Here is a 288,358-nt window from a genome sequence, read left to right as displayed (position 1 = left end):
AAGGGTAGAGAACTAGGTAAGGTAATGGAGCATAGTGGGTTCGGAACGCTAGAGGGACAGCCAGAAAAGGGTACATAAGAAAGTAATTGAATAAGCCCAACACTAACTTTATGGTATTAAACCTTAAAATAAGTAATACACAGTAAAACAGATAGTTAATAAACTGAAATACTTTACAAGGATATAAGATGGCAATCAATGGAAATCATATTTTTCTTTTAAAGAGATTATGATATCCTATTAATCTAAACATTATACAGAGATGCCTACATGCCAAAAATGAAATGCGTATACACAGACCTGGAAATGCGTATTTTGAGGGACTAATGCGTATTTTCCAAAATATCAAGAAATATATTCAGGAAAGACTAAAATTAAATCATTCAAGCACACAACTAAGATAACATACACAAAAGGAAGCAATTCAAAAGTTAACACTGCATTAAGTTATATGAGACATTTAGTACAAATTTGTCAAAATATTTACACTTGTAGTCTTTGTCATAGACCTTTCTAGACTATGTCAGAATAAGAACGTTCTTGTCACTTGGCAATGATCTTATGATCCTAATGCCTCTTGTGTACTTCACATTCCATAATAGCGGCAACAGAAAATTTATTCAAAATAATGGGAATTTTTGTTACAGGTGAAAATAGACTAAAACCAGATGTATGGTTTGCTTAACTCGATCAGTGACATCTAAAATTATGATGACATAAAATTAGTTGTTTTTTTTTTATAGGAAATTTCTTTACAAGGTATCCAGACGCTGAACATATTTTATATCACTCAGATTTTTCTTCTTCCAGAGCCTTTTTAATTTTGCAGAGTTAGCAATGATAGCTTTGGCATCCTCTAAAGTGCCCATGATTTCATTCTTTGAATTTAGTCCTTCATTAGTAAAGGAACCTAGCTAGTCGCTAATGATTATAACAGTATCTACCACAGAAGATACATTCTGCAAGTTAAGGAACATAAGTTTGATTCCCTTTATCACGCTAAGAGAGAGATTAAGCTCAAACAATATTTCTCTATGAAAACCTCTGCCCTTCTCTAGAATAAATCTAGATCTGTAAGCAGCTTCATTAACAGTTGATGTTTTTTAATGTCATAGGGATATTTAAAGGTATTTTAACAATTCCACAGAATTGTAGGCTCTATCGTGAATGTGGTACATCTAATAGAAATAGTCCATTTCCAGGCATTGACGCACTGATCTATGTATATGATAGACAAAAACTACTTTTTTAAAAATAAATTAATTTTTTTTTTTGCTTTAGAGGGGGAAATGCGTATTTTCAGATGATAAACCGAACTCGTGTATTTTGGTGTCCATTTGCGTAAAAAAATATGCAAGATGCGTACTTGTAGGCAACTCTGCATTATATCAAGCAAAGGGATTTGAATACTCAAATAACAAGTCACAAGTTAATCATATCACTATAGCAAAATAATTAAAAAACAAAACAAAACAAAAACAATAGGTTATCTTAAAGAGTGTCATTTTGACTGGGGCAAAGTTTAATAATTATTCCATATAAATTAAACATTTAAAAGTAGTACTTTGATATAGAACATAATTTGGAAAAAACACAATTGTGATCATTTAGGTTCAGTAAATCACATTTATCACTTTGGGGTCTTAATAACTGGCATTCAGATGAAAAGTGCATGTCCTTTGTGATGTATATATCATAAGTAGTGAAATGTTATGGCTTGAGTTGTGTGTTTAGTCACAACTTAAGCAACAACTACAGCATTGTAATCCTCATTTTCATTGGTGATGGCTATAAATACTTCATAAGTTTTTATCAGAATGTAAGGCTTTAATTTAAACTGAATTTTGGTCAAAATGCTCAAATAATATTCTGATGTAATAGGACTTGTTTAGGTTTTATGTAAGATTGCGTATTTATGAAGTTTTAGTCTGATTAATGGGTGGCCCAATTAAACAAAGGGACTATGCTAAAATATAAGCAAAAAAAAAATAAAAAAAAAAAAATAAAAATTACAAAATGGAGATAAACTGAACCTACCAACTTGCATTGCTACCCCAGTGACTCTGTGGGTAAGTGATGTCATCATGGCGAGATGGGGCCTGAAGAAATACAGTTTTATAATGTTGTTCAATTTATGATAAATATTCAGACAAAACTGGAAGATGGCAGAAGACTTTTCTTAAGTTTTCTAAAGTTAGACATTTATAATTTTCATTTGTTTTACATGTGTTGGATGTTCCCTCAGAATTGAATATTATTAAATCCTAGCCCAAGCTTCCAACAAGATGGAAGCTGACAATGGGCTGGGTTTAAACCAGGAACCAATGACATGATAGTCCACATGACAAGTAAGCCCTCAATAACAGGTAGCTGACAACAGAAACAGACAATTAGGTTGTTAGAGGGGAAAGAGGTGATGCTCAGACAATCTAGTTGAGGGTAAGGAGAAGTAATTGAAGCCTGTAACGAAGAAACCTATGTCAAGGTGGCTGTTTAACATAATTTATGAACTTACTTGTACGAAGAAAGAAATGGGGACAGTGGGCGGCCAAGTTGTCTATTTTTAGCCCAGTACTGAGCCATTTCTTCATATGCACTGGTTGTCTTCTTTGAGCTATTAAACAAAAACATTAATGATAACATTACCTCACAATACTTTGATAACATATAATATGCTAAGAAATAGGGAACATAAAAAAAACAGACATAATCTATACATTTTCCTATTAGATTAAAGTTATTTAACAAAGAAAAAAATCAAAACAATTATAAAACATTACTATCTATAGTGAACCAGCAAGGATCATCACTTTCAAATATATTTATAAGTATAAACACATATATATATATATTAATTTCTTTCTTCAAATAAAGACTTTGACTTTAACTTCTCGCAGATTATAACAGAAGACCTCCCTGTCCTACATCATTTTGAACATAAAATTATTATAATTTGCCATTCAATGTTAAGTTTTTGCTTTCTAAAATATAAGGTAAGGATGTCAGTAGATAGACATCTTAATGCAAGATCTACTTATAGCTTACAACTTGTCTAGCCCCAACTCCCTGAGTCTAAACCTAAACATGTGAATTTTGCTTTCTCTGATCATCTGATGTGTATAAGTAGCTTACCTGTGTTTCAACAGCAGTGAAGTTTGTCTTAGCAAGCATGGTGAACGGGACAGAGTTCTTTATAATGGAAAAAAAAAAGTAGCATTAAAAAAAAAAGAGATCTACTAATAGATCTACAATCCTAAATATACTTAGTTTATTAAATCTATTTGTGTTTGTTAGTTACACTGTAAAGCCAAGGTCAAGGTTAGTTTGCTTTTTTTGATGTCTTATTGCCAAACAAGGTCAGAACTAAAAGCTATTCATTTTAATAAAAATACGTGTTATGAAGATCCAGCATAGATCTATCACACGCATTAAACGGTAATCGGTGTCTTGACTACATCTAGATCTCTTCACTTTATAGATTCTAGATCTAAGTTACATTTGTTACCTAGACATCTATTTTTAATTTTATTATTCTTTTTTTTAAATCCGAAGTTGATTTGACAGAGAGGTTTATCCTAATAAGTGAAAGAAATCGTTTAAAAATGGTGTAACAATAACTAGATCTTTGTTGTAAGAATAAAAAATGCATAATCCACTTATGAATAATTACGTAATTTATTAACAAGATGTTTAATGTAGATAGATCTAGATACCTCACAAGCAACGCCATCTTGAACTTGATCTACAAACCTAAAAGCGAAACTGAATTATAAATGCAAATAATAAGCGAGCTTACATGGTTTTATAAAGAGAAGAGCGCTCTAAGAAAACATTATACTGCAACCTATATAAATTCCAATAATGTTTTTTTTCTTTTCTATGTGAAGGCATGAGATGTACAACCGCATTAACATATGTTTTCTGTATAGTTTATACACTTACAGTAAATATCGAGCATTTAAATTGATATATAAAATCACTAATAGTCCGACATGAAATAATTTCAATGAGACAATTATGACAATGTCAATAGCTTAGGTAAAACAAACATTTGTAAGCTTTTACTAGATCTAGATATGTTTCTGCCCACCCCTTTTTTTTCCAGGGCTAAAATTTCACTTTTTTCTTCATTTTAATTAATATTTTTAATATTATCCAAAATCATTCATTTAAAAAAAAATCTTCTAACTTTTGTTCTTTTCGTTAAAAAAAACCAAAACCCTTACAATTGTGTCTAAAAGCATTCATTTAAAAGAAAATTCCCAAATTGTGTGTAGCAAAGCATTCATTAAAAAAATCTTCCTACTTGTGCATATTATCATATTTAAAAAAATCTTAACAAATTTTAATGAGCAAAGATGAGGGGAAAAAAACAACAAAGCAACAATAACATTAACAAATGTTAAAATCAGGTCTTTTTATTTTAAATCATTTTTTTTTCTCTTTACTAATAATTAATTATTAATGATTTATTGTTATAGCTTAGTCTATTATTTATTTTATTATTTTCTAGGTATATCAATTATTAAATTACACTGTTAATCTTCTTATCATTCAGAAAACAATGTGAAAAAAAAAAAAACAATGGCTCTTTATTTGATAATTATGGTATTTATATTTTGTTTTAACTAGAGGTTTTTTATTTTAAATAATTTCTCAGCTTTTATATATTTTGAATTATATTTGTTTTTCTAAAAGTAACTATATGTTCCAATCTGATATACATTTTGTGAAATGTTTTATTTTAGTTTATATACCATTGTTTTTAACAGTAGTAAAATTGTTTGTAAAGAAAATGGAGGGCTCATATTTATTTTTAAAAAAGTGAACTCAGATAAAAAGAAAAAAAAGAAAAATTACATTAAAAAAAACAACTTAATATATATATATATATATATTAAGTGTAATATATAAATTAGTTTGGAGAATGGGGTATGTGTGTAAAGGTTACCATTATAGCTTTTTAAATATATATTATATAAAAAAAACAGAGTTGCGCGACTTGATTTTAAACTCGAGGGCTCAAACCTCCCCAAACCAATACATTAACCCCTGTGCCAGTAAGTGCTTAGGAAAATAGAAAGTTTTATAGCTATCTATTGTTAGCTTCAAAATTTAAAGCAACAAAGTATAAAGGGGACTAATTCAACTTATACCGCCACATCTGTCAAGTACAATTTCTTTCCCTTGTTCAATACCAAACACAATAATTAATTACTAATAATTAACTAACTAATTGGTTAATTTTTTAAAATTGATTCTTGTTTTGTCATGTAGAAGAAATAATTGTGCAAAAAATTCAACTTGATCCTTTATTGTGTGTGGGAGAAATGACGTGTACAAAAATTGTACCAGACAGAGTGAGTTGATATAAGCTTTGTAAAGATGTATTTTATTGTGAGTCTTACAACGGTAGATTTAAAAGATGATATTCAACTGATAGTTTTCTCTTAATAAACTAATTACGTATTTCCTGAAATTTCACATGGGAGTTGCTAGTTGCTGACAGGAACTGATCAATAAACATGCTCTCACATCTTTGATGATTCTTTAGTGAATTAAAACTAACATCTTACAACTGACTTCTGTATTGACTCTAGATATACTGAATAGGGCAATGATAAAAATAAATATTTGGATTTATTTTCTCATTATCTGTTAGGTGATGGCAGCCTGGTTGTGGTATGGGTGCTGGACAGTCTTTCAGTCATCTCGATATCCTGCCCTGCCATCCTGCGGGAGGTATGGACTAGGGTGTACATATCTTCAAGTCTGAAGGAACATCCAAAACCAGTAAAACATTTAAGTAATGGAGCACTTGACTAACTAACTGATGATACCTAGTTAAGTCCTAATGGACATTAAGAAGTGTCCCTCCCTACTCAGAGCTCTTATGGTGGTATTTTACATTTTGTAGTTGTAAAGGGGAGAACAATCATGGTAATAATGGTTGCTGCGTTTGCCGAATTAACATATAGCTCCTCCGAAGATGAGCACATTTCTTATTTCCTATGGGCTCGAAGATGATTGTAAAGTCCGGTCCTCGCTTTAAAAAGCTGGCCTCATACATGGCATTGGTGGGTTAGGTCAGTTGCAGATAGGCCTGCTTCTTCTCTCAAATTTTTGTTGGTTTGGCGCTCTTTCACCCTGGCCACTCCTCTTGCTTCAAATCTTGAGACTCAGAGCTTCATGCCATGAGGAGTGATCGAGAGCTAGTGCTTTCCAGCCGTGAATGTCGATATCGCATTCCTTGAAGGAGCTCTTGAGAGTGTCTTTGTAGTGCTTGTATTGGCCTCCCTGGAAGCGCTTTCCTGCACACAACTCCCTGTACAGAAGTTGAAGGCGATTGTCTGGCATGCGGACTACATGTCCCGCCTATCAAAAAGTGAACTATACTTTAAGTGCCTATTGAAAGCTACACACTGTGTCCTTTTCTTTTTAAGCTGGAAAAAGTATTGCCAATTAAACCTTCTGGAAAAAAAAAAGGTCAAGATTAATGATGTCATCCACATTAATAAAATTTGAATTCAGTACAATTACCTGAATCATTGACAGAAGCAACTTTTATCAAAGACCAATGTGTAAGTCCCCAAACTGTGGGAGATGAGCGGGCAGAAAAATATAGAGGTGCAGATCTTAGAGAGGAAGTGGAGATGGATTGAAAAGATACCAACAGAGCTAGGCAGGCCTTAGAGTGGAACCCCCAGGGAACAAGACATAGAGGAAGACCAAAAAGAACATGGCGATGCAGTATACTAGAGGAAGCCGAGAAGACCGGAAAGCGCTGGGAAGTCATAAAAAAACTAGCAAGAGCCCGTGGAGAGTGGTTTGTTTTTGCTGAGGCCCTATGTTCCATGAGGAACTCAAAGGAAAGATGATGAATGTCTAAGTCCAGTGCCTAAAAACCATAAAGCACCTCACATCCTTTAAGAATAATTTATCATATCAGCAAAGCCCATAAATGTTTGTTACCAGAGCCCCTTAGTTAAACAAACCTTTGTACAAAACAAGATTTTGCATGTAATAAAGATTTATGAAATGAAAATAATGTTTCATATTACATCTATATTATTGTGACTATGTAATGTCATTGTCACGTCCCTAGTGACACCTCATTGTTTACAAAATGAGGACATTGTACCTATCTCAAATCGGGTCAGTGTACCCACGCTTAAATGCCAAAAAGATGCCGATTAAAACTAAGTTCAAGGCTACAGCAGGGAAACAAAATTAACGTAGGTTAAATTACAAAAACAGTTCCTAGTGACACCTCATTGTTCACAAAATGAGGACATTGTACCTATTTCAAATCAGGTCAGCGCACTCACGCTTTAATGCCAGAAAGACGCCGATTAAAGCTTAGTTCAAGGCTACAGCAGGGAAACAAAATTAACATAGGTTAAATTACAAAAACAATTAAAAGGAAAATTAAATGTAAACGGGTCAAGGAGTCAAGGATGGGTATTGAATTGTCACGGTTCTTTATCCTAAAGAAAGGTATAAAAGGCAGAGTGTTAGCTTGAGACGAGAGAGAGAGAGCTAGAAAGTTAGACTTAGAAGTCGCTAGTTTTTAAAGTAAATATTTACTCATTGATCATTTTCACCGAATCCTGTATCTGTTTTATATATCTTTGTACATACATTGATTGATTCAAGTTCAAGTTTTGAATAATTAAAACTCAAGAAAACATAGCACTTTGTTACTTCATTGATTATTAAAGTGTTTGAACTATATCAAGGCACCTCCGAACCCACATATGTCACAAGTTTATAGCATCAAGATCTTCAAGTCAAATAAACAAAATAAACACGTGACAGTCATCACTGGGCCTCAGACTTTTATCAACTAGACTACATACAAATATAATCAACAACAAAAGAGGATCTCAAAACTAATAATAATAATAATGGCAATTTCTTCAATACCAATGATAATGGATAAGTGCAGTGTTTCAAATGGCCATGCAAACTCAGTTATGGCCTGCACATTTTTCCTATCTCAAAACTAATGAGGTCAAACAATAGGCTGTAAAAAAAAAAAGACAATTATCAAGGAATAAACCATTTTTATTTGCATAACATTAATAGGATAAAACAAAATGGCCACAGCCCTGAATACATACTCCAGTTATCCTATTCGGTGGACTTGAAGTAAACATCTATATACAAAGTGTGTGATGGCCGTGCAGACTGTTCAACTTTGCATTAAAATTTAAAAAAAAACTAAAAACACAGCCAACGAAAATGAAAAGGTATTTCCATACTCTCCATTAACATAAGGTTTCATACACACTTGAAGCCACCAACACAAGAATTCTTACACACCAAATACATAAATACACACACAACATTGGGTTCTCGTCCAACTCTAGCTCTCTCTATGCAGAGACAGGCAAAGCCTATACTTTTTTCACTCAACAATAGAATCTACATCAAACCTTCACTTTAAAAACAAATTCATTTAAGCTTAAATTTTAGGTCTTTAAAAAATTAACTCCTGTAAAATGTTCAATGATTTAAATTTATGGTGTAAACTAAAAAAAAAAAAAAAAAAAAGTTCAAAATAGTTGCCTCCTAATCATTTTAGATTTCAAAGAATTTTCATACATTGCCAAGAACTATTTGTAATTCTAGTTCTACCAAAATAAAGCCTCCAGCTTAAGAGATTCTAAAAACTTTCCTTAATATCTTTATTTTCACCAAAACCACCTAATGTTTTCTAACATTTCATTTGACTCGAGTGAAATGTTTAAGGGGCTTGTTAATGAGCTTATGTTATTTAAAAAAAATAATTCTGTTAGTGAAAGAAAAAATAAAATCTCAGAATTAAACATGATGTTTATTTATATAATCAATGGGATTAAATAATGAGGCCAAAAGAATGTTTATGTCACATATGAATTGCACTTGCACTTTGCTTTATTCATTCATAACTTAATTATTACTTTTAAAAGGCTCCATGTTCTGAACACAACAGACTCTCTAGATGAAGAGCTCAGTGAATGGAACAAATATTAAAAGCAAATATAGATTATGGCTAAGATTAAAAAAAAACAAGAAAAAAAAAAGTTCTGTTACGTGATTTATACTAGACACCAAGTTGGAGAGAGTATAATTTTAACAAATTTTTTTTTTTACTTCTATGTAGTTTATTAAAAACTATATTATATATTAAAAATAAACTGACCCAGTAATCCAGGTTAGTAGGGTTTATTAATCAGAGGAACTCCATATGTTTAATATTCATGGAAATCAACTCCAATAAAAAAAAAAATTGAAATTAAATCTATAAAAATGCAGAATCATCAACAGTTTTAAACATTTTTTTGTTTCCAAAATTTAACTACTGCTGGCAAAATAAGACCTGCAAAGTTACTCAAGAATGTTGTTAAGATTTTTTATTTTTTGAAGAGCACACTACTTTGACATTCTGACTCTCTTCATCATTACACAATGGGTTAGTGTACTCTTCTATACAGACTATGCATTACAAAAAAAAAAAAAAGGAGCTAAGAAAAGCCTAGTGAAATATTTTTGCTTTCTACAATGCAAGAAATTTGCTGCCCATTTCAAAGTTATAAAAAAAAATGGGCTAAAAAATTAATTTAAGTACAAAATTATGCATTTTGATATGAGGACAGGGTCACTCAAAGTCATGATTGGAATGAAGACAATACTTGTTAGGGTTACTGATTTTATGAATTTACTAAAACATAGTCTAAACAAACTAGTTGGAATATATAGAACATAATTGTTCAGAAATTCTACAAGAAAAGTTTAAAACTCTCTATTTTCACATAAATTTGCTAACAGTAGGAACACATCTTTGCTGCTTTCCATAAATCAAAGCGGACAATTATCTCAAAAATTCAAATGGCAGTGACTTATGTTAAAGAGTTTGTTTTCAAATAGATAAATATTACCTTTTTAAATATCAGAGTGAAATACTCTTTTTTTTTTTTTTTTTTGATTTTGCTATAATTGTCATTTTTTTTAGTAGTTAGTTTTCCAAACAAATAGTTAAAGTAATAGTGTTTCTCTCTTGTGAAACACTTGTAATATATAAAAGCCTTTTGTATTTTTGTGCTTTACATTAAATCAAAATAGCTAAAAAAAAAATAAAAAAAATAGAAATTTAATTAAACACAAAAGTAACTTTTGAATTAATTTTTTGCTCCCTATACAAGTGATGGTATTAAATTTAAAAAAGCTTTTTGTCAGCTTTGAAATTTTCTGATACTTGACCTGCATTATGTTAACAGTTTTTAGTGTGAGTAGCATGATCATTGAAAACAACAACATTGGCTAATTCAACCAAAAGGCATCAATACAAATATAAAGTTCTCTTTTGGTTACAAAGCAAGGCTTGGACTTAATGAAATTAGTTTTGAAATATTAGAAATACATGTATAGATCATAAAGGAAGCATTTTACAAGACAATTAAATATATAGTGTGAATTTTGTTTTATATAGCTGCAATGAAATGTTTCACTAACCTATATGTAAGTATACATAACATGGCACACAAGGCATATGCATTCTTTTTTTTTGTTTGGTTTAGTCTAAAAGTTTACATTTATTATTGAACTGGTCCCGATGAATGACATCAAAGTATTCTTTTTTGTTTGTTTGACAGCCATTGTGGCAAGCATTTTGTCATTTGAAGTTAAAAATTTTTTTGTTCCCCTTAAAATAATGGATCAGTGGGTGAATAATTTTAAAAAAAAAAAAAAAAGAAAAATGTCCATTCACACATACTGATTCATTAATTCAATGACTCTTTAAGCCAAGCACCTTTATTAGAGTGATACAATGAAAGTGCAAAGGGCTGGAAGGACATCATTAGTACCACAATAATGTACACAAGGAATATCTAGGTCAATCTCAATTAAGGTGATCACTAACATCTAATAGATCAACCACAGTTGATTAAGTTCAGGGACATAGTTGTTTTACTTCAACATTATTTATGACTTCTGCAAAAGGCATTCAGGCAATAGTTTACAAGTGATATCAGGCAAAATGTTTTATTGTTTTCTTTTACATGTTTCAGATGCTCCTTCAGATTTGAAGATAAATAATATCCAAGTCCAAATAATGCACAATAAAGCCACTGGACAATAAAGCCACTGGTGTTCAGTTCCAATGCACTCAACATTTCTTTTATTGTAGTCAGTGACATGCCAGTTGGAAATTTATATTGTCCCTAGCTGAAAAAAAATAATACTGCATTATCTGAAAGGGGAACTTAAAGAGTAAAAAAATATCTCGATTCTAGCATTCCATTAATTAAAGTTGATTTGTATCATACATATGAGAAAAAAATAAGCTTTTGTTCCAATTGTACTACTTCCTACTACTCAAGTTCAACTAAAATAAGGATGTTAATTGATTTTTTTAATGCGTGAACACTCAAAATTAATGTTCACTGTATTAGCGCACTTTACTAAATCTTTGTTAAAGTCTATCAAATCGATGCTAGAATGGATTGAATGGCTTATAAAAAGATGCCTTAGTGATCACCCTAATTCTTCTTTATTTTAAATAGAACAGATTTATGGAGGAGGGCATTAGTATCACAATATTTGATTTACAATAAGCTAAAACTATAATGAAAAGAAAATACATTAAGAAGGCCATTAGGAAGGAGTCATACACAAGGAGAGACATCAAATGAGACAGGGGACTGAGGGAATTCGATAGCGATGAAGAGTTATCGCTTAGACATCTCAAAAGATTATAGACACAAAATAAACTCTTGATCATCACAAGTCAGAAGTTAAGAAAATCATTGAACATCTTTTAGAGTGTTAAGACGTTGACTTTCTTCACTTGCTCTAAGGTGCAAACATTTTGTTGATCAATTAATGGACACTGAAAGCTGGTTTATTACTGTTCAGAGTCTACATGATGATACTAGCTTTACTTTCTCATATTTGAAAAAAAAAAGGAATAAAAAGATAATTCAATATTTTTTTCACTCTAGGTCTACATACTGGGCTACTTGAATAAACAAGTCTCTTAAGTAGTTGGAACTACTGTTCAAACAATGACAAATAATTTACCCATCTTATCTAGTTCATTTGCACTCTACATCCCCTTAAAACCTAAGTACAAATAACATTTGTACAGTTTATCATCAGTTTAAGACAAATGTATCCTGACGTTTCATAAATAAGACTCAAAGGAGTTGTGCCTGTGCTCAAGAAAAAAAATAATTTTGAATTTGACCTGGAGTATAGATACTGCCAACTTTGATGCTAACCATATTTTTAGACATTTACCACATTAAAAACAATTTTGATACATGGCCATCTATGAAAAACCTGATAAAACTTTGTTGGCCAGGAAGAGCTAGTACAACTGTTAAGAAATTATCATGGATAGATCTACTTTTAACCCTTGCAGACTGTAAAACAAACATGTACTAAATCTGGTTAACAGCTTACAAAACAAAACCAGTAAAAGACAAATGATGTGGAAAAGAAGTAGATGGGGTGAATGATATTTGTTCTAACAAGATACATTATGTGGAGATAAAAATGTCAGGTAATCTTCACCACACAGTGTCACCATCACACAACACATCCAAACAAGATAGTACTCCAGAGTTAGTGCAATGCTATAACATACATTGAAGAATTAATTGACATATGACAGGAAAGACTATGGATATTTTTTTTAGAAGTAAAATAATATACAGATCAACATTTGTTTTAAACTTGATATAGATTTTTGCTTCAACAACAAAAAATATTTTTTTTTGTTTATAATATAAAAGTTCAAATGTACAATGGCACAAATTAATGATGTGTTTATAGATATATATAGATATATACAGGGTGCTGATGGAACAACAAGTGCTGAGGGAACAACAAGTACTTTAGGGGGGGAAGGGAAAGAGTTGCTAGAGGAGTTTGGGCCAGTACAGAATAGCATTGTCTACAACATAGCAAGTCCATTGGGCGTGATAACCAACTCAATTCTTACAAATGAAAGTGATAGGCATGGAGAGTGACATTCAAAGGATGAGGACATTAGCAGTGACAGAACTGACCAAATATTTTATCATTACGAATCCATCTGCCTATGAAAAATAAAAGCAACTACCTAAAGTATTTGATAATAATTGAAAGTACACTTTATCCCCAGTACAACAATAATAAGATCTTCCTTTCAATATTAGTCACTGTAACTTTTGTGCTTGCCTGCAATGTTTACCACTATTTTCCTCAATTTGATAACATTATTGAAATAAAAAAATGGGCAAAACAAAATACATTACAGGGAAAAAAAACTATTCACTAAACAAGAGTTTAGAGCTGAATTGATTCATACATTTCCAGTCCAAATATTTCTTTGACACATATAAAGCATATAAACTACTAAGAGACATTGAGCTTGTGTGTTGTTTGGCTAGGATGTATATCATCTTGTACATTGAATACATTGTTTTATTTAAAAATTTGTTTAAACCGATAACCAAACATACAAGTTTTACAAGTGTAAAATGTAGAGAGCATGTTAAAATTAATTACTTTATACAATTTGTCCAGAAACACTAAGAAAATGTTTTAATTAAAACCCAAGAAATAACATTATTAGATTTCAAAATTAGGCTCTGATGTAAATGACATTATGGAACTTAACAATAATTTGTAATAAACAAGGTCATTTCACAAATGACTATAAAGATTACACACACACAAAATGCTCAAACAAATAATGTACAATAAGACAAGCAGGATGAAGTCAAGCACAAACAACTAAAACACTAGTTAACAGCATAGTAGGCATAGCTCTTTTACTTGAGGAAATACCTATTATAAAGAGCAGTCCTTGTAATCTGGCTATGTTGTGCAATTTTAAAGATTAGCAGAGTCTTGGCCAACACTGAATAGGCCTGAGATTAGCAAATTCTTGGATGATATTAATAGAAACTTCATCCAGTTCTAATGCTATGTCAAAAAAATGAAAATGTTCTCAAAAAGTTTAAAATTTTAGAGGCAGTAACAAGGACACAAAGGAGAGCAAGAAATAGTCTAAGATCATCTTGGACTACAGAGCTAGGGAATTGATTCAAAAAAAAAAGTTCCATTCGACTTGAACCACTGTAGAAAATGTGCACATTCAGCAACAACGTGCGGCTATAAAGAAACATTTTGCTGGTATGTGATAATCAAGGTCTTAGGACATCACTTAAAATTCAACATTGAAAGTTTGAAATAATATCTCTAGAAAGTTTAATATTTAATCATAAGCTAAGAATTACTACCAAGTGTAAAAACAATGCAACACAAATAATGTAAGCTCCCAATTCTCAACTATAACAACTCAAACCAATGGCTGCCTCTGTATTGATTCTACAGCAACCATTAATGCCCAAAGTGGAATAAAAATGTTTTTTTTTTTATGGTTTTAAGGATTAATAAAAATAATATCACATATTCAAACTCTTCTAAATGTCACTTTTAATCTTATAGTCTTGCTAGGACTAAACTACTGAGTCTTGTTAAAGGGAAGTGGTGACTTAGCCAAAGGGGAGGCCCTTCGGCTAGTTGTTGTCAGATTCGGTGTGCTTAGTGATGATCCAACTGAGAGTGAGCCTGAAGACGATGAAGGTGTCAATGGAGGATTGGATGGCATGGATAATGGTCTTGATGTCCGACTGTTATCATCTTGTGATGATAAGCCAGCAGCTGATGGAGTGGTGGGTGTCTTTGGTGTGTTCTACAAAGTTAAAACAAAGTCACAAGTAGTTAATGGAATGAAAGTAAACTAGTAAATTATATGTTGATAATTTCAAAAAGAATTTTTTTAAATTTCTAGGAAAGAACAGAGAAACCAAAAATTAAAATTACTACATCTCAGTCCAGCATCTCCCCTTTAGGAGTGTGCAGAGTGTCAGAGAAAGAGATTGTTTAAAAGCCCTTACAACGCTTGATTAAAGGAAAGATTTCTCTTAATAGCAAAAAATTATCGATCGGCTCTTCATTGGCTCCACTGTCTGAAGGTAACCTAGTCAACTAGATGATCCTTAATCACATTTTTTACATTGTGTGGTACAGAATGCTGGGAGGCACAGTAGCTGAAAGGTACAGGGCTTGGCTTCTGAATTGAGGGTCCCAGGTTCAAATTCTGGTGAGGAATGGGATTTTTTTACTTTCTAGATCTTTAGGGCACCTCTGAGTTCACCCTGTTCTAATGGGTACCTGACAATAGTGGGGCAAAAGTAAAGGCAGTTGGTCGTTGTGTTGATCACATGACACCTTCATTAACTGTGGGCCACACAAACAGATAACCTTTACGTCTGCCCCATAGATCACAAGGTCTGAAAGGGTAACTTTACTTTTTTTTTTTTATAACTTTTACAGAATGCTTGGCAAGGCCAGTGATATTTCCCCAGGAGTGATTCCATCATATTTCTACACTGTATCAGTAAGAACCTTGAGAGGACTGCCGCCACATGGTGCAACTACATATGGGATGGGGCATGGCTTTCTTTCTTCCTCTCCACATGGCTAAGTATTCTATACTGTGGAGACCCAATGTAAGTCATGGTTCTTTTTAGCCTGTTCATTTCCTCTTATGAATATTTCCCTGTGGATGCTATGAAGAGGCTGTGTAAAAAAAGTACACTTGTACACACCACAGGACAGTATTACTCCCCTTGGAAAATCTCTTTCATAACTGTCTCTTGATAAGCAATAATAATAATAATAAGGCTTGAGTCCGAAGATTAATGAGGAATGCAGCATTTCCTGTGGTTCACAGCCCCAGCTGTGACCTACATATTTTACCACATCCAGGGCAAGCATAACCACGGCCAGATTTTCTGTTCACCATCTGCCCGTCTGTCCTTGCAGCAGATTTTCATTTGGTTATAGGCAATAATTCAGTACTACATTAGGTGAAAAATAAAAGGAAATTTTCTGCTAGATAAAACTGAGTGAGAAACACAAGACAAGAACAAGCCATGGAGCTAAAAACTTAAGAGATACCCCTCCAATAGAATTTGTGTTTTTATTTGCACATCAGTAGTAGTGACATAAAGCACAGGATAGACCAGAATGGAGAGATGTGCTGAAGCAGGCCAGGGCCTTCCTTGTAAGTAGAATCCAATATACTATCAATATGTTGGACTACATCAGTCTGTATGTTAGTACTTTACCTTTCATGATAGTAGCGAGAAGAAAACTATGACTATAAAATGATGACCAACTATTATAAGTAGTTAACACTAAGTGATGTTCACACACAAAGTCTCACCTGTACTGACAGCATCATTTTTTGTCTGACCTCTCTTATTTTGAGTTGCAAGCAGCTTTTGTTTGGGAATATGTCAGCATGTTTGGTTTGAAAGGCTACTGTAGCTTGACCTACAAAAACACAATGTCAATGTACTCTGGTACACAGTCACAATTGCAGCAACAATGTTACACTATTTATTTGTCACAGTAATGATGTCTGCACTGAGTTGTGACAAGTTCTGACTATGTGTGAGTCAATTGTCAACAAACGATTGTCTCTATATAAATAGTAAAATATGCCACATCTTATTTGTCCTTGTCCTATATTCACATCAAAACTTTTCAATAATGCAAGTAGAATCCAATTATTATCAAAATGTTGGACTATGTCAGTCTGCATGTTAGTACATGGTAGTACCCAAACTCTTACTTGGCTGACATTTTCTTGTTAAGATAGCAAAATCAAAATCATGTAAATACAAGTCATAGCTATACGGTAGTGTCTCTTAATCCATTCAACATTGCAGTCTCATGTTATTATAATAATACAAATGTTCACCATCAACTAGTATAATGAAAAATATTTCTAGGTCAAGCTAAGCGTTCCATTTGTTTTAGATTAAGCTCTAATGTGTTCTAGATCAAACCTTTCACTCCAAACTTACTTGTTGGGTACAGTCCATATTCTTCAAACAGTTGCATGACCAGATGACGTCTCTGGTCCAAAATTCTTCTGTTGGAAAAAGCACCAGGTGAACTTGGAGTCTTTGGTGTACGTGGAGAATTAGGATCATTATCAAACTCTGCAATATATACAGGTAGAACATTCTACAAAGCAATCTAAATAAAAATATCAATGATTTAATTTATATAGCTCTATTAACAAACATAATGTAGGCTCAAGGCGCTAAAAGAATATAACAGACCAAAGTGCTACAAGAATGTAACACAACAAGGCACTACAAGAACAGACAAAAACTAGAGCTTCAAAGGTAAACTAATCAAAGTTTAGACAAAGAAAATATTGATGATGTTCATCACCCAGCAATGAGATTGTAAGCTATATCACATCTTTGCTTAAGAACTGAATAAAGAGATAAAATCTTACCAAACAGTTTGGTGCTTGACATTCCTGTAACATGCTCAATGCTGAAGTTTTCTGGGAAAAATTTCCGGTCATCTGGCCGAGTACTTTTGGGTGTCTTTGGTGTAGGGGTAGCTGTCTCTGACTCACTAGAGTGTTTGTTGGGGTCATTGTCTTGTCCTTCACCTTTAGCTGCCAATGAGAGGGGGAAACTAGTTATTTAGTAAGCAAGTTATTACTTATTATTAAAACTAAGTTAATTTAAATTTCTTAATGAGAGAGACATTGAATCAAGTAGGGCAAGTACATTCCTTTGAATTGTATGGCTAATGAAAGTTTACAGATGTTGATGCTGTATAGCCTTAAATAACATGTCAAATGCTTAGGAAAATTACAAAGTAGCCTTAACCTAAGGGTCCTAAGTAACCAGATCTATTCTCTGTCTTCATTACTTTACCCAGTAGAAAACCATAATCTATGTGAGACATCCTTGATATTCAGCTGGTTTTCATCAAGCCAAAAAAACTTAGAATGAGTAAAACCATTTTGTCCTAAAATTCAACTAAGGCCTAAACTCAAGTTATTTTTAATGACCTCCACTACCACTACATAACACCTGTCAATTAATCCCTTTAATTTGGAATAAAGGATTTACTGGAATATTTTCTGTTCTACTAGATCTACTACTAGTATGGTAAAACAAGATTCTTAGGAAACAATTGTCTTATTTTACACTTTAATGTCATCTACTGCTGTTTACTTTGACATAATCTTTGTATTTCCTAACTTCAAGATTGGACACTTTATCTATAGAAGCTGTTTGAATGAGTATGTGAGCTACTAACCCAGATTTGAGATTTTGCTCTTCTGTTTGTAAACATTGATAAATCCTCTAGGAGACTGTGGTAAAGGTGTTGTGGAGACAGACTCCTCAGGAACATATTTAGGCAGGGACTGGAAGTGCTTTTCAAACTCAACTTGCTCAAGTACCCTACACAGGAAGACACAAGAATAACTAGTGGTCATATCACCTCAAGATAAAACAAAATAAGAAAATAAAGGACTGGGGGACACCAGTTTCAACTAAGAAATTTGTGACATTCATCAGCAAATGGAAATTATAATCAACAATGGAACCTAAAAGATTAAAAACTTGTATTAATTGTTTTTTTCAAAAGAATATAAGTAAGATTTCTTAACAAAACATTAAAACTTGATCTATTAAGTACTTGTTAAAACAACTAGGTCATATATTTTACTTGGATAAAACTAGCAAATTTCACAACAGATTAAGACAAAGAGGCCTTACAAATGCTGATGTTATGTTTAATTTATTTCAACTTAGTACAGTTTAAAAAAAACAAAAAACATTTACATTATTGTAAACAAATTCCCATCAAACTAGACTTCACAAAGCCATTTCAGTCATGTAAGTTGTACTTAATAGATTTTTTCAATAAGTCATTGAAGATCCTGCACAAATGTTTGTCTGACTAATGCGAAGTACAAACTGAACTGACCTGTCCATACCATCATCCTTGTTCTTCTTTGGAAAGTTATTCCGAGGACTACTAGCCACAGTAGGTGAATTGGTGGAACTAAGTGACTGCTGGACATGGGAGGGGACATTCAGAGGTGGGGGTTTGTGCTTGGGCTTTACCTGCGACAAATTATCCAATTTCAATAAGTTCTAATTTATCTTAAGCATTAATTAGCAGTAAATAAAGAAAGTTCTATACAGTAGAGAGTGTCATTTAAATATCTACCAAACTGTCTAGTATTAATCACTTCACAAATGAAATGACAATAATGCCAACTCCAAGGTAAGTTAAACCTCAGCTTGGGAATATCTAACAATATAAGCTTATTCAAATACGGAGATACAGATAAGAGGCCAATATGATACTTTTACAAGTTGTTTCTTTATCCATTTCCATCCCTGAAATGAGGTTTACAGAAAGCTAAACATTGAACTTCTCGTGTGGAGTTTTTGATCTCCCATCGAGCGCCTCCCCAGGTGGCGGATAGGGGAATGCCCTCCAGATATGGTGGGTACCGGGGAAATAAAATACCCGGGGTGGACCAAAATCAAACCTGCTGCCTTGCAGGAAGTGGAGGGATCCACAAAGGCTAGGGCACCTTACCCGAAAATAAAGGCAGCTATCCAGAGAGCTGAAAGGGGCAGCCCCCCAGATGGTTATGCACAGGGCTAACAACTCTGTCATATAAAAAATACTGTTACGAAAGCTAATACACACAAGAAAACCCGGACAGATCTCAACGGAAAACGACCTAGGCCTGGAAAAGGACATGATTTTTGTTTTGCGACATGGAACGTGCTAAGCCTTTATAGAGCAGGTGCGCTAGCCCAACTTACTGAAGTGTTAGAGAAATATAGGATACCCCTTGTAGCCCTACAGGAAATCAGGTGGAAAGACTCTGACATTCTCAGAACCAAGGAGTATACTATATTTTATAGTGGTGGAAGCACTAACAACCTAGGTACAGGTTTTGCTGTTAAAAAGGAAATGGTAGGTAATGTCATTGGATTTAAACCTGTAAGTGATAGACTCTGCTCACTACGTTTGAAAGGAAAATTCTTCAACATATCATTTATCAATGTTCATGCCCCTACTGAAGATGCAGATGATAACACAAAAGAAGCCTTCTATGATGGACTGGAAAGAATTTATGATGAAGCGCCAAAGCATGACATCAAAATAGTCCTAGGAGATTTCAATGCAAAAATTGGAAAGGAACCAGCATTCAGACCAATAATTGGCAAAGAAAGTTTACATGAAGAGACCAACAATAATGGCATAAGATTAGTGGATTTTGCATCAGGAAAAGGAATGTCTATCAGCAGCACAAAATTCCAACATAAGAATATTCACAAGGTAACCTGGATCTCACCTGATGGCAACACCCAGAATCAAATAGATCATATACTCATAGATAAGAGACATGGATCAGACATACTAGATGTAAGAAGTTTCAGAGGAGCTAATGCTGACTCAGACCACCTACTAGTAAAAGCTAAATTTAGACAAAGAATAAGTACCATACACAATTACCAAAGAAAGAGAGCACAGCAATATGATAGTCAAAAACTCACAAAGGATCCACTTGTTGCAGAAACTTATAGAATGGCACTCCAAACACAACTGACAACATTAGAAAAGGACTGCGAAAATAACATAAATGAGCATTGGGAAATAATAAAGCATGCTATCAAAAGAACAGCAGAAGAGGTAGTTGGATTTAAACAAAAGAACGAGAAAATAGGGTGGTATGATGATGAATGCAGACAAACTATAGAAGAGAAGAACAATGCCCGAATGATAATGCTACAGAGAGAAACCAGGAACACTAGACAGCAATACAATGAAGCAAGAAGAAGGGCCACAAAAGTTGTAAGAAAGAAAAAACGGGAATGGGAAAAGTCCAAGATTACTCAAATTGAGGAACTAGCAAAGGAGGGAGACATGAGAGGAATGTATATGAAAATTAAAGATGAAAAGAACGGATTTCAAGCTAGATCACACATGTGTGAGAACAAAGATGGTCAGCTTATTACAGAAAACAGCAGGGTCATTGAGAGATGGGCTGAATACTTTGAGGAGATCCTAAATACCACTGAAGATGGAGACAATGGAGAATATGAACTGCCGCATGGGGGACCAGATCCCTTAGTGAACCCTCCAACACTCATTGAAACATCAGAAATAATTAGGACCATGAAGAATCACAAAGCACCAGGAGAGGACCAAATCACAGCAGAACTAATTAAATATGGAGGGAAAGACTTACATTCCCAAATACACAGACTAATATCAAGAATTTGGGAAGAAGAAGTAATACCAACAGAATGGGAAACGGCTCTTATAACCCCAATACACAAAAAAGGATCCAAGTTAAAGTGCTGTAATTACAGAGGAATCTCTCTACTAAATGTGACTTATAAGATACTGTCTAGGCTTATAACTAAGAGACTTGGAAAATATTCAGAAGAAATCTTAGGTGACTACCAATGTGGTTTCAGACCCAACAAATCCACAACCGACCACATCTTCACACTAAGATGTATACTAGAAAAATGCCATGAATACAACATACCAATCCACCAACTCTTTATAGACTATAAAATGGCTTATGACAGTATCAGAAGGAAATACCTATATGACACACTACAGGATTTTGGAATACCCAATAAGCTGACAAGACTTATACATATGACATTAAACAACTCAAAAAGCAAAGTCATAATACAAGGAGAACACTCACGGGAATTTAGGATTAAACGAGGATTAAGACAAGGAGACGCACTTTCCTGCATGCTTTTCAATTTAACACTGGAGAGAGTTATAAGAAATATAAACATAAACACAAGGGGAACTATTACTAACTACTTCAGGAGAGAAAACATGGGTCCACAACCAACAGGGACGATATACAGCCAACCTCTACAATACCTTGCTTATGCCGATGACATTGCCTTATTGGGTAAAGAAACCTCTGACATCGCTAGAGCCTTCATACAACTAGAAGAAGCATCTCGACCAGCAGGACTTGAGGTCAATGACAGTAAAACCAAGTACATCACAATGACAAGAGACAATCAAACAGAGGGTCAAAATATCCAAATCAAAGACCACGAATTTGAAAACGTCCAAACTTTCAAATATCTAGGAAGTACTATTAATTTCAAAAATGACCTACTAACAGAAATAAAAGAAAGAATAGCAGCAGGCAACAGGGCATTTTATAGCACCCACCATCTACTTAAGAGCAAAATGATTTCAAGTAAAACCAAGAAAATAATATACAAAACTATAATAAGACCAGCAGCAATGTATGGAAGTGAGACCTGGACACTGACAAAGACATCAGAAAATTTGCTTAACACTTGGGAAAGAAAAATCCTTAGGAAAATCTATGGTGCCATACAGGATGAAACAGGGTGGAGGACACGCACTAACCATGAGTTATATCAATTATATGAAGACCCACCAATAGTGAACGAAATAAAAAAGAACAGACTACGTTGGGCAGGTCACCTTGAAAGAATGTCAGACAACAGAGGGGCGAAAATCGTATACAGGCAAAAACCAAAAGGCAGGCGACCCAAAGGCAGACCCCGAATGCGATGGATAGATGACGTGGAAGCAGATCTGAAGCAGCTTGGGGTTAGGGCGTGGAGACGAAAGGCCCAGGAGAGATCTGAATGGAAGGATGTGCTAAAGCAGGCCAGAGCCCTCCATGGGCTGTAGCGCCACTGGGATGGATGGATGAAACATTGAACTTATATTGCAGTTAATTATCAAACTTAAGGGGAGTGATGGCTGGCTTGGCTTCTGAATAGAGGAGTTTCAGGTTTGAATCTCGGGTAAAGACTGGGAGTTTTTAATTTTGGGACTTTTAGACAACCCCTGAGTCCAACCAACTCTAATGGGTACCTGACATTAGTTGTGGAAAAGTAAAGGCAGTTAATCAGATCAGTGTTCTGGACACATGACACCATCGTTAACCATGGCCCCATAAATGACAAAAGGAAACTTTACTTTTTCTTTTATAGTCAACATAAATTTTTTTAAAAATTAAAAAAAAAAAGACATTGAATTTTGTAAAGCAATGAGCTAACAAGCATTTGCAAACTAACTTAGCAGACACTTTAGCAAGGTTTATTTTTCTTGTTTAAGAATTAAGACCATGTAGAAGTCTTGACTAGATCAATACCACTGTAACAACTTAGCTTGTGTTTCCTAACAAAAGTCAGGAAGCAATCATTGTTTGCTTAATTCATAATAAAACTCTATTGCTATCAGCAAAACATACCATGAATTAAACACTCAATGCTCCAATTTGACAAAGTAAAACTTAACATATAGATATATTTCTACATTAATACCAATATATAAATATATTCTGCATTAATACAAGACTTCTTGGCTAAGTTTACTACGAAGTATATGTGTTTAGAATTATATATTGAACTAAATCACATTAACTTCATTAAACTCTCACCTGTCCTGGTGGTGAAATCACTTCTTGGTCTGCTGTAATTGAGGATGAGTTGCTAATTGGATGTGCTTGTGCCAGTGGGGGAAGTGGGTTTGGTGGAGTGTTGCTGTGACCAAACTGTGATGGATAATCTGATGCAGCTGATGTTATAGGAGAATTTCCTGACTCAGGGGTCATCATTCGAACCTTGTACAGAGAAAAGTAAATAGATACACTAACTGACAGCAAGAAACACTGTGCTAGAAAAATACAAAGCAAATACATTTAAAAATATATTTGTTGAAAGCCATTAGGTTATCATATCAATAAACAAAGATAGCAAATAGAGGAACACATGAAGGAATCTTTGCTATAATGACTAAAAGAAAAAAATCTAGAAGTCTTACTTTTTTAGTTGACTTCTTCCCTTTGGCAGGTGAGCCTTTACTGTCCTCTGTCAAACCTTGTTGCTGACTCTCAGAAGTGACCAGTGTACTTCTAGGATGGCCAGGACTTGGTGTAAACTGCTGACCTGCTCATGACACATTTGCATTAGTATTTACCAATCAACAGCATAGTTAAGTTGATAAAGAGTTTTTGTAAATCTATTGGAGGTGAATCATTTCTCTTAACAAGGCAGAATGGTAAATATATGGCCAACTAAACTAGAATAAATAACAATCAATTTAATTTGACTTAAGGCTAACCCTTACTCAAACCCAAGTACTACTCACAAACTCACTACTTCCAAAGATGTGATCAAACTTACATAAAAGTGATAGTCAATGACTTACTGTAATGACCCAGTCCAGGACTCTGAGACTGGTGGGTAAGTCCAGGGGATGGAGATGGTGTGGAGGCTGGACTGGCCATTGGTGAGTTGACAGCCACTTGACCTCTGGGTGCTGTGAAAAATGCCATAGTCTATAATGAGCCATACCATACAATTGATTCTTACATTATAAAAATGGAATCAATTGAAAACCATTGCTAGTGGTCATAAATACATAGGTCATGACTGGCCTAATAAGATTTGAAATTGATGCTTGTTTATGTTTAATGCATTAAGAATTGCCTAAGTAGGTAGCCAAATAAGAAGTATCTTATAACGGGTATGCACAAGTCTTAAATAGATAAAAGACTAAATTTAAACTCAAAATGCTTATGAACTTTTTGTTTATGTCATTATTTACATTTTCAAAAATAAAAAAAATCTACAAGTACATGCTTGGGTTTGATTAAAAGAATGATCAATGTTAAGAATTACATTTATTGGATTGTTATTTCAAAATGAACCATGATCTTCTTTGCTAAGTTTAAAAAGAAAGAATAAGTGCTTACAATTATCAATTAGCAGACCTGCCTACCAAAAAAAGTCCAAATGCGTAACACTTACGGTCAAAATGCGTATTTTGGCACCAGAATGCGTAACACTTACGTGATCCTCTATTTTGTCATATAATGATATATATATATATATATAATATTAGATGTCATGATTAGATCTACAATCTAAATCTAGATCAATAGAGATGATATCTAGACTAGATCTGGATCTATGTCTATATAATGAATATAATCTACTCTAATTCTGGGCTCAAAAGTGTTACCGATGCCGTGGATCCGCTAGATCCAAACTTTTGTAGGCCTACCTTCATACTTGATCTGTTCTATACTAAGACTAAGAATCTAGTCTAGATCTAGACTAGATGGTAGTAGATGTTATCAATCTAGATCTAGTCAATCTAAATTCTAAATCATACTATAACTAGTTTGTAGGGTAATGTAGAAAATCATAACGTAATGACTAGCTTGACTCGAGCTAGATCTATTCCTGTATAACAAGTTATCTAGATTCTAGATCTAGATTAGATATCTACAATGTCACTCAATGTGTTTTTAATCGATAGCTCTTCGATTTTTTTTCTATACAAATGAATACGAGAATCAGGAATGCACCAACATAATTAATTTCTACTCATGAACTTACACAAAAACAAAAGTCACGTTGGTGAATCAGCTAACTGACGGTACCAACCTGGTACCAACCCTCCACTCCCTCACTCTCGCGTTCTTCATTTCTAGATCTGGGCACATTGTGTTCACCCCACCTTTTCTGTTTCGCCCCTCTCCCCACAGGTGGGCTTAGCGTGACCTCCGTGACCGCTTGTAAGCTAGTCTAGAGAGGAGAACAAAAAAGCATACGAAATGCGTAACGCGACGGGTTAAATGCGTATTTGCGTACTGGCGGTCATTTTTGGGAGATTTTGCGTAACGAATACGCATTTTGCGTAACGGTAGGCAGGTCTGCATTAGACTAAATGAATAAAAGACTTACAAAATATAAATTCACATACTGAAACCTGGCCCAATACCAGCCAATCTATCCAAGTCACAATGAAAGTATGTGAGAGGAAATCAGCACAGGGGCAGACTGTGCATGATGGTACAAAACTCACAGAGAGCAAAAGAAATGAAGTGCCTTAAGACAAAAAAATGAGAAAGAAAGCTGCCCTATCAGATAGTCCTAAAAAAGGTGCATTCACATGTACGAACTGTAGCAAACTTTGCAGCTCATGAATCAGCTTTAGTCTGCCCGGACTCAAGAAAAACCAAAACCAGTGATTCATCTGGGGGTATCCTTTTATTCAGAAGAAGTCATATATATGTATATATTCAAATCACAGGATCCAAATACATCAGGGATACACTATAAGGGTGCATACAGAGCACTCTTCTTTCACTTAAAACTTAATCAAATATCACTGCAGTAAATAGTCTGTGGTATCTTAACAGAAGCTAGAGCCATGTTACACTGCGCTCCAGCAAAGCTTGACTATAACAACTACGACAGAAAGGTTATAGTTACAATTATTACACTGAGCTGGGGGAGGCTTGAGAGACTCCGTGGCCACAGGGACATGAGCTGTGGTGGCCTTCACCCTGTTGGACTTTGTGTGAAAGTTGGGGCTGCTGATGAAGCCTATGTCTGCTGCCTTGCCTTCTGTTGGCATGCTCATCACATTGGCCTTGATGCTCATGTTACCTGCAAGATTTAAGTTTAAAGTTCACTGAATGTATTTCTATCATCAGTATAAGAATAAGAAGCAAAGCAAATGTATTGTACTACACCACACACCTATAGACAAAAATGCCTTTCAACACTTGGATCAACATGCCCAGTCAGAATTTCTGACAGATGTCACCAGTTACATGTGCAGATAAAGAACAGCCTGGCAAACCCATTGATGATATAAATTGTCTCCATTTCCCATTTAATTCAGTTCTGCTTAAATACTGTTACACTGATTTATACCATTACTTGATCATCCAAGATTGAATGAAAATAAATTCATTAAAATATTAAAGAGTTAGTCAGAGACTTCATTAACTTAACCATATTCCATTTAATAAAGATTGACAGGAACTTTCAATTCCATAGGTCTACTGTTACTTAATATTTTTTTTGACCATACTGTGAGCCTGCTTTTCCTGGAATTGCTTAAAATGCCTACATCCTTGATTCCGCTAAAAAAGGAAAATTTGTACTCTATGAAGAACAATCCACTCAGAATTTAAAATTAGCTAAGGAAATGTAGTGAAACTTTTATATTAACCAATGCATATGACTGCCTCCATTACTCCAGGTGTTTGAATTACTGTGGATTTATGTGAAAAATGTCTGAAAATTTGAAATAAACATGTTTGGATGTTTTAGTTGATTTAGACTAAAAAGTTTTAATTTTATTAAAAATGATGTTGTTACTTCCATTCAGAGACTGAGAGCTCTATTGATACAAAAAATGTTAAACTGGATTAGCTCTAGAGCTAGAAAGATAAAAATAAAAGGTGAGCATGGCCCTCAGGCTAAGGGAAAATTGAGGTGTTGGGACAAAGTAGAAACTAATAATGATAGTATTTGCAGAGTTAAAATAAAAACATTTTAATCCTCATCAAAAAATCTAGACATGAGGCATTTATTATTTTAGCCTTACCTTGGTATAACACAGCACTAGTGGTCTGAGGGGGCTGCTGGGCTGTCATCAGAGCCTGCACAGGCCTCAGTGTCAGTTGTGGCTGAGATGCTGTGGACGATGTGACATTGCCCAGCGATGTCACTGGCTGGGGTGGACCACCCCCAGAATTGTGCTGCATGTTTGCTGCTTGACTTAGGGCAGGGTTATGTGAGGGTTGTACAATCAAGTGCTGACCTACATTCAAAGGCAACTCATCTTAATATTACAAGATAAAACATTAATGTTGTTTAGAAATTCAAATTGTAAATTCTAGACACCAATAGAGCCTATCTATTTACAGTTTAATTTATTTCATAAGACAAGCCACATATCAGGAGTGAATCTAAATTAACTACGGAAACAATCTTGCCTGCTTGATAAAATGTGTGTAATATGACCATCAATTAGTAGGACTAGAATGATCATGGCTCTAGCATGACAGGATTAATCAGAATCAAATCTATTTTAACATTTTATTTTAATTTATGAAATTGTTATTATTGTTAAGTATTCAATTTTATGTACAGCATTTACAACTTGTGACTATTGAAATATAACAAGACTATACCTGAGCTAACATAGGCAGGAACGTAATGAACACCCTGAATAGTCTCCCCTTTACCAGGGGCCAAGGTCATGGCTTGTGGCAAGTAACTCAATCTGAAAGTATGAATTTATATTATTACATTAAGTAAAGTCTACTTTCAGACCTTGAAGTCACATTACAAGGAAAAAACATGGTCAATAAATACATTTTTTAAATCTCACAAATAGGAGTAGACATAAAAGCATCCCTTTTCTTTCAGCTAATACACAAGGACTTCTTATGAGCTCATTTCAAGCCTTCTACGTCATCCATTGCACCCCCACTTTTTATCCTCATACCTTCCTCAATCCCAGCTGTCTGCACATCATTCATTATATAATAATTAGTAAAATTCTCCATGAACATGATCTCCCAATGTTTAAGCATACATCAACTCACTTCTGTGGCAACAGGACCCTCTGTTGACCTTGGCGAACCAAGGTTGCTGCCTGGGTCACTACTGTGCTGCCCCCTGACTGAAGACCTGGAATGTTAGAGGACGGTGCAACAGACAAGCAAACAATGGGCTGGGCGAATGTTCCAGTTGAAATTTGCATCTTCTGAGTGCCGCCTGATGTAATAGTCCCTGGTGACTGGACTAACATTGCTACCTGAAAAATAAAAAAAAAATATTAGCTATTAAAGAAAATAACAACTAATAAAAAAAACAAAAAAAAACTAAAATTATACATATTTTAAAAGTTAATTAGACCTCTATTTGAAAATCAACCCAAAAGCCAGTGTTCCTTCATAATATTAACACAAAAACAACTCTTAGATATATAAAAAAAAACAACTATTTTTATTCAACAAACCAATGAAAAAAAATAAATTAAAAAATTCTATACATTTTGTAAGTTTATATAATAAAAAAAAAGTGACTTTGAAATAGAAGTAACTCTTTAAGGAATACATGTCTTACTTAAGGAAGATGGATGCAGGTTAGAGAGCCATAAAGTTTAATGATAACCTTGAAAAAAGAATGTGCTATGAAGGTCAGGGTATTGAGTGATGCTTTAGATAGTGAAAAACTGCTGAACATATTACTACTCTACCTGCTGCTGCTGAGAACTTGGTGGCTGTGATGTCACAACTTTGTGTATCTGAATCTTTCCTTGGGGTATAGGGCTGGCCTGACCAGGGGATGCAGGGCTGGCTACAGCTAGAATGTTGGCTGGCTGAATGGATGCACCAGAGAGGGCCATCTGCAAGGCCTTGCTCCCTTGTGCTGCACCCTGGACCTGAAGGGATGGCAGTATATACCTTTAAAAAAAAAAAAAAAAGAAACATTTGTAATATGGTGAACGAAAAGGACTAATCTGAAAAAAAAAAAAGCAATAAAAGGCTAACTATAAAAAAAGCTATATAACTAATTAATGCTTTTATGATATTTAGAATGTTGAGGACGATAATACAGAATAGATAATTCTACACAAATTTAAACAAAACTAAGGTAAGCATCAGTATTAAGGCACCTTTATTTAGAAGTGTTACTTTAGATGTATCTAACTAAGACTGCTTAGACCAGCTTTGTTGCTAATGTATAATTATTAGAATGTATCAAAGCTGAAGCTACTTATAGGCAAAGATTATACTATTTAACCATTGTATTGTTTTATATTTTTCGAGAAGCCTTTGAATGCATGCTAATTCTGAAGGGCTATACTTACCTAACATGTGTGGGCTGCTGGCTAGCTTGTCCAGGTGTAAAGCTTAGAGTCTGTATGCTGCCTGGCTGCTGACTCAAGGGGCTGGGGTTGGCTTTAAGAACAAGTCCTGTTGTAAACATGGCCTGAGGCTAGGACAAAGGGAGGAAAATAAAAATTATATATAAAGGAAGGAAAATAAAAATTATGCCCTCAACAAACAAATGACAAATGTTATAAAGAATTGCACAATTACAATTAGTACTAGTAGTCTAAGACCATTAATAATGAATATCATGACATTTCAATTTGCTTGGTGACTTTTTAATATTACCTAGATTGATGCAACTAACTTCTTTAACTTTCTATAGCTACAACTACTCCAGGGTTAGTCCAAATATAGATATTTTAATTAATTCATTCATTAATTAATTTTCACATTTAACACAAGATTTCAAGCAAAATATTTCTAACAAAACATTCATTATTTTTACCTGAACTTGTGCAGGCTGCTGAACTTGTGGAGCTGCCTGGTTAGGCCCAACGTTCCTTAGTGTTGCCGTCATAAAACCTGAAAAGAAATCATGTATTTAATATTAATACACTAAACACTAAAATGTAATGCAGTTAAAATTAGATGTTTTAAAGTACATGGCAGAAAACTAAATTGTATAATTCTGGTCGCTGATTGTCAATAAAATAAGACATTTCATTTAAAACTGGATTAGGTCCTTGAGCTGACCATCCTCTATATGAGTATTGAGCATCCGATAAGGACAGTGAAGGCAACTGGTCACTGTGATGGCCACATATGTCAGCCTGATTCATCATTAGCCTAAAGACAGTACATCACCTGCTTCAAGAATGGTAAGGTATTGAAGAGGACATACTTTAAAATTTCTGATAAGTCTTTATGAACAACATAATGAACAGATATATCCTTCAATGTTTCATTGAACCAGCAAAAGATACTGATTAGAAAACACTAAGAAAGGATGAGGGTCACACATAGGGAGTAACAAACTGTTGTTTTTTTAAACTCTTCCAAACTAAGTTAAGAACAGAATTAAAATAAATTACTTTCATTCATTGAACATTATATCCTCAAAACCTGAATTGACCAACAATTGTAAGCAAAATGATGTAAGGGCATTATGTTAGTAAAGAGTTGAAAGTACCTCTATCATATACACAGCTCTTGTAAATGGAATATGATTACTTCAGACACATTTATCTTTAATCAATAAAATAACAAGTATGTTCACCAGCCCAAGATCAACATCATAATGAATCATATGTTGCTTTAGACTTCTAATTTTGTTTACAACCTCTATGGGAAATAGGCATAATAAGATCTGTTATGTGGATATTAGACATAGCCCTAGACCACACTATATGGAGAGCAGTGAGCACAATGATTTCAAGTAACGAAGAAAAATGATGCTTACAAAAAAAAAAAAAGGCTCCAACAAGCAGGCAGGTGAATGCTTCTCCAGAATAGAGCTCTAGACAAAATGCTCTAAAAGATAGTAATTTTATGATGAAAACCAAAAAGAAACTGGATGGAGTATGCTTAGATAAGCCTGCTTCTTCAAATGTTTAGTGCCTTAGAAAATGAAAAGCCTTGCTTGAGACATCATTACAGCTCAATATTTAATGCCATTCAATGGGGTTCAGAGTAAGAGTGTTTGTATTTTATGATTAACCATTCAAATGAGACCATTATGGCCTAAACTAACCTTGAGATGCAAGACCAGCTGGAGCCTGTAGCCTGTTGACTGTGACAAAGGGATTGCTCTGCAGCACTATGGTCCCAATGTTGCCCTTCAAGCCCTGCTGTGGTAGTGGCTGGAGGCTGGGAGCTGGCTGGATGCTGGTGATGGTCGGTTTCATGTTGCTGGCTGCACCCGGCGATGGTGAGGCAGGGGGTGGCTTGGAAGCAATAGGTACTGGTGTAGAAATGGGTTTTACAGTAGTGGCAAATGTGGGGCTAACAGATGATTCAGAAGCACTGGAGTTGCTCAATATTATCTGATCATACAACAAAATCAAACATTAAACACACTGATGTTAGCATATATAACACACACACACACAAATGAATTAACAAAACATGATGTAAAAAAATGGAAGGTAAAATTTAAAAGTTACACTTTTAAGTTTTGCAAGCTCCAACAGTTGTATTAACTTGCTAAAATATGTCTCATTCTAAGTAGCTATTAGTGTTTTTCTTTAGGAGACTACTAGTAGTTCAAGATTTGTCTGTCATGATCCATGAAGCAAATGTCAAAGAATACAAAATGCAAATAGTATGAAATAGTTTTGCAACCAGATCACAATTAGTCTTTCTTATTCAGCGAGTCTCAAGGGAACCTCTATTTGCACATCAGGTATAAATGTATATCTTTAATGCTGGACTTTAATACAACAAAGGATAATTTAGGAAAAATCTTTTGTCCAGTTAGCCATATTACAAAATAACAACCATGTCAAGACATGAACTTACCTGGGATCCTGACATTAGATGCATTGTTCCTGTAGTAGCTGTGATCTGGATGTAGGAACCTTGGGGGACTTGATGCTGGGATGTTGGCAGGTTGTTGCTCTGACTATTAGCTGGAGTCTGCTGTGACTGTGAAAACAAGATTTAATTTTGAACTTGATTCTGTATCAGGTCATTTTTTTTTCAAACATGTTTTAATTACAATACAATACACAAAGCAACAACAAGAGCAATGGCCTCCTTCAATCATGAAGCGATTATGGATCATCTGATGAAAATGAGATGAATGCCTGGGCCTTTGCTGTGGTCAGAAAGATGTCCCCACACATCAGTTCCCCCCTCTCGACACAGCTGATGTATGAAAAGGAATGGTAAGTGCCAATACAGTTTGGGGTCAGAGGCATTGCAAGCAAAGAAATACCTACAAAAATGTAAAACTGTCTATATTTGAAACATTTTTTCCTGATCTAAAACAATCTATTAAAATTGTTAAGCATTAAACAAAAAGGACTGGCATCCTAATGAATGTTCACATCAAGAAAATAGTTAAAATAAATACCAAGCTGAAAAAAAAAAGGTTTGTCAGGAGCTCAAAGCACTTAATAAAACAAATACTAAATGCTCTGGATTCAGATTTTAAAAAAACCCAACTCCCCCCTTCCCCCCCCAAATCAAGTATCCATAGAATTAAGCAACACCAAGCTTAAAGTCACACCCTTAACTCTTCCTCCATATAAGACCTAGGAAATAGCAGTCCAAGGACAAAATCAAACACTATTCACTAAAAAAAAAAAAGAAAAACTAAAGCTATAAATGCATTAAAAGTGTTTACATTTCTCTCTAGTTTGTTTAAAATAACTTACATTAACCTGTCCTCTCAATCCCCTGGTTCTAGACATTTTGCCAAGCATAGGACCATCCTGGCGCCCTAGCGTGGTCTGCATGTTACTGGACATGACTATCTGCTGTCTTTCATCTTGGGTTACAGTGATATTGTGGATTTTCATACCACCTAAATTTTCGACCTGAAAATTATCACACAATTATTTTAAAACAGGCGCAGATGTTTTAGTAATTTATTTAGTACATTTAAAAAAAAAAAACAGCAGCAAATTAACTTATTTGTGTGCTGAAGAAGAAGTGTGCTGTTGTGGATTGGGACAGAAACTCTCCTAGTTCTATGAATCATAGTCATCAATTAAATTTTTTTTTCAGATAACAGATTAGAATATGTTAAATAAATGCTGAAATATTTTCTGATGTTAGTTGCTCAGAATAAAATATTCTACTTACAGTTTGATGACTTGTGTAACCTATGTTGCTAGTCTTGGGGGAATCAGGAATATCTTCACTACGAGAGGACTGGAGTTCAGGTCGGTGACTACCAGAGGCCGCACTCTGGACCAGATTCTCTGCACTGCCAACAGACATCATTCTCTGATTTTTAGACTTTTGGTTGGCCTGAAACGTGATTAATTACTCAAGTCTCAATTGGTTCATTTACAACACCATCAACATTCCAAACAAACAAATATATTTACCTTATAATCTATAAAGCTCACCTGGAAGTTCTCTCCCCGAGGCTGAAAACCTGAGCCAGTGCTGGATGGTCTAGGAAGGCTCAAAGATTCCTTGGTGGCCATCTGAAGTGAAGGCAGACTGGAGTGAAGATCCTTGGGGTGGTGCTTGCCCAAATCACTAGCAGCACCATTGTTGTAGCAGCCACTGGTGACACTGACAGACGAAGGCATGACACTGAAGCTGTTTCCCCCGCTACCAGATACAGGCTTGATAGGTTTGGGATGGTGAACTTCTGACTGGGTTACCTAATAAAAAGGATAAGACTTCAAATTAAAAAACTAAGTGAACAATAGCTCTTCCCTTAACCCCAAAGAAAATATACTCTGTGGGCTTTTTTTTTCTTGCAATCAAAGGGTCCACACAGCATGTCATGGGAACCCTTATCACATGAACAATTTAAACTAATGTAACGCAGTGTGACAAAATGAATACAATGGACTCTTATTAATTATGAATTAAGAGGGAAATGTCTTTTAAATAAAACTGCTATCAAATGCATCCTTTAGTTTCACATATCCCTTAATCTGTTGAGCTTTTGGGGCAACATTGTGATCTGTTGAATATCTTCATTCCTCAGTCTTTTGCCTTGGATAGAATCTCTTTCAATGAAACTCTCATCCATTCTTTGATGTTGTCTTCCCATTGATTTCTCTATCTGCCTCTTCTTTTTCCTAGTACTATTTCCTGAAGGAAGATCTTTGCAAGCACCAAGGACTTTGTAATATGGCCATAAAGTTTTAGTTTGCGATTTTTGAAAAGTAGTTAGGTCATCAGGGGGTTCAATAGCAATTTTACATTCATTAAAAATCTTTGTGCAATTTTTGAAACAATTTTAATGCAATAGCACTTCTTGCTACCTACTTTAATGAAATTCTCTCTGAAAATGCTTATCAAGTAATTTAGTAAATACTGTTCCACTGTTCCCAGATAAAAGTGGAGATGGCCAACCAACAACAATAATTTCTTTTTTTTTTTTTTTTTATAAATCCACTAAATATTTACTTGGGAAAACATTTTTTTTTTTACATTTGCCAGTTACAGATAATTAGCAAGCTTTAGTAATTAAAAAGTGAGGAGTGAACAGGTAGTGATACTATTCAGACTAACTGACCTGCTTCATGACAGGTGAGAACCTCTGCTGTGGGAAAGCTTTGTTTTCAATGAGCATCTCATCATCATTATCACTCTCTGTGGCCGAGTCAGACACTTGTTCCTGGCAGTTCAGATCAATACTGGGATGGTCGTCCCCTAGAATTTACATTCATGCAACTTTACATTTTTTTTATGTATTTAATATCCATTTAAAAATGAAGGGAAAAAAAAAGAAGCACTGTTAGAATAAACAAGAAAATAAGGGTGAGATCATCAAGCTTTGGCTTGTATCTGGCTGGAACTTAGCAATTAACTTGGTTTATCCTTTGGCGCATTGAGAAAGATCAAAACTTGGTTGAACAATGATAATAGGATCCAAATTATTATTTTTTTAAGAGACACTACAAATAGTTGATTATTGTGCACTTTGCCCATAAAAATTTTGATTTTATTTCAATTTAGAAAATGATTAAAGGTACCCATTGGAGCAGAATGACACAGGAGAAGAGTCTAATCTCAAGTAAACATGTTTGGTAAACCAGAGGAAAATAAGTCTTTAACTTAAAGCAGCAAGTCTCTTTTATTCAGTAAACTTAATTAAAAAAAAACAACTCTCTTGTCCTTTACCTTCTTCACAAATGACCATCTTGGAGTCCTCATCACTGTCATCATCCTCATTTTTGATGGAGGTCCTACGAGGCAATGGAGGTGTTCTATGCTTGGGTGTGCTCACTTGCTGCTGTAGGGGTGGTTGCTGTGGAGGTCTAGATACTACTGGCTGATCCTTCTTCTTAAAGTTGGGGCTGGGCTGAGGATTTAGTATGCAAAATATTACTTAGAAATGTGTTTTATTATCTTATCTTATATAATACAGACGTTACTTCAAAAAAGAAGATGATTACGTCCTACGCGTCATGCATATTAACCAACGACTTAAATTCAGCCAAGTCACTGGTTTTCCTGGCTAGCTCAGGCAACCCATTCCATGCTCTAATAGCACTAGGGAAGAAGGAGTGTTTGTACAAATTTGTCCTAGCATATGGGACGAGGAATGTGCCATTATCTTTGTGTCTTTCAGAGTATTTTATTAAATTTTGTTTTTGTATTTGAAGATTATGGTTCAGTGTTTTATGTATGATTGCTACTTTACTTTTGAGCCTTCTGTCCTGAAGGCTTTCTAAATTTAGTGATTTTACTAAAGGTGTTACTCTAGTCAAATGTGAATATTCGTTTGTTAAGAATCTCACTGCTCTATTTTGTGTCTGTTCCAGTTTTTTAATGTTTTCTTGAGTTGAGGGGTCCCAAACGGAGGATGCATATTCTATTATTGGCCTAACCAAGGTTAAATAACATTTTAGTTTTATGTTCTTATTTGATTTATAGAAATTTTCTTTTAATAAATCCTAATGCTTTGTTTGATTTTTTTGTAGTTTCATCAATATGTGGATTCCATGACAGTTTTTCAATTATTATATTTATATTATACCATAAAAAGATAACTATTGTTTTTAAATAGGTTACATATTATTAAAAAATCAGCTATGCCTGCTGTGCTCTGGATGTAGCAAAATATATAGATCAAGATAATGTAATTAGTCTGCATAGTCATGAAATACTGAACTTTTTAAACCTTGAATTTGAAGACATCATTATTATAATATTACTAAACATAAAACTACTATTTTTTGAAATGGTAAATTACAAGAACAAATTTTCAAAATTGTTATGTTACAAGATCAATGATGAAATTCAGTGACATTAAAACTTACTGCTGGCACAAATGGCACAAAGGCACTACTGGCATCCTCATCTCTCGGCACAGCTGAAAGACTGTGGGGTCGTTGTCGTGACAACAAAATGGGCTCATCGAAAATGTGATCTTCCAGGCTGGTCTGCTTCAAAAACTGTCTAGAAGACAGCAAGTCCTGTGACCCAGATTGGCGTTCCGTTGGGGTTGCTGGCTCACTTGGTACTCTGTTGAATAATGATGAACTCTTTCCATTAAATTTGTTACATAAGTGAATTTTTGCCAACTATTTTAATACTTAGCAAATAACATAATTTGAATCAAATGTTTTGTTGTTGGTTCTCCTCCACTGGGCATGAGATATTTTTTGTATTTATTCATCATCTTTCAGTGCCAACAAATTATTTAGTTGGTCATTAAAAAATAAAAAAAAAAAAAAACAACTACTTAACAATGACAAATATGTTAAGACTGTTTTCTCACCCCAAGAGGTCAGTGCTGTCATCAGTTGAACTTAGCCTTCCATCTTGATGTTTGCTTAGGGTGGCTGCTATGGTGCTGGAACGTTTTCGGTCTTTACTGCACCACTTCCAATCTGGATAGGCTTTAAAATGGGCTTCCTTTACCTAAGTACATTAACAAACAATTTAGAGCACTTTCTTATATTCTACAAACATAACTTCAAAATAGATTATTAAGCACTTTGCACATTAATGTGTTAATCAGATAAACTATGCAACAGGGGTCCTTATGCGTGATAGTTCTTGCATATGAAATAAGAAAAGAAAAGTCTTTATATCTGTGCCTTTATAAATATTAGATTATTAGTATTTGTAAGTAACATCGCCAATTCAGAAATTTTCCAGACCAACTCACGTCTATGTCTCAAACCTTACAACATATTTTTTTATTACATAATTTTTACAATGAAGGATATGATCAAAAAGTATATATTTAATATAAAACTTTAAAAGTAAATACTACTTTGACATTAAGTTACAACTTATGTTGATTTCCTGCAAATTTTGTTAGTGTTTAACTATAAAAAGGAAATTTGTTGCTTTATACCATATATTTATTAAAATTTCATCTACTGTGCTTGAAGTTATATCATGTCATGTATTATATGCATGAGCAACACACACGGGGCGCTAACCTTGGCTGCTAAATCATGATATAGCTGTTTCTCATCTGGACCCAAGGCATACCACCACTCTCCAAGAATCTTACTAACAGTTCGGTTGTCCTGATTTGGGTGACGCTCATGCACCATGGCACGGTGACGCTTACTGAAGATCATGAATGCATTCATAGGACGACGGATGTGATCTTTAGTCTGGAATAAAAAAAAAAGTATTGTACTATTCTTTTGTTATCCAGCTGTTCTAATGCTTAAAATATTTATATAGTGTACGGGAAATATTCAGGCCAAGTGATAAATATTAATATCCAAGAAACTATTATAGGGAATCGAAGAGAAGTAAAAGGGTAGCAAATCTAGTTATGATGAAAATTTTGTCCTGGTAATTGAGCACCATCTGAGTTAACATAAGCCTGTCAAACAAAAGTTAGAGAAAGCAAAGGAGGGAAATTGATGTGTTGGTCACCTAAAAACAAATTAATCAACAAAGTCTTTGTGGAAATAGCTGAATATTTCTTTTTTTTCCCCTTTATACTTTATGATGAGGTAGTTAAATTGACCAAGCTCTCTTGAGTATTTATAATCTGTGTATTTTATCTAGAAAACCTCCTTATTTAAATTAAATACCTTTTTTGTTTTCTCATCCTTGAGAGCACTAAGAGACTGTGACCTACGTTTGGCCTGAGATTTAGGTGAAATTTTCTTAGAGGACTCCACCTCTGGCTCAAATACATCATCATCATCATCAACATCATCATCCAGATCCTCATCTGGCTTGAACCCTTTGTAGAGGGAAAAAAAGAGAGACAATAACATTAATCAATAAATTATTTACCACATTCTGATGGAATCAATGTTTGTATGGTCGGTTAGGAGAGAAAGAGTAATGCTATTCACTTACTTTTGAATACATAATTTTATTAATAAAAAAATGCATTTGTGTTAAGATGTATAATTATGTGGGATTAAATCTCATGAAAATAGTATTAATTTTAATTTTAACAGACAGTTCAGTCCTAAAACATAGTAAATTTTTGGGTTAAAAATAAATAAATTTTTAAATAAAAATAAATAAATTTTTAAATAAAAATATTTTTTTTTTCTTAATAAAAAAGAAAATCCCCTTTTAGACCGTGCATCACATCATAATTTAAAAAGATGAAGAAAAAAAAAAAGTTAAGTTTGTAGATTTACATATATATATATATATACACTTACCACTCTCTGATGTGGCCTGTGCAGTCAATTTATCACTTTCACTAGTTGGAGGCACAGACTGGGCATTGGATGCTGGCTGGGCACTAGTGGTTGGCTGAGGAGGTGGCTGGCCATGGCTGCTGGGCGGTGGAGGCGTCTCAGCACGAGGTAGGGCAGTAATATTGGAAATGTTAAGGTAGGGGACAAGGCACTGCCATGGATACACCCTGACTTCTTTAGGAGCTGACAAAACAGAACAGTGGATAGTTCAGAACTTGATTTATTTACTTTGTGCAATACAAAAATGTGTATGTGACTCAAGGCACTGCCATGGATACACCCTGACTTCTTTAGGAGCTGACAAACAGAACAGTGGATAGTTCAGAACTTGATTTATTTACTTTGTGCTATACAAAAATGTGTATGTGACTCAAGGCACTGCCATGGATACACCCTGACTTCTTTAGGAGCTGACAAACAGAACAGTGGCTATTTCAGAACTTGATTTGGCTATTTCAGAACTTGATTTATTTACTTTGTGCTATAAAAAAAATGTGTATGTGACTCTTGAGCAAACATGAATGAGTCCTAAGTTTGAATTTGATTTCAAACAGAACAAAAAAACAAGAGATTAGGACACTTGGTTAGTACCTAATGCTAAGATTCAGACCACTAATATCAAATTGAGGATAGTGTTAAATAAATGTACATTTAAAAAGTAATAATTTTATATTGAAGTAAAGAAAGCCAGTGAAATTAACAGCTATAACACTTTATATTCACTAAGTTCTAACCATCTTTAATAGGATAAAAAAAAACAGCTCTTGTAACAGTATATATATCTCTTCCTAAAGGTTATGTAGTCTAAGTACTGGAGCAAGGACTCCATTTTCATTCACCCAGATAAGGAAGAAGGTAGAAGGTGAGGTCATGTTTGGTAAAAAGAGTCATACAACACAGCAGGTAACATCCTCTGTTTTTTTGGAGCACTGGTATTCAAGTAGTGAACCTTTTCATATTTCACCTAGTAGCATAAGCACAGCTCAGACCAAGACATCCAATCTGAAAGCTTAACTTGCCAGAACAGTGCAGTGAAGAACTTTGGCTGGTTCACAAGGAGTCAGATGAGATAATGGATTATATCTGTACGAGGGTCTGCAGCATAGAGAGCTGCAGGGGAATAAGTCTGCAGTGTCCATTGACCTACACTGAACTGCACAGCAGGACTAAAAAATCTTAAGATCTAGAGTCAATCACACTGAAGGTGTAAAGCATTTTACTGGCCAATAGACTCAAGGGGAACAAACTATGGTAGTCCAACATAAATTGACACAAGTGGGTTAGCAAACAGGGCTAAAACTTCTGTTAGTCTCTTCTCTATGTGCATGTGATAAGAAAAGCGCTTCCCAATACTTTTTATCTTTTTATGAAGTCATCAGTCCATTAGACTCTAGTGTCTTAAGCTGTGAATAGATATTCCATACTGATATGCCAATCACACAGACCATTACCTTCAACACAATAAGAGTCATAAATAGACAACATACTTAAAATAGATCTAAATCCTTTGATACTCTGAGCATACGAGGTTCCCGTGTCAACTATAGACCAGTTCACATTTAAATGTAGCCTAAATGTGTTCCAAAACTACTATTCGCTATTTTAATTTTGACATTAATTCTTGCATTCCACTTGGGTGTAGAATAGCTAGATCTAACCCAGTCACTCTAAGCCTGGGAAGTTTGTGTAGACCTATGTCACGTGAGAGAGCTTAAAAAAAAAAATCAGGAGATAATGCGTTGTTAGAGTTTAATAGTTCCCATACGACAATATGCACAAGACCTGCTAGGTTTCTTACGTTGAGTGATACAAAGCTTATTACGCAGATCTTTTTAAAATAATACCAATAATATAGACCTATGTCTAGCTTCAGATTTTTTTAAGTCTGCAGATTAAATTATTACTTTTGTTTATATATCTTTCTATTTCTCAAGGTTATTATTATATTTTGATAAACAAAAACTGAAAATACCCACAGATACAAGGGATAAACAAATGGTTGTTATAAAAACGTTCTAAAAGTTCAATCTTTTTTTTTTGTTCAACATACAAAACAATTTTTAAAAAAAGAATTTATAATAGGTATCTCATAAAATTTGAGTTGATTTGTCAGTTTCTGACTTCGTCTTCAGTAATCAGTGGTAAATTGGTGCGCATGCGCAATCTGTATGTATTTGTGTGTTGTAAGTGTGCATACCAATATGAATCAGACGACTCAAGTGGCCACTTTATAAAAAGTGTTGGTATTCCTCGGGCGATTTTCCAAATTTGAGAGAAGATTAGAATATGAGGATAATAAATTTCTAGATCTTAAAGGAATTAGAATTTAAGAATTAACATGCACGACTAGATATCTCATGGATTATCGTAAAACGATTGTTTAACTAAAGTTTAAATCACGAATCACCTTGCTAGGGAAGCATATCACTATGAGTGAGATATTCCATAAATTTAATGTGGATAAAATATCTAGATCTAGTCGGAAGTTTCTAAGATATTAGGTTTTAATTCTAGTCGTCGTTTGAGCTATCAAAAAAGAAGAGTGAATGAAATAACATTTATTTCAGTAGTCTGAAGTAGGCAAAGAAAATATTAATAGTGATCTAGATAGATCCACTAACAATCCAATCTAAAAGTTTAAAGAGGGTAAGAAAGGCTGTGTTGTTTTTTAAAGGTGTCCGTCTTTTGCAGCTGAACACAACATTTTTACTCGTTCCTTATCAGTGTGAGTCCATGTGACACACTTAAGGAAATCAAGATTTTAAGGCTGGCATCGCTTCAAAAATAAAAGGCCTAATGAGAATACGTTACTGTGCTACTGGATCTAGATCTATAGGTAAGCCAACTAAAAAAAAAAAAAGACATTTTTTAAAACTTTCGTCTTAAGACCCACAAAATAAAATTCTTTATTGATATATAACAAATATTTATTTCGATTCGTATCCCTAAAGTAGAACTGTATCTTAGCCCTTTAAACGAAAAACTACAGAGAACAAAAGAAAAATAGCACACGTTCATTATTGTCCAATGAAAACAATCTAAACAGAAGGCCCAGAAACGAGCATTTGGACTGTAACCAATGAAACTCCCCCTCACGAGGCCATGGAAAATTCGACGTGTTTTTGTTGTGTTGCTGAGTGGGCAGGGTCGGCGCAGAGAACCTGCTCGTAGATCTAGTTGTAGTTGGAAGAAATCTGACAAGTTTGGTGGCGAGCCAACAACGGATAGCGTGTTTCAGTTGTGAATGCAAAGCCAGATTAGTAGATCTATAAGAAGGCCTATACCAATAATATTGCTATTACCATTTTGTCATTTGTGCTATTGAAAGGACAAGAATTATGATAGAGAAAAAATACAGGTCTAGACTCTGGAGAGCCATTTTAACTTGATTACTAGTTCTGAATAGTATTTCATTTCTAGACTAGATGTACTAACTGACTGACTGACTCTAAGATGATTGAAAATGTCTTCAACTTACTAATATTACAACTACAACCAAGACAGTGTAAGTGCCATCGTTGACAAACTCGCAGAATATTCTACAATAAATAAATGATCTAATAGCATAACAATTGGGTGTCTGCCTAGTCGTGCGTGGACTGTGGTATGCGGTTTGAAGGTACGAACCATGCCAGCTGCAATCACTGGAGGTTTGGGCTAGGATGTAATAATCTTCAAATCTAAAGGAATAACACCTAAAACAATTGTTTTAACTAAAATTTTAGTCAGTCTGAGCTGCACCTTTGTGTAGGAGAACAGCAAATATTATGTCCTACTTTTGTCTAAGGTGAAAATGCTAGATATATTTTAGTACACATAGATCTTAATTCATTAATATATCGCAGTAAAATGTTAGTCATAAAAAATAAAAATAATTTGTTCTAATAGTGAGTCAGATTGGTTATATTTCAGTAGGTACAAATTAGAGCAGGGAGGCTTTTGTTCATTTCCACACACTTTTTAACTATTGGTAATTTTCCAGTGTAAATTATCATGTATTATTAATTTGGTATCAGCAATATTCAGTGGCCAATGAGTAATATATTATATTCTAATATTTTCAGTAAATTGCAAAATTAAGAGTTCAAAATTAATAATTAAATTAAAACAATAGAACTGTGTGTAGAATATTTGGTGACCGGTCACTTCATCCCCGGTCATTTCATCCCCTGATATTTTCATCACCTGATAATTTTATCTAACAAATTGTAATTTTAAAAAGCATTAAATGAGCAATATTTAATGAATTCCTTTTTTATTTAAATGACAGAGAGAGAGAAAGAGATAGAGAGTGACACCCTAAATATACATGCAAGATTATTTCCAATAAGCACTCAAACAATTAATTTTAAGGCTATAGGAACCTCATCATGACGGGTATGTTCACATAACTAGAGGCCCCCCCACCAGTTTCAATATCTAGAATGAATATCAATAAACAAAATACCTACTTACATATACGTGTAGAAATGAAATATCGATAGAAATAAAGTCCTATAACACAATTTGTAACTTTAATGTTTATAAGGAAGTCCGCCTTTATTAGAAAAAAAATAAAACCTTATTACAAGGCTAAAAATGACTCGCCCATTTTCAAGAAAGAGCGATTGAAAAATCAAATAAAGTGAAACATGGTCGTACTTTCACCACAGCTTGGCCTTTGATGATAAGTTATCAGCGGCACGGTCATAATTATTGTAATCGCACTTCTATCTCTCAAAAGATTTCCACTACTTGCACCACACATTGGCCTTTGATGATAAGTTATCAGCCGCATGGTCATAATTATTCTAATCGCACTTCTATCTCTCAAAAGATTTCCACTACTTGCACCACACATTGGCCTTTGATGATAAGTTATCAGCGGCATGATCATAATTATTCTAATCGCACTTCTATCTCTCAAAAGATTCCCCCTTCTTGCACCACACCTTGGCCTTTAATCATTACGCTATAGATAAGTACACATCCAGATTTATCATATAATATTAGATTTCTAATTAAGAATACAAAGTGGAAGAGGAAACACTATAAACGCATTAGTAATATGTCATAAAATGTAAAAAAGAAAGCATTCTACATAATCATATTTATATATAAAATATTTAATTGGGGATGAAATGACCGGGGGATGAAGTGACCGGGGGATGAAATGACCAGGGGATGAAGTGACCGGGAACTGAATATTTACACACACACACACAAAAACAAGAAAATGCTTTAACCATTGTTAATTTTCCAGTGCTTTTTTTGGCTAGTTTTAAAATATTGACTTCATTATAGAAAAAGAAAATTGTAACACAGAAATGTTGATTAAACATAATGCAAAAAAAAAAAAAAAAAAGAAACTTTCATTATGCAGTTTTTAAATATTCATAGTTTCCTTTTCACAAAAAATATTAATTTGAATAAACATCCCAAATGACACTATACTGAAATTGTGTATTTAGTCTCAATAAAATGAAATGATGGGCTAGAAAAAAATAACTCAAAACTGTGATGTTAACTGAATAGCCTGTAAATTTCAACATGTATATTACTAGATGAAATGAGATGAAAACCTGGGCAGTAGCTATGGTTGAAACAATGTCACTCACATAACAGCAGTTCCCCTCTCCACATTGGTGATATGTAGAAAGGAACAGCAAATACCCTATATACAGTTTGCGACCAGTAACATCAGAAGTTATGCCTAGTGTAGCACTGTTACCAGCTCCTGATTTGTTTCTCAGAGTTGACTCCCTAAGCCTTTCATATGTTAGGATATAGCTGCAAGGAAGGGGAGGATTGGATTCAGAGGACTGTGGTGAGCCCCTCCCCCATCCTACTGAATTAGGTGGAAGCTACTAATCTTTGCCTCTTCTCCTGTTAGGCAAGGAGTTGGACATGAGAGCATGTCATATCATCAGTAGCATACAGCAGGTAATGAGGCAAATGCAATAATATGTGCTAAAATAGTCAAATAATACTTATGAAACTCTCAGTGTTTATTTACCTAAACTTAAACCATATTTCGATCTTCCAATACTAATAAAAACAAATTTATGCATAATCTTAGAGGTGACCCCTATTAGTCAGTTATATTTTGTCACACTGTACATAATATCACAAATCTCAAACACAGTGATTAGCAGAAAGTGTCTGCAAATCTTGTATGAATAAAATGTTTATACATGTGCCTACATCAATACAAACAATCCATACTTTTGTAAGGAAATCACAACTTGTGTACTAAATGATAAGTTACTAATCTAAACAATATCGAATACCAGTACATAGTACTGTTTTTCATCTGAAATTTCACTATATATATTCTTAGAAAATAAAAAGAAACTGGAGGGAGGGGTACCCTTCAACCAGGGGTAATGTGAAGGATCAAAGAGAGGACATACATAAATAAATGATTAATAATTTGTTTATATTCAATCCTGCCATCCTCTTTGTCATAAAACCAGTTTATGGCAATAATAAGTTAATATAAATTGAAATTATCAGATCCCCCAAGCCTAGATTTTAAAACAGTATCATTAAGCTAAAAGAATAGTCAAGTTTTATATTACCTTCAACTTCTCTGGATAGTTCCTCTTCCTCTATGGAACTTCTGCGTTCAGAGTAGACTTTATTACCATGTGGGTATCTGTTGTTCTCTTCCATGGAGACGTTACTGTTGGGGGTCATCACTGGTAACAGTGCAGTAGGGGTGGACACAGGTTTGTGACTGCTGGGCAAGGACTTAACAGCCCCGATGGTCAGCTGAGTTCCCCCAGAACTGGAATGATTAGTATAATGTCTCTGAGATGACTGCTGCATTATCAACATTGACTGGTCACTACTCATTGGCTGCCCCCTGGATTGCCCAGGGGATAAATCTATGGTCTCTCTTCGCACTATAGTCTGATTATGGAGGTCAAGAGGAGTCCCCTTTGGCTGCTGGAACCTGTCTTGCTGGACACTGTTGTAAATATTGTCTGCAAATGGCTGTTCCAGTTGTCTTGTTCGGATTACAGTGGTGGCACCAGCACTAGGAGATGCAAGTCTTCCAGGCTCAGAGACAAATCTTTGCCTTTCTAATTGTCCTGGCATGGAGCTTAGCTGCCTAACTATTGGTGACTGCTGCAACACAAAAACATTCCAATTATTTTATCTTACCTTTAAACCAACTATAACAACAACAAAAAATTTTGTAAATGCACTTATAGACCATGTATTTAAAATCCATCGAACTAGAAAGGTTACAATGAGTCGAAATCAAAATAAACTTTCCAATTTATGGTATTTAATTACATACTGTTATATTTATATGAAGAAAAGCTTTTTGGGTTTTCATTTTCTAGCCTAAGAAGCTCTCATAAAAAGAGCCAGTTATGTTTTTAAAAAATGTTACCGGTATCATACCATTTCTTTTCTCTCTATATTAAATAGAAGTTGAAGAGTGAAAAGAGTGACCATATAAAGGTTTATGTATAAATAGTATTTCACTTTCAAGACATTAAGCATTTAGGGCATGTAGACAGTCCGTAGACAGCCATTATAAATGCAGAATCCCTGTACTTGGTTAAGATATATATATACTTGTTAGAAGTGGGTTCCTTAAATGTGATAATTCACAAGCAATCTAAGTGAACTTAAACAACTAAAAGTACTATTTGGAGTCCACCTTAACAGGTGCCGTTGTTTTTTTTATTATCATACCTGATGTTCCACTGCCAGTCTTGTACTACTTAAATTGACAGCTCCAAACAAGGCACCAGAGGAGGGGGGCTTCGACACAGGCCCAGCAGATTTGGGTGTATGCACATCTACCCCAGAGTCCTCGCTATGTCCAGAATCTTGCTTAACTAGGGCTATTGAGGTTCTGGATTTGGACAACAGGCGTGGATCAACAGCCTAGAAATATATCAATTGAAACACTTGGTTTATAACATTTTTGTTTAAATAACAATTTTAAAAATTCAAGTTACTTTTTGAATACATCTATGTAAAGCAAAATGCAGTCAAGCCAGAACAACAACTAACTGTTTTCATATCTAATACAAAGCACTTCCTACATCATAAAAATGACAGGTCTAGATAACTTCAGTCCAAGCTATGAACCACTGCCAGAGATTTAAAAGGTTAGGCAGAAATACCATGTTTGAAAATTGGACATAAAACACAGTACTGGTATAAAAAAAAAAAAAAAAAAGTAAACACTATATAAATGACAAAGAATTATACTATGGAATAAAGAATGAAATAACATCAACTAAGGTAAGTTTGCCTTTACTGAACTATGTTATCAAATCATTAAAGCTATTTGTTTTCACCAAAATTGTTTTAACTTGAAAAGAAAAATCTAACTTGTTGGTCTTGTAATAGAAAATGTATGAAATATACTGGTATATATATATACTTCGTACAAGTAAAGTAAGGCAAAATTTGAAGCGTACAATTAAAGAGATTTTATATTAAAATACAGGTGACTTATGAAGTAAAAATGACACTACGGTCGTAACGGTACATAAAATGTGTCAAACATGATCATTTAAATATGGAACATTTGAGTGAAAAGGCATTCATTACCCAAAAATTATTTTTTTTAAAAAAGAAGCTTTCAATATCCATATTTATAAAATGCGAACCCTTCCATTGAAAGAGGTTCTATCCAAGGCAAAAGACAGGAATTGAGAAAGACGGTTAATAAATCTTGTTTGTAGCCCCAATAGACCAAGGGATAGGTGAAGGCATCAGCATTCTTTCATTCCCTAAATATTGTTTTTATTTTCAAAAAAGAAAATAAAGCTACTGATATCTATTTAACAAATTATAACTAAACAGGAAATTTTCAAAATTTGAATGGATTAAATAAATGTAGTGATATTGACTTGATAGTATTTATTTTTAAAGCTTCAACAGAATTAGTGCTTAACTTTGTTAGCTTCTAATTAGTGTTAGGAGTACTTGATAATGAATGTAATAATTGCACATGTACCTGAGGCTGAAAAACATTCACAGTTGGTGGAAATCTTGGTGTTATGGGAGAGACATGGTCCGACGAAGAGCTGCCTGACTTGGAGCTCCAGCTCTTTGCAGGGGATGTTACAAAGCCAGGAGGCCCCTGAGGGTTGGTGTGTGGTGAAATGGGGGTAAATGAAGTGGATCTGTAAGGTCCAGTAGGAGACTGCATGGAAGTTAGGCCACTTTGGGCAGGGCTAGGGGAAAAAGAAGGACTTGTAGAGCGGGAATTCCCTAAAGATACAAGCATGTTGGCCGCTTCTGTTTCATCCATATCAAATCTAGGTAGAAAAGAAAACATTAAATTAGTTCAAGATAGGAAGAATTAGTAATGTTCTATTAGCTTGGCAATCCATTATATATAAATATATATATCATATATATTTCTAAATTAGGACTCACTGATTTATGTACATATGTATCAAGAGCTCTCAAGCTAGCAAATGGATTTACACAAGTTTTGTATGCAGGTTCCTTTTACCTCTTGGATGCTCACTAAGGCATGGGTTTGAAAGCTTTCTATAAATCCTTTGTATTTTTTTTTATTTCTAAAAAGGTTGCAGTCTATTTATAGAGCATAAATTAACTCAAAATAGACTTCGGTACGGTATGTTTTTTTAAAATTTATTTTTAAACTTATATTTTCTTTCCCTTTTTTTTTTTTTAACCAAAATAGGAAATAGGAAAGCATTATGATGTGCAGAGTGCAAAAAAAAAGAGGGGGATCCAGAGAAGAGAGGAAAACAGAGAGATATGGAGAGAATAACAAAGAGAGGAATAGCGGAACATTCCAATTCCAATTTAACCCAAAAGCTCCTATTTCTGGTTAATAAAAAACCTTCCCAGGCCCCAAGCAAAGAGGGGTAACTCGGAATTTTAAAAAAATCCTAAAAAAATTATTTTTTTTTTTTGAAAAAATCAAATTTAAGATCTAACAAAACAAACAACTTTAAAAAATAAAACGATATGTATAGTTTTAAAAAATCTATACTTTTAATACCATCAGAATATAAAAAAGCTTCTAAAATACCCATTTTCCCACCTGGGGGCTTATACACTGGGGCTATGGGTCTGTTTGTTTGAAAAATTATTTAAACAATAAAAATCTTTCGGATTTTATTAAAAATAGAATCGGTAATCTCCAAAATGATTTGTAATCACGTTTGCAACGAGACTAGAAGAAATCTTCTTTTTACAAAGTTTAAAGCAAGTCTATTGAATAGGGGATTTTAGAAAGGTTCTACAACAGTTAAGGACAAAAATGGGAAAACATTTCCAACTGCATAAGGAGATATTGGGTTCAAGCCTTATTGGAAGAGCATTACAATGTAAAAAGGGGAGGTAGTCCACCAGAGAGAGAGAAGGAGATAAAGAAAGGGTAATTCAATTCAATGAAGCAGATACTACAATACACAAGCTTAAAAATATGCTAGAGTAGATTAAAATGCAAAACATTTTATCAAAATGCACCAAAAAAAAAAAAAAAAACGCTGCTGATAGTGTTCAAACTTGTGCCCATTTTGACTAATTGCAACCATGAGTATATCTAGATAGTTTTCTTTTAAAAGCATCAGACAAAAGCTTTTGTGACATGTATTATGTCGCTGATCACGATAGTTGTCTGAACTTTGCAAGTAGCTAATATCAAAGATATGCGATGACCAGCTTTGGCAGCTCTATAACTGATAAAAGTTATCTACCTGTGTGACATGTGCCTTTCTCTGTCTTGCTCTTGCTGACCTTCACCTGACCACTCCATTTGTCCTTCTTTTAATGGAATCTGTCTGCACCCAGAGAAAGGAGGGGCTGGCCTCAGATTTTTGCCTTTAAGCGAGAGGTGCCGGGAACAATATCCCCGTCGCTGAGATTCTTTAGTACACCTATACAAAACAAAATGAAAACATTTTATTAGTTATGCAGCACAAACTGTTCATAAGGTAACAAAACATGATGGTGAAATGGACTTAAAAAATTATAGTTATAGTTGTTGCTTGCTTTTGAAAAGATTTGCATGTTATATTGCCAAAGATATCAGACCACAGCCTATACTGATATATTCTAATTAATATTCCCTATCAAAAGAGCCAGGTTTTTGTTTTTGAAAGAAATAATTGACAAATATCAAGAGCACACATCAGATTAAACACACACAAAAGATTATAAATCAGAACAAAAAAGTTGTATAGAACTGTCAAAAACATGTATGTTTTACTAGGTTAAATCAAATTTCTACTATATATTGTTTAGTATTTTAAAAACATCACAAAAGGTTTGTTTTGCATGCCTTGATGTAAAATAAGTATGTTTATAACAAGTTTTGCTGAAATTTACTTTCTATATATGAAAAAAAAATGTGCGTTTATATTTTTTTTACAATCCTTAGGGGTGAAAAAACATTTTACTTTTTGAATAATCGATAAAAAGTTTTTTGAGTTATAATAAAAACTCTTGCTTGATCATGTTATAAGGAAATATAAAATTTATGAAGAAAAAAAATTCTGAAATTTAATAACTATTAATTGCTTAAAATAAAGCTAATTACCCTTCTCGAGAGCATAACCTTCTCCACTGCTTTCCATTAAACTTTTTTCTAACTCCATTGGGGGCACTAACCACATCCCCTTTCTTGTATTTGCCATTCAAAGGTGACCTAGGAGTACTAGACCGAGAGCTCTCTGTCGACTGTGCACTTCTACTCCGATCGGGGTCACGCTTCTTGGGTGGGTTTCTTCGCCCATTTTGTGACCTGGAACCAGATCCAGGGGTAGCACTTCCAGATCTGGGTGTGCTCATGCCAGAGGAATCAAAGCTTATAGAGTCATTCATCATGTCATCATCGGAAGTGTCTGCATGCTCAATAGAGCCAGCACTGGAAGAGACAGGCCTCTCTTGGCGGTACATTACTCCAACCTGATTTGCTGAGTTATGAAGCTGTGCAACAGGGGAAAAACAAAGTTCACTGCTGTCACCTGCATTGCTCACACTTGCTGCAGTAACATCTTCCAGGTCATCATGCCATGGCGGCTGAAGAAGTCTAATATTAACCCGAGAGGAACTTATTTCTTCTGGCATGTTATCTCTGTAGTGATATGGTTCATTATTCTTTTTAAGCTTGATCCGAAATGTCACTGGGTTGAGACGTTTTTCAACGATGATCCCTTCGTGAAATATGTTTGTTTCTTGGTTGACCCTAACACAAACAACACGACCAACAGTAAGTGCATTTGGCTGTGGATAGTTGTCACCAACCAGTAAACAGTTATGTGGGTCAAACACATTTGAGAAGATCATGGCTTCATGGTCTGAATCAAATTCAACATTTATGTCCTGATTGTTTTGGTGGATCCACTTGATTACAGCCACTTCAAATACACCCTTTCTCTTGGCCAACACTCTAAGGTTCTTCCAGTCTCTCAAATCAAGCAAGGGTTTTTTGGCTGCTGGCCCCATCAATGAGCCTGTTGCTAATGCAGAGACATTCAAAGCAGGAGAAGTAGGAAACTCATCTATTTCTGCAGCTTTCCTTTTCTTGGGTGGAATGGCTATGTGCTTTTTCTCAATATCATGGTGGGTCTGTTTTTGATTAGAGACCATCTCATGCTGAAAAACAGCTTGATCCCCAATAGATAATCTACCTTGACTGTCTGGGTGCACAGACGAGTAAGATGAAAGAGGCGATGGTGTGGAGAGTGACATATTAGCTAGGGTCATTGCCGCTCCTGATGATGATGGGGTGCCAGATTTTAATCTCATACCCCCACTAAGCTGTTGACCAAGAATAGACACAGTTGCCACTGAATCACCTCCTGCCACATGAAGAATTGAGGATAGAGGTGTCTGGTTTTGTGTATTTATACCTGACACGGTCTGCAAGTTAATCCTAGTTGGAATAGAAGAATATGTAGAACTCACTGGCATGTCTACTTGATAATTAGAAAGTTTTACATATCCAGCCTGGGGAACATTACTCACAAGAGACAATTTTTGAGCATAATCTGTAAAAGGCACCAAGTTAGTGCCATCTGCAGACATTGCCATAGAAGTCATATATGGGCTGACATTCACTTCATTGCCCCCATAGCTGCTGTTAGTCACCAAGTTTGTGGGAGCTAAGCTAACAGATGTTTTCAAGTACATGCTGTTCATGACTGCCATTGAATCAGAAATGGGAGCTGAAGTCTGAGGTAAAAGAGGCTGAGTAAAAACAATTTTCCCCATCACTGAAGTTGGTGTAGAGGTCAAAACTCTGGAGCCAGAGCGGTTGAAGTCTGTTGATGATTCCTGTTTAATCAGCATCTGATTACCAGTCCTGCTGGGAGATGCTGATGAATTAACATTCATTATAGAGTCTGATTCTAGTTTTATCTCTGAAGGAGAGTGTGTGTTTGAGGTTTGGGGTGAGTCATTGTTTGATTTCCCTTTAGATTTAGTTTGAGATTTTAAAGTGGCATCCTTACGGGACAGACGAATATTTCTCCCACCTCTTGCGGTGGCAACAGTTGGAACTGCAAGTGGCTGAGTCCCAGACTTGTTTTGGCTTTTTTGGAGCCTTCTGACATTACTTGCATCCAAAGACTCTTGGGTATCAGAATTAGTCTTTTCATCTTCATCAAGTGAGCTTTTAGAATTAGACGATCTGTCGCTTTCAGGGGAAAGTTTTTGATCATGGGAATAATCCTGGTTTAGGTTGCTTTGAGTTTCTTCCCCTGAAAACTTAATAGCAGAGTTCCCTGTATTGCTAGGAGAATTCTCAGCAGAATCTTCAGAAACTGTGTTAGCATTTCTACGTCTTGCTTTGGAGTTTCTAGCTGACTGAGCAACAACATTAGATCCATTGGAACCATTTCCCTTTTTCTTATTTTCACGCCGCTTCATTTTCACCTGCAAACAGGAAAAAAATCATTAAAATTCAGTTTCATATTTTTTCAAATAGATCAAAAATGTTTCATGCTACATTGACATATATGCCATTTGTTTAAAATAAAGAGAGACAGGCAATGAAACTATGAAAGACACACAAAGAAAAGAACAATGTTAATGAATAAGATCCAAGTACAACAGAAAAAATACAGTAGATGGGTTTGTACACCATGCCCCAGAGATTCTAGTACAATATTCAGATACAGTATTTCAAATCTAGAATGTCCATTTAGTCACACAAGCATATTTCAATTTCAAAATATCTATCCTAGACATTTGGATGGTGCATTAAATATCTGCAGTAATGAAAAAAATCAATGTCAAAGGGAAAAATCTTTCTGAAAATGTCATTTGTGAGTTTATTGAACTAAGGCATAATGTCTACCAGATAGCATATGTGTTATATAAAATAAAAAAGTTAGGAAACATTTTTTTAAATGCTAATACAACTTTTTATGTACTGGTAATTAAAAATGCTTTAAAACTTCCTGAAATGTGTGGATATTTTGTATTTTATGTTTGCTCTCAGTTCAATATTATATAAATTATAAATATATATATATAGACAAAGTGTTCACAGGAAACAGTCTTTCTCTGGCAATTTTTAGGGTCAACGCCCTGCAGAAATTCCATATACCTTTCAACAAAGATATTGATAGTTCCAATTCTATCTTAGACAATACAGATAAAGCAAGTGATCTTCATGACACTGCATATTGTCTAGTGGATGCTTGACAGTGTTTAAGTGAGAGAAGGGGGTGGGAGATGTTCTGCTCTTTCTGCTCTTTGTCTCTCAGTAGGCACAGACAACATATATATATAATAGCAAACACCAAGCGGCAATGCTAGAAATAATTGATGGCAGGGTGTTGAAGGATTAGTTGCTGGGTTGTTATGGTTGATGAAAAGGAATATTGCACAAGAAATTTTTTTTTTTTTTTCAAATTGTACCAGGTATAAATGACTTCAAATTAAATCCCTTTTATAAGAGTAAAAATTGATTTCTGTGGAACATTGAGTATGTAATCTGAATTATCTGGATTCCACTGTTTTTAATTAGGTTATGTTTTAGTACCAGTATTTCTAAGTTACAGTTCAGTGTTATATTTATGCATTTTCTCTACTTTTCTCAAGTCTTCTGGACTAGGGGTTTTCGATGCTTGGTAATTATACTCAAGCCAAATTATATATTTATTTATTATAAACCTCATTTTAGATATTTAGGGTTTCTTAACATTTTTTCAAAAATATTTTTTATTGTATGAGGGATCACAAATAGATTTATAATGCAGAGATCAATATTCTAGATTTATTATTAAGCTAACCAAGGTTTAATAGTATAATTTTATTTTATGATATTGTTAGATTTAGAATTTAGATCTACATCTATTTTAACAAAAGCTAGATCCCCCCCCAAGTCTAGAGGTATACCAGCTTAATCTTAAAATTAAGATTAACTCATTGATGGTTTAATGCAATCAAAGATTAGTTAGTTAGTCTAGTCTAGTCTATATCTAGATCTATATAAATTTAGAATAGATCTAGATTATTCTAGATCTAGATATTCAAAATCTAAGTCTAAAGATAGATCTAGATTTTAGTAAAGCCTGAGACTAAAGTAAACCATTACTGTACAGTGTACATAGATCTAGCTAGAATCTAGTCATAATTACACACAAATGACTATACTATAGTATAGTCTATAGGTCTAGATCTATTTAGAATCTAGAGCTAGAATACCTACCTAGTCTAGAGTCTAGATCTAATAACTTTTTAATAACTTAATAACTAGATCTAATACTAGTAATGTTTGTTTGTTTTACATGTTTCGGATGTTCCTTCAGAGTTGAGGATAATTACTTCCTAGTCCAAACCTCCCGCAAGACAACGGGGGATGGGAGCGGGCAGGGTTAGAACCCTGGACCATCGATAAATCTGATCGACAGTCCAGCGCGCAAACCGCACGACCAGACATCCATCCATTCTAGAATATAGTCAATAGTCTAATCTAGACTAGATCTAGAACTAATCTAGATAATTAAATATCATTAATAATATAACATTATAAACATACTTTTTTTATCAAAGTACCTACAAAAAGAATATAGTCTAGTCTAGAACTCTAGAGTCTAGATCTAGAATCTATATAAAAATCTAAATCTAGATCTAACTATTAATACTATACTCTAGATCTATATACTATATATAACTAGTCTTTTAGTCTAGTATTTACTAATTTAGTCTATAACTAGACTAGATTTGACTAGACCTATCACTATCTAGATTCTATTCTAGATAATAAGATATCCCTAGGCCCTCTAATTAGTCTAATAGATCTAGGAATCTAGAGTCTAGTCTGACTCTAAGCCAAGTGACAAGTCTCTAGATCTAGAAGTCTAGTAGATGATCATGATAGATCTAATCTAGAGTCTAGACTATGACTCTAGAGTAGTTAGAATATCACTCAGAATATGAATATGTGAATGTGAGTATTATGAGTCAAAGTCAAGTCTAAAAAAATCCACCAACTTAAATTAGAGAATGAGTTTATTTTATTATTTTAGAATTAGATCTAGATTACATCTAGATTCTAGAAGCTTAGAAGAGTAATTAGTCTAGATCTCGATCTAATTCTAATCTGTCTACAAACATCGCCATTGAGTAACGTGAAAGTGAAGGATATAGATGTATTAGATCTATGCCGTGATACTAAAAATAGATTTTTACACTTAACCGTGTATACGTCACGACCTGCGAAACTACTTGGTCCTAGCAAAGCCATTGACGTAGATCTTTGATACAATTCAAGCCTTTTTAAAATCATATACAATACGCTGAATACTAGATCTATATTTGAATCCACATGTAAGAACGACTAGATCTAAGTAAAAAGCAAAAACAGTTTACCTGTGTAAATGTACATTCCTTTTAGTCGTTAGTCCATTTTCCTGGACCCTTCGTACGTTACACCATAGTCCTAGCTGGAATCCGATGCAGCTAAAAAAGGTGAATGGGAACAAGAACTAAGAAGAGTATTGAGCCGTTCTCATTGGTAAAGGACCTACCTTGCGGCCACTTGTATGCATTTTGATTGGCCATAAAATGATATTACGCGATAGAAAATATCTTCACATTACTTGGGTTTTTAATTCTTTTGTACACTACTTTGCAATAATTGGATACCATGCAATTGATATTTCTTAATATTTTCTTATAAAATAATAAACCAAACTTGCTAAATTAAACCTTATTTGTGCATTTGTAGAATAGCGATAAGTGATTGTAGATACACACGATATGCAAATAATATTATTACGCGTGTTTTCTAGCCAATGAGTTATCCACAAATATAGGTCACACACACCGCCACACGTTCTGTGATGGATTTTCACTGTGTGCGTATGCAGTTACTATGCAGCTTTACTATGGTTCGTAGTAGTGCTCGATCCAGGGCCATCCTGCAGACGTATCCACCCAGTTTGCATTCTTTGTACGGCTGAATTTTAAAGACCACATTGGTTTTGGAGGAAAAAAATTCTAATAGAAAGAAACCTACTATTTAGAAAATGTAATAAATCGTGGAAATATTTTTTAATGTCTATATATTTCTTAATTAACGTATCAGGGGGAAAAAATGGGTTTTTAAATCTTGTGTCATTGTCATAAATAGATACCGCGTGACCTAACATCACTGCTAATTTTACGCCTACCCAAAAAAATGAAGCTTATTGTAAATCGACGCCTGTCGTCTGGCTATCTGCTAGACTAGTTAATATGTGAAGGTAGTGGGCGACACGCAGTTTAAAAATCTACAAGAGGAAATAGGCTATAACGACTACATGAATAAAAAAAAAAAAAACACTCTGGGTTGCTTATAATAGATATAGATCTATAGGCCTACTTTATCGTTGAGATCTAGGCTATGATCTTTTTAAGCTTACGATACCACTTTTTTTTATTGGCTTACAGTGGCGTAAGAAAGAAATACACCCTCCAGTCAGATACAATTGTCCACAATGTACTATCTGAAAAAAAAAAGATGTCAAGCAAGGATTCCAGAAGTACGTTTGCAAATAATGATGTACTTCTTCTGTTAAAAGATGCGTCTACGAAATTCACTATAATATATAGGCCTACGAAATAAACCCGTTAAATTCTACAGCATTTGATGTGCTGAGATTATTCATCAAATATTGTATAAGTGCTCCTTCTTCACTAGCGCTATTAGAGCATGGAATGGGTTGCCTGAGTTAGCCAGGAAAACCAGTGACTTGGCAGAATTTAAGTCATTGGTTATTATGCATGACTAAATGCATGACGCGTAGGACGTAATCATCTTCTTTTTTGAAGTAACGTCTGTATTATATAAGATAAGATAAGATTGTGTAATCCTAGATCTAGAATTTAAACTTTACTTTTGTTGTCTTTTTTTTGTGTGTGTGTCCTTCTTTGTAAGGATATATATTTGTCCTCCTTTTTGTCCTCCTCTGGGTTAGCTGGTGTCTGGTAACCCTAGATAATGATCAAGTTTAAATTTGTTTATTTGCATTATTGTATGTATAAGCATTTATTTTGTTATTGCATACAAATTACAAAATTACTTTTTTTTTTTTTAAATTAGGCCTACTAGTAATAGAAGTTGTTCTAAAATGTTTAAGTTGCATGCACACGACTTCTACATAACATTAATGGCCGTGGGTGCCTATTTTTGAGTGACACAAGTTATTTATTAATGGAATGATTATTTTTTTTAATGATGAAATATACATTTATAACCTATACATGGTTTTAAAACTGAGAACGGAATAGCATGGTGATCAAATGTGCAAACATGAACACCGAATGACTTTATTGACTAGTCTTAATTAGTTTTTGCTATTTTGTTAATTATGATTAAAATTTTTATTTTTAATTAAACATTGGGACACTTCATTATGTGGTTAGTAAAAAGACTTCTTGATAGCAGTCTTAACTTTCTTGACTTTGCTAGATTAAAAATTAAAGCTAAAATATATATATATCTACGAACATGGGCGTAGCCAGGGGGGGGGGTTCTTGGGGTTCAACCCCCCCCCCCCCCGAAATGAAATCCCCCCCCCCTGAAGGGGGTGGGACGGAATTTAGAGACTGATTTTTGCTTTCATTTTGTTTATTTTAGGTGAGATTTTAATACTAAATCATCACTTACCACAGCACAGCCAAGGCAGTTTTGAGTTAAAAACCCTCTACCAGGGGGTTTTGAGTTTAAATCCACCTACCAGGGGGTTTTGAGATTTAAAAAACCACTATCAGGGGATACAAATCCCTTTACCAGGGGGCTTTGAGTTTAAACCCCCCTACAGGGGGTTTTGAATTTTAAACCCCCTACCAAAGGTTTTTGCAGTTAAATCCCCCTCTTCTATAAAACAAAACAAAAAAAATGCAAACAACAATCCCCAAATTCTAACAGCACAGTTGAGGAAGATTTTGATTTTAAAACCCCATCCAAAATTTACGATAACCCCATCTTCAATATAAAAAAAGCAAATTACACACTAAAAATTCTATGAGCGTAGCCAAAGGGGTTTTGAGTTTAACCCCCCTCCCCTTCCAGTTGGGGTTTGAAGCTAAAAAGTACTTCTTCAATATAAAAAAAAAGCAAATTACACACTATAAAATCTATGAGCGTAGCCAAAGGGGTTTTGAGTTGATGGCTTTTTCTTTAAAGTTTAAAACCCCTCCAGATGGTTTTGAGTTTAAAATTCCCCTACAGAGCGTTTAGAGTTGAAAACCTCTCTCTTCAATATTATTTTAAAGCAAACTACAGTCACCAAATTCTATGATCGTAGCTAAATGGGGTTTTGAATTAAAAACAAAACAAAACAAAAAAAACAGAGATTTTTTAGTTTAAAACCCCTCAACAGATGATTTGACGAAAAAACTTTCCTTTTCGATATAAAATCTAAAGCGAAATACAGGCATGTAATTCCAAGAGCGTAGTCAAGAAAGGTTACAAATTTCTACCAGTGGCTTGGGCTCCATTAATTAAGTGTGAATAGTCTTCTACCGAAATTGAAAATCATTAAATGTGTCTCAACAAAGATGGCTAAGACAGTTTTTTTATTAGTCAGTCATAGAGATCGGGTCTAAATCAAAGAAATCATATGCCGAACTGGGAGTCGAATCCTTAGTAAGGTTGTGACAGAGCGTCGCATGAGGTTTTGCGGGACATGTTTTCCGACAAAATGAATTACGCAAAATAAGAGTTGCGGAAACAGCTTGCCGGAAAATGCGCCGAACGGCGTAAGAGGGTCTAAGTCAGTAAGAATAGCACATTAGGTTTTTGAAATAAAACTTTTTAATAGCCGTTTTAATAGCCCTGCCACTGGTAAAAATGTGTAACCACTCTTGAATACGCTCTTGGAATTAAGTTACTGTAGTTTGCTTTAGATTTTATATCGAAAAGAGAAGTTTTATCGTCAAAATCATCTGTAGGGGGTTTTCCACCTCAAAATGCTCTGTAGGGGGATCTTAAACTCAAAACCATCTGGAGGGGTTTTAAACTTTAAACAAACGCCATCTGTAGAAGAGGGGTTTAAACTCAAAACCCCCGATTGGATTGGCTACGCTCAAATAATTTTAGTGTGTAATTTGCTTTTTTTTTTATATTGAAGAGGTATTTTTAGCATTAAACCCCTCTGAATTGGGGTTTAAACTCAAAACCCCTTTTGGCAACGCTCATAGCATTTTGATTGCGTAATTTGCTTTTTTTCTTACACTGAAGTTGTATTTTTTAGCCTCAAACCCCCCTGGCGGGGGGTTTAAACTCAAAACCCCTTTGGCTGCGTTCATAGATTTTAGTATGAGTAATTTGCTTTTATTTATATTGAAGAGGTACTTTTTAGCTTCAAACTCCACTGGAGGGGAGTTTAAACTCAAAACTCCTTTGACTACACTCAAAACATTTTGAGTGTATAATTTGCTTTGTTTTTATTATTAAAGCGGTATTTTTTACCTTCAAACCCCGCTGAAGTGGGGTTTAAACTAAAAACTAAGTCAAAACCCATTTAGCTACGCTCATAAAATTTGAGTGCGTAATTAACTTTTTTTTTATATTAAAGAGGGGGTTTGTCGTAAATTTTGGAGGGGGTTTTAAAAACAAAATCTTAACTGTGCTCTTGGAATTAGGGGATTTTCGTTTGCATTTTTGTTTTGTTTTGTTTTATAGAAGAGGGGGGGTTAACTGCAAAAACCCCAAGTAGGGGGTTTCAAACTCAAAACCCCTAGTAGGGGGTTTTAAACTCAAAACCCCTGGTAGGGGGTTTAAACTCGAACCCCCTGGTGGGGGGTTTTAAACTCAAAACCCCCTGGTAAGGGATTTTAAACTCAAAACCCCATTGGTTGTGCTGGGGCAATTGATGGTTTAGTATTAAAATCTCACCTAAAATAAACAAAATCAAAGCAAAAAATCATTCACTAAATTCCAATCCCCCCCCAGGGGGGGGGATTTCATTGGGGGGTGGGGGTTGAACCCCAAAACCCCCCCCCCTGGCTACGCCCATGAAGTGTATCAATTAGTTCGGATCAGTCAGGTAATTAAATTTCGTTATATATCTAGACTATACTGGACTTACAATAATACATTTCTGTGATTAGAAATATTTTTTTACTCATTGTTTTTGTTTAGCGAAATTTCATGCTTTTAGCTTTCTCAATACTCTATGATCCCATATCACTTGTCTGGACCAGTTGGAAAGGGGTAAAGGGGGATCGCTTTTTAAATGTATTTAAAAAAATGGAAACGACCTGAATTCGAACTTATGGGCTTAAAGCCTTCTCAGCTTTTTCAAGCCAACGCGATAACCACTCTACTTGCGAATAGTCCATGAACATGGAAGATTGTAACGATGTCTATTGTTTCTATTTCATTTCGTACGCGTGAGCTATTGGTCTAAACTGCCCACAGGTTGTGACGTTGCAGGTCAGTGTTAAGGCTCTCTATAACGAATGGTCTTTGTTCTATCAGCTGAGTTATCCTTATATTTCGTTTTGGCATTTTGGTTGACGAATTAAATTGTAACCTTTCCATAACACTAACACACACAAACACATGCATAAAATAATGGTAGGTCTATGTAAACTTATACAATCAAACACGTCATATGTTTACAAGTTTCGGATGTTCCTTCAGAATTAATAATCTATTTCGTAGTCCAAACCTCCAGCTGGACGACAGGGGATGGCAGCAGGCAGGGTATGAACCTGAGACCATCGAGAAAGCCGAACGGCAGTCCAGTCGAAACCAATCGCTACAGAAGGCCTTTACACTGACCTGCAACATCACAACCTGTAGGCAGTTTAGACTTTTGACCGATAGCTCGTTGCCACGTCACACATACGAGATGAAATAGAATGTTGTGGGACGGGTCAAAAGTCATGAGCCATTCACTAAAAAAAAAAAAGATATTCAAATATCACTTTCAATTTCTTTTGTTTTCAATCAAAATGTTAAAAAGTGTGTCTATCTGGGAAGCACCATATCAGCAAATGCCAACCTAGATGATAAGGTAGACTTTCGTGTTGCTCGTGCCAGTGCTGCTTTTGGCAGACTTCAAGAACAAGTGTGTCAACGGAGAGGACTCAGCATATCCACAAAACTGAAACACTACAGTGCTGTAGTGCTCCTTTATATGCACCAGAGTCCTGGACCTTATTTACCCGCCACATAAAAAAAAAGCCAAACTCCTTCCACCTACGCAGTTTAAAAGGTAAATTCATACGGTGCATTGGTCTGACCACATACCAGAAACTGAAAAATTACAGTTGTCTAACATGAACAGTATCAATGAGACAGTAAAAAGGTCCCAGTTTCTATGGGAGGGACATGTAGTCCGTATGCCTGACAAACGTCTTCTGTTCGGGGGAGTTGTGTGCAGGAAAGCGCTCCCAGGGAGGTCAATAGAATTAGCGCATAAAGACACCCGTAATGTTGACATTCACGGCTGGAAAGCACTAGCTCTCGATTACTCCTCATGGCGTGAAGCTGTGCGTGTCGGAGTCAAGACATATGAAGCAAGGAGAGTGGCCAGCGTGAAAGAGCGTCGAACCAACAAAAAGCTGAGAAAAGAAGCAGGCCTGTCTGTAAGTTTGTATACCTAACCATTCCACGTATGCGGCCGGCTTTTTAAAGTGTGGACTTTACAGTCATCTTCGAGTTCATAGGATATTAGAAATGTGCTCATTCTCGATCACGAAGGAGGAGCTATAGACTTTGCCGGTATTCATAATTTTAAATAGTCTTCTATGTCCTTCATTTTCTTTAAGTCATAGAAGAATGAAGCAATGGCTGTTATGCAAGGGAGAAAAATGCTCATTTGAGTTTGTGTGTCTATTTGTAGGAGTTGTACCCCTTGTATAACTGTGACAAACATGTTTTTTGATGCCGATTATTATAAAAATTGTGGATGTATTGTCGAATGTTTTACATTACACACTATTCATTCTAAGTTTTATTATGTTTGATATGCTCTACTACAGGGGTGGGCAACCTTTTTCTTTCGAGGGCCGCATTTAAAAAAAAATTGAAGAATGGGGGGGGGGGCGCATATATATATGTATTTGTATATGTACTTACAACTAGCGAACTGTGTATAATATCTTTGAATTAGCATTTATGCTGTATTATGCATTTACATTGTATTTTTTTTACACTCCCAATGGAGGAATTGAAAGAAGAAATAGCAAGATCTGAAGCTCATTTGTGACTTTTTTTTATTTTTGTCATGTAACTGTCCTTTTACATCACAACATTTCGCCACAGATTAATAACAGTTGTACTTAATGTGAAGTATTTAACTTTTTACACTCGTGCATAATGTTCCGGAACTGTGGAACTAGCTGTTATCTTTGTGACTGCTTTCAAATGACAGCCAGTCAACATCTACAAGTTCTATACTTGTTTATTTGTAATGAAAATGCTTTTTCACAGATCATGTGGACCCAAATAAAGTTTTGCAGCAAATTTTTTTAAGGTGTGGAAATACAGCTTCTGGCACCCATAAAGCTCCCGCGGAAGAATTGACTGACCCTAATTTCTCTTACAGGTCATAATTTGCTAGGCGTTATGTTTTCTGTAGCTGAATCAGCTTCTGCACTAATACCCTCAGGGGTACTGACAAATTTTCCAAGTTCTTAAATACGGTTTCAAATTCCAAAATCAATGAATTCAAATAAGTTATTTATTTTATTATATTTCACTATAAATAGTTTCACCTTTTAGCATTGGAAAATGACAAAAAATGTTTTCACTTGCGTATCTGGAGAAATGGGAAAGCTTTGAAAAAAAATTAACATGCACATAGCCTACATTTTATGTTCAAACAGACCATTGCAATATCTTGTTCTGTAAAACGAGAAATATGTCTTCCACTTTTAAATAGAAATAATAGTAACAAAGTCACAGTATATGTCCCCCAAGGAACATACACAATTTCTTCCTTGAGATCCCATATTCTTCTCATTACCTTGCACATGCTAAACCAGCGAACACTACTATGGTTGTTGGAATGTTTTGTTTTCAAATCTTTAAGTACTTACCTGAACTGTCTGTGGTTAAGACCTCTTGCTCTAATAAGTTTGATCACTGAGATAATTGGATCAATACTATGTTTAATATACAATGCAGTTTAGAGATAATGATTGGGATATTGTTCTTTAATTTAATTTATTTTTCTCAGTCAATGCACAGAATCCATCTGTTGTTACAATTGCCATCTTGTTTCAAGCCAATTCAACACTTTCAACAGTTATTTATAAATTATAGTACTGAATAAATACTGGCATGAGTTTGTGTCTTTGACTGAATGTTTTGAAATAAAAATAATCTTCGTTTACTTTAAACTTTTTAGAATGACAGTTAGAGACAATGTTTTTTTAGGCTCTTAATCATATGAGATAAGAGTCAGAAGGTTCAATAATTTATATAGAAATTTGTTTATAATATATTTGGATTATATAGTCAGTGAGCACACTTGATTTCTGTAGGTGTCCGCGATCTGCATAAAACACTCTGGTGGGCCTCATGTGGCCCGCATTACGTAATTTGCCACCCCTGCTCTAGTAAATTTTTTATGCTTTCTTTTTTTAGATTAAGTAACAGTAAGTCGAGTTTATGAGTCTGAGATTTTCCATATGATCTACAGAAATTCAGGAACTCTCTTGAAGCAAGCTGTGGCCCACTATCTGACCTAGGTATTTCATGGCATGTGAATATTGCTTCTTTGCTTCGATGATATCTGATGTAGTTTCCTGTGGCAGTTCTTTGACATCAATAAACTTTGAGAAGTAGTCAACTAGAAGCACATACTTTTTCCCCTCAAAGTTAAACAGATCACATTCAACCATTCTGTATGGGAGGTCTGCTGCCTTGGTAGGTATTAGCGGTTCTGACACATTTTGATTCTTTTGTTCAGAACATCTGCTACAACCCCTGGCACTGACGCACTAGTGTGCACATGTACATATAATACCAAATATGTTACATCGTCGTAAAATCATCTTCGTACTAATTAAACATTCTTGTTGCGAAGATTTTGGTTTTGGTTTTATTACTCACTATGTCTGTCTGATACAGATTTTGAACACGTTATTTCTCCCACTTCCCATTCTCGGATCAAGTTGAAACTTTGCACAACAAAACACGAAACAATGAAAAAAAAATTAAATTACATATTGATAATTATTTTTATATAGTGCAAAGGGAAATTAATTTTACAATATTGAAATATATTGCAGTGAGTGTGGAGTTCTTCTCCTTAGATAAGCCTTCATTAATTATGGAAAAGTCATCTACATATTAATGTACTACAGGCGAGAGAAATTTGACTATTGTAAAAGTCGAGAAGAATCGCCTCAGCGGAGACGTTTTGCAATTCTTCTTCAAAAGCTTTTTTTAGTTCATACTGCTGATGTTTTTCTAGAAAGCTGTAGATCTATGCCAAATATTGCCTTCTCTAAACTACCCTCAAGCTGTTACAGGTGGTAGGCTACTTGTAGATCTAGCACCAGACAGCTGGTAGACTAATAAACCATTGTGGGCGTAAAATATCGTAATTAATAAAACTTGAATAACTACCTTGTGAGTAATACTAAATATAACTTTATTTATAATATAGACAAAATGAACTTATGATAAAGAAATAAATACAGTAGACTTTAGTAATAATATATTTTAACAAATCTAACTCACAACAATAACACAACCTTTCAGTCTCACGTTCTGGAGTCATCTCCCCTAACCAAGTGACGCTAATACCACATAAGTTGCATCATTCACAACCAATCGCTTACCTCACCCCACCGTCACCATATAAACACACACACAAACAATTGGGGGCCCCGGGGGGGGGGATTTTCAAATTCTCCCCTCCCTTCCCCCACCCTAGCTACGCCACTGCTTAGACGCCAGCTTGCTTTGAATGTCACCTGGCAACATGCGGCTTCCGTAAGAGACAACTGGAGATTTATTACAAAGACTAAGGTTTACACATTTGAGACGAAATGGAAATTTACTGCTGAGGGTAGACACCAGGCCAGTTGTTCCTTTATCGAAGTCTACGTCTGTTCAAGCAGTTTCTCAGAAGCCACAGGAGTCACAAATGCTACGACTCTATCAGACTCTCTACAAACACAACTCAACTCAACACAACCGCATCAAGAACTTGACAACTCTGCTCCATCCAAATAACATTATACTTTAAGGAGTGTAATGTATAGTTCGTCCATCGTGGTTCGATGATGACCACTTTTGACATCCAGGGGACGCTGAGGGCTTTGCACTGAGGTTTGTCGCCTCATGTGGCTGGTGAGACCTATGTGAGCCTGGAATGTTTTGCTGCACACTTGGCAGGTTATTCCATCTGGAGCTAGTGTCATTGACCTTGCTTTTTTCTCTGACGCTTTTCTTCTGCCAGTGTTGTTCTCTTTTCCTCAGTAACCTGTGCGCCAGTTTTCACATCGCGACGCCATGATGTTGTATCATGTGCCTCTGTCTACCAGGTGGCTGAGTCAATGTTGAAGGCTCTCAGAGAAACTTTGAGGGTGTCCCTGAGGAGTTTTCTTTGACCACCTTGTGAGCGCTTTCCTTCCTTAAATTGGCCATACAGGAGTCGTTTAGGAATGCGGGGTCTTCCATTCTGCAGATGTTGTGGCCTGCCATCATATGACATACAGTGCGACATAACACCGATCTTCATTAATATCTGTAAATGCGACAACCTAAACTGCTTCTCACCTGCTGACCACACTGGCAATGATCCCCTTCTACAGCTCAGGCGGTTTCAACAAATCTCAAGTTCTGCTTCTCCATCAACTTAGATGGAATCACAGTCCACCATCTTGTCTCTACTTGTGTTCATCATGTCTCTTGAACAGTGCACTGGTGCGCACCAGCGTAGGAGCAGAGATAGAACAATACATTCATATATAACAAAGAAAATGTGTGTTTGACATAACCTTTTTCAATAATATGATATATACAATGGATGCAAGAATGTAATAGTGTAATCAATTTAAGTATGTAACAATGTAATAGTGTAATGAATTTAATAGTGTAAAGAATGTAATAGTGTGATGAATGTAATAATGTAATAGTGTAATGAATGTAAATAGTGTAATGAATTTATTAATATAACAATGTAATAGTGTAATGAATGTAAATAGTGTAATGAATATAATAGTGTAATGAATGTAATAGTGTAATGAATGTAATAGTGTGATGAATTTATTAATATAACAATGTAATAGTGTAATGAATTTAATAGTGTAATGAATGTAAATAGTGTGATGAATGTAATAGTGTAATGAATGTAAATAGTGTAATGAATGTAATAGTGTAATGAATGTAAATAGTGTAATGAATGTAAATAGTGTGATGAATGTAATAGTGTAATGAATGTAAATAGTGTAATGAATGTAATAGTGTAATGAATGTAAATAGTGTGATGAATGTAATAGTGTAATGAATGTAATAGTGTAATGAATGTAATAGTGTGATGAATTTATTAATATAACAATGTAATAGTGTAATGAATTTAATAGTGTAATGAATGTAATAGTGTGATGAATTTATTAATATAACAATGTAATAGTGTAATGAATTTAATAGTGTAATGAATTTATTAATATAACAATGTAATAGTGTAATGAATTTAATAGTGTAATGAATTTAATAGTGTGATGAATGTAATGAATTTAATAGTGTAATGAATTTAATAGTGTGATGAATTTAATAGTGTAATGAATGTAATAGTGTAATGAATATAATAGTGTGATGAAAGGTAATGGTGTAATCAATGTATCTTAAAACAGACGACGCTACACTAGTATCGTCTTTACAATAAAGTTTAATATTTTTTTAGTCCGGTATTGACAGTGGAGCATTCAATTTAGTACTGGACACAACAGCCGGAGTATATTCGATTCAGTAAGGGGGCATTCAAACTGAAAGGTGGGCATACATTTTTATTAAGGGAACATTCACACCGACAAGATAGACAATAACAACCATATTTAAATATGCCATTCCTTTTTCTTTTGATAATGAAAAAAAAGTATAAACTTAAAATAAATGAAAGAAACAAACAAACAAAAAAACTAACAAGAAAATACACACACATTAAAAGCGAACAAAAATGTTTCCTTTTTCAAGAAAGAATTCCTCCGATTATCTCAGTCTGGTTTCTCAACGGTGAGGTAAAAGGGGGGGGGAGAGGAGAGGAAAATATTGTTTCTATAGTCCATTTACACTCTATGGGGGGGGGGGGGAAGCACAACTATTTACAAAGAACCTCACATAACAGATGTGAGATTTATCTTTTAAATCTACTTAATTCAGTTGGATAGAAATTTGTATAATTCATCTTATCTTATAAAACACAGATGTTACTTCAAAAAAGAAGATGGTTACGTCCAACGGGTCATGCATGTTAACCAATGACTAAACTTCTGCCAGCGTAGTAGAAAAAGCTTCTTGTTGTGTTAGTATCATCTTCGTTCTCTTTTATTTAAGTGAGTTCCTTCATTTTCCACGCATATAGGCCTGTATAGGCTGCCTGGTGGCCCCACACAAAAATGGTTCCAGGGACATTTTCAATCGTTTTGGAGAAAGAGCAAACGTAACTAATTTACTTACAATAGCCCCCCCCCCCCCCCCCCGCCCAGGTATCTTTAATAACTTAGGGCTTTATCCAGTCTCAATTCGGCCCTGATTCCACGACCCACACGCACATTGCCCGATTTTCGAAAGGGGAGATCCTGGGCAGGACTTTTGTGGAGGCACCTACCCGCCTAAAGCTTCAATATAAAGGCCATGAACATTATTGATAGGAAGCCTAAATTGTGAGGAAAGAAATGGAGTCCTTGCAAATGAAATCTCATTCCCGTCTTTTTCTCTCATTTAATATGTATTCTTGCAAACCTTTTCAAAATTAAATATTTTAAAATGTGGCGGCCTCTTTTTATGGAGAGGCTCTATGCGGCTGCGCAGTTTCACTGGCGGACCCAGAGCTTCATTTTTTTTCCACAACCCTAACCCCATTCCCATTAACCCTCAAATTCTTGAGTATAAGCAAAATAACATACAGAAAACATCAAAAGGGGTTAAAGGTTAAATGACAATTTAGAACGACAATGCTCGACCTCCGACCGAAAACAAAAATTACGTTCGAGCCACTCAACTCAATTAGCAATCAACTCAGTTGCACGCGGATACGAGCGCACAAAAGAGATTGGACACGAGTGCATTGAGTAGCCTATGCTTAAAGCAACAAAGTTGCGCTATCCAAAAGTAATATTTTTTAAAAATCTGATCGTTTTAACGAGCGTATAGAATAGTTTGGCAGATACATATTAAAATGTGAGTGTATAACTACAATGATAATGCAGCTGATTTTTTATTCCTAAAAAAAAATTACTTTTAAATATCTCCCCCCCCCCCCAACCCACGATCCTGCCTTGACAACAAGTCACGCCCAACAGACTAAGAAAAGTGGATCTAATTTTAGGAGGATTTGGGCGTCGAATCGAAAAAAAAATGTCTCAGAAAAGTAATTGAAAATAATGTTCATATTAATTAATTAATTTCGTTCAATACGTGTTTCATGAGTTTGAAATCTCGTTTTGTTATTTAACTATATTTAGTTTGGAAAGTTCTAAAAAAAAAACAATTAGGGATTATAAAAAAAAACGGGGGATAGGGATTAAGTATTAATTAATTCCTACATACAATTAATAGGACTTATATGTCCAAACTTACTTATACAATAGACAAAATCTGTGATTGAATAAAGGTTTGGAAAAGGCGACTAAGAAAAAAATTATTTGGGTTCAAATCCTATCTCGTTTATTCCACTTATGCTTAAATGTATCTTCTGACTTCTAAATTTTCATAAACAAGTTCTTGTCAGAGTATAAAAATTTTAGAACCTTTGGAATTACATAACCATTGTCGCCATATTTGACAATCCTGTTCTAAAAGCCAGTTGAGGGGAGCTTACATAAGTTTGCAATAGGTAGCATGTGTAGCATATAATTGATATTTGCCAATGTTCTAGAACCCCCCCCCCCCCCAGTTGTGTCATTGCTCCACTAAAATACGTCCTTCGCTGTCTGTCGGGGGAGGGGTGGACAATCCATACCCCCCCCCCCTACCCCTGGGTACCGTCCACCCTCTTTCATTATATATTGTGGTTGAATTAGTTTGAGGGGTTACATAATACACGAATGAGTTAAATATCAATAAATAGTTTAAGTTGGTAATAACTAATATTTTCATAAAGTGTGTGATATCTTCACAAAAAAAAAATGGCCTGCTCACTCCCCCCCCCACTAACTATGGGAGGATAGAGTCGGTCGGGAGATGTAGTATTTCAAAAAAAAAATCGCCTCCCTCCCGGGCCTAACTAAATCGCCAATGGCTACCAAAGTGCACCAAGGGGTGACTTGACATAAAAAAAACCCTGATTAAATTATAAATAATAAACATATACTATTAAATGTAAGTGACTCATTTTAAACACCTATTGCGTGATAGCTCTGGCAGTGTACTCATACATTTCAGTTTTTAATAATTTCTTGACTTCTTTTCTTTATTCTATCGAAGGCTTAAAAAATTCACAGTAGACGCCCCTGATAATACTATTATAATGATATGTACATTATTCTTTCGCCTTTTTACTTATAGGCCTACAACGAAAGTATATTAGATTATATCAATATAGGCTATAGCTGAAATCTATTTTGCCAGAATAACAGATAATATACATGTTTAATGTATTCGCTACTATTCTAAATGCTGGGCAACTCTAACGATATTTCTGTGGCGCCTGTTTTTCGCCAACCATTTCTGGATACTCTTCTTCTGTTTTAATCTCTGCTGAGCCAACAATTCATCTTTCCAATTCTTAAATCGAATTTTCCTTTCTGAATCACCTGCCAGGACAAAGTAATTGATTATAACGTAATCATTATGTGGTTTAATCAGCATGAATTGTTTTAAGTAGTTATGTCACTTTATGTGGATTCACTCAAACTTAACGAATGAACAATTAGGTTATGGTCAATAACAGAAAGTTTTCTTAGCATGTGAGTGGTTTAATCACCAGGAAGTGTTCAAGGTCTGATTTATGATCAATGCGAAAGGAAGTGTTAAAGGTATGATTTATGATCAAAGTGAAAGGAAGTGTTCAGTGTATGATTTATGATCAAAGGGAAAGGAAGTGTTCAAGGTATGATTTAAGATCAAAACGAAAGGAAGTGTTGAAGCTATGATTAATGATCCATGCGAAAGGAAGTGTTCAAAGCATAATTTATGATCAAAGCGAAAGGAAGTGTTCAAAGTATGATTTATGATCAAAGAGAAAGGAAGTGTTCAAGTTCTGATTTTGATCGAAGTGAAAGGAAGTGTTTACTGTATGATTGGGACCAAAACGAAAAGTAGTGTTTGTCACTATCTCAATACTTATTTTTTAAATTCTATTTATTACTTGTGACCTTTTGTCTGGATGACTCCAAGTGACCTCTTTTGTGAATGACTCCTCAATGTTTTTGATTAGTGAGAATGACCAGTTTGTAGTTTATAAACAGAGGGCAAGAATGCCCGTAACTTGTAACAAGAGGCCACGTTGTTGTTAGCCTAATGTCAGATGTTAATTTTGTTGTTTATAACCATTGTCATCTATCCACTATTGGCGGGTAAGTTAAGTGAATTTGTTTTTTCTTGTTTGATCTTGGTTTATGCTACATTTTGTAGAGGATAATGTTTAATTGGTTAGAATAAGACTCAGAGGCGCAGTGAGAGGGAGGCAATGGGGGGGGGGGGGGAGGACACGATGCCTAGACTAATTGGTTAATATAAAATGGATTCATGTTTTGTTAGATACAGCAAGCTTTTGTTTAAAGTTTCAACTTGATCGGAGAATGACTGGCAGAAATAACGTGTTCAATTATCTAATGGGAAAAAAACATACATATTTAGCCGTATATGTGAAACTTAAGGATTAATTTCCCTCACTGGTATCAATTAAATTATTAATAACTAGTGATTAATTGACTAATTGGTTATTTTGTTTGTATTGATTTATGTCTTATCTATGTCAATGAATAATTGTGCAAAGTTTCAAATTAATCCGAGAATGGGAAGTGGGAGAAATAACGTGTATGAACTTTTTACTAGACAGACAGACAGACAGACAGTGAGTTGATATACGCTTTGTAAAAACAAATAGCGTCACTACTGTACAACTCACTCTCCGTGTGTGAGCTTAAGGCTACGAACTCGCTTATTATTAAGAAAAGATATAGATTTACTGGTGAATAGTGATTCAACTTCCAGCTATCTGCAGTTTGCACGATACAGGATTCCATGCATGATTTCAGAAAGAAAAATGTTAAAACTAACTCAGATGGTCACAGGGAAACCCCTTGGCTACCTAACAAGAGGATTTGAGTTCAAATCCCGAGTAGAATATACATTTTAAAATAAGATTTGACTCGAGATGAGCTGCCCTTGTCATAGACAGTTAGGAAACCCTCCCCCAGATACCTCACATCCAAAACATGCACACAAAAAAGATTGGACCAGAGAACTATAAGCAAGCTTTAGCACGAAAGACACTCAGTGCAAAAGAGATTGGACCTAAGTGCACTTCGAGCATGCTATATTGTTATAATGTTTTGTTGTGTGTAATGCACAATCGTAAGACCTAATACGCTTATAGATTATATGTATATAATAGATATAGTAATATTCCTATTATTATTATATTGCACATGTTTCCCTTTTAAATAAAACTTAAGAGTAAGGGGCACAACCCAATGTATTACATACACATCAGCTTCTAATACTTTTCCTCATCAACAAGAACATACATCAATACAGAAGGTTCTGACCTGAACCATAGATCACACGTTGTCATATATATATATATAGGCATACACCCTCCCCCCTTGTCCGCCTCTATGGTTACCAGACACAGGCACGCCCAAAGGAGAATACAAAGATGTACAAAGCCTTATGGAACAGGGCAAGATTAAAAAAAAAATTGGCAGTTTTATTGATGAAACATAACAGTAAATCGTAGGCTGTAAAACTAAAATTCGTTCAAGCGCTCCTTCTTCTCTAGTGCCATTAGAGAATGGAATGGGATGCTTGAATCAGCCCGGAAAACCAACAATTTGGCGGAATTTCCGTCACTGATTAACATGCATGACTAGATTGACACATGAATTGCAAAGGTGCGTAATGATCTTCTCTTTGGAAGTAGCGTCTGTAATCTAAAAGCAGAGGCCTTCTGAGCAAAACGTGCCCTCTTTCCCATTTACCAGGATCATATATAAGCGCCTCTCTGTGTGTGGCGCCCCTCTGAGGGTTGCCCCCCCCCACTACGCCTCTGTCTATAAGATAATTAAAGTAACATATTTCTAATTCAAATCATTTTCCTCATAGTGTAATTCTATTCTAATTAAAATGAAGAGTCTACTACTTTCTTTAGTCCACTGTCAAGACTGTGATCAATGTTAGCCCTTTTCCAAAAAAAAAATGAACACATCTTGAAGAGATCTGAGTATGGCTGGAAATGAACAGCCATGTATAGTGCCCCGGAGCACATCTTTTCATGGCCTAGGTAGCAAAAAAACAACTTATCGAGTTGTGTTTAAACCAAAAGATATAAAAGTCTTAATTCGACTGTTGGATAAAAGAGTAAAAGCCAGACATTAGGCCAGTGTGTGTTGAACAGAGTACGTGCCCCCTTAAAGAAGGACATGTCTTGCTTTCCCAGAACGTCTGGTAACATTACCAGCTACTTGCCTGTATTTTATTTCAATGTCAAATGGAAATTGTCCCTTTAAAGACTTACCAAACTTTAAGACCAACACTGAAATTGTAATAGTCCCAAACACAGCTGCACCAACCACCATGGAGACCAAGAAAGCATCGAACCAAAGCATTTTACCGCTTAGATCTAGTCTGGCGGAACTTACTGCAGACGATATAGGAAAAAACAAAAAAAAAACAAGATCAAGGACGAAAAGAAAAATGTAAATTTAATTTAAATTTCTGACAGTGGAAAACAATAAGTGACAGAAACAGCCATCTACATATGGAGAACAAACTTACATACATGTAAGGAAACAAAGATATACAGAACATAGGCCTATAAGTAAGGAAACAACCATCTACAGATCGAGAACAAACAAGTAAGGAAACATACATACAGATACAGAACATACAAGTCAGGAAACACTCACCTGCATGGGATTACCAACACACATTTCTTTCAATTTAAAGGGAGATAAACGCCCCTCCCCTTTTTTTTTTTTTTGCTCGCATCCATTTTTTTTTTCTTCGATAGCCAACACAAACAACTAAAAACTTTTTTTGAGTTATTTATTTGTCTTTTTTGTTTGTTTGTATCTGATGAAGGCCAGGTGACCAGAATGTCATTTGTTTTGATCAAGTCACCGTATAATGTGAAAGCTCCTTCAACTGCCTACCAAAAGGCTCGAGTCCCGAATCTAGCTGATCTGTATGCTGATCTGAGCTGTATGCTGAGCGCCTAAATGCAGCAGGGAAACTTCCCAGATACCCCCTGCCCACACTGGTCCAGAGCTCACTTATCATGCTATAGCCGAAATGATGCCTTATACAGAAAAAAAAACCCATTGTGTGTAAGAAATCTTAAGGGAGACTCTTGAAGCTCTACAATAGTCAATCTGTAGCATTTTACGGCTTCAGAGATGATCCTGTGCAACTTTTCATGTGACTAAAGAGGCCAAGGGTTGCAAATCATCAGTGATCACCATACACCGCAGTATTTTCACCCTTCGTTCTACGTCTAGTGTATACGGCATGTTGCCACATGCTTTCTGTCAATAAAAAAAAGTATTGTACCCTTTTCAGACCTTGTGATCTATAGTGGCGACGGTTAACGAGAACGTCATATGGCCGGCACAACAACCAACCGCAACTAATAACATGTACCCATTATAAATGGGTGGAATCTGGGGCGCCCTAAAAAATTCCGAAATTTAAAAATCCCAATTTTCACCGAGATTCGATCAGTCTATGGATAGTATTAAACCAACACTGCCACGACCGACCTTTTAATTCTTGAATCAGCTTGTGTTTACACTCGCTGTCGTGTAGATCCAGATTGGAGAAGTTGCTCATAGTGGTGTGAACGCAGCAAGTAATGTTGCACACTTTGGTCGTGTCCGGATACATATCAGAGAACGTCGAGCTGAAGTAGGTCCGCTTACAATTCAACGGGACATCTAAACAGAGTGGGAAAAACCTTTACAAATTAATTGGCTAACCTAATTAGAACGAGTTTTACATTTTAACAGTGGTTCTCAGATCTCTAGTTCCGACGCTTCCCGTGGACCGCAAAATTTTACGTTTTGGTACATTCAAGCCCTCCCCCCCCCCATCCCATTGTACAAAATGAACATAAACCCCCTTATGGGCCAGCTAGGGGATCTGGAATGGCGCAGTAAGGTATTTACAATCGTTGTATGGAATCGTTATTCTCAAAGCTCAAAAGCTTTTAATTGCAATGCCTTTGTCTCTGGAAACGTAGGCATATTTCGGCGCCCCCGAGTCCCAACAGTTCTAATGGGTTCTTGACATTAGTTGGGGAAAAGTAAAGGCGGTTGGTCATTGTGCTGGCCACATGACACCCTGCTCATTAACCATTGGCCAGAGAAACAGATGACCTTTACATCATCTGCCCTATAAACCTCAAGGTCTGAAAGGGGAACTTTTTTACTTTTACTATCACGTAAATTTGGTTTCCAAGCATAGTGGTGTGAACGCAGCAAGTTTGTTCCCCTGGCAATCAAATCATTAAATAAAAACAATCTGGTATAAACTTTGTCACATGTAAATTATGAGTGAGTCTGGTGTGAATGTACACTTTGGTTTCTTATAGTTATAATGTTTTTTGTTTGGTGTAATGCACAAATTGTAAGACAAATTTCCTTACGGATAATAAAGATTATTATTATTATTATTATTATTATTATACTGTAAATATATTTCCAAAGAAGAACTGGAAAATTATGTTATAATTATGTCTTGACATTTCTTTCTTTTTATCCTTTAAAACCTAACCGCACCCCACTGTAGGAACTTACAGCTCTCCCCAGACCGCAGCTGGCTAAAGAGGAGAGGGGCAAGACTGGTAAAAGCTAAAAAAAAAAAAAAGGAAAAAAAAAACAACCCACTGATATTCAGTTCATTAAGGAAAGGGTGTTAACGCAATATCTACGTACATAAAGACATGTGATATTTGTTTTCTTAGGAAAAACAGAAATAATAGCTCATCAATATTTCGCTGAACGAAACTGTTAACAATGAATCTGAAAGACAATGAGTGTCAGAACACAAATGGTAAACGTAATGGGCCAAAAGAATAGAGTATGGCAGTACTACAACAAGTCAGTATTGTGTTCCTTTTTTTTTTTTAGAGCTACAGACTCTAGTATTTTGTGAATATAGGAAGTGACTATATTGTACCTATTACAGTTAAGTAATACATTCTATTGTTATTTGTGTAAGAATCATTTTTTTTTAAGTGCGTTCTATTTATTATATTACAATGTGTTATTACTGGTCGAAGGCGGGACATCTGACGGAGACATTATACCCTCCACACCGTATTTGGTGTTGAGCCCATTACCCTTTTTCGTTCAAATGGTAACGTTTGAATGCTTACTTCTGGTAACGTTTGAATGCTTACTTCTGGTAATTTCAGTGGATGTTTTCACTGTCTTGACTTGACCCTGCACGATTTCTTTAGCACCGTGTGTGTAGCACATCGTAAACCAGGACAGACTGGACTCGGCTCCTCCCTGGAGGTCAGAGCACATTTTTAAAAATTAACAGATACACCTTTAAAACTGGGCCAAGAAAAAACTATATCAAAATAATGAAGTTAGAAAATATACACCATAAATTAAATAGGCTATAAGCAGTGATGAGCAAACGTTTTGAGGAGCGGGCCAAAAAATAAAAGGGAAATTTTTCGCGGGCCATGTATCTTGTACACGTTATTTCTCCCAATTCCCATTCTTGGATCAAGTTGAAACTTTGCGCAATTATTCATTGTCGATGACAGCACACGAATCAATAAAAAAAATAAGCCAATTAATCAATTAATCTTAATAAATAAATTTTGCTTTATACTGAAAATATACTAATTACTAAGCTAATCCTTGTGTAGAGAAATAGGTCGTTCGCTAACAATTGTAAACCAACAGTAGACAATAAGACCTTCTATTTTTATAAGTACTTGAAAAGCTCAGTGGCTAATACGTCTGCCTTCCATCAGGGAGGCTCGAGACCTCAAGTTCAAATTCAGACTAGAGCAACTTTTAACAGCCGCACTGAAACCTTCTCCCAGATATGCCTACCCTCTTCACCGCTACTGCACAGAAGTGATTGGACCATAGCATACTGAGAATGGAGGTGATTGGACCATAGCATACTGAGAATGGAGGTGATTGGACCATAGCATACTGAGAATGGAGTTGATTGGACCATAGCATACTGAGAATGGAGGTGATTGGACCATAGCATACTGAGAATGGAGGTGATTGGACCATAGCATACTGAGAACGGAGGTGATTGGACCATAGTATACTGAGAATGGAGGTGATTGGACCATAGCATACTGAGAATGGAGGTGATTGGACCATAGCATACTGAGAATGCAGTTTCAGGGAGACGAAGGAAGGAAGACAATATTAAACAAGCAAAATATTTAAAAAATACATTAAAAAAAGCTTAGGTAAAGGGGAAGAACTCCGTCCTTAAAACTATATCTACCAATAATATGCAAGTAATTTCCCTTATTCGATAAAAAAAAAACAACCAACAGACATCTACATCTGTGAATACTAAAGTATTAGTTTCCCTTGTTGCTATTAAACAAAATAGCAAATAACCAGTAATTAATTGTGTAATTTTTTACTTTTTACTTTTTTTTAAAACTGATTGTTGTCTATGTCAATAAATAATTGTGAGAAGTTTCAGCTTGATCCGAGATTGGGTGTGGGAGAAATAATGGGTACAAGCTTTTTCCCAGACAGAGTGAGTTGATATAAATTTTGTAAAATGGACAGGACTACCATTGAAAGCGACTCTATTCCTGGCTGAAGATATAGCAGTATGCAGAAAGATGGCCAGTAGATCATGTGTGGTGCCTCAACAGTCCAAAAGCCTAAGGGACATGTAAAGGGCAGCATTACGATACTTCGTCGTCTGTAGGTCACACGAATTGACAAAGCTCGTTGTAAGCGATACGGGGTACAAGTCCCTGGGCCACTACAAAGTGAGTCAATACAAAGTGAGTCAATACAAAGTGAGTCAATACAAAGTAAGTCAATACAAAGTGAGTCAATACAAAGTGAGTCAATACAAAGTGAGTCAATACAAAGTAAGTCAATACAAAGTAAGTCAATACAAAGTGAGTCAATACAAAGTGTGTCAATACAAAGTAAGTCAATACAAAGTGAGTCAATACAAAGTAAGTCAATACAAAGTGAGTCAATACAAAGTGTGTCAATACAAAGTGAGTCAATACAAAGTGAGTCAATACAAAGTAAGTCAATACAAAGTGAGTCAATACAAAGTGAGTCAATACAAAGTGTGTCAATACAAAGTGAGTCAATACAAATTGAGTCAATACAAAATGAGTCAATACAAAGTGAGTCAATACAAAGTGAGTCAATACAAAGTGTGTCAATACAAAGTGAGTCAATACAAAGTGAGTCAATACAAAGTGAGTCAATACAAAGTGAGTCAATACAATGTGAGTCACTACAAAGTGAGTCACTACAAAGTGAGTCAATACAAAGTAAGTCGATACAAAGTAAGTCGATACAAAGTGAGTCAATACAAAGTGAGTCAATACAAAGTGAGTCAATACAAAGTGAGTCAATACAAGTTTCTGTTAAAAAAAAGAGATCACAAACCTACAAACAATGACGATCTTATACTTCGACTGCGCTAGAGAACCAGGATGGTTGCATGGTCGTACGGTACGCGCGTTGGAATCCTTAGTGAATCCAGAACTTTCGAGTGTGTGTGTTGGGGGGGGGGACATCTTTTTTTTCAAAACCCTTACCTCCATGTAAACCCTTACCCTATGTAGAACACACACACACAAGGGGGGGGGAGTGATGTAGGCTTACCCAGCAACACCTAACGTTTTCTTTCATCCATTCTGACGTTTACAGCTCACTGTTGATTATAGACAGGTCAAATCAGAGGCGTAGTCAGCGAAACGTGCGCCCGGGGCAAGGTACATTGTTGGCCTCCCACCCCCGTTTTCCATAAATATCACATAGAAATATAGGGTGCGATTGGCGCACTCTCCCTGACGGTGGCCCCCCGGGCATCGTGCTCCACTTGCCCCCCCCCCCAACCCATCTGGATCAAATTAAGTGAAATAAAGAAAGGTGGGGGAAAAGACCGATACTGCTGTGTCAGTGACTGTCGAAGCACTTGTAGCTTAAGAACCACTAGCGGATCCAGAACTTTGGAGTGGGGGGGGGGGGCGATTTTTTCCAAACCCTAACCCTAACGCCCAATAAACCCTAACCCTATCCTTAAACGTGCGTACAGCATATATATATATTTATGCGAATAAAAAAGCAGTGTTTTTCAAACCAAAACAAAAAACAGTCCTGTTGAGGCCTTTCTCTTGCAAGCTTGGGGGTCTGGGGGAGCGCTGTAAGTTTCCCCAGTGGGGTTCGGGGCGAAACCCCGACGCAAAAAAGCATTTTCTTGCATTTTTTACTGCACAAACGCATTCTCCTGACATCTACAGCTAATAAATTCATTAGTGGGGTTCGGGGCGATGTCCCGACGCCAAAAGCGTTTTCTTGCATTCTTCACTGAAGAAACGCATTCTCCTGACCTAAAGCTCAATATTCATTCTATTAAAAAGGACCTTATGAATAATGTTTTACTTGAAAAATATTCTAATATAAATTTATAGGCCCTTAATACATTGCAAATAAAACCGATTTGTTCCTTGAAAAGATATGATAAGATATTTCACATATTTTGATTAAGGCTGTGAGGACTTACGCCGAAAAAATAATTATTCGATAAATAATATAAAAAAATAATTCTTATTTGTAAGTGATACATTTTGTTCAATAGGCATGCTTGAAACTTTGTTTTGTGACAGAACTATAATTCAAAGCTCTAAACAAACAAGATTACAAAGACAGTTTGTGTGGAAACACAAACTCAAAATCGGCCCCCGAAGTGGTCCACCCAGACAGGCTTCAATATTTTCAGAAAGAACATCCAAATGAAATTATATCAAAGACAAATGACAGATAAGAATGGAGAAACAAGGTTGACAGATCTTGTGTAGTGCCCCAACGGTACAGCAAATCAAAGGATAGGTGCAAGTAAATGCAAAGTTAGATGTGAACCTGGCCTAACTAGTTCCCCTTTCAGACCTTGTGGTCTATAGGGCAGATGATGTAAAGTTCATGTGTTTTTGTGGCCTACGGTTAACGAGGGTGTCATATAGCCAGCACAACGACCAACCGCCTTTACTTTTCCCCAACTAGTATCAGGTACCCATTGGAGCTGGGTGGACTCAGATGCGCCTAAGGATTGCGAAGTTGAAAATCCCAGTCTTCACCAGGATTCGAACCCGGGGCACCCGGTTCGGAAGCCAAGCGCTTTACCGCTCACCTACCACGCCTCTCCTGGCCTAACTGAAGTCTTATAATTGATGTCATTGTTTTGAAAAGGCTCAATCTCTTATTCGAATGCTCAAAAGAAATATAGGTCTCATTGTGCAATTAAAATAAGTTCACGAAAATGTAGTTTACAAGATTACTATTCGTTTTAATTTAGGTCAAACTTATAATGCATACTAATTAGCTTTTTCTCTTTAAAAAACTGCTTGCATAACTGATTTTAAAAATTAGATTTTTCGCTTTCAGAAAAAAAAAGTAGCCGTTGCATCAGAACTTTGAATGGTCTAAAATATTGTGATGTCGGATTTTCAATATCTTTTCTAGTTTACGAGATCTAAACGGGACAGACGGACAGACATTTCGCACAAAACTAATAGCGTCTTTTCCCCTTTCGGGGGCCGCTAAAAATTTCGGAAGTGGGAGAAGTTAAGTGGACCATTTCGATTAATGTATAAATTGTGAGTTATAGGCCCAAATTTATTTAGCTAGAAAAATATCAGTATGAGTAAAGGTTGGAAAAAAACGAATAGGAGAAAGTGACATTTGGGTTCAAAACTCATCTCAATCGTATCAATTCTAACTTTTCCAAAGCAAAGTATTTCTTAAAAGAATTATGATAAATTCATGTGAAATTACATAAACTCTGTCGCCATATTTGACTATTCTGTTTTAAAACGTCATGTTTTCGTCTGGAAAGGGGAGGGGTCGGTAGAGTAAAAACGATTATTTCTCGCTCCTGTTTATAACTTCTGCTAATGATTGTATTTGACATTAAAGAATAGGGCTGGGGCGACTCGATATAAGAATTTAATTTATAGCACATATAAATTATAGGCCTATTAGTGACAGCTTTTTTTTTGTATTTTGTAATTTCTTAACTATAATACAAAAAGAAACAAGTATTGGTTTGTCCGATGGGTGGAAGGCGAACTGAACTAACATATAAGTTCTTTTTTTTCCATCTTAATTAAACTTCTTCACATTACACTGATGTGTAGATTCTCAATTCAATAACAACTTGAATATATTCATAAAATGAAACTTTCTAATACTACTTGAACTTATTACTGAAATGATAAATGTACACAAATGCAATTAATGTAGGCATAATTCCAACTACTGGATCCGCAAACGTTTAAACTTAAAACAGTTACTATCGCCCCTCCCACCTGGTACAACCCTTTTTCATTTGATATTTACTTATCATAAAATTTGAGATTAGAGTGTGGTGCGACATAATATACAAATGGGTTCACATATCAATACGTAGTTTATATTATATAGATATTTAACTAATTTTGTTCACAAACAATGTTTTCTCCATAAAAATAGGACCAGACAAAGAAATCGATGGGAAAACAACATAATAGAATGATCGGCACTGCCATTGAAAGAGATTCTACCCTAGTCAAAAGAGAGCAATGGAGAACGACGGTCAACAGATCTTGTGGGATACCCCATCAGTCTAACACACTAAGGGATAGGTGAAGCTGAAGAACATATAATAGAGGTTGGGGTCCCCACGAAGAAAAAGCAAATGAACAAATTGCCTTCCGTAGATTTTCTAGGGGCCCCATATCTCATATAGCTCGGGGTCTTATCAATTCTAAATCCGGTCATGGTTGCAAGAATATTAAACTCTCCTTATCTTATCTTATATAATACGAGTGTGAGAAATACGTTAGGTAATGAAATGGTTGTATAGCCCTAGTTTTACAGACTTCGTTAAATAAATTGTAAGCCCAGGTAATGAAATGGTTTTATAGCCCTAGTTTTACAGACTTCGTTAAATAAATTGTAAGCCCAGGTAATGAAATGGTTGTATAGCCCTAGTTTTACAGACTTCGTTAAATAAATTGTAAGCCCAGGTAATGAAATGGTTTTATAGCCCTAGTTTTACAGACTTCGTTAAATAAATTGTAAGCCCAGGTAATGGAATGGTTTTATAGCCCTAGTTTTACAGACTTCGTTAAATAAATTGTAAGCCCAGGTAATGAAATGGTTTTATAGCCCTTGATTTACAGACTTCGTTAAATAAATTGTAAGCCCAGATGTTCACAGTCCCATTCCTCCTTTACAAGAAGTTGTCCATTTGCCCCTTTGATCTCTGATGGTCGTCTGGTAGCCCTAGTCCTACTAGTGCGTCAAATAACATGTTTGCTTTGCATCAGGACAGGACAGATTAGCGGAGGGAAACGAATAAAAGTGAGCGATAAAGTCTGAGTAGCGAAATTCCTTTCATTGGACACGCTTCAAACAGTTCATTGAAAAGAGAGAAAACTGTTTCGCTTTTTCTTACACTGGACACATTTTACTTTAGACAATTTACGAATGTGCGTCGTTTTTTTTAAATTCGACTGTTATATATCCGGAGAAGTTTAGCCTTCTAGGAGTGCCTCAAAGGGGGTACAGTTTTTTTTAATGCATATATGGCTACAAATTATATGGCTACACATTATCTGTTTATTAACTCCATGTCACTTGATGCTCGTTTAAAAAACTATCATTAAGAAGTACAAATAAGTTAAAGTATCAACAAACATAATGACCAATCACTTTTCCATCAATAAACAGTACAAGCCATCACCAATGTATACAAAAAAAACAACAACAGTATAATAAATCACTTCTGTATTAACAAAAAGTACAAGCAGTCACTCATGTATCAACCAGCAGTATAATCAATCACCTAAGTATCTACAAACAGTACAATCAATCACCTATGCAGGGCCGGTCTTAGGCCACTGCAGCATATGCGGTCGCAGTGGGCCCCGCGCTAGTTCTAAGTGTAATTATTAAATTAAACCATTATAAATTATATGTAATAACAGGGTTTTCAAGGGCCTCCAGGAAATCTCCTGAAAAGGCAAACTATACGAAAAAGTCCTGGAAATCTCCTGAAATGTTTAAAATCTCCTGAAAAATGGCGTAGATTGTTATTTTTGAAATGCCAATAAATAAAAATCAGCATTGTGAGCTTTCATTTAATAACAATTTATTGCAAAGACGAAAGAATTTTATAATAATAAATCTTAATTTTGACATTATGCTTATCCCTACCCAGACAAGGCCCCGCGCTATCCGTTTCGCATAGGGCCCCGCAATTGCTAGGGCCGGCCCTGCACCTATGTATCAACAAACAGTACAATCAATCACCTCTGCTGTGCATAATAACTTGTTATAGTATTTAAACGATCTTCCTTTTCTCAGAATGCCATTCATCAGAATCATGCTGGTGATTAAAGGCCTTGCTGAGGATCAGAAAATTGTTATATTAGTAGTAGTATTTGTATCAGTCGAGTCTAGTAATGCCTGTGTGTGTGTGTGCGTGTGCGTGCGTGCGTGCGTGCGTGTGTGTGTGTGTGTGTGTGAGAGAGAGAGAGATGTACGAGGGTAGAAAACACTTTAAGAGGGTGTGTGCTTTTGCGAACAACATCGCAAGCTGGCAAAACAATAGATAGCATGCAGAACATTTACTCAACGCAAAGCTACTGTTCAAATCGTGAGAAAGGTCTTATTCCTTTCTAGGACTGTTCAAATCGTGAGAAAGGTCTTATTCCTTTCTAGGACTGTTCAAATCATGATAAAGGTCTTATTCCTTTCTAGGACTGTTCAAATCGCGAGAAAGGTATTATTCCTTTCTAAGATTGTTCAAATCTTGAAAAAGGTCTTATTCCTTTCTAGGATTGTTCAAATCGCGATAAAGGTCTTATTCCTTTCTAGGACTGTTCAAATCGTGATAAAGGTCTTATTCCTTTCTAGGACTGTTCAAATCGTGATAAAGGTCTTATTCCTTTCTAGGTCTGTTCAAATCGCGAGAAAGGTATTATTCCTTTCTAAGATTGTTCAAATCTTGAAAAAGGTCTTATTCCTTTCTAAGATTGTTTAAATCGTGATAAAGGTCTTATTCCTTTCTAGGCTTGTTCAAATCGCGATAAAGGTCTTATTCCTTTCTAGGACTGTTCAAATCGTGATAAAGGTCTTATTCCTTTCTAGGACTGTTCAAATCATGATAAAGGTCTTATTCCTTTCTAGGACTGTTCAAATCGCGAGAAAGGTATTATTCCTTTCTAAGATTGTTCAAATCTTGAAAAAGGTCTTATTCCTTTCTAAGATTGTTTAAATCGTGATAAAGGTCTTATTCCTTTCTATGACTGTTCAAATCGCGATAAAGGTCTTATTCCTTTCTAGGACTGTTCAAATCGTGATAAAGGTCTTATTCCTTTCTAGGACTGTTCAAATCGCGAGAAAGGTATTATTCCTTTCTAGGATTGTTCAAATCGCGAGAAAGGTCTTATTCCTTTCTAGGACTGTTCAAATCGTGATAAAGGTCTTATTCCTTTCTAGGTCTGTTCAAATCGCGAGAAAGGTATTATTCCTTTCTAAGGTTGTTCAAATCTTGAAAAAGGTCTTATTCCTTTCTAAGATTGTTTAAATCGTGATAAAGGTCTTATTCCTTTCTAGGATTGTTCAAATCGCGATAAAGGTCTTATTCCTTTCTAGGACTGTTCAAATCGTGATAAAGGTCTTATTCCTTTCTAGGTCTGTTCAAATCGCGAGAAAGGTATTATTCCTTTCTAAGATTGTTCAAATCTTGAAAAAGGTCTTATTCCTTTCTAAGATTGTTTAAATCGTGATAAAGGTCTTATTCCTTTCTAGGATTGTTCAAATCGCGATAAAGGTCTTATTCCTTTCTAGGACTGTTCAAATCGTGATAAAGGTCTTATTCCTTTCTAGGACTGTTCAAATCGTGATAAAGGTCTTATTCCTTTCTAGGACTTCAACTCGCGAGAAAGGTATTATTCCTTTCTAGGATTGTTCAAATCGCGAGAAAGGTCTTATTCCTTTCTAGGATTGTTCAAATCACGAGAAAGGTCTTATTCCTTTCTAAGGTTGTTCAAATCGTGATAAAGGTATTATTCCTTTCTAGGATTGTTCAAATCGTGATAAAGGTATTATTCCTTTCTAGGATTATTCAAATCGTGATAAAGGTCTTATTCCTTTCTAGGATTGTTGAAATCGTGAGAAAGGTATTATTCCTTTTCGGAAATACAGATGATTGCTTATGTAAAGTGTAATCAAAAATCATAAATGCAGTATTTACATTTTTTTATAATTTGACATTTTTGCTTTGCTGAAAAATTACCTGTAACTTTTAGGTAGTAGGAAGAGTTTGGTTTTGAGGCCGTGAACACTGTGCGGTGGTAAACCATACACACGTACAGTCCCGAGTCAGCGCAGTCAACACTTTCTGTGCTGGCTATCATCAGATTCTCATAATTAAAGGTATAGTTCCACTTGTCACCTATGTAAATCTGATGGCCGTTCTAGGGAAGAATGACATGTAAAACAAATGAGTTGAGCTTATTTCAGGGGCGGAGGGGAGGTTGACATGTAAAACAAATGAGTTTAGCTTATTTCGGGGGGGGGGGGGGAGGTTGACATGTAAAACAAATGAGTTGAGCTTATTTCGGGGGGGGGGAGGGGAGGTTGACATGTAAAACAAATGAGTTGAGATTCGTTTATAGAGAGTATGATATAAAGAGAGAGAGAGAGAGAGACGAGAAAGAAAGAAAGAAGAGGAGAGAGAGAGATTGAGATACAAAGAGAAGATGAGAGAGAATGAGAGATGACACTGATAAATAGAAAAAGAGAGAACGAGAGAGAGACAGAGAGGTGAGAGTAGAAAGAGAGTCCAATAACAGAGAAAAACTAGAGTCAGTGATCAGAAAAGATTACAGTGGCGATATATATCGTAACCTAAAGTAAAGCGTAATAAAATGATCGGAAGAGATTTTTGAAAAGAAAAAAAAACAAATAAGCATTGTCAAGGACGCCATATTGAAAAAATCTATGTCGCTCATTAAACGATAACAATTACTTTCTGCTACAAGCAAAAAATGCTTAGAAAATGGATTCTACAGTTCTGAAAAGTAGTCTGTACACTTAGTTCGCTCATCAAGGAGTTCTCATTCTGTACACTTAGTTCGCTCATCAAGGAGTTCTCATTCTGTACACTTAGTTCGCTCATCAAGGAGTTCTCATTCTGTACACGTAGTTCGCTCATCAAGGAGTTCTCATTCTGTACACGTAGTTCGCTCATCAAGGAGTTCTCATTCTGTACACTTAGTTCGCTCATCAAGGAGTTCTCATTCTGTACACGTAGTTCGCTCATCAAGGAGTTCTCATTCTGTACACGTAGTTCGCTCATCAAGGAGTTCTCATTCTGTACACTTAGTTCGCTCATCAAGGAGTTCTCATTCTGTACACTTAGTTCGCTCATCAAGGAGTTCTCATTCTGTACACGTAGTTCGCTCATCAAGGAGTTCTCATTCTGTACATCGGTTACACCAAAAATCTTGCTATTTATAGATTTACGAACTCAGCCACCACGCAAAAAATAAAATGTATGACAGTCTATAGCAGATCGACTTAAAATAGACTAGGGGCCTATATCTTCTTCCCAAAACATATTAGGGAGAATTTAAAACCGAAGACCTTACCTCAGTATCGTTCCTGCTCATGTTCATCTCTGCCATCGATTCCTCAACAGCGGAGAGATCTAACTTGCGCAGAAGAACTAGAGTCGATTCCGCGTATTCGATTTTCTCATCAAGATCAAACAGATTTATGTCGCAAGTGACAGAATGTGACTCGCCATTCACTAGAATCACATCTGGAACAAGAGAATAGCCAGCAAAATAAGTTCCTCTGTCGTTAGCTCCTCTGTCATGTGGCCAGCACATTGGTCAGCAAATAAAAAAAAAAGATAATCTGCCCTTAGCTCCTCTGTCATGCGGCCAGCACATCGGTCAACCGCCTTGACTTCACCAGTGTATGTCAGGTACTTCATTCGCATTAGGGTCGTCCTAAAAATCCCAAAGCTCAAAATCTCAGTTTTTACCGAGATTCGAGACCTCTTGGTTGGGAGGTCAAGCGCCTTGTCGCTCAGCCACCACGCATAAAATAAAATGTTGCAGATAAGAGCTTAAACTACAGTTTAGTAATCTTGGGAAAGGAGGTCATTCACGTATGGTCCAAAAAGATATTTGGCTTGACCTCTTTGGGGGCCCCTGCATTCTGACATTCGACATCTTGACATGAAATATTGGCGTAATATTTAATGTAAAAAATAATTAAAACACTCATTTGGGGTCCGCCCCCCCCCCATTTAAGAGGGGACCCGGGGATTTTTTAATTCTCCCCCTCCTTCCCCCACCCTAGCTACGCCACACACTGGACATCAGCAATGGTCGGAGAATCGGAATGATATCGCTTACACAGCAGCCCCTTTCCACAAATCTGTTCAAGGCGCCGATACAGTTTGGAATCAGCGGGCATCGCAGGCTCAGCAAGGATGTAGCGCTGTGTGCTGTAAGCTTTCTAAATGTCGCCCTCTCCTAATTTTTAGTCCCTTATGGAACAGCAACAGACTAAGACGGGCGTGAACACTGAATAACAAGAAAACGAAGAATTGAGTTCAGTTGAAGTGTTGAAGTTCCTTTTCACATCTTAGAATTTAATGTGTATATTTACATTTAAAGTTAAAGCCTTTATTCAGCCTGTGTGAGTTAATACAAACGCCAAAAAAAAAAGTAGTTTGGATCAGTTGTTTGGAGTTACAGCCTAACACCCCTACATTACAATAAATGGACTGATCGAGGTGGGAAAGTAAAAATAAAAAGATAATAATAAGGAGCTGTGCTACGTTAGTTTGGTTCGGTTGAGTACTAAATACCTTATTTAGTTTTGGTCATAGCAATACTTTTATGCTATGCGAAACTAGCTTCAAAAGCACTTACAAGTCTTGAAAGAAACTTAGATCTAGCTCCATTGCAAAAGCATAAAAACTAGAAAAAAATATATATGCAAAAGACAATAGCTCCTTTATAGGGCCTACATCTTATTGAGCGATTATTTTGCTCTTAATAATTAATGATTGTTAGATATAAAAAAAATTGAAACACTTTATACCCACCCGACCACGAGAAAAAATCCTGGTTAAGGAATGTATAAATCTATCAAATTTTGTAATATTCTAAATATTCTAATGATATGTCTTTAGATGTAGTCGGTGCGCAAAAAGTTTCTGAACAATAATTTATTTAACTATTTATAGGGCTTACATGCGGAAATACCCGAAGAGCCAGTCTGTTCAATGGACCTTATTCATCAATCGTAAACAAACAAAATTGAGCCACGTGATTCTCTATCTCTTCTATACAAATTACAATCTAATTTGAATCAACAATGGTTATCACGTGTTATTTTTTACCCCGTTGTTTTATCAATAGTATCATAGTATTTCGAGGCCCATTCCGAATGTGCGATTTGATTAGAGGTATTGTAACAACAAAACATAAATACTGAAATGTACGTGCATTAAGAAAATAGAAAATGTAGGCCTACACATGATCTTACTAGGTGCAAACGTCCAGCCTTCAAACTGACTTCACTCATAACCAGGGTTTGGTTTAAATAACTGGAGGTGTCTCGATAGTCTCGTGTTCATACCCTGCCCGTTGCTCCCCCCCCCCCGGGTCGTCCTGCGGGAGTTTTGGACTAGAAAGTAGATTGTCAAGAACTCTGAAGAATCCGATGCATGTCAAACATTTGACAAATGTTCAATGCAAAAAGAATTTTTTGTTTACCTTTACTTTTATTCACGTATTCAATGCCCTGTGTCGGGCAGATCGTAAGCGTCGCCAGAATCAGTAGAACGCCATATTCACCACGATGTCCCATTTAGTCCAAATAGTTTCTTGTCGAAGCCTTAACCTATAAACAAGCAAAATATTTTTAAAAAACTTTAAAAAAAAAAAAGCTAAGTATCTGCAGGAAGAACTCCGCATTTACAACTATATATATCTATAAAGTACATTTTGATATCAAACAAAATAATTAATTACCAATAATTAATTGATTAATGTTTTTATTAGGTACAATAAATAATTATTACAATTTTCAGCTTGTTTCGAAAATTGGTGTGGGAGATATAACTTGTCCAATCATCCAAGGGGGACAAAAACCTAAATATTTAACAATATTTCTAAATTCCGAAGGATTAATTTCTCTTGTTGGTATCAAACAAAATAATTAATTGAATTTCGGATTTTTAGGACACCACTGAGTTCTCCCAACTGGATGCCCGACATTAGTTTTGTAAGCTTGGGGTAGGTCGCTGTGCTGGCCACATGACACCCTCGTTAACCGTCGACAGTAGAAACTGATTACCTTTACATCATCTGAAAGGGTCTCTGAAAGGGAACTTTTTTTTAAAACCCATTCGCTGAAGACCAGCAGCCTTTACTTAAGCACCATTGAATGAATCGATGATTTTTGTAGGTGTCGTTTTGAAGAAATTTTCCTTTATAATTTTTGTAGAATTGTTTAATAAAATCAACCTCAAGCTGTATAGATGTAAAAAAAAAAACGACTGCTTATGTGAAGTGTACGCTGTAGACGTATAAGCGATCAGGGGCGTAGCTAGGGATTAGGGGGCCCGGGGAGATTGACCTCTTTGAGGGCCCCTTGCATTTTTGACATTTGACATCGTGACATGAGATAATATACTTAATAAATATATAAGCCTACATTCAAATTGGTACAGTATATCAGTAAAATTAACAAAAGATAATTATTAAGAATCTTTTAATGAATAATACTGTTGTTGTTTTTTACAAAATAATGCACAAGTGACATCTCAATTCATATAGCTTCACGTCGTGCTCAGTGCAGCAAAGGCATCTATAACATCATCTACATTGATACTGTCTAGCATTTGTGACTCCACTGAAATTAAAGCCATGCTACTAAGACTTTCTTGCGTCATTGTGCTCCTGAGATAGTTTTTGATTAACTTGAGCTTTGAGAATGATCTCTCACAATGGAAGTGGCCTGAGTTAGCAGTATTTGGATGGAGGTTGCAAGATTTGAGCACACATCATTAACAGATTCCTTAATATATCAATTGGTGATTGAGGCACTGGATTGTTTATGAAAAGTGCTCGTGCATCAATGACATCATTGAACAAGCGATTTGCATGTATTTCATCAAACAGGAAAAAGTAAAACAGTTTTTCATCAGCGTGTCATCATCCAATGACTCCAAGAGGTTCAAGAAGAAACCCGAAAGTGTCCACATGGTTTTCCTGCCTTTGGATTTATGTCTAAGAGACGTTTCTGCAGGCCAGATAGAGGGCCACTCATTCTGGTTGCATTATCATAGGTTTGACTCCTGCACAGATCAAAGTCCAGTCCAATGTCTTAAGAATTTTCAGAACAAGTTCTTCATAATGTTTCAAAATTTCAAAGTCACCAATGAATGACTCTTTTATTTCGAAATTATCAACATCCAAGTAATGAACTATTAGGGATACCTGTTCTTGATGAGAAACATTTGTGATGGAATCAAGCATCAGAGAAAAGTAACAAACTTGCTTGACTTTCCCAACAATTGATTCCCTAACTTCATTGTCCATTAAGTTAATAAACTCATTTTGAATTTCTGGTGACAAATAAAGTGCCTTCCCATATTCAATTCTATGTAAGCGGTGTTTCGTAACTTCATCAAATTCTGCAAGAAATTTCAAAAATGCTGGGAAGTTCCCATGATTGGGTAAATTCAGTTTTTCGTTGTGAACTTGAGTTTGTTTTTGTAAAGTACTAAACTGCTGCCACACGCTTCAAAACATCTCTCAAATACTGCTGATTTTTTTAAAATTGCGCATGAAACATATGTGACAGTTCATCTGGTTCTGCCTTAAGCTTTTCTTCTTCTAGCTTCCTCTTCAAAAAAGCTTGTCTCTGTAATGGACACCTTCTTGTTCTTTTAGTCTCTCGGGTTTCTTCCATTTGGTGAAACCAACTCCAGGTAGAGTCAGAAAACAGTACACATACAAAACAAAATAGACAACCCAAATGTGGAGAGAAGAGGAGCCAAGATTGGTTGTACATTTTTCCTGTTGGAAGCTTTCTACTGAACCATGATGTCAAACTTCATGTTTTAGTTTAGGTAAACCCTTCTGGGAACAACTACCGTTGATTTTTGTTTTGGAAAAATAAGCTACCCTTTAACACAATCTTTGCTCACAGTTTCTCAGATAAAATTCCAGGCTGGGTCTATCCAAGTCTTTGTACTTAATTACAGCTTCTTCCACTTCTGGAGAAAGTGATTTTGGAAGACCATCACTTGACTCATCATCACTTACTTACTGTGGTAAAAGGTATTCCCCTGGAGTCTCTTCAGCATTACTTCTCTCATCAAGTAGAATTTTCACTTCTTCGACTGCTGTATCTTTGTATAAATCCTCTGAATAGTGATACTTTTTACTAGTCAGCGCTACTCCTTAAAATTGAGAGTAACCCCGCACTGAAAGAGTTAATAATCTGTTTGGAATACATGCAACAGGGTCACTGACCTATATAACAACGTGAAAAGCAAGATTTCATGGCAGGGACGTAATATTTAATTTACTTAAAAACAAATTTCGGACACTCATTTGGTGGACCCTCAAGTGGGGGCCCGGGGCGATCTTCAAATTCTCCCCCCCCCCCCCAACCTAGCTACGCCACTGTAAGCGATTGTATCCCATAAAGACCTAATTATTTTTAAACAATGCAAGCTTAGACTGTTTGGTCATATCACGAGAACCCCTGAACTTAAATAGAAGTTTCTACAGGGAACTGTACCAAAACAAAAGAAGGAGAGTTTTATGGAGTGTGTGTTTATTTGGTGACAGTGGGAAGAGGTTAGCGGTTGGTTGTGAATGATGCAACATAGGTGGCATTGTCGTCACTTAGTCTTGGATGACTCCAGAACGTGAGACTGAAATGTTGTGTTATTGTAGTGAGTTAGATGTTGTTAAAAATATCAATACCAAAGTCTACAGCTTTTATTGCATTTGATCACAAATTGATTTTGTTTATGTTATAAAAAAAGTGGTATTTAGTTTGTACACAAAAGGAAGTTATTCAAGTTATTTGAAGTTTTATTTAGTTAAACTATATGACGCCTACAGCGGTTTAGTTGTCTACCAGCAGTCTGGTGCTACAAGTCAACGACCGGTTACAACAGAGAGGCATACAAAAAAAAAAAGGCGATGGAAATGGACGAACCTTTATCTCTGTAGCTCATAATGTTGTAGTCTGATTCTTATAGTTTATAGACGTTACTTCAAAAAAGAAGATAATTACGTCCTACGCATTTCATGTGTCAATCTAATAATATATGTTATTCAGTGACTTAACCTCTGCTGATTTGGTCAACTCAGGGGTGTTCTAAAAAATCCAAAATTCAAGTCTTCACCTAGATTCGAACTCAAGGCGCCTCAGAGCTTGAGGGGACGGGACATTGTGGGGTGGGGGAGGTCACAAGCAAAAGATTGAGACTCCTTTACACATGTAAGCTACACATTTAAACTTGTACACTATTAGCTTAACAAAACTTTGTCATATCTTAATCTACTAGATATAACAAAAAAATCACTAAGTCTACAACGTAGATCCTGGTATCTTGTTGAAAGTAATATATGCATTATATCTAGGGCTTTTTTTTTCTGACGGTACGCACCGGTACGTCGTACCGGCACCTTTTTGAAAAAAAAAATACTTTTCTTGTATTTTAACGTATATTTAATATTATTAATTTTTAGTAGCTAAAAGTTAGGCAATCAACTACTGAGTACCGGCACCTAATCACTGAGTACCGGCACCAATTTTTATTTTTTTTACAAAAAAAAAAAAAAAAGCCCTGATTCTATCTACAAATCATTGTGACTTACTCCCAAGTGTAAACGATTCCAACATTTATGCTCGAGCTTAGAAGCCGTAGATCGAGATTCATTAGTTAAGAAACGAAATTAATTTACTTACATTTCAAAATATCTGGCTTTAGTTTTGAAACAAAAGGTGTCATCAAAATGTGTAATCAATATTTACTGAAACAATGTTATTGGCCTATAGAACCTAAGCGTGTGTAAATGAGAAATGATTTTCTTACACAAACGTATTCATAGAGTAGTTTGATCTTGTAATTTAAAACTATTGGGAGTAAAAAATTAGCGGGACATGGGATGATGAGACAAGGTATTTGAAACTACTGACGCTTTTTACCTCCAATATTTATGTCCCTTTAAAAGCCCTGTTTGCTATTGGTCATAATTTGATTTTTTTCTGCATTTATTTGCATATCATTTGCTGCGGAAGTGTTGTCTATGCGCATCATCAAGTCAGCTTGTCTTACTCCAACTGTGGTTTTAAACCAGTCCCCAATGTTATTGTTGAAGTGCCCGCCCATGTAGAGGTTCTGGATTACTTTTATGATGTTTTCATTTATATCGTACTTTTTCCTTGTCGCTCAGAGTGCCCCATGCCATACTCTGCCGAAAGCTTTCATGAAATCAATAAAGACAGGAGGCGCTACCAGTCGAACTCTATTAGACAAATATCCAAATGTTGGAGAAGTTATTTTCATCTCCTTCAGATGTTGGGTTCTGTGCGACAGAACACTATGATCGACATCTCTAGCATTGCACTTCACTGTGGCTGCTGATTTTTCGGGCCCTTTTTTATAAACGGAAATCTGCTGCCTGTAGTTCCCTGTGAACTTCCATGTTCATTTTGTCTACGACATTTCTTACTCTGTCATCGCCTTGAACAGAAAGGAAAGCCAAGCGAAGGACTATTGTCTGCTGGAACTGAATAACAGAACCAGCGAGGAACATGCAAAAGATCAACACGCCAAAAGTCAACGTGCTGACGTCAGTTCTCTGAGAAGAAGCCAGATTGCTACAAAGTAAAAGCACTCCCCATGCCTCTAACACAAGAGAGCCTGCTAAGCATCGAACATAAACTAAGGATCAAGAAAATGACGCTGCAAGGCGGTACTTGGAAGTTATTAGTCGAAAGATTTTAAAATAAAAGCGTGACATTGAACTTTTTATGGAAAGCGTGACAGACGGTCCTAAGCGGGTCTGTCACGACTTAATCGGAACGTCTGGTCACCTGACTTTTTATCCTAATTTTGTTATGATTAAAGCTTAAAAAGAAAAAGTCTAATTCTTCTCCCTTTCCATCGCCTGAAAGAATTTGAAAATCAATCAAATTGGTTAATATAAGTTTATTTCACAATAAAATAGAAGTTGATATGTTGAAAATGTGATTACATTTTAGTGATAATAAAATTCAATTACAATCAACACCTCATTGTTCTTCATCAAAATATCTTGAAAATGGAATGACTGCAGTTGGCAGGTTTACACTATGTAAGTAACAATGTTAACCTTATTATAGAGATGCATTGGACATGTTAATAACATAACAAAAATGTAACAGTATTATAACAAAATACATCAATTTAATGAGAGAAAAAGTTATCACTGTTAAAAAAAAATACTAGCTTAACATTTCAGAATACGTAACACATGGCTACATCTTCCAAGATTTAATTACTGGTACTAGATCTATATATAGGCCTTGATGTCCAGTTAGTTACAAGATAGAGAGTAGGACACAACGTATTAAACAAGTCCTTTAATTATGCTCTTTTGTCAAGTTCCCTTCCACACGTCATTTCTCTAAAGAGTCATCTTTCTCTAGTAAAACTGGCTAAACTAATTATGTAGTTTATTCAATAATTAAAACTATGTACTATGACATTTCAAAACCTTTCCTACATTTGCTTTCCTAAGCCTGATCTTAACTCATGAAATGTAGCACACAGGAACATCCTTTATATTGAGGTGACTATATAACATGGGGTGAAAGGTTTGAACTAGAAGTTCTTGCAATGTCCAGCCAATGAGAACACCCAGGTTCAAAGAGCATTTTCATTTGTGACTTTTATTTTTAAAGTTGAGTTTTTTTAACATAATGCTACTTTAGAGAAAAGTTCAGATCATTTATGAATACAATGTACTGACAATTATATTACAATATATTATCATCAGTGTATACTTGTAACAGGAGGCGAGGTGGCTGAGTGGTGAAGTGCTTGGCTTCCAAACCAAGGGGTCCCAGGTTCGAATCCTGGGATTTTTAATTTTGGAATCTTTAGGGCATCTCTGAGTCCACCCTGCTCTAATGACATTAGTTGGGGAATAGAAAGGCGGTTGGTCATTGTGCTGGCCACACACATTAACCGTGGGGCATGAAACAGATGACCTTTACATCATCTGCCCCATAGGTCACAAGGTCTGATAGGGGCACTATTATACTTGTAACATGATAAACTGTTATTGTTGTCCCAAACTGAACAATGGACAGTTTCAATATTTAGTGAAATATAGTTAGGTTACTTCTCTGAAACAGCCAAGTTTTCAAAACCTTACCCTCATCAATGTATTAATTTTTTATTGACAATTGACTTTGGTTTTCTAGCAAGCATTTTAAAAGTTCTATGAGATTGAGCTCTATGTGGGTAGGTTGAGAATACCTTATTTGATAGCAAGATTGGAGGCTAAAAATATTTCTCATTAATCCTAAGCCCAAAACCTTCAACCATTTTAACAAAAAATTGTACAAGTTTTAAATGTTCCAGAAAGTGAAGATTATTGATTATGTTGTAATCTAAACCTCTTGCTGGATGATGTCAGGGATTGACAATGGACAAGGTTGGAACTCTAGATCATTGTGATGACTTTCCAAAGCACATACCACACAACCAATAAAACTTTTGAACAAATGAAAACAGCACATAGTAATGCTGCACTATTCAGAACTTGGAAACTTGGTAAACCCAAAGGCAGTAGTAACATTATGAATGATTAAGGTAGATTAAAAAAAATAATGGGTTGAAGATCCTGAATAAACTTAGGGGAAGATGCATCCTTAGAGGGGAGCAGGAGCTAAAGAGATGCTGAAACTGAAGGATGATTCCATAATGTGTTGATACTCAACCCTTAAGTTTAACAAAAAAATTACAAGCTCATTAACAAATGGCCTATTAACATATACATGAACATTTAATGGTAAAAAAAATGAACAGTTAAACTTTAGGATTAAATGAAACAAAAATAATGTACTGCGCTGTCAACAAAGCAAAATGTAGCAATGAGAGAAATTGAAAAAAGTTAAGAAAAAAAAAAAACAAAACAAACAAGTAACAAGAAGTAGAAAAAAAAAATGGCTTTCATAGGTTTTAAAAATGTTAATTACCATACAAAGAAAGAGATATCTTTACAAAAACAAAATACATTTTATTTGGCTTTCTTGCAGGATTTAGTTTTTGCATAACTTAATGTCTCTCTGTTGGTAATATAACACAGCACAACCAAGAGAAACAGAAGTGGCTCAAAAGAAACAAGAAGGTTTCTCAAGATGAGTGCTGTCACAAATGTAACCAAATAAGATAAAGCATGGAAAGCAATCAAGAAAAACTTTTCATTTAAAATTGTTTTTTTTATTGAGCTACTTTAGGTCAATTTTAAATACAATCAAAAAATAAAAAAATGTGAATAATTAATGAGGTGTTTTGGATATTAATATATTAAAAAAAACAAAAAAAAACTATGTTGATATGATAAAAACACACATAAAAGTTTTTAAAAAACAAAATTTAATATTTCCTAAACCCTAATTTATATTTCTAAGACCAAATTATATTTAAAATCTAACAGGGTTAAGATATGTACTAAAAAAAGATACATTAATTTGTGTAATGGCATATCACTGTTTTCCCTTGACATATTATCTACACAAAATGTAAACTATAAACAGAAATTGTAATAACAACTTGAAAAAAAAAGTGGTATTGGACAAAGCTTATTCAACTGTGAGAGAAAAATACAACTGAAACATTTTGAAGAAAAAGACTCAACAGGTGCACAGATCTAATAAATGCTACAGCCTTTAGAAATATCTATAATGCAAAACATAAAATGACACAGTTTCTCTTTCATGCACCAATTTTCTACTATTAGTAACATAATAAAGGAGCAATGGTATATAGCCAAAAGTCTTGAAACATTAAAAATTAAACAGTTTTATTTAATATTTTCACAAGTAGAAAAAGACTTATCAGGCGCATCTAAATTTATGTGGGGACTATAAATGTATTCCCAGCAAACCTTTTTATCTTAACATAAGGGGGAAAGGCAAAGGTCATCTTTTAAAGGTTATGGCCTATTTGGACAAGCTGAACTATTGGTCTTTAGACAAAAAATCCACCTATTAAACACAGATGTTATCCCAACAGCAATGTATGCATGTGAAGCATGGAAGTCCTCTGCCAAAATTGAGAAAAGGCTAACCATAGCTACAGAGATTGGGTCATAAACAGAAATCTTAGTGTTAATTAAGTGGCACTTCGCCACTTAATGAGGTTGTGACCAAGTGTCGTGTAAGATTTCAGGACATGAACTCTGACAGAATAATCATGCATCACAAAATTTGCAATGACAAGGAGGCCTTGACGAGGAAAGCACAAACAGGGACGTCCTTATATAACTTGACATCATGACCTTAGAACAGTGGACATCTGCTGGGAAGAGTCTGCAGACATTGCCAGTGATGACTAATGACTATGGAAACAGCTTGCTGGACAATAACCTGAACAGCATGGAAGGATCTATGCCTAAGTCTAAGTAAGTAAGGGACAAAATTCTAGCTTGAACATACAGAGACTACAATTAATACAATTCATAAAACAAAAAAAAAGAGAATAAAACATGGCTATGTCATGGTTGTTCAACTATTTAGCTAAATGGTAAGAGTAGGCCAATAAAGAAACATCAGGGTTGAGGTTTACATCTACATTAAATGTACATCAAAACCTAAAGTATAAACTTTGATATTCAGAATCTATAACTATAACCACACCAACTTTAGGTAATTATAAAAACATGACTCTGGTGATGAATAATTTCAAACAAAAGGCCAAGCCTTACAAAAAAAAAATATAACTACTTCAACTAACCTCTCAAAATAATTGTTTTTTTTAAATAAATATTTTTTGATATGTAAATGATTCCAGCAGCTGGAACACAAGCAACACAAAAGGAATGTTGTATCTTCAAGATGAACATTTGGACATAGGCAATCGTTGAAAAACATTTGTCATATATTAACACTGTTCTTCAACAGGAAAATGTTTCTCACAAGCTGAAGAAAATGTAGGGAGGCAAGGATTTCTAAATAAAAACACAACTCAAATCTTTATTTTCCTGGGTAATGAAGTGGCACTGAGAAATTACATAATAAACTAGAATGTACTTGTATTTTTGTGTAATCACTCATGACATTATGTACAAAAGATTATGCTCACAAAAATATTTTCTGCTATATAATTGATAATTATAGTTGAACAAATATATATATATACAGAAAGAAAAAAAGAAAGTATAAAGGAAATCAGCTGAATATATGTTTTGATAATGAATGTGGGGTATTTTATACATGGTTATTTACAGGTAACTGCAATAGGTAACTTTGTATATTCAAAAAGTTACATTTTCCTCAAGTTACAAAATAAAAAAAATGGTGTAAGAAAATAAGGATGGAATGTTTATTAAGGTATGACATGAAAGAATTTTAAAAAAGTTAGGGTTACTATAAATCTCAGAGCAAAGCTTGTAAGAGATAGAATGGACCTCATTCAACAATCACAAACAAACAACATTTAGCCACGTGATAAAATTGATAAAACAATGAAAAAAAAATCTTTTTTCTGGCAATTTTTTATCATAAGTATTTTTTTTTTTTTCAAATGTGTTGTAACAAGCATATAAGTAGGCCTACCATAGTGGATATAGATTTGCATTGGTATGGATAGTAAGATGGAAATTACTCAAATTGCATTATTACCAAACAAATTATGAAACGATCATCAAGCTTCAATGAAAATAAAAAGTGGGGGTGACAAATTAAACACGGACATATTGCAAGAGGATCAGAGGGCACTTTTAGTGAATGTAACATCATTGTTTGAAAGTATACACATTTTTTTTTATTGATATTCTTTGTTTTTCTTTTTTTTTAAATATAATTGTCATTCAAAAATAGATGTTGCAGAACACATCTGCGTTGTTGCAGAATACATTTTTCAACAAATGAATTTACTGTCCAACAATGTGTCAAAACATTCTTGCTGGATCAAACATTTCTCTAGTGAAGATCTAATCATGTTGTGAAGAAAATTTAATTAATAATATGCCATCCTATTAAAGTCAAAGAAAAAAATTCATATGGAACAAGTCATGAACACTGAGTTGAAACTAAAGAAAATTAATAAAAGAAAATGATTTGTTTTTTCTGTATAGTTTTACTTCAATAGTCCAAGCAGGAATTCAGAAACCCCGATGCACCATTTGTAATGAAGTTCTATCTGCTGTATGTATTGAGGCCGAACAAACATCCGAGCTTTGCCGATAACGACATTTAGTAGTTTAGTTTAGAGTCAGGTGGCAAGTACCATAATTAAACATATCAGCCTATGAATCTTCTTCTTTGGTGGCTCTCAGAATTGCCAGAGTTATGCAATTTGCATACCTAATGACACTATTCACAGGAGATTAGTTGACATGCCTTCTGATATTAAGCAAATGATGTCTGCTACTTTTACATTATTTAGCATTCAGCTCTATGAATCCACAGGTGTTTGTCAATTGTTCATAATTAATAGGTGGTATACTTAAGATATATACATAATGTCAATTTTAAAGATTAGTTTCTATTCAAACCTCTATAAACAACCTCTAACACACCTGATATAATTGACAAAGTTGGTTAAATCTGAAAAGTAAAAGATTTCTTGGGAAAATATTTGTGGTGTCTGCACAGGTGGTGCTCTAAGTATGCTTGGATGTCGGTCTGGATGTCTTATATTTGGTACAGAATAATGAGTCGCCATAAGTATCCATCTTAACTTACTGAATGATTCATTCACATATATTAGCAATGTCAATAGCAATGCATCTAAATATTTCTCTTCAATGTCAGTTACACAATTCTGCATCAATTGTTTGCAGTCATTCTGCTCTATATGAGATTTTTTCGAGACTTCCAACACTGTATCTTTGTGAAACATGTTTTTTTAAATTTTATGCCTGTCAGTTATCGAGTATAAATACAGAAAAAATCTTGATGCAGAAAATGTAAATCCTTAATCTAGTGAAATAAAAACAAGCTCAACTTTTGCAATAACTTTGGCACATTTGAAACTACTGTGGCCACGTTTTCCATGATAAGTAATACTTTTTAAATTGTAAATTATGTATGTAACGTGAATATTAGAAACACGTAATAGAAAAATAAATAAATGAAAGTCATATATATGCTTTTTAAAAATTTAAGCACTAATTTATTTTACACTAAATAAATATGAATCGTTTCTAACAATTAAATTAACTTCATGGATATTAGTTATATGCAATTTGATAACCATTTTATAATATTAGCTAAATCACAATCACAATTACCTTGACCTATGACTAATTTTTTTTTATGGTTGAGGGTCGCCTTCAAGTGAAAAGTTGCATTAAGGGTTGTGGAGCTAAAAAGGTTGAGAACCGCAGAGATAGAGAATCACCTGGCTTAATGTTGTTTGTTTACGATTGGGGAATGAGGTCCATTGAGTAACTGGCATCTCTCAAATAATCTCAAAATATTTTTTTTTCCAAAATTTAAAAAAAATAAAAAATAGCCACAAGTTTTAATGTAAAAATATGTAATGTTCAAAACTTGATGGTCATATTTTTAAGTAAACATATTGAAAACAATTAAAATTTTTCACTAATAAACATTTTGTTGTTAAAAAATATATTCTACTTAAAAACATAGAGGCCTAGATCACTAGTAAAATAAAAAGGCATTGGGGACATGTTGCCTGGTTTATACAAAAAAAGTTGGAATATTAAGAATTCAGGCCTTATGGGATCTCATTAAATTTAAAACCAAATTAAACAGTTGATCATTACATCAGGGTGACATACTTTTTATTGATCATTTAATTATTGTACAAAGTCAAACAACTGAATTATAATCGTTTGTACTTTCAACAATACTCTATTAGATGACAATGTAAGGAGAAATAACCTTCAATTGCCAAGGTAATCCCCATTCTGGCCACTCCCTTAGATGGAGGTGCCCATGTTAGGGTCACCATAGCTGGGGTCAAAGTTATAGCGGTTGTCTGTACCATCATCAGTGCTGTAATGGCGACCTCTGGGTTCACCCTCACGATCACCACGATGTCTGCTTCTGCGATCTTCCCTGTCTTTGCTGCGGTCCTTTGGCTCATCATTTTCTTCACGGTCCCTGTGACGGTTTCTGGAGAACAAATTTTTAAAATGTTTAAAAAAAAAGGAGCTAATATATAAATAAAAAGGTAGCTTTATTAAAAAGATTTCTTTCTGGTAGGAACAAAAATGAATTAGAATTATAAATATATATTATAATTTTACAATTTATAGTAAATGACAAGAAACTTAAGAAAAGGAAGATGGAGTTATTTCACCATGAGAGAAATGAATTTGACAAATGAATTTGTTCCATGTAGTCACACTGTAGTGTCTAAATTGCATACATTACCTGTAAGCATATATTTTATGTTTTAACTTAAAAATGCTTAATGATTACAATATGCAATGAAAGTAGTTTATTCACAAGTAACCGACAGTATTCAGATTTTTATCAGAAAAACTTCATTCAATGAAAGGGATGTTACACTGCTAAGTGAACTCTGGTTTTAATCTCTAAAGCTATTTGAATTGTTCTATTTGACAGAGAATATGATATTGTAATAAATACAATACAATAAATATAATAATACTAATTATAATTAGGATGTACATTGAGCCACTTAAATACACAATTCACATAATTGGCAGTTTAATTTAAAGTCACATAAGCAGATAAACAAAATCATCACACGTCACCTGCGGCCACGACCTTCACTCTTCTCCTCCTTTTCCTCTTCATAAGCCTTGTTGGCGCGTCCCCTGTGTGTTTCCTTCTCATAGCGTGGGGGTTCATAGTCATCAACAGTGTTGGTGTACTGTGGTGGGCCCTTCAAGTCCTTTGAATCATACGATGTGTCCAGTCCTTCATTGGTCATACCAACTGGCCTCTGAAAGTACCAAAGAAATAATAATTCAATTTTTAAATTTAAGCTCTCTTAAAACTAACCTTGGTAAACAGGCAACAGAAAAAAGAATACTTTTTGAAAACAAAGCTTAAAAAAACTGAGGGAAACAGAAAATTGCTGCCATTTATGTGAAAATTACCAGGCTTAGCTCACTTTCTGCTATATAAAATAATTAATTAATTAATTAGTACTAAATGATTAAGTAATTAGTTGATTTTTGGATTGATTCGGTATAGTCATCGACTAAGAATGATTATGCAAAATTTCAAAATGATCAGAGAATGGGAAATGGAAAACAAAATATTTCAAAATGTAATAAGGGAATTAAATCCATATAAATCCATCCACATCTCACATTAAGAAGCATTTATTCCCCTTATTTCGATATCAAACAAAATGATTCATTAACAATAAGTAATAAACTAATTGGTTAATTTTTTGATTGATTCATATCTAGTCAGGCTCAATGGCAAAGTTTAAACTTGATCTGATAAGCTTTGTAAAAAGAAAAATATGCTTAGTCAAAATATATACATTTATTTGCTAAGCATTGAAGATCTCACTAATTAATTGGTGATATGTAGCAATAGTCTATTTCTAAAAGAAATAGTATTGCAGCTGAACTGACATGCTATTGGAAGACCTAGAGAACACATTATTATTACCAAGTGTCTGGTCACAATTATAAATTTCATGTGTCAAATATGCTTTTAGTTTTTAGTACACACTTTCAAAATTGCATAAAATATTAGTTGAGATTTATATATCAGAAAAGGTAATAGCACCATAATACACATAATAACATGCAATGTATTATTTAACCATTTTATATACTTTAGAAAAAATATTTTTGAGTTGTGTTTAATTTATTATATTTTAGCATAATTAAAATAAATATTATGCAGAATAAATTCCTTAGAGAATGGAGGACAAAAAATAAAATGATAGAGACTTGTAAGTATAACATACTAAATTCTTATATATTCTCTTAAATTTTGTAAAACTATATATTTAAAAAATTATTTTTACTTATAGGCTATGTAGAACAAACAAAAATCTAACACCAAAAATTATGATTAAATTAAATTTTGCATTTATTTTGTTATTAAGAAAAAAAACAACAGCTCATATGCATGAAACGCAGAATACATAAATAGATCAACATAAAATAGTCAAGTTGATATTTCAAGTTCTATTTACAGTTGTATAATACATTAGAAACTATGTAACATGATGATAATTTACTGAAGGATTTCTAGGCAGTGAAATAATATAAAGAAGGTTCTGAAATGTGCTGTATTATATATTTATTTATAATATTGAACATCTTTCCTACAATCTACTAACAAAACTCGAAAAAAAAAAATTCCTTTTAAATTATTCTTTTAAGCCATACATTTGTTTCACTGATTACTTCATTGAAAATTTGTTTTCATTGTAAAAAAGGAATTTACAAAAAAAATGTAATTTTTTCAATCTTTCAAGAAAAGTTTGGAAAACATACATATTATCATAAGTTAAATTCGTAAAGTACTATAAAACTAATGTTTTTTTGTTGTTTTTTTTAGGTTTTGATGACTTGCATTAAATACAAGAGATCAATAATTCTAATAAGTGCCATTTTGATGCTTGCCTGAATCAGGCAGAGAAAAACAATGACTTGTGTAACAAATTTTAAATAAAATGACAAAAATTGATTAACATGAAGATAAATGAAGGATGTTGTAATTTTCTCTAAAAAGAAACAACACATTTACAGTTAATAAGAAATCTGTTTAATGTACAGACAATTTTAGCATATTGTTATGAAAAAAGTTTCATGTTTTATGTAAAACACTTATATTCTAAGGATTTTAGCTTTTTCAAATTATTGTGTGCAGTTTTAGAAAATATTTTCTCTGCTTCTTTGTTATTTTCTTGGCCCTTTAAAATATATGCACATGCATCTCACTTAGACAAATAAATAAACTGTCTGAAGTTAAGATTTCAATAAAATAAGAATAAAAATGGTTAATATTTCTTGACCTTGTAGTGACCAATACCCCTAATTTTTTCTTATATCCCCTTTAAACAGTCCATGTCTATTGTCTGCTACATTGTTGACCTTTCAATGACTTCAGACCTCAAGTTTCCTTTCCAGATATTGATAATGCAAAATTTAATCTCTCTTTTTTTTCACTTGCATTGTCTCCTACTTTTACTAGTTTTCAGAGCTAGTTCTGATGAATACACATAGTAAAACATTACTACATGACTAGGACAATGGCATCATTATTAATCTAAAATATTCTACATTCTTAGAACGAGACAGCTGGAGGTCACTCACAAAGGCCGAAGGATACACACTTGAAACCAAAAGAAAATTCGCTGCTGAGGACAGATGCAGACAGCGAAAAGAAAATATTGATCGACCACAGGTGGACAATGGTTATGCTTGCCCTGGTTGTGGCGAAATATGTAGGTCCCAGCTGGGCCTGCGTAGCCACGGAAAATACTGCACTTCTCATGAATCTTCTGACTAGCCTTATTATTCTTCATTTCTAAATCTAATTAAAAAAACATCATAACATTTAAAATACATAATATCTGACAAAAAAAACAACACACTTTTAAACTTTTAACAAGTGCCAATGTTTTTTGAAGACACAATTAAAGATTGGTTTAATATTCATCTAAATTAACATGGGAGAAAAAGAAAGACACCAGAATTCTTAGCAAAATAATGTATGAAACAGGACTAAGTAATGTGAGATTTGTTAGATAAAAAAATCTCACTGAATATTTTCATTATTGATGGTTTACAAAAAATAAATAATTCTGAAAAGAATAGACATTAAGTTATCTTATGTGTTGTTATAAAATTACCAATAGTAATGATTTTTGAAAAAAATAATATCTGTGCTACAAGGATACATTTTTTTAAAAATTATTTGAAACTGATGCACATTTTTTTTTTTATAAATAGATAAGGTATTTTAGATTAGTATTTCTCAGGTCTTGTATCCAAACACAAACATAACTGCAAAAACACTTTTTAACACAAAATTAAGCATATGTTCTGAGAGCTTCTAGTTTTAATTATGGATTTGATGAAATATAAATAGTTTTATGCATTACTATAAAATATTTAAAATCCAGATTGGTTATAATAATTAAAGACAGTAATAAAACCCTTGTTCCTCTTATGTGGAGGGAAACTGAATAGCAAAAGAAAGCTGAATGTGATCCATATACAAAGAATATGTGATGCAGAAAACTGGTGACATACACATAACACATAAATGAAGAACAAACTTACATAAAGAAAAACATAATTATTTAAATGCTTGAAAGTAACATTGATAATAACAAATGTATAAACTATGTACATTTTTTTTTGTATATGAAATTTAATGGAATGTGTAACTGGTGTTCTATCAACAGCTTCTGAAAATGTTATAATACAAAAATCAGTATATACAGAAAATATTTAAGAAAACCAGCCCTGTCATAGCTCACTTATCTCAAAGACAAGGCACAGAACTTCTCCAAAATTTAATGAGACGAGAAAGTCACACTTTCATAACTAAAAAAAAAAAAAGCATCATAAGAATAAAACAAACATTTACATCTCTCATCATTATGTAAACGAAAAAAAAAAATACAATAACAACTTTTATGGTGGGAAGACAAAGGAGACTAAAGATGGCTTAGTTAATTAAAACTTGGACTAAGACAGACAATTAAACAAAACAATGCTTTACATTTAGCTTCTAAAGTTGAGAAAGGGTTGAAATAGTTGTTTTTTTCCCAGTACATCAACTTTCTAAGGATTTAAAGACAACTCAATTAACTTAGAAGTTAAATCAAACTTCTAGATGAAAAAGTTAATTAATTAAAAAAAAGATAATGTCACATAAACAGTTGGCATTTATTGATGAAGTAATATGTTTAGTTTAATTGGAAAAATAATAGATCAAGGTAAAAAATGTTAATGAATCCTCATTTAACAAGCAAAAAAAAAAAAAAAAAAAAAATAGAGATAATAATTAGTTATGATTCCATTGCTCAATATTTAAAAAAAAAAGGCTAGAGCCAAACAACAAATGAGGCACAAGGTAAAAGAAGCTATCAGCAGCTTGTTTATTTTACTTTTGTTTACAAATGTTTAGCTCCTTTTTTATATTTTTAAGAAAGTAATGATACCAAAATACAAAAGGTCAAAGAAATTGAGAGTTTTCGAAGCGTTTTTTTCTTTAAGCTTGTATATTATTTTACACTAGACATATTGAGTTATTTTATCTTTTGAGTTCTCTTTGCTAAGGAGTTTAGAGTCTACTAATTAAAACTACAACTAGGAGCATTTGGAATAAAAGTTGAAAATTACAAATGATCAGAACCAATATAAAGTTTATATGTCTTTACAAAAGTTACATGGTCAACAATAAAAAAAAAACAACTAACCCTAATTCTTACAAACATTTACAAAAAAAATTTGAACTCTTTTGTTTAAATATCATATAATTTGACTTGTGCCTGACATACATGAAAATATGGACTACAGTAAGAATTTAAACATTTACTTCTGAATAAATAACAGTTTCTTGCATCCTTTTCTTATGCCCATCCTGTTTCTTGGGAAGACTCAGATCTAGATAATGCAGCTGTAAGTTCTGATCATCAATTTTATAGTCTTTAATGGGTATTGGAGGCGGAGAAACATCTACTGATGCATAATGAATATCGTTACAGAAGGTAGGGTTGTTATTACCATGGCTCCTTGACAGATTTCTACCAGGGTCTGTACCACTGGGCTGAGACACCTCACCTCTCCAGCTCTGAAAGGCAGAGGCAAGAAGGTCCAATTTAATGCCATGAATTTAAGAGGTTTCATGCAACCCATTAGCCAATAGCTCAGCATGCATAATAACATAAATGTATATATAGTATTTTTCCCCTTAATAATTTTAATAATTAATTAATGCAATAAATATAAAGAAGACTTAAAAAGTGAACGGTTTCATTCAGAATTCATCATTGCTCTTTGCCTTTCAGATTGCATAATGAGGTTTTCACCACTATAAATAACTTAAACCAGCAATCTATAGGTCTGGTTTAAATAAAAATATAATCAGCAACTTTTAAACAGATTGTAAACAGCTTTATGTGAAAATCAATAACAATAATGATGTACTTGTACTTTAGTATATGCAGCAACATAATTAAATAATCAAATAAAGAATACTAAAATAATCATGGAAATCTGTAAAATAATTATACTTCTATGAAACAATATATAAAGTTATCTAAATTATAACAACCAAAAGCAATGATAATTGTTACATTTCAGCTACTGTTGATTACATGACAGCTCATTCTTTACCTGACACAAAACAATGTGTTAATTTTTAAATTCTAATGAAGACAGGCTTCTCTAATATATCTTTAAATTTGAATTGAGCTAAAAAAAACTACCCCAGAATGTGTTTTTATGCAGCTAATTAAAAGAATACAGTAATATTTTTCCATTTCATTTTGTTTTTCTTATTTGCTAGTTAAGTAACTAAGGTAAGCTTGCATGACATTTACAAGGACCATACAAATGCAACAATTTTATGTTTATGTATATATAAAGGCTATATAGCCATAACATTTTTTAAAACTCCCTTTTTAGTGGAGATTTATAGCTGACGCACATAAATCTATACATATTTAAAAAGATATACTGATCCACTTACAAGTGACCCTAACCATAAATGTTAAAACACAATTTTTTATCAGCCCTTGTAAAATGGTTATACTCACACATCACATTATGTGTGAATGCTGCAACATATTTATCAAAGTGCTATGATAGGATTCTCACATAACAATGAAATAGACAATTTTTTCTTTAAATTTAGTTTTTCTTTTTCTACATAGTTTCCTGATAGATCTATGAAGTTCCCCCAGTGATACTTATACCTAATCATTCAGAAAATTCAGAGTGTGCTGAAAATTCATTTTCTGCACTTTATTTCTATTTTCTTTCTTTTACTGATATAACAGTAATGAAATTAGCCTTAAAAGAACAAAGCTACAAATTCGCATTATTTTTTCACAGACCATCATCTATTGAGAATAACAGCATATAAAAAAGTAAAATTCCCCTTTTAGACCTTGTGATCTATGGGACAGAAGATGTAAAGGTCATCTGCTTCTGTGGCCCACAGTTAATGAGGGTGTCATGTGGCCAGCACAATGACCAACCGCCTTTACTTTTCCTGACAACACCTTTACTTTTCTTGACTTATTTCAGGTATTCATTAGAGATGAATGGACTCAAAGGCGCCCGAAGATTCCAAAATTAAAAATACCAGTCTTCACCAGGATTTGAACCCAGGACCCCCAGTTCAGAAGCGAAGTGCTTTACCACTTAGCCACAGTGCCTCCTTGATAGCATATATTTAGTATAAATTTTGCAATGACAAACAACTTTCTTACAACCTAAGCTAAGTCATCACAACAAATAAAGCACACTGTGAAGAGTTTAATAACAGTGAAAGTGTGCAATATAAAAGTTTATCATTGACATGTTACCAATATTTATTCATAAAATATAAGCAATTAACATTGCTAAAATTAAGGGAAAAAAAATTCTTAAGAATTAGTTTAAAATTTTTAAAGATAAATTCCTTAAAATGACAACAAAACAAAATACAAAAAAAAATAAAAAAAAATGTGCATGCATCTGAAATAAAACTAACCATTTTAAATGTTACTAAAAATAGAAAAATAATATTTTCAAATAAGCACAAATGCATATCAGAAAGCCATTGAATGTTATGTAAATAAAGGAAAAAAATTTTGATATCTTTCATACATTTACTATTGCAAGACAGTTTGTGTTTACAAGTTTATCTATGTATTTTTTTCTTTATAGATGGATGAGATTTTTTAAAATAAATTGATCTATAAGTTTTAGTTAGGAAGAAAAGTACATTTTGCTTTCATACTTAATGAAAAATAAATTTACTTTTCAGATACCAGCATGTAATACTAAATTAATAATTAAGTAGAAGTGCAGTATTTCAGGTGGCTATAAATGTCGGATACAATGCTTTAAATTCTAATATTAATTATCCTTAAGGAAATTTGTTTTTCAATTGTGCATAACTATCACAGCCTCATTTGACATTGAGCGTTATTTGTTCACCTTGGGTCAAAAAGGTGATAGCACAAGAAAAACCTTTGAGTAGAAAGAGGAAGTAAGAATTAATAAACTTGAGTTACTTACTTACATACTTGGGGCAGACCACATGTATTAGAGTTGCCATTCATTACCTGCTATGATGTGGACGTGATTTAGTATTGTAATTGTACTTGAAGTAAGTTACACATATTTTAGACTTATTATTTTCTACTCGCTGTGATGCGAATGTAACTGTACTTTGTTATATTGGATTGTACTCATTGTACTTTATTATAAACTTTATTTTGTCTGCTGAAATCGGACTCAATTCTGTGTATAATAGTTATGTTTATCACATACTAAATGTGTAGCACAACTTAATAAGCACAGCTCAAAAGCACACAAACTCAGTAGAAAAACTACAGCACACAAACCTCAGATTGTACAATTCATATCAATACATTATAAGCACACAAATATACATTCATACCAGTTTCATTTCAATATTACAATTCAAATTTATATCAGAAACTTGAATTTTATTCAACGATTTAATTGCTAAAGAAACAAAGTTCTTGCATCTGTTTTTATGCTTAGCGTCTTGTTTCTTCTCTGTGATGGTAGAATCCTGACACAAAGGTATTATTTTTTTATCCTTAATTAAGGACTTTTACATTTTCTTAAGAATGGTTTTCTCACCAATAACGCCCAAGTACATTTCTTCGCCTCGAAAAAAAAGTGAATTAAAAATAGATCTTTGGAATATTTATCAAGAAAACTGAAAGTGTGAAAACCAGATTAAGATAAATATGATATTATAAATAAAATCTCGTGTATAAAATGTATTGGAAGTGTATTTGCTAGAGTTTGCTTTTAGAACTAACATCAATACTAATAGGAGTACAAAAAAAACGTATACAAATGCAACATGTTTAAGTGTCAATATGCTTTTTAACTTAGCTGTAAAAAGTGTAACACTACATTTCAGTTAGAATGTACTAATAATACCAAGTATGGTGAAAAAGACTTAATTAGTGACATTTGTACAATCCCAACAATAGTGCACATGGTAGAAGCAAAAAAAAAAAAAGCAAGAAGATTTTGTTTATCCTACAAACCCTTTATAACACACACTTTCGCAGTCGAAAAGTGATTTGTAGACACTTTATTGAAGTCACAATATTGTATCTTCTTATCTTATATATTACAGACAATACTTCAAAAAAGAAGATAATTACATCTTATGCATTTTATGTGTCAATATAGTCATGCATGTTAATCAATGACTTACACTCTACTAAGTTATTGGTTTACCTGGCTGATTCAGGCAACCCATTCCCTTCTCTAATAGCACTAGCCATTGTTATAGCTCATGGAATAAGAAATGTGCATTTATCTTTGTGTCTTGAGTATTTCATTAGGTTTTGTAAATTATGGTTCAGTGTTTTATGTATTATAGATACTTTACTTTTTATTCGTCTGTCCTGAATCATCTCTATGTTTAGTGATTTTACTAATGGTGTTACTCTAATCAAATTGGAATATTTTTTTTTTTTTTAGAAATCTCACTGTTCTATTATGTATTTGTTCTAGTTTCTTTGTTTTCTTGAATCGAGGGATCCCAAACAGAGGATGCATAAAGTTAAATAGCATTTTAGTTTTATGTTCTTGTTTGATTAGTAAAAATGTCTTTTAATAAACCCTAATGTTTTGCTTGATTTTTTTAATAACTTCATCAATATGGGGCTGTAAACTATTGTGGGCTGTTCCTTGAGGTACACCAGAGTTTACTATTATTGGTGTTGATTTGGAGCCATTTATTATTGCAGTTTGTTCTCTTCCTGTTAGGAAATCCAGAATGCCAAAGTATTCTAGTTTTTTTTTTAGTGGTGAACTTTGTCAAATGCCTTAGAAAAGTCTAATAAAATTGCAAATATTTGCTCACTATTATCTAATCCCTTTGAATCAATTAATCCTATTAGTTGAGTTTCACATGACTTATTATATTTCCTAAAGCAGTGTTGTTATGAAGTGAAGACATTATGTTTAAGGGATTTATAATGCTGCTACATATTATGTCTTCTATTATTTTACAAGTGATGCTGCTAAGTGATAATGGTCTATAGTTCCCTAGATCAGATTTTTCTCCTTTTTGTTTTTTTTTGCTAGCTAATAGTTTTGGGTCCCTTTTCTTGTACATTTATATCTCCTAAGTTTTCGACTTGGTTTAAATTTGTCTCCTGGGGCCAAAGAGTACTAATGCAAAATATTTATAAAGAACATTAGCTTTAATTTTGTTATCGTTATGTCTTAAGTTATCTTCACTTTTTGATGGGGATACTCCTGTTGTTTCCAGTTTCTTAGATCTAATATTTGACCATATATTTTTATTGTTATCTTCAGAACACTATATGTTAATATTAGTAATACATAAAGCATAAAATTTTTTAAAAACTTACCGATCCATCACTGTCATCTTTAGGTGGCTTATGAGGCTTGGAGTAGAAAACGGGTGGTGGACTTAAGTTATCTTTGCCATTATCCGTAGCTTCACTGTTACATAGAAATAATTGATTATTAAATTGTCAATACTCTATAACCATATATCTTCAAAATATTATTAAAAACTTCAAAAAGATGTTTAAATCAATTTATATATTCCAATGTCATTTACTTTAAATAACACACTGCATTGCAATAGTTTTCTTGAATGTAATGACAAAATCAGTAGTATGCTTGAAGTATGCTTGTCTACACTATTTCTTGTATGTAAATTCATATTATGTTATAAGTGTTAAAAACATTCTGTAGAAAACATGTAATCATGCATCAATCTATTCATGAATCTTAAACAGTGACGAGAAAATCATTGGTTTTCCTGACTCATTTAGACAACACTTTTCATGCTTTAAAAGCACTAAGGAAGAAGAAGCACTTGTACAAATTTGTATATGGAATAAGTGATTCTGAACTAATGATTAAATCATTAAAGAACTAAGAAGAACAGTGTATAGGTTTAAATGTCAAATGATTGAAAATCATTAGTGCAATGTTTTCATGTTTGAGCACAAATACTTGACATCAGATTATTGCTCACAAGAAGAATTTGGTTCATATTTCATAAGTCATACAGCTGTATTTAGTGCAAAACTTTCTTTAGTTTCTTCATCATTAGGTCTTGGATCAGTGTTGAATATTCAAATACTGAAACAACCAGGTAACCAACCATATTGAGTTAAAAACACAAACAGTTTATGCTTCTTGTGGAAGAATTTTTTTTTGTTTAGATATGTCAAGTTGAACATTGTAATATATGTAATCATTTCAGCATAGAGTTTCCTCACTTGACTCTAGAATTTTATCACTGATTTTCTTTGAACATTTCTTGCTGATTTATGCCATATTAAACTGTGATGTTATCAAATACTTTTCAACCTCTCTTCTCGATGTCAAAAAAGAAAAATATGTTACAACTTCCATGTGAAGCTTCTTCAGATCAGTATAATAATAAAAATAACCAAGTTGCAAAATTAATATATCAACACTTGGCTTTGACACATAATTTTATCAATAAGGCAACCCCTCATTACAGATACTCGCCACAAGAGATTCTGGAGTCTACTGATCATCTGTTGTACTCATATAGGGCTATTTTGACTGACAAAATGGTAGATTATAATTGCCCTGATCTGCTGATCATTGATAAAAAAGAAAAAAACGCTACCATTATTGAAATCGCCATACCACTGTCTCATAATTTAAGAAAACTGAAATGGAAAAACAAACAAAATATGGGAACCATGGCCTTGGGAGATATAGCGTTTATGGAAGCTATCCAAAACAATAACAACTGAGGGGATAATGACAACTGATCTTAAAGATACCTTCAAAACCCTTAACATCCCTAAGAAGATTTTCGTTGCCTGTCATGCTGTGGAGAGCTTCTGGTTTTCCCAAACTCTTGGTCGGAGTCTAGCGAAGGTTGATACGACATTCCCTGTGCTTTTTTTTTTATCTCCTCTTCTTGAGACAGGCCATCTGGAATTGTAGATCTAAGGTAGCAGAATTCATTTATGGTATCTAGCTTGTTATCATCAATGAGGATGGATGGTGGTGCTGTAGCAGGTGGTCCCATAACATTAGTTTTATTTGTGCTAATGGTTAGGCCATACTCTTTGCAAGCCTTAGAGAAGCAGGAAATTAGTGACTGAAGCTCCTCTTATGAGTGTGCCACTACCGCTGCATTGTCCGCGAAAAACATATCTCTTATGAGGGTGGTTCTGATTTTAGTTTTGGACCTCAGTCTAGCAATATTTAGAACTTTGCCATCAAATCTGGAATGAAGATATATGCCTTCAGTGGATTTGTCAAATGTGTGGTAGATTAGCATTGAAAAGAGTATTCCAAAGAGGGTTGGGGCCAGGACACAGCCTTGTTTGACTTTGCTGTTTATACTGAAACTTTCAGAGCAAGAGTCATTGAACTGCACAGTACCCATCATATTTTGATGGAAAGAGACAATAATATTTATTCAGGTCAATGAATGCAATGTACAAAGGCATCCTTTACTCTCTGCAATTTTTCCTGAAGTTGACGGATGGAGAAAGGTTGTTAATGCCGGAAGTGATAATGGTTCTAAGCCCACCATTACCTATAAAATGCTTCCAATGGTATGCGTTTCAGTGATAATAATAACCAGTGATCAGATTTTGGACAACAGTCTCTAGACTTAAAAAATCATAGTAGTCATTAACATAAGGGAGAGAAGTGCCAGACCAAACTACTGAGTCTTATGTTTCATTTTTACTTATAGTTACTACAGAGACTAACATTTGTTGATCTATTGTACTTCAGATACTAGTGTTTATGTTTACTTGTAGTACTACTGGCTATTATCTCATGTTGCTTTTCTATTTTAATCTTAGATAGGGTGAATGTGGTGAAATTGTTGATACTTGTTTATGCTTGTGTAGCATCATGAAAATGTGTTCACAACATTGATTTAGTGTGTTACAAAGTATCTTTTCTTGGCTTCTGTGTTAATCTAGCTTACTAAACCCTTGTATTAGGTTTCTCTGTTGTGTTATTTTATTTCTTGTTACAGTTTGAAAAGTACTAGTTTATCAGAAAATTAGTAATAAGGGCCAGATATTACAAAGGACAATGTTGAAAAGCAGTAAAAAAAAGCTGGTTTGAAAATCAAATCAAATAATTAATAAAATATCAAAACTGTGCCTATTTGGTCTACATCACTTTAGGTAAAAATTACTCCACATATATCAACTACTAAGAAATTGAAATACTTACACATTTTTTCTGTGACTATCTGTAAAGTTGAAAAGGAAATTAATTATATAGCAATTTTTCAAATGATTAAAAAAAAATAAATATTTTACTACATTTCTTATTTAAAATCAAAATTGATAACTATATTGAATTTTAAAATATCACGTTAAGATATTATTACTAATTTATGTAAGAAAATCACATGAGTAAGATCTATTTTTTAAGAAGCTATTATAACAATTACCATCATCATTCTTATCCATTCTTTTGCGAATTACAAAAAAGTAGATGAGAACCACAACGATTACTAAGAAAACAACTCCACCAATAACTCCACCAACTATGGCACCAACATTGATTTCAGCACCAGCTGTATTGGACCCAGTATTTCCATTATCATCAGGAGCTAAAATAAAATGTATAAAATATAAATTAATCACTTACACCATATATATTAATAATATTTTAGTTCTAAGTTGTTTTTTAAAAGAAGAGATTCACTTTAGTTTATCATAACAAAAAAATGATTCTGATGATTGTCCACAAAGCAGCATGGCGTGGGCTGATTTGAATGACCTCTGAACAAAGATTTATTTTATTTATATACAGAATATCTTTTTTTTATTTATCAAAGCTTCTATAATTTAAAAAAAATGTTGATAGCAAATATTTACTTAAAAAGCTGCTTATTCTTTTCAATCTTCTGTTATTTTATAGAAAAAAATTAAATTAGATAAAAAATGTAATATATAAATTTTAATTTGTTTATTTTACACTCTTGAAATCATTTCTAAAAAGGCTCTAAATAATTTAATTTCTAGATTTCTCAATGTTTTTTTTTGCCCCAAACTAAATATTATCATTCATATACTGGTACACAAAAAAGGGAATTTCTGACATAAAACCTATGTTTAAATTAATATTTTGATAAAGCAATAGCTGGAATCATTAGAAGAGTGGCAATATATGGGATTTCCATGATAGGTTGTATTTTTTCAATTGCAGGTGCACAATGCTCACATTAAAATCAGTAATAAAAGAAACCTACTTGATTTAACTTCTATAGTAAACATTTTTCTGCTCCGTTCAATATTTCCTTCCGTAACAACACAAATGTATGTATAGCCACTGTCACTTTCTTCAAGTGTAAATTTCAACTCGGATGAATACGTATAAATGTTGCAGCCAGAAACAACAGATGATGATGGGTTAGAATTAGTGATATTATTTGGATATGGATAGTCTTCGTCATTGCGTTTCCAAACTGCTTGCAAATTTGCAGGACCCTAGAAAGGATGTGTATTAAGAATACATTATACATACTAAGAAAAAAAAGGAAGTCTTGTGATGTTATAACATGTTTAACAAATAGATGTAATATTTCTAAAAGTTAATTAATAATTAGAAAATAACACAGAAGTTGGTGAATTTATAATTGGGATTTTGCAGGCAATGTCATATCACATCTGTCTGTCTATTCCTCTTCACATACACAGGCAATTCATACATACACACACACACAAGATACAGAAGAATGATAAAATACTATCAAAAGGTGCAAGCAAAATGCCATTTCATTATGTTCATTTTGTTAATAATACTAGAATAGTTCTAAAATTCTTCATTTAATTAATTACACAAGTTAGGCTTAATAAATTAGATTTCGTGTGGATAAATATTGTCATTTAAGCATGTAATTATTATATTTTTATTTTTGTAAATAAAAGTGTTAATATTGTGTTCATGTAACGAAAAAGAATGTTATAGGACAAGCATAAATTGAAAAAATACTTTGTGAGACCTGAAAGTGATATACAAAAAAGTAATTAAATGCTCAGGACAACTCATCTACCTAGCAGCCTTGCTTCTAATTTAAAGATAAAAAAAAATAATAATATACAAGGATTTCTGGAGCATACACTTTGAAAGAGAAAATTAGTACTTAGCAAAGTCTTGCCATTTTTTTTTAACTTACAGTGAACGTGCAAGTCATAGAAATCTCTTCTCCAACACTATTTACTGAAGAATTTTCATCTGTTCCATCTGCTTGATTGTGTGGAGCCATAGAAATATTATTCTGAGTTATACCAACTGAAATTAGAGAATAACCAACCTATGTATGTAATATGAGTATTATAATTATGAAAACAATGAAATGTTATGCTTTATTAACATATGAATTTTTTCCAGTTTAATTTTAGGTACCACAGCTTCCATCAATTTTAAGCAGAAAGCCATTCATGTGAATTCAGTCTAATTTAAATCTTAAAATTTTTTTTTAAATGTGATACTGAAAACCAATTTTAAATATATATTTTTATTTATTGGAGACATTTGTGTCAAAGCAACTATAACTATTTCGAAGGGATAACCTACAGTTTTTAAAATATTATTTGCATATTGCAGGTATTTATGTATATATATAGTTTATAAATTAAGACGAAAAAAAAAAAAACAAGAAAAAAATAACAACATTGTATACATATTCACACAGCTATTTCCTATAAATGAAAAAAAAAAGGAAGATAGAGGCTTTAAGAAAGATTAAAGTCTATTTTTGTGTTATTGAATACTTATATTTTAGCTTTATATATAGACAAGTATTTTGGGAAAAAATTAATACAAAATAAGACTGGATTAGCTAAACAAATCCATTTCATGTTATTTCAAAATAAAGAATAAATCATTTATTCCTTACATTCTTTTTATAATTATTTAACTAAAGTGTTTGTAATTCCAATTCCAGGATTATTGTCTGTGCATATATATAAATATATATATATATATATATGTGTGTGTGAAAGAACCTTGTATATTTGAGTGCTAGATGTGACAATCTTTTGTTTTGATGTAAAGATTTCTTGATGATTCTATAAAATTGTGTTGATCAGACAATGCATTTTTGAAGTAACAATTTAAGCAGCCTTCTATTTCAAACAATTACTGATCACACAAGGTCTTCATGCCAAAGATTAAAATACAACTATTAATTTAAACAGATAACAATGAAGAAAGAAGGTTGACAGATCTTGTGTAGTGCCCCAACGGTCCAGCAGATCAAAGGATAGGTGAAAGTGAATGTAAAGTTAGATGTGAACCTGGCCTAATTAGTTCCCCTTTCAGACCTTGTGGTCTATAGGGCAGATGATGTAAAGTTCATCTATTTTTGTGGCCTGCGGTTAATGAGGGTATCATGTAGCCAGCACAATGACCAACCGCCCTTACTTTTACCCAACTAATATCAGGTACCCATTAGAGCTGGGTGGACTCAGAGGTGCCCAAAGATTCTGAAGTTGAAAACCCCAGTCTTCACCAGGATTCAAACTCGGGACCCCCCGGTTCGGAAGCCAAGCGCTTTACCACTCAGCTGCTGCACCTCCCCTGGCCTAACTGAAGTCTTATAATTGATGTAATTTTTTTGAAAAGGCTCAATTTCTTATTCGAATCCTCAAGAAAAATAAACAACATTTAGATGCAACTAGAAAAAAAAAAAAAAAAAAAGAAAATGCAACTTACAAGATTACTATTCTTTTTAAATGATGTCTAACTTATAATGCATACTAAATAGATTTTTTTCTCTTTAAAAAAATAGTCATCATTTGTTTGTGTGTAAATATAGTACTTAGTATAACAGAATGTACATAACTTAACAATACACATATAAAAATTTAAATTTTTTTACAAGAAATCTACAACTGTTTGCATAAATGTGTTAAAAATATGGAAAACGGCTGTCTCCCCTAATAAAGAGCCTCAAGTGTTTGAGTGTTTAATAGTTAATAGTTGTAATAGTGGTGTATTTTTATGAAAAAACTGCTTGCATAAGTGATTTAAAAAATTAGATTTTTCGCTTTCAGAAAAGAAAAAGTAACCGTTGCATCAGAATTTTGAATGGTCTAAAATATTGTGATGTCAGATTTTCACTATCTTTTCTTGTTTTGAGATCTAAACGGGACGGACTGACAGACATTTCACACAAAACTAATAGTGTCTTGTCCCCTTTCGGGTGCCGCTAAAAATTAATAGGATACTACATGTAATTAAAATAAGTGTATGGATTGTTTTAAAATGTGCTTCACTGACCTTTCATTTAAGGTATGCAAAAGTTTGTGGCTTGGAATGTGAGCTTTTTATTGGGGAATGCCAAAATATTATGCATTGTTATTGTAATGTTGCTTTTCTGAAAATACAAGGGCCAAAACGTGTGTTGTTGAGGGATAGGCATATCTTTAAAAGTAGTGAGTGTGATGTGTTGAGGGGGTAGGGTTATAATGCAGACAGATGTGAAAACTGTTGGGCCTAAGAAGTGTTTGGCATACTATATATAAGGGGCATAGCATGGGTATCTCATGTGTTGTTGTTTTTTTTGTTCAGTATATATATATACTGAACAAAAAAAACAACAACACACTTAACTCTCCATAAAACTATTTTCCTCGTTTTGATAGTATTATTGATTTTTTCATTTGTATTTCACTATCCTGTTATGATTTAACTTCAATAACTTTTGTTTTTCATATTACAAAATTTATATATATATGATATCAAATCAAAGGGAAAATAATGATCTTTTTACACAACACAAATTTAAGTTTATAAATCCAAAAATCAATTTAGTTTAATGGGGTTAAATCAACATTGGCTTCGTCATTTAGGAGATAAATAGGCAAAGTTGTGATTAAACCAAAGTAAACATATTTCATAAACAATTTAAGCAATTTTCAAAACAATGTAAATCAACCAATTTAAAAGATCAATTTAAATTACCTTTGGCAGTTAAATTGACAGGCGTTGTTTCATAAGTAGTAATGGGAGATGGCATGACAGCTTGGCATTTATAAAGTCCTGCGTCTGTACATTGATAGTTGACCACAGTTACAACAATCTTCATTATGTTTCTATTTGAGTAACCTTCACCACCAGAGAAATTAACTTGCCATTGAGATGAAACATTCTAGTAAAGACAACATTTATCATACTAATTAATTTGTTACTTTTAATCATGGAGTTGTGATTGAGTATCTGTTTTTGTATTGAATTGTATTGTGTGTCACAGGTGGTGAATAAGGAAATCTCCACCAGATATGGATGGTACATGAAAAATTTAATACCCAGGCCAGATCAAAACCAGCATCAAATGTTAATGAGCAGATGGATCTCATTAAAGATATCAATGTGAACATCTCGACCTCTCAGAAGTCAGATAAACAGGTTGTGGAGAAACAAAAGAAGGTCGCAAGATCTGGTACAGTGGCAACAAAAGGAACATCAGACATCGAGTTGGCTTTATAGTCCATAAAGAGAAAGCGAAAAGTGTAAGTTTTAATCATGTTGACTATAAGAAAATCACCATTCGAATAGGGGCTGGACCTCTCAATATATCAATGATTCAAGTTGTTGTTTAAAGTTAAATGTTTAAAGTGCCAGATGACAAAATACTTTTGAGGCTGATTGTCACAATGTGTCGGCTGATGTTATGATAAGATGGTGTTGATTAGACAATGCATTTCTGATGTTTTCATTTTGTATAGTTCTATTAGACACTTTCAGAATTCTCAAAAAATATCGGGATTGCAGAGATTTTACTTCAAAGTATAAATTCAAAACAGCCTATCTAACACGAAAAAGATAAGAGTTCCAATGTATCAATTCAAGCCATAGAAGGACAAATCCATAAAGTATGTAAGCAGTCAGTTGCCTAGGGCAGATCCACAACATATCACTAAAATTGATATCATGTACATAAAGCTGAATAGTACATGCAGAGAAACCAAACCTGCAATTTTACTATCATAAAGAACATCTAATAGCTCCTTTGACCAAAGCTGCTTTGGTCAAAGGAGCTATTAAACCAAAATATGACTCTGATATAATAGCAGTCAAGGTTTCAATTAAGAAAGCAATGCTTTTAGCATAATGGCTAACATTTCATGAAGCATGAAATAAGCCATGTCATAAGTACCTGGAATAATAAGTTATAGGAAGTATTTATAATACTTTAGCTTGTTCAATAAATTGCAGTTTCTCAATCATACTCTAAGGCATACATTTGATTATCAAGCCAACTATTCAGCAATGATATCTGGCCAATGAAGAAATACTGGATAGTAGAAAATGGACAGCTTTTCTAATAACAAAGTCAGAGTTCAACTCTGGAGCAACCCTACTTCCTACATAGTAGTTCATACTGCATGTTTGCAATACAAATCTTCTTTTCCACACTGGGATTTAAAGTACTACATTTATGTAAATATGCTTGGTATACTTAGTACAGCATCAGTTGACCCTTGACTACCAGAATGAATTTACACTCTTTAACCCCTCACCTGAAAAAAATTCTGACTACGCCCATGTACTCTTAGTAAAATACACTTTCCAATTTTTTTTTTAAAGTTTAAAATAAAAAATTAAATATTTAATAATATCATCTTATTTTGTAACATGTTCTAGTTGTGCATGTTAATTAGTGTTTTAAAGCATTGCATGTTTTCCTCTCTAGGTCCATGCGAATTTCCACAGCACATGTCCTGAAGCTTTAAGTAATGTTAATGAAATAAAAATATATTGCTTACTTTTGTAGTGTTTAACTTAGCCAGTGGCTCATATGATGCAATATTTATAAAAGCAGCTTGGGGTGACACTTGTCTCCACATAGACATTGACAAGAAATAATCCTCAGTTTTTAACCCACTAAATCTTGAGGCATCACAAGTTATGTTAAAGGTATCACCAGATGAATATTGTAGTTGACTCACAATGGATTGCTGGGCTGAAACTAAGATAAAATGAAAAATAAATGCATTAAGTAGTAATGTAACAAAAGTAATTATGTTTTTGTTATATATATATATATTATTATGTGTGATTCACTGTTATTTTATCCCCAGTCACTTCATCCTCTAATCCATCAAATAATAATTGTAAAAGGTATAAGATTACTAAAGTCCCTTAATGTGGTAGACCACTTCACATATATATCTGGGTAGTATAGTATCAAATGGCACCTCATTTCAAGGAAAGTTGATAACCGTCTGGCCAGGGCCAGTAGCGCTTTTGGACACCTTCAGGTGAGAGTTTGGCAGAATAAATCGCTCCGTCTGCCTACAAAAATCAATGTCTGCCAGGCGGTGCTTCTCTCAACCTTCTATGTGGATCTGAGACATGGAAACTATACAGAATTTGATTTGATTTGTTGATTTGAGGCACATCGGCACAATTTAGGCCATGTCGTGCCTGCAGTCCCTCAAGGACCACTCTCTCTCTAAACAACAAGGGCCAGATTCTATACAGTCATATAATTAAAATCAAGGTCTATTCACAGTTAAAATAGTAAAGGTAGTAAAAATTTAAATATTTGGTAAAAATCTAATGTAAATAGTGCATGTTCACAAATTCAGAAATCAGATCTTCGTAGATAGCCCCACTTCCCGAATAAAGCCCAGTACCTTCCCAGGGTCGACATTATTAAATAGTGTTTTTAGATTAGTGGCTCTAAAATATTTCGCCCTGACATCCTGGTATCTGGGGCAATCAACGAGGATATGTTCCACGGTGAGGCGAGAGTCACAGTACTCGCAAAGTGGGGGCTCCTCTCTCTTCAGTACAAAAGAGTGCGTGATGTAGGTGTGGCCAATCCTAAGTCTGGACATGGTTGTGCTACCACGCCTTGTCAGACCCTTAGATGTGGGCCGCCACCTGACATCCGCCACAATCTGCCTGAGTTTACTGTGAGTCTCAGCCTCCCATCGGTTCTGCCACTCTCGATAGGTAGCAGAGGCAATACTTTGTCTCAGGTCCGAGTAGGGAATTTGGGTTCCTGACACCGCATGATTTAGGGCTCTCTTTGCTTCTCTGTCTGCGGCTTCGTTTCCCTCAATGCCAACATGGGAGGGGACCCAGATGAAGGTGACATCCCTACGGTCGGCTGTTATTTGGTCCAACAGCTTCAGGCTCTTATGTACCAATGGGATGTCAGTCTTCATCCGCCCCAAAGCTTGCAATGCAGATTTGGAGTCGGAGCAGATTATAAATTTACTCCTTTCTGATGCTTTTACGGCCATAAGTGCAAGCAATATTGCGTGCAATTCGGCCGTAAAGATGGAGCAGCCATCAGGGAGTCTACGGGAGATTGTTTTGTTCCGAAAGGAGCAGGCACACGCGACCTTTCCCTCCATTTTGGATCCGTCTGTGTAGATGGTGCCACAATCTCCGTAGCTCTCCTGCAGTTCCCTAAAGTGGACTTGTAGTATGCTTGGGTCTGTATTTTCTTTTTTGAAATTAAGGAGGGATAAATTTAATTTGGGTTTATTCATTAGCCAAGGAGGATTCTGAGGGGTTTCTATTTTAGAGATTTGGTCAATGGGTGGGGTTAAATTTTGGATGGGTTCTCTCATTCGAAGGCCCAACGGCTGTATGACGTTAGGCCTTCGATTGTATAGTTCTACCTCTGTGGGGTTAAATATGGAGTCAAAAGCAGGGTTCGTGGGGTTGGATTTTAGCTTGACTATATACTGCATTGCTAGCTTTTTCATTCTTATATCCATGGGGAGTTCTCCAGCCTCCACATGGAGACTTGGGATAGGTGATGTACGAAACCCGCCGAGACAGAGACGCAGGGCAGCATTTTGTATTGGTTCCAGTATTTTTAGGTACGACTTCCTTGCTGCTCCATATATTATGGATCCGTAGTCTAGCTTAGATCGAATTAGACTCCGATAGAGCAGCAGCAAGGTATCTCTGTCAGCTCCCCAGTCCGTATGGCTGAGTACTCTTAGTATGTTTAATGACTTTTGGCATTTCTTCTTAAGTTCCTTAATGTGGGGGAGAAAATTAAATTTGGAATCTAAGGTGAGGCCTAAAAATTTTGTAGTTTTCACGACAGGGATCTTCTTTTTGTGTATAAATAGTTCAGGGTCTGGGTGGAGTCCCCTTAGATTACAAAAATGCATACTAACTGTTTTGGAGTCTGAGAATTTGAAGCCATTATAGTTTGCCCAACCCTGAATTTTGTTTAAACATAACTGTAATTTTCTTTCTAAGGTGTTCATGTTTTTCCCATAAGTAAGAATGACAAAGTCATCAACATACAAAGAGCACTCTATGCCAGGGGACAGCGCATTTATGATGCTATTTATTTTAATGTTGAACAGGGTGACTGACAGAATGCTGCCCTGGGGTACACCCATTTCCTGGTCATGAGTGTCAGAAGCGGAGTTGCCCACTCGAACCTGAAATTTTCGATCTTTCAGAAATTCCTCCACAAAACGGGGGAGGTGTCCCTTAAGCCCCATAAGCGCCAGGTCACGTAGAATGCCATGTTTCCAGGTTGTGTCGTAGGCCTTTTCTATATCGAAGAATACAGCTACTAGATGTTCTCTTCTGAGTAATGCATTTCTAATATAAGCTTCCAGCCTTACCAGGTGGTCAGTTGTTGTCCGCCCCTGCCGGAATCCGCACTGGTAGTTTGAGATCACTTTATTCCTTTCCAGGTACCAGACCAGCCTACTGTTAATCATTCTTTCCATGGTTTTGCAGATGCAGCTTGTTAGTGCTATTGGTCGATAGTTAGCTGGGTCAGAGCCGTCTCTTCCCGGTTTAGGTATCGGTATAACTGTGGCTTTCCTCCAGCTGTTTGGGAAAGCGCCTGTTTGCCACACACAGTTATAGACCCCTAGCAGGACTGCCAATGAGGGTTCGGGAAGGTGCTTGAGGAACTGGTAATGGATTTCGTCTTCTCCAGGCGCTGTGTCATGTGACTTGTCCAGCGATTCCCTCAGTTCCTCAAGCGAGAACGGTTTGTTGTAGTCTTCATTGTTCTCTGACCTGAAATCAATGGGGTGTCTTTCCTCCCTGGTTTTGACTTTTTGGAACTCTGGCGTGTAGTGTGCAGTGGATGATTTTTCTGCTATTGAGGATGCCAGGCAGTCAGCTATTTCTCTGGGGGACGTGACAGTTCGTCCTTGGTTTTTCAAATGCCCTATTGCATTTGATTCTTTCCCTTTGATTCGCCTTACTGCCTTCCAAACCGCTCTAGCAGAAGTTTTGGCATCCAGACTGCCGACAAAACTTCTCCAGGAATTCCTTTTGGCTGACCGTATGGTTTGTCTAGCCTTTGCTCTAGCTATCCTGAATAGCTTTAGGTTTTCCTGGGAAGGATTCTTTATAAATGCAGCCAGTTGTTTTTTCCTATCACCAATAGCACTTTTGCAAGCTGTATCAAACCATGGTTTGCTAGGCCGTTTTGGATTTGCAGAGGTTAGGGGTACAACTTTCCTGGCTATACTTAGTAGCTTGCTAGCAAAGGTATCAGCTGGGTTCTGTTCATGGAGGATATTTTCTGTGATATCCTCAGAGCATCTTTTTTGGAATTGTTCCCAATCGGCCTTATTCAGTTTCCACCGCTGAGGTCGTCCCAATGAAGGGAGATTGTTAGTAATGATGATTGGGAAGTGATCACTTCCCCGTAGATCATTGCTAACTGACCATTTAAAATCGTCCAGAAGTCCGGGGACGCATACGGTGAGGTCAATGCATGTGAATGATCCAGTTCCTGGGTGCAAGTAGGTCGGTGATGCATCATTAAGTATGCATAAATCATGTTGGAGGAAGATATCCTCCAGCATACGACCTCTTGTGTCGGTATTGTTGGATCCCCACATGGTGTTATGGGCATTGAAATCCCCAAGGATTAAATAAGGCCGGGGGAGTTGTTTCAATAGGTCCTCCATGTCTGTTCGGTTTAATGGAGCGCCTGGTGGTAGATACAGGCTGCAGCAAGTGATAACCTTGTGAAGCGTTATCCTAGCTGCTACGGCCTGTAGTGTGGTCTGTAGTTCTACCCTCTCATGGGGGATGCTATCCTTCACAAGGATACAGACTCCACCTGATGCTCTCTCTGCATCCTCAACATTCTTGGTGTAAGCACGGTAGCTTCGGAAGCTGATGCAATCTTTCAGAAATGTTTCCTGTAAGCAGACAGCTACAGGAGTCTCAGAGTCCATCAGTAGCTGCATTTCCTCGTAATTGGCCTTGAGGCCTCTACAATTCCACTGTACAATTCTGGAATCCATGGCTTATTCTAGATGACCTACTAGGAGCTATTTGGCCTTGGGAGGCCCCCGGAGGGGTTTCCCTTTATTCCAGTGACCTTGGTATTTTTATTCTTGGGTTTGGATGGAGAGGAGGACAACCCCCTTTTGGGGGAAGTCTTTCTCTCTGGAGAGGGGAGATCCCTCTGGTTAGAGCGGAGGTTATTTCCTCCTCTCTCACCTCGGGCATCCTCTCCGCTTTGATTTCTCCCCTTAGGGAGTTGGTCAACCTCTAACTCGGTAGAGGTTGGGGTGTCTGGCTGGGTTCTCTGAGGAGAACCTGTGTCAGACATGATGTCTCCGGGTTCTCCCGGAGTATTGGTTTTGACATGCTGCTCAGTCTCCATGCTCTCATCAGCGAGCACAGAGAACCTGTTCTTTAGCATGACAACAGGGCTTTCTTGTTTCTTCAGAGGTGTGTTCTTTGGCGGTGTTTTCTTCTGAGTTGGGGGAGGAGGAGGGGGTGGTGGGGTCAATGTGTCCGTCTGTGTGGCTATGGATCTTCCTTTCTTAGCAACAGCCTGGGCGTAGGTCTTTGTCAAGCCGAATTGGCCCTTGGGTAGGGCCAGTACAGCCGATTTCGCCTGGCTAAAGGTACATCCGTTTCTTGCCTTGTACTCCTGCACGGCAACCTCCTGTTTCCACACAGGGCAGTCCTTGGAGTAGGCTGAGTGGCCAGCTTGACAGTTTGGGCATTTGAACTGGGCTGTGCAGCCCTTGTCCTCATGACCCTCTCCAGCACATCTGGCACACACAGTGTTCCTCTTGCAGACTGCCGCGCCGTGTCCATAACCCTGGCACTTGAAGCACCTCATGGGGTTAGGTATGTAGGGCCTCACTGGAACTCGTAGGTATCCTGCCTTCACATACTCTGGCGGTGTCCTAGTTCCGAATGTGAGGATAATAGTGGCGGTTTTGACCTCCTCACCCTCCCTGCGCCTGGTAATGCGCCGGGCATGGGTGACTCCTTCAATGCCCTCCACTATTTCCTTCTCGGAACATTCCAGTAGGTCCCTAGAGCTGATTACACCTCTGCTGGTGTTCAGACTCTTGTGTGGCATGACTTCCACTTGGAGATCACAGAGTCTTCTGCATCTTAAAAGCCCATCAGAGTGTGTCTTGCTGTCTACTTCTACAAGGAGTTCCATTGTTTTGTGTAGCTTAGACACACTCTTGGGCTCTCCCACTACTGACTTGAGTCCCTTATAGATAATAAAAGGGCTCAACTTGGTCAGGCTTTTTCCCTCCTCTGTGCATCTAACCACCAGAAATGATGGCCAGGTGGCACAGCCTTTTGGGACGACCTCCTTTTTATCGTCAATTCGTCGTTTCTTGCCCAGACACAGGTCTGGGGCAAGTAGTTTTGTGTGTGTTTTTTTGTCCATATATATTTTGGTTAATTCGGCACCTGTGCTCCCCACCCGCCATCGAGTCCAACAAGGGGACGGGCCATTCGGATGTCCAGAATGAGCCCGCCAGGGCTACACAGGTGCTATACTCAGTCAGCTGCTACATCGGACATGTGTCCGATACAGCAGCTCCCTGATTGACCCTCCAGCCACCGCCCTCCAGCATAGGTCGACGACCTATGCTGGTAGCTCGGCATGACCAGCCGGTTGACCCAGAGCGGGCCATCTGGGTCTCAGGTCTAGGGGAACTTGGAGCCAAAGTATTGTGTTGTTGTGGCTTATCCTCAGATAGCCACCACTCAAACACCAGGATCTCTTTATCCCCCCTTACCCGTCGCAGTCCACGGCAAACGGACTGGTCTAGGACGTAGTGAGAATTTAAAGTTAAGGAGACAGTGTGATGATCAATGAAGGCAGACTTAGGAAAAGAGGAGGCAGACACAATGGTAGAAAAGAAGTAGGGCACTTTTGAGCTCCAAAAGTGCTAAGGAAAGAGGAGCGCAGTTTAACGTCATGTCTCGGGATGTTGAAACTATACAGAAAGCAACAAAGACTACTTGAGCGCATTCACCAAACATGCCTGTGCTCCATCATGGACATACGTGGCAAGACTCACTACAAACAGCGATTTCATTGTGAACGCCGGTATGGACAGTATAGAGGGACTTGTTATGGTCTCCATAAAAAATTTAACATTTAAAGATATAGAACTAATGTTAACATTGCTTTTACGTGTTAATTGAAATAAATAAGCTAAGCTATTGATAGTAGGCATGGTACAGAAGACAATCCATTCCATTGATTTGTATGCTGTACATCATTCTTAACTTCTTGGCCAGTGTTGTGTATTTCTTTAAGTCAGTTTGATTTGATTTGTTGATTTGAGGCACATCGGCACAATTTAGGCCATGTCGTGCCTGCTTTAAGTCAGTGTTTATTAGAATAAATAAAACATTATAATCAGGGTTTGAAATGACATCTCATATATTCAAGAAAGAACTATTGAAAAATAAAGATAAAGAGAAAGATGGCTGTCAGGAGATAAGTTATCAGCGGCTTGATCATAAGTTTTCCAATTGTTCTTTCGCAAAAAATTTCCACTACACCTTGGCCTTTGATGATAAATTATGAGCTCAGAGCGGCATGATCATAATTTTTCTAATCATACTTCCATCTCTCAAAAGATTATCCCTACTCTCATCACTTATTGGCCTCTGATCATCACACAATATGCGCAAAATAATATTGACATCCCTACAATAAACAGAAACAATATAATACAAAATACAAACTCAGCATTAAAATATATCCACTTATTTACATATTTTTATTTCCATTTCTCAACAAGTATGAAGAGAGTAGGGGGAACACTATAAACTTTATAATAACATGTTCAAAATATCAAAAGGTGGATTTGTGGTTGGCTTGGCTACTTATGAAGGGCACTCAAGGTTCGACACCTGACTCGAGCACAGTTCGAGGTAGCAAGAAAAAACCTTCTCCCCACTGGTCCATAGCGCTCTGAGCATGATATAATATAAGTATGAAAGTAATGCTTTTCCATATAGATATATAATATTTTAAAAATTTTTTTCAAAACAAGCATATTTGTATATTTGATGACATGAGTACTTCAAGGCTAAGTATTAACATATATAGTTCGTCCATCGTGGTTCGATGATGACCACTATGTCATCCAGGGGGCTGAGGGCTTTGCACTGGGGTTTTATGCCTCCTCTTGTGGCTGGTGAGACCTATGTGAGCCCAGAATGTTTGGCTGCACACTGGGCAGGTTATTCCAGCTGGAGCTAGTGTTGTGGGCTTTGCTTTTCTTCTGCCCGAGTGGTTCTCTTTTCCTCTGCAATCTGTGCGCCAGTTTTCACAGCGTGATGCTATGATGCTCAGTCATGTGCCTCTGTCTCCCAGGTGGCTGCATCTATGCTGAACGCCTTCAGAGAAGCTTTGAGGGTGTCCCTGAAGCGCTTTCTTTGACCACCTTGCAAGTGCTTTCCTTCGCTTAGTTGCCATACAAGAGTCGTTTAGGGATGCAGTGGTCTTCCATTCTGCAGATGTGTCCTGCCCATAGCAGCTGGGACTGCATCAGGATTGTATGGATGCTTTGCAGACCTGCTCTTCGAAGGACTTCAGTATCTGGTATTTTGTCTTGCCATTTGACATTCAGTATTTTTCTTAGACATGTCATGTGGAAGTGATTCCTTCGCTTAGTTGGCCATACAAGAGGAGTCGTTTAGGGATGCAGTGGTCTTCCATTCTGCAGACGTGTCCTGCCCATCACAGCTGGGACTGCATCAGGATTGTATGAATGCTTTGCAGACCTGCTCTTTGAAGGACTTTAGTATACTGGTATTTTGTCTTGCCATTTGACATTCAGTATTTTTCTTAGACATGTCATGTGGAAGTGATTCAGTTTCTTTGCATATTTTCTGTACACTGTCCATGTTTCTGAGGCATAGAAGAGCAATGTAGGGAGGATGACGGCTCGATAGATCTCTAGCTTTGTATTAGTGGTGATACCACATCTGTTCCAGACATTTTTAGACAGTCTGCCATAGGATGCACTGGCCTTGGCGATACGCAGGTCAATTATGTCAAAGTATGGCTGTCCACGAAAATTCATAACCATGGTGAGTGTCACGTAGTTTAGACAAGTGTCTTTTGCTTTGTCCTAACTCTGTTTGTTTTTTTCTCTACTCGTATTACTTGTACGGGGCGAGAGTGCCTTGTATTTTTGTTTTGAATTGTTTTTGCTTCGTCACAAAGTCCGGTGACATTTATTGGTCATTCGTTGTCCTGAGACAGTTCACCCTCATAATTTGGTTGGAGCGGATGGTGTGCTAGTCCGTAAAAGATTATTAGTCTGTACTAGTTTCTTGGACTTATATTATTCAGAAGGATTTTTGGACCCCTGTTTAGGGTGAGTTAGTTTGTTATGATCTCTCTTATTGTCTATATGAGGTTGTCACTGTTTCTAGTTTTGGAATAAAGGTTGAATTTTGTGTTATTTCGTTAAAGGGTGCCAGTGTTGGAGTTGTATGCACTGAGCTTGAGTCTATGCCAGTGTGGGCATTGTCAGATTGGCGATCATCGACGGCGTTGAGTGTCAGAGCAGTTACACATCAGTTGGTATCAGCTGAGGTCTAACTTTATTATTGCCGAGGTTGGCAGTTTTTGTGACGCCAGTCGGTCAGCGTCTGGTGGACTATCAAACCAGTGTGACAAGTTGATAGCAGTAGCAAGGTGCTTATATATGAATTATTGAATAATATCTATCTATATATATATTATATTTTATATATATATATATATATATATATATATATATATATATATATATATATATATATATATATATATATATATATATATATATATATATTATCTATTCATCATTCTATCATTTTCATTGTACATATACATCTATCAGTATCATACAATTACATTTTTTTTGTTATTTAAACCATCCACATAGTTGGTTACTCTATGTGTACGACTGTGTGTGAATGATGTTCTTGTCAGGTTGAACCTAGGGACCTTAACTGTGTACAGCTATTTAACAACACAAATAATTCCTGAACCTGACAGTGAGACTATTCCACGATGGCACGAAGGCTCATGTCCAAGAAAGCGGAGAACCATTGGAGTCCTTCGAAGTATCAAATGGGGTAAAACAAGGCTGTGTCCTAGCACCTACACTGTTCAGTATCATGTTCTCTGCTATGCTGACAGATGCATTCACAGATAGAGAAAACATTGGGATAAATACAACATACAGATTTGATGGTGGCCTATTCAACCAGAGGCGGCTCAAAGCAAAATCAAAAACTAATTCAGCAGTTATCAGGGACTTGCTATTTGCTGACGACTGTGCCCTAAATGCCTGCTCTGAAAATGATCTGCAGAGCATTGTCAGTGACTTTTCAATAGCATGCTCAGATTTTGGCCTTACCATCAATACGAACAAGACTGAAGTCTTATATTTACCTGCTCCTGGGAAAGCCTACTAGAATCCAAGTATCAGAATAAATGGCAATGATATAAACGCAGTGGACAGATTCACATATCTTGGCAGCACACTCTCCAGAAAGTATTAACATTTACACAATTAGTAAAAAAAATATTTCATTGGGGATTAACTTTTTTCTCTCCTAAGTGACAATAATATTGTCAATTTTTTCTAAAAGTCGATTAAGCTACGTTATTACTGTTGGTGCATTTAAACATCTTTTTTTCATTCTTATTCTTGGTTAATAATTTTAATGTGTCAGCTCGGCTTAGCTAGCAACAAGCTCATACCTCACTTGTTCCATTGCGCTAAAAAGCTCAGAGCAATGTTGGGTCAAAACGTCGAAAAAAAAACAACAACATACCTTTCTAACTTTGAAACATATAGTCAATGAGTCATAATTTACACACATTGGAAAGTTCTGTTAAGTATTTTAATGAAGTACTATTGAAATATTATTTTTTCAAAGATAACATTTTTTATTTCACCTCCCTACAGTTTGTTCTATCACAATCAGAAAATCCATTGATGTAATGAACTAGCAAGCTGCAATGCCAAAATATTTTTTAAGCCAACTACTATGGTTTAAAATAAGGACCTAATTAAGCTGACCATTTACTGCAATAAAATAAGTCTTCTAGATCTAGTATTTCCGGGTTCCGAATGATGATTATGAAAGTAAAGTTGAAAGCCTTATTTCCACATTAAAAGTTTGAAAACAAAATAGAAAGCGATGCTATAATTGCTAAAATTATCAAACATTTAACAATAATCTACTCTAGGGTTTATATCTAGATATACAGATCTAGAATCTAGCCTAATTTACATCTAGATCTATATTCTTTGTATATCTATGACAATATGATGAAAATGTGTCGCTGAACTTTCACTTTGACTAGGTCACTAGAAATCTTCTATCTAGATTTATATAGACTAGAATAATTTACCTGCAACAAGTAACAGTTCAAAAACCAATGTGAACAATATATCCATTTCCTAAAGTATAGTAATTAGATCTAGACAGATTATATGAGTAGAAAAATAATTCTAAGTTACAAGCTTCCGTGTGATAAGATTAGAATATAAAAACATGGCGCCTTAACGTCTTCCTCAAATGTGTTTATTAAACTTGGGGGAAATACTTAGGTCTACACCTTTTCTCACACCTGAATTGGCCTACTTTAGTAAATTTACATGTATTCGTGGGCGCATTTGTTACTACGTTTTCAAAAATTTGAAACTCCGCGATGAAAAAAAAAGTATCACGAACTTAACTTTAAAAACAATAAAAAAAAAAGATAATAATAACTACAATAAATAACAAAGCTTCTAAAAGTTATAAATATTAAAGTGTCCAGATATTTTGGGAGTGAAAGCGGGATATATGTAGCATGGGCGTAGCCAGGATTTTTTTCCCGGGGGAGGGGAGGGGGGTTGGGGGGATTTTTTTTTCTGGAGCGCTAGAAGCTCCCCCAGCGCGGGCGGAGCCCCGCAGCCATGCACTATTGCTGATATTGAAAGCCAACAAAATGCATATTCTGAGGTATCTACAGTGCATTTTAATGCTATTAAAAAGTTTTATTTCAAAAACCTAAGGTGCTATTCTTACTGACTTAGACCCTCCCGCGCCGTTTGGAGCATTTGCCATAAAGATGTTTCCACAAAAATCTGTCACTGGTAATGTCTGAAGCCTCTTCCCATCTGCTCTGAGGACCTCCATGAATGTGTGACGCCAAGTTGTACTTGGATGTCATAGCAACTCTTATCTCTTCTTATGTGTAATTCATTTTGTCGGAGAACATGTCCCGCAAACCTCATGCGACGCTCTGTCACAATCTTACTAACGAGTCGACTCCAAGTTCGGTATAGGATTTCCTTGATTTAGACCCAATCTCTATAACTGACTCCTAAAATCTGTCTTAGCCATCTATGTTGAGCCAGATTTAGTGTTTTTCAATTTTGGCAGATGTCTATTCACAGCACTTAATTAATTGAGCCCCGCAACTGGTAGAAATATGTAACCTCTCTTGAATACGCTCTTGGAATTAAGTGATTATAGTTTGCTTCAGATTTTAAATCGAAAGGGAAGTTTTATCGTCAAAATCATCTGTTGGGCGTTTTAAACTAAAAAATCTCTGGAGTTATGTTTTTTTTTTTAAATTCAAAACCCCATTTAGCTACGGTCATAGAATTGAGTAACTGTAGTTTGCTTTAGAATAATATTGAAGAGAGAGGTATTCCACCTCAAAACGCTCTGTATGGGGATTTTAAACTCAAAACCATCTGGAGGGGGTTTAAACTTTTAAAAAGCCATCTGTAGGAGAGGGATTTAAACTCAAAACCCCCAGTTGGCTTGGCTACGCTCAAATAATTTTAGTGTGTAATTTGCTTTTTTTTTTTATATTGAAAAGGTATTTTTTTTACCATCAAACCACACTGAAGGGGAATTTAAACTCAAAACACCTTTGAATATACTCATAACATGTTGAGTGTATAATTTGCTTTGATTTTAATATTTAAGAGGTATTTTTTACCTTCAAACCTCGCTGAAGGGGGGTTTAAATTCAAAACTGAGTCGAAACCCATTTAGCTACGCTCATAACATTTTGAGTGCGTAATTTGCGTTTTTTTTATATACCATGTATTGAAGAGGTATTTTTTAGCTTCAAACCCTACTGTAGAGTGGGTGGGGGTTAACTCAAAACCCCTAAGCTCAAAGAATTTTGAATGAGTAATTTTCTTTTTTCATATTGAAGAGGGGGTTTATCATAAATTTTGGAGGGAGTTTAAAAATCAAAATCTTCCTTAACTGTGCTCGTGAAATTTGGGGGATTGTCGTTTGCATCTAACTATCTATCTTCAATACATGGTATATAAACCCCCCCCCCAGGCTACGCCCATGATATCTATATCTATCTATCTATCTATCTATCTATCTATCTATCTATCTATCTATCTATCTATCTATCTATCTATCTATCTATCTATCTATCTATCTATCTATCTATCTATCTATCTATCTATCTATCTATCTATCTATCAGATAGATAGATAGATAGATAGATAGATAGATAGATAGATAGATATAGATATCATGGGCGTAGCCAGAAGAGGTTTGGGGGGTTCAACCCCCCCCCCCCCCGAAATGAAATTCCCCCCCCCCCCGCAGGGGGGTGTCGGAGTTTAGTGACTGATCTTTTGCTTTAATATTGTTTATTTTATGTGAAATTTTAATACTAAACCATCACTTGCCCTAGCACAGCCAAGGGGATTTTGAGTTTAAAAACCCCTACCAGGGGGTTTTGAGTTGGAAACTCCCTACCAGGGGGTTTAGAGGGGTTTTGAGTTTGAAACCCTTTTCAAGGGGTTTTGAGTTTGAAAACCCATACCAGGGGGTTTTGAGTTTGAAATCCCCTACAAGGGGTTTTGAGTTTAAAACCCTTTACCAGGGGGTTTTGAGTTTAAAACCCCTTCCCAGGGGTTTTGAGTTTAAAACCCCCTACCAGGGGTTTTGAGTTTAAAACCCCCTACCAGGGGTTTTGAGTTTTAAACCCCCTACAAGGGGGTTTTGCATTTAAATCACCTCTTCTATAAAAAAAAATGCAAACGACAAATACCAAAATTCCAAGAGCACACCTAAGAAAGATTTTGATTTTAAACCCCTCTTCAAAATACAAAAGCAAATTACACGCTCAAAATTGTATGAACGTAGCCAAAGGGGTTTTGGGTTTAAACCCCTCTTCAGCTGGGTTTGAAGCTAAAAATACCTCATCAATATAAAAAAAAAAGCAAATTACGCACTCAAAATGCTATGAGCATAGCCAAATGGGGTTTTAGTTTAAACCCCCGGCCAGCGGGGTTTGAAGCTAAAAAATAAATCTTCAAAATAAAAAAAAATCAAATTTCGCAAATAAAATGCTATGAGCGTAGCCAAGCTTATTGGCTGTTTTGAGTTTAAATATCCCTTCAGAGGGTTTGATGCTAAAAATAAAAAAAAAAGCAAATTACACACTAAAATTCTTTGAGCGTAGCCAAGCCAATGGGGGGTTTTGAGTTTCAACCCCTCTCCTCCAGATGGCTTTTGTAAAAATTTAAAACCCCTCAAGATAGTTTTGAGTTTAAAATCCCCCTACAGAGCGTTGAAAGCCTGTCTCTTCAATATTATTTCTAAAGCAAACTACAGTCCCCAAATTCTATGACCGTAGCTAAATGTGGTTTTGAATTAAAAAAAAAACTCCAGATATATTTTTGTTTAAAATCCCCCAACAGATGTTTTTGACGATAAAACTTCCCTTTTCGATATAACAGCTAAAGGAAAATAGTCACCTAATTTTAAAATCGTAATCAAGAGAAGTTACACGTCTACCAGGCTCCATTAATAAAGTGCAATGAAATTGAAAAGCACTGAATGTGGCTCTACAAAGATGGCTAAGACGGATTTTAGGAGTCAGTTATAGGAAATCCTATGCCGAAATGGGAGTCGACCCCTTAGTAAGACAGAGCGTCACATGAGGTTTGCGGGACATGTTCTCCGACAAAATGAATTACACAGAGTTGCGATGACATCCTAGTACAACTTGGCGCCACACTTTCACGAAGGTCCTCAGATCAGGTGGGAAGAGGCTTCAGACATTGCCAGTTACAGATTTTTGTGGAAACAGCTTGCCAGTGAATGCGCCGAACGGCGCGGGAGGGTGTAAGTCAGTAAGAATAGCACATTAGGTTTTTGAAATAAAAGTTTTAAATAGCAAATAATGCATTGTAGGTACCTCAGAATATGCATATAGTTGGCTTTCAATACCAGAAATAGTGCTTGGCGGCGTGGCTTCGCCCCGCGCTGGGGGAGCTCTCAGCGCTCCCCCAGACCCCTTGCTGGCAAGGGCTAGGAGTCTACACATTTTTCACTAACTCCAGGAAGAACCTATTCTTGGGCACAATTAACGTCTTTCAAAATAATAAAGGGTCAGAATGTAATAGAGATTAATTTTGTACATACACACACACACACATCCATACAAATATATATATATATATATATATATATATATATATATATATATATATATATATATATATATATATATTGTTACAAATGAACAGTGATAGGTAGAGGTCAACGTATGACCCCGGCGAGATGACACAGCAGCTAGTGTTCCCTGGAATCTACATGTACAAACAAAGACAGGATGTGACGTGTCCACACGTGTTGTTCCAGGGGACGAACAGATCTAAGTAGGGGGACAGTTACTAATGAACAGTGACAGATAAAGGTCACTACGTGTGACCCCGACTTGATGACACTGCAGCGAGTGTTTTCTGGAATCTACGTGTATAAATAAAGACAGGATGTGACGTTTCCTCACGTGTTATTCCAGAGGATACTAGCCGTGTTTGTGCAACTTTGGACAAGCGATTAGGGACTCTATATAAGTCAGAGAGTTAATGTGAAAGTCAGTCGTATGGAGTCGTGAGTGAGCCGTTACAGTCGATACAGACGATGTAAGACGTGTGCGGCCCTAGTGGAAGAGAAATGTGTACGACTCGATGCAAGTTAACTAGGGTAGAGTTAACTGGAGTGGACTACTGTCGTTAAAGTCTATACAGCGAACTACAGTGGACTTGAGCCGTTACAGTCGATACAGTCGATGTAAGACGTGTGCGGCTCTGATTCGATAGACTTGAGGACGACTTGGTTCAGCTTTGGGAGACCTGGAGCGACACTGGGAAGTGTGTCGTTGGTCTGTTCTGTGGAATACGACTCGGTGCAAGTTGAGAAGAGATGAAATTGCAACGAAGTGAAGAGATGAGATGCAACGAAGTATAGCTAACTGTAAACTGACAGATATTGTACAGTCTTCTACGCTACATGTAACAGTAACGAATTGTTAGAGTTAATAGTCATTAAAGTTATATGAAACTGAAAGTTTAGTCGTCAAGTTCTTTACAGTGTTTTTATTTGTGTGCCAACTAATACATCTAGCCAGAAGATTGAGAAATACGTAACAATATATACATAATTTTTTTTTGGGGGGGGGGGAAGAAAAAAATCCTCCCCCAAACCCCCCCCCCCCCCCAAAAAAAAAATCCTGGCTACGCCCATGATAGATATGTATTCAATAATTACACATAAGCACCTTGCTACTGTGAGCTGGCGCTCCTAGATCTAATTTTTTTAAATCTATTTTTATCTTTATTTTAATTTGTAATTTATATAGGCCAGGGCTATGATGTTTGTAATTTAGTGTCTTTTTAGTTTGTTTCCCTTTAGTTTAGTTTAGTTTGATTGTGCTGTCTGGTTGCTTAGGCTACTCTAGCCCCTTGGTAGCTGACAGGTGCACAGATTGGGCCCACCCAATAGAGCTTCCATCTGCCTACTGTTATAAATGAATAAATGTTGAGCAGCAGATAATAACACAAAAAGGCCTCACTCAGTAGCGCCACCCTGACCTGCTCACACTACTGTTACCAACTTGTCATCATTTTTTCATAGTAAACCAGACGCTGACCGACTGACGTCACAATACTGTCAACATCGGCAGTGTTAGATGTTATGAACAGATGGGACTCTTAATCATACACTAACAGACTCATATGTGAGCTGGCGCTCTTAGATCTAATTTTTTTTATCTATTTTTATCTTTATTTTAATTTATAATTTATATAGGCCAGGGCTATGATGTTTGTAATTTAGTGTCTTTTTAGTTTATATAGCTCAGTGCTGAGTATTTTGTAGTTTCCGCTATTTATAACTTTCTGCTAGTTTTAGTCTTTTTCTGTTATTTGTGTTTTACTCGTAGAGGAAAAGTAGTTTTTAAAATAGTTAACTAGTCTTAGAGCTGTGGATGTTCTTTCCTATTTTTTTTGTCCCTGGTTAGTTCTGCTTATTTTTGTCTTTGGCATTAGCGTTGGATTGGTTGTTATTTTTTAATTTCAGTTTATGTGCAGGTCTGTAAAAGGTATAGAGCCCCGATATGAGTTTAGAATAGAAATAACTTTTTATCTTCCTTTTTGTATTTTTGTAAAATTAAATTTTAAGATTTTCTTTTTAATGCTGTTTAATTTGGTATATAATGTTGTGTAGTCCGTGTCAGTAGTAATTTGCTAGATTTTATTATAGCGTACGGCTAGGTACAAATTAGGGAGATCAGTAGTCCAGTTTAGTTTTAGGTAATTAGCGTAACGTCATGCTCTCCGATATGTTCGCGCTAACCAGTTATAGCTAGCTCCGGAACCACGTTGAGCTCTCTTTTGTCTTGACCAGTGGTCTAAAAAGTATCTGAAAAGTATTTGCAGATATTGTATCACATTTATCCTTATCCTTGTGAACATTTTGAAATGCTGTAGCTTAGCCACCGATAGGTCAATATTTAATCCATAGACTGGAAACCGGAAACCAATTTTTATCCGCCATTGATCGATTCACAGATATATATTATTGATTTTTATGTACGTAAACTCTTTTTCAAGCTCTAAGGGAAGTCACCCCAATCAATCTTTTCTGTTTTAGAAAAATAATGATCTTTAGTTTTCAAAGTCTAGAAATAATGCAAAACCATTTATCGGATTTTCTTTAGAATGGGCTATTAATCACATAACTACATTCACGCTAATATATGAAACAAAGCCATTTCCTGTTAGTTTTCATTAAGATAATGTTTCCGAAATCTTAGATCGAAATAATTAATGTCTGTCGATTTTAATCATCTTGTGTACATTTATATAGATTGATTACCGAGATCATTCTAGATTTTGTATCTAAAAATTGCAAAGTAATAATAATGAGACGAGAGTACCCTTATTTTTAATGTTCAATTACTAGATCTAGATCTAAAAATTAAAATATATGTTACATAGGTTAGGGCTGAAAAAAACAACAACATGCACAACTACCTCTTATAACTACTTTACAAAAAAACGCCTTCTACACATTTTTTGTAGTGTTAAAAAAATTTTGATATTCATTCTATATACAGTAAATATAAGTCTATGGTTTAATCCTACATTTTGAATTTACTCTTCTGTAGTGTTGACTTTTTTCAAAGTACATCTGCCCCAAAAGTAAAGTAGTGAAAGGTATAGGCCTACATGTATTCACATCTAGTGTCTGTATTTTAGAGCGGTGCTAAAGATCTTCAATCGCCTTAACAAATTCATCAAATCTTTCTTTAACGGTTCTAACAGTAGTATGATGAGCGCTCTAGCAAGTTGTTTATAGATATTGGAATGATACCCCATCATATGGTTGAAGCAAGAAGCGGCGAAGAAATAAAGCATTTTTAAGAGTATATAAAATGTCATGCAGGAAATATTTTCTGAATTTTGACCATATAGCTTCTATAAACAATGTACACATCCATTTAAATAAATTGCGTTTCCGCATTTTTTAAAAAAAATATTGCCTGCACTCCTTCATGAATTGCAGATATTGTAGCTGCATTATCATACCCACGAGCTCAACACATTAATAAGTCGGGCCCATTCATTTCTAGGCATTTTAAGATATCAGAACTGGTATAACCTTTGGTTATCTTTAAAGAGAAAAATCCTAAAACACTTCTCTTATTTGATCGATACCTTTGCTAATGTCAAAATCTCTTATAACTTTAGAGATCTATGTTAGGTACGCAATGATACAAGGTACCAATGTACTTTGTTGCAGTTGTCTCTTTACGGGTTGTGGTGATTGTATTTGTATACACTATTGTAAACAACACTTGATAGAATCTTGGGTGTAAGAATTAAGGAATTCTATGTTTATTTATTATTATTTCAATGGTCCATTCGTTGGGACAGAGTGACAGCGCTTGGCTTTTTGTTATTGTTGTTGGAGGCCTGAGTTTTGGGAGCCTAGTCGTATAGATAAGTAATATAGAAGTCAGTTTTCATAATTATGCATATGTAATAGTTAACATTTGATGCGTTGTCTACAACTTCAGTTATCCTGATGACATTTATTAAAGTACTATTCTGTTGTTAATTACTCTCTGGCGTCTCTTTAAATGATTGAAAGAAGAAAACGTTTATGTGTCATGTCCAAGCCAAGTTAGGAGTTCACATCACCGGGTCTGCTAAAACATTTATAAGCGCTCTAAATTTTGGTACAAGTCTGGAAAGTAACTTAGTGCGCATCGCTGCCTTGCAATCTTATAAATTCTTATTTCAGTCCTCGGTCATATTTGGATTTCCACAATTTCAAGACAAGTTCCTTTATTTAATGAAGACTCATCTTCAATTTTCCACGAAATACAAAATTTTCTTTACGAGAAACATTGTGATATCTAGCATGATGTTATTCATATTGTTTATTATTCTCCCCCAATTGGGTGTCCCCCGGTGCGGCCCGCACCCCCTCACCCGCCTAGTGACTCCTCTGAATATCGTCTTGCTTAAGTCTAAAGGGTCAAGTTTCTTTCGATTGAAATATCATCACTCTGTTGATATATTTTACGTAAACAAAATAATGTCCACTTGAAGATTCTGAACACGAGGATGATACTACGACGTTCAGTCCCGTTGCAAACGTGCATAATCTACTGCCTTACATGTCTCTCAAACTTCAGTACACCATCCCATTCTAATTGAAATTAATTTGATCTGCGCTATTCTTACTTTTAGAAATATTGTTTTGTCAGGAGAAGGAATTTTTGAGGCTTAGGTTGCAGAAAAACACTTAGCAGATTCTAAAGGAAGAATAAACCATGCTGGCTAAGAAGGGATGGATGACTCGAACGTAAATGTTAGATCATGGTTAGATCTATTGAGCGTCATTAGTAAAAAAAAATGAGAAAAACTGTTGAATTGAAGTACATACACAATAGTTGTACGTTGAGTTGGGATATATGAATTAAAAAAACTGAAGTGGCGTCACCAGGGTCGGTGTCACTAGGTGCGGTTAGCTCACAATGCCACATCCCCATCAACTTCCCTCAACAATTCCTAATAAATATTGCTGTAAATCTACGACAAGCACTCAACGAAAGCAGTAGGTAACAATAAACTAGGTATTTATTTACATTACAAACAGGCATGGACTTCAGCCATCAAGTCCCAGAATGTCCTATCTCAAGTGACACCAGTCCTTTTCTACCTAAATACCAATAAAGACCACCGATACACTTCCCAGTGCCACCCCAGGTCCTCAACACAGTTCATAGATAACACAAAGGACGTTCTCTCGAGTCAAGTCAGCTCAGACTTCAATAACTTGCAGATCACTGCAGCCGGATCTACAACAGTCCTTCTTCCTCCTTATATACACGTTTTCCACTACATGTGTTGAATGGCGCTCTGATGCGCACCATCAGTGTCGCTCGGGAGCGGAGTTACAACAATATATTGTTAATTTTTTTTTGTAATGCAGTTAGCTAATTACCTATATTTATAGATTGCTAGAAAACTGCAAAACGAGTGTTGATTCTATTATAAACTTTAATTGCTCTGAAATTTTATGCAAAATTATTATACATCCTAAAAAAATAACTTTTATAAATCATTTGAAGAGACTTAACTACAACGTAAAAACTTTCTGAAATTTTACAAGTGACGCCCATCAAGACCAGTGCTGTCCAACTTTCTTTAGTGTGGAGGCCATATACGAAAATTCCGAAACATTTGTAAAGGGTTACAAATATAGTCCTATTAGTCTTGTCCTTTAATCTACCACCCAGCTAATATTAATTTCTGAAGGAATATCTTAAAACTTTAAAAAAAAATTATTTGAAAAAAACCTTTGCTTCATGATTTAGATTTTAAATACCACTTCCAAAAACATAGGTGAATGCTCATGATTTCATATATATGATTTTTTATTATGATTGTCAAATATTGTTAGACTATACATGTAAACACATTTTGAATGTTGACAGTTATTGTTCAAACATAAACAAAAGTTGTATTTACCGAACAAAAATAAATAAAAAGACATACAAAATTTATACATGTGCAATAGTGTCATAAACAGAAGCATTCTCGTTAGTCTTTGTTGAACTGAGTTGAAGTGTAGACGGCCCACTCAAATGCTTTTGTTTCATGCCTTCTGGTCCTGTAGATTTTTAAAGATTTTTAAATAAAAATTTTATGTTTACATATAAGTTTAGATTTACACACATCCCTGTGATTAACTATATAAACTATTTGTCCTGATCACTCACTCATCTATTATAATCACTAATTCTATCATAGATTTAGATGATCTAGAATTGTGAATGGCAAATAAAATATAAATATGCTCTGTTTCCACAGAAAATAGATAAATTACGATTGACAATTAAAAAATTAATGAACAGAGACTTCGAGTTGATCTAAGTAGACATTGAGGACTATCATTTTATTACGTCACATCCTTTTAAATACTTTCTCTCAAAATCGTCCACAACAAACAATGACGCAATATAAACATATTAGCACAAGATATGTAAGCAGTGAACTAAGCTACGAAGATAGATATTACTAGCTTTACCCACCGGCTTCATTTATTGATATGTTCCCAGTCTATATTTTGCCATGAAACCCCTCCCATTTTTCTTACTTATAACAATTTATTCTCTCTCTCTCTATATATAATTCTCTTCTTTGCTCAACAGTTTGGACGAGAAGCAAGCAAGAAGTAAAGAAAAGATCACTCTCTTATTTCTGCGGATAGTCACCCCATGAAAAAACAAGAGGGGGGGGGGAGAATAAGTGGGTAATCACACGTCGGTACGGATGGCTGTAAGCTGCACTGTCAAACCCTGCCCGCTCCCATCCCCCTTCGTTTTGCGGGAGGTTTCGACTATGAAGTAAACTATCTTCAACTCTGAAGGAACTTCCAAAACATGTAAATCATTTTACAAGCAAATTTTTTACTAACACTAAATAAAAGCGGCGGACTTAACCATTGTGACCAAGAAGTCATGGAAAGAGAACAAGTAATCTACTATGTATATTTACAGGTCACTAAATAGCAGGGCCGGACTTAACCTTTGTGGGGCCCTATGCGAAACGGATTTCGCGGGGCCAAGTTTGGGTAGGGAAGCGGATGATAAGTAAAATTTAAGAGTTTGAATTAGAAAATAAATTCGTCTATGCATTTTATTCATTCTTTTCTACGTACAGAATTACTTGACGAGCCTTGCGTGTAGCAAAGTCATACAGTATATCATAATAATTGTTTCCTACATAGATTACGCTCAATAGCAAGAATTACCAAATGTTTCAATCTATCTTTCAGAATTGCTGACCTCAAGTAATTCTTTATTAGTTTGAGGCTCGAGAAGCTTCTTTCACCAGATTACACAATTACAGCGAATGCATAATACCGTTTTTATTTATCGCGCGTAGGATTGGCGTTTTCCATATTGAATGACACCCCAAAATGACAATTATTGTCTATATATTTCCGTATAATTCAAGGACTTTTTCGTACATTTTTTAATATAGGGAGATTTCCAGGCGCTCCTGGTAAATCGACAGGAGGGCTCGAGAAATCTGTTTTAAGTTATAATATGGTTTAATTTAATAATGTATACAACTAGAAATAGCGCGGGTCCTATGAAAGTGCGGATCCTTTGAAAGTAGGGGCCCACTGCAGTCGCATAGGTTGCAGTGGTCTAAGACCGGCCATGCAAAATAGCGGCGTATGTTACGCCGCCGATTGACTAGTATGATGATTTTATGTTAAATGCTCCTCAATACATTCCTACATACATCTAGTTTCAGTTTCTATTACGTTAAATGGACCTCATTCACCAATCGTAAACAAACAACATTTAGCCACGTGTTTTTCTATATCTTCTATACAAATTATGTAATCCATAAATGGCTGTCACGTGATACATATTTTATATTGTTTTATCAACATTATGACGTGGCTAAATGTGTTTGTTTACGATTGGTGAATGAGGTCCATTTAAACAACCCGTAAATTGGAGTTTCACTTCTTTCCACCCTAAACCCCCACAACTTTCTTGTAACATTGGTATTTATTTGGTATTTGGTATGGTATTTGCACAGTAGAGAGTTAATTCAACATCGTTTGTGATTACGTAATAGATAAAGTACCCAATATGTCTTCCCTCTTAAATACTTGTTTTTTATTTGTATAACAGAGATATTCTACATGGTGTCAGAGTAAAACTTAAAAGCTATCCAGACAAAGGTTTTTATTTATCTAATAATGGCTTCTTTGTTTGAAACAACAAATCTTGAATTGGAATGTGAAAGATCTATATCAATAATTTTTAAGAATTCAACAACAGGTAAGGTTTTGTTTCAAAGGACCGTTAGCTGGTGCAGATAGTCTCGACGTTCCAGTACCACCTCATCGTTGTCGCCGAGTGAACATTCGCCAGGAAAACCAGCAAATTTAAGTCATTGGTTAATATGCATGACTAAATGCATGTCGCGTAGGACGTAACCATATTCTTTTTTGAAGTAACGTCTGTATTATATAAGATAAGATAAGATCTATATTCCTCATCATTTATCATTGTTCTCACCAGCTCGTTCGTCTATCATTTTACTGTTCAAACGTCTGTATGAGAATAGTCTGGCGTAGAACGGAGAAATTTTGAGATATGTATTAAAATAATTATTGAGTGAAAATTGGTCACGTTTTGAGCATGCCAGTTACACTATCATATCTCTTATATTACATTCTCTTATATTACACTCTCTAAGTTTAATGAAAGCAACAGGGTTGACTATCCAAAAGATATCGTATAAGTCAAATCTTTGGAAAGGAATTTTTATTGGGTGTGCCCTAAAGACTTTCACATAGTACTGCATTTGTCAGTGACACATCGGTAATTTTAGCTGAGCTTTTTTCTTAGATTATTATTGTTATTCTTTTGTTTGTTATTTCTGATTCTTTCAAATTACTGTATTTTTCCTCTAACACCCAAAAAAAAAAAAAATTCTGATAATACTTCTATTTAGAAAGCTTTTATTTTTATTTTTTTTTTTTGCGTAGTATACGTGTGTTTTGAACTGTTTTCTCTCTATTTGTCAGTACATATTTGTTGGAAAGCAGTTTTATACATCTTTCGGTGAGAAATCACATGCTGGAGATATAGGTTGTTATCTTTACGCACCAACAAAAACGGGAGTCTCGATGGCTGAGCGGTAAAGCCCCGAACCGGGGGCCCGAAATCAAATCCAGGTGAAGACTGTGATTTTTAGTTTCGAGATCTTTGGGCGCCTCTGAGTCGTGACCTCCGTGACCGAAGGAGCCGCCTGAGTCCACCCAGCTCTAATGGGTACCTAACATTAGTTGGGGAAAGTAAAGGCGTTTGGTCGTTGTACTGGTCACATGACACCCTCGTTAACCGTAGGCCACAGAAACAGATGATCATTACATCATCTGCCCTATAGACCACAAGGTCTGAAAGAGGAACTTTTCTTTTTTCTTACCTACAAAAACAGTCCACGAGTTCACATGTTGCTATTAGCATCTGTAAGCTGAAAAAAATATTAAGAAGAATCTAAGATAACTACCTTTTACAAGCTCATAACTATTGAGATAGTCAGTGGAAAGATAAGGAGTTTGATACACATGCTGGTTTGGTTTCGTGGTTCTAAATTTCCAACAGTAGACCAGTACACCTATTATAATCAGTGACACAACAGCCATAGCACCAACTCCTGCTCCGAAACTTAGGCCGTCAATTGTTGTATCTGTTTCAAATAGACTACATTAATAAATAGCCATACATTTTGTTGTAACAATAAATGTGATATCTATTAAAAGTACAATATATCAAGCGTATTTTTTTCAATCGGATTTTTATTAAGAACTTTAAATAGATTGTAAGAAAAAGAGCTTAAAATGTAAACAACAAATATTTCAACATTTTGCTGAGGCTATATAGCGCTTTTGTAACTAATGGAAATGAATAAAAGTTTCTTTTTTTAAGTAAAATGTTTTAGACGTATGGAATTTAAATTATCTAACTATTAACTTTTAATGTTAATTATTTAATTTTAATTATTAATATTTGTTTTAACATTTAATAGCTCAATTAATTTTTAGTTTATTCCTTAAAAAGAGGCTATAAAAAATCAGAATTAGATAATCAATTCGGTTGTAATTCCAGCTTGTAAGAATGAGAATCTTTATGTCATTTTTTAAAAATGTGTATTAGTATTTAAATTGCAGAAAGCCCAACAGATAACAATACAGCATTCCAAGAGTTATTAACTGGAAAACGCACTCACTACTGTTATGTGCTAGCAAATGCCAGCTAAATTGAATAATTCTTCGTTTAGAGCAGTGGTCTTCAACGGGGCGCTATCGCCTCCTGGTGGGCGTTTTCGTGAAATAGGGGGGCGCTGGGAGCCAAAGGGGCGGTAGGGGGCAGTGGGCTGTGACCTATAAATAGGATAGGTCATAAGACCAGTGACCTGTACTGTACTGGCAAGTTAGTCCAGTGGTACTTTGTGGTCCCAATTATATTATCTAGGCTAATAACTATAGCCTCTAGATGTATAAAACTACTGAGACAAACAAATAATAATTCTGAGATTTTAGTTGCAACAAAAAAAAAGGAGTTTATTTACAAACAAAAGAAAAAGATCATGAAAAATATAAATGGCAATAAAGGCTCACCAAAAGAAAATGACATAATGAAACAAAGCAAAGTAGCAAGACAGTTTCCGGTCAATATAATGAAAGGACCACCATCATAGAGGCACAATAATGTCTTATGCCGAAAAACCAAAAAGATGGTTTACAATAATATCATACATGCATTAACAATGAAATGACGTCATTCATGAGACACACTACTGTCTCGTATCTAAACAAAAGATGTCTTAAAAAAAAACATACAGAAGAGGATAAGAGACTAAGTAGACCTTTACCATTTACATCAATCAATTTACTACTAACAAATTGATGAAGTCTACTTAGCTCATTATCGATATACTCCTCTTGAGTAACACAACAATAGTACAACACAAGTATTAGTTAAACAGTATATAGATTTAATTCAAAATACACTGGTCAGTTGAAAGACTCAAGAGAGAGTGGCAATTGTAAACAGATGACAGGGACTTAAATCAAGTAATAAAGGGGGCAAAGTTATGGGAATCTTTAGTCCTTGGATCTTGAGCGTCTAAACGTTTATGATTTGATAAACAAAATAGGTAATTCGCCTTCTGATTATAGTTTATTTTATCTACATATGCTAATATATTGATATGTAAATGTTAATTTAAAAACAACAACTTTAAAGCTAACATTCAAATAGAATAATTTAACCTTTTTTTAAACAAAAACATTGACAAAGTGTTGATAGGAAAACTCGCTAGTATGTATAGAAGTGTATTTATGAGTTTTAGTGAGTTGCCACTACATAAAAATTAGTCCAATGAATGATTGCATTTTTAGATGGGGCTATGAAACCAAGTCGGCTTCACAAACATATAGCAATATCCAAAAATAATTTAAGGACAGCTTAAACCCCTCTATGGGTCAAAATTGTTTATTTTTTTATAACTGAATTTTATACAGCATTCATTTCTGAACAATTTGGTGTATACAACTTGTCCAAATTCAAAGTGGAAGTATTTCAAAATATTTTTTTTATTTTGTAATTATATATATATATTATAAATATATATATATATATATATCGAAATATTTTTTTTCCTATAAGCCATTTTCATATTTTTTTGTTCAGAGATGGCGTGATAAAAATTTATATATGAATATTTCGCCTTGAAAATCGGTACAAATAATTTTATATATACAAGTATGAAAATGAAGCAGAATAAATACAAAACGTTGAAAATTTTTAGAGTAATTAATTTTTTTATATGCCTACCCCTCAATAAAAACATGAAATAATGGGCCACAACGATGTTCATATGGGGAACCTTATGTGGTTGGAGGCTACAATGGCTTCATGAGTAATATAGAATGAAGAACAGATCTATCCACTATTCACCTTGTGAGTTATGATACACAGGCAACTTCTTGTTAAAATTTTAGCCCGCAATTTCATTTCTATTTGAATCTTATTATAAAAATTGTGAATAAAATACACACCCATGCCCAAAATAAGCGCATCTTTCAACAGTTTTGTGAAACAAATGATGAGCAACAAATTAAACTCTTGTAAACTGAAGTTCGCTGAATTTCGAATGGGTTTGGTATTGCTCGTCTAGTTAACGTCTTAAATACCATTTTGAAATTTATTTTTTTGTGACAAACAGAAAGTTTCAACGGTTGCTGATGACTTAAAGCAGGCTAAAAAGAAAATTTGTTTTACATGGAAAGCATTTAACAAATGAATGAAACCAACCTCCGACTGCAAGGGATAAAAAATTACAAAATTATGTCTTCAAAAAAAAAAAAGAATATTACCATAGGAAGCACAACAGAGATATGGCTGCACTTAAATGTTTAAGTAAAATTTTAAAATTGTGATGCAAAATTTAATTATTTTTTAGCTTTCCCATCAACATACATGGTTAACCTAGATTTAGTACGTAAGCAAAGAAATAAACTGGATGTATCCACTAGAGGAGACTTTCGCCTTGCTTTGATTAATTAAAAGCTTGAAATTTCTACTACTGCAGGAAGCACAAGGTTTCCATTAGCTTAAATCTAAAAACAGTATACTCTAATATTCAATAATTTAAATAGAGACTATTCTTAGGATTTGAAAGAAAGTCATGACTATGAGATTATTATTTTTTTGTGTGTAATCACTCAAAATTATTTGACATAATTTTTTTATAATGATAATAAGGGCAATGTCTTCGATTCCGAAGATTAAGGTCGTGTGCAGTGTTTCACATAACTGCGCAAACCCAGTTGCGAAATGCATATTTTCCCGAATTTTGTGCCGACAAAGCTGTTGTCCGCTGACGGTATATTTAAGTTTTCTTTTCGTCTTTTGCGCATTGTCTTCAATATTTGTTTTTTATTTTTAGACTCCATTGTTTGTCCTGCAGCCTTTGTGTCAGCTCTCCAACTATTTCTCTCAGGGGCCATCTGCTGCCAGGTACTTTCCTCTATGCCAGTGAGGGCAAAATGGCGCCTGAGTGGATCTTTATAGCGCTTACCGGGGGCAGGGCACCTCTGTAACGCCGTCCTCCTCTAAGCTCGCAAAAGAAGATCGCCTTTGGCATGCTGAAGTCTTCCAAGCGGAATAAGTGTTATTGACAGCATCAAAATTAATAAATAAATGACATTTTGTTCACATTTGCCTTCTCACGCTTCTTTATAAGTGTTTTTCTTGGAGGGGGCGCTGGCGGATTTTTTAAAAGAAAAAATACGAAAAGGGGGAAGTAGGCCAAAAAAGGTTTAGAGCTTCGTGTAATACTCATTGGCAAAAGTTTTCGAATTAAAAAACAAATGATTGTTGGAGCTTTCATAAAACTTTCAAAGATATGTAGACGCTAAAAATCACTCAGTCCTGCCTACGATCTAGCATACCAGGCTATGGTGCCTATAAGAACTGCAACGAACTTGTTAACAAATAAGGCTGAGATACTTTTTTAGCGACAAAAAAGGTTGTCTTTAAGGTATCTCTAGCTGAAAGTCCACTGAAAAAAAAGTAAAAAAAAATTGACAAATACCAAGTTTTTTTAAATTGTAAAACTGCAACTGGAAAGCTCAAAAGACATAACATGCCTAGCTCTGATGGACTTCCAGAAGATTTTTTTTCTAAATTTGTGGTGCTTCTCTTAAAGAAAGATTAAAAGATCTATTCATTGTATGCTGGGACAAATATACTATCTCGTCGGAATTTGCAGTGTTACCATCATATTCCTGATTAAAAAAGGCAAAAAGCCAGACTGTTCCAATTTCCTTGGCAATACTTAACAGTCAGTATCGGAAAAAAAAACCTTGCCAAAATGCTCCTGCCTGAAATAAGCGTCTAGAAAAAATCCACTGTAGTCATTGTGTTTTTTTTTACTGTTAGAGGTACTTCAGATATGACTTTCTTTAGCATCAAATACAGGACAAATGCTGGGAGATAAATCTTTACTTGTACTCTATATTCATCAATCTCACCAGCTTTTGACACCAAGATTTATCGCTATTCTGAATCTACTTTATGAGGGTCACAAAGATCAAATCAGGTACGTCGGTAACCTGTCAGCTCATTTCACTATACTGAATGGTGCGAAGCAGGCTGTATGCTAGATGAAACACTCTTCGTAATATTCATTGAAGGAATGCTAAATAAAATTTGGCGACGCCAGCATGAGGCATTTACATCAAGGTCAGCACCGACGTCAGCATATTTAACATACGGTGCATGCTCTTCCGTTCAAAAATTAAAAGATATAATTGCTACTGAGCTGCTCTATGCGGATGATTGCGCCCTTCTTGCACACATTAAGCAGGAGATTCAGCTGAAGTCTAGTTTTGTCTTTCTATCAACATGAAAAAAACGAACATGCTTCAGATGTTTCTAAACGGAACTAATCCAGCTCTACAAACTTCACGTACTTAAGCAGCACAGGGATTTTTTCTCCCCACCCCCTCGAAAAAAATATTTATATGTATGTATGTGTGTACATAATCTTTATTACATTCTGACCCTTCATTCTTTCAGAAGACGTTTATTGTGCCCTAGAATAGGTTCTTCGTGGAGTTAGTGGAAAAATTGAAGACTCCTCGCCAATTCCAGAAAAGGCGAGGCCCCGCCGCCAAGCACTATTTCTGGTTTTGAAAGCCAACGAAATACATCTACTGTACATTTTCCTGCTATTAAAAAGTTTTATTTCAAAAACCTAATGTGCTATTCTTACTGATTTAGACCCTCCCGTGCCGTTCGGCGCATTTGCCTTCAAGCTGTTTCCACAAAAATCTGGTAATGTCTGAAACCTCTTCCCACCTGCTCTGAGGATCTCCATGAATGTGTGGCGCCAAGTTGTACTAGGATGTCATCGCAACTTTTATTATGCGTAATTCATTATGTCGGAAAACACATGTCCCGCAAACCTCATGCGACGCTCTGTCACAAACTTACTATGGGGTCGACTCCCAGTTCGGCATAGGATTTCCTTGATTTAGACCCGATCTCTAAGACCGACTCCTAAAATCTGTCTTAGCCATCTTTGTTGAGCCATATTTAGTGTTTTTCAATTCACTGCACTCTATTAATGGAGCCCCGCCACTGGTAGAAATATGTAACCTCTCTTGAATACGCTCTTGGAATTAGGTGACTGTAGTTTGCATTAGATTTTATATAGAAAAGGGAAGTTATATCGTCAAAATCATTTGTTGGGGGTTTAAAACTAAAAAAATCTCTAGAGATGTTTTTTTTAAATTCAAAACCCCATTTAGCTACGGTAATAGAATTTACTAACTGTAGTTTGCTTTAGAATAATATTGAAGATAGAGGTTTTCCACCTCAAAATGCTATGTAGGGGGATCTTAAACTAAAAACCATTTGGAGGGGTTTTAAACTTAAAAAAAAGCCATCTGTAGTAGAGGGGTTTAAACTCAAAACTCCCAAATGGATAGGCTACGCTCAAATTATTTTTGTGTGTAATTTACTTTTTTTATATTGAAGAGGTATTTTTTAGCATCAAAACCCTCTGAAGGGGGTTTTAAACTCAAAACCCCTTACGGCAACGCTCATAGCATTTTAAGCGCGTAATTTGCTGGGTTTTTTTACATTGAAGATGTATTTTTTTAGCTTTAAACCCCACTAGCGGGGGGCTAAATTCAAAACTCATAGATTTAAGAGTGTGTAATTTGCTTTTTTTATATTGAAGAGATATTTTAAAGCTTCAAACTCCACTGGAGGGGAGTTTAAACTCAAAACCCCTTTGACTACACTCATAGAACTTTGAGTGTATAATTTGCTTTGTTTTTAATATTAAAGAGGTATTTTTTACCTTAAAACCCCGCTGAAGGGGGGTTTAAACTAAAAAACTGAGTAAAAATCCATTTAGCTACGCTCATAACATTTTGAGTGCGTAATTTGCGTTTTTTTTTATACCGGGTATTGAAGACGTATTTTTAAGCTTCAAACCCTACTGAAAAGGCTGTGGGGGTAAACGTGTGTAATTTTCTTTTTTTATATTGAAGAGGGGTTTATCGTAAATTTTGGAGGGGGTTTAAATATCCAAAATCTTCCTTAACTGTGCTTGTAAAATTTGGATGATTGTCGTTTTCATTTTTTTTTTTGTGTTATAGAAGATGGGAATTTAACTGCGAAAACCCCTGGTAGGGGTTTTTAAACTCAAAACCCCTGGTAGGGGGGGTTAAACTCAACCTCCCCCCTGGTAGGGGTTTTAAACTCAAAAACCCCTGGTAAGGGGGTTAAACTCAACCTCCCCCCTGGTAGGGGTTTTTAAACTCAAAACCCCTGGTAGGGGGGTTAAACTCAACCTCCCCCCTGGTAGGGGTTTTTAAACTCAAAACCCCTGGTAGGGGGGTGTTAAACTCAACCTCCCCCCTGGTAGGGGTTTTAAACTCAAAAACCCCTGGTAGGGGGGTTAAACTCACAACCTCCTTTGCTATGTTAGGGCAAGTGATAGTTTAGTCTTAAAATTTCACCTAAAATAAACAAAATCAAAGCAAAAATCAGTTACTAAATTCCGATTCATTTCAGGGGGGGGGGGGTTTGAACCCCAAACCCCCGCCCTGGCTACGCCCTTGCTTCCAACGAAGAACTATCATAGAACCCTAACGACGAACTGTCACAGCACCCGTACGACGAACTGTCACAGCACCCTTACAACGAAAGTCAAGGGACAGATGGTGATGATAAAAATAACAAATTAAAGCATAGCATTTGTCATTAAGTTAGATATGAATGAATTTTCTCTTACTTTATTTACGTAGTAGACACTATCGAATAAAGAGTAATTGTATAATTTTAGAGAGCCCGAAATAAACGTATGAACAGGGAATAACATTACTTCAGTAGGAATTGTAAAATCTTTATTATTATTAATGTGAATCACACTTTATAATATGAGATATAGATCTAATCAAGAAATTACAAATGTGAAGAATTTAAACATTTTAAAAGGGGGGGAGTCGGAATATTTTTGCAATGTGACTTGACAGGGGGAGAGAAATTGTTTTATTTTAAGGAACTTCATTAGGAATATAAGGACCCTGAAGCCTATAAAATGATGGGGGGGGGGGGGGGAGAACAGCACTGCAAACTTTTAGTTTTGTAGATGTCATCTCCCTGTTCATATTGGCCACCTATTTTTACGATATATATTTATAGTATTTTTGAGTATTAATCTCGAGAGCAAAAGAGTAGATAGAATTAGACAGAAAATACGATGTGTTTAGAGACGCTAGGAGAAAGGACAATAGAGACGCTGAGAGAGAGAAGACTCGACAACCATTTTTCTCCAGTAAATAAACGCTTCAAAGGTTTGCTAAGTGTTATTCAGTTATTTGAAGAGCGTCTGAATGACCAAGCAGCTGTACAAATCGCATGAGATAAAATAGTTTTGATTGAAGCATAACACTATGAGAATGTCTGGTTCTGTGACTATTAAAAATGGAAGGAAGCTGATTTAGAACGTCTGACGCTTTTAAATTGACAGTAAGGCTTAAATGCTCGAAAATTAAAAACAGTTTTGAAGATGAGACATATAGGGCGCAGTCATCAACGAATAGCAGATCTCCAATGCAGCCATATATGACTGCCTCAAGTCTATGAGTTTAAAAAGTTTACTAAAGACATTATAGTAGCATGATATAAATATGATAGAATTATGACGGTCACTTGATAGTAACATGATAGTTGAATAATAGTCCTTTAATCGTAACATGATAGTTACTTGATTGTAACATGATAGTAACAAAATCTTAGGTATTAATTTCTTTGACGTAAACTCACCTGTGTCTTGGCTTATCTTGGTACTTGTGTCTAAAATGCAAAACGAAAAGAAATTGAGGTGTTTACTAAAATCATTTTTATAAAATACTTTTAATTAACTTTAAGCAAACAATTTAATACATACAAATTATGTTATTTTGTACGGCTATATAACCAAATATTTAAAATATTTGGTATGTTTAGCATAAAATCAAATAAAAACATAAAACTAAAATGTTATTTAACCTTGGTTAGGCCAATAATAGATATGCATCCTCCGTTTGGGACCGCTCAAATCAAAAAAATAATTAAGAAACTGGAACAGACACAAAATAGAGCAGTGAGATTCATAACAAACGTATATTCACATTTAACCAGAGTAACACCTTTAGATTTAGAAAGCCTTCAGGACAGAAGAATCAAAAGTAAAGTAGCAATAATACATAAAACACTGAACCATAATCTTCAAATACAAAAACAAAATTTAATACAATACTCTGAAAGACACAAAGATAAAGGCACATTCCTTGTCCCATATGCTAGGACAAATGTGTACAAATACTGTTTCTTCCTTAGTGCTATTAGAGCATGGAATGGGTTGCCTGAGCTAGCCAGGAAAACCAGTGACTTGGCAGAATTTAAGTCATTGGTTAATATGCATGACTAAATGCATGTCGCGTAGGACGTAATCATCTTCTTTTTTGAAGTAACGTCTGTATTATATAAGTTAACATAAGATAAAATATCTTCTCACGGATAAAGAAATATTGAAGCATCATACGCAATAGTGTAGACCCATTTGTGACAAATATATTTTGTCAAAACTGACGGATACGGCTGTTATATGCGGACATATTGAGTTTTCTTTTTGTTATGTCTTCCTTTCTTCAACAAACCAAAATTTCTTTTGCTGTGAGGTTATGTCTAATGCAGCATAGATACGTGGACCATCGTGGTAGGGAACAATATGCCTAGTCTTCATACTGTCCATTTTGGTATACTTTAGCACATCTTTATTATAAATAGCATAGAGATAGCATCTAAATATATTAATAAGATCGTACAAATCTGCCTGCCTTTTAAATTGGGACATTAAACAGAAGAACTAATAATTATTGAAACGCAAATTATTTTCCTTATACTATTTCTTTTTTTTTAAATAGTGCTTTTCAGTAATTTTCTGTTCTGTCCTTTAGTCTGTTGCACCGAGACCATTCGTTATAGAAGGCCTTAACACTGACTTTCCACGTCACAACCTGTGGGCAGTTTAGACCAATAGCTCGTTGCCATGTAAAACATTAAAAGAGATAATTGCTACTTAGCTGCTTTAAGCGGATGATCGCGCCCTTCTTGCACATATTAAGCAGGAGATTCAGCTGCAGCCTAGTTTTGTCTTTCGATCAACATGAAAAAAACGAACATGCTTCAGATGTTTCTAAACGGAACTAACCCAGCTCTACAAACTTCACGTACTTGAGCAGCACAGTTTCTAGCAATGTGCCACTGTCTAGAGAAATAGACAAGCACCTGGCTTAGGCCAACAATGCTTTACTTCCAACGAAGAACTATTATAGAACCCTAACGACGAACTGTCACAGCACCCTTAAGACGAGCTGTCACAGCACTTTTACAACGAAAGTCAAGGGACAGATGGTGATGATAAAAATAATAAATTAAAGCATAGCATTTGTCATTAAGTTAAATATGAATGAATTTTCTCTTACTTTATTTACGTAATAGACACTATCGAATAAAGAGTACTTGTATAATTTTAGAGAGCCCGAAATAAACGTATGATGACAGGGAATAACATTACTTCAGTAGGAAATAGTAAAATCTTTATTATTAGTTAATGTCAATCACACTTTATATAATGAGATATAGATCTAATCAAGAAATTAAAAATGTGAAGAATTTAAACATTTTAAAATGGGGGGGGGGGCGGGATATTTTTGCAATGTGACTTGACAGGGGGAGAGATATTGTTTTATTTTAAGGATCTTCATCAGGAATATAAGGACCCTGAAGCCTAAAAAAATGATGGTAGGTGGGGGACAGCACTGCAAACTTTTAGTTTTGTAGATGTCAACTCCTTGTTCATATTTGATTTTGAAGCCTGCCAAAAGAGGCAACGGCAAGATCAACACGGAAATTGTCTCAACCTCCTTGTTGGAATCTTATTAATTGGATATCTTTTTTTTTCACATGCAACTTTTTGGCCATCTATTGTTACGATATATATTTATAGTATTTTTGAGTATTAATCTCGAGAGCAAAAGAGTAGATAGAATTAGACAGAAAATACGATGTGTTTAGAGACGCTAGGAGAAAGGACAATAGAGACGCTGAGAGAGAGAAGACTCGACAACCATTTTTCTCCAGTAAATAAACGCTTCAAAGGTTTGCTAAGTGTTATTCAGTTATTTGAAGAGCGTCTGAAAAGCCAAGCAGCTGTACAAATTCGCATGAGATAAAATAGTTTTGATTGGAGCATAACACTATGAGAATGTCTGGTTCTGTGACTATTAAAAATGGGAGAAAACTGATTTAGAACGTCTGAAGCTTTTACATTGACAGTGTGACAAGTCGGATTAAGATTTGGCCGTTTGAGGATGTCTAGGGGATTTTATGGTTTGAGAATCCTTACTTGCACATATAAACTACAAGCACAGCGTTATAATGCAGGCAACGAATGGTGTATTTAGATGTAAAATATGTACAGTTTATTATACAAAATAAGATAATGAAAGGTGAAATGCTGTACAGTTGCTAGTATGGGATCTAGCTTATTTACATATATAAGACTATCATCATCAGATATTAGAACCAAGTGGTCTGAGTGTCATTAGGCTGGTTGCTTAGCTTTTGGTCCTGTGCTGCACTGGTGAGACGGGTGTGACTGATACTGATGCTGTCTGCTGGTGGGCTGGCGTAGTGGATCCCGGCTCCGTGTGCAGTCCAACTTGTATGGTTGCAGAGCTAATCTGTGTCTACCAATCAGTTAAGCCAGTGACGAGTCTGTGGCTAGCGTTGTTACTTGGACTCTTGAAGGATGAGTAGGTCTGATGTCTACAGATCTGGCGCCAACAAATCTGCTATCAGCTTTAGGTTGCTAAGTTTTCAGGCGGGTGTAGCCTATAGATAAAAGCTGCAACGATATGATGTATGCGTCGGTTTAGCCATAATGATAACACTGGGAGGTAGATGCCTTTCCGTGAAGGACATCTTCAGACTGATGTATAGAAACCATAAGCTAGTTTCATATTTATCAAAGGGACATAACAAATGAATATAGTGTCCCATCAAGGGAGATAACAATAATAATGGGGACTCCCATAAAGGGAAATAACAAACAGTAATAAGTGATATATGATAAGTAATACAAGTGTCGTTCACCAATAACGGTGAGTAGCAAGTACCTACATCGCTTAGATAAATGAGATGAAAGGGGAAGGGGAGATCAACGTCTGATACTCGCCCATGCTCTCACATAAGTAAACATAGAGCATAAGTAAATACATACTCAGAAATAAGACATGTTTACATAAATGTTTGGATAATTCCCTGCCAAGGAATTAATCAATGATAATATATTGAAGGCTCGTGCCGAGCGCTAATATATCAGAGTTAAATTAATAATAGTTAAAGAGCTAAATACATCAGGTAAGAATTGTTAATAAACTCTAGTCCAGCTGGTTTGAACATTTAGTCACAAAGTCATGATATAAAATATAAGTATATAGTAATCTACTTACATCATCCATGATAAGAATGCACAAATATATACACAAATAATGTAGTAATAAATGCACAAATATATATATACATTACTAAGTAAAATGGTTCTCAAGCACTTTACTAAGTTACATACCACCAATCCAAAGTGAAATAAGGGAATGAAAATAGTCTAGAGCTCAAGCAAGAGTTAGATGTGCTCCCTGTGGGCTCTCCAGCGTGAATGAGATCGGACGATGAAGTTTGTCCATATACACGTGGATAGAAGGGGGGGGGGTGAGTGGCGGGAGATAGGTGCAAAGGTGGTCTAGACTATTTGACGTCTTTGACAAAGGGGGTCCACGCTTGACCGTGACGAGAGTTTCCGGGAGATAGACATTGCGCGAGGGCGCGAGTTGAAAGCCCAGGAAATCAGCCCAGGTGGTCAGGTGGATTATGAAGGGGAGATTATCAGAGCTGGGTACATCAATGGAGATTATACCTTGATAAAGGCTAGTGCCAGACGAACAGCGTTGCCCGAGGCGTTGAGTTGAATGGGCACTTTGAAGTGACCAGCCGCTCCCAACAAGGGGGGGGGGTCAACGGATGTTTGCCAAGATAGGAAAAGGGGAGCGTACTCTTGTCAAGAGTCTAGTGTGGCACGTGTCAAGGTGGGGATAGTAAAATGTGACATCGCTGCCAAAGGGGGTGGGGTTGGATTGGAGGGGTGGTGGCTGTGTTTTTAGCGCTTGATTGGCTAAATTAATAAAATTGATGATTAATAGCGAGTAAATAAATTAATTAAATGCTTAGACCTGAGTGATATCTTGAGTGAGCTAAAACGGTTCGTCACAGACAGTAAGGCTTAAATGCTCGAAAAAGAAAAAAATGTAGATACAAATAGAAAGGATCTGTGTATATTAGCATAGAAGACACTGACCAGGGGTACCTTTAAAGAGAGGGCTCAACAGACTCAACACCTCCAACTTCTTATTTGTTTAATCCATGACACTTAACACTTAATGTATTGATAGACACTGACCATTCGTAAGCCAGAATGGATTAACGCAAATCGTTAAGACATATTGACAGTCTTAGAAGTCACTAGATGATGACACTAAGTTTGTTTACTTGGAAAGAAATGTCAATTAGGGCGCTGAAAACACGTTCGTTGCACAATAAAATAAAACAAAGATGTGCATTTGTGCGTGTGTGTATTTTTTTGCCTTGTATTAAAAGCTTTAGAAAGAAAGCTAATTTCATTCATTGTTTAATTCAATTGACTTAATATATAAAGGAAAACCTTACAGTAAAGTTTAAAATCGCAGAAAATAAATTGATCTAAAGCACCACAATTAGATCTAGCAAACAAAGAAAACATATGCTGGAATGTTAAGAAACACACCTCTGTAACTAGTGTACGGATATAATTTATCTATATGCTTGACTGACCATGCCAATGTGTTATCTTTTTTGCCTGACCACTCAACACTATTGCGTATGCCCAAGGAAAAAAAACGCCTGATGGTCAACACCATCAACTATACACACTACACTAGGACTACATCTAGATGATTAGAAGAATCCTTTCTTTTATCTTCCATAGGGTTTTAGCGTCAAGTCTAAGTATTGGTTGTAGTCTCAGTTCAAGACTCTATTTCAAGTTTTAGCTTGGTGTCAAATCTATGTGTTAGACTCAGTGTTTATCCAGTCTCAATTTTCTATATTTAGAGTACAGCTTTAGGTCTACAGTCTACTGGACTGAGGTCTTCATCTTACTAATCTCAGTTAGTCGTCTGGTGTTCAAGTTGGTTTTTCATGAGTCTGAGGTTCAAGATTCCAGACTGCGGGTTGCTATGGTCAGACCTGATGTTATAGTATGAACTATAAACTATAGATCTATGTGGATTACCAGTTGTTGTGTTGGAAGTCTATCTGAACAACTTGTAATGAATATATTAAGGTAATGATATTGTTCAAATAATGATCATTTATATGTTGCAAAGAGAATAACTGGATTATTTTAGATTACATATTATCGCACATATATATATTGATATTCATAATATTATTATTATTCATCATACATCAGTTCATTTGTAAATATAACACTGGAATTTAAGTCATTGGTTAATTTGAATGACTAAATGCATGACGCGTAGGAGGTAATCATCTTCTTTTTTGAAGTAACGTCTGTATTATATAAGATAAGATAAGAGGAAATGGTCAATGAAATTAATTGCCACTTAAATTGTACTCCACTAAACAAGATAAAAAGAAACAAATGTGACTTAAATAGCCTTGATGATATATAATTTACTTTTATCACATTCACATTTTTTGTTGTCAATATTAGTATAAAATACAAGATCTTAAATTAAAGAACATAAAGGTGGATTTCTAATCTGATGGAAAGTAATATTCAAAGTCCTATTTCATGTACAAATGTTTGTTTGAAATTTACTTTACTTTCTTTTTATTAATTATGGTTTTATGTTGTCACATTGGCTTAAGTACATGTAATATTTCTTGAAACTCCAATTTGATAAAATATTATTAAATTTTGTGTAGTCAATACGAGTATTATAATGTTTATAGAGATCACAGCTTTGGTTAGATTTTTTTAAACTTAGTTTATAACTATGGTTTTGTTTTTTGACATTACTATAAATAAATTATAGTTTCTGCAGAGTTAGAAAATTTTGATCTGATGAAAAATAATAAAACGAAATTATTAAACAAAGGTAAATGCTTTTTTCTTATCAAAATTTATTTAATTTTTTTTAATGATTAATTCCTTTAATATTAATTGTTCATTAACATTTAGTTGAAGTAAAAAGTACACTAAGGATCAAACAGAAAAATTCGATACATGATCAGCTCTTAATGGGCTATGTTGGACTAGTCCGTTTCGTTTCTTTGATTAAAAAGTTGAATCACTAATTTTGCCGGAAGTGGCTTTTTTCCTTAAACTGACATTATTATGCTATAATTTTAAGTATTTTAGTGCAGAATTTTTTTCTATATCAGGCATACTTAAAATCTTTAACAATAATAGTCAACAGAAAAACTGTATTCTTATCCAAACAATATATATTTAAAATGTTTTAAAACAAGATAATTTATATAAATCTGTATTTTGAGTATTGTATGAATAGGAGTTACTATATGAAGAACATGTGAGACTAGTGGACATATTTTTTAAATATCTTGGGGTATAAAATTAATAGTTAATATAATACAATAAAATTGTAGCATTAGCCAAATAAAAAAACAACAAGTAGCACTTTATGTGAACTCTATGCTTGAAAAAATAATTATGAAATTAATATATTAATCAATGAATGTGAGCAGCAATCAAAAAAGCATTTAACAATTTCATGATTACCCATACATTTAAATATACTTATAACTGAAAAATAATTCAGAAGGTTTGGATAAAACCATTTGAAATAATGATTCTAATTTTTAATTTAAATGTGCTTAATCTAATATATACAAGGTTCCCTCTGTCAATAATACTTGTGAGGGAACAACATGCATGTTGTAGTCACTAATTTTGCAAAGGGCATTAAGAGTTAATAGTTATTGTTGTATATTGCTATCATTTTCAACCTGCCCACCTGGGTTTTAGTTTTTTTTTTAAATGCACTCCCCCCATATGATTTTAAATGACATTAAGTTTTGTTAATTTAAAAAAAAAAAAATAAAAAAAATTCCCTTTTAGACCTTGCGATTTATGGGGCAGATTATATAAAGGTCATCTGTTTCTGTGGCACATGGTTAGCAAGAGTGTCATGTGGCCAGCACAATGACCAAACACCTTTACTATTTCCCACCTAATGTTTTCCCATTAGAGCTGGGTGGTCTCAGAGGTGCCTTAAAGATTCCAAAATTGAAAATCACAATCTTCAAACCCATGACCTCTTGGTTCAGAAGCCAAGCTATTTATCACTCAACCACTGCACTTCCCTCTTGTTTAAATGGGGCTCAAAACAATAGTTTTAAAGAAATACTAAATCCAAACCTGTTGGCTGAATGACAGGATATACATAAATATGTACAGAGTTTTCAGTATAATACAACTTATTAAAATTGTTCCAAACGTATTTTGCAACATTATGGGATTTCACTTGTGCTGCTATGCAGGAGTCCAAGAATATCATCTTTTCTTGTCACAGCAAGTTATCTAGTTAAAAAAAAATAGGGATGCAAAATGAATTTTTTTTAATATTTGGGATTTGATGCAATGATCATGCTAAATGTATGTATATATCATGAAGTATATGATTTTGCAATTCTAAAAATAAACTGTACCTAAAATGAGCTACTGAGTTAATGTGTAGACACTGGCATGGCCCTGGGCCTTATTTATGAATTTTTACTATAGGTGAAGGCAGATATCAAGTTAATTTGATTTACGTTGCACTAATCTTAAAGCACGTATATTATAATTTAAATTTTCATGGAAAAGTTAGTTTTCAAATACAAGTAGGCTACTTCAACTTTGGAGAAAAGTGCATGGGGAAAAATTTTACTTGCAGTGCCTTACCATGAAAAGGTGCAACCAATCATTAACTTTTCAGTAATGCATGCTTTTTTCTTGATATTCCAAACATATATATGTAATTATACAATTTGTCAAATAGGCTATCTTCTCTATAAAACATTAACCATTTAAAAAAAAGTTATAATAAATTGAATACATTGTTTTATCAAACATACAAATTATAAGATAAGATACGATAATTTTATTAATCTAATAAAATGGAAATTCAGTTTGACTACAATGGACATACTATTGCCTGATTCAGTAGTTTATCTCAAAGAATGGTATCATTTGTCCTGCACAACAGCCAAGATATATTAGGCAACCATGAATGGTAAATTTTCTTAAAGAGAGTTATTAAATTGCGAAGAAAAATGTTAATTTCTATCCCAAATATTTGGCTCAGTATACCGTTGCTTGACCATGAAAATCACACATTTCATAAGACATCTATAACTAAATTCAAATTGTATAGTAGTACTTACACCATATATAGAATGGATGCCAATATTCTCGATATCTGCCCAGAGAGTGGATATAGTATAAGTATGCTTATTGAGCCAAACTGGTATGTCATCAGAACTGGTTGTCATGGTTCTACTTGTTAATAACTGAAAATGACAAGCATTTTTTTTAAAACAATTTATCACATACTAGATCAGAAGTGTTGCCATGAAAAAATACCAATGGTTAGAGAACACAAAATATAATAAAAAAATAAGATAGCATTTATTTCTGTGGTCAGCACAGCACTATATTCATATAAACAAAACATGTCAACTTCCAACAGCTTTTAAAGAACTGTATGTCTAGTAAACACGGTCTAAGCATGACCATAGCCTGGCATAGATAATAAATTAAATCTTTTACGGCATAGGCCCTATATAGATTATATCTCTATAACTAGTCTGAATTGTATACTGATATCTTAATAATAAGTTCTCTAGATCAGTTGATTAGCATTTTAGCTATTATCAGTAAATAGTTTTACATTATAGAGTCTAAATTTAAACTTAATCTAGATCTAGAAACTAGAGGACTAGTTGTCGAGATTAAACTTGACTAGCTTAGTAAGCAGATAGATCATAGACAGAGTAATAGATTCTTGCCTCGTTGTCCCTCTCTAATCAATTTCAGACTTTTGAGACATTCTAGTGACTTTAACCACAAGGATGTGATTTTTAATCCAAATCAAATCAAGCATTGTCAAAGTTTTAAAAGTTATAGATCTAGCTATATATATAGTCTACCAGATCTATAATCTATGTACTTTAACATAGAATATAAAAGATCTAGATCTATAAATGTCTACTTTTATTTAAAAATGATAATTGAGTTATAGCATTGAGTCACTGACTTACAACTGACACAAGTTACAAGATAACGTTCCACTAATGGCACTAGCTCACGGTGACTATCTCCTAGAACAGGGGTGGGCAAACTACGTCACGCAGGACACATGCGGCCCGCCGGAGTGTTTTATGTGACCCGCCGACTCCTACAGAAATCAGTTGTGCCCACAGTATATAACAACTGATGGAGCTGGATCTTTGACTGATTAAAATAGTCGTTGTTGTTGTTGTTTTTTATAAAAAAAATATCCCAACCATAAACTCTAAACAGGAAAGTTTGCACAAAGCTGCTTAAAATTTCAATACATTATTGATCAGATAGACTTTGTAATCGAACTTCACAGAGCTAGGAAGTGTTAACCACAGGTAGTTCCGATTTATGAACAAAATAATCCACTGTATTCGCTATCTTAGCATGGGCAAGGCAAATGAGAACAATATAAAATCTCAAGGAAGAAATTGTTATGTTACTTGAAGGACATATTTCATGTGTTTCATAGTTGCTATCGCAATGGGCCTTTTACATAAGAAATGTAAATGCATGTTAAATCTTTTCAAACAAAGCTTTCCCATTTCTACAATCAAGCAAAAGAAAACAGGATTTGTCATTGAAAGGTGAAACTATTTCTAGTGAAATAATTAAAAGTACAAGAACTATTTAGATTCCTTAATTGTGCAATTTATAAAATCAAATTAAAAGACGTCAAGAACAAGTTTTCAATACTATCAGCTCACCATTTAGTGCAAAAGCTGATTCTACTCCAGAGGCCATAACTCCAATCAAATAGAATTTCCAGTAAGCACTTCCGCTAAGCCGACGAGACACACACCCCGCTCAAAAAGTTAAAAAGTTGGAATTGAGTTTCCAAGACGATAGATCTACTTATTTGCAGGTGTGGGTGAGCAGCTTGCTTTTTTATTTTGTCTTAGCACCCAGTGGTGCGGCAAGCTGTGGCGGGATAGCACTTTATTGTCCGAGGGCTGCTCGGCTTAAGGCAGGCAGTAGCTATCCAGTGAGGCTAAAAAGCCTTCCTACCGTCAAGAGTGGTCCCTGGCGTTCCAGCTTACGCCAATCAGCTAGGAACTTATCACCGGTAACTACCACTCTCCGTGTTTTTTTCAAAGACATTACTGTCAGAGATGGAGTGACCTCTCCATTGCTGGGGGAAAGCCTGGGCGGTAAATTTGCGAGTGCTGGGCTGCCCACACGTCAGCACATGCCTCTCTTCCATACTGACCGGGTCCAAAGGGATGGCGAGCCATCACAATTTGGGGACAGGTGGCTGCAGGAGTTTGCCAGAGAGCAGTAGTCTTACTACTGTCCCCCCCCCCGCCTACGGGGCTCCAGGGCCGGATTTTCTGTTAGGGTTTACTCCCTTAGCCTTAGACCTCACAGGGACACACATACAAGGCAGTGCGGCTATTGACCCATAGCTAAGGGTTTGGTTTATGGGCAAGAGGGCGTGTCCGCACGCCAAAGAGCCATGCCAGCCTCACATCTTCGGGCCAATAAACCTCCTCCGAGACCCTTGCAGTTTAGCCTGAGGCTTCTTTAAAATAAGGTGGCAAGATAAGATAACCATCGAGGAAATGCTACAAAGAGCAGGGTGCCAAGACATCCGCTCTGTTATCAGCAGCAGACGCCTTGGCTGGCTTGGCCACGTTCGTAGAATGCCAGTAGGTCGACTTCCACAGGACATCCTGTATGGCGATCTAATAGAAGGCAGGAGAGGTGCTGGTCGCCCACTTTTACGTTATACGGATGTATGCAAACGCGACATGAAGCTCTTCAAAATCGACACTGGCAGCTGGAAAGAGGTGGCACTGGATAGATTCACATGGAGAGAGAGCATAAAGGAAGGCTCACGGATTGCAGATGTCATACACAACAGAAGCAGAAAGAAGGGTTAAAATGCAACGGCGCCTGGTGATTATATATGCCCAACCTGCCATCGCAGCTGTGTATCAAGAATTGGCCTCTTTAGTCACACAAGAAGTTGCAAAGGGAAAAGATCGTCTCTGGAGACGTAAAATGCAACAGAGATCTACTTATAAAAAATGAAAATTAATAGTAGATCTAGTATTAGTAGTAAATTTCTAGCTCACAAATAAGATTTCATTTTTATTTATGAACTTCACTTGTTTAGAATGTAAATATTGATGAAATAAACAAATTATCGGGTCTAGAGCTACAAGAAATGTCATAAGGGGGTGGACAAAATGGCGGCGTTGTGATGGCAGAAAATAACAAAATATTTAAAAAGTGGTATTAAAATCGTCTTAAATTTTTTTTCCAAATGCGCTTTAAAATTCATGCGCTCGCTAAATAAATTCTAAATTATATGAATATATCCAGAATATTAAGCCTTACGTGGCCTGGAGTGGTTTTACATCGAGGACAAAATTTCCTCATAAAAAAACTCACCAAAAACTATAAATCCCATAGCCCACAATGCTAAACTGTATTTTCAAGTTTTTGAGTAATGCGATCGATAGATCGCGATAAAACTTGGTAGAATTATAGCCAAGCATGATATCTAGCAACAAAAAAATATGAATTATGGGGCATTTTCCTAGACCCTGTATTGCTAAAAACGAAAAAGGGGTATATTTGATTATAAATGTAAAAATGATTAATAACTTTAAAAAAAAATCGAAATTAAGCATTAATTAGGCCAATGTCTAAAGTAATCGATAACACAATTTTAAAACTTCTCGCATTTCATTCAAAAGTGTAATAAATTTCCAAGTGCAGCCTATGCCAAAAAAAAGTAAAAAACGCAATCTCACATTTATCGGTCATTTTTTTACTTCCGCACTTCCGGGTTTTTTCGCCTAACAATAATAATAATTTTTTATAAATAATAATAATAAATTATACTATCTATAGGCCTACTGACTATAAACTATAACTAAGTATAAATATAAATAATAATTATAGATCTAGACTAGATTTCTAATTCTAGAATTAGCAAAATATTTCTGGATCTAGATAGTAGATATCATTTTTACTCACCTTTTACTATGTCTTTACTAAACGATGCATAGATTTAGACCACATCTGATCAGTCTCTGACGAGTCAAATAGACTTTTGAAAAATGCAAATTCGAAATTCAAAATACCCAGATTTAAGTATTAATATACCCAGATTGGTAGTTGCTCGTTAATTATTCTTTATATTTATTAAACCATGTCTATGAAAAAAAAATTATTATTATTATTATACAAAAGTTATAGTTATGAATATTTACTATACGCAAAATCAGTAAAAGGACTTTTTAGTTTTGCAACTCATCATTATGGCTGGTAAAAAGGAGGAACTCCTTAATGCTGTGAGAGTCGCATCGGTCAAAAATCATCCTTTAAGATATAGATCTACAGCTGAGGAAGCACAAAAAAGGGGGAGTTGTCCAAAGAAAAACTGACTGGACAACGCAAAAGAATGAACTCTCTCTTGAAATTTTGTTAAGAACATCCGCTGACCGGGAAAAGTGAAGGATTTGATTACGCGGGACAAGTGATAATTATGGCATGTAAATAAAATTTTTTCCAGATTTTGTGTAAAATACCCAAATGAGGAAGTACTGGAAACATCTATTTTAACGAGGTGGCCTTGAAAAAATAACTTTTGTGAAGATCTCTTATTGAGGGAAATTTTATCTTTTTTATCAGATAGTCAGAAAATGGATACAATTTTTACAGATCTAATTAAATATAGTGTAAGGAAGTTTTACTCTCAATGCAGGTCGATCAAAGTGGCTCTCGGAGTAAATTTCTTCTTTGGCATCATCATCGATTTTTCAAATGGTACGGTGCGCGAAAAAAGATGCGCGACGGCACTCTGATCATAAAATCTCGAAGCTGGTGTTCCATCAGTATAGTTCCATGGTTTGGCGACATTCGACGATTTCCTTCATTTAGTATAAAACTTCTTGTTGGACATCTTTTATCAGCGTCGACTACCTTTATATTGCTTGCTTTTCGCCTGTGTTGTTTCCATATTTAAGTGTTACCTCCGTTTGGTGTATCTGGAAAAGACTTATCACGGAGGCGCCTAAAAATATTGATAGAAATAAAAGAACTACGCTGTAGTTTTTATTATCCGGTTTACTATTTGGCAGTGATATTCGACATGAGCCGAATAGCGAAAAAATGCCGAATATTCGGCAGAAGCCGGAGCGACTATCCGGTGCACCCCTAATAACAACACTAATGTTTAAAAGGTACACTTCATTTTTATTAACGTGAACAAGAGAAGAAAAACCAGCAGGAGAGTCTAATACACACTAGTGACACACTTAAGTGAAAATTGTGGACACGTGAACATATAGTTCGTCCATCGTGGTTCGATGAGGACCACTTTGTCATCCAGGGGGCTGAGGGCTTTGCACTGGGGTTTTATGCCTCCTTATGTGGCTGGTGAGACCTGTGTGAACCCGGAATGTTCGGCCGCACACTGGGCAGGTTATTCCAGCTGAAGCTAGTGTCATTGGCCTTTCTTTTTTTCTTTGTTATTTTTCTTCTGCCAGCGTTGTTCTTTTTTCCTCATCAACCTGTGCGCCAGTTTTCACAGCGCGACGCCATGATGCTCTGTCATGTGCCTCTGTCTCCCAGGTGCCTTGGTCTATGCTGAACGCCTTCAGAGAAGCTTTGAGAGTGTCCCTGAGGCGCTTTCTTTGACCACCTTTCGAGCGCTTTCCTTCGCTTAGTTGGCCATACAAGAGTCGTTTAGGGATGCGGTGGTCTTCCATTATGTAGACGTGACCTGCCTATCGCAGCTGGGACTGCATCAGGATTGTATGGATGCTCTTCGAAGGACTTCAGTATCTGGTATTTTGTCTTGCCATTTGACATACTGAACAGAAGAACAAGGGTGACTAGAAATAAACAAACACACACATAACATACATGAACATAAATATACATATAAATTTAATAGTAGTTTGGGCTGTTTCTCTCCATTTCTTCCTGTCAGTTATAGAGTCTTTTTAATTGCTAAACGTTTGGAAGCAAAAAAAAACTTACCTGTACTTAAAACATCAATAGTAAACATTTTTCTGCTCCGTTCATTATTTCCTTCCGTAACAACACAAATGTATGTATTGCCACTGTCACTTTCTTCAAGTGTAAATTTCAACTCGGATGAATACGTATAAATGTTGCAGCCAGAAACAACAGATGATGATGGGTTAGAATTAGTGATATCATTTGGATATGGATAGTCTTCGTCATTGCGTTTCCAAACTGCTTGCAAATTTGCAGGACCCTAGAAAGGATGTGTATTAAGAATACATTATACATACTAAGGAAAAAAAGGAAGTCTTGTGATGTTATAACATGTTTATCAAATAGATGTAATATTTCTAAAAGTTAATTAATAATTAGAAAATAACACAGAAGTTAGTGAATTTATAATTGGGATTTTTCAGGCAATGTCATATCACATCTGTCTGTCTATTCCTCTTCGCATAGACAGGCAATTCATACATACACACACACACACAAGATACAGAAGAATGATAAAATACTATTAAAAGGTGCATAAGCAAAATGCCATTTCGTTATGTTCATTTTGTTAATAATACTAGAATAATTCTAAAAACCTTCATTTAATTAATCACACAAGTTATCTATATTATAAAGTAGAATGTGTGGTGTATGTATGTATGTTACTTATAGACATCAAAACCGCTTGACCAATCTTGATAAAACTTGGCAGGAATGTTTCTTGGGTACCAACTTAGACCTTAGTGTATGTATTGTAGCCCTAAAACAAACGTAAGACCCTAAAAAAAATAAAGTTGTCCGACTCTATTACAGCTATAGTATTTTATGGATCTAGGTCATGTCTAAAGTGTTGACGTGAGAAAAGATCGAAAGGATTTAGACCTAGATCTAATTTTAAGAAATACACTTTTGCGCAGATAGTTTTTTACTTTGACACATGAAAATACAAAAGAAGATCCATTGATTTCATTAAATATATAAATTAACCTTCAATTTTGTGTTTCAAAAGCATTTTTTAAATAAATTAATTCCTGATATCTGTGACTACAGATTTCCTGGCGAACATTCTTTCATTAGACAATACCCATAGAAATATATATATAGACTGGAGGATAAAGTAAAAATTATTATGGGAAACATTTGGGAAAAGATAAGTTTGTATGAGTTATACAGCAGTTATGAGCAGTGTAAAATTAAAAGTATTTATAGTTTTTTTTTCAGCCATAACATATATAATTGATAGAACCCCTTCTGTATTATTATATCTCTAAACGTGCCTACCAAATCTATAATTAAAATAATTATAAATAGTTTTAAATACTAGATTTAGATCTAGTCTATATAAATACTATAGTAAAAAAAATACTACTTACTACTAGTACTATACTACTATACTATAAACTATACTTGTAATCTGTATATATTTATAGTCTAGTCTATAGTTAGTATATAAATAGTCTAGGACTAGATTGTCACTAGATCTATAATCTAGACTTATACTAGATCTAGTCTATAGTCTGCATGCATAGATGATAGACTGACTAGTTTAATAGTTAGTAGTAAAAAGTATGAAAAGTATTAGACCTAGTTATTACAAATAGTAGTCATAATTTTTATATTTAGATCTATTAATATTAAATTTAGTCACAGTCACAGTCACAGTGATTTGAGTGATACTGAATTATTCTGACTTACTGAAACTTAAAGTTACTGTGTAAAATATTCATTTTTTTTTAAACCTTTAGAATTTATCCTTGGCCTATCGTACTACGATCATTAGAGCACGTTCTGCTCATTTTCTTTGACTTTTTAGACTAAAAACTAATTCTAACAATTTGAATCGATAAGACGACCGCCATACATTAATAAAGAAGCCATGTCAACAAACATAGATCCCATCACAAACCTATATATATTTGCCTATGTCTATGATTATGAAACAAAGGCAAAATATTGGGAATATGGCAGTTTTGTACTTTTCAAAACTAAAGATCATAATTATATATTGGCTGAAATGTTAGTCTTAGAATTTATAGCTCAATTGCCGCCATTTTTTTTTCACATAGATATAGTACATAAAACCATAGACTATATATTACATGGACTGCCAACACTAAGGAAACTAAGCATAAGTTCCATTCACCGAGGCGTCCTTGGTTGCATGGTAAATTGACTTCCGGTAGAATTTGTTACTATATAAAGAAACCATTCCCGAAGATTTTTACCACCACGTTTACAGCAGATCATAAATGGAAACTTAATTTTCATATACGATGTTACAGAGGTAAGTGTGCATAAGTCAATTTGTGACTTAGATCTATGACTATAAAGCTTTGTAACTGATGTTCTTAGCCAATATAGACTAATTAGCCAAGCCTGTATTTCGTGTATTCTTGTTTACGACATTAATTGTCTGCTAATTAGTGCTGCCAGTTTGGATTATTGTTGTTTTTTTTTTTCATCACATTTGATTATTATTATTATTATTATTATTATGTATATTTTAAATGTGATAAGCGATTTACTGAAAGAGTCAATACATTTTTGAGAGTGTCATTTATTAACTTTGTATATAATGGGTGATATAGGCCTAAGTTAAGTCTGTGAATGAGTCATTCTAAATAAAATAACAATATAGTGAGTCAATAAGCCTACAATCTTACATCTTTACCAACTTTTGTTCAGATCTACAAATATTTTTTTATTCAATTTGATTTTAATTTCAAGATAATGTGCATTTTTATTATAGTAGTGGAAAATCAACCATAAAAAAAAAATCAATGATGTATGTATGACTAACTGAAAAATCTGCATAAAAATTTCGGCCTTCAAGTTTTTAGTTGTTTTTTTAAACTAACTAGAATCCCAAATAACATCCAATTCTTCTAAAAGCTATAAAAAGATCTGATATTTTTTCGAATATTTCTTCGCCCAATAAAATTTTAGAATCATTAGGTTCAATAGAAAGTGATTGTACAAAATACACATTAATATGTAGACTTTCACCCAGATGTAGTGACCTAGGCTCGAGCTACGGCTATAAACTTTATCTACAAATACGACCTTACACACAACACACTACTATATATATATATATATATATATATATATATATATATATAGTAGTGTGTTGTGTGTAATATGTGTATATATATAATAGAACACTAAACACTATTTATGTAAATGCCCATTTTTAAGTTTGTAAAATAATAATTTGTTTTTATAAAAAATCTGGCTATGTCTATAGTACATGTAACAAAATTATGACTAAAAATATTATGAACGTCGAGTTGCTAGGTTCATCATCTTTGTGTGTCTGATAAACCCAGAGAATCAAGATATAGAGTCTAGAATCTATATAGGCCCCCTATTATATAGAATCTAGCTCTAGTCGACTCTAGACTAGATCTAGGATAAATTTGAAGTCTAGATGATCAGCTTCATCTTACCTTGATCATGGCATGATCAACATGATCATGATGATGATGAATAATCTGACTTGTTAACTTAAACTTCGACTTCGTCTTATTACTTTTAGCCTTAGCCTTAGGCTTAGCTTCTTTATATGTGAATCATGAATGGAAGTATGGAAGTGCTTGGCTCACAGCGTCACAGATCGTTCTTTAAACTATTTGAAGATCTACTTTATCTTTACTAACGACTCTAATCTATATCTAGTTTATATCTATATTTTATATGATAATAATGACCAAGACTCTTATATTATAAGATCTAGAATATGTATCTAGATTTAGATCTATTCCTATACACTGATTATACACTACAGATTTAATGTTTCTGATGAGCAATACTATTGATAGGGCTGATAATCATGGAGGAGTTCTTTTAGCAATAAAAAACACTCTTATAGCAGAAGAAATTACCTTACCTAACTCAAAAAATGTAGAATCAACATTTTGTAAAATTAATACCACCTCAACATCCCTAATAATAGGCAGCATTTACAGACCACCAAATTCTAGTTTAGAATACATGCAGGAACTATGTAATCAGATTACTACACTTAAAGAGACAAATAAAAATGCAGTTTTTTGGATTATGGGTGATTTCAACCTACCTGATATAAATTGGAAAACACTAACCATAGATAAACACCAAAACCTTAAGGACATAAATGAGCTTTTCATAGAAACTTTACACAACCTAAGTTTAGATCAAATCATTAAAAAGCCAACTAGATTAAACAACACATTAGATCTCTTCTTAACCAACAGACTTGGATTAGTAGTTGATTATGAAATTATCCCTGGTCTATCAGACCATGAGATCATAAAAATACACAGTCAGATAAAAGCAGTAGCCAATACAAAACCCAAAAGAAAAATCTTACTCTGGAATAAATGTAACCTAACACAACTACACCAAGCTGCACTAAACTTTCAACAAACATTCTTATTAGAAAAAGACATTAACCAACCAGTCGATGACCTCTGGAATTTCATTAAAAACCATCTTAAAAGCATAATAGAAAATCATATACCAACTAAATACACATCAAACAAAATAAATAAATGCTGGTTTAATAATAGACTAAAGAAGCTTTGTAAACAGAAGGAAAACCTCTATAGAAAATTTAAAGAAACTAATGCAGAAAGAGTTTACAAAAAGTATATAAAAATTAAACACTTAACCCAAAAAGTAAGCAGACAGCTGCAGAGTGAATACATAAACAATGTAATATCTAAAGATAACAACAAAAACCTATGGTCATACATTAAGTCTAAGAAAATGGAAACAACAGGCGTAGCGCCATTAAAAGATGAACATAACATAATACATAATGATAATGAAACTAAAGCAAACATTCTAAACAAATACTTTGCATCAGCATTCTCAGCCCCAGGAGACAAAGACATATTACTGAATTTGAACCAAGTAGACAACATAGAAGATATAGTAGTACAAGAAAATGGAATTCAAAAACTATTAGCCAACACCAAACCAAATAAAGCTTCTGGACCTGATGGTATTCCAGCTAGATTACTCAAAGAACTAAGTAATGAGCTAGCCCCAATGTTCAAAATACTCTTTCAGGCTTCACTTAACCAGGGCAGAGTACCAAAGGACTGGAAAGAAGCTAATGTCACCCCCCTATTTAAAAAAGGAGAAAAATCTGACCCAGGGAACTACAGACCAGTATCACTTACCAGCATCACATGTAAAATCCTAGAACACATAATATGTAGCAACATCATAAACCACTTAGACAAACATAATGTCCTCACACCATACCAACATGGCTTTAGGAAATATAGATCATGTGAAACACAACTAATAGGACTAATTGATGATTTTTCAAAAGGTTTAGATAATAGTGAACAAATAGATGCTATCTTACTAGATTTTTCTAAGGCTTTTGACAAAGTTCACCACCATAGTTTGCTTAAAAAATTAAAATATTTCGGCATTAATGGTCCACTGCATCAGTGGATTAAAGACTTTCTGATAGGGAGAGAACAAACTGTAATAATAAATGGCTCTAAATCAACACCGATAACAGTAAACTCAGGTGTACCTCAAGGTACAGTCTTGGGTCCACTACTATTTTTAATTTACATAAATGATTTACCAAATTGCATTAGTTCAGGAACAAAAGTCAGATTATTTGCAGACGATTGCATAATATATAGAACAATAAAAACAACACAAGACACAGATATTTTACAAAGAGAATTAGATGAATTACAGAAATGGGAATCAAATTGGAGCATGTCTTTCCACCCAGAAAAATGTCAGTTGTTAAGAGTAACAAAAAAACTAAAACAAATTAATTCCACTTATCTTATTCATGGCAAACCAGTATCACAGACTAAAAACGCAAAATACCTAGGTGTTATAATAAATGAAAAACTATCATGGAATCCACATATTGATGAAACTACAAAAAAATCAAACAAAGCATTAGGATTTATTAAAAGAAATTTCTATAAATCAAATAAGAACATAAAACTAAAATGTTACTTAACCTTGGTTAGGCCAATAATAGAATATGCATCCTCCGTTTGGGACCCCTCAACTCAAGAAAACATTAAGAAACTGGAACAGACACAAAATAGAGCAGTGAGATTCATAACAAACGAATATTCACATTTGACTAGAGTAACACCTTTAGTAAAATCACTAAATTTAGAAAGCCTTCAGGACAGAAGGCTCAAAAGTAAAGTAGCAATCATACATAAAACACTGAACCATAATCTTCAAATACAAAAACAAAATTTAATAAAATACTCTGAAAGACACAAAGATAAAGGCACATTCCTCGTCCCATATGCTAGGACAAATTTGTACAAATACTCCTTCTTCCCTAGTGCTATTAGAGCATGGAATGGGTTGCCTGAGCTAGCCAGGAAAACCAGTGACTTGGCAGAATTTAAGTCATTGGTTAATATGCATGACTAAATGCATGACGCGTAGGACGTAATCATCTTCTTTTTTGAAGTAACGTCTGTATTATATAAGAAGAAGTATTGTCTACAGCCATTGCCCATTAACATAGGCCCTACTCATGTACTAGATCTAGCTCTTTTGATCACAACTCATATCTTGCCTAGATATAAACAACTGTACTAGATTGGACTAGACATTCTAATCGGTTCTATTTTCTTTTTCATTATTCTCACACATGGCAGTAGGTACCAAATTGTGCTATTTATTCACTGTAGATCTAGATCTTAACTTTTCTCTTAACTACCAAAGAAGTACACAAAGGATGTTGAATGATACCCAAAGGGTTCTAATTGCTACCATTCAATGTGTGGATTCAAGTATTTACCCAGATACTGCCACAATATGTTATTATTGTTTTCAAAGGAGTTTGCACACAGTGCCAGAAGCTGTATAAATACATTTAACAGTAAGTTTTTAAGTTGAGTTGAGAAAATGCTTTAAAAAAGTCTTTACATAATTCTTTGAACTAAGTCACTATAAATATTTTGGAGATTTTAAAAATTTAATTAGAATTTTATTATTGCTCACATTAAAAGCAATTGTTCTTTTCTTTTCCGCAGATGTATATTTCAAGAAGAAATGATGCTTTCTTATTCCTAAGAGTTTTATCAATAGGATGAATGCCACAAAACTCACTTGTTATGCCAGAAACTCTTCCTACGAAACTTCCAGTAAGTAAAAAAAAAGTAAAGTTTCCCTTTCAGACCTTGTGATCGATAGGGCAGATGATGTAAAGATCATCTGTTTCTGACCATTCTGTTGCCTACGGTTAACGAGGGTTTACATGTGGCCAGCACAATGACCAACTGCCTTTACTTTCCCCAACTAATGTCAGGTACCCATTAGAGCTGAGTGGACTCAGACTCAAATTTAAAATTCCAGACTTCACCAGGATTTGAACCCCGGTCCCCGGTTCGGAAGCCAAGCGCTTTACCGCTAAACCACCAGGCCTCCTTCCAGTAAGTAGGGCAGCTTAAAATTTAATACTTTTATCTTAGTGCAAAAAGAATAAAAGCAGTCTTCAAATTCTCCCTTTAAATTTGCAAAGATATGTTCATATTTTAATGTATGCAGTAAAAAATTATGTTTCAAACACTCAGTACAATATTCAATGACTCTCTTTATTTGGGTTACCTCAGCATGCTTGTGCAGAAAATTTCCTGAATTTAAAAAAAAACTGTTCCCTTCACTTTCAAGTGCATTTAAATGATTCATTAAATTTTCATAATATTACTGAATATAATGTCAAAGATTAAATATTGTTATTATTATACTATTTTTTTTTAAATATTTTTGTTTCATAATATGTTCCCATAGCATTTTTTATGTAAAACCTCTAATATACTTTACTATACTCCTAATATACTTTTTAAGGAAGTGTTTTGTTAGATGTTTTCAGAATCGATTTTATCTGTAAAGGACTTGAACATATGGAAGTTTGGTACTATATGAAACTAAGATTGAATTGGTGACTTGTTATGAATTTAATGTATGTTGTTTCTATTCCATCAACAGTACTAGAATTGGTCCAGTGCCTGTGATCCTCTGAGTTGAAGGAGAATGTGCTTCATAATACGTACTAGTAGCTTGCTGATAGTTGGAAGTTCATGAATACTATGTTGTCCTTGATTTGATGATTCTGAAAACTACCATTTCTGAAGACTTGAGCATTATTTCTATAATTTAAAAAATTATTTTCAGGAAATATTGTGTTTATAATATTAAGAAAGTGGAGATAATATTGTTCTTACTAATATTATTGTTATTATTATTATTAAAATAGAAAGCACATTATTACAATATTCACTTGTCAATAAATGTTAGCCATATTCAATTTTTAGTTACATGTTCAGACTATTAAATTTTATTATTTAAATTATAGCAACTTTCTCTTTCAGTCAAGCTTAAGATACATTCCTGTAAAAAGTCTATAATAATAAGTTAATACTTCACAAAAAAAAGTGTTTGAATGGTTTTTATTTGTTTGTACATCAAATATGTATTAATATAATTATCATTTTTAGATGAAACATTGAATACTGAAGATGACAATTTCAATTTCTGATGTAGGCCTATTCTCATTTCATAAAACAAACAAAATATTATCTGAAATTTCATCCCTTCATGGTAACTGTAACTGGCTTCATAAAAAAATGGAGTGATGACTGGGTTGACTATACATTTTGGTATAAATAATGTACCAATGAATGTAGCTTATACTGTTCTTTTCCTCATCTTGAAGTGTGTGGACTGATAATTTGCTGTTGCATTTTGTTTTCATAAGTCAATGACACATGATACTCTAAATGACAAATATTTTCTACTCATTACAATAGCACATTTCCATGCTGTTTGTCTAAGTGGAAGCAGATAAAATTTGTTCCTCTATTAGCTGTAAAATCTCAAAATTCATGAGCAGCTGAGAAAAAAAGAAAAGAAATTCAAACTAGTTTAGACATGTTATAAATATATATATTTGCTAATAAAAAATGTAAGACTACTTTATGTTACAACAATGGACAGCATCTTTAAAGCTGATATTAATGCAATCACAAGAAATTTTTTTTTCTCTACGATTAGGCCTGTTTTAATTTTTTTTTTTAATGTAAATAAATTTTATGAATAGGATTTAAAATAACATGTACTTAAGGAGATTTTTTTACCTATTATTTCACAATTACAAGTAATTTAAAGTGATACATGTATTGATAACACATGTATTGATAACACAATGTTATTGGAGAAAGTAAAAAAAAATCTCACTTGTAGTGACAATCAAATCAGGTTTTTGGAAGTAGTTTATAAAAAAAAAACAATGAAAAATGCATTATAAAAAGTTTTCGCTTTAAATAAAATTTCTCTTGGGTGACTTGAGTAGAAAGTAATAGAAATATGAACTTCATTTAGCAATATGCTCACACTAAGCAGAAGTAGTTTTTACTAGTGAAAATTGTCTGTCCAAATAAGCTATTGAAACTACTGTCAGCTTCACATGATAGGAACTGTAAAGTTTGACAGTTCTTCCTCTAAGACTTTTAGGTACCGGTATTATCTATCAAGAGCAGGGTAAAACAAGGATGGGTTTTGGCCATCAACACTATTCGGAATTTTTTCGTCTGTACTCTCATAGCGCCTTGGAAGATATATCCACAGTAGATCGGACGGAAACTGGCTTGACCAAAACGAGGAGACGACATAACCTGATTAGGGGACTGATGTTTGACGACGATGCGGCTGTCACTACCGTTCGCAGTAATGATTACAAAGGCTAGTCAATACTTCGACAGCTGCAGGTCAATAGTTCAGTCTAACAATAACTCTCACCAAGACGGAAAAAGGGCATAAAAAGTCACCATCATCAAACTCCATTTGAGTGAGGGCTTGAGAGGCTCAAATCTTCTCTTGCAAAAGCCCTGGACAGAAACCCTGCTGTATTGCGTAGTGCATACATGTCACCATACAGATTGAGAATTTTTGGTTTCTCTGACCTGTTGAGGCGGAGATCAGCAAGTCTGGGGCAGTCAAACAGAATATGAGGCACGGGGGCACTGGGATTCGAAATTGGGCCATAGCCGTGAGAAACATGAGGCAACAGGACAGTGGCCTGTCCTGCACTGTGTTATAATAAATTACTTGCCATAAAACATCACAGAATGTACTTTTTCTATTTTATCATCGACATCATATATAGGCCAAACAATCTTTTATTACATTTTTCAACTCGGAGAAAAGTTTACATCTAGACTTATTACCTATTTAGGCTTAAGGCCTACACACAATATAGGAATTTTTTAAAACTTATAAACGTAAGGTCATTTTAGCCTATTAAAGTAAGAGCATATAGATCTAAATGTACCGGGATATCCTTCTGAATAAGTCTTACTATTTGGTTTAGGCCCTATATATATAGGCTATGCTCTCACAAGAACCTCAATCCAATGTCGTAAACAAGAAAATACACGAAATACAGGCTTGGCTAATTAGTCTATACTGGCTAAGAAAATCAGTTATAGAGCTTTACAGTTATAGATCTAAGTCAGAAATTGATTTGTGCACACTTACCTCTGTAACATCTTCTTTAACAATTCAGTTTCCATTCATGATTTGCTGTAAAAGTGGTGGTATAAAATCTTCGGGAATTGTTTCTTTATATAGTAAAAAAATCTACCGGAAGTCAATTTACCATGCAACCAAGGACGCCTCCGTGAACGGGACTTGTTTTATTGAAAAATATAGGCTTAGTGCGTAAAGTTGTCAGTCCATGTAATATATAGTCTATGATAAAACATATTTGACTTCCCCCAAATAAAAATAACTTCCTACTTCCAGTCTATATTTATTTATGTCTATGACAATACCGTAATGAATCGCGTACTAAAATTAATTCGTTTAATTGTTTACTTTATAATCCCATCCCTTGATCTAAAACTCTAATTCAACTCTAAGATGATAAAACTTCTCTTCGCACAGATAGTTTTATACTTTAACACATGAACATACTAATTATAGTCCATTCATTTCATATTTTGATCAAATAAACATTCAAATTTGGTTTTCTAAAGCTACATTCGTTTACGAAAGCTGCGAAGCCGAGTTAAAGGCCTAGATCTATATTCATTAATGAATCGCGTACTAAAAATTATTTCGTTTAATTAATTGTTACTTTATAATCCCATCCCTAGATCTAAAACTCTAATTCAACACTAAGATGATAAAACTTCTCTTCGCACAGATAGTTTTATACTTCAACACATAAACATATTAATTAAAGTCCATTCACTTTTTATTTTGATCAAATAAACATTCAAATTTGGTTTTCTAAAGCTACATTCGGTTACGAAAGCTGCGAAGCCGAGTTGAGATAGGCCTAGAGCCCTAGATCTATATTCATTCATGAATCGTGTACTAAATATTATTTCGTTTAATTGTTAACTTTATAATCCCATTCATTTAACAAAGCTATCGCTCTTTTCGTTTTTAATAGATAAGAATGTATCGACTTGGGGGAAAACCCATTTTCGCAAAACTAACTTTATTTTCGTAGCGAAAGAGAAATAACGTGAAAGGATCATTAGCTACGTTTAACATACATCTAAATCCAATCCACTAGATTATTCAAAAGCATTTTTTACATAAATTAGTACCTGATATCTGTGACTACATTCTTTCATTAGACATTACTATTACCAAATGGTTACACATTAACACATATCTCTACTGAGTCTATTCCTAGGCCTAGGTCTAAAACTCTTATTGAACTCTAAGATGATAAAACTTCTTTTCGCAAAGATAGTTTTATGCTTTAACACATAAACATATTAATTATTGTCCATTCATTTAATATTTTAATCAAATTAAAATTCAAATTTGTTTTTCTAAAGCATTTTTAATACATTCGTTCGCTGCTCGCTAAAGCTGCGTAGCCGTGTTGAGATAGGCCTATATTCATTCATGAAAAAAAGTTCACACATGCTCAGCACAGAATGAACTCTATAAAATCCAATTTTTAACTCTAGATTAGTGTAGATTTAAATCTATGTCTACCTCAAGATCTACTTTATACTTTATACACATGAACATACAAAATTTAGTCTATTCATCTCAAATTTTAATCAAATATATGTAGGCCTACAAGCAAATGTTTTAATTTGAAAAAAAAATGGATTTAAGCCTATTAGCTATTTTGATTTAATAGATTCATTCACACTATTTTTACATTGACACATTCGCTTTACTTATTACATTATTATTTCGTTTAATTGTTTACAAAACACTCTCAGTGACTATATCGAAAGTAATGCGCAAATAAAGACCCGCGGGTCGCGGGTAACATATGTCTAGTGCTTAATAAATTTGATTTCGTGTGGATAAATATTGTCATTTAAGTATGTAATTTTTTTTTTTTGATTTTTATAAATAAAAGTGTTAATATTGTGTTCATATAAGGAAAAAAAAATGTTATAGAACAAGCAAAAAATAGTAGAAAAAATACTTTGAGAGACCTGAAAGTGCTATACGAAAAAGTAATTAATTGCTCAGGACAACTCATCTACCTAGCAGTCTTGCTTCTAATTTAAAGATTAAAAAATAATAAACAAGGACTTCTGAAGCATACACTTTGAAAGAGAAAATTAGTACTTAGCAAAGTCTTGCCATTTTTTCAACTTACAGTGAACGTGCAAGTCATAGAAATCTCCTCTCCAACACTATTGACTGAAGAATTTTCATCTGTTCCATCTGCTTGATTGTGTGGAGCCATAGAAATATTGTTTTGAGTTATACCAACTGAAATTAGAGAATAACCAACCTACATAGTAATTATTTTAAAAAACTCCAAACAATGAAATATAAAAGTATCAATTATTTAGTTGAGACTTTGTACTATCATTCAATTATTTCTATTTTTACAGGTGTACATTTATTCAAAGCGCTAGATTGCTGACCTGCTGTATGTATTTTAGGAAAATCGTTAGATCCATATTCAAGATACGTGTCCAAGCAAGTTCTATGTGTTTTTTGTTTACCATGTTAAGAATTTGCAAGCTAATAATAAAAGTTGTAAAGCAAAAATTTTATATTTTATACGATCATCTTATTTGACACCAAAGAAAAAAATTGTTAAAATATGTTAATGTGGGCGACAGCTACTTTAAGACTTCTAAAAGTATGTTATACTTTGAACTATAATTACATTGATATTGAAGGATTAGGTTTTTAATAGCTGACCAATCCAAATAGCAACTCTAAGATGGCAAAACAGCAATATAAACAGCGATGTCCGTGCGAGGGTGGTATGGACAGTATAGAGGGACTTCTTATGGTCCGACAGTTACGCTGGGCAGGGCACGTATCCCGTATGGCAGACGAGCGTATGCCAAAATCAGTTTTATTTTTGGTAAGCTTAAAAATAGTTGTCGTAACAGAGGCGCAGCCAGGAAAACGCTTTAAAGATCAGCTTAGATGCCAACTTGCCTTAGCAGACATAGAAGATTGCACATGGTTGCATGCAGCCTCAGATCGAGAGAACTGGTGGTCAATAACAAAGGCCGTGGATGCACTTTTGAGACCTATCGAAATCCGCTGACGAGGACAGACGCAGACGGCGAAACGAAAAGAAAATCTTAATGGACAACCGGCAGACAATAATTATATTTGCCCTGGTTGTGGCAAAATATGTAGGTCACAGCTGGGGCTGCGTAGCCACGGGAAATATTGCATTCCGCATTAATCTTCGGACTCAATGACAACACTTATTATTATAATATTGAGTATATTAGGTCTTGGTATTGAAAAGTAGACCTATAGTAGAAAAATATTCTACATTTGTATAGATATACTGACCTAGACTAGCTATAGAAGTTTTCTAGATCTAGACTCTATATAGAATAATCTAGATAGTAGATGAAGGCCTATCCTAATTAATATACTTTAGTCAGGTAGAGTTAGATCTAAACTAGTGACAATCTATTCTCAAGATAGAATCTAGATTTCTAATCTAGATTTGATCTGAGATGTAGATCTTGATAGAGAGTCTACTTAATGCCAGTATCATAGATTCCGAAGTTAAATGATGAGTGCAGTGTTTACTATTTATTTGAATGTTTCACGAATCACACGTGTCCATGTGGTGAAATGACTGCACATAGGGAATACGCAGAATCGTGAATGGCGTGAACGGTATACGAAGAACCTGAAGAACCTATTGCGACTTGACGACTTTGTAAGTTTGCCTGTTGTGGTGTACGTGATGTCAAAAAAAATGTAGATTTTAAAATTCTAAAACAATAGATCGACCTATTCCACTTAATTTTTAACATAATTCTACTAATCTTATTTTTAATATGTAGCTCTAGATCTACTATGTTATCACGCATTCATTCAGATTTTAATAAACATATTTAATTATACTAATAAAGAGATGTAATTTAGATTTATACGGTGTTAGCGAATAGCATTACACAAAAAATGATCATGGGTTTTTCTAAATTCTGATACTTGGTGTGTAATAGTAAAACTGCACCTACCTAAAAAAATGTAAATACTGAGCAAATACCAATATTTATTGTAGTATATACAGGTCTTTATATTATATAACTTTCGTAACATCTTTAGAGAAATGACTTTGTAATTTCTTCTACTGGAAATTCGGATCATTCGCGTCTGAGTCTGACACATATATAATTTTTATGTGCAGCAACATATTTATCTGTGACAACAGAACATTGTGTCAGATTTAGTTTCAGATCTTGTGTCAGATCTGGTGTTAGATTAGGTGTCAGATCTAGTGTCACATTGCTTTAAAGTGCTGGTAACAAGTAGATCTAGTGGTTTCTAAATTGCTAAAAGTACAATTTATTTGTGGTGTCGTTAGTTCATTTTGTTTAGATCTAGATCTAGACATAGAATCTAGACTCTATACGAATAATGGAATTATTCGATCCTCCTAAACCATTGTCACTAGACAGTAATCTATCTGAAAAATGGAAAAAATGGAGACAAAGTTTTGAACTGTTTATGGTCGACACTGAAAAAAATACGAAGACCGAGCAAGTGAAGAAAGCTTTATTATTACACCTGATCGTTGAACCCGCTAGAGGCATCTACAATACTTTTCAAGTATGTGAAGATGAGACTGTAGACAAAGTAATTGAAAGGTTTTAGAATCATTTTTTGCCTAAGTCTAACACTGTGTATGACAGATTTAAATTCTTCACAACAAATCAGAAGGACGGTGAAATGTTTGAACAGTATTATACTATGTTGAAGAATTTGGCAAAAGAATGCAAGTTTGACAACTTCGAGATGAACTCATCAGAGATCGATTGATGTGTGGCATACAGTCAGATCAAGTGAGAGAGAGAGAGAGAGACTTCTGAGAGATGTAGACTTAACTTTAGAGAAAGCAGCAAGCATAATTCGTGCTGACGAGCATACCCAGAACCAAATGATAGATATGAAAGGACCACATGTAGATGCTACTTATAAAGACAGACGATACAAAGCCAGTCAAAACCTCACAGGAAAAAATGGCAAAGAATCATGTAAGAAGTATCAAGGTTTGTTTAAAGGGAGTTTGAGTTTTGAGTTTAGGCACATCGGCACAATTTAGGCCATGTTGTGCCCGTAATACTTTAAAGATCACTCTTCCTTTATATAACAAGGGCTTAATTCTATACAGTTAAATAATTAAAAACAAGATCTATTCACAGTTAAAATAGTAAAGGTAGTAAAAATTTAATAATTTGGTAAAAAATCGGATTAAAAAAAACCAATCATGATACGATGGTAAAATCTATTTTCACAAATATTAGCTGCATGAAGTATACCATTATAAAACAACTTCCTCTAAAAATGTATCACTTCAAAATAGTAAGCATACAAATGTCAAAAACATATTATCTTTATTGTTTAAAGTTGTACTTCAGTTTGATGCACTTTGAAATGTCATGGAACCACCAATAACTAGTCATACATATGCTGCATTTTAAAAATAAATTCAATCCTCTTCTGGACGCCACAGCTAAAAATCAACTAGTACGTAACGTCAAACGAATAGTTATTAGGAACGCTGTAAGCACCGTGGCCAAACCATTCCCTTATCTGTTAGCTTATGGAAATTGTTATCTTATCTGTAAGTTCAAAAAGTGAAAGTCAAATCAAATTAATTAAGAAACCATAATTCGAGTTAACAGTATTAATACTGATTTGTGAGTAAAATTTGAGGCAGTTGAGCGTTTTCGTTTGTAATGGGCTTGATCGAAAGACCACACTCGTGTTCAGATATACGTCTGGTGGCTTCCAGGTTTTCGAGCAAAAAAAGCGTCCATTTAACGATGGAAAGGTATTTAATTATTTGGACGTAAGAAGACGCTAGAATTTTAGTATAAAACGTTTTTCCTTAATGTAAGTATTTATTTTTTAATTTGTAATAATATCTTTCTTGCTTGAATAGTAGTCAAATATGGATCAAGAACTAAATTAAAAACATAGAACATATCAGAAAATCGAACTTGACTTCGAGACCTTTTAAGGTGAAGTTTAAGCTTCATAGCTGCCAGATAGAAGGCCCATATAAAACAGGTTAAGATATGTAAATTATTTAATCTAAGAAAATAAAAAAAAAATAATAGAAATTACCCTTGGCAGTTAAATTAACAGGCGTTGTTTCATAAGTAGTAACAGGAGATGGCAAGACAGCTTGACATTTATAAAGTCCTGCGTCTGTACATTGATAGTTGACCACAGTTACAACAATCTTCATTGTGTTTCTATTTGAAAAACCTTCACCACCAGAGAAATTAATTTGCCATTGAAGTGGAATGTTCTGTTAAAAAGAAATTTGAATTCTTATAAATATATTAAATAAAAAAGAAATAACTAAAGTAAATGCAACTGCAATTTTAATAGACAAAACTGTTCATGCATTAATTCAGTATACATCAATTAAATAATTTAAAATAGCACAGATGAAATTGAAAACTATTCTTAGCTGCTATTAACAATGTTTCATGTAACTGAATTAATAACCACTGATATCTAAATTGAGTAAATGCTTGTAATTTAAAGTAAAATGATGATTTGAAAAGATATGCATATTTCCATTTCTATTTTGTGTAACATGCTGATTACATGAAAACAAATTATATGAATGTTTTTATTTTCTTATTTTATTACAAAGCGTATATCAACTCACTGTCTGTCTGTGTATCTATGTTTTTGTCTGTCAAGTACAATTTATGTACACGTTATTTCTCCCACACACAATCTCAGTACAATTTGAAATTGTGCACGAACTTGTTCCTAACAAAACTAGAATCAATTTAAAAAATTAAGTATTGGTAATAAATTACCTTTTTTGGTATAAAACAAGTGTAAAAACTTGTACTTGACAGATGTGGCGGTAAAAGCTGAACTAGACCCCTTTATACTTTGTATTAAAAAAAATCAGGTCCTCGCTTAAAATATTGAAATTAACAATAGATAGCCGTGAAGCCTTCTAGCTTTATAACCACATCGCTGGCACAGAGGTTAGTGTATTGGCTTGTGAAGGCTGGTGCTCTCGAGTTTGAATTCTGGTCGTACTTTTATTTTATTTATAAAATATATTTAAAAAGGTATAAATTTCAAATGGATTCCCCCCCCTTTTCCCAAACATGTCTAGACAAGTTACAGGATCATAGCGTACGGAGAAACTATAAGCATGAAACTTCGTTAAACAAATACAATTGACAAAAATATTTCTAATCGCACAGATTTTTTTATTTTTACTCCATATAATTATAAATATTATTACATGACTTAATTAATAAAATTACACTTAATATAAACTTCGTTTTGACAATAACTTAACATTTAAACGATTTTGTAATTCTAATGTTTTAAAAAGACTAACTTAAAAGTAAAGTGTATTAAATAAGGTAGCTTATAAACCTGTGCAAAATATCTTTAATATGCTAATTTGATTTATGCATTTGCTTAACCAAATTGATTTATGAATGGAAAAATAATAAAAATGTATGTAAGATGACAGTTGGACCTAAATCTAGTAAGGTCTAATGCGTTGACAGAGATGGGCATTTTTGCTGTATTTTAAGGTTCTCCCTTTGTGAGAGGGTCATTTATTCTATTCAGCCCTTAATACACCTTACAAATCGCTTTATGTAATAAACCAGCCAAATATGACCCGCGGATTGCAGGCCTAAATCTGCATATCACTCACTCAAATTGTGATCTAAGAGGTCAACAAATTAAAAACAAAACTAGAGAAGCTTTCTATAGTAGTTGACATAGATTTAAAATTGTATGAAAAAAGTAAGCCCAAGAAAGCTTTGAACTAAGATTTAAATAAGATTCCTTTGTTTAAATTAGGTTAAAATACTGAAACTACTGACATATTGCTTTAAGATGGAATGGGAGAATATCATAATCTAATTAATGGACCTCATTCACTAATCGTAAACAAACAACATTTAGCCACGTGGTGCTCTATCTCTTCTATATAATTTACGATCTCATGTTTAATTCATGATGGTTGCCACGTGACAGTTTTTTTCGTTGTTTTATCAATAAGATCACGTGACTAAATGTTGTTTGTTTACGATTGGTGAATGAGGTCCATTATGGATGTTTGAAATCCCCATACATTACCACAGTGGCGTCACTAGGGTGGGTGTATAATTACCTCGTTATTTGATTGTTGAACATCTTTAAAATAAGTGTCTATTAAGTTTTAAAATTCAATTGTTTATTACAGTTTATCTACAGTTCACTGGGTTTGTGTAGTCATGTGAAACACTGCACGCATCCTTAATCTAAAAAATGGAAGATATTGCCATTAATCTATTTTTCAATTTTGCAACAATGCATCCATAAGTAAATTACACTGTGTTTTTTTCTGGATATCAAACTTGAAAACTTATCATTAACGATAGCAAAGTTAAAGTCTTGAACGATTTCATTTTTAATAAAATAGCCCTTTGTGAAAGTGTCGTCTGTTCCTTTGACTCAAAAAGTTCTTAATTTTAATTTTTTAAAATCCTTTTTCACATGAGGCCATACATATGCAGATTGTAAGAACGATTGAAGGCTTTGGCATTTGAATCATGCATTGTCAATTTTTAGTTATTTCAATAATAACTTTTGCTGCTTTTTAGATCTCTTCTCAGTCATGGTATTTGTGTTAGAATGTCGCGTTTTGGAGTTTGAGTTTTGAGTTTTTGGCACATCGGCACAACTTAGGCAATGTCGTGCCCGTACTCCTTCAAGGATTTTTCTCCTTTACAAGAGCTATATTCCATATAGTTAAATAATTAAAAACAAGGTCTATTCACAGTTAAAATAGTAAAGGTATTAAAAATTTATAAATTAGTAAAAATCTTATGTAAATATTACAGGGGCAAAATTTCACAAATCAGATCTTCGTAGTCAACCCCACCTCCCGGACAAAGCCAAGTATCTTCCCAGAGTCGACATTATCGAATAGTGTTTTTAAGTAAAATTTTTCCCTAACATCCTGGTATCTGGGGCAATCAATGAGGATATAATCCGCAGTGAGGCAAGAATCACAGTACTCACAAAGTGGGGGCTCTTCTTTCTTCAGTACAAAGGAATGTGGGTGTGTCCAATCCTAAGTCTGGACACGCCTTGTCAGACACTTAGATGTGGGTCGCCACCTGACATCCGCCACAATCTGCCTGAGTTTTTTGTGAGTCTCTGCCTCCCATCGATCCTGCCACTCTCGACATGTGGCAGAGGCAATACTTCGTCTCAGGTCCGAGTAGGAGGGGAGATTGTTAGCAATAATGGAAAGTGATCACTTCCCCGTAGATTATTGCGTACTGACCATTTAAAGTCATCCAGAAGTCTGGGGACGTATACAGTGAGATCAATGCACTTGAGAGATCCAGCTCCTGGGTGCAAGTAGGTTGATGATACATCATTAAGTATGCATAAATCATGTTGGATGAAGATATCCTCCAACAAGGGGACAAGCCATTCTGATATCCAGAATGAGCCTGCCAGGGCTACACAGGTGCTATACTCAGTCAGCTGCTGCATCGGGCATGTTTCCGATAGGGCAGCTCCCTGATTGACCCTCCAGCAACCGCCCTCAAGCATAGGTCGAATTCGACCTATGCTGGTAGCTTGATATGACCAACCGGATGACCCAGAGCGGACCATCTGGGCCTCAGGTCTAGGGAAACTTGGAGCTAAAGTATTGTGTTGTGGTGGTTTATCCACAGATAGTCATCCACTCAAACACCAGGATCTCTTTATCCCCCTTTACCAGTCCACGGCAAACAGACTGGTCTAGGACGTAGTGAGATTTTAGAGATGAGGAGACAGAGTGCTGGGTAATGAAGGCAGACTGAGAGAAAGAGGAGGCAAACGCAATGATAGTAAAAAAGTAGGGCACTTTTGAGCTCCAAAAGTGCTAAGGAAAGAGGAGCGCAGTTTAACGTCATGTCTCGGGACGCCGCGATATTACGAAACCAGCTATATTAAGATTACAAAGAGAGTTTGTGTTATCAGAGGCGGCCCCCGTCAGAGTCGGATCCCTGTCGGATCTGCCTATTCGCAAGGAATATTCAAGACGTGGTTTAATTTTGATGGTTAAAAGTAATAATATCTCAAAGATTCATTTTCCGTTGTAAAAAAATGTTTTTTTTTTGTTTTACATGTTTTGGGTGTTACTTCTAAGTTTAAAATAAATAACTTCTAGCTGGAAGATGGAGGATAGCAAGGAGCAGGGTATGAACCCTGCCTAGCAGTGCAGTTTACGCGATTTATCAATGGTCCCTGGTTCAAACCCTACATGCTCCCATCCTCGTCGTCCTACGGGAAGTTTGGACTAGGAAGTAAACTATCTTCAACTCTGAAGGAACATCCGAAACATGTAAAACAAACAAACAACCCGGGACCGTAGAGATAATTAGTTCAGCACGTTAACAGCACGACCAGGCATTGCTCTTAACTTAATAATAAACTAATAGCCTATTATTGATAAAGAGATATATTACACATTACGGTATGACATCTATCGGATATTTACAATTTGTCAGACGAGTGATTTTAGATAATCTTTGAGCATTGATTTGTAATTAAAAAACAAAAAGAAAAGAACAGAAATATCGTGCTTGTACTTCGATGTCTCAGCACAAGTAGGCCTATCAACAGAGATATCGGCATTTTCGTTTAAATGGAACTAGAATGAGGATTTAGATCTACCTAAAATAAACTTCTGATTTAGCTCTCTTAAGATCTATATCTACTAGATCTAGATCTAAAATATAAGATGTATGTCAAAAAATATCCTAGATAATCTATCTATAGACTGAATGCAACATTAAAACTTAAAATAGTAGATTAGTTTTAGTATATTATAACATTGAAATATTGATCAAGACTTTTGGAAATAAAAATCTACACTTTAAGTCTAGAAATTGAAATTCTACATCTTGATCTAGTCTATATCAGTCTAAACTAGATCTAGAAATTGTAGATCTAGACTATAAAATGATTTTAATTAGAATATAATTCCAGATCTAGATACACTGTAATAAAAATCTAGATCTAGTTTACAAAATCTAGAGCAGATCTACATCAAGATATCATTCCTTTTTTTAAACGCGAGTCACATACCGAGGCTTAAAAAACATTACTATGATTAAGTTCTTTTAGCATTTCATTTTTAGAATTAATTCCATATGACGTCAAAGGAAAAAAAAAACACTACGTCACACAGCCTAGACTAAAAATCGCCTTCATCAATACGAGCTATTTATCGAGTGTTCATAGACATTGGTGCACCAAGTGCTTTCTTTTAGAATTTTATTTAAAGAATTCATTCCATATGACGTCAAAGGAAAAAAAACACTACGTCACACGACCTATTTAGACTAAAAATCGCCTTCATCAATACGAGTGTTCATAGACATTGGTGCACCGAGTGCGTTCTTTTAGCTTTTCATTTAACGAATTCATTCCATGTGACGTCAACAAAAAAAATAATTCCATTACCTCACAATAGGCTTGTACCAACAAATGTCTTTATTAACACGAGATATTTATGAGGATTCATAGACATTGGTGAACTGAGTTCTAATAGAGTTTGTTTTAAAGAGGATTAAAGGCGTATTGTTTTTGCGTTTTGTCCGTCATCTTAATATAAAAAAAACAGCTAAAAGCTATAAAAAATTTGATTAACCTTTATTTTACGTTTTGAAACATAGCAATAAATTTAAGTATGAACAGAATTGATTTAAGTTTATATAATAGATTGTTTTGGATGTTTGTATAAATAGTAAAAGAAAAAGAGAATTCCAGATAAATGTAATATCGTCAATTAATTTTTTTGGATGGTCTCGTATAAAAATTAGATTAACTACAGCCTTGTGGAGAGATTTTCATACCACATTTGGTGTTTGGAAGTTATTTTCCTTAAAAATCGGAACATAATATTAACGATAATTAGATTTTGTAATGTTTTAGCTAGAAAATTAAATGTACTGTAAGAGAGAAGTGAGTTAAAATATTTTTGCATAAAAATCCGGAACAACATTTTTTTCGTAAATGAAAAGATTATTTGTTTTATTAATTAGAAGAGGGAGTTCAAATAGTTATTTGGCGTTAGTAGAGTTTTAAATAAAATTAGGAAATTTTTGGCGACGATTTGTAAGAAAATGTACGTAACGTAAGTCGATTTCTTTTCGAAACTAAATCCGGAACATTCTTTATTGATTAAAAAACTTTTATGTTATTTTTCAGCAAGAAAATTAAATGTTTAAAAAATGATTTTCAATAATCGTTTCTAGTAAATGACTTTCTTTTTTTGAAGCCCTGAACAACATATTGTCGATATTTTTAAAATTTGTTTAAAGATAAAAATACGGAACAATTTGATATCAATAATTAAATTATAGTAACGCATTGTCAAAGAATATAAGTGTAATATTAGTCAATTATGCGATTTCAAACAATCATTTGACATATTTCATTTTTTATAAAACAATATCCGGAACATTTTTACACTTAATGAAATATAAGTCAGTATAGAGATTTTCATTTAGCATTTATATGCCATTTACATAAAAAAGGAACAATATATTATTGATAATGTGTTTTTTGCAACGTTTAAGCATGGAAATTGAATGTAATATAGGTTAGAAGAGCAAACAAACATTCGTTGGCGCTGATTAGTTTTGCACACTAAAAATTCGGAACAATCAATTATAGATACTTAAAACTATTGAGATGTTACGGGAGGAACATTAAAGGGTAAATCAGATTTTCAAAAGCTTTTAGAGTTATTTTTTTTATCTAAACGTCACAGACAGACCTACCGACAGACAAAACGCACAAAAATAAGCCTCTTCTATACTGATGGGGGCACTAAAGAAAAAATTTAAAAATCTGATTATTTTTAAAATTTTAAGGGGACTGATATCTGTGTGCATCGTAGATACACGTCACGATACTGCACGAATGTCACTGTATAAATGTCCATTTAAAAAAATGTGCGTGATATTTACATACAAAGTGCATTCTTAATCTTATAATAAAATAAATGTTTTCGCTTAATTTTAGCAGCTAGTTGACCAGAAAAACACCTTTAACTAATTTTTATATATGTTGTGAACATTTCTTGAACATTATATAAATATATTTGACTTAATGATACTAAAAATGCACAATATATTGTCTTTCTTTGTTAACATGTGTAACATTGCCTCCCTCACATTTACGTATTTGTTTTAGAATTGGTGTATTTATGTGAAAAAATCTCTTGCATAATTAATTTTATAAACTAAATGGTTTGCTTTTAGAAAACCAAAATTAGCCGTTGCACCTAAACTTTTCAAGCCGTATCATATTATGAAATAATATTTTTAATTTCTCTTCTAGTTTTCGAGATCTGAGTGTGACAGACGGACAGACGGACATTTTGCACAAACCTAATAACGGCTTTTTTCCCCTATGGGGGCCGCTAAAAATGGCTATTCGACCTAGATCCATTAAAGTACAATTCATACATAAAGTTGGACAACCTTTTTCTGGGTCTTCAGCTTGTAGTAGGGCTAGTTTACATATTTTAAGTTTACCAACATTATCTAAGGAACATTTATACAAAGTTTTATAATCATTGGTCAAAAGGTTTTGATTTTTTAGATTTTTTTTTCCGGAAATACATATCTACATACATACCTATATACAAACTTATATAGATACATACCTACATACATACTTACATATAAAAATACTCTTATACATACCGTAACATACCTACATACATATATACATACATATTTATATACCTACTGTAATAGGAATGAAAGTAACACTGTAGAGTAACCGAAAACAATGTTTATTAAAGTAGAACGACATAAGGACTGACGAAAGATTCTTAGTACCACACTAAATCAATGTTTTAAACACATTATCACGACATTACACAGACATAAAGAAGTATCCACTATTTCACCACATTTACCCCACCTAAGAATAAAATAGCAAGCAACGTAATATAGTAGGCGTAGTATAAATAAAAAAAATACTAGTAATAGAGCTTAAAAACCAGCTAAGAATGTAGCAAGGCAGGTATTTAATTGGAATCCGCTAAGAAAGAGGTAAGTGGGCAGACCCAAGCAAACCTGGAAGAAGTCAATCATAAGTGAAGCCTAAGGTACTGGAATGACGTGGAAGCAGATGAAGAAAGCTGCTCAGAACCGAGTTCGGTGGAGAGGTGTGGTTGCGGCCCTATGCTCCCCTGGAGAGCACAGAATTAGGTCAAGTCACTAGTAATAGATAAAAAAATAGTATCAACAAATAGTAATTTCTGTTGCAAGCAATAGCAAATAGTGTTATAAGTAAACATAAACAAAAGTATCAGTTATATGATTGAGAAAGTCGAGGAAGGATTTAATTTAAAAATTTAAGTTTATTTATAAAACAAATGTACTTACATTTGTAGTGTTTGACTGAGCTAGGGGCTCATAAGAGGCCATATTAATAAAAGCAGCTTGGGATGACACTTGCCTCCACATAGACATTGACACAAAATAATTAGCAGTTTTTAACCCAATAAATTTTGAGGCATCACAAGTTACGTTAAAGGTATCACCAGAAGAATATTGTAGTTGACTCACAATGGATTGTTGAACTGAAACTGAAATAATTAATTGAAAAAGTGAAACCATTCTGATCATTTTATAAATCATTTTATATAAGTACAGTTTATAAAAGTAGAAAACCAGGTGACCGAGCCTCGCTCGGTTGAATAATTTCTTAAGGAAAAATATTGTTACCTCTTATTATGTAATGAGACTCTTTAGCGATTCACTTACACCAAAACGACAAAATCAAAGTTTATGAATAATTTAATCTTAATTAACACTGTAAACACTATATTGTTTATATTCCTCCATTTTTTTTTCCTCTCCTTTCAACACGTATTCTCACCATTCCACATTTACACTACGATGTGCACGTAACAGATATATACCCGAAGTCATTATGGAAATATTTTTGAAATTAGAAAAAAAAACGATAGGGTATAGACAACCAATCCGAGTTGTTTTTGGGTTCTGCTAGTTGAAAATGTAGTTCTAAATGGCGATTTGAATAGAAAGTTTCTTAGTCCCCAACAGTGTAGAAAACACAGCTCACTGTCAGGGGGAGGTATGGCAAGAATGAATGTTACTTTGATATTTTGGTATGATACTTATATCCCCTTGTTGTGAATGTGAATAGTATTGCACGTGTTGTGAACTGAGTGATTAAGTCTTCTATGAATGTAAGAGAGAGTGTGTTAAGTTAGTAAGGCTTGCTCCCGGTCCAGGAAGGTTGGACATTGCTGCCTGGGCTGTTGTTATGTATATAGGTTTCATTAGAGTTGATGGACTGGTGTTTATGTATTTCTATTTATAAGTTGATGGACTAGCCATTGTGAATGAATATTTATTTGAGAGAAGATGTCATTTATTGAATATTAAAGTTATTCATTGTTATTATCAAGAGTTGGGGTTTATTCAGTAATAAGTAATTATAATTGAGTGAATATCTGGAGTCAAACTGTATCAAGTAATAATTGTTCGTACAAGTAAACACCTAGTGAGACAACCAACAACCCAAGTCAAAACAATAATATGAACTCTGACATCTGGGGGTCTTCATCCGGGCAGGTACCTTGTCTGTTGTACCTAATTTTTCGTCACTTTGAAGAAGTCTATAAGAAAATAAAGTATAAGCAACACAAACAAAGAAAAGGATACCGACAATTCTGGAGGCTTCGTCCGGTCAGGGACAGTAACTATTGTACCTATCATTTGAATACTAAAGTTGGATGCAAAGCAATCTATATTTTTATGTGTGTCACATAATAAGTGTTTATAATTTGCAGCATACTGAGAACATGGAGGAACTGTCAAGCTTTTTTTTCTACAAGTACAAGTTAATAAAGATGACTATAATATTTAAACTTAAGCCTGCTATTTTAAATTGTAACCAGTGAGTCAACACATTATTATACAAGCAAAACCAGTTTACAAGTATCTAACTGAAAGTCATTGTCATTGAACTAGCCAGAGCCTGCATTTTTTGTTTACTGGTTGACCTCTACACACGATTGTGACTGTTACACACCGAAGTTATTTTGCTATTAAGTCAGTAATATATTCAAGAAAGAATCTCAATCAAACTTTGTGCTTAAACATCGTTTACCTCAACGTAGACCCCGCCTCCTAGAGATGTGTATACATCATTATGTTTAATCAACTCTATATAAAATGACTTACCATTCAAAGAAACAAGTTGACATTTCTGCTAGAACCGTATTTGTTTAACCTAATTCGTCATTTGTCATTGACTAATTTGGACTTGAAGCTACTTCTTGTATACCGAGGTCATTGCGTCACTCCCATTTTTTATTGACGTCTTGAGATTCAGCACGGCAAGAAATCACCATTTAAAGAGACATCACCATTTATCGACATCATCATTTAAAGAGACACTACTACAACAACTACTCACTTACTATTGGATTATTCTATATTCATTCGCGGTGAATGCGTCACTCCCCATTTTTTTCGTTGATAAATATATATGTTTGTATGGATGGATGTGTGTGTGTGTGTGTACATAATTAATCTCTAGTACAATCTGACCCTTCATTCTTTTGGAAGACGTTTATTGTGCACCAGAATAGGTTCTTCCTGGAGTTAGTGAAAAAATTGTAGACTCCTCGCCCTTGCTAGCAAGGGGTCTGGGGGAGCGCTGAACTCCCCTAGCGCGGGGCGGAGCTCCGCAGCCAAGCACTATTTCTGGTATTGAAAGTCAACTAAATGCATATTCTGAGGTACCTACAGTGTCACAGTGCATTATTTTGCTATCAAAATTTTTATTCCAAAAACCTAATGTGCTATTTTTACTGACTTTAACTTTTTACGGCGCATTTGCTGGCAAGCTGTTTCCACAAAAATCTGTCACTGGCAATTTCTGAAACATCTTCCCACCTTCTCTGAGGACCTCCATAAAAGTGTGACGCCAAGTTGTACTAGAATGTCATCGGAACTTTTATTATGCGTAATTCATTTTGTTGGAGAATATGTCCCGCAAACATCATGCGACGCTCAGTCACAACATTACTATGAGGTCGACTCCGACTTAGGCATAGGATTTTCTTGATTTCTATAAAAGACTCTATAACTGACTCCTGTGTAGCCATCTTTGTAGAGTCACATTTAGTGCTTTTCAATTTCATTGCACTTTATTAATGGAGCCCAGCCACTGGTAGACATGTGTAACTTCTCTTGACTACGATCTTGGAATTAGTTGACTATTTGCTTTAGATTTTATATCGAAAAGGGAAGTTTTATGGTCAAAATCATCTGTTGGGGGGTTTTAAACTAAAATATATCTGGAGTTTTTTTTTTATTTCATAACCACATTTAGCTACGGTCATAGAATTTGGTGACTGTAGTTTGCTTTAGAAATAACATGGAAGAGAGAGGCTTTTCAACATTAAAACGCTCCGTAGTGGGATTTTAAACTCAAAACTTGAGGGGTTTTAAACTTTTAAAAAAGCCATCTGGAGGAGAGGGGTTGAAACTAAAAACCCCCCATTAGCTTGGCTACGCTCAAAGAATTTTAGTGTGTAATTTGCTTTTTTTTTATATTGAAGAGGTATTTTTAGCTTCAAACCCAGTATACTTAAGGGTCATGATACCTTATTGATTTCTCGAGACAACTTGTGCTTCTTTCATATTGCAGTGTGGCCAGACTATCTAACATGGGCACACACACACACGTTTTCCTTATTGAGAAACCTTGAGCTTAAGTCACACTTTACATCGGGTGTTCTGAACAACACTTTTGGTAAATAGGTAGGAGGTGCTAACTTTAACCGGATGTCACAATGCCTATCATGACTTATGACGTAACTAACTCTTCACTTGATTCCTGGTCCAATCCTTATTTCCTTTCAAGTGGTATATGTCTCAACATTTTTCAATCGGTTGAGGGGCATTATTTTACAGATTTATTTTATTGTGTTCTCGTGTTCTATTCATTTAAACTTATGGTAATAATTATGTTCATAACAATATTATTTGGATCAAATTAATTTTTACTTATATTTAATATGTGCATTATGTGTATTTCTCACAATCGTAAGTAAGAAATATATTTTTTAACATATAAGTGTACTCATTTATTTATTGCCTATAAGTATGCCCACCATGTGGTGACGTTATTACTTCTACATTGCTTCTACCATTGACGCTATCTCATATATTTGAAGCTCACGAGAATAATGTAATGAAAGTTTTCAGCTTTTTTTTTTAGCCTTACCGCGGCTTTAAACGCCAGCTGGTTCCTGTAATTCATGTTAATTTAACGCATTCCAGAGACTTCCTGTTACTGCACCTGAATTCCTTACGCATTCCTACGACGGAACCCATCCTTTATTTGTTCTTGGGAATTGAACCGATAACCCGGTGACCTAGTCCAAAACGTTGGCGATGCAGTTTCACAAAGTTGTTGTCAGAGCTGGTCGCTAGATTGTCGATACCTTAACTTTTCTTGTGGCAGTTAAAGTATAAATTCTGATAAAATTCGCCCGTAGCCTACTCAGCTTTCATCCGCCAATATCGAGCGGCTGCGTGCAATGTAAATATCATGAACGGTCCGAATATCTTTATGGTCGCGATATGGTTAAACCCCCAGACAGTGCAGGAAGTAAAGCCAAGCCTGACAATAGGAAGAAAATCTTTTCCGATATCCGGTAGGTAAAAAGGCACCTTCGGCGCATATTCTCTAAAGACTTTATTGAATGTAAGATGACCGCCGTCCCAGCTAACAATAATCGTGAGTAACGGGAACAGGTAAAGAACATTTCTTTCTTCATTACAGCAAGCTACTATGGTTTGTTCTTTAGAGTACCTTTCTTCTGGTTCTCATAAAAATGGATAAACCATGATGATGGCATGGAAATATTTAAAATAAGATTTTGATATCATAATAATTGTTTATATCTTTTTAAAATTTAGAAAATTTGCAATGTTTAAATAAAACTTGTTCAGATGAAACTTGGGATTTCTTTCAATTGAAGCAATGAACCTTTATATGTAAATTTTTAACGATGGGAAAGGATTATAATTGTAAATATTTTGTAATTTTTACTTTCTAGTATTAATTTAAAAAAAAGTAACGAAGACTGCTAATTTTTCCCTGTATTGAACAGTGAACCCATAAGCAGATCTAAAGGGGCGTGTTAATTTGTGTAAAATGGGTAAACAAAGATCTAGAGATTATAAGTGAGTGACTGTAATAGCTACTTATGTTCGTTGTGTTGCTAAGGTCAGTGACACACAGTGATGTTTTCTAACGGTATTAAAGGAAATTTCTATGAATCAAATATTTATTTAACCTTGGTTAGGCCAATAATAGAATATGCATCCTCTGTTTGGGACCCCTCAACTCAAGAAAACATTAAGAAACTGGAACAGACACAAAATAGAGCAGTGATATTCATAACAAACGAATATTCACATTTGACTAAAGTAACACCTTTAGTAAGATCACTAAATTTAGAAAGCCTTCAGGACAGAAGACTCAAAAGTAAAGTAGCAATTACACATAAATAAATGAACCATAATCTTCAAATACAAAAACAAAATTAAATTTTATAAAATACTCAGAAAGACACAAAGATAAAGGCACATTCCTCGTCCCATATGCTTGGACAAATTTGTACAAACGCTCCTTCTTCCCTAGTGCTATTAGAGCATGGAATGGGTTGCCTGAGCTAGCCAGGAAAACCAGTGACTTGGCAGAATTTAAGTCATTGGTTAATATGCATGACTTAATGCATAACGCGTAGGACGTAATCATCTTCTTTTTTGAAGTAACGTCTGTATTATATAAGATAAGAAGATAAGATAGGTGACTAATATTTAAACTTAAGCCTGCTATTTTAAGTTGTAACCAGTGAGTCAACACGTTATTATTCAAGTAAAACCAGTTTACAAGTATCTAACTGAAGGTCATTGTCATTAAACTAGCCAGAGCCTGCATTTTTTTTTCACTGGTTGACCTCTACACTCGATTGTGACTGTTACACACGGAAGTTAATTTGCTATCAAGTCACTCATCTATTCAAGAAAGAATCTCAATAAAACGTTGTGCTTTAACCGTTTACTTCAACGTTATCAACGCCTCGAGATGTGTATACATCATTATGTTTAATAAACTCTATATAAAATGACGTAACGTCTGTATTATATAAGATAAGATAAGATAAGATAACGGTGTCATCCCCTCTCCAACGTTTCACCTCAAAAGTTTCCAATATAAACTAATGTTTGGTTTGCTCTCTGTGTTCTACCATAAAGCATTGCACTATTCATCTAGGTCAAAAAATTGACCGTAGCTATGTTAGCGAACCTAAAATTTTTAATTATAAGTAAACATCTGTGACACGGTTACTATGTGTGGTCAACCGTGACACACGGTCAAGTGTTGGGTACCTGGGAGTTAGGGGACTTGCGGAAAGTCAGAAGTGTGTTGTAAAAAAAATGAAATGTTGAAATGCTTCACAATTAAAAGGCACTCTATACTTAAAGGCACTTGCTTCTTCACAACTGGCGATCCCGACTAGACGAGGAGGCAGAAGTGAAAATGTCAATATACAAAATTTAAAGAAAAGCGGAAAAAGAAAATGGCCAGCAAAGCTAAGAACTGGAAAAGTTTATAGCACTGAAAATAACACAGGAAGAAGAAAGGGAAGTGAAAGTGAAAAAGCCAAAAAGAAAGACTGATGTCTTATAATGAATATATATAATCTTATTGTTTTGTAGAGGGTCAATCTCTTATTCAAATCATCAAGAAAAAAAACATTTCGTAAAAAAAAAAAGTTAAGTTTACTATTTCCGCAGTGAAGCACTGCAGTTCACGCGATAATATGAAAAGCTACTTAACAATTGTTGTTTTAATTTATATCCAACTTATATGCATACTAATTTCTCTTCCCTTCTTTTGGGTAAATGTAACAGTTAGTAAGACAGAACTTACATAACTTAGCAATACAAATGTAAAATTTTTATTTTTTTTTTCACCTAAAAATCTAAAACCATTTGGATAAATGTGTTAAAAATATGGCCTCCAGTGTGTTATTATTTATAGTGAATAGTTGTTGTATTTTTATGAGAAAAAATCTTTACATATGTGATTTACACAATTAAATTTTTCTCTTTTAGAAAATAAAAAAAAGTAGTCATTGCATCAGAACTTTGAATGGACTAAACAATTATGTTGTCAGATTTTCACTATCTTTTCTAGTTTACGAGATCTAAATGGGACGGACGGAAAGATGGATAGACATTCCACACAACACTAATAGCGTCTTTTCCCCTTTCGGCGGCCGCTAAAAATTGATCCAGACAACAGCATCTAGATCTAAGAAAAAAAAAATGCTGGAATGTTAAGAAATATTTGGCCTCTGAAACTAGTCTACAGGTAAAATAGAACTACAGGCTTGACTGACCATGCCAATGTGTTATTCTCTTGCCTTACGACTTAACAATATTGCGCATGCCCAAGAAGAAAAAACGCATGGTGCTTAACACAATCAACTATACAAACTACACCAAGACTACATGTGTAGGCTCACTATGTCTACCTGACCATGTGGTTAAAATCAGCCGGCTACAGCCTATTTATTTTTTGGGTAGGAAGGCTGTGGTGGATTGTTTTCTTCAAGGGTTGATTTTCCTAATTTTCATAGATCTATATAACTGTAGATCTAAACATAGATCTCAAAAATAGGCCTAGAGACTTGTAAAATATCATCGCTTCTTCTACTTGTTGAATGACATTAAATGTTGTATAATAAAGCTATTAAAATGTCTTGATCCACTTGAGTTGCACTACAATCTTATCTCGTATGTTATAGGTTTAAAAAGAAAAGTAGTTTTTATCGGGGAGTTCATTTGAGCGAAGTGACTATAAATAGAACTTCACTTTGGACGGAAATAGGGAATTATGGGAGATATGAATTATGGGATAGTAACGAACTCACTCTTTGAGCAAGCAAGATGGTAGTTTTGTTTTAGAACTGTGACATTAGGACTGTGCCCCATTATTTTCTATTAATTCTATTTTCAATTTCTAGAAGTCTTATCAAGTTATTTCATTAATATGTATGTGTGTTCGGACCGCAATCCAGACTGTGAGTTAATAATAATTATTTAGACTAGTTCTACATCATCATCAAGAATCAAGTAATCTACATTTCTACATATTATAATCACACACATAACACGTATGACTACTGCTGTTAGCACAACAGTTAATAATAGTAAAATAAGGCTATGATTAGCAGACTATGTTTATTCTTCATAAGAAAATAAAAGTTTACTGGCAATCTCAGCCATAAAACAATTCATATTATGCATCACAAAATAATCAATGTTCAAAGAAACATTCCAAGTTCGTTATTAATATCAAATTACTTAATCAACAAACTAGACGTCCTTTCATCTTAAGAACATGACCACAAATAATTACTTACCTATGTGGTCAACTCTCTAATCATGTGACCAATTTCCCATCATGCCACTGTGGACTCCACTATTCCACGTGAACATCATATTCCCCATAAACTCACATATCTCTTGGTCCTCAACCAACCAATGTCACCAATTCCCAAATAATGGTGTGGCAAGACTACAATTTAATCATACCTCGGCACCATCTAAGGTAGAAACTATAAAAAAGGTGTACTTGATGTTCTCACCGTTAATAAAATATCGTTTACTTAGAATGAATCAATCTAAAACACTAAATATTGACTACAACCATTCAAATTTTAACTATTAACTAATATTAACTATCAGTATTAAACCCTTGATGCCAACACCAGTAGCGGCCCGTGGCCTTTGTTAGACACCTTATTTATATAGGTTAGTTATTTTAGTTATTTAGCGACGCACCATAGTAGACGCATATTGAACGGGACTAGTGACGTTTGGGATATGTTGGGTTAGAGACCGGAAAATCAGTTAGCGATAGAACACTCCAGGGTAACGACGTGTTTAGTGACAGAGACTTCTACTGTGGCCTTTTATCAGAATAAATCCATGTACAATTGTTCATCAGAGTCGACTACATCTCTTCACTTGTTAAAACAGGTGTTGTTTTATTCTATATGTTTTGTTGCTCAACTACACGTAATACACCCGAACAATTACACCCAAACGATTGCAGAGTAATTGGTTGACTTCAAGACAGCCTGAATAAGCAACATCACAGTGGCGACCCCGAACCTCGAAGCCGGACCCCTGATGAAGCCGAACATCGAACCGGACCTCGAAGCAGAACGTTTACTCAGGTGAGGGTCGTGCACTCGAAGATATAAGATTTCATCGGAGTACGGCTGAACACAGCATCATCGCAGAGTGACTTTTTTCTAGATCTACAAGCAGTCGTCGCCTGTTTGATCGCACGTTCAACGAGCCGTTAACTCAGGGTGACCTTCGTCAGGACAGTAATCATCGCAACGTCTGGTCTACTTAACCAGTATAGTATCAAAGCCTGATCTTCATATGCTGAATCGACCTACAACCAGAGAAACCGTTCGTTCATAACGGGTGAGAGATCGTTAGTGAACCTGTTGGACATATTTTTTCTTCGTCATAGGAGCCACATCGAGTATCAAGTTTTACCTCGTCAGTTTCGAGAAGGACAGTTTGCCCGCTGTCAGAAGTATTGTGAGTACTACAAGTTTGGTAGCTAACTAAATCGCTCTGTCGTCTTACCCTTGGAGAGATTCTTGTGGAGCAGTTTGCTCATTGAACCGGTTGCTTGCCACGTTTATAACGGTCACTGTGTTTAACCTTTGGAAGGTTAGTAAAATCGTATTTGCTGGACATTGATATATCTAGTGTTCGTCGGTCTAGACCATACCTAGACTTGTTAGCAGTGAAGTTGTGGAAACAGCTACATCCACTTAATTTCGTTGAAAACCGTTAATCGTCTAACGGAACGTCGTCGGAGGTGACCTTGGTTTCACCTAGTCTACATTGGACAGTTTGGTCTAGTGAAGCAGAGTACAACAGCAAACTTCGTCGTACTACCAGAGTAGCAGCAGAAGCAGTGAACTATTTTAGAGAACCGTTATTCGTCAGCCCAGATCAAGTCATCGTCAAGAAAGCCGTTATTCGTCAGCCCAGATCAAGTCATCGTCAAGAAAGCCGTTATTCGTCAGCCCAGATCAAGTCATCGTCAAGAAATTCGTTATTCGTCAGTCGTCCAGATCAAGTTGCCGTCAAGAGACTGTTATTTGTCAGTAGTCGTCTACACAAGTCAAGTCATCGCCAGAAGAACCGTTAACCTATTCGTCAGTAACTGTGTACACAAAGTCGTCGGAACTACACATACTATACAGTCGTCGAAGGAACTGAAACATTTTGCTGTGGCATATCAGGACATCTGTGGCATTACGTGGGATACTGGTAGCACCGGAGAACAGAGTCAGAACTGGAAGAGAGGCAGTGGAATTTGTTGTGATCTAGCATATTCGGGAGTCCGAACAAAGGGATCTTTCTTATCAAAAGCTAAGTGCCATTTTTCTTATTAGTGTATGTTTAGATTGCCCTTAGAAATAGATTTTGTCTAAATTTGGTATGTTAGCCTGAGTAAATTCAGGTGGTGCTGAAGCCTTAAACCCGTTCGGGGTAAAGACATAATTTAGATGAAAAGCTATATTATACGTTTAGGGTTGTAATTTGTTTTGTTTGTGTAAACGTCATATCCGTTGTTGCCTAGTTACTTCGTGACGTTATCATTGTGTGCCATATTGTCACATCCCAACCCATAGCGATAGTCTCATTTTAATTATTTCATTTGTTTATATTATTTTAAATTATTTATTTTTATTAATTTAATTAGATCTGTATTTTTTTTTCACTTAATGATAGAAAGTGCGGGTAGGATTCTTTCATTGTGAATCAGACTAAAATAATTTTTAGTTTGAGCGGTTAAAATCAAATATGATTTTGCCATGAGAATAATGCCGAAACTGGCTATGTAGTCAAACACTGTCGTCTGGCTAAATATAGATCTACAAATTTTGTACATCTCTTTGGTACAATTTAATTATCTAGACTCTAATTTGAGAATATTATTAATTGAAAAATGAATGAAAGTAGTACATTCTAGATATATATATCTTGTTGAAGATATATTTGACACTGTATACACATATTTGTTTCGTATGGTTAAATAGAACCATAATCTACTCTAGATCTAGACTCTAGACAGTCTTTGAATTTACTCTAAACACTTCACTGTGACTTCAGTCATACCAGATTTTAAAATTGATCATAGTTATTCATACTAGATCTAAAAGTCATAGTGCTCTTGATAACTATAGATCTAAATAGTATTATTATACATACTATAATATACTAGATTTAAATTTGTGTGTAATACTGGACCTAATATACAGATTTGAATATAACCATAATAACTCAGACTAGATTTATACATTTACTAAATCTATAGATAGAGACATAACATTTAAAAATTTGTATAAAAGTGTGGAAAAACCTAAATATAAAATAAGTTTAAAGTATAGCCATAACCAATATAGGCTAAGTAAAAATATATATAAAATATAAAATACAATGGCTACATCATCATATGTGGACCTTAAGGAGGTTAAGGAAACAGCTATGCAGGATGGAAAGGCCATGGAGTTAAAAGGAAAGGACTTAGCAGCTTATGTACAGCAAGTTGTGAAGGAAGAAACGGAACGTCAAAGACAAGAGATAGAGAGACAAGATAGGATCAGAAAGGAAGAATATGAGAAGCAAAAAGAGGACCGAGAACATGAAGCTAAAATGGAGAAGATGAGATTGGATGCAGCACAAGCCAGAGCCCAAACTGAACAAGGAAATAACACAAATAACTCAAATAATTATACCACTCAAAGAGACAACCCTAATTCACAAACATGGCTAAAGAGAAAAATACAAAGTTTTGATGAACAGAAGGATGACATTGGTGATTTCCTGAAAAGATATGAGGCAAAAATGTCTACATTTAATATGCCTGAAGAAGAATGGTCTGAAATACTGATAGACTTTGTTCATGGTCAAGCTCTAACAATATGCCAAAATCATGACCATCATATTGATGATAGCTATCAAGTTTTAAAAAGAGAGTTATTGAATGCCTATGGTCATAATGCTACAACTTTTAGAAAGAAATACTTTGACAATATACCATCATTAGGAATAGAACCCCAAACTACCATTAATATGGAAAAGGATTTTTTCAATAAGTGGGTAAAATTAGAAAAAGTGACAAACTCATATGAGGGATTAAAAAATTTTATTTTAGTGGACAACTTTGTAAATAAATGTGATCCTCAATTACAATCTTTTATTAGAGAAAGAAACCCAAAAACTATAGATGAAATAACAGAAATAATGAGGGTATACAAAAATGCATATCCAAATAAACCATTTTCTGATAGGGATAAGAGCAAAGTAGATTTAATAGGATACACCAAAGAAAATGTTGATAGAAATAGAAATAGAAACAGATCAAATAGTGGAAATAGAAAATATAGTGAAATAACCTGTTTTAAATGTCAAGGAAAAGGTCATATAGCAGCTAACTGTAGAAGAGGGAATAGTAGGTCTGGAAGTAGAAATAGATACAATGAACAAAATAACAATAGATATAGGAGTAGAGATAGGAATGACAGGGGAAATTATAGAAATAGGAGTTACAGTAGGGAATACAAAAATAAAGGTACAGATAGGGTATATTTCATGGAAGGAAATAGGAACAATTTTGCAGTGTACCCAGGGTTTATAGATAGAATTCCGGTGGAATTAATCAGGGATTCAGGTTGTAACACTTTGGCAGTAAAAACTAAATTTGTCAAACCTCATTGGTATAAAGGGTTTACTAGGAAAGTAGAATTAGCAGATGGCACCGTAAGGGAATTTAAAGCTATAAGGGTATACATTGAAACTCCATTTTTCACTGGTTATTGTGATGGCATTGCAATACCAGAAATGAGATATGATATGTTAGTAGGAAACATAAAAGGAGTTAAAGAATGTTCAAGAAAAGAATTAGAAGACTGGCAAAACAAATACAAAAACATAAGACAAAATCATGAAAACATAGAAACACAAAATATAACAAGTATGGTAATAACAAGATCAATGGATAAAAAAGATGAGAAACAGGAAAATACAATAAATGTAATTAGTAATGATAAAGAAAAAGAAACCAGTAATGTAATACAAATAGAAAATACAGATGTTAAGGAAAAAGAGATAGAAAATGAAACACAAAATAGTCTTGAAACACAAATATCTCAAAGTGAAAAAGAAACAACACCCACATTTGCATTAGAACAAATGAATGATAATATTATTGGGAAAATTTATTCAAGAATATCAGATAAAAACAATAATAATCCAATGGAGAAATTTTGTATAGAGAATAAAATATTGTTTAGACAAACAAGTAATGATAACAAGAAAATAAAACAACTTGTCTTACCACAGAAATATTGGAAAGATGTTTTAATCATGACACATGATAATAATTTAGCAGCACATAGGGGAGTAAAGAAATGTTATAGGAATTTGTCAAAACAAGTATTTTGGCCCAAAATGAAAGCAACAATCAATAAATACATAAACTCATGTGACATATGTCAAAAGAGATCTAACAAAAGCCTAGTGAATAAAGCACCTATTCAAGAAATGGATGAACCTACAGAACCATTTCAGAAAGTATCTATTGATTTAATAGGTCCTTTAATTCAAACTGAAAATAATAACAAATACATTCTAACAGTAATAGACATGTTTAGTAGATACCCAGAGGCAATTCCATTATCAAATACAAGTGCAGAGAATATCATTAATGCCATAACTCAAAAAGTAATTACAAGACATGGTATACCTAAAATTATATTGAGTGATCAGGGATCTCAGTTTAAGTCAGAACAATTTAAGAAATGGACTAAACAATACAATATACAACACATATACTCTTTGGTTTACCACCCAGAGAGTAACGGTTTATGTGAACGATATGGTGGTTCATTAAAAAGATCACTAACAAAGATAATTCAGAATAATCAAAACAAGTGGGATCATTACATTAACTATGTACTATTTGCTCATAGAAACAACATCCATGAAGCAACACAATTTTCACCATATGAAATAATACATGGAAGAAAACCCAGAGATGAATTAGATGTTTTTAAAGAAAATCTAATAGACAATGAGAATAAATTAAATAATGACAGTGAAACAACAATCACAACAGAATTGAAAGAAATATGGACTCAAGCATATAACAACAATAAGAAGTACAAACAAAGTGCTCATGAGAATCTAAATAAGAAAAGACAATTGAAAACACTAGAAGTAGGAAACAATGTATTAATATTAATAAATGACCTGAAAAATAAAATTGGTAAACAATGGAAAGGTCCATTTAAAGTGATAAAACAAATTAGTGATGTGAATTATCAAATTGAAATAAATGGGAAAATTAAAACATATCACATAAATAATTTGAAACTGTATCATGATAGAGAAGATGAGTTGATACAAAACATTCAGGAGGAAATAGAAAATACATTTTCAGAAAGAGAAGAATGCTTGATGATAATAACAAATGAAAATCACAATGAAAATGATATTAAGGAAATACCTGTAATAGAAACAAAAGAGAATCAAACTTGGCAAAAGATTAATCTTAATAATTTAACTAAGGAAAAGTCAAAAGATATAACTAAAATAATACAGGAATACAAAGAAATTTTTTCTAGCATACCAGGAAAAACTAATATTATTAAACATGACATTAAAGTAACAGACACAAAACCTATCAAGCTTAAACCATATAGAATACCGCTACATTTGCAAGACAAAGTAAAGAAAGAAATAGACAATTTACTAGAGTCAGGTATAATTGAGCCATCAACATCTCCTTATGCTTCACCAATTGTGATAGCCAAAAAGAAGAATGGAGATATAAGGTTATGTATTGATTATAGGAAACTTAACAACATCACAGAATTTGACCCATATCCAATGCCAAATATAGAGGATATTTTACATAAATTAAATGGAGCAAATTTTTTTACTAAATTGGATTTAACTAAAGGTTATTGGCAAATACCTTTAACAGAAAATGCAAAACCTTACACAGCATTTGTAACGCCATATGGTATTTTTCAATGGAATTATATGAGTTTTGGATTAGTAAATGCACCTGCCACATTTAATAGAATGATGAACATGATAATTGGAAACAAAGAAAATGTTATTTGCTATTTAGATGACATATGTATTTTTAATAATAGTTGGGAGGAACATTTGGTAGATGTAAAAGAAGTGTTCAAAATAATAAAAGAAAGTGGACTTACAATTCAAGCAGAAAAAGTAGAAATAGGATTGGAGGAAATAATTTTCTTAGGACATAAAGTAAATAACAACATGATTAGCCCTATTGAAGATAACATAAAGAAAGTACTTAATATTGAAATATCTACAACAAAAAGACAAATTAAAAGCATATTGGGAATAGTAAATTATTACAGAAAGTTTATAAAGAACTTAGCAGAAATAGTGAATCCATTAAATGACTTACTTAAAAAAGGAAAACCTCAAAAAGTAGTTTGCAATGAGGAATGTGTGAAAGCTATTGACAGAATTAAAGATGTTTTTAGTCATGAACTAATATTAAGACTACCTGATAAAGACAAAATATTTTATGTCACAACTGATGCATCTGGTAATGCTATTGGTGGTTGTTTAATGCAGAACTATGATAACTTACATCCTATATTATATGTAAGCAGAAAATTGTCAGAGGCAGAGAAAAAATATAGTGTCATTGAAAGAGAAGCCTTAGCTGTAATATGGGTAATTACTAAGCTAGAGAGCTATTTAATAGGAAGGAAATTCATATTATTAACTGATCATAAACCTATTCAGTATATACAGCAAAAGAGCATGAAAAACAGTCGTGTTTATAGATGGTTCTTAGCACTACAGGAGTATAAATTTGAAGTGAAAGCTATTAGTGGATCTGTGAATATTGTAGCTGATCTATTGTCTAGAATGACATTGAAATGAAATAATTTTGTAAATAAACTATGATTATATTGAGTATGTAATATATATTAATATATTGACACCATTTATATGTTATGGAAAAGGGAGATAAGTAAAGTTGATATTAAGCATTTAAAAGTAAGTATGGATATTTTTTTTTTGTGTGAATCATTTCATATATCATTGACGAAAGTTAGTTCTATGGAAAAGGGTGAGTATAAAAGAAAAATGGACAAAAGCGTATAAAAGGGTGGTAAGAAAAAAAAAATTATGGAATGTGGAAATAAAGTCTATAATTGTTTTTTGAAATATTGTATTTTATCAGATTACTGCCAGTGAAGAACACTTCTGACGTGTGACGTGCCCATAAGATGCCACATTTTCTTTTATGATGAACTGTGTACTAATGAAGATGATTTTGGAATGTTATGAACTGTTATGAACATTGACATGAATATGAGGAACTGTCAAGTCAAGATGAAGATGTCAAGATGAAGATGTCAAGATGAAGATGTCAAGATTTTATGTTTGTGGTCTTCCCCTTAAATTGAAAATGCCCTTGTAAGACTTGACAGTAGTGGAAAAATATTGACATATTTTTTTTTCAAGGGGGGGAGGAATCTGTTAGACACCTTATTTATATAGGTTAGTTATTTTAGTTATTTAGCGACGCACCATAGTAGACGCATATTGAACGGGACTAGTGACGTTTGGGATATGTTGGGTTAGAGACCGGAAAATCAGTTAGCGATAGAACACTCCAGGGTAACGACGTGTTTAGTGACAGAGACTTCTACTGTGGCCTTTTATCAGAATAAATCCATGTACAATTGTTCATCAGAGTCGACTACATCTCTTCACTTGTTAAAACAGGTGTTGTTTTATTCTATATGTTTTGTTGCTCAACTACACGTAATACACCCGAACAATTACACTCAAACGATTGCAGAGTAATTGGTTGACTTCAAGACAGCCTGAATAAGCAACATCACACCTTAAAATTAAAAGCCTAATGACCAGTTAATGGTCTGAAATATTACAACACTTACATCTACTCATTATAAAACCCAGATTTACTTTTGAGAGTTTTACATTAGTAACAAGTTAAATATACATTTAAATATTTTACATTGACTATTTAACACAAACCCTTTCATGTTGGTGGGCTCGTTTATTTCATATATGCTATAAGGGGTGCACCGGATAGTCGCTCCGGCTTCTACCGAATATTCAGCCATTTTTCACTGTTAGGCCACACTTAGCTTTGGCCTAATAACACTGCTTGATAGTTGGCCGGATAGTAAAATGTATACCGTAGTACTTATATTTCTATTAATATTAAATTCGCATTACATACATAGCAGCGATGACTGTTACATTTTAAAATTGTGTTTTGACCTTTGAGTGGGCTAGTTAACATGTAATTTTCTTAAATACGTCACTCGGACCGGACATCTGTCTATATGTGTCGGTATATCTCAAGATGTAGAAATGAACAACTCCAATCTTCTTTTGTTTGTTTAGTCCATAACTTTGAGTATAGATACACAGGTGACAACATTTAGCCTGATGTCAAAATGTTGACACTGTCTTGAGTTCAAAACTTAGGAGAGAACTGAGTTTGTTTACGTAGAGAAGAATCTAATAGGGGCTGAACTACAAGCCACGCCCCTACACGTTAAACTTGTATGAAATTGTATACTTGGAGATAAGTTGTCAATTACGGGGCTGGATCACAAGCCACACATCTACCCGGTTGACCGAATAATTAGTTTGTTTACTTGGAGATAAGTCTCAATTTGGGGACTGGACTAGAAGTCACAGATCTAGACGGTTACCAAAATTAGTAACTTGGAGATAAATGTCAATGAGGAGGTTGGACTATAAAACTCATACCTACAGGAGTGACTGTTTACAATCATAAAACCAAGTATATATTTTATATTTCATAGCTTAGTAAACCAGAAACTAATTTTAAAGTAGATACAAGTAGAAAAGATTTGTGTATATTAGCATAGAAGACAGTGACCAGAAGTATCTTTAAAGGGAGAGCTTAATATTCCAACTCCAACTTATTTGTTTAGTCCATGAACAATGTATTTATAGACATTTATCATTTTAAAGCTAGAATAGATTAGCACAAATTGCAAGAACTGTCTAGAAGTTACTAGATGACACTAAGTTTGCTTACTTAAATAGAAAATTCAATTAGGAACTGAAATACGGAAAGATTCTTCAGAGTTACTGGACAAATTATCAATGTCTATCGTACTAAACGTATACTAGACAATGTTGAAAAACTTGTTTTTTCTTACATATAATTCAACTTTAAAGTAACAACTAATGAATTCTGTTGAAACTTAGAACTTGTCATATACATTTTTTTAAATTTTGCTTTGCTTTAAGGCTTTAACTTTTAAAATACGTGTATATTATTAGTATATTATTTTATTAAATTAGCATTACCCGTATGCATAATTTTGTAAATAAATATCACTGTTGAATTACTTTTTCTAACGTGTTTATTTCGAATCTTATTATTGTATTTTGAGAGTCTTGATTTGATAACCATATTCTTAATAACTTAAGAGTGTTAAGTAACCCATCGTTATTTCTGGTATTACTAAAGATGTATAATGCAATTAGTAAAGTATACTAGTCAATAACGAGATTGCATATAACAAAGCAAAAGTTTAATGGAGTAATGATATAATGGGGCATACAAGATGAATAAATATTAATAGTACTGGTATTTACAATGGCAAATACAAGTTATACATATTATTCGAATGATACATAGCACACCTTAAGCTAGTTACCAAACTAGCGAAGCCCACAACCAATCATTCACAATGCGATGGATGCATAGACCATACCAAAATAAATCAGGCTTGACTATTACAGAGCTCCAAGGCTGCGTCCCTAAACAAGAAAAATACGCTTTTCTTGAGACCGCCATTTACAATATTATATTAACAACGATTTTAAAACTACAACGTGAAGAAGAAAGAAAATAAACTAACTTACTTAATACTGGGGAAGTAAACAACCAAAGAAAACTGCAGCGAAAAATCCGCCATCAACAGAAACACAACAGAAGCAACGCAGCATTGACATCAACATGGAGCTTCCTTAGGAACTACATCTATCGCATAAAATTATTATGGTGCATACAAGAAAACAACACACAAGAAGCAACTCTAGATGCGCAAGTCAGCCGTTATCATTATCAGGCTTAGACCAGACGCGGTTTGTGGCCTGAATACATGGCCTGAAATACACGAACACAAACATCTACCCACTATACAACCAAGATTCTACCTTACCTTTGAAAGATTTACAGTAGTTAAATAAACGTTTGTATACGTTTATATATTCTACATTGGCCATGCCACATACCTCTTTACAGTTAATAACCTCGTACATATACACAAATACCATCTCATATGTTACACAGATTAGTTTATGATAGACATATGTTAATAAATGTTGTTAACTTCAATTTGTGATAGAGTTTAAAACAAGAAGATAAATAAAAATAATATGTTATTTAGAAAATTTGTAAAAACTTCAGTAAAACGAGCTGTTTAAAAGTCATGTAGATGTAGGAATTCGGGTCAGGCACCATGTCATAGATTACTATCCGGCCATATCGGGCTCCGAATATCAAAAAGTACTATCCGGTGTGTGTGTATGTGTGTGCATGGGCGTAGCCGGGGGGTTCAACTCCTCCCCCACGAAATGTCAGAATTTAGTGACTGTTTTTTTTGCTTTGATTTTGTTTATTTTAGGTGAGATTTTAATACTAAACCATGACTTGCCCCAGCACAGCCAATGGGGTTCTATATTTAAAACTCCCTACCAGGGGGTTTTGCAGTTAAACCCCCTACTTCTATAAATAAAAAAAATGCAAACGACAATCGCCTAATTCCAAAAGCACAGCTAAGAAAGATTTCGATTTTAAAACCACCTCCAAAATTTACGATAAATTACACACTCAAAATTCTGTGAGCATAGCCAAAAGGGTTTGGGGTTGAAACCCCCCCCCCCCCTTCAGAGGGGTTTTATGCTAAAAAATACATTTTCAATATAAAAAAGCAATTTACACAGTAAAATTATTTAAGCGTCGCCAAGCAAAAGGAGGGGGGGGGGGGGGGTTGAGCTTAAACGCTCCTCCTTCAGTTGGCTTTTTCTTTAAAGTTTGAAACCCCTCCAGATGGTTTTGAGTTTAAAATCTCCCCACAGAGAGTTTGAGGTTGAAAACCTCTTTTTTTCAACATTATTCTAAAGCAAACTACAGTCACCAAATTCGTTGACAGTAGTAAATGGGGTATTGAATGAAAAAAATATAAAAACTCCAGAGAATTTTAATTTAAAACCCTCCAACAGATGATTTTGACGATAAAACTTTCCCTTTCGATATAAAATCTAAAACAAACTATAGTCTTTAAATTATATGACCGTAGCTAAATGGGGTATTGAATAAAAAAAATATTAACAAAACTCAAGATTTTTTTGGTTTAAAACCCTCCAAAAGGATGATTTTGCCGATAAAACTTCTCCTTTCGATATAAAATCTCAAGCAAACTACAGTCATCTAATTCCAAGAACGTAGTGAAGAGAGGTTACACAGTGGCTGGCCTCCATTAATAAAGTGCAGTGAATAGTCAGCTGCCAAAATTAAAAAACACAAAATGAGGCTTAACAAAGATGGCTAAGACATCTTAGTAAAACTTTGCACCACACTTTGATGGAGGTCCTCAGAGCATGTGGGAAGAGGCTTCAGACATTGCTAGTGACAGATTTTTGTGAAAACAGCTTGCCACCAAATGCTCCGAACGGCGTGGGAGGGTCTAAGTCAGTAAGAATAGCACATAAGGTTTTTGAGATAAAAAATTTTTTAATAGCAGGAAAATGCACTGTAGATACCTCAGAATATGCATTTTGTTGGCCTTCAATACCGAAAATAGTGCTTGGCGGCGAGGATTCGTCCCTTGCTGAGGGAGCATAAACCTCTTGCTGGTAAGGACAGGTAGTCTACAATTTTTGCACTAATTCCAGGAAGAATCTATTCTAGGGCATAATAAATGTTCCCTGAAAGAATGAAGGGTCAGAATATATAAAGTGTATTTATATACATACACACATACATACATACAGACAGACAGACAGATAAATAGATAGATAGATAGATAGATAGATAGATAGATAGATAGATAGATAGATAAATAGATAGATAGATAGAGATTAAATATAAAAAATATTTAATTTTGTATTAGCTTTGAATTTCTTTGCTTGCTTTTATTATTCTTGCTTTAGATAGAAACCAGCTGTTTGTTTTAATGTCTTTAACGTACAGACTATATTTTGGATGGTCATTATATATCAATATTACAAAACAGCAGTTTCTGTTTAAAAATGAAACCGATTTTTATAACAGCATATGTTTCTTTTCTAAGAAATATTCTACGTAATCAATAAACGTACAACGGCCTACTTTTAAAACGCTCCTACTATGATTTTATTAAAACTATTTATGTTACGCTATTCTGTGTTTAACTGTCATTCAAATCTTACACTTATTTAAGAAATAATAAAAATTATAATGATCTTTATTGTCCGTAAGGAAATTTGTCTTACAATTTGTGCATTACACCAAACAAAACATTATAACTATAAAAAAAATTTAGTCCAAATTAAATAGTCACTAATGTTGACGATTATGTTGGTCCTAACTTTATCGCTACAAAATTTACCCAAATATAAAATTAAAATATAGATAGACATCTTACCTGTTGCAGAACTGAAACATAACATTGCAAAAATCCATAACTCCATATTACAACATATCCGTTCTTGTGTAAAAATCAAACAGGATTTAGCAACGTTCGTTGCTCTTTCATATGCTTCTTCCTCTTCTATTTATAATAGTGTGTTTCTATCAACGTTATAATATCACGTAGACGAGATTTGTCATCTCTAAACAATACAGCCCACGAAACTCTATACTGGCTGCCTATTTTTAGCGCTGCTTTAAAAACGAGATATACATTATTTAAAATGATTGAAACACACAGGGATTTAGCAACCGGTGTAGTTTAGCTTATACTGGGTCTAATTTTAAGATTAAATTTTAGTAGTTGCTTTCTGTACTTGGGACCATGGGCGTAGCCAGGGAGGTGTTGGCGTTCAACCCCTCCTCCCCGAAATGAAATTCTTCCCCTTGCGGGGGGGGGGGGGGGTGTGAATTTAGTGACTGTTTATTTGTTCTGATTTTTATTTGGGACAGATTTTAATACTAAACAATCACTTGCCCAAGCGCAGACAAGAGGGTTTTTGAAAGTATAAAATAAATCTTCAATAAAAAAACAAAACAAATTACACTCTCAAAGTTATATGAGCGTAGCCAGGCCAAGAGGGGCTTTGAGTTTACAACATCATCCTCCAAGATGTTTGTCTTAAAAGTTTAAAACACCTGCAGATGGTTTTTAGTTTAAAATCCCCCTACATAGAGTTTTGAGGTTGAAAACCTCTCTCTTCAATATTATTCTAAAGAAAACTACAGTTATCAAATTCTATGAGCGTAGCTAAGGGGTTTTGAATTTGTTAAAAAAAAACTCTTAAGATTTTTTTTATTTTAGAACCCCCCCCCCCCAACAAAGGATTTAGTCGATAAAACGTCCTTTTTAGATATATAATCTCATGCTAAACTACAGTCACCTAATTCCAAGAGCGTAGCCAAGAGAGGTTACAAATTTATACCAGTGGCTGGGCTCCATTAATAAAGTGAATGGAATAGACATCTGCCGAAATTGAAAAATACCTAATGTGGCTCAACAAAGATGGCTAAGACGGATTTTAGTCAGTTTTTGAGATCGGGTCTCAATCAAGGAAATCCTATGCTGAAATGGGAGTTGACCACTCAGTGAGGTTGTGACAAAGCGTCTCATGAGGTTTGCGGAACATGTTTTCTGGCAAAATGAATGACACATACCAAGTTACGATCACAAGGAGGCCATTACGAGGTAAGCGCATACAGGGATATTCTAATAAAACTTAGCCCCACTTTTTCATAGAAGACCTCAGAGCAGGTGGGAAGAGGTTTCAGACATTGCCAGTGGCAAATTTTTGTCGACGCAGTTTGCGCCCAATAAACCGAAAGGCGCCTGAGGATCTAAGTAAGTAACAATAGCAGAGTAGGTTTTTTAAGTACAACTTTTTTATATCAGGATAATGCACAGTAGATACCTCAGAATATGCATTTCGATAATTTTTAATACCGTAAATAGTGCTTGACGGTGGGCTCTGCCCCAAACCCTGCTAGAGGAGCTCTCTGCGCTCCCTTTGCACAAATTTTCCACTAATTCCAAGAAGAAGCTATTATGTTTACCATACATTTCTCATACAAAGTGAATTTTTACATTATTCAGACAAAAACGTTCGGGGGGGGGATATGGAACCATAGCTGACATTTTTTTCAATGGTATTTGATGAAGAAAATGCTTTTTACTAGAGAGTCCTAACTAATAAATTGTAGACATTACTTTAAAAGATACTATATTTAAATCCTACCTATCGAAGTTTCAATGTAGTCAGGCATATTAAACTCAGCTAAGTCATTGATTTTCCTGGCTGATTCAGAAGACCCATTACATGCTCTAATAGTACTAGGAGAACCTGCTAAAATTTGTTATTGCGTATGGAATAAAATGTGTGTCTCTCTTTGTGTCTCTGAGTATTTGATTAAGTTTTGTTTTTCTATTTGTAAGTTCAAGGTTTAATGTATTATAACTTCTTTTTATTTTTAGCTGCCCATAAAAGAGAAAAAGACGCTATTATTTTTGTGTGGCCTGTCTGTCCGTCTGTCCGACAATCAAGTTTAGATCTAAGAAACTAGAAGAGAAAATGAAAATCGGACATCATAATATTTTTAGATTGTAGTGGTTATCACATCTGCCTAACACGCAGAAAGTCCTGGGTTCGAAATTCAGTTGAAACATTTTTTTGTTAATAAATATTTCTACATTTTTGTGTGGCTTTGTAACCTTGTTCCTTTTAATTTTATTGATCCTCCATCTTTAGTTATGTTTGGCCAAATTGACCCTAGACCCTAGGTATTTAAATGAGTTAACTTCTTCAAATCTTTGTCCATTCAACTGTGTGCACTATTTCGTACTATCTCCACATCAAACTAGTAGACCTATCTACTTTTTTTTGTACCTATTTTCATGCAAACACCTGTAGCTGAAACATCCTAAATTTTCTCTAAATTTATTATTTTACGAATGGTGTTAGTCTAATCTAATGTTATTATTTGTTTGTTACAAACCAAAGGGCTATATTTTGCGTCTGTTGTTGTTTCTTTGTATTTCCTTGATTCGAAATGTCCCCAACAAAGATCATATATTCTATTATTAGCCTAACCAGGGTTTAACAGCATTTTAGTTTGATTTCTAAAAAAAAAATCGGTCTTTGTTTTAATTTTAAATATTTTCATCGATATGAGGACTCCATGATAAATGTTTATTTATTATTACACTTATATGTTACGAGAAGATATCCAGTCTTTATTCTTTTAGTTTTACATTTGTTTGATTTTTAAATAATTTTATCAATATTGTGATTCTATGATAAATGTTCGTTAATTATTACATCTAAATATTACGGGAAGATAAGCAGTTTTTATTTCTTATATATATATATATATATATATATATATATATATATATATATATATATATATATATATATATATATATATATATATATATATATATATATATATATATATATATATATATAGGGCTTTCAAGAAAAGGACTTTGAGAATGGGCATCAGGTCCACAGGAGGGGAAATAGTGGCACACATCATCTTCAGGCTTGTCCAAAGGGCAAATGAGTGGATCAAGTTGACAGCCCTCCACTTGCGAAGGTCCCTCATCTTCAGCATCAGGCTCTAGTTGACCTTCCTGACCACCACCAGGGCTCCTTTTTGTCTGGGCAGCTGGACAAACGTCTTGTGACCTAAAGAGGATTCATGAACCAATATGAGTTCACATTACCTAGTAGCGGGTATAGCTAAAAATATTCAATTAGAATTATAGCTAGACTTAGGTACTTTAGATCAACAGATCAGTGTTAAAAGTGTGCTGGCACGTTCGTCCAGAGGTGTACTGGTCCCTTCTTGTACTGCCTAGGTTATTAGGTATAACCTCCAGGTATACAATTCAACTAATGTATGCAACAAAAGACTTTACAAAGTCGCAGGTAAACATATTTACATGGTTTATTTACATGAATAAAATAAAGGTGTAAATACATGGCCTTTAACTCACAGGCCGACACAACAAAAAGCAAACAAAAGATACTCAAAAATAATATGGCACACAACCATAGTCATATGTTACATTATCGTCACATTCTGGTTATCAAAAATACAGGTCACAGGCCTCAGGTCAACACATGACCACTTTTGACCATTGGGTTACAAACTTCCGGCTTACACAGCGAACTAAAGGTCACATGCCTCAGGTCGAAATACGACCACTTTTGGCTACACTATGGTTACAGGCTTCAGGCTTACACTAGCCAATTTTAGCCAAAAAACAAAACAAAATGGTCATGATGAACTATAGGCTTCAGGGAAACCTATGAGCCTACAAGCTTCATAGAATCCCACCTATAGCCATCCGTTTGGTAAAGCCCATCTGATGATTCAATACAGGTTGAATCCCTCAGAGACAAGGCTATAAAAATATGTCACGTTTGGGAGTACCCCAGGATGCAGAACATCAGGGTAAAAAAATATACTGCTTGGAAATCATTTGGGGCTATATCTATTAATAAATACATTATAAAAATACAATAATACTAAAGACATACTTAGCCCAAAGATCTCCAGAGCAGGGCACACTTCTCTGAGTACCCCATGACACACGACCAATAACAGAAAAAAAATACTATTCACAACACAGGTCAAGTGGTCAAGCTGGTAACTCAGTAGCAAGTGGCAACTAAGCACAGTTTGCAAGGCCTTTTATAAACTACATAAGGGGAATCACTCCTAACTATACAAGTAATAAAAAATAGTTATTTCTCCATTATGTCACACGTCTGTTAGGGTTTTATTGGAGTTTGCGTTCTCTCTGGCGAAGCTCGACATGTAAAATTCTTGCCAAATATCTGGGTGCAGCCATCAGGATTTGAGTTCCTCTCATCAGCACTGATAGATTGACAGATGTCTTTAATGTCCTCAGCTACACTCTTGGGGTAAGACACAACGTTGTCTTGTTCTGACTGGCTGACGGAGGCACTCATTTCTGCAGCAAAAGCGTTGGTTGAGCTATTGGTCTCGGTCTCTTCTCTGGTTTCTTCATCTGTCTCTTTCTGCGAGTCACCCTTGATCACATTCGGAAAGCCAGCAAGAAATGTGATCAAGAGCTCTACCACATCAGGTTCGAGTTCAAAGAGGTACGTGTTCGGATCTTCCTCTTCATCCTCCAGGGCTTAGCGGAGACGTTCTTTAAGAGTTTCGTTGTTCCTTTCGTAGCACTTCAGTCCTCGCCATTTCAGCTCTTGTTTCAGTTCTTTCCGATTCAGTTCATCTAGCAGTTTTACAGAAGCCATAGGAAATCCCACTTCTGACACCAGTGTTACGATTCTCTCTTCTAATCAGGTCTTCTGTAAACACTGCTAAACACAACACAACACATCAACACAACTAGAACTTGACAACAAGGCTCCAAATAAACTGGTACTTTAATAATGGTCGAATCAAACAGCCAATACGACACCATTGGCAACACAATCAACTGCTACAACGTTATACTGTATATCACTGTACTAAACTCATAACTCTACTATTTCTTCCTGGACTCGTACATTCACTGGAGGACTGCACCAGGACCGACTTCATGGCTGACTAACAGGAGATTACACAGTAGGGGATATAATCATTCACCACAGACAGAACACATTTATGCAAAGGATTATATATTTTTTGCAAAAAATTTTTTTTATTAATGTATTGCTAAGTTAAATATGTTTTGTCATATTAATTACTATATTTATTAAAAAAATACCTTTTTTTAAAAAAAAGAGAGACAATTTATTTATCTATACTAGAAAGAACGTATGTATGTCCAGCATAGAAAAATCAAAACCGTTTAACCAATCTTGATTGAACTTCGCATAAATGTTCCTAAGGTACAAACTGGGACCGTAGTGTATGTTTTGTAGCCCTAAACAGGGGCGTAACTAGGGATTGAGGGTCCCGGGGGATTGACCTCTTTACATTTTGACATTTGACATATGACATGGAGAAAATGTACGCAAAATATATACGCCCAAAATCAAATTGGTTTAGTATATCAGTAAACTTTAAAAAAATAATCATTAAGACTCTTTTAATGAATAATACCGTTGTTTATTTATTAAATAATGCACAAGTGACAAATCTCAATTGATATCGCTTCACGTCGTGCATCCTGTGCAGCAATCTATAACATCATCTACATCGATACTTTCTAGCATTTGTGACTTCACTGACATTAAAGCCATGATAAGCCTTTCTTGCGTCATTGTGCTCCTGAGATAGTTTTTGATGACGTAATGGAAGTGGCCTGAGTTAGCGGTACTCGGAGTAGGTTGCAAGGTTTGAGCACACGTAATTATTATATGAAGCCTGTTTCCTCAATATGTCTATTGGTAATTGTATTACTGGTTTGTTGATGAAAAGTGCTCGTGCATTAATGACATCATTGTAAAAGCGATTTGCCTTTTATTTCATCATACAAACAGGACAAGTTGCACAGTTTGTCATAAGCGTGTCTTCATCTAACAGGTTTCTTGGTTCAAGAAGAAACCCAAAGGTATCCATTTTCTTTTCAACCATTGGAATCTGCCCTTCATCTCAATATGAAATCTGTCCAGCACTTATGTCGCAACACGTTTGAATTGCAGTTCTATTGACAGTCCTACATTAGAACTCAACTTCCCATTAAGTCTTTTCTTTCTTCTGGTTGTTTTGATTGCAGGGAATCCATAGTATTCACTACCTTCTTTTGCTTTTTCGATGGATTGGGTTTTTGTCAGTTTCTCAACAATTTGCAGAAAGCATGAAAGGGTACTAATTTCTTCAGCATCTTCCCGTATATGCATTCCAGACTTTTGTACTTTCTTTTTCTTATTAATTGGGCGCAGTAGCTTTGAACAGAATTCCAAATAGGCAAAAAATTCTTAATTTTCAAATGCATGAAGAAGATCCTGTGCTAATATAATATAATAATAATAAAAATAATAATAATATCGCTTTGGACGACGTAGGGCATGAGATTCGCCAATAGGAAGAAAAAACACTCCACTGAAAATTTCAGGCTTTATTACATGGGGACAACATCGACAAGGCTGCTTCCTTAACATGGCTCAAAGCAGGTCATCTCTACCCTGAAACAGAAGGCTTTGTTACAGCAATACAGGACAGAGTAATCAGGACAAAATATTACGAGAAGCATATCCTGAAACTCAATGCTGTCGACAAATGCCGAAAATGTGGAAATGTGGGCGAGTCGATTGAACACATTATGGCAGGATGTTTAGTCCTATCAGAATCAGCCTACCTAGGTCGCCATAACCAAGTTGCAAAGTTAATACACCAACACCTGGCTTTGACGTACAAATTGATCGGTAAGGACACTCCCCCTTTTTATAAATACTCTCCGCAAGAGGTTCTCGAGTCTACTGAACATCTGCTGTACTGGGATAGGCCTATTCTGACCGACAAAACGGTAGATTTCAATCGCCCGGATCTGCTGTTTATCGATAAAAAAGAAAAGAAAAAAAACGCTACCATTATCGATATTGCCGTACCACTGTCTCATAATTTAAAAAATACTGAGATAGAAAAACAAAGAAAATATGAGAACCTAGGCTTGAAGATTAAGCGTCTATGGAAATTGTCCAAAATAACAATATACCCCATTGTTATATCAACTGAGGGGGTAATAACAACTGACCTCACAGACACATTCAAGGCCCTTAACATTCCTAGGAAAATCTTCGTTGCCTGTCAGAGGGCGGTACTGCTGCAGACCTGCCACATCACCAGAAAATTCCTCAGTGGAAACTGTTAAAGGGACTACGATGAATTTTGATTCTCTTTAGCGAAACTCGACCCTGGCAGCGCCAGAGAATGACTACTCGTTCATTTCTACAATAATAATAATAATAATAATAATCTTTATTGGAAATGTGTCTTACAATTTGTGCATTACAACAAACAAACAAAATTATAACTATAAGAAACCATAGTGTACATTCACACCAGACACTCATAATTTACATGTGACAAAGTTTATACCAGATTGTCCATATTTAATGATTTGATTGCCATGGGAACAAATAAGTGTTTGTGTCTGTTTTTCTTTGCAATCGGTGTCTTGTATCTCTTTTGTGATGGTAAAATCCTAACACAAAGGGTGATTCTTTATTTCGAGGATCTTCTTAGCTTTTTAAAGATGTTTGTCTCAAACAACTGCCCACATGTTTGTTTTTGATTTTACCAGCATCATTTAGGATTCTGTAAAGTTTATTTTTATTTTAATGCTTAGATTGCCATACCAGGCAGTGATATTGAAACTTAAAATATTGCAGATGTGAGCGTGATAAAATATAGCTAAGGCCTTTATGCTAACATTAAAGGAGGACAGTTTTCTTAGTTGTCGTAATCTTTGCTGCCCTTTTTTTACTGATAGAATCAGTATTTGCAGTAAAATTATGTTTATTGTCTAGCATAGTACCAAGGTATTTATAGGTTTGCACTATTTTAATAGTCTCTCCAGCTACAGAAACAATATCATTTTTCCATATCGATTATCATTTATTTGTTGTTTTTTTACATTTAATAATAAAAAATATCTTTACAGTATTTTTCAATGTATTCTATTTCTATGAAATACTCATTTAAGTCTGAGCTTTCTGAGAGCAGGGCAAGAAGAGCTGCATCATCAGCGAATTATGTGAAGGAGAAAAAAAAAACTATCGGATATTACGTCATTGTTGATGGTTTATGTTTTGTGAAAAAGCAAAAGTATTCAAAGCATACAAAATTGGGAAAGATCCATATCTCGTTATGCTCGAGTATAGAAATACTCCGATAAGCCGACTGCCTTATTCACCATCACAACTGCTGATGAGTAGAAGACTCAGGGAATCATTCCAACTGATCTCAAACTATTGAAACCATCGGTAGCTGAAAATTTAGAGACATTACTAAAAGAACGACAGATGAAAAGCAAAGTAAAATACGATGCAAAAGCAAGACTACCTAAAGATTATTCTGACGGAGAGTTCGTCTAAGACAAACATGGCAGAAAGCAGTTGTCATAAAAAACATTCAGCACCCAGATCTTACATCATAAAGACAAACGATGAAAACACTCAGAAGAAATCAACGCTTTTTGAATAAGAGTTTCTCTGTATCTCTGAGTACTGTGATACCGATGAAGACAAAGAACTGCAAACTGTTTGAACAAACGAAACAGACAGTTATGGACCAACGTCTAGAGAACTTGTTATGCCGGTTAAGAAAACCAGAAGTGGAAGAATTGTTTAAGTTCTTGTAGATATCAGATATGATAATAACTTCAAAAGGAAGGATGTGCTAATATTATATGATATTATGTCACTGTTTGTTGTTTTGTGCAAAAGCAAAAGGATTAGATGGAAATAAAAAGAGAGTTTCCATTGGATTGAGAAAAGATGAATAGAGGGGTAATAACTCGAGTGTGAAGTTTAATTCTGAAATTATAGACGCCAAACCCGAATAATGGACCATTCTAGCATTATTAAGAATAACTTTTGGATCTGTTATACTCGATTCTGTAAATTTTGCTTAAAGTTTAATTAGTGTAGCCATAAAATACTCGCCATTTAGATCTATTATTAGTAAAGGTAACAAGAAACCTGGAATTTACTGTATATCATGCAGTTTTATTTGTGGCAACAAAGTTTAAAGTTAAAAAAAACCTTTGATCTCTGTAAAGAAAAATATTTTTAAATGTCAACAAAGTCAACGTACTGATTGACCTAGATCTAGGTTTAGTCTTTGTTATAAATTTAATCCATAAATGTTGAAAACAAAGACACCAGTTGACACTATTTGTCAATCAAATATATTAATTTATGTATTTACAAATACATTTCGGACACCCATTTGGGGGGCCGGGTGGATCTTAAATTTCTCCCCCTCTTTTAGTTACGTTACTGACCCTAAAACAAACTTAAGACCCTTAAAAAAGAATTCGCCGACTCTATGAAAGTATAGTATCTTATAAATCTAGGCCATGTTTACATTAGAAAAGATCGAAAGGACATTGATCTAGATCTAATTTTAAGAACTACACTTTGACACCTGAAAATTAAAAAAATATAGTCTATTGATTTATTTATTTAATAAAACTAAGCTTCAAATTTGTCTTTCAAAAGCATTTTTACATAAACTCGTTCCCTATATCTGCAAATTTAGAAGTCTTGACGTACTTTATAATCCCATTCATCTATCGAAGACAACATCTAAGTCTAAACTCTATCCAGGTTATATTTAGCTCTAATTCTAGATTTAATTCAACGAGGAAAAATCTACTTTATACTTTAACGCATTAACATACAAAATAATTTCTATTCATTTCAAATTGACACTCAAATTTTGTGTTTCTAAAGCATTTTTTTATACATTCGTTCGCTATAGCTTCCATGTTGACATGGATTTCAATAGCCCCTTTCAGGCAATTCATGTGTCGTGCATACTGCTATGTAAACACTCTATAATAGGACAGGCTACATGAGGCCCTCTATATCTGGGGCATTTTACGTCTCGAGAGACGATCTTTTCCTTTTGCAACTTCTTGTGTGACTAAAGAAGCCAATCCTTGATACACAGCTGCGATCACAGGTTGGGCATATATAAACACCAGGCGCCGTTGCATTTTCACCCTTCTTTCTGCTTCTGTTGTGTATGACATCTGCAATCCATGACCCTTCCTTTATGCTCTCTCTCCATGTGGATCTATCCAGTGCCACCTCTTCCCAGCTGCTAGTGTCGATTTCGAAGACCTTCATGTTGCGTTTGCATAAATCCGTATAACGTAAAAGTGGGCGATCAGCGGCTTCTATCAGATCGCCATACAGGATGTCCTGTGAAAATCGACCTACTAGCATTCTACGAACGTGGCCAAGCCAGCCAAGGCGTCTGCTGCTGATAACAGAGCGGATTTTCTGGCACCCTGCTCTTCGTAGCATTTCCTCGTTGGTTATCTTATCTTGCCACCTTATTTTAAAGATCCGTCTTAGGCATCGGAGGTGGAAGACATTCAGCTTTTTTTTCCTGCCATGAGTAGGTTGACCATGTTTCACTTCCGTACAGCAAGGTGCTTAACACACAGGTCCGGTAGACTAGGGCTTTAGTACTTTTAGTCAGCAATATGTTGTCCCAGACTTTTTTCTGCAACCGTGACATGGTGGCCATTGCTTTGGCTATCCTGTTATTAATGTCTTTATCCAGTTGGATATGATAGAGCAGAAATAGCAATAGTGATCAACAATTTCTAGTGGTTGGCCATTAATGTAGATTTGAGGTGCAGTATTTGTGTTCTGGACTAGTATCTTAGACTTGCTTTGACTAATATTTAAGCCGAACTTCTGGCAAGCAGAAGATAGTTTGTCAAACAGGAACTTAAGCTGAATATCAGAATCAGCCACAATAGCTGCATCATCAGCATACAGAATTTCCCTGATAAGTATCTTCCTAACCTTGGTTTTTCACCTAGGCAATACAGCGGTTTCGACTGTGTTTGTATGTCTACAATCCAAAACAGAAGAAACGTACGAAACAACGTTTCAAGCAATTGTTAATCGTTGCCATGAACTAGATTTAAATCCAGATCCATCGACAGTTGTAGATTTTGACAAGTCTGTTATTAACTCCATTCAAAGTGTATTTGGGCATCATAGACACATACCTGTTCTTGTTACTAAGTATAAGGAAAGTGAAGAATTCAGATAATTTTGTGGCCAGATCGATTCCGTAGCATTTCTGCCAGTAAATGACGTTCCAGCAGGAATGGCTTTGCTTCAGAGTCTTTGTCCAGAAGAAGCACTTCCACTTTTGAATTATTTCGATAAGACATATGTTTCTGGTTCAATAGTGCGAAGAAACCCACGCACACAAACAAATATTCTGTCTCTTCGTTTTTGACGTGTACCTCCCATCTTCCCTCCACAAGTGTGGAACGTCTATTTGGCTACATTAAACAGTTCACCCAGAACTAACAACATTTGTGAAGGATGGAACAACAAATGTTTCCATTTAATGTGCTATCAACACCATTCAATTTCAAAATCAATTAAAACTTTACAAAAAGAAGAGGCAGCAGTTGCATTGATTAAAAAGGACGATATTTGAAATCCGCCATTAAAGAAATACAAAAAGGTTTTTATTGACCAACAAAAAAGACTACAAAATACGGAAAACAAAACAAAACATTAGAACAATTCTTAAAGAAAATTGGCCACAACATAAGGTTTCACTAGACTCTATAAGACTTAAATCAACTTTGTTTTCAAAATGACTTTGTTTTGTAAATTATAGTCAACTCTTAGTATTACACAATCTCACCTTAAGTAAACATTTTTCTTTGGATTTTTTTTGGCTTTGTAAGTTTTGTAAATAAATTTGTTTAATAATTTTCGTACCGGTATCAATTTTAAATTTGTATTTGTCAGACGAGGATTTTTTACAATAACAGAAAAACAACAACAATGGCTACACCCATGAACCCTAATAACATTAATGATTTATATCTATAGTCTTTTTTTCTGAGAGAAATAGAGAAAGAGAGAGAGAGAAAGCAAATAATGGTACTTTAACGCTACTGTTTGGGTAGTAGCACGAGATAATAGATTTCCAATGGGGTTTTCACATTGATAAGCACGGGGTACCATCCATTTTTTCTTGGTAACTGCATGGGAGGAGGAGTTTACGCCATGTTATACTAAGAGACAGACGTGTTTCATATATGAATACAGTGTATTAATTATTATGTAGATTTAAGTGATCATTTTGTATGGATGTAGATTGCATTCAATTTGGATTAATTTGTATTAATGATGGATGGCTGAGATTGCCAACTTATGGTATCTATATTATATAATAAAATTCATGTCTGCGAACTTTGGAGTCTGTTGGTAAATCTACATGTTGTGAATTAGCATTAATATATTCAATTAGTAAAACATGAACATTCTAACAAGGTCAGAAGAGGCCCTAATACAACTCAAGAACATCCATACTAAAGACGTGTTACAGGTACTTTGCAACACTATAAAAAAAAAGTATCCTAATCGATAAATCTAGATCTATTGTCATTTTGCGAAGGTTAAAACTAAAACAGAATAGGGTTACCAGAGAGTGAGAAAGAGAGAGAGGGAGAGAAGAAAAGAGTCGAGAGTGACCCGTAAAATTTCATTGTAACAGTTGCACTAATACGTTAAAATGAGGCCCATTTATTACAAAAAAAAAGCAAAGAAATGGGTGTTCCGGCCAAATATTATAAAGCCTGGAACCTAAATCAACGGGCGTAACCGTTGTGTACTTGTAGTGACCTAATAAAACACTACAGGAAGACATGTCTTGAAGCTAGGCTTTATTGAACAAGAATGACAAAACAGTTCACATAACACAGTACACACACACACACAAGCTGACTTGGACACCATGACATTTTGACACACTAGAACAGATCAGTTCACAACACACAACAGGAAACATAAATACACAACAGTACTGCTAGTATTTTATACTTTTGTTTTCACAAGCACAACGATTCAAAAACATGTATTACAGTAGTTTTGCTTTTGACCCCAAAACTTTGCGGAAGAGGTTAAGTCGCCATGTTTTTACATTCTAAGCTTGTAACTTATGAGAATGGAAATATTTTTCAAATTTGTCTTTGGACTGTTAATTGTTTTAGGTAAATTCTAGAGATCTAGACTTAGCATAGTCTTAACTCTGGACTATATGAATACTAACTAGAATAGAAGACTGTGTGGCAACTGGATTATAAATCATTATAGGTTCTACTGTTCTAGATCTAGATCTTTATATTTAAATCCTAGAGATCTTGTACAATTTTTACAATTGATTATAATTTTATTCATCATCGAATTCTGCAGAAAATTGTATGAATATATTGTTTTAAAGTTTGTATTTAAACAACGAAAATAATTCACTTATTCTTAATTTGTTAGCTCGGAAATAAGGATCTAGGGACTGCAGACTAGATCTTGATCTACACATCTGAGTACAATTAAAACTACATTTAAGTATTTTTTTTATTATAGACAGCTATTTGTAATATTTTACATTAAATCTATGGAAGGAGAGGGTGGTACTTGATCTAAGAGCATCTGAACGTTATAAAGGGGGCGAGTCAAAGCTACCCACCACTGTATTAGTCAATCAAAATTAAAATGCAATTATTTCTACATATATTGGCCAATTTGTCTAAAAAAGCTGGGCTTTACAATATTCGAGTTCCGACTAAAAGGATAGATATTTGCCCTCCTTGGAGGAGATTGCCAGCCCCTTAAATCAACCTGGCACTAATAGGGTAGAAAGGTGCTAATAAGAGGCGATTAACACTTGCATATTCAAAAACGTGGCATCGGCTACATTAAAGTCCTACCCATTAGATGCCATATTCAGTTATACCGATGGGTTGGTATTAAGGGACCCCAATAGATCTGGGTATGGGACCCTAATAGTCTACCCGGACCGACCAGAACCAGATCGGCTCTCTCAAATAACGCTGAATTAACAGGGATAACTTGGGCATTTGAGGCTATTAGAGCCCGACTGACCCAAAATGAATCCAGCAAGACCACGGCCATTTTGGTAACAGACTCTCGCTCCAGTCTCCTAACTATCAGTGGCGGCTGGTGAGGGTCGCCTGTAATAGAAGAGGCAGTCGGCGCCGCAGATAACATCCGCTGCACTATAGGAGCTGTCTTTTTCATGCAGTGGGCGCCCTCACTAAGACTAAGACATCTTTATTGATCCTTATCGAAATGTGTTATGATTACAAGTACTCTTTTCTCATATAAAGATAACACAACAGAAAAATACACATAAATAGAACAGACACAACATAAAGAGTTCATTCAGCTACTACAAACAGACATCTTGGCCCTTTTCATGTTTCATGATCAACGCGTGGCGTTGATATAGTCTGATCAAGTAAGGTTCATGCGAGTTTTTGTAACGCTCTGCTCTTGTCTTGATTGACAGCAGTCGCCCACTGACGTAGTTTTAATGGAGATGGTGGCGGTCGTCTTCCAGAATTCGTCCTATTTTCTTAGACATTTCTCTTCGTAAAGTTCCTTCACATTTGGTAATGTTGTGCATGTGATTTTTTGTTGCCCTTTTTATGATGTTTTCTAGGCGGCGCAACAGTTTAGATGTAGCGTTTCCTTGCCAAAAGGTATTCCGTATGTTAGCAAATTTTACATAGCCTCGATGTAAAAAGTTTCTAGGATCTCCTTATTTAGTTTAAAGCTATTGAGTTAGTATAGAAAAAAGTCGCTGGGATGTTTCTTTTTCAGAGTTCCACGGTGGTCTTTCCACAAAATCCTGTTATCAATGATGACGCCTAGATATTTATATGCCTTCACTTGTTCTATAGATATAGTATTTATCGGCAGTTCGTGTATTTTTAGTGTTTTTCTTTCTGAAATCTATTATAATTTCTTTAGTTTTTGTTACATTCAGTTCTAGAAAGTTGTCAGTGCACCAGTTTGTAAACTTTTCTATCAAGCTTCGATACTGAGTTTCGTCTTTCTGAAATAAGACCGACTATGGCAGTATCATCAGCGAAATTAATGCGTTTATTTCAGTCATAGATGCTTCTTATGTCAGTAGTGTAAAGAGTGTACAGTACAGGAGAAAGTACACAACCTTGTAGAGCAATGGTACATAGTACTAAGTGTTGACAATTTGGTGTTGTTGACTTTAACATACTGGGGACGTTGGGTTAAAATGTTTAGAACCCATGCTTGTACGTAAGGGCTGACATTTATGTTACTTAGTTTGTTTATCATTTGGTGTGGCTGTATTTTGATGAAAGCCGATGATAAATCTACGAAGAGGACTCTTGCATATGTTTTAGGAGTATCGAGATACTTATAAAGCTGGTCCAAAAGCAATAGTATTACATCCTCAATTCCCCTAGCTGCTTTAAATGCAAATTGATGAAGGTCTAGGCTGTTACTAACTTTTGCAACAAGTTGGTTAAGCAAAAATTTTTCAAAAAATTTTAGTACCATAGGTGTTAGTGCTACTGGGCGGAAATCACTTAAGCTATCTATTTTTGGTTTCTTTGGTAATGGTACGATCTCTGAAGTTTTCCAGACATATGTAACTACGCTCGTTTGAAACGAGTGGTTAAAGATGTGATATAAGATAAAATAGAATTATTCCGCACATTGATTAATCAGCTCACCACGGCGTGATAGGAAATGATGCGGCAGACATCCTCGCACGATAGGCAGCTTTGGCAGCTACTCAACTCGGAGCTTCAAGCACATTTTTACAAGCCACAGCAGAAATCCGAGCACTCAGTTATGAGAATTCCTGGGAGAAATCCGACAGAGCCCGTGGTGTCTGGCAGCATATGCGTCACCCAGATTGCGACGATCCGTGGTAGCGGTTGAGGAGGTTAGAACAAGCACTTATTGCATAGTGTAAGACGAAACATTGTCCTTTTGAGGCATACATTGCCTGGTTCCGTCGGAACTACGACTCTCAAATCCGTCACTGTAGAGAGAGCGTTGAAACAGTGTCAAATGTCTTTTACGAGTGTCACCAGGTCCGAGAGCTAAGAGGGGACGTGTCTGAGCAGTCACTCAACATAAATGATATCTACAAGGCATTACGCCGAACGGCCCAGTTTCTTGCCAGAACACTACGGGAGGATTGAGTCCTTCCTGCTTTGATTTTCAATAGGAGTTCATCTCAGTTTTCAGATCTAGATCTTGTTGAAAAGACATAAAAAATAGATAGAAAAAGTAACTACTGCTAGTACTAACTTAGTTAAAGTACTAAACCCTGCTCCTTGCTAATTAACTTTAAACACCCCGTCCTTGCCAGCCAGGGGAAGGGGTGAGGTGCTTTGAGATTTGCTAGTGAGCAGGCACTATTTCCGGTATTTAAAACAAATAAAATGCCTATTCTGAGGTATCTACAGTACATTATCCTACTATTAAAATATTTTAGATGCTATACTTACTTATTTTGGACTTAGATCCTGGAAAGTCCCTTGTTCAAAGCCTGGTAAAGACTCTAAGTGGATCGTTTCGGGGGCCGATTTTGAGTTTGCGTTTCACACAAACTGTCTTTGTAACCTTGATTTATCTCACTCGGGGTAGGGATGGAACCAATAGTCCTCACCTCAGTCCGAAAAGTCCGCCACGCCGTTCCACGCAGGGGGCCGTCATAAGAGAGCAGTGTAGTGGCGGTCCTTACACGGAACAGTGGCGGTTTCAGTTTAGGAATATGAAGTAATCTCCCCATGGTCAGAGCTGTTATCAGCCACTTATAGAGAGTGGGGCCCAGTAACTGGAACGGTGCGCCGTCTACGTGGCACGGCTCTCTACCCAATCACCGCTGGAAGCCCTCAGACAGAACAGGGGTGAAGAGCCCCATGGCCAGGCCTGCTTGTTGGATAAAAACCTTTCTAACAATAAACGGGACAATGGCGCCCTCGTAGGCGCCTATTTCCTACTTGACTTCATTGAAGGTGTCTGATAAATATTTTAGTCTTATACTAAAATGAGGAATTATCGTAAAAAAATTCGGAAATGGGTTTTAAAATCAAAATCCCCCTTGGCTGTGCTCTCGGAATATGGGGATTTTCATCTGCATTATTTTTAGCGACTCCCGAAAGGGTAAAAAGACACTATTAGTTTTGTGTGGCGTGTCTGTCCGTCCGTCTCACCGTCCGTCCCGTTTAGATCTCATAAACTAAAAAAGATAGTAAAAATCCGACATCACAATATTTTAGACCATCCAAAGTTCTGATGCAACGGCTACTTTTTTCTTTTCCAAAAGCAACAAATCCAATTTTTTAAATCACTTATGCAAGCTGTTTTTTAATAAAAAAAAATACACCACTTTTACAACTGTTCACTATTAATAGTAACAAACACTTGACGCTCTTTATTAGGGGAGACAACTATATACCATATTTTTAACACATTTATGCAAACGGTTTCAGATCTTTTGTATTTTTTTTTTATTTGTATTGTTAAATTATGTATATTCTGTTATACTAAGTACTATATTTACAAAAAAATGTTTACTATTTTTAAAGAGAAAAACTCTATTTAGTATACATATAAGTCGACATAATTTAAAACAACAATTAATAGGTAGTTTTTTCATATTATCGCGAGTACTGCAGTGCTACACACGGACTATAGAACACCTAACCAAAGAAAAAAAAATTTTTACGGAAATAATTTATTCTTGAGGAATAAGAGATTGAACCTTTACAAAACAATTAGACCAATTAGATATTCATTAAAAGACATCAATTAGGCCAGGTTCACATCTAACGTCTCATTCACTTTCACATATCCTTTGATCTGCAGCACCGCTGGGGCGCCACACAAGATCTGTTAAACTTTTGTTTCTCCATTATTTTCTGTCTTTGATAGAATTTCAATCGATAATATTGAAACCTGCCTTTCTACTTGCCTGGGTGGACCACTTCGGGGGCCGATTTTTCGATTGTGTTTCCACACAAACTGTCATTGTAACATTGTTTTGTTTTATATTATTTTTTTTTTTTCACAAACCCCCCCCCCCTGGAAAGGGATTTTAAGCTCAAAACCTCCACATACATTTCTTCATACCATCAGTTTTAGACCAAAACATTTTCCGAAGGCCCAGTTCTTTGTCACATTTCAGTTCCCTTTTGTACAATTATTTTGTTATTTTGATCTCTAAATTAAAAAAAATGCAAATTTATTTAAATAAAGTGATTTGATAATAGATATTTATTTATCTTTTTAATGATATTAGGATAAGTTGTTTTTTTCAGTGTTACAATGTTCAATTCCTCGCTATTTTTATCTCTTTATCTTTATCTCTCAAAAAAAGGTAGAGACTCCAGATCTATCTTATTAATGCTTGGTCTTGTTTATTTTTTGGCTCGCATCTAATTGCAACGTCCTCGATTCCTAACATTAAGGATTAGTGCTGTGTTTCACATGACTACGCAAGCCCAGTTGCGACCTGCATATTTTCCCACAACCGTACAGACAAAGCCGTTATCGACTGACGACCTATTATTTTTCATTCCGTCTTCTACGGCTGTTATCATTAATGTCTTTTCGTTAAGTCCTAAATATTCTTGACCGCCTCTAAAATGAAGTGTTTTAAAAATTAAAATTAAATTAAAATTAAGTAGACTTGGGAAAATATTTAAAAAATGATTTAAAATAAGAAATTATATGCTGTATAAATAAATAAATAAATATTTATATATATAAATAATAATATACAAATAATTAAAATATAATATTTATTATTTTATTTATAACAGTTTCAAGTCAGCAACCTATTGTGAATCAACTAGAATATCCTCCTGGCGATACTTTCAATATAACTTGCGATGTATCAAGGTTTGCTGATTTGAGATCTGCAGGAGAATTATTATCAATTTCTTTGTTGAGACAATTGTCAACCCAAACTAGTTTTGAAAACATTGCATCTTATGAGCCTAAAGCTGAAAAAAAGATGACAACTGTAAGAATTTTTTTATTACTATGTTTTTAAATTAATAATCAATATAGTCAATAAATGTATTTTGTTGTTAAAAACAAATTGAATGAAATTGAATTACATTTTTAATGCTTACATTCTGCATTTGTTCCCTTTCTAAGAAGATGGGCATACCTGAGTATTTTTTTAGTCACTTTATTTAATATTTAAAAAATTGTCCCTTTTCCTGGACAATGTATTTTTATCCTGGGAAAGGGGGGTAAAACGTACCCCCTAAGGGAGAAAATTCAAAAAAAAAAGTTTTGCAAAAGAATGTTTATTTTTTATGTCATAGCTTTACAACAACACATACTACAAATGTACAAGGTTTAAAGACTGAGTTATTTATATTAAAATAGAAAAATACAAAACAAACAAAAAAAAAGAGTAATATTTACCCTCCCAAGAGTCTAAATAGTACCAGCATGGAGGGTAATAAGTACCAACTATATATATACATAACAATGCAGAAAGATTCACAAACATAACTCACAAGTATAAGTATCAGCATTTTCACAACCTGCACATGCAATATGCACCCAAGAAGCACATATTAAACATTGTATCATATCTTCTTTAAGGTTTTCTTCGCATATAAAACAATACCAATTTTGACTTTTCTCACTCTCATTCTGACCAAACTGAATAGAAATTTTACTTTTTTTTTTCTTTCTTGTTGCAGGAATAATTTGAGTTTGTTGTTTTTTACTTTTTTTTTTTGCAATTGCAGCATCCACAAGAATTTTTTTATAGGGATTGGAAGTTAAAATTTCAGATTGAAAAGATTTTTTTTCTGTTTAACATGGGGTTTTTCTTTTACTGGGATAGGAGAGATTGCAGTTACAGGGATGTATTTAGACTTTGATTGCCGAGAAGGAATTAAGCAATCATAATGGCCTACATCATCTCCAATATTTGTAAATCGAATAACTACTGCAGGGGAGGAAGGAAAATCATTCATGCCATATTTTAAAACAACATTACTAGTTGCATTCATAATGACAATTGGTTTTCTGAGCAGCTTTGTAGTTGCTATTATCTCTAGTTCGCCAACCATAGTATTTGGTCTAGAAATACTATCTAGCCTTTCAAAAATATTGTCAAATTTTGCATGTGGCATGTCAGCACACAATGTTGCTGCATCAAGGTCAGTATAATGCTCAATGTTTTTACAAATATAGTCAACAACTTGTGCTCTAAGAGAGTCTGCCAATGCCTTTTCTTGTATTTTAACTTGCAGGCTACATACAACTCCACTTGAATCTCTGTCAGTTAGCTGGAGATGTTCATGTAATGAAATGCAAATGCTTCTAAAAAAGCATCTGCCGTCAGGCTCTGTTGGAATTGCATTGTACGCAGATATAGAAAGTTCTAGGTGAGAATAATTTGAATTTATGGAGCTTTGAGCAGTTGCACCAAATCGTGGTTCATTTGATGAAGTGAGTGGGGATGTTGCAACTATTGTTGAGGAGTCTGATGATGACTGCACTAACAACTGATCATGTTGGGAATTTGAGGTTGAAGGGATGGGTTCTACAGGAATATTTATAACTGAGCAAATGGAGGTTTCAAAATCACGTTCAGTGAATATATGTCGATTGCAAGGCCATATGCCACATTTCAAAAACCATTAGCAAAATTTGCGACCGAAGCTGCTCTTGGGTATGCTCTACCTAAGATGGTAGCCACCTGAAATACAGTAATTCCTCTACCTGGATGATTAAAAAGCCACTTATCTGACTCTTGTACATAAAAGCTTTGCAGGGACTTAAAAAACGAGACATCCAAAGGTTGAAGCTTATGTGTAGTATGAGGGGGCAAGCTGAGCATAATAACACAAGAGTTACTTGCAGCAGTGATGGCTTGCAAATTTTTGCTGTGAGAGGTATGTCCATCCAAGATAAGAAGAACAGGATTTTCTTTTGATGGTTTTACACTGTTTATAAAATGATCCATCCATTCTGAAAAGCTATCTGCAGTCATCCAGCCACTTTCATTGCATACAGCGATTGTTCCTGGAGGAGCACCATCTAAAAGTTCGCCCTTCATCCGTTTTCGCTTGTAGATAAGCATAGGTGGAATAGCATTTCCTGCTGCATTAGCGCAAAATATTGCTGTGGTCGTAAGATCTCTTTCTGCACTGGTCAACTTCCCCACCTGATGCCTTCCTGTCAAGCTCACCACTTTTTGCTGTTTTTTCTGGACAGTTGAGAGCGCTGTTTCATCGGTATTGAAGATCCTAAGAGCATCTAATTTATTTTCTGTAATGATGCTTTCAAGTTTGTCAAAAAATCTGTTAACTGCTATCTTGTTAAAACCGGTACTACGCGCAAGAGATGTTGCTTCAGGTTGTCGCAAGCTCAGATTGTGACGTTTCTTAAAATCTCTAGACCAGTCTTTTCCTGCCATTCCTTCTGTTTTATTAAATCTGTGAGACAAGCCATTTTTTTCTGCTATTTGGTATGCAAGACATCTTATATCGTTTCTGGTCAGGCCAAACAGCATTCCTTTCAGTTGATTGATGTGACTGACAAGTTCATTCTCAAGCTCTGCTGGGAGAACTTTGTACTACATTTCCATTCGCAAACTTGTTTTTTCCATCTAAATGTCTTTTTAGAGTTGGTTTAGGTATACCGTAAAGTCTAGACACTTCATTGAGACCATATTTATTCCTCAATGCCTCTAAGGCTTTCTGAAGATCCTCCGAGGACCAGGTTGAAGCTCTGCCCCTGGGTAAAAAAATAATGAATGTAAATGATTATTAAATAGATTGCTATAGTCTATATGGTATTTTATTTATTTTTTTAAAATGTAGATCTAGTTATAGTTAAGGGCTAGATTATGTTTAGTCTAAAATTTAGATATAGCCTTAATGTTATTAAATCTAAATCTACTAGATTTAGTACCTTAATTATCTTTTTTAGTCTAGACTCTATAGTCTATAGTTATAAAGAAAGTTATTGTTACATAGACATAGAGTAGAGTAAAGAGGATGATAGAATATGATTCTAGAACTAGATTATATTATAAATCTAGATCTAGATAGTAGAAAGATCTTTAGCAATTACTAGATCTAGATTCTAGCTTTAAAACATAAAATAAGAAAGTTATTCGATCTACATCTAGATATTATGTCGAGATCAACTGTGGGGCTAAATAGTACCGAATGTCGGATAATTAGTACTTCCGGTACTTTTTACCCTCCTGGCGCCGGTACGATTTACCTCAAGGGGTCAGCCCACATAACGGTTTATCATATTAACATGTCTAAAAATAACTTATGTACTGAGGCATTATTTTCAAGAGGAAATGTTGGTTAACAATGCAATAGCTTTTGGAACATGATAGGTTGCATCATTAGATAATTATACGATTTCTAACATGTGCAAAAATTACATCAAAAAAGGTAAAAATGAATAAAACCTTACCGTTTTGGTGTCTTTTGATTAAGCTCCATAAAATTAACATGAATGATGACGCTATAGTTTTAGGTCAATATGCCAGGTTTTTTATTTTTAAAGACCATTTCTAAATATGAAAATTTTCGGTGGTACAAATTAAAGAGTGGTACGTTTTACCCCCCTTTCCCCTACACTTGATATTAAAAAAAACAACAACTGCCTAAGCAAAATCATGTGAATATTAATGAATTTTTCACATTCTACTTTTTACTGGCAACCCTCCCCCGCCTCCACCCATAGCTAGGAGACTGGGGCGAGAGTCGGTGACTAGCACCACAGTGGTGACGCTAGTTTCATGTTGGGTCATTCGGGCTCTGATAGCCTCGAATGCCCGAGTTATCCCTGTTAATTCAGCATCCATGGAGCATGCAGCGAAGCCGCATGGACCAGAGAGCTGATCTGGTTCTATCCGGTCTGGGTAGAATATAAAGGCCCCATACCCAGATCTATCGGGGTCCCTCAAAACCGACACATCGGTATAGCAGAAAATAACATCTGATGGGTAGGACTTTAATGTAGCTGATGCTAAATTTTGGAGTATGGCAGGTGTTAATCGCCTCTTGTTTATTTTTGGGGCCTAAAATATCCTCCACGGAAGGCAAGTACTAATTCTTCTAATAGGAATTCTGTCAGAGGAGAGCCCAGCTGATTTCGGCAAATTGACCGCAATATGGAGGAACGATCGCATTTTTATGCGGTTCCTCTATCTCCACGGTTGCACTAAAATTGGGGTGGGTAGCCTAGAGTCACCCCTTTTGTAGCCCACGTAGGCCGTGAGTACCTCCCTCTTTAGATTCATTTTAAAATGATTTTTGGTTCGTTACTCTAGGGGAAGTAAAATTTCCCCTCTCACATAAGTAAATTTCGAACAGGCACACTACGAGCAACAATTAGAACAAATGAACTGACTATAGGTTGAATAAAAAATAATAATAATTTAACAACAAAAATATCACTACTAGCTTGGGTAGTGTGTTAAAAATGATTCTGGTGGGTTAATTTCATCATCGAATGCATATGAAGGAGTTGATAAGTGTTTCTATTTTTAGTTCTTATCTTTCTTCGTTGGTTGGTTGGCCGCTGGACTGGTCTGATAGATGCAGGAAGGACTCGGAGCTGAATCTTCTTGTAGAGGGATTAGGCTTGACTCGAAGAGGAGTACGTCTGTAGTGAAGGGTGGGAAGGGTATTCTCAGGACCGTAGGTAGTGGGCAATAGATACTGGGCAAGTATCTGGGCACTGGACCGTAGGCAATTGGTAGTGGGCAATGAGCTTTATGCCGTTTGTAGTGGGCCCTACTGAGATTCCTTCTCGCTGACAGAGGGGGGTGGTGAGTTCAGACGTTATCTGCTCAGGTTTGGTGACGCTGCTGATCCAGTCGAAGCTGACGATCTAACAGGTGTAGACAGTGCAGATCTAGTGGTGAAAAGACTGCGAGTCTAGTGTGCGTGATATTGCACCACCAATAACAACCAGGCTAAAAAGAAAGAAGCACTTAGAAACTTCCTCATGGCAATAGGTAGGAACTCTCGTATGCCATGCAATCAATCAGATTGTGCATGTGAGGCGTAGAGCTCATTCCGTTCAATGAATATATTTAACAAAAGTGAAACAGGGGAAATAACTACATTAAGCAATACGTGAGGCTATAAGCCAGGGGTTCTCAACCTGTGGGTCGCGACCCCCTTGGGGGTCGATTGACTATTTGCCAGGGGTCGCCTAAGATCATCGAAAATATGGATTGTTATTGTCTACTCTATTGCTGTATGTGTGTATCGGGGGGGGGGGGTCGCGGCAGAGTGGGGGGTCGTAAAAAGGGGTCGCCGAGTTAAACAGGTTGAGAACCGCTGCAGTATAAGCCATGATGTTAAGATCATACAAGTAAACCATAGGTTTAAACTTCGAACTTCAATATTATATAAAACAAAACAAAATTAAGGGAGATAACCCAAGCAAAATGTTTAAAAGTGAACAAGAATATATGGTAACAAACCAACATAAAAGAAGAGAGTTGCATACATCTCTAGTGGGCAATGTTATATAAATCATTTATGATTAACGGGGTAAATATGTAAAGGGGGAGGGAATGATATGATCATAGATCAAATCTTATTCACCACATAGTGAGGTTGAATAGAAGTAAAATTTTAAAGACTGTAAATGCAATAGACAGATGTGGTATATCACATGCCGTCACTAAAATTAGCTGACAGGTTATACAGCTAAACACATTCATGGATCTAGTTAAGAGAGTATATAATTCGGAATCTTGTAAAAGATCCGATCGCTCCAGTAGATCTAGATTATATCATCTCAACGCTAGGTTGAGGAAAATAATAAAATAATTAAAATAGGCGTGAACATAGCCCATCGATAATAAACAATGTGTTGAAGATAAAATAAAAGGTTACATACTTACATAGTATTAATGAATGCACAAAATAATACACATATAAAGATTTATATAAACAAGAGCAACCTACCACGGTTGTTTAAACTATAGGCGGCTTTACGAGAGAAACTAAGTTCCAGCCTTGCCTATTAAATATAGAAATCTGTCTGGCGGGTGTGAGCGTCTGTTAGTGTTCAAGTCCACTCTTATATAGATTTGGACCTGAACTCATTAGCATAGCCAGTAGTGCCAGGCCAATGGATTCGGGGTATTTTGAATTTTATTTTAAAATAACATTCATGCTTGACCCAATGGGATTAAAGCTTCTAAATTTCTAAGTTACCCGCGTCTAGTAGAATTGAACTTTGAATTTCTATTAAGCTAACCCAAGAGCCCTATCTAACTTGTGATCAGGTCAGGAGATGGCAATTTGGAAAGTTATCTTTTCCCCAGTAACTGCTTGGACGGGAAGATGTCACTACCTGACTCTATTGATATTTTTTTATGGGCGGATGTGGCCATGCCTGAGGAGAATGGGACAGAGCAGATATTGATCTCGTTGCTCAGCTCGCTGGACACGGGGAGGGGGGTAGTTAGTTGGACGAGGGTCATACTGGATGAGTTTTATCACTTTAATACCCCTGGTCAGGTTGGTCAGGGGATGGGTAATAAAAAGAAAAAAAATAGAATTCTAACAGCAAACTGTTCGCCCGAACGTTTTTTGAAGCACAAATGAAACTTTTATATGCAAGCGTTTACGCATCGTCACAGGGGGCCACGTTTGTTAAGATTGCAGCAGCGTTTGTTGGACTTGACTTGTCCGAAAGGTGCCACAAATAAACCTTAGTACCTGTGCTTGTACTCGGTCGAGTGATTCAAGGGCAGTTTTGCTAGCATATACTTGAACTTTATAGCTATACTCAATTTGTGATCTGACTGCCCCTAAGTACAATGTGCGTAGCATGTAAGCTTTGGCACCCCACTTTGTGCTGGCCAGCTTTCTTAGTAACACTAACTTCTCCAAGGCTTTTCTTTCAACATCCTGGACGTGCTGGAGCATTGTCAGCTTTCTATCTAGGGTCACCCCTAGATATTTTGGCGTGTTTTCACGATGGAGTCGCAGCCCACCGAGTTGAAGCTCGAATGGAGCCTTAAGAATGTCGATTCCTAGGCTGAACAGGGACCAGGTCGTTTACCTGAATCTGTTATTTGTCGCAATACGAGGAGATAGTTTGGAAGTCTGCTTGTAATGCCGCCTGGATTTGGTCGGCTTTTTTCCCGGTTGACCAGAGGACAACGTCATCCCCGTAAAGCAGTTTCTTTGACCGCACTGAGCTGGGCAAATCATTAAGATAGGCCATGAAAAGTGTGCAGGAGAGGGCGGAGCCCTGTGGTAGGCCATTAAGTTGTTGTTTTGGCTTGCTAAGGGAGTGCTGGTATTTTGTACGTGTGCTCCTCCCAGACAGAAAAGATTGTATCCAATTGTATATCTTTCCCCGCACACCCATGGCTCTAAGTTTAAAATAGAGGCCTTGCTTCCAGACGCGGTCAAAGTTAAAGATAATTTACTTTCTTGTTTAAACCTCCCGCTTGACGAAGCAAACAAAGGCATGAACTCGGGAACGTCGAGATAATCAGTTCAGCGCGCTAACCACATGACCAGGCATTGCTGTTAACTTATATGTATATATATATATATATATATATATATATATATATATATATATATTTTCTTCATCATGGTTTGATGATGACCATTTTTGTTATCCAGGTGGCTGAGGGCTTTGCACTAGGGTTTGTGCCTCCTCAGGTAGCTGGTGAGATCTAGGTAAGCCCGGAATGTTTAGAATGAATTGGGCAGGTTTTCCAGCTGAAGCTAGTGTCATTGGTTTTGCTTTTCTTCTGCCAGCGCTGTTCTCTTTTCCTCAACAATTTGTGCGCCAGTTTTCACATTTATTTAACTATTTTTTTTATTTGTTGTGAACATTTTTTTTTTTACATTTTTAAATATATTTGACTTGGTGATACTGAAAATACACAAGAACTATGTATCTTTGTTAACATATTGTAACATTATCTCCCTATCATTTAAAAATTATTTTTTTTTATAAATTGGTATATTTTTTATATTGTATAAACAAAACGATTTGCTTTTAGAAAAAAGTAGACGTTGCACCTTAACTTTTCAAACCGCATCGTATGGTAAAATAATATTTTTCATTTTTCTTCTAGTTGTTGAAATCTGAGTGTAACAGACAGACATATTGACATTTAGCACAAACCTAATTGCGGCTTTTCCACTTACGGTTGCCGCAAAAAATTACGCGACAAGGAGAAAAATAATATTACACAAAATGAAATTGCCACAAATGACGTTATTGACTAGAAGCTTTGAACAATATAGTATAAATCAGCGCTCTCAATTGGATGCAAAATAACTGCGTTAATAATTTTCTTAAATCTTTTTTTTTTAATATTTTTTTTTATTTTGAACAGGTTTTATTTATAAGTCAGATAACCTTAAAATGTATTTCAGAGACATGTAATAATATTTTTTTTATAGAATATTCCGATTCAATGGCAAGTTTTTTACGCTGGTGGTGAAGGCATTAACAACAGAAACACAATAAGGCTTGTTGTGACAGTGGTCGACTTTCAGTGCGCAGATGCAGGACTTTATCAATGCCAAATTTTTATTCCAGCTCCTTCTCATCAGGCTAACACAACTCCTGTTAATATAACTGCCAAAAGTATTATTGACTATTTTATCTCCTTACTTTGTTTATTTATATTGTTTTATTTTTATCTGGTTGCTTTTAAATTTTATTTACTTATTTTACTTTACTTTAAACACGTGTTTTCTCTAATTCTCTATGACATGAATAATTGGCATTAAGCTTGTCTGTTTCTCTATGTTTTTAAATAGTTCAACATGGCGTTACAGCCATGCTTTATTGTGCAAAAAATGTAAATAAATGTGTGGAAATGAAGGCATTGTGAATAGAAAAAAGCATTAAAATCTACTTATTTATTCATGTTAAATCAATTACACAGACAAAAAAAAACCAACTGAAAATCTAAATGTAATAATAATTGAAAAGTTATCATAAAATCATATTAAAATTATTTTTAAAAATCAAACAAAGCATTAGGGTTTAATTAAAATAATTTTTACTAATCAAACAGAAACTTAAAACTAAAATACTTTTAACATTAGTTAGGCCAATATTAGAATATTTAAGCATTTTCTATTTGGCTGTTTGTGACCCTTCGACTGAAGAGAACATAAAAATTTAAAACTTAACAAAAGCAAAATAGAGCTATGAGATTTATAACAAAGGAATGTTCACATAGATTAAAGTAAAACCATAGTTAACATAACTAAAACGTGAAGTAGCAATAATACATAAAACACTGAGCAAGAATTCACAAATTGAAAAACAAATTTAAAAAACATAAAATAAAGATACAGGCACATATTTTTTTATTTCATATGTTAGGACCAAATTTGTACAATGCCCTTTCTTCAATAGTGCAATTAATTTATGGAATATAATGCCTAAATTATCCAAGCAATAAATTACTTAGAAAATTTAAGTCACTGTTAAACATATATGACTAGATAGACTTATAAAATGTGTAGAATGTAAATAATAATCTTTTTCTAAATTTCTAAATCATTTATTATAATATAATATAATATTATATAATATAAAATATTTTAAAGTATAAAAAAAAACATTTTGCAAAAGTATGTTTTTAAAATATCTATTTACAAAAATGAAATTCATCGGGAGATTCAGAACTCTAATCCTTGAACTTCAGATTTAAAGTCTGATGCTCTAAAGACAGTTAACCTAGCAGAGGAAATTACTCATAGAAAGTTAAGTGCTTAGAAAATTAAGCTTTAAAACAGTGTTTAGATCTACATCATATATTTATTTAGCACTACTTTCATGCTTATAGCATGCTCAGAGCGCTTTTGGTCCAATCTCGTTTGTGAACCAGTGGGGGGGGGGGGGGAGGGGGTATCTAGGAGTTGTTTTTGCTTGCTGCCTTTAGGCGCTCAGTAAACACAACTCTGCCCGAGTCGGGTGTCGAACCTCAAGCCACCTTCTAGGTATCCAAGCCAAGCCAAGTTCAAGCGCACTTGGCCTCTCGACCACGATTGCCACCATATATATGTGAGCAGGTCAGGAGGCGCTGAGTGAAGGTCCTAGGACCTTTTCTCTGCTCAACATTAAATTTTATAACAGTAGGCAGATATTAGGCAGATGTTAGCGCTACTGGGTGGGTTTCATCTGTGACACCTCAGTCTACGACCAAGGGACTAGAGTCGCCTAAGTAACCAGACAAACTAATCTAAACTAAATGAAAGCCCAAACGAAACTTTACTTGAAATTAAATAAGACAAAACGAAACTTTATTTAAAAATAAATAAATAATAAAATATATTATATACACTACAACGAAAACAACTAATACTAACCCCATCTAGTCTAGGCTACTAAATCTACAAACACTAATAAACTAGCCAAACCAATAACTATCTAACTAACTTACTACAACTAGGCCTACTACACTAGACCTAGATCTACACAAACACACTACAATAAACTAGTCTAGATCTACAATATTCTACTACTACAACCAACCCATAACACTAACACTAAAACAAGAACACCTTAGTTAGTACCTTACTCTTAGTATTACTTCACTAAGAACAAGAACAGACTAAGCCACTAAGACTAAGGCGTCTAAGGCAACACTACACTCTACAGAAACAAAATAACACTAGTCTAGATCTACAACAGCAATAGCAATACTGAATACTATCAATAGCAGTAATAAATGCAGCAGAGGTTACAGCAGTTATAGTAGCAGTAAAAATAGCAGCATGTATTTCAGCAGTAATATTCAGCAGTAATAATAGCCTGCAATACATAAATGCAGAGCTATAAATACAAAATCATATATTCTATTAGATCTAGGACATGAACAACATATTCATATCAGGCTAATCTCGGCGCCGCCATTTTTAATACAGCATGTTGGGAACAACTGCTAACTAGAATATAAAACTAAATAAAAATATATCTAGCGTATTTACACATACTGTGACATAGATCTAGTAAAAGAAAATATAAATTGTTATACACTTACAGGCCGTCCCAGGTACAGAAATATAGCAATGATTAAATTATCATAAGCAAGATCACTAAGATCATCAACTGTCACACAGAAAGTGATACACTTTACTGACCGCTGGTCAACTGTACAGGATGTAGCATGGATTTGACTATTTATTCTACCCGCCCTAAACCCATATAACAAAACGCGGAAGTACAAATATTAATTCTGGCACTAGCCTATAAAAAATAGAATACATAAAATAGCTCTGACCTATAAAAGTAAAAAAATAAAATTACATATAAAAATAGCTAAAATTACATATAAAAATAGCTCTGGGAGCGCAAGCTCACACACACACACACACCCATACATATATATATATATATATATATATATATATATATATATATATATATATATATATATATATATATATATATATATATAGCCATGCGCACCGCCATCCAAGATAGTGCAGAAAGAAGGTGCGCACTATCTGTGACCAAGCAAGTCGGATGTTGACATTAGTACACTAACGATTTCCGCCCAAGTAGAGAGCCAATATGGAGATGCTGTACTCAAGGCAGATGCCACTTTGTGTTTGTCATGTCTCCGTGTAAATAAACGTCTATGTCCTCGTTGAGTTGCCTCACTTAAGTTATTACAATTGGTCTCAGAAGTGGGATTATAGGCAACTTAACGAGAGGAGGTAGGCTTTGATTACAATGACATATTTGAAGCTATTACATCAGCTCTCAATTAAAGAGCTACGACAAGAGCTTCGGGACCGAGGTTTAAAACCCGTCAGTAGCAGGGAAACTCTCACGGATCGTCTGCGGCAAGCCCTGATCGATGAAGAAGAAGATCCGGAGACCTACACATTTGAAATTGAACTTGGGATTGTTGAGTTCTTTGGCAGGATACAGGAAGAAATTGATGCAATGCGTGCACAAATCAATAGGATGGGGAGTAAAGTAGATGAAAGTGTATTGCAAGTAGAAGGCCAAATAGACCAAAGTGATAAAATTGTGTCGCTAGCAAAAGGAGGAATAAACTCGTTAGGGAAGGAGCAGTTGCCTGGTCAGGACTGTGGCTGCACAAACAGTGGTGATGGAGGCGCTGGGGATTGGAGCGCTGTCTGTGACTGTGTTGTGGGCAAGTCTGGCAGGGATGACTTTCATGGCGAGAAACGTGACAACGATTGCTGCGGCGATAGCAATGGGATATACAGAATTGAAAGAAAAGAAACAAATGAAGAAACTAGAGAAGTCTGTTATGTGCCTGAAACTGTTGTTCCTGGTATACCTGCAACGAGCCGGACAGATCAATACAACGTTGGGTCTGCGTCCAAGCTGGCTGCTGTGGACCTTAAAGACCTCTGTTTATCTGTCAGTACCTTTCATAAGAACTCAAGTCATGAAAGCCTCAAGACCGTTTCTGATTCCTTGCCTTTGATGTCATCGAGTGAAATTGCGAATACGGGCCCCAACAATGGCCGAGACAGAAACAACGAATTTGACTTTGGCAGCGGCATAAGAGAGAACTCGATGCTTGGCAACTGCATCCAGACGATTGACATGAACTGTATATGCGGCGTCCTGCGGGGACAGTGCCCATGCCAAGAAACCCAGCTACAAGATCTGAACTTGACAGAAATGTGTACTTCTGCCCACATCAGAGAGAGTGACTTGAACGGTTGTGAATTAATTCCAGCGAAACCTGATGTAGCGGTGGAAGAACATTACAAGGATGCTTCATCGGCATACCTTACAGATGAGGCTGAGAAAGACTATGTGCCTGAAACCATGGCTACCAGTGGCCTACAACTGTGTCACGAGACATCCATGGAAAAGGTCCGCTGACTCAGCGTCCCTGGAATGCTTTGACAGCTGCAGGCAAATAGTTCAGTTTTACAATAAGTCTCACCAAGACAGAAAAAAAGGGCATGAAACGTCACATAAAAAAAACAAATTCGGTGATTCATTTGGGTGCCTCCATTGTCTTTCAAGACTGAAGGAGACATATATATATAGCCTTTGTATAAATAACCTCTATATTTAACGAGAAAAATAGTGAGAGGCATATCAATAGATGACATATATAGTCCTTTTTCAAACAAACTTATTTTGCTTACACTTCAACTTGGAAACAACTTTATAGGTCTACATTTATTACTTTCACATTACATATTGGCCTAATATTAGACTATTTTTAAACTTATAAACGAAATTTCATTTATGCCTATAAAATCATATAAATGAGCCATAACTAAATCCTTCACAAGAACTTGGATTTAATCAATGTCGTAAACAAGAAATAAAACGAACTTCATGCTAGGCTAATTAGTATTGTTATAAATCTGGTGGTGGCACAGATGGGGGTAGTGGCGTGTGTGTAGTCAGCCGACGCAAATCGCCCCAGGCCTGCGCTAGACGAGCGGTCAACCGTGACGAGTTACGACGGTCGGCCGAGACGAGTATCAACATGATGGTTCGGAAAGGATCGAGGTCGTGAACAGAGCTCAGGAGCGTCACGAGTGTTGTAGTCATCTGACACCCAGAATGGTCGAGCGACGTTCTGTCCGGTTCTAGAAGGCCAGTAGGGACCCTATATAAAGAGCGAAGGTATCAGAGACGAGTGAGTTACAACTTCCCGATCTACAGTTCGTTACTACGGCTCAGTACAAGTCCGAGACGAGACAGAGACACCAGTGCAAGAGTTGATACGGCGGAGAGATATTTGTACAGTCTTGTGTTACGTGCTGCCAATAGTACAGTATTGGCTGTTATTTTATTGGCATTAAACTATTACGTTATTTGGAGCCCTGAGTTGTCAAGTTCTTTCAGTTAGTGGTGTAAGGAGCAGTTTGCAGAGAGCCAGATAGTGAGATTCGTAACAGTATATATTGGCTAAGAAAATAAGTTATAAAACTTTACATTTATAGATTTAAGTCACAAAGTGATTTTTGCACACTTACATCTGAACAATCTTCTATGACAATTGAGTTTCCATTCATCATTTGGTGTAAAAGTGGTGATTAAAATCTTTAATGATTTTTTTATATAGTAAACAAATTTACCGGAAGTCACTCTACCTATAGTACCATGCAACCAAGGACGCCTCGGTGGACGGGACTTAGTTAATTGAAAAATATAGCCTTGGTACGCATAGTTGGAAGTCCTGTATATATATATATATATATATATATATATATATATATATATATATATATATATATATATATATATATAGTTTATGATCTACATTAATATTCTTCATTATTACAGTGAGAAGTTGTTGGATTGTTAATTTCAGATCTTTTACACATTACCCTCTAGATTTAATATTTTATTATAAATTACAAATGTTCTTTTAAACAGAAGGAATTTGAAATAAAATAGTACTTTAGGTGCTAAAGACTTCTTGTCTAGATCTACATGATTAAAACAAATATTAGTTTCTAGAACGAAAATTAGGTTTATAGGGAAAATGAGAATGGAAATTTTAACCTTATAAAAATGAAGTGCAATTTTGACTGTTGTCCTCCAAAAACATATTAGATCGAAGTTGCGAATTAAACAAAAAATCATTTTTGGTAAATTTGACCGCTGTGGTTTTGATCATAAAAATAACGTACTTGTCCTTGACCTAAGTTAAGTGAAAACAGGTTAAATTTTCGTATGTTTTCGTACAAAGCAGGAGGGAGAATTAGTGATAGTGGAATTAGGGAATCAAATAGGACCCTTCTGAATAGAATACATATTAATTGAGCTATCAAAGATATTTTAGAAATTGGAAAAGGAAAAAAAAACATATTTGATTAGGCTGTTATGCTTGATTTCGTTTGTTTCATGGTCGAGAGGCCTAGTGCGCTTGAACTTGGCTTGGCTTGGCTACCTAGAAGAGGGCTCGAAGTTCGACACCCGACTCGGGCAGAGTTGTGTTTACTGAGCGCATAAAGGCAGCACGGAAAACCAACTTCTAGATACCCCTCCCCCCCACTGGTTTACAAATGAGATTGGACCAGAAGCGCTCTGAGCATGATATAAGTATGAAAGTAGCGCTATATAAAAGCTATAATAATAATAACTATGTGGGTGATCATTACATTAAACAGGGTTAAAAAAGGGGAGGGTTTCAGAGAGAAAAATAAAAAAGGAGCGTAAAAATTATTTCACTCTCATATACTCCTTGGATGTCGTCGTAGATCTCTTGGGGTCTTTTGGAAATTACTTATATACTTAATTAATTCTTTTAACAAACTGTGATTTCTACAAAAAAAAAATGGACCGCCCCCTCACTCGAATTTTGTTATCGATGCAATCGCTATCCAATCCACAAAATCGGCCAACATACTAGTGGGGGTTGGCGAAAAAAGCTAAAAATAGGTTACAATATACATGACTTATATATATTATTAACATAGGTAAATTTCTCTATTTAAATTCTCTAACCCCAACTTGAACGGGTGATCAGCCGAGTGGAGAGGCTTCAATCGCCCCTACAGTCTTCCCCCCCTCCCTGGATCCGCCAGTGCTCAGATGACACCTATAGATTGATTATTTTCTATTTCAGTTGGAATAACTCAAAAAGATATCTATATGACTCCACACAAAAAAATAATCGGAGAAGATATACATTCGTCAGTAAATACTGTTGGAGTGGAAATTACTCTGACTTGCTCTTTTACTGTAAGTTAAAGAAATCACTAGATATTACTAGTAATGACATTCTAATTCTGAAGTGTATATTTTGAAAGGGTCTTTACAATTTTTGTGTTCAATCTTTAAAAAAAAAGGAAGACTTCTACGTAAATGGGTTGCCTGAGCTATCCAGGAAAACCAGTGACTTGGCAGAATTTAAGTCATTGGTTAATACGCATGACTAAATGCATGACGCGTAGAACGTAATCATCTTCTTTTTTGAAGTAACGTCTGTATTATATAAGATAAGATAAGAAGAATGAGTTGTCCGGGGGATTTAATTGCTCTGGATAGCTCTTTTAGGTCTCACAAGGTATTTATTCTATACCACTACGTTGGGTCTTTCATTGTGTTTGTCATTGTTGTTGACGGGTCGTTCGATTGTACAAGCAAACTGCAGGTAGACATCTAAATCACCCAAAAAATTCTACTACTGCTCACGTCACAATAGAAACACACACACACTCAATAACATCTCCAATATTTCCTTTAAAAATATGTGGAGGAATTATTTTTTTATTTAAAAAGATGATGTTAACATCAGTATGTTAAAATAAATTTAAAAGATAAAAATATATCATACAAAAATATCAAAAAATTCATACAAAAATAACAAGATTACAAAAAGAGTTTGTGTTATCGCACAAACTCAGAATCGTCCCACGTCGGAGTCGGATCCCTGTCGGATCCGCCTATTCGCAAGGAATATTCAAGACGTGAATATGTTTGGATTGTTAAAAAAATAATGTTTTAAAGATTTATTTGGCTTTGTAAAAAATGTTTTTTTTTGTTGTAAAAACATTTTTCATGTTTTGGATGTTCCTTCAAAGTTAAAGATAATTTACTTCCTTTTCCAAACCTCCCGCAGGACGACGGGAGATGGCATATGTCAATATGTCAGAAGAGCGATTTTAGATAATCTTTTGATATTAAGCATTTTCATTTAAATGGAACTAGAATGAGGATGTAGATCTACCTAAATTAAACTTCTGAATTAGCACTCTCAATATTTTTATCTACTAGATCTAGATCTAAAATATAAATATAAATTTGGGATAATGTAGATGTAATTTAGATAAGAGTTATGTAATAAACAACTAGATAATCTATAAATAGACTGAATGCAATATTAAATCATGGCTGCCTGGCTGCCTGCTCGTGTGGTTTGCGCGCTTGACTGTCGTTTGGATTTATCGATGGTCCCAGGTTCAAACCCTGTCCGCTCTCATCCCCAGTCTTCCTGTCATTGGTTTGGACTTAACTCTGAAGGGACATCCAAAACAACAAAGTCTAAACTAGACCAAGAAATTGTAGATCTTGAGTCTACAATTAGAATATAAATCTAAATCTACTTTAAAATTTTAGCTTAGTGTAAAAATAAATCTAGAACTAGTTTAAAAAATTTAGCTCTAGTGGTAAACAAATGTACATCTAGTGTAAAAAATCTAGATTAGATATAAATCTAGCTATTATGTCTTTATAAATTACAAGTCAGATTACGAGGTCTAATAAACATTACTATACCGAGTTGTTTTAGCATTTCATTTGAAGAATTTATTTCATATGACGTCAAAGGAAAAAAATTCACTACGTCACACGGCCTAGTTAGACTAAAACATGTCATCTATACGAACAGCTTGTAGAGGGTTCATAGTCATTGGTGCATCGAGTGAGATCTTTTAGCATTTGATTTAAAGAAATAACTCCATATTACGTCAAAGGAAAAAATCCAATACGTCACACGGCAATAGTTAGACTAAAAATGTCATCTACACGAGCAGCTTGTTGAGGGTTCATTGGCATTGGTGCACCGAGTAAGTTCTTTCATTGGCATTTCATTTGTTTGTATTGTCTGTCAGTCCGTTGTCCGTCATGTTAATATCGAAACAAAAAAGACTAAAAGTTATTGAAAATCTGAGTTCAAATTTAATTTCCCTTTTGAAACATCGCAATCGTTTTAAGTTTCTATAAAAGATTATTCTAAATGTTAATCTATTTTAGTGAGATAAAATAAGAATTTTAGATTAATCAAATATTATTATTATATCTTTTATATAGCGCTACATTCATGCTTATAGTATGCTCAGAGCGCTTTTGGTCCAATCTCATTTGTAGACCAGTTGGGGGGGGGGGGGAGGTGGTATCTAGGAGTTGGTTTTCCGTGCTGCCGTTCAGTTAACACAACTCTGCCCGAGTCGGGTGTCGAGCCCCCTTCTAGGTAGCCAAGCCAAGCTAAGTTCAAGCGCATTTCGCCTCTTGACCACGCTTCCCAAATATAGTTAATTAATTTTTTTATGGTCTTGTATGAAAATTAGATGTACCATAGCTTTGTGGAGATATTTCAAAATAGAGTTAAAATATTTTTTATAAGAAATCGGAACAACTAATTTTCGTGAATGAAAAGATTATTTTGTTTCATTTTTTAGAAGAGGGAGTTCAAACAATAATTCGGCGTTTGTACATTTTCCATATAAAATTCGGAACATTTCAGGCGACGATATGTAAGAAAAATAAAGTACATGTAGGTCGATTTCTTTTTCAAAACAAAATTCGGAAACATTCTTTACAAAAATTAACTGTAAAATTAGTCTAAAAAGTGATTTTCAACATTCGTTTTTAATAAATTACTTTCTTATTTAAAAATCCTGAACAACCTATTGTCGATATTTTTGATAAAAATAAAGTCATTTGACATAAATTATTTTAAATACGAGAATCCGGAATTATTTAATATCGATAATTAAACTATAGTCACATATTATCAAAGAATATAAGTGTAATAGTAGTCAATTATGCGATTTCAAACTATCATCTGACATATTTTTTTTATAAAGCAATATCCGGATCAACTTTATAGTTCATGAAATATAAGTCAGTATAAAGAATTATATTTATCATATATATGTTATTTATAAAAAATCTTAACAACATATTAAAAGATCATGTGTTATTTTTTTGCAACATTTAAGCTTGGAAATAAAATTTAATATAAGTTAGAAGAGCAAACAAACATTCGTTGGCATTGATTTGTTTTTTACAAAACATCCGGAACAATCTATTATAGATACTTAAACTATTGAAATATTTCTGAAGGAACATTAAAAGTTAAATCAGATTTTCAATAGCCTTTAGTTTTAGTTTTTTAATCTAACCGTGACGGACAGACTGACCAACAGGCAAAACGCACGAAAATAAGCTTTTTTTTATTCTGATGTGGAAACTTAACAAAAAAAAAATCTGATTTATAACAAAAAGTTTAAAGAATTAGTGTAGCACCATAAAATGGCGCGGCGTTACGCTACAGCCGAAAGTCGCTGAATAAAAAGTCCATTTTAAAAAATGTACGTGATATTTACATACAAAGTGCATTCTTAGCCTTTACAACAAACAGAAATGTTTTCTTTTAATTTTAGCAGCTAGTTGACCAGAAAAAAACACCTTTAACTAATATTTATATTTGTTGTAAACATTTCTTGTACATTTTAAAAATATATTTGACTTAGTGATACTGAAATACACAAACAATCGTCCTTCTTTGTTAGCATGTTGAAACATTTCCTCCCTTACATTTACGTAATTGTTTTAGAATTGGTGTATTTTTATGAAAAAAAATCGTTTGCATTAATAATTGTATAAATTAAACGGTTTGCTTTTAGAAAACCAAAAGTAGCCGTTGCACCTAAACTTTTCAATCCGCATTTAATGGTGAAATAATATTTTTCATATATCTTCTAGTTTTCGAGATCAGAGTAAGACAGACGGACAGACGGACATTTTGCACAAACCCAATAGCGGCTTTTTCCTTTACGAGGGCCGCTAATAAAACAAATTCATACACAACTACAATGTCAATAAAAAAAAATATGTGTAACACAAATAGTCAAATATATATATTCTTCTTATACATGAGATAAAATAAGATTGTTGAGTGTTATATAGTCATGTATGTGCTAAAATTGGTACACAAAATTTCAAATAAGTATTGAAATATCTATCATCATTAGCCAATTTAGAATTGATAACATTAATAAAATACAAAATGTATAACAACATAACAGAAAATTGCAATATGGAATTAAAACATTTTTGTTAAAAAAAACAAAAACAAAACCAGACCAACCAAAGCAAATAACACAATAATGTCATAAAATACAATGACATGTAATTATAAACAATAAATTAAAGACTCTTTGTATAAGATACAATATGATACACAAATCTGTATTATTGAAAAATAATACTCTTAAGTGAGCAATTCTTATATGCATGTGTATATATATATATATATATATATATATATATATATATATATAATAATAATATATATATATATATATATATATATATAATATATATATATATATATATATATATATATATATATATATATATATATATATATATATATATATATAATCCCTAAATAATTTAATATCATTAATCAATTTTTTGGGGATGGTCTACCATGAAATTTTTTTAATATCTTGCTTTGGTGTTGGGAAGTAGTTTCCTTTATTAATCGGAATATAATATTAATCAAGTTCAGTACATACTACTCTAACACTGGCATCCTTTAAACAAAATAAACCCAAAATCTAACTTCTACTATACAACTAGAAATAGGGACTGCCTCAAAAAACATATAATAAGATATTTCACATAAAAGTAACTCAACTTAATCAGGGGTTTAAAAATTGTAACGAATAATGAGTCCAAGGAACTAGAACTTTTTAAACAGACTAATAGACCTAATCAATTACAGACCAACACACCGTCCGTTTCAACCAACTTTAGAGGGTGATCTGCCTTATGACAAAGAATGACCAATAAATGTCATTTGACTTTGTGACGTAGCAAACAATTCAAAACAAAAGTACAATGCACTCTCGTCCAGTCTAATGATAACGAGTAAAAAAACAACATAACAGAGTTGGGAGAAAGCAAAAACACCTTATCTTATATAATACAGACGTTACTTCAAAAAAGAAGATGATTACGTCCTACGCGTCATGCATTTAGTCATGCATATTAACCAATGACTTAAATTCTGCCAAGTCACTGGTTTTCCTGGCTAGCTCAGGCAACCCATTCCATGCTCTAATAGCACTAGGGAAGAAGGAGTATTTGTACAAATTTGTCCTAGCATATGGGACGAGGAATGTGCCTTTATCTTTGTGTCTTTCAGAGTATTTTATTAAATTTTGTTTTTGTATTTGAAGATTATGGTTCAGTGTTTTATGTATTATTGCTACTTTACTTTTGAGCCTTCTGTCCTGAAGGCTTTCTAAATTAAGTGATTTTACTAAAGGTGTTACTCTAGTCAAATGTGAATATTCGTTTGTTATGAATCGCACTGCTCTATTTTGTGTCTGTTCTAGTTTCTTAATGTTTTCTTGAGTTGAGGGGTCCCAAACAGAGGATGCATATTCTATTATTGGCCTAACCAAGGTTAAATAACATTTTAGTTTTATGTTCTTATTTGATTTATAGAAATTTCTTTTAATAAATCCTAATGCTTTGTTTGATTTTTTTGTAGTTTCATAAATATGTGGATTCCATGACAGTTTTTCATTTATTATAACACCTAGGTATTTTGCGTTTTTAGTCTGTGTTACTGGTTTGCCATGAATAAGATAAGTGGAATTAAATTGTTTTAGTTTTTTTGTTACTCTTAACAACGGACATTTTTCTGGGTGGAAAGACATGCTCCAATTTGATTCCCATTTCTGTAATTCATCTAATTCTCTTTGTAAAATATCTGTGTCTTGTGTTGTTTTTATTGTTCTATATATTATGCAATCGTCTGCAAATAATCTGACTTTTGTTCCTGAAGTAATGCAATTTGGTAAATCATTTATGTAAATTAAAAATAGTAGTGGACCCAAGACTGTTCCTTGAGGTACACCTGAGTTTACTGTTATCGGTGTTGATTTAGAACCATTTATTATTACAGTTTGTTCTCTCCCTATCAGAAAGTCTTTAATCCACTGATGCAGTGGACCATTAATGCCGAAATATTTAATACATATCAAATACACATCAAACAAAATAAATAAATGCTGGTTTAATAATAGACTAAAGAAGCTTTGTAAACAGAAGGAAAACCTCTATAGAAAATTTAAAGAAACTAATGCAGAAAGAGTTTACAAAAAGTATATAAAAATTAAACAACAAAAATTAAACACCTGTCCCAAGGACGTGACATGTCATTACATTAACAGTCATATAGCAGATTCTTTGTTTTTACTTAAATACAATACACTTCTTTTAATGAATATATCGCAGAAACAAAGAATTTGTAAATGGAAATTACTAACACTTTAGTTTTAAAAATCAAATACAAATAATTATACGTTTGAATGACAGTATTTCTTATTAGTTCCAGAAGAAGAGAAATAAAACAAAGTACCAGCTCACCAAAATAGAAACATTATAGAAGCATCCATCCGAAGTCAACAAATCTTGCACTCAAAACCAGCTAAAATGAACTCATTTTATTCAGGAATCACTGAACCTCAAAAAGAAGGACTAATTAGAAAATATAACAAATGAATCAACAAAGCATCAAAGTGCATATCGTCCATGGAGCTAAAGCTACCTTTCATCTATAAGAGATAGCATCTACAACATTACCCAAAAAATCCGACCATAACCATACTGAGCTCAATAAGTTTTTTTTTTTTTTTCGAAAACCCATTACTTCAGCAACTAATGGTTCAGAGTTTACACAGATGGATCGTGTCAAGAATCAAAACAAACGGAGCAGCTGGCATACTAATTGACTGGCCTAATGGAGAGAGACTAGAAAAATCCATTGCAACTGGGGAGCTCTTCGACAGCCACGAAGAAGAAAGATGAGCACTTAAACAAGCAGGTACAAAACTTGTTAAATACCCAAAATGCACCGAAACAGTCGATGCCAAAATAGTCTTTTAAAGCCTGAAAAACTCACATTATCTCTATAAAACAACTCAGAACAGCTCTTGTAAACCTTAATAAGAACAGTTAGGAAACAGGTCTTTAAAGGAATACAGCACACATTGAAATAGAGTGCAATGAAAAAGCAGACATACTGGCAAAAAAAATAAAAGAACATACAAACAAATTTAAATTCCTCTCTACCCAAAAGAAATGAAGAAAATATAAACGACCTATCCTAATCCTAATTACAAGAAAAGCATTGCCTACTATAAGCTATCCCAACAAATATTTTGTCTCTCAGATACGGATAGCGCACAATGAGACAACATATATTTCGAAACTTAAAAGTCGGAACAAGTAAAAACCTGACATTGTGGAGCATCATTATAAGAGAATACCGACCATGTCCTTCAAATTTGCATACTTCATCGAGAGGCACAAACAAGAGTCTTGCCCAGAAACCCTCCAGTAGAAGAAAATTATTACATGTGGAGAAGCTCCTGAACTGGAAACCAATGTGCGTTTCATGTATGAAATTGTAGATTGGTGGATTTTTGCCTCAAAATGCATAAATAACTCCACCATTTTTTAAAATTATTAGTTAATTCTTAAGAATATACAATAATTTATTAGGTAAACATGTTAAAACATAACAAGTCTTCCATTTTCGAAATAGTGTGTATAAAGTATTCTAAATACATCCCTTCTAGGGTCCTGCAAATTTGCAAGCACTTTGGAGACGCAAAAAGGCAGGCCATGAAGAGAACTATCCATATGCAAATAATATCAAAAACTCCAAACCAGTTTTCTCTGTTATTTCTGGCTGCAACACTTATGATTATACATCTGAGTTGAAATGTACACTTGAAGAAAAGGACAATGGAACCTTGTATATATGTGTTGTTATGGAAGACAATATTGAACGGAGCAGAAAAATGTTTACAAGTAGGTTTGTTTTATTACTATTGTTTATATGAGTATTTTGTATCTTGAAATCATTATAATAATACATTAGATTTGAGACCTATTTTAATGACACCTATAGCTATTGTTTGTAGTGTGATGTTCAAAAAGCACCGGCATTTAGTGCGATCAGTTATAAGTACTTACTACTGGCTAATCTTGAAGTGCCCCTAGTCCATATTTGTCTCTGAACTAGCATTTCAGTTACAAGAAACTAATAATGAAAACCATTGCTACTACTTATTTTCAGATATTTGCAGTGAGCAGAGCACTAATAATATTTCCCCAAGTAAGTCTTGTATCTTTGCGCTTGCTTTACTGAGCTCGTAGTCACTGAATCCATCTAAGTTGCTGCTTTTTGTCTGTGTTAGCGGCCCCCGAAAGGGGAAAACACGCTATTAGTTATGTGTGGAATGTCTGTCCGTCCGTCCGTCCCGTTTAGATCTCGGAAACTAAAAAAGATAATGAAAATCAGACATCATAATATTTAAGACCATTCAAAGTTCTGAAGCAACGGCTACTTTATTCTTTTCTTTTTTTTTAAATCAATTACGCAAACACTTTTTTCATAAAAATTCACCACTTTTACAACTATTCCCTATCAGAAGTAACAAACACGGGAGGCTCTTTAGAAGGAAAGATGACAATTAACCGTATTTTTTGGATTTTTTGTCCAAAAATAATTTGTATTACATTGTATTGCTAAGTTATGTAAGTTATGTAAGTTTTGTCATTCTAACTACTACATTTACACACAAAAAAGTTTTCTTTTTTTTTTAAAGAGAAAAAAATCTTTTTAGTATGCATATAAGTTGGTCATAATTTAAAACAACAATTAATAAGTAGTTTTTCATATTATCGCGTGAACTGCAGTACTGTGGTATGGGAATAGTACACGTAACTATTTTTTTTCCTAAATGTTTTTCTCTTTTTTCTTGAGGATTTAAATAAAAGATTGACCCTCCACAAAACAAATTAGATTAATTAGATATTCATTATAAGACATCAGTTAGGCCAGATTCATATCTAACTTCACATTCACTTTCAGCTATCTCTAGGTCTGCTGGACCGCTAGGGCACAACACAAGATCTGTCAACCTTCTTTCTCCATTCTTCTCTGTCATTTGTCTTTGATAGAATTTCATTATAATGTTTTTTCTTATGATATTGAAACCTGCTTTTTTACCTGCCTGGGTGGACCACTTCGGGGGCCGATTTTGAGTTTGTGTTTCCACACAAACTGTCTTTGTAACCTTGTTAAATATGTTTTTATAGCTTTTTTCTAAAATAGGAAAAAACAACAACAATAAATCAGTTTCTGGCTAGTAGGCTTTTATCTTACTCTCTCTTTCTGTCTGGTAAAAATGTTTGTACACGCTATTTCTCCGACACACAATCACGGTGCAAGCTGAAATTTTGTAAAATTATTTGTAGTTAACAAAGCAAGAAGCAATAAAAAAACAACTATTCAACTATTTATTGATAATTATTTTATTTGTTTAATATTCAACGAGGGAAAGAAAATATACTTGACTGATGTGGTGGTATTAGTTGAAAAAGTCCACATTATGATTTGTGTAGAGAATTAGGTCAACTCTTAAAAATTTAAAACTAACAAATATATCTTCTATTTTCATAAGCACTTCTCTGTCACAGGGAGGGAATCTAATCGCGGTGCTGTACCAAATGAGAGGTTGGATATTGCAACCATTACTTTATTGAGCTGTGGGGTGGGGGGGGGGGCAGCGAGTAAAAGTGTTCAGATCAGCTAACAAGTATTTCCTCCTTACCTGTGAGAAGTTTGTTTCCATCATCACTGAATATGGGAAATTAGCCATTTTGCCGAGGACAGTAGAAATCTTGTATAAATTTAAAACATTTCTTGGATTTTCAATGTCTGCTTAAGAATGGATTTTTTCAAAATTTTTGCTAAACCACCACTCCTTCATATGTCTAGATTTTGCTGGATCTTTCTGTTAGCAATGGGTGCTATCTGGATTACACCAAAGGCCTTAAAGCAATGTTGATTTGTGTGTTAAAAGCTGTTCAATTTGCACATTGTTTTCTTCAAAACAAATTTGATGCTTGCGTTTTGGCTGACCGAGGACAATTCAGGGCTTTTATTTCACTGTCTAGTTTGTTGATGAGCTTTTGCTTGATCTGTGGGTTTGTGAGCTTACCAACATCGCTTTACACGATTGCTTTCTTGGGGCCTTCTGTGAGATTTGATGCATATTTTTATCTTAGATTAGGCGATGATCAGTCCAACAGTCCTACCGCATATAAAGCTTTTGTGACTTTGACATCCAGTCTATGACTGTCTTAGAATGATAAAGTCTATTTGATGCCAGTGCTTGGATCTGGTATGCATCCATGATGCATTTTTTTTCTGTGAGGTACTGCATAAGTTTATTTGTTACCCACAACTTGTTGTTTGTGCACATTTCTCATAACTATGCGTGATTGTTGCTGCAGTGACCATTGCCGTATCTGCCCAAAACATTACTCCAGGTTTTCTAGTCAGAGCCTACCCTGCCATTATATTCGCCCAGTATTTTAATTGTGTCTTCTTGAGGATTTTATGTATTGCAGAGTTCAAATCCGAGTAGAAGCTTTTTTTTTTTTTGGTATTGTCTTGGTTGGACATAGTTTGGGCATAGGCGCTTATTAGAGTAGCATGTCGCCTTGAGATCTGGGGTAGGCGTATAGTCATTTGACGGTCATTTATAACTTTTAGTATTTCTGCCAATATGTTGAGTAGTTTGGTTTCACCCAAAACCAACACCAGTTTTTAGGATACCTCAGCTTTTTAGCTTTTGACTTCAGTCGTCGAGCTGTTTACATCCTAGGAATCCTTGGGCCTTTGCCTCTTTTCTTTGCCTCTTTTTTGGGCATTGCCTCTTTTTTGGGCTATTGGCCTCTTTATTGGGCTTTTTTTTTTTTTAATAACAAAAAGATGCATATTTTATTAGTAAGCGTACTAATTATGTATTTACATTTTAAAGTACAATGATTGCAAAACATAGAATTGCATATAGTTACATTTAGGTTGTCCTAATATTTTAACGATTTAAATTGCTTTGTATATGGCGTTATTTTTTTCCAATAGCATATAATGAATATTTTTGAAATTTAATGTTCTTAAAATATATGTGGTGAGATTGTCAACAATAGATAATTAAACAGAAACAATCAAAGAGTGAAAGTAGAGACTTAAATGATATTAAAACATTTGAAACATCGTAGTCACATTTTTTTCCACTTTGTCTACATTGCTTATGGTTGTTTCCTTTGTGCTTTGCTACATTACCCCAGTTCTTTATATTAACTTCTATCAAACGTGCATACACATCTATGTGTGTACACACTTATGCGAACACAGGCATTCAAACATTTATATTGTTTCCTTTGTTGTCTCCCTTTTAATGACAATTTTTGATTTTCTCCCTTGAGATTTGGAAAACTACTTCCTCATCATCAAGGTGGAAATCCTGTCTGCTAGAGTCAGTACATCGGGAGTTTCTGTTCAGAAACAATTTCTCTGTGGCATTTTTTTTTTTGGTCACAGGGACCAATTAGAGTCGTACCGAAAGTTATTTTATATGTATCTATATATCTATATATATATATGTGTATATATATATATACTTTTTTTTTCTTGAATATTTTCCCCCTTTTTTTTCCCCCCTTTTTTAATTTATCCTCTTCCCCTCCCTAATACATATTTTCTCTGTAGACTGCACAAGCATGCGCAATATTGACAATGGTGGTGGAGAATTTTTTTCTTTAACAATAGTAAAAAACTTTGACATATGTAAAAAAAAACTTTGACATATGTAAAAAAAAATGAAACTAAATACTAATTTAGTAACAATTTGATGCAGAAGCTTGTTGAGATATGAGGCCATATTGATGCTCAATATTAGAAAAACAGAAGAAGAACAATATCTGCACAGACTGTAAATATCTGCAAGGTAGCAAGAAACAATATATTTGTATGTAGACTGCACAGGCATGCACAATACGGATAGTGGTGGTATTTTTTCAATACTTGTAAAGAAGTCACTATGGACATAATTGTTAAAAATTACAAACTTATACAAAGAATTGCTTGCTTAGATATCATGTGATCATGCATGATTCTCAATACAGGAACAACAGAAGAAAAACAGTGTTTACATAAAACGTAAAGGTCTGCCCTTGTTCTTGATTTCTTGGAGTTACTCTTCTTTCCCTTTTCTTGGGTTTTCACTTGTTCGCTCCTGGTTCATTATTGTGTTTCCGTTCCTTGACTTGCCGGCCTAATGTTCCATTTCAATATGATTCTCTGTTTTAGTCGGATGAGATCTCTCGTTTTCTCCTGCCTAACTCTCTCGTCTTTGTAGATCAAAACTTTGGTTTAAGTCTCTATACTACTCTACAGTCACAAGGTCAAGGCGTGGCCTTCGTGATTGTATACTGTCTTGAATTGTCTTAACCTTTGTCAATTTCAAGGGGCGATTTATTTTTTTTTTGGAGTACTAGCTTTTCTAATTATATGGTTACAGGGTCTTTAAATATATAAAAAAGATAATTTGGGATATATATCTATACACACACATACACACTCGCATACACATATTTATATACATATTCCCTTTTCTTTAAGGACAATCTTGGTATTTTTATTTAGCGCTATATTGTTTCACTTTGCGTTCAATAATTTTCTTAAAAATGTGATCTAATAATATTGTGCAATATAGTTTATTATGGTAGACAATTTGTAGGTAGGTATTCCAAATAAGGTTTCTATATTCTGATAAAATAATTACATTGATGTCTCTTAGTTTTTTATTTATGGCTTTAGGTACTTTATTAAAGAAAATAGCAGTATTTACATTTGCACAGGTTTGACTGTTTGCGTCAATAATATCTTCTAAAGTTTTTTTTGCTTCCTCAACCAACTCACATTCACTAAATAAGTGTTTCTCTGGGTTTTGGTTTTCTTTTTCACAAATTACACAGGTATATTTGAACCCTGTTGTAGTTGAGAGTCTTCCTTTTATTGGGTTCATCCCGAAGAGTAATCTGTAGGCCACTTCTCGTGCTTTGGGTGTTATGTATTTGTTGTGTAAATGCGTGAATGTGTCTGTCCAGTTGGTTGGTTTAACCCCTAACTCCCTGACCCACTTTATTCTAATTTCTAGGTTTTCTTTCAACTTGTCTCTGAGTATAGTGTATATTGTTTTTGAGTCGTGGTGTGTTATGTTTTCATTGCTGGGTAGGTGTCTTGTGAGTGATCTGTAGAATGGATGTGTATGGTTACCAAAATGATGGGGTGTGTTGTTTTGAATGGAGAGGAGCTTGTTTAGTCTAAGTCCAAAATAATATAATACTAAAGGGAAGTTATTGGGAGACCTTACTACTTTCCCTACAAATTTTATTCTAAGCGTTTTGATTTTTGTGTGAATGTCTTGTAAGCCTATCCCTCCTTCTTTTTTGTCTTGTATGAGTGTTGTATGTTTTATGTTCCTTATTGTGTTTTTGAAAATAAAATTTCTGATAGTGGTATTGATGTTATTTATGAAATTAGGAGGAGGTTCTACTATATTTGCTAAGTAGATTATCTTCGGGATGACCAAGTTGTTTATTAATATAGCTCTCCCAAATATGGTAGTCGCCATATATTGAAACATTCTAATCACGTTCTTTGTGTGGGCCAGAATCTCCGCCCACTGTTCATGGCAATAGTGTGCTGGGTTGCTAGTCCACACGATGCCACATACTTTTATTTCTTTCTGGTTTTTAAGGTTAAAGGGGATGTTGGGGGGATTTCCCACCTACCCAGTCCCATAATTGAGGATTTATTAATGTTTATTTTGGACCAGCTCGCCCGCCTAAATAATGTGAATTTCTCTATAATTTTAGCTATGTCTTTTTCTGAGGTGGGGAAAAGTGTGGTATCGTCGGCATAAGCTTTAATTTTGACTACGGGGGTTGGACCGGGGATTTTTATTCCTAAAATTTCTTTGTCTAACCTAATATTCTTTAACAGGGGTTCTAGGCAAAGGGTGTATAAAAAGGGGGATAGGGGACAACCTTGCCTAACAGATCTTTTAATAGAAATCCTGTTGCTTAGTGTTTGATTTATTATAAGTTGACTTGTGGCATCGGTGTAGACTAGCTTTATGTATGTTATCAAAGTCTTGTCTATGTCTGTCTTGTCTAGTATTTTGAATAAGTAGTCATGGTCAATTCTGTCGAAAGCTTTTTCTTGATCAATGGACATGAGGGCTGCTTTCAAGTCTTTGTCTTTAAAGTAATATATGATGTCTCGTAGAAAGTGATTCAGTTCGTCTATATTTTTTTCCGGGTTGCTACAGTACTGGTCTTGTCATAGTAGGTGGGGTAAAAGGGGCCTAACTCTTAGAAAGATCATTTTGGTCAGCAGTTTATAGTCAGCATTTAAAAGGAAAATGGGTCTAAAGTCACTAGGTGTTGTGTTGTTTTCAGTTTTTTTTGGTAATAGTGTGATGTATGCAAGATTAGTCTGTAGGCGTCTGTCCTGTTTCTAACATGTCATTGTATAGTCTTAGTAGTAGGGGTCCTATTTGGGAGAAAAAAGTTTTATAGAATTCATATGTCAAACCGTCTGGGCCAGGGGATTTGTTATTTTGTGTTGTGTCCTAAGCAGCCCTCAGCTCCTCTAATGTAAAGGGTTTATTTGTGTTTTGTTTTTCTGATGGAGGTAATGTTTTACAGTGTTTTAGAAGTATATTTTGTGCGTCTGTATCTGTTTGTTCTTCATTATACATGTTGACGAAATGTTTTGTAAAAATTTCTATTATTTTGTCACTCTCCTGTATTTTTTTTCCTTCTTTGTCTGTTATGTTGGTTATTATTCTATTTTTTTTTTTGTGTATTTTGTTCTAGCGCCAAGTATAATTTGTTTGGCCCTTCTGATATTTGGGTATTTTTGCATCTGATTTCGGCTCCTCTATATTTGTGTTTGTATAACTCTTCAAGTTGTGTGGTTAGGTCTGTTTTTTCAATTTCATCCTGCGTTTGAGTAAGCAGATTTTTTATTCTGTTTTCTTCATTTACCCTCTTTGTTTGTTTGATTCTTGCTAAGATTTTGAATTGTTATTTGATTGAATTTTTTATTATTGTCCACGTCTTGGTTAATTTGTATTCGTTTTCTATGTCTTGTGCTGTTGATAGCAGGAGTTGGTTTATTCCTCTTTGGATTAGTGGGTCTTTCAAAAGGTTATTGTTTAACTTCCAATGGGATTCTTTTGTTTTTTTTTTCCTTTTATTATTTTTTTCCAAGTTCCAAAAGTACACCTTTATGGTCGGAGTAATGTAGGGTTTCTCCTAAATGTGTCACACTTAGTATGTTGGTGTCCGTGGGAATGTAAAAACGGTCAATTCTGGTTTCAACCTGGTAGGACCTGTGTGTTAATGTAGTTTCCTTGCCATTCGGCTCTAATTTCCTATAAGCATCTACACCCAATGCAGTGTTATTTTGACCTTTTCATCCTCAATGGTTGAAACTTCAACTTTGAGGGTGCTTTCAGTCCCAAAAGTCTTTCCTAGAATACGGGTTCTCACCCTTGGACTATCGGGAACTAAGAACCAGACGAAAGGATTCTCGAATCTATAGAGAGAACCCACTTTGTCAGGAGACAGACTTAAAACAGTCATGAGGCTAGCCATTGAAGCCTTAATAGCCTCTTGCCCTATCAATTTGAGCAACAGAGTACCAGAAGGGTGGACCAAGCCACCTTCCAAGTCTTTCTTCTCAATTAAGTTTTTATTGACATGACTGTGTCAATAAATGTAAACTCAAATGAATTAATCAAATAGTAAATCAAATAGTAAATCAAATAGAAGTAAAGATGAACGAGTGAATAAAAAAATGAAATATCTAGAATATAAACACTATGGAGTGTGTAGAGTGAATACACGAGTGAACAAAAAATAAATTATTTAGAATATAAACACTATGGAGTGTGTAGAGTGGATACCTAAATAAAAGGGCTTCTCACGTCACACTAATAATCCATAGAATAACACAGAAAAACACAATAATCCAATAATGAATACACAAGAAATACACAAAAAGCTTTTAAGAGCTCATAGACAGAGACCGTCTAGATCAACTCAACGTCTCGGCAAAATCACGTTTTTTTTATTTCAATAATGCGTCACGTTGTTTCTCCTAACCCTAACCCTAACCCCAACACCAGTTTCACGCTTTTACTTGCCGTCAATCCCAACTGCCTATAAAAAAAAAAGGTATAGCTTGTAGTTTACAAGATTACTATTCGTTTTAAATTATGTCTAACTTATAATGCATACTAAATAGTTTTTTCCTTTAAAAAAATTATAAACATTTGTTTGTGTGTAAATATAGTACTTAGTATAACATAACTTACATAACTTAACAATACAAATATAAAAAACAAAACTTTTTGACAAAAAATCTACAACCGTTTGCATAAATGTGTTAAAAATATGGAAAACGATCGTCTCCCCTAATAAAGAGCCTCAAGTGTTTAAGTGTTTAATAGTTAATATTTGTAAAAGTTGTTATTTTTATGAAAAAAATGCTTGCATAAGTGATTTTAAAAAAGTTTTTCGCTTTCAGAAAAGAAAAAAGTAGCCGTTGCATCACAACTTTGAATGGTCTAAAATATTGTGATGTCGTATTTTCATTATCTTTTCTAGTTTACGAGATCTAGACGGGACGGACGGACAGATGAACAGACTGACAGACACTACATTTAAGTTTTCTATCTAAAACCTTTAAAAAATCTAATTATCATTAATATTGTGTTTCGATTTTTAAGGAAAAAAACTTCCCAACACCAAAGTATGATATGAAAATCTCCCCACAATGCTATGGTACATATAATTTCACACGAGTTCATCCCAAATTTTAATTAACGGTATTAGATTTATCTTATTCTCTCACTATATTAACAAACATCTGGAACAATCTATTATACAAACTTAAAACTATTGCGATGTTTCGGAGGGATTTTCAATAGAATTTAGTTTGTTGCTTTTTATATTAATTTATAGAAGACTGACAGAAGAAACGCACAAAAATGCGGCTTCAATCCTTTTTAAATGAATTCTTTTAGAACTCAGTGCACCAATTTCAAAGAAAGCTCGATAGTTCTCTCGTGTTAATTACATTTTTTTTTTGTATTAGCTCATTGGGACATAATGGATTTTTTTCTTTTTGACATCATATGAATGAATTTTTTCAAATGTAATGCTAAAAAAATACTTGGTGCACAAATGTTTATGAATCCTCGACAACTTGCTCGTATTGCTTGTAAGACATTTTTTTTAAGTCTAAGTAGGCCGTGTGACTTGGTGGATTTTTGTTTTATTTTTGTCTTTATATAAAGTTAATTCTTTAAATGAAATGCTTAAGCAACTTGGTATAGTAATGCTCATTAAACCTCTTTATTTGATTCTTGGTAAGTGTTGTAAAAACCTCCAAGAGTAGAATATTCTTCAGGCTTTAAAAAATGGAAAACATTGGACCGCGACTTAGATAAAACAAAAAAAAAAAACAGGAAAGTTATTGCTATGACATTTTTTCTTACTTACTAGAATCCGAAATATCGTGACCATATTGACGATTTCTTGAGTAATTTGGGATTTCCTTGAGATGGTGAAACATTATCTGCATGTGACCAAGTACTGAAAGAACATCCATAAGCTATTACATAAAAACTTTACATGTTTAGTAACCCAAGAAAGGAAATCCTTATCTATTTCAGCATGGTACTTTCGTAACTAGTTTGACAAAATGTATAAAAATCAAGCTAATGCGTTCTATTTTAAATTGCATGGGAAGTGGTGATCTGAAAAGCTCAGGGATATGAAAATATGGCTACAATGTCTGATATCCATCAATATGTACAATCAATTTTTAGAACCAACAGAAAAGTTATTTAATAAATGTAAACATCAATCCCGTACTATATGTGTCAACATTAATTATAAAAAAAAATGCATCTTGCGTAACATTTTTACACATTAAAAAAATTTAGATTTTAAAATTTAGCGTAAGAACGGCCTTTCCGTGATTTTACATTTCTTCGTATTACTTTTTTTTTTCTTATGAAAAAGATAACCATGCCAATGATCACCCAAAACCTAAAGAGTTCCTAATTAACAAAGTGGTGGCTAAGCTGAGGCTTTAAGCTTTTACTATATCAACATCAATTGAGCATGGAAATATTGATTAATATTGAAAAAAAAAAAGAAGTATTGATTTTTCAAAGAATTCTTTGTATTAAGCTTAAATCTTTTTTCTTTTGGCCACTGATTCAACAACAGGTAAACCAGGATCCCGACCAGATAGTGCTGGTTCTAATGTTGGCACCAGAGTGTTTGGTTTATTAGTCGTACTGGTCATTATTGTTGTTCTTATCTACTTTTTCGTCATTCAAAAGAACAAACAAATCGAAAGTCCTGAAGGTAATAATTTTTAAAAAATTAATTGATGTTTTAATATGTAGATCTACAGTCCTGAAAAAAGTTTCCTGCGATTCAATTTCTTTTGTTTTATTTATGTGTGTGACAAGGGGGTATAAAAGTTGGCCGTTTTAATGTGTCTTGGGGTTTTTATAGTTTGAGATCCAACAATTGCACAAATGTACATACAAGGCACAGCATTATAAATGCAGGCAACAAACACTATATATATATATATATATATATATATATATATATATATATATATATATATATATATATATATATATATGTTTAACGTTTATTGGACAAGGAAGAGATAATGTTAAATGATTTACATAGGGCTGGGATGAGATCTAGTATGTACATATATCATCATTAGACGCTGGGAGTCAAGTAGTCCAAGTGTCATTTGGCTTTTCTCTTTTAGCTTATCTGTGTCCAGTGCTTCCGTCAGGAGACTGGTGTGGCTGGTGCTGATGCTATCTGCTGGCGGGGCTTGTCCAGGCAGTGTGCAGTCCAAATGTGTGTAGGGGCAGGGATCTGCTGCGGCTACTGTCAGCGAGCCAGTGACGGGTCTTTGGCGAGCGTTGTTGTTTGCACGCTGGTGATATATTAGTAGGGCTGAGGTATTTACAGAGCTGGTATCAGCAAATCTGGTATCAGCAGTGAGTGGGTAAGTCACCAAGTGCAGATTATCTATAGATAAAAGCAGCAATTCAATGTGAAAGAAAAGGGAATGAAAATGTGTAGAATTCAAAAGAAGAGAACGTTCCGCTCCAAAACAGGTTTCGAGCGAGAATGACTCAGACAGCGAAGTTTGTCCAGATAAGATAAAGAAGGTGTGTGTGTGGGGGGGGGCAGGAGTGGTGGGCGATAAGCCAACAATTTGATGTAGACAATCTGGTATCATCGAGAAAAGGAAGTCTCTGTTTAATCGAGATACACTTTTCCCGGGATAGATAATGCGTGAAGGCGCAAACTCGGAGACCAGGAAACTGGTCCGCTCGCGTCCATTTGTCTTTTACTGCCTGCCCAGGTGGCTAGAAAGGTGAAGGGAGAGATGATTAGGGCTTGGCCAGAGAAAGGGAGATTACGTCTTGACACTGGTCAGTGCTAGTCGATCAGGGAAACCTTTGCCTGAGGCGTTGAGTTGAGTTGAGTTGGCCCTTTAGAGTAACCAGCCGCTCCCGAGGAGGGGGTCAGCAGGGAAGAGCGTTACCTGGAGTTGGGAAGGGAAGGGGGGGGCAGGTTCAGTCCACCGTACGTCCACGTTGGTCTAGTGATTAGGAGCAGGGGTAAAAGGGGAGGGTACTCTTGTCACAAGTCGAGCGTGGCATGTATCGAGAGAGGGAAGATGAATGCGACATCATTTCTTGGGTGGGTGGATAGGAGGGGTGGTGGTAGTGTTTTTAGCACTTGATAGGCTGAGTTAGGAAAATTGATGATTAAAATGTGAAAATAAAATATTTAACTGCTAGTACCTGAGTGATAACTTGAGTGAGCTAAAACGTTGCTTTACAATGTGCATAACTAAATTCGTTTTAGGTCAGCTTCTTTTTATTTTTTTTACAGATAAAAATGAATTACCCCTTTCAGACTTTGCTATCTATATGGCACTTAATTTTACATAGACCATTTTAAACTTTTAATCCAGTACTTATGTTTCAGTATAGTTTCTATTATCAGTGTTTTTTTCACATGTAAAATGTGCTTTTGTGATTGTTTATCAGCCTTAAAGGCCCAAGATTGTTCCTTATGGAGCACAAGAATTTAAAATATTATAATTATCATATTTGTTAAAGAACTACTTTTCTCCAAAGGAACTGTAGGTGTTGGTACATTTCGGTTTTGTCAAGTTTCAGCACTGCAAGCTTCTTAAAGTTGACCAGCTTAAGATTTTTCTCATTATTGACTCCAGAAGCCTTTCTTTTCTCAAGTTGAGGTTTAGATGCATAGTAGCAGAAGTTTGGATTCATTTTTTTTTTCTTCTCTTTGGTGGGTGACCAGGCTCATGCATAAAGCTTAATAGTTTAGGTGCCAGTTGCTTACATTTTGCCTTTTCTTCTGTCAGTGATAGCTGTTCTGCGGTAACCTATAGCTGAGCCACTCATAAAGGCCAGGAGATGGCTTAATCATTTCAGGTGCTATTTGAGACTTATACCATTGAAGCAGTGCTTCTATCCATTGCTACGATACTTCTGCTATCCATCTGTTTAATCCTTCTTAATACTCTGCATTTTTCTTACAAGTACTAAGTTGTGTTAAGTCTTTAGGTCAAAATATATTAAGGAAAATTCATAATTTTACATGAATCTCTCAGCGACTAACCTATATTATATGTTTTCCTCGTATGATGCAAAGGACTAATATCTTAAGTGATTTGATTTTTTTTTATTTTGTTGTCTAAAAATTTCTTTAAAATAAGTATTTTAAACTCTTTCTCTCCATATCTGTTTTATTAAAATGGAATTATCTTTTTTTAAATTTATATTTCCCTACCCTGATATGACTAAACTGCAATAATTTTTTTGTTTATAATATACACATTTTTATTTGGTTTAGAATTAAATAAGAATGATATATCTTTTAATAAAAGGAAAAATGTTTATAAAATCGAAATTTAATATATATTTTAATTTTTGAATTTAAAAGTGAAAACTTACCGACTGTGGACAAGTTTACAGATTGAAATGAAAGTATTTTTATTTGACAGTTATTCATTTTATTCATAAAATTTAATAATTAACATATTTGAAACATATAAAATAAAATTATTGTCTAGAGCTCATTTTGTCACATTCGAAAAATATAGTTTTTTTTTAGCCCCATTCTTTAAAAAACAATTGAAAACGAATTGTCAAAGCTCCGAATTTTTTTAACAAAGGAAAACTTATCAATCTTATAATTTAGCTATTAATAATATTTTGGAGGAAAGAAAAGGAAAGAACAACTGAATTTCTAAGCATCGACGGTAATATACTCGATTTGAGTGATAGAATGGGGTCAAATTAATGATGGTTTCGTCAATTAGAAGAGAAAGAAATAATGTTTTTAAAGATATGTTCCTCTGCTTTTGCAAAAGAACCATTGCAATATAAAAACGCACTAAAAAGTAATTTTAATTTATTCTAAGTTCTTTTTTTAAAAATCGAAACAATTTAGAATTAATTGATCAAATGTCTAGCATTGGTTATTATTGACAAGTATTCTTAACATTCGATGGCTTATCTGTTTATATTAAAACTTTGATTTATTTTTCTTTAGGACAATAATATGAAGGCCATATTTTATTTGTTTCTTACAATCTCTAACTTTTTTAAAATACTGTCTTATGTTGCTCTGGAGATCTTTGGGCTAAATATATCTTTAGTCATTTTTGTATTTTTAGCGGCCCCCGTAAGGGGAAAAAGCAGCTATTAGGTTTGTGCAAAATGTCCGTCTGTCCGTCTGTCCGTCTGTCCGTCTGTCACACTCAGATCTCGAAAACTAGAAGAGATATGAAAAATATTATTTCATCATTAAATCCGGCTTGAAAAGTTTAGGTGCAACGGCTACTTTTGGTTTTCTAAAAGCAAACCGTTTAATTTATAAAATTAATTATGCAAGCGATTTTTTCATAAAAATACACCAATTCTAAAACAATTACGTAAATGTAAGGGAGGCAATGTTACAATATGCTAACAAAGATGGACAATTTTTGTGTATTTTCAGTATCACTAAGTCAAATATATTTTTAAAATGTACAGGAAATGTTTACAACAAATACAAATAATAGTTAAAGACGTTTTTTCTGGTCAACTAGCTGCTAAAATTAAAAGAAAACATTTCTGTTTGTTTATAAAGGCTAATAATGCACTTTGTATGTAAATATCACGCACATTTTTTTAAATGGACTTTTTATGCAGCGATTTTCGTGCAGTAGCGTAACGTCGCAACATGATCAGGTGCTAAACCAATTCCTTAAACTTTTTAAAAAAAAACGGTTTTTATTTATTTTTTGTTTAGTGCCCCCATCCGAATAAAAGAAGCTTATTTTTGTGCGTTTTGTCTGTTGGTCGGTCTGTCCGTCACGATTAGATTTAAAAAACTAGAACTCTAAAAGCTATTGAAAATCTGATTTACCCTTTAATGTTCCTGCCATAACATCTCAATAGTTTTAAGTATCTAAAATTGATTGTTCCGGATTTTTTTGTGCAAAACTAATCAACGCCAACAAATGTTTGTTTGCTCTTCTAACTTATATTACATTCAATTTCCATGCTTAAACGTTGCAAAAACACATTATCAATAATATGTTGTTCCGTTTTTTATGTAAATAGCATATTAATGCTAAATCATAATCTCTATACTGACTTATATTTCATTAATTGTAAAAATGTTCCGGATATTGTTTTATAAAACATGAATTATGCCTAATGATTGTTTGAAATCGCATAAGGCTTTTAAAAAAAGTAATTTACTAGCATTGATTACTGAAAATTACTTTTTAGACATTTAATTTTCTTGTAAAACATAACATAGAAGTTTTGTAATCGATAAAGAAAGTTCCGGATTTTGTTTCTTACAAATCGTCGCCAGAAAATTCCGAATTTATTTAAAAATCTACTAACGCCAAATAATCGTTTGAACTCCCTCTTCTAATTAATAAACAAATAATCTTCTCATTTACGAAATAATGTTTTTACGGATTTTTATGAAAAATATTTTAACTCACTACTCTCTTACAGTACATTTAACTTTCTACCTAAAACATTAAAAAATCTAATTATCGTTAATATTATGTTCCGATTTTTAAGGAAAACAGAATCCAAACACCAAAGTAAGGTATGAAAATCTCTCCACGTGGCTGTAGTACATCTAATTTTTATACGAGACCATCCAAAAAATTTAATTAACGGTATTACATTTATCTGAAATTCTCTTTTTCTTTTACTATTTATACAAACATCCGGAACAATCTATTATATAAACTTTTCAATTGTGTTCATACCTAAAAATTATTGCGATGTTTTGAAACGTAAAATAAAGGTTAATCAATTTTTAATATTTTTTAGTTGTTTTTTTTTATATCAAGATAACGGACAGACCGACTGACAGACAAAACGCAAAAACAATGTGGCTTTGATCCTTTTTAAATAATATCTATTAGAACTCAGTGCACCAATGTCTATGAACCCTCGTTAAATATCTCGTGTAAATAAAGACATTTTTTTATGGTACCGGTACTAGCCTATTGTGAGGTAATGGAATTTTTTTTCTTTGACGTCATATGAAAGGACTCTTTAAATGTAATGTTAAAAGAACGCACTCGGTGCACCAATGTCTATTAACCCTCGAAAAAATTGCTTGTATTAATGAAAACATATTTTAGTCTAACTAAGCCGTGTGACGTAGTGTTTTTTTTCCTTTGACGTCACATGGAATGAATTCTTTAAATGAAATGCTAAAATAACGCACTCGGTGCACCAATGTCTATGAACACTCGAGAAATGGCTCGTGTTGATAAAGGTGATTTTTAGTCTAGCTAGGCCTTGTGACGTAGTGTTTTTTTTTCCTTTGACGTCATATGGAATGAATTCTTTAAATGAAATGCTAAAAGAACGCACTCGGTGCACCAATGTCTATGAACACTCGATAAAAGGCTCGTAATGATGAAGGCGATTTTTATTCTAGCTAGGCCGTGTGACGTAGTGTTTTTTTTCCTTTGACGTCATATGGAATGAATTCTTTAAATGAAATGCTTAAAGAACGCACTCGGTGCACCAAAGTCTATGAACACTCGATAAATGGCTCTTATAGATGAAGGCGATTTTTATTCTTGCTAGGCCGTGTGACGTAGTGTTTTTTTTCCTCTGACGTTATATGGAATTAATTCTTCAAATGAAATGAAAAAAGAACTCGGTATAGTAATGTTTATTAAGCCTCGTTATGTGACTCGCGTTTAAAAAAGGAATGATATCTTGATTTAGATCTAATCTAGATTTTTTAAACTAGATCTAGATTTTTATTACAGTATATCTAGATCTGGATTTATATTCTAATTAAAATTATTTTAGAGTCTAGATCTAGAATTTCTAGATCTAGTTTAGACTAAAATAGACTAGATTAAGGTGTAGAATTTCAATTTCTAAACTTAAAGTGTAAAAAAAAAGTGTAGATTTTCATTTCCAAACGTTTTGATCAATATTGTAATGTTTTAATATACTAAAACTAATCTACTATTTTTTTATTAAATTTAAATTTAAATTTACGGCAAATGAATCTTTGAAACATTATTACTTTTGACCATCGGATGGCTGCCTGGTCGTGCGGTTTGCGCGCTGGACTGTCGTTCAGATTTATGGATGGCCCAGGGTTCAAACCCTGCCCGCTCCCATCCCCCGTCGTCCTGCTGGAGGTTTGGACTAGGAAGTAATTATCTTCAACTCTGAAGGAACATCCGAAACGTGTAAAACATTTTACATCAAAATTAAATCACCTCTTGAATATTATTTGCGAATATGCAGATCCGACAGGGATCCGACTTCGACGGGGGCCGCCTCTGAGTTTGTGTAACACAAACTCTCTTTGTAATCTTGTATATAATGAATTAATTAGTAGATATAGCCTCAAATGATTTCCAGGCAGTATGTTTTACCCTGATGTTCTGCATCCTCGGGTACTCCAAACGTGACATATTTTTCTAGCCTTGTCTCTGAGGGATTCAACCTGTATTGAATCATCAGATAGGCTTTACCGAACGGATGTCTATAGGTGGGAGTCTATGAAGCTTGTCGGCTCATAGATTTCCCTGAAGTGCATCATGACCCTTTTGTTTATTTTTTTTTTTGGCTAAAAGTGGCTGTGTCAGCCTGAAGCCTGTAACCCCAGAGTGGCCAAAATGGTCATGTTTTGACCTGAGGCCTATGACCTTCATTTTGCTACACTGATGTGTGATTTCCAGAAAGTGACGATAGTGTATATATGACTAGGGCAGTGTGCCATACTATTTTTGAGTGTTCCTTTTGTTTATTTTGTGTTGAGAAGGCTTGTGAGTTGATGGCCATTTATTTACACATTTATTTTACTCATGTAAATAAACTTTGTATATATGTTTTACTGCGAGTTTGTTAAGTCTTGTGTTGCATACATTAGTTTAATTGTAACACTGGAGGTTATACTTTATAACCTAGGCAGTATAAGTAGGGATTTATGGACCTCTGGACCAATGTGCCAGCATACCTTTAACGCTGATCTGTTGATCTAAATTACCTAAATCTAGCTATAATTCTAATTGAGCATTTTTAGCTATACCCGCTAATGGGTAAATTAATTGACCAAAAATTTGTTATGTAGAATAGGGTGCTCTTTTAGAAGTAATCCCCATTATTATGTAATCTTGGGTACTCTTACAAGCAACCTCATTCTATTTGTAACACTGGTCATTATCGCTCATTTTTTTTTTACAAAACCAATTTAATAATTTATTCAATTTAAAGAAAGGTGAGTTCTAAAAATTTAAATTAAAGGATTTTAATGCAATGAGATTAGACTATAAAAGGCTGATGTATCTCATACTCAACTTTCCTAAATAGATTGAGATATTGAAGCACTCTCTTATTAAATTTAAAAGTGTCAATATGTTTTATTTTAATACTCTCTACATAGCTCTTTTTTATTTCACTTTTATTTAGCAAGTACTAGCATACAAGTGTAAGTATTTTTATTAGCAAATTATAGTTTTTTCTTTTTGAAAAGATGATTTGTTTCTGTAATAAATTAATTGAACCCTTTTTAATAATGCTCAAAGACCAGAAATGACAAAATATTAAAAAAAAAATAATCACAAATATTAAAAACAAATTTTTTTGTTTAATTTGACTTTTAATGGTGCGTAACGTAGAATATTTTTTTAAGTTCTTTTAACAACTTATGATTTTCTTGAATATTTCCTTATATCAGTGTTATATGTCTATTTCATTTATATTTTGGAATTAGATCATTCTACATTATTATGACCTATTTTTCATGTTAGCAATTAATAGCTTTGACAATTTTAGTAACACCTATCCTTTAAAGGAATAATTAGTGCTCTCTATTGTCACAGACCAAAAGCTTGCTGACAGTGTCACTCAATTTGGTCACAGCATTAATTATTATTCATTTATTTCGTCCTTATTATTTTGCCGTTTTAAGTCCAATTTTATTAACAAACCCCACCTTTTCATCTTTTCGCAAGATTTAATCTACCATATTGGCTACCACGTTGTCATGTTCCTTGGCTTATCTTCCCTTTTTTTTTCACAACAATTGTCAAACCACATTTGCTACTCACCAGTTTGCCCATCTAGGAAAACCTCCATCATTCTAGTCTAGAGTCAAGTCTGTCAATCTGGTGGACTTTAACACTAGCGCGAGGCATCCTTAGCTCTTTTCGTCTTGCGAGGCATCCTTAGCTCTTTTCATCTTGCGAGGCATCCTTAGCTCTTTTCGTCTTGCGAGGCAGCCACACTGTCCCTTCCCCTATGTCTAGACCCTGAGCGCACGTCACGCTTGACCTCTAGCCAGGTGTTCTTGTAATCTCAGTGGCTAAAGAGTTGGAAGAGCTAATCTTTACCGGATGTTACATTATATATCTTGACTTATCATGGGATTATCATGGGATCTATCGCATGTTTCCCAATTCCTGTTTCCGTCCAAGTGGCATTATAAGACTCAAACTTCTCCAATTGCGAGCAGTCGTGACATTTATTTAGAACGTTGAGGGGCGTTCATTTACAGATTCCATTCCTTTTGCGCCCTTACTGTTGTTTTTTCTCACTTGGACCTGGTGGTAAGATTTTGTTCATTGCTGGATTTGTAATTTGGACTTAGCTTATTTCAAATCTATTAAACATGTGAACTCTGTGTATTCCTCATTTGCGTAAGTAGGAAGCATAATTTTTTTCATGCGTACATATTTAATTGCATTAATGTATGTCTTCCATTTGTTAATATTATTATCTCTACATTGCGTAAATTGATCCTTTAGGTAACCTTATGTATATTTGTACATTTTATTTTACTCCTTTTTTTGATCGGCTGATCGCCTAGATGATCCTTCTAATGAATTGAGACTGCAGTTAGGAGAGATTACTAGGTTACCTCCTCTTGTCTATTTTGCGTAGTCAAGAGTTGTGTCCCTTGAACTGGCACTCTCTACATTCCATTGTATGTGGCCGACGTCATGATTGCTGACCACTATCTTTTATTCTTGTTTATGTTTATCCCCTTCTTTTGTGTACTATGATAATTCCCCTTGTATTGATTTGATCTCACTGACCTGCATTGTATGTAAGTGTTAATTGAACAAAGTGATTCTCTGATTGAAAGTGTAGGCACGAGGAGAACACGATGCCCTTGTGTCTCAATCCATCTGCAATACTGAGTAATAGCAAACTGTTGATCAAACACATTAGTCTATTCTACATCAACGGCTTATCAAAACACTTTAGTCTGTTTAACCCTGTAGTTGGGTTTTGATTTTCTTTCTCTTTGTACCGGCATATTGACCCTGTCTAGAAGTCACCAGATGACACTAAGTTTGTTTACTTGAAGAGAAATGTCAAGTAAGGCTCTGAACTACGCAAAGATTGTTCAGAGTCGCTGGACAAATTAGCAATGGCTAATGGTCATATACATTCATTTCATTTCGCTTTACTTTAATGCTTTAACTTTTATAGGATGTGCATATTATTATTATATTAAATTAGCGTTAGGCATTATTTTGTAAATAAATATTACTGTTGAACTACTTTTTCTAACGTGTTAACTTCGAATCTTACTTTTGTGTTTGATTTAATAACCATATTTGTAATAATTAAAGCGTGTCATTAACTACTAGTTATTACTGGTATTAGTTACGTTATTTATTTAGTCACTATAAGTATCATGGTTAGACCTGAATCGGTTTGTGGCCTTTAAAAAATAAGCCTATTGATTTGTTGATGGTATGAAATATATGAATACAAACATCTACTAACTATACAACGCAGATTGAACTTACTAATGAAAGATGCGAGGCATCCTTAGCTCTATTCGTCTCACGAGGCAGCCAGACTGTCCCTTCCCCTATGTCTAGACCCTGAGCGCACGTCACGCTTGACCTCTAGCCAGGTGTTCTTGTAATCTCAGTGGCTAAAGAGTTGGAAGAGCTAATCTTTACCGGATGTTACATTATATATCTTGACTTATCATGGGATTATCATGGGATCTATCGCATGTTTCCCAATTCCTGTTTCCGTCCAAGTGGCATTATAAGACTCAAACTTCTCCAATTGCGAGCAGTCGTGACATTTATTTAGAACGTTGAGGGGCGTTCATTTACAGATTCCATTCCTTTTGCGCCCTTACTGTTGTTTTTTCTCACTTGGACCTGGTGGTAAGATTTTGTTCATTGCTGGATTTGTAATTTGGACTTAGCTTATTTCAAATCTATTAAACATGTGAACTCTGTGTATTCCTCATTTGCGTAAGTAGGAAGCATAATTTTTTTCATGCGTACATATTTAATTGCATTAATGTATGTCTTCCATTTGTTAATATTATTATCTCTACATTGCGTCAATTGATCCTTTAGGTAACCTTATGTATATTTGTACATTTTATTTTACTCCTTTTTTTGATCGGCTGATCGCCTAGATGATCCTTCTAATGAATTGAGACTGCAGTTAGGAGAGATTACTAGGTTACCTCCTCTTGTCTATTTTGCGTAGTCAAGAGTTGTGTCCCTTGAACTGGCACTCTCTACATTCCATTGTATGTGGCCGACGTCATGATTGCTGACCACTATCTTTTATTCTTGTTTATGTTTATCCCCTTCTTTTGTGTACTATGATAATTCCCCTTGTATTGATTTGATCTCACTGACCTGCATTGTATGTAAGTGTTAATTGAACAAAGTGATTCTCTGATTGAAAGTGTAGGCACGAGGAGAACACGATGCCCTTGTGTCTCAATCCATCTGCAATACTGAGTAATAGCAAACTGTTGATCAAACACATTAGTCTATTCTACATCAACGGCTTATCAAAACACTTTAGTCTGTTTAACCCTGTAGTTGGGTTTTGATTTTCTTTCTCTTTGTACCGGCATATTGACCCTGTCTAGAAGTCACCAGATGACACTAAGTTTGTTTACTTGAAGAGAAATGTCAAGTAAGGCTCTGAACTACGCAAAGATTGTTCAGAGTCGCTGGACAAATTAGCAATGGCTAATGGTCATATACATTCATTTCATTTCGCTTTACTTTAATGCTTTAACTTTTATAGGATGTGCATATTATTATTATATTAAATTAGCGTTAGGCATTATTTTGTAAATAAATATTACTGTTGAACTACTTTTTCTAACGTGTTAACTTCGAATCTTACTTTTGTGTTTGATTTAATAACCATATTTGTAATAATTAAAGCGTGTCATTAACTACTAGTTATTACTGGTATTAGTTACGTTATTTATTTAGTCACTATAAGTATCATGGTTAGACCTGAATCGGTTTGTGGCCTTTAAAAAATAAGCCTATTGATTTGTTGATGGTATGAAATATATGAATACAAACATCTACTAACTATACAACGCAGATTGAACTTACTAATGAAAGATGCGAGGCATCCTTAGCTCTATTCGTCTTACGAGGCAGCCAGACTGTCCCTTCCCCTATGTCTAGACCCTGAGCGCACGTCACGCTTGACCTCTAGCCAGGTGTTCTTGTAATCTCAGTGGCTAAAGAGTTGGAAGAGCTAATCTTTACCGGATGTTACATTATATATCTTGACTTATCATGGGATTATCATGGGATCTAGTTATTCACAGAGATATGAGCTTACAAACACTGCAAGAATTCTGCATTTATCATTAATCTTCGGACTCGAAGACTAGCCTTTCATATATATATATATATATATATATATATATATATATATATATATATATACCCACACACATATATATATATATATATAAATACAGAGCTTATGGTATGTGAAGAATTCTCATCCATCCTTCAGATTCCAAAAAAACCCAAGGTAGTCTGGCCAGGTAGTGTGATCTGATCCTTCTTTGGCATTGAAGTCACCTAGCAAGATCAATGCTCTATTTTGAAGAATGTTCGCAATGGCTTCTTTGAGGTCTTCATAGAACTTGTCTTTGTTCTCCTGAAGCGAACATAGTGTGGGGGCATAGGCACTAATTAGATGCTGCCATCAAACTTATGCTTAGTAGCCGTTCCGAACCACCAATTGGAAGGACTATTATGGGAAGTAGACTGTTCTTGTCAGTAAAGCCCACACCATGTATTCGATTCTAATCCTGTGCTTTACCTTTCCAAAAGAAAGTGTAAACCTCGAGGAGCATGCCGTTTTCGGCCAGTTGGGGTTTTTGTAGGACTGCAATGTCAATATGTAGCTTTTTCAGCTCGTGGTTTATGACTGCTTTCTTGCTTGAGTCAATGATCTGCCTAAGATCATCAGTGAGACCAGGACACATTGTACTGACATTCAATGCAGCCAGTCGCATGACAGGGATTTTCTTTTTTAGTTTAATTTTTCTTCTTTTGTTTTATGTTGCAATTTTCCAGCCTACTTGTCGTTTTAAACTAAGCTCTAAGCACCTATTAGGCTGTGGCGGATCAGCACCTAACTGACTGGGGGTTGCCCAGGTTGAGGCGGGCGGTAGCTGATCAGTGAGGCGCGAAGACCTCTCCCATGGTCAGAGACAACCCGTGGCGTCCATGCATTACGCCAATCAAGTTGGACTTATAACCCTGAACTTTTGTCTCCCGTGTTATTTTAGCCGCTTTGCAGCAGCACCAGAGTTTCCTCTCCGGGGCGCATTTCTGGGCCTTAGATAAACGGGTCATGGGTAGCATATGCGTCATGATCCCTCTCTCGACCTTTCCGATGTGATCCAAAAGAATGCATCGCGTTACATTTGGCACCAACTCAGTTGCAGAAGCTGCCGGTGGGAATTTCATAGCTGATAATCTAAACGCCTAAGGGGCTTCACTTCTGATTTTTCCTAAAGGTTGTCTTTTGAAGCCTCAGTACCGCAAGGCAGCGGGGGTTTGAACTTAGAGTACCCCTCTCCTGGATGAATTGCCCAACTAGGCTGACGAGCTCCATCTGCCCGAAGCTAACTGTTTTATGGCGCCAGGTATCCGCTTTCACCCCTTCACCTGTTAGTAACAGAAGTTTTGCCGGGCTTAATATATAAGCCACACCAGCAGGCCAGGTGCTGGACTTAGTTGTCAGAGGCTATTTTTTATAGACAATGGGAGCTTATCCCCCATTGAGAGCCCTGGCCATTACAACATTTGAAACCATATATATATTGTAATAACGTAAGGGAGGCAACCCAACGAGACATATATGTTTATTTACACGAGGACATGACTAACACATAAGACATCTGCCTTAAGCACAGCATCTTCGTAAGCTCTCCATTTGGGTGGAAATCGTAATCTCTTCCTTCTACTGTCAACATCCGACCTAGTCTAGTCTCTAATAGTGCGAACCTTCTGCTGCACTATTTTGGATGGTGTGTGCATGGCAAGGTTATAACACTGCCCAATTCTTAGCACTTTTCGTCCCGAAAATAAACAGTGCAAAGAAAGTTTGACAGTTCAGGTGGAAGGCGATTTGTGGGAGTCACAGACGGTAGGAAGAGTGTTCCACACTAAGCCATCTGCACTGTTTTCCTATGGTGCCGCTTACTCTATCTCCAGTTGACCAGGCTGTTGTTCAGACGACTACGTGGCCGTTTGACACACAATGAGTTAATGTCGTGTAATGTTTTCTTCAACACAGCCGTTGATCAAACATGCTGTTTCAGCAGACCCTCCCGACAGACGGCTCTCAAGGAAGGTTTAGGTTCACATGCAGTCACGTTGCAAACAAAGTCGAATGCGCCGCAGTCATCCTCAACTAACAGTCTCACGTCCAGAAAATAGGTCTTTTCAAATTCAAGAGAAAGGTACCTTCCTCTTGAAAGCTCAGATTTATAGTCGGTTGACTGACATTCATCTATGCCAATGTCAATGATGATGGCAGAAGTACACATGCTTTGTTAATTCTTTTCTTGGCATCCACAAATAAAATTGATAACGACTGAAACTAGTCTTAGCACATGGAACTGTAATTATTCTGCACATAATGCTTCTTGTGGAATAAAGAAATTAGCAGATTTTAAAATATCATTTATATTTCTAAGCATCATACGCCTTTTAGCGTAATGTTATTTTGACAGTGTACTCTTTAGGCACTGTAATGAAGAAATTGCCTTTTAAACAGTTGTTGCTGTGGTAACTGATTCTTTATCATTCTAAGAAATTAAATTGTCAGTAAACTAGTGTAAATTGTCTTGTGACCGCAGACAATACTGATTAAACTTAATATACAGGGGGCCTAGTTGTCACTCAAATAAAATAGAATTACAATAATAATCATTGATAATTTTTCTATAACTCTAACATATTGGCTTATTTATGATGTGATTTAAATAAATTTTCCAAAATGTTACGTTTTACTTTTTTCTAACAGTAAATATTTTACCTGAAAATTAGTGCTAAATTAATAATTTAACATTATTTTGATACTTCTTGAGGTTGCAAAGTGGCAGAGGGCCGCATGCCACAGCAAACATGCATGACCATTTTAAAAGTAACAAGTAGAATGAGTAGTTTTCTTATAGATGTTGTATGGCGTTCATCTATGTGAAATTATATGTTTATAAAAAATGCAGTCCTGTTGAACTTCAGAAGACATGACTTAGAATTGCAGTGATTTGTAGATATTAGAGTACAGAAAATCAGTTAAGACTCTCCTAGAGATATTTTTTTTAGTTTATATTCTAGTTGGCATAGCTTATGGTAACATAATTTTCCCTAAAAATAAGTGTATAGATTAGTCTTGATATGTCAATATGTGAATAAGTTGGTTTTTGACATGTTATTTAAAGTTGGTAAGGGTGCATTATTAATAAACATGCCTAATACATTTAAGCCTAACAATGTCTAAGAAGTCTCAATTAGCAAATATAAAATATAATTTTTTTTTTTATATTTATTGAACATTGTGAAATACAGAGTGTTTAAAAATAAAAGAAGAAGATATGATAATTGTCAATCACATGAACAGCTTGGCACAATGTTTTTGATCAGCTTTTGTCTGAGACAAATAGCTTAACATTGTGAAAATGTCAGTCAGCCCTTTTTTTTTTTTGTATCTTTTCTAGCCCAATCACTGGTTATGTTATGGAAAAACAGAATAATGAGATTTAAGTTAGCTACACAATATAAATATATGTGTCATATGCACATATGGTTTATAATATCATAATTAATGTTTTTATGTTGTACCTTTAATCTTTTTTCTATTCTGCAAATTGTTTTATCACCCTAAAAGTGAAACTACTGAAGTATTGTAAAGACTAATTTCTTCACCTCCTGTTTTCTACGCCAACAAATGATGACAATTTTTTTAGTAAGTTGTTACTTATAGCTCTAATATCTCACTAATAAGCATTAAATTTGGTAATGGGGTAGGTGGTTAAAAGGGACACAGAGAATGATGTCTAGACTGAGGGAGCTCTTCTAACTAACCTGTACCTTATTCTGCTGCCAATATTGTTGTTTTGGAAAATTTTTGCACACACGACTTACTCTATATAAAAAATATAGCTAATTGCTTTTCATTGTCTTGCTAGAACAAATAGAAATGATAATATAGCTTCACAGTGTTTATCGCTGTTTTATGACTATTCACAATATAGTGAGTTTAAGCTCACTTTTAGCATTACACAAAAAATCATATTTAGCCTACTATTTGTAAATTAGCGAAATGAGAAACTACTAAAAGAAAGATCAAATTTCTGAGTGGCTCAGAAGAATGTTTAAAGAAATATTTGCATGTATACTACTTAACACGATAGTTAGTAATATTTTAAAAAAAATGTATATCCAATACATTTAAGGAATAGTTTTTTTATCCAATTTTAGCATATCTGAAAGGGCAATAGTGTTTATACTTTAATTCAATAGTTTTTTTTTTCCATTTGTGATATGTGGATACGTGGCAAATAATTACTTGGTTATTTGAGTGGGGGTCAAGTTCAAATTTAAAAAAAAGACAAGAAGTTTATATTTTAAATATGACTTGAGCTCCCCTTTCCGTGTCCAGAAAAGAAGTTAGACCAGAACACACTAAACATGCTTCAGAAGGATGGAAAACAGGCTTTACACAAGCAAAAATAAGAATTAATCTCATTGTGTTAATTTTTATTAAATGTGCAGGCGAATTTATTTAGGATGAAAAAACTAAAAAACCTATCTATTCAACATTCCTATATAAAGTATATTTCTAAAATAAAATAAGATTACAAAGACAGTTTGTGTGGAAACACAAACTCAAAATTGGTCCCCGAAGTGGTCCACCCAGGCATGTAAAAAGGTAGGTTTCAATATTTTCAGAAAAAAAAATACCAGAGTGAGATTCATTGAAAGGCAAATGACAGAGAAATAAGGAGAAAGAAAGTTGAACGATCTTACGTGGTGCACCAATGGTACAGCAGAAAAAGGAATAGATGAAAGTGAAGGTGAAAATAGGTGTGAACCTGGCCTAACTGTTGTCATATAATGATTATATAATTGATCTAATTATTCCAAGCCTCAAAATAAAAATGTCCGTAAAAATTTATTTAGTTTAGTGTTCTACGTATGGTGGAGAGCGCTGCAGTTAACACGATAATATGAAAAACTAGTTAATAATTGTTGTTTAAAATTATATTCTACTTATATGCATATTGAATAAATTTTTTTCTCTTTAAAAAGAGAACATTTCTTTTGCAAATGTAGTAGTTAGTATGACAGAACTTACCTAACTTAGCAATACATAAAAAAAAATTGCAAAAATATAAAACTGTTTGCATAAATCTGTGTGAAATATGGTAAATAGTCAACTCCCTTACTAAATAGCCTCCCGTATTTGTTACTATATATAATGAATAATTGTAAACATGGTAGATTTTTATTTAAAAAAATCTGCCTGCATAGTTCATTTTAAAAATTAAACTTTTCCCTTTCAGAAAAAAAAAATATGTAGCCGTTGCATCAGAACTTTGAAAGGTCTAAAATATAATGTCGGATTTTCAATATCTCTTCTTGTTTACGAGATCTAGACGGGACGGACGGGCGAACGGACGGACAGACAAACCACACAAAACTAATAGCGTTTATTCTCTTTTCTGGGGCTGCTTAAAATATAATTAAATTTTACCTTTTTTGTATATTTTTTGTATATCTATATAGGTGTCAATGCAGTACAACATAGGCTATAAAAACATACCTTGAAAGAAAACTGTTATGATAAAGTATTAAGCACGATGGATTTTTATCAGGTGAGTTTGTCAGGTGAGCCACCCAACCACGAGTTCCTGATTTCAAAGGTTCTATTCTCTAACACTTACAGATTTGGAATTTGTTTAGATCATGATGGATCTTCTCTTTTTTTTTCAAATTTTACCTTTACCTGTTTCCTTAGTTCAGGCACCTGCAAGATTTGTCGACCGTCTTTCTTCATTACTTTCTGTCTTTTGCATTAGATAGAACCTCTTCAATGGCAGGCACGTGTATTCTTTTATGTTGTCTTCTCATCGCTTTCTTTGTCTGCCTCTTTTTTTTCCTGGTAGTGTTCCCTAGAGGAAGATCTTTGCGAGTCCCAAAGACCTTGTAATATGGCCATAGATGTTTAGATTGTGTTTTTTTTTCAATAGTTAGTAGGTCATCGTGGGGGTCCTATTGCTGCAATAATCTCTAATCCCTTGGTTTCAGATGCAGTCTTTAAATGTGATACCTATGATCCTTCTTTCGCATCTCAATTCCAATTCCTCCTCTCTAGCTCTGCAGTCAGGTATTTTTACAATATCTCTATTTAAGTCCCTCCTTCATGGATATGGGCGTTCAGCTGTTCTTAAAAATGGATCTAAATATTTTCCTAGAAATTTAACAACTGATGTGTATCGCTGAAAAAAAAAGAAAGACTAGATCGTTGGTCACATGTGGAAAACTCTAGTTTGACCTTAATACTTTTTTAAAGTAACAAATAAATAAATGTAAATTTTGCTAGAGATGAAATCTAGGACTAGATGTTACATCGGTTTGGAAAGGAAATTTCCAAATTAAATAGTTTAGCAATTTAATATTAATGTTCATGAAAACTTTTAGGCTAGATCTAAATGCTTATCATTGGAATATTAAAAGGCATACTAGTTATATACATTCGCTTAACCCGGAATTTTCATGTGAAGAAAGGGGACGGGGTGGGGTAAAAAATGTTTTTAAATCTAGCATTTATTAATTTTTAAGAGAAAACCAATCGCTCGTTAAGTTGCCAAAAAAGGTTGTGTCTTTAAAAATTTTTTTTTTTTATTTGGTTTAGACGTAGTCTAGTTTTCACAAATCTGATCAATCAAGCCCCAATTTTAAAATAACAATCTCAAAGTGTATCGTTTTTCATGATCAGCAAAAGTTTCACATTGCGTAAATGTTGAAAACAATTATAAATACTTTTTTCATAATATGTACGATAACATTAATTAACTACCTTATCTCGAAACTTTGTTCTCAAGTTGTGTCCTCGTGGTCCCTGACTTGTAGCAGGCTGACGCAATGTTTTTTTTTACTAATATCATACTGTTAAATTTAAACTCTTTCACATATTTTTTTTACATATTCTAAATTATATAGTTAGTTTAATTATAATAAACAATGCCGTTATAATGTTTAAAGTTTCTCTGGAAATCAACAGAAAAAGGATTGATCATATTAAAACATTTCATAATCTAGATTAAAGCAAAATTTTCTATGTCCTTTTTATTGTAGATTAGGTAAATTTCCTTTTCTTGTTTGATTAAACTGTAACCACATGTACCCATAACGCTTATATCAAATCACTCTGTCTGCATGATGAAAAGTTTATAACATTATTTAACAATTAGGAGGCGCGATGGCTGAGTGGTAAAGCGCTTGGCTTCTGAACCGGAAGTTCCGGGTTCGATCCTAATGAAGACTGGAATTTTTAATTTCTGGATCTTTGGGCGCGTCTGAGTCCTGATATTAGTTGGGGAAAAGTAAAAGCGTTGGTCGTTGTGCTGGCCACATGACACCCTCGTTAACAGTAGGCCACAAAAACAGACGACGTATCTGCCCTATAGACCACAAGGTCAGAAAGGGGAACGTGTCTTCATTATTTTGTTTGGTATCGAACGAGGGAGACAATTTATACTGGACAGACAAGGTAGCAAAAGTTAAACGAGTCCCTCTATACTTTGTGTAGATAACTAGGTCGTGGCTAAAGGAATTAAACATAATACTAGATAACTACGACGCCTTCAAAGTTTGTAAACACTTCGTTGGCACAGTGTTTCATGTATTGGCTTGAGGAGGCTTTAACCTTCGAGTTCGAATTCAATTCCTATAATTGCACAGATTTATTATTTTTAGTCTTGATCAGTGATGGGCAAACAATGGCCCGCTGACAAGTTCGGCCCACGAAAGGGCATACTCCTTCCGGCGACATGTTTTGTAATAATGATTAAAAAAAAAATTGTATTCACAATGTAAGGATTCACGTTATCAATAACTTTGAAGGAATAATGCAATTTCTAGAATTCCCTTAAAGTTGTTGTTTCATTAGTTTCACGAGTAGCATTAACTACTAAATGTTGGTCTACGTTTTAGGACGACACTGAGTCCACCTAGCTCAGATGATTAACTGACATTCCTTGTGCTGGCGACACGACACCCATTGAAACAGTGGTCCACAGACAAATTCAACATTATATAATCTGCCTCATTGATCGCTAAGTCTAAGAGTGATTCTTCAATGTTTTTTTATAACTATTAAATGCAAAATAAAAAACTTAAAGCGGAATCTCAATGTGTTTCTTTTGGATTATAGATGTGGAAGTATATTTTACTCAATTTTAATTTATTTTGCAATGAAACCTATGCTGTTTATTATATCATGACATTTACTGTCAACATAATATTTACATGATCGATGACAAAAGAAGAGAAGTCGAAAGTCACAAAAAAGATCATTAGGCAAGCTATTTTAGCAGCTCCCGAATGGGGAATAACCGCTATTAATTTTGTGTGGTATGTCTGTCCGTTCGTCCGTCCCGTTTATGTCTCATAACCTAGAAAAGATATTGAAAAACTGACATCATGATATTTTAAACATTTCAAAGTTCAAAT

At 34.6% G+C, this 288,358-nt stretch overlaps 6 protein-coding genes and 1 long non-coding RNA gene across 29 annotated transcripts in view; 2 read left to right on the top strand and 5 right to left on the bottom strand.

Moving 5' to 3' along the window:
* The window catches only part of LOC106055175 (succinate dehydrogenase cytochrome b560 subunit, mitochondrial), a 4,924-nt gene extending 1,109 nt beyond the window's left edge, over window positions 1–3,815 (bottom strand). The window contains exons 1-4 of the mRNA XM_013211337.2: window positions 3,714–3,815; window positions 3,133–3,189; window positions 2,516–2,614; window positions 2,038–2,099 (exon numbers count right to left, since the gene is read on the bottom strand). Of these exons, the coding sequence (XP_013066791.1) occupies window positions 2,038–2,099; window positions 2,516–2,614; window positions 3,133–3,189; window positions 3,714–3,730 (235 nt within the window). The 5' untranslated portion in view covers window positions 3,731–3,815. The remainder of the gene's footprint in view (window positions 1–2,037; window positions 2,100–2,515; window positions 2,615–3,132; window positions 3,190–3,713) is intronic.
* A 4,231-nt stretch (window positions 3,816–8,046) lies between these two features.
* On the bottom strand, window positions 8,047–55,855 carry LOC106055176 (protein capicua homolog). Of its 3 annotated transcripts, none has more exons than XM_013211338.2 (34): window positions 55,726–55,855; window positions 50,441–52,779; window positions 49,599–49,778; window positions 47,876–48,179; window positions 46,597–46,791; window positions 45,465–46,017; window positions 38,866–39,087; window positions 38,275–38,429; window positions 37,663–37,842; window positions 36,990–37,132; window positions 36,529–36,733; window positions 35,387–35,567; window positions 34,779–34,915; window positions 33,649–33,912; window positions 33,380–33,547; window positions 32,950–33,111; window positions 32,090–32,215; window positions 31,323–31,614; window positions 30,078–30,154; window positions 29,608–29,735; window positions 28,993–29,200; window positions 28,337–28,548; window positions 27,920–28,011; window positions 27,331–27,546; window positions 26,205–26,381; window positions 24,130–24,240; window positions 23,743–23,867; window positions 23,360–23,542; window positions 18,856–18,995; window positions 18,181–18,326; window positions 17,360–17,527; window positions 16,917–17,054; window positions 16,271–16,380; window positions 8,047–14,731 (listed from the first exon to the last, which is right to left on the bottom strand). In XM_013211338.2, exons 2-34 carry the CDS (start codon window positions 52,771–52,773, stop codon window positions 14,501–14,503), a joined length of 8,262 nt encoding a protein of 2,753 aa, XP_013066792.2. In that variant the 5' UTR covers window positions 52,774–52,779; window positions 55,726–55,855; the 3' UTR covers window positions 8,047–14,500. The 3 variants fall into 3 exon arrangements, with proteins under 3 accessions (XP_013066792.2, XP_013066794.2, XP_055865903.1); XM_013211340.2 differs by having other exon boundaries at window positions 26,214–26,381; XM_056009928.1 differs by lacking the exon at window positions 55,726–55,855 and adding an exon at window positions 55,348–55,421.
* Window positions 55,856–67,998: 12,143 nt separating this feature from the next.
* On the bottom strand, window positions 67,999–93,165 carry LOC106055180 (uncharacterized). Of its 2 annotated transcripts, none has more exons than XM_056009319.1 (9): window positions 92,956–93,165; window positions 88,734–88,860; window positions 86,586–86,758; window positions 85,229–85,409; window positions 83,239–83,333; window positions 76,095–76,206; window positions 74,455–74,628; window positions 73,212–73,334; window positions 67,999–70,284 (listed from the first exon to the last, which is right to left on the bottom strand). In XM_056009319.1, the coding sequence occupies exons 2-9, from the start codon at window positions 88,825–88,827 to the stop codon at window positions 70,136–70,138; spliced, it is 1,101 nt and encodes a 366-aa protein (XP_055865294.1). In that variant the 5' UTR covers window positions 88,828–88,860; window positions 92,956–93,165; the 3' UTR covers window positions 67,999–70,135. The 2 variants fall into 2 exon arrangements, with proteins under 2 accessions (XP_055865294.1, XP_055865295.1); XM_056009320.1 differs by having other exon boundaries at window positions 92,865–92,968.
* Window positions 93,166–94,186: 1,021 nt separating this feature from the next.
* On the bottom strand, window positions 94,187–132,281 carry LOC106055177 (uncharacterized). Of its 2 annotated transcripts, XM_056011432.1 has the most exons (10): window positions 132,067–132,271; window positions 121,172–121,374; window positions 119,367–119,553; window positions 116,575–116,690; window positions 115,648–115,885; window positions 114,844–115,005; window positions 114,621–114,639; window positions 111,773–111,866; window positions 101,955–102,145; window positions 94,187–101,346 (listed from the first exon to the last, which is right to left on the bottom strand). In XM_056011432.1, the coding sequence occupies exons 1-10, from the start codon at window positions 132,110–132,112 to the stop codon at window positions 101,151–101,153; spliced, it is 1,452 nt and encodes a 483-aa protein (XP_055867407.1). In that variant the 5' UTR covers window positions 132,113–132,271; the 3' UTR covers window positions 94,187–101,150. The 2 variants fall into 2 exon arrangements, with proteins under 2 accessions (XP_055867407.1, XP_055867408.1); XM_056011433.1 differs by lacking the exons at window positions 94,187–101,346; window positions 101,955–102,145 and adding an exon at window positions 103,234–106,980 and having other exon boundaries at window positions 132,067–132,281.
* A 9,248-nt stretch (window positions 132,282–141,529) lies between these two features.
* Window positions 141,530–215,197, bottom strand: LOC106075953 (uncharacterized). 7 transcript variants are annotated; one of them, XM_056009555.1, is made up of 9 exons: window positions 214,953–215,185; window positions 214,090–214,254; window positions 193,465–193,667; window positions 185,141–185,327; window positions 181,173–181,288; window positions 168,554–168,794; window positions 153,934–153,963; window positions 145,592–145,771; window positions 141,530–142,160 (listed from the first exon to the last, which is right to left on the bottom strand). In XM_056009555.1, the coding sequence occupies exons 3-9, from the start codon at window positions 193,549–193,551 to the stop codon at window positions 142,051–142,053; spliced, it is 951 nt and encodes a 316-aa protein (XP_055865530.1). In that variant the 5' UTR covers window positions 193,552–193,667; window positions 214,090–214,254; window positions 214,953–215,185; the 3' UTR covers window positions 141,530–142,050. The 7 variants fall into 7 exon arrangements, 5 of the variants coding, with proteins under 5 accessions (XP_055865530.1, XP_055865532.1, XP_055865528.1 ...); XM_056009557.1 differs by lacking the exons at window positions 145,592–145,771; window positions 214,090–214,254 and adding an exon at window positions 145,508–145,555 and having other exon boundaries at window positions 214,953–215,192; XM_056009553.1 differs by lacking the exon at window positions 214,090–214,254 and having other exon boundaries at window positions 214,953–215,188.
* On the top strand, window positions 175,016–176,533 carry LOC129922695 (uncharacterized). Its single transcript, XR_008774598.1, has 3 exons — window positions 175,016–175,409; window positions 175,564–175,674; window positions 176,519–176,533. It is a non-coding gene; the product is annotated as an uncharacterized LOC129922695 (long non-coding RNA).
* Window positions 215,198–227,143: 11,946 nt separating the features above from the next.
* On the top strand, window positions 227,144–288,032 carry LOC106071327 (uncharacterized). Of its 13 annotated transcripts, none has more exons than XM_056010233.1 (11): window positions 227,149–227,349; window positions 233,817–234,019; window positions 242,451–242,637; window positions 249,596–249,711; window positions 257,355–257,589; window positions 257,858–257,896; window positions 267,949–268,089; window positions 275,763–275,781; window positions 283,509–283,586; window positions 285,410–285,498; window positions 287,840–288,032. In XM_056010233.1, the coding sequence occupies exons 1-9, from the start codon at window positions 227,280–227,282 to the stop codon at window positions 283,528–283,530; spliced, it is 1,032 nt and encodes a 343-aa protein (XP_055866208.1). In that variant the 5' UTR covers window positions 227,149–227,279; the 3' UTR covers window positions 283,531–283,586; window positions 285,410–285,498; window positions 287,840–288,032. The 13 variants fall into 13 exon arrangements, with proteins under 13 accessions (XP_055866217.1, XP_055866207.1, XP_055866213.1 ...); XM_056010234.1 differs by having other exon boundaries at window positions 285,410–285,511; XM_056010237.1 differs by lacking the exon at window positions 275,763–275,781 and having other exon boundaries at window positions 227,147–227,349.
* The last annotated feature ends 326 nt before the right edge of the window (window positions 288,033–288,358 follow it).

Source organism: Biomphalaria glabrata, chromosome 14 (assembly GCF_947242115.1).
Source record: "Biomphalaria glabrata chromosome 14, xgBioGlab47.1, whole genome shotgun sequence".
Classification (NCBI taxonomy): domain Eukaryota; kingdom Metazoa; phylum Mollusca; class Gastropoda; family Planorbidae; genus Biomphalaria; species Biomphalaria glabrata.
The sequence above is the reverse complement of the archived record's forward strand: the minus strand, read 5'-3'. Positions and strand labels throughout refer to the sequence as shown.

What these genes read in the sequence shown, in the direction of transcription:
- LOC106055176 (XM_013211338.2), bottom strand. Translation starts at nt 52,773, where the DNA reads ATGAAGCGGCGTGAAAATAAGAAAAAGGGAAATGGTTCCAATGGATCT. An exon ending in TGAATGTTTTTCAGCCTCAG is followed by an intron (nt 46,792 to 47,875) that starts GTACATGTGCAA and finishes ATATATTTCTAG; the next exon opens with GCTGTTGATCCACGCCTGTT. An exon ending in TAGTGCTGTGTTATACCAAG is followed by an intron (nt 26,382 to 27,330) that starts GTAAGGCTAAAA and finishes TAAATCTTGCAG; the next exon opens with GTAACATGAGCATCAAGGCC.
- LOC106055180 (XM_056009319.1), bottom strand. Translation starts at nt 88,827, where the DNA reads ATGGGACATCGTGGTGAATATGGCGTTCTACTGATTCTGGCGACGCTT. An exon ending in AGTTATTATGCACAGCAGAG is followed by an intron (nt 76,207 to 83,238) that starts GTGATTGATTGT and finishes TCTGACCTCCAG; the next exon opens with GGAGGAGCCGAGTCCAGTCT. An exon ending in ATCCACTGAAATTACCAGAA is followed by an intron (nt 74,629 to 76,094) that starts GTAAGCATTCAA and finishes CACTCTGTTTAG; the next exon opens with ATGTCCCGTTGAATTGTAAG.
- LOC106055177 (XM_056011432.1), bottom strand. Translation starts at nt 132,112, where the DNA reads ATGGATATATTGTTCACATTGGTTTTTGAACTGTTACTTGTTGCAG. An exon ending in TACTATAGAAGTTAAATCAA is followed by an intron (nt 115,006 to 115,647) that starts GTAGGTTTCTTT and finishes ATTTTATTTTAG; the next exon opens with CTCCTGATGATAATGGAAAT. An exon ending in AGTGAAGGTCGTGGCCGCAG is followed by an intron (nt 101,347 to 101,954) that starts GTGACGTGTGAT and finishes TTTGTTCTCCAG; the next exon opens with AAACCGTCACAGGGACCGTG.
- LOC106075953 (XM_056009553.1), bottom strand. Translation starts at nt 214,998, where the DNA reads ATGGAGTTATGGATTTTTGCAATGTTATGTTTCAGTTCTGCAACAG. An exon ending in ATGTTTCAGTTCTGCAACAG is followed by an intron (nt 193,668 to 214,952) that starts GTAAGATGTCTA and finishes TAATTATTTCAG; the next exon opens with TTTCAGTTCAACAATCCATT. An exon ending in CAAGATAAGCCAAGACACAG is followed by an intron (nt 145,772 to 153,933) that starts GTGAGTTTACGT and finishes TATTTGAAACAG; the next exon opens with ATACAACAATTGACGGCCTA.
- LOC106071327 (XM_056010232.1), top strand. Translation starts at nt 227,280, where the DNA reads ATGGATGTAGATTGCATTCAATTTGGATTAATTTGTATTAATGATGGA. An exon ending in CTCTGACTTGCTCTTTTACT is followed by an intron (nt 249,712 to 257,354) that starts GTAAGTTAAAGA and finishes CATCCCTTCTAG; the next exon opens with GGTCCTGCAAATTTGCAAGC. An exon ending in GAGCAGAAAAATGTTTACAA is followed by an intron (nt 257,590 to 257,857) that starts GTAGGTTTGTTT and finishes ACTTATTTTCAG; the next exon opens with ATATTTGCAGTGAGCAGAGC.